Source organism: Suncus etruscus, chromosome 11 (assembly GCF_024139225.1).
Source record: "Suncus etruscus isolate mSunEtr1 chromosome 11, mSunEtr1.pri.cur, whole genome shotgun sequence".
Classification (NCBI taxonomy): Eukaryota; Metazoa; Chordata; class Mammalia; order Eulipotyphla; family Soricidae; genus Suncus; species Suncus etruscus.
In genome coordinates, this window is record NC_064858.1 from 79,052,306 (window position 1) to 79,339,606 (window position 287,301).

The following is a 287,301-nucleotide window of genomic DNA, read 5'->3' on the forward strand; positions in this document are numbered from 1 at the left end:
TTGCTGACTCTCATAACTTTTAGCTGTCACTCTTCTACTTTCCAACTTTGAGGTCATAAACTCACCTCCAGCTTCTGCCACCCCAGCATCCCAGCCCAGATACATGGCTCGTTCCCTTTCTATGCTCACTGTGCCTGCATTTGGGAAGGAGAACCGCCTTCCTCTGTTCAGAACAGGGGTCCTAGGAGCAGTGAAAGTGGAACAAGGAAGGGGCATCTTCTTGGCTTTCTCCAAAAAGTCCCACCTTGTCGATGAAAGAGGCAAATTTGTTGTTCAGAGCCTTGATCTGCTCCCGCTCCTGGGCGCGCACTTTCTGGATCTCAGGGTCCAGCTCCACATTGAGGGGGGCCAGGAGGCTCTTGTTGATGGTGACCTGGTGAATGCCCCCTGGAGGGCACACAGTGGGGCAGGTGGGCCCCAGGGTCACGCTGCCGAACATGCTGCCTGCAAAGCCACTGGCCCGGCTCCGGCCAAATCCAAATCCTGCCCTTCCATTGCTGCTGGCCACATTGAAGGAGATGCCCCTGGTGGCACCCATGCTGTAGAGGCTCCGGCTGCTGAAGCCAGCACTGAGCCCTTTGGCTCCTGCACGGTAGGATGCAGAGCTGCCCCCCGAAATCACAGCCGAACAACCACTAAAGCCCCCTTTCGCAGTAGCTCCTGACTTGTAGGTGAACTGGCGGTTCATGTTGTAGAAGCCGGGAGAGCTGGAGTAAGACGCCAAGCCAAGCCCTGATGCAATTCATCCTCGGAGATCTTGGCTCGCTCTTTATAGAGCTCTGAAGGAAACCTTTCTCTAATTGGTGGGTTTAATTTGCCTGAGAGCAAGAAATTATTTTCTCCCAGCAAAATCAGAGACATCAGGTAAATAGCTTGAAAAAACCTAAGTGTTGGGCTTGCAAACCTCTTTCATGTAATTTGAGTCTTAGCTAATTAACACAAGATAATTAGTCTGGCCAAATGATCCCTGGAGAGATCTTGGCTCTGGTTTGTCACTGCCTCAATTGCCCTTCCCCAGGGCCTAGGGAAAGGGGACTACGTTGCTGAGGTGCTGAGGGAAGATTTATAATTGACTGCCAATGTCATCTGTGAGAGATCTCTGAGCCCCAGCATCAGATGAGCTATCAGGAACCCTGCTGAGCTTTTATGTGGTTTGGAAGAGACTCCTGGAAAGCCTCCAGGGCTCCTGGAGATAATTCTCAAGAAGGCACGGTCCTAGGGGACCAGGATCAACCCCTGCTCTGTCCTATCAGCATTTGCCACCAACCCTGCTAGGTTACCCATACACACAGACCCCTTTGTTCCAGTTCTTCCCACCCCTAATCCCATCACTTCTCTCACAAGGAAAAGGATTAGGGTAATACCTTCCCTGATAGCTGCCCTGGGGACCCCCTGGCCCACAGTGGTTCATCCCATTCTGTCAATGGGCCCAGAGAAAAGCTGTGATCCCTGACATTTCACAAATGTGAGAACCAGACAGAGAGCTGAGGACAATAAATGTATCATGAGCCCTTTCTATATGTGAATCCAGATATGAACACAGGCCTAGCCTTGAGGACCTGCTGGGCTGGTTTTCTGACCTACTATCAGCTATCCAGGCCTGTGTCTATCTAGCCAGACAACCATTGCCTTTCTATTTCATGCATTCCTCCATTCACAAAACAAACTCAGAGGCTTAACTCTGTTCCAGGGCATAATTAAACAAAAAAACAAGCAAGCAAACAAACCAGAAGCCTCACTCACAATTCCACAAGAAGAGAAACTCTTGTATTTCATTAGACCCTTGAAAACATTTCTCAAGTATGTGACTCAAGAGTTCACTCTTCTCGAATATCTATTAACTTCACAACAGATTATTTTCTTTGAAAAACATACTTCATTTTGCTACATGTAGTGCTTGAATGAACAATTTGCCAATCTCTTTCTGTTTCTATATAGAAATTACAGCCCTGTCGTGTATTACCTGTTACCTTCAATTACCTATGGAACCAAGCAATGACAAGTTTAACCTCCTCTTTTTTTCTTTTTTAGTCAAAACAGTTTTTTGGAATTAGAAACAGTTATTTAGAATTAGATATTCTATTTTTCTTAGACAGTCTCAGTTTCACTACCAGCCACTGCATTTGGTAAGCTCTTTCATCTCTTTTTCACCAAGCTCTGAGTTTCCTTGGATATGAAATGAGCAGGCCACAGCCAGAGTACCTCTTCCTGGAGGCCTTTCAACACAACAGAGGCTATCCAGAATCTCAATCAAATTGCAAACATAGAGGAAATCTCTGGGATCTGAAACCAAGAACACATAAGTAAAACACTCCATAACATTGTGACTAAAGGCATTTTCAAGGAAGAAGCATCACTATCCAAACAAGTGAAAGCAGAGATAAACAAATGGACTATATTAAGCTGAGAAGCTTCTGCATCTCAAAGGAAATAGTGACTAGGATACAAAGACCACCCACAGAATGGGAAAAACTAATCACCATATACCCATCAGATAAGGGACTAATAGCTAAGATCTGCAAGGTACTGACAGAACTTAACAAGAAAAAAACATCTAATCTCATCAAAAAGTGGGGAGAAGAAATGAAAAGACACTTCCTCAAAGAAGAATTACAAATAGCCAAAAGGCACATGAAAAAATGTTCCACATCACTAATCATCAGGGAGATGCAAATCACAACAGTGAGGTATCATCTCATACCACAGAGACTGGCATACATCAGAAGAAGAAGAATGGGAAAAAATATGGAGATTCTTCAAAAAACTGGAAATTGTGTTCCCCTGTGATCTAGCTATACCACTCCTGGGGATATACCCTAGGAACACAAAAACCCAATACGAAAATGCCTTCTGCATACCTGTATTTATTGCAGCACTATTCACAATAGCCAGAATCTGGAAACAACCCAGATGCCCAATAACAGATGAGTAGCTAAAGAAATTGTGGTACATATACACAAAGGGAATACTATGCTGGAAAAATGCATAGTATTCCATTTTTCTGTCAGGAAAAATGAAGCCATGAAATGTTTCTATACATGATGGACATAGAAACTATTATGCTGAGTGAAGTAAATCAGAGGGAGAGAGATAGACACAGAACAGTTTCACTCATCTATGGAATTTAAGAAAAATAAAACATAGTATTATAATAATACACAGAGACAATAGAGATGATGGCTGAAAGGACGGGCCACAATATGAAGCTTACACAAAGAGTGGTGAGTGCAGTTAGAGAAATAACTACACTAACAACTATCATGACAGTGGTAGTGATTGAGAGAAATAGAATGTCTGTCTTGAATACAGACAGACAGGGGTGGGGAAGGAGGGAGATAGGGGGCATTGGTGGTGGAAAGGTTGCACTGGTGAAGGAGGGTGTTCTTTTTTTATACTTGAAACCCAACAACAAATATGTTTGTAATCATGATGCTTAAAGATATTATAAAAATTGATTAACTAAAATACTTTACTCTGCAGAAGATCCTTTTTTTAATTACTTTATTTAAACACTGGTTACAAGGTTGTTTATTATACAGTTGGGAATTTTTCTTTCACAGATACAAAGTTCTTCATGATTGAGTTTCAGTCATACAATGTATAACACCCTTCATAGGTACACATTTCCCTCCATCAATGTTCCCAGTTGTCCTACTGTCTTTCCCGTCCCGCCTGTCTCTGAAACAGACATTGTTCTTCTTTTCTCTCTCTCCTTCTTTTTCTCCCTCTTGCTCCCTTTCACTTTTCCTCTATCTTCTCTCTCCCATTTTCTTTTATTCCCTTTTAGCCATTGTGGTTTACAATACTAAGAGGTATCTTCTTTCAGCACCTACTGCCCAAAGTGATCATTTCCAACTATTATTGTCATAATGGTCCCCTCTCTGCCTTAACTGCACTCCCCCACTATGTATGGCAAATTTCCTACCATGGACTAGCTCTCCTGACCCTCCTTGAGTCCAAAACCACAGTGCAGAAAAGCTCTCAGCATTCTTATGTTCATTGCAACAATATTTGCAATAGCCAAAACCTGGAAACAACCCAAGTGCCTGAGAACAAATGAGTGGCTAACGAAGCTGTGGCACATTTACACTATGGAATACTATGCAGCTATTAGGGAAAAATTAAGTCATGAAATTCACATATACATAGATGAATATGGAGAAAATTATGTTGAGCAAAATGAGTCAGAAGGAGAATAGACATAGAATGATCATACATTTATGGGATATGAAAGATTGTATGGTAATAATATCCAGAGACAAAAGATCCTTTTTAAAGAAGAAGACAAACCAAAATCTGGAAGAAATTACTGGAAGAAATGCAAACTATTTATTCCAACAAAGGACTAGAAATTAGAATGTCTAAACTCTCCAAATTCAACATTAAAAGAATAAGATATCTCACTGAAAAATGTCAAAATACAAGAAGAGGCATTTTCTGTGAGAAGATACAGATTAGAACTAAGCCTGTGAAGTTATATTCAGCATTATTAAAGACTGTAAAGCACAATGTGGTATCACTATACATTCGTCTCAAAGGCTGTAATAGAAACTAGTGACAATGTCAAGTGCTGGTAAAGATTGATAAAAATTGGATCACTCTTCATTGCTGAACATAAGAGGCTATGTAACTTTGTAACCCTGAAAAACAGGTTGTTATCATTTAAAAAAAAACTAAATAATGTAGCTTCTCTAAATCTAACAATCTTATACTTTGTTCCTATCCAAAAGAAATGGAATATTAAATTTACACCAAAATCCTGAGCCCAAAAGTTCATGGCTGTTTTATTTATAAAAGTCCCAGAACATACTTAACCTAGTAACCCTTTAGTGGCGGATAAACTGACACATCCTTGTTGTGGAGTAATCTCTCCTCAGCAGTGAAGACCAAAGTGGGGACACAGGCAACCACCTGGATGGCTGTCCAGGGAGTGATGCTCAGGGAAAAAAAAGTTAATCAGGGAGTATTCCTGCTGGATGATTCTGTTTAGAAAACATTTCCAAAATGCAGAAATGGAGAACAAGTCAGTGATGACCAGGAGAAGGGAGGCAAGTCACAGGAAGAGTAATACTAATACATGGGATCTTTATGGAAATGTTATAGCTTCACATATCCATGTTAGTGTCCTGGTGGTGACATTGAACTTGAGGTATATTCTCTTGCAATATTATAAAAGAGTTTCCAAGTGCCAGAGCACATTAATTCTCAAAGTAGTCCTATGTAGAGTCCATGATTAATATATACTGTTTTGCAGATACAGTGTCTGACACACAGAAGTTTACTGTAAGTTATTTGTACAAGATCACACCACTAGGAGTCAGAATGAGAGTCAGGCAGTCCACTACAGAGCCCAGGCTCTTGTCCTTTCCTTCCTGAGACAAAGCGGTAGAGTTGCTCTGTGGCCTAAACCTCCTGGCCCCTGTTTGTCACTCACACCTTCTGGCCATTTTCCTGACAGTTGACAGCTATAATGCTGAAAACACTGTTAGCACCTAATTAGGCTATAATAACATATTTGGCTGCAAGCAAGGCTTGAGAACCTAAAGCAAATCATTTCAAAAGTGGGGGCTAGAGTGGTGGCACAGCAGTAGGGCATTTGCCTTGCATGCAGCTGACCTAGGATGGAAAGAGATCTGATCCCCCAGAATCCCATATGGTCCCCGAGCAACGAGCAATTTCTGAGCACATAGCCAGGAGTAACCCCTGCCTGAGCATCACCGAGTGTGGACCAAAAACAAAAACAAATACAAAAACAAAAAAAAGTGGGAAGTAGGGTCATTTTTGCATACTTCCCAAAGATGAACAGAAAGAACTTGACCTTTTAACTGTAACTGAGTAGGAGGAGAATAGTGTCCATGTATATGGGTGAGTTTGTGTGAATGTGTGTATGAAGGTGTGAATATGTGAGCATGTATACAATACATGAGTGTCTGTGCATGTGTGCATTATCGAGTATTTGAATTTACAATAATATATGTGTATATATGTTCATGTTCTATGTTATTATGTATATAGAGTCTGAATGTATATAGAGTGTTATTAGTAAATGTCTAAGTGTGTGTGAGATTGTGTGTGGATGTGTATCTTTGTGAGCATGTGTGATGTGTGAGTACATATGAGCATATATGTATGTGTGAGCATGTTTGAGTGTGTTATGAAGTCTATTTGAGCATGTAAGAATGTGTGTGTTGTGTCTGTGTGAGCCCTGCTAGAGGTATGTGTGCGTGTATATGTGTGTGTGTGTGTGTGTGTGTGTGTGTGTGTGTGTGTGTGTGTTTGTTGCAGCTGGGAATGAACAATGTTCTGATCCTGTCTGATTAATATAGATTTTAAAAGTTCCCAAGCAGAGTCTATGTCCCCTGAAGTTTATGGGAAGGAAGGAGAGGACAAGCCCTGTCGAAAGGGGAGAAGCAGACTACTCTTTCTAAGGTATCACAAGAGAGAAATTGTCTTCATAGAAGGATGGTCCAGGATCTATTCTTACCTCTCTAATCTCATGGGCCATGCAGGATATTTATTTGAAACTGGCCACTGACTATGGTCCAATGTCCTAATGCTTCTCTGGCATTTTTATCCTCATACCTGGAGAAGAGGGGACACAAACTTAGCTCAACTCACCAGACTGATAGAGGACAAGCCTCACTTGCTTTCTCTAGGAGCAAGTGAGGCCCAGCTGGAAATTCTGCATTCTCCAGGTCTCTGTTGTTCTTCTTCTCTCTTCTTCCCTTGAAAAGCATCCAGGATCTGTAAATATGTGCAGCAAAATCCTAGTGTCCCAGAATGGCTCTATAAATTTAAATCAAACCAAAGTCTGATTAGCCATAGATGCAGACACCCCATAGGGATTACACAGATTGAATACAATAATAGTAAAGTGTCTTATTGCCATCAATGGGGTGAGTTTCTGAATTTCAATACTGAAGTAGAGGAGATTTTGTTTTGCACCATGAAGGGACAATGTGGACTAAGGGCACCAGGGCATCAGAGATAGGCTGGTAGCAAACAGACCCAATGACACTGCAGAGAATTTGTTAGACCCTGGAGCCTGTCTCCAAATGACTCAAGAAACTTAAAGGTAGGTGCAGATATGAACAGGGGAAGATTCTCAGGTGGTCAGATGCAGAAGCTTGGGGACCAGGCTTTTGGCTGGGCTGGGAGAGAGGTACCTCGGGCTGAAGCCTAGGGTTCTCATGGAAATAGACTCAGACCACTGCCTCTGGATTCCCAAAACCACTGCCTCTGGATTCCCAACTGCACTTCTAGATCTCAGGAATCTCTGTTTGCCTTTAGACACCCCTACACACCAAGGAAGGAAGGAAGGAAGGAAGGAAGGAAGGAAGGAAGGAAGGAAGGAAGGAAGGAAGGAAGGAAGGAAGGAAGGAAGGAAGGAAGGAAGGAAGGAAGGAAGGAAGGAAGGAAGGAAGGAAGGAAGGAAGGAAGGAAGGAAGGAAGGAAGGAAGGAAGGAAGGAAGGAAGGAAGGAAGGATAACTCAATGCCAAACCCCCACATATACCTGCCTGTTTCGTAACTATGAAGTTATAGAAATGTTTCAGAAAAATGGAAATGCAGGTTAGTTTTCATGTTGGGATATTACAAAGAACCACAATTATGTCTTTTTCCAGCAGCCTGTCGTAACATAGATTGCCTAATGATTTTGTTTCAGAGCTAAACTAAATTAAGTACTTTGCAAAGATAATCACAGTTAATCCATACAATAGTGCTATAAGGTAGGTATTATGGTCAAAACTAAGATGCAAAAGATAAAGAGCTTTGTGAAAGTGGTGCAACTAGTTAAATCATAGAAACAAGGTTTCAGCCAATGTCAACTGCCCTGTCCGTGAATCAGACAGAAGCACTGAAATTATAAAACAGAGAAAATGTGCCTAGGACCCTGCTAGGAGGGAGTGAACTCTAAGCAGATTTTAGAGGTGGGTAGCAGGAACAAAAAGCTATTTTTATAAAGACTGGGAGGTAAGGAGCCCCACTAGTGTAATTAAGCCCAACTAGATGGGAAGGTTGGGAAAGAGTACCTAAGGTGGGTCCCAGAAGACAATGTGGGTGAGAGGCAGGCAAGGATGGGCCAAGTCAAGGCTGAAGAGATTAAGTTGACAAGAGTGACAGGAAGACTAGGGGGTTCCCAGGTTGAGGCAGAACAAGATTGTGTAACCCTCTCATTTTAAACTCTTTCTTCTTAGGCAAGGCAGGGGTTCTAGTCAAAGTTATTATTATTTTTGAGCCCACTCAAAGAAATTAATTTAGAGCATCAATGTATACATTAAGCAAGGCCAAAGGACAACTGTTCTGTTTTACCCTCCCCCAAAGTCTAATGATAAATTTATTCTCCTCCTCCAAACTCTAACCCTTTATTTTCTTTAGACTTACAGATAAAACAGATTGTGCCTAGGAGGACCAGTCCACTAGAAAGCTTTACTGTTTCTTTTGAACTCCATTGTCTACAACCCATCCTTCCATGTTCTTATTCTCTGTACTTGTGATGGTCAGGCAATATGGTTGCTTTGAGAACTTGACTCCATCATTTCCCAATCCATGAGGAAGTTGTTTTTTTTTTTCAATCCATTACTCTATCTCTCCTTTGCCTGTCACCCAAGCAGCAGTAAAACCTAAGCTTTGTGTCTACATTTTCAAAATAACTTTCTTTTTTTAAATAATATCTTTAAGTACCATGATTACAAACATGTGTGTAGTTGGGTATCAGTTATATAAAAAGAATACCCCACTTCACCAGTGCAACCTTCTCACCATCAATGCCCCCATCTCCATCTTCCTCCTCCCCATCTGTCTTCGAGACAGGCAATTTATTTCTCTCACTCACTACTATTGCCATGATAGTTGTTAGTGTATTTATTTCTCTAACTGCACTCACCACTCTTTGTGGTAAGTTTCATATAGTGCCAGTCTTCAGCCCTCATCTCTATAGTTTCTGGGTGTTATTACAATAATATCTTTTTTTTCTTAAATCCCATAGATGAGTGAGACTGTGCTGTGTCTATCTCTCTCTCTCTGACTTATTTCACTCAGCATTATAGTTTCCATGTCTATCCATGTATAAGAAAATTTCATGACTTCATTTTTCCTGACAGCTGCAAAGTATTACATTGTGTATATGTAACACAGTTTCTTTAGCTAGCTATTGTAAATAGCGCTGCAATGAATATAGGTGTGAAGAAGGCATTTTTGTTTTAGATCAATGGAATAGATTTGACTTGAGTATTCAGAGAATAACCTCCAGGCATACAATCAATTAATCTTTGACAAAGGGGCAAGAAATGCACATTGGAGCAAGAAAAGCCTCTTCAACAAGTGGTGTTGGGACAACTGGTCAGCCACATGTAAAAAACCCAACTCAGACCTCCATTTAACACCATGCACAAAGGTCAAATCCAAATGGATTAAAGACTTGGATATAGAACCATAAGGAATATAGAAGAACATGTAGGTAAAACGCTTCATGACATTGAGACTAAAGGCATCATCAAGGAGGAAACATCACTGTCCAAACAAGTGGAAGCAGAGATAAACAAATGGTACTATATTAAGCTGAGAAGATTCTGTACCTCAAAAGGAAATAGTGACAAGTTATACAAAGGCCACGACAGAATGGGAGAAATTATTCACCCAATTCCCATCAGATAAGAGGCTATATCTAAGAAATACAAAGTACTGACTGAACTTAATAAGAAAAAAAAATCATCTAACCCCATCAAAAAATGAGGAGAAGAAATGAAGAGACATTTCCTCAAAGAAGAAATAAAAATGGCCAAAAGGCATATGAAAAAAAAAAAAGCGAGGGCGGGACTCCAGAACATAAAAATCAGCAGGCTTTTGCAGAAGCTGGGCCCCCTGTTTGGGACATCAGGCGGGGAAAATATACGAATCTACGCCTCCCCAGTGGGGCCCAACTGTGAAAAACTGTGAGTGCTACCTGCAAATGTCTGTATACTGTCCTCTTGCGTGAAACTCGTGGGAGTGGGGCAAAAATAGGCTCCAGCAGAGCACTTTGGCTTCGCTTTGCTATGCGGCCGTGCGCTCTTTCAAAGAAAAGAACACCATCGCAACAAGAAGAAAAAATCACACTAAGAACTGTGCTATATCACAGAAGCAAGCATTTCTCTCCGGACTGTCTTCTCTGTTGCATGCTCGGGCCTAAGATTTGATCCAGTGTGAGGCTTCATCCACAAAGGACTCCCCTCCCTTAGAGGCAAGTCAGCCCATCCAGAAAGGGAGGAGCCAGAGGAGTGTGCTCCTGCATCATATAGCCAATGAATATCACAACAACACATAGAAAAACCCACAATACAAGTGTGACAATGGGGAAACAACGCAAGCCAGCATCAGACATTGAGAATGAAGATGACAATTCTGAGGACCAGATAATGACCAACCAACTAATCAACCTCTCAGATAAGGACTTTAGACTAGCAATATGGAAGATGCTCAAAGAACTCAAAGAAACCATGGATAGAGTTGAACAGAACACTAATAAGAACCAAGAAAATATGAAGACAGAAATCACAAAACTCCAAACTGAAATAACATGTCAACTAACAGGCCTGCAAAACTCAGTAAATGAAGTGAATGACAAAATGGATAAGCTCTGCGACAGGGTATCAGAAGCTGAGAATAGACTTGGTGCTGTGGAAGATGAGATACATAACAATTCCATACAGCAGGAGAGATTGGGAAAAAAACTTAAAGCAAATGAGCAGACAATGGAAAAATTAGTCAAAGAATGGGAACAGATGAAAATAGAAGTCTATGATAAGATCAACAGAAACAACTTAAGAATCATTGGAGTCCCAGAGACCCAGGAAGAAAATTTCCAGGAAGAATCAATGGTCAAGAACATCATTAAAGAGAAACTTCCAGAGCTAAAGAATATATGTGATCAAATCCTGCATGCTCGAAGAGTACCAACCAAAAGAGCCCCCAGAAAAACCACCACAAGGCACATCCTAGTCACAATGACAAAACCCACAGATAGAGACAGAATTCTGAAAACAGCAAGATCAAAAGGGGAAATTACATTCAAGCAAGCATCCTTGAGATTTACAGCAGACGTGTCACCAGAAACACTCAATGCCAAAAAGCAGTGGTGGGATATTGTGACAAGACTGAATGAAATGAAAGCTTCACCCAGAATATTATACCCAGCAAAACTCACTTTTTGGTTTGACGGAAGAATACATGGTTTCACAGACAAAAAGTAGCTCAGAAACTTTACAGACACAAAACCAGTCTTAAGAGAAAAACTGAAAGACCTAATTTAAGACAAGACTAACCAAAAGACACACCAAATTTTGATATAAAGATGGCATTAAATCCCAGAACAATTCTTTCTCTCAACGTCAATGGACTAAATGCACCAGTCAAGAGACACAGAGTGGCTAAATGGATCAAAAAACTCAATCCAACCTTCTGCTGCCTACAAGAAACGCACCTGAATAGTCAGAACAAACATAGACTCAAAATAAAAGGCTGGAGGAAAATTATCCAAGCAAACAACACCCATAAAAAAAGCTGGAGTGACCATACTACTATCAGATAATGCAAATTATATATTCAGGAAGGTTGTAAGGGACAAAGATGGACATTTTATATTAATGGGGTATGTAGAGCAGGAAGAAATAACTCTCCTAAACATATATGCACCGAATGAGGGGCCAGCAAAATATTTAATACAACTGTTGACAAATCTGAAATATAATATCAATAACAACACAATAATTGTGGGGGACTTTAACACGGCTTTGTCAACACTGGATAGGTCAACCAGACTGAAACCCAACAAGAATATACTAGACCTGAGGAGAGAAATGGAAGAAAGAGGCCTAGTGGATATGTATAGGACACTCCATCCCCAGAAACCTGGATACACATTCTTCTCCAATGTACATGGGACATTCTCCAGGATAGACTACATGCTGGCACATAAAACATACCTCCATAATATCAAGAGGATAGAAATTTTGCAGACTACCTTCGCTGACCACAAGGCTCTGAAATTATTTGTGAATTCCAAAGGGACTCAGAAGAAAAACTTTAACACCTGGAAGTTAAACAGCCTCATACTCAATAACCAGTGGGTCCGAGATGAAATCAAGGAGGAAATCAAAAGGTTCCTGGAAACAAATGACAATAAAGACACAAACTATCAGAACTTATGGGACACAGCAAAAGCAGTACTGAGAGGAAAATTTATAGCTTTGCAAGCACACATCAGGAAGGAAGAAGGAGCTTACCTGAGTAGCTTAATGACACAGCTAATAGAACTAGAAAGTGCTCAACAAAAGGACCCAAAAATAGAAAGACAGAAGGAAATAACAAAGCTGAGAGCAGAAATCAATGAAGTGGAAACCCAAAAAACAATCCAAAAGATCAACGAAAGCAGAAGTTGGTTCTTTGAAAAAATAAACAAGATTGATAGACCACTGGCAAACCTAACAAAGAAAGAGAGAGAGAGAAACTTGATAACTCGTATTAGGAATGAAAAAGGGGATATCACTACTGATATGACAGAGATTCAAAGGATAATCAGAAACTACTTTGAGAAACACTACGCCACTGAAAATGAGAACCTGGAAGAAATGGATAAATTCTTGGACTCTTATCATTTTCCACGGTTGAAGGAAGAGGATGTAGCATATCTAAACACCCCCATCACCATTGATAAAATTAAAACGGTAATCAAATGTCTGCCGAAAAACAAAAGCCCAGGCCCAGATGGATTCACTAATGAATTCTTTCAAACTTTCCAAGAGGAACTACTACCAATCCTGGCAAGACTCTTTCATAAAATTGACCAAACGGAAACACTTCCAAATAGCTTTTATGAAGCCAACATCACCTTGATACCTAAACCAGACAGAGATGCTACAAAAAAAAGAAAATTACAGACCAATATCGCTGATGAATGCAGATGCAAAGATCCTCAACAAAATCCTGGTAAATAGGATTCAATGCCTCATTAAGAAGATCATCCACTACGATCAAGTAGGTTTCATCCCAGGAATGCAAGGATGATTTAACATCCATAAATCTATCAACATAATACACAACATCAATAACAAGAAAAATAAAGACCACATGATCATATCAATAGATGCAGAGAAAGCATTTGATAAGGTCCAACACCCATTCTTGATCAAAACTCTCAGCAAGATGGGAATGGAAGGAACCTTTCTCAATATAGTTAAGGCCATCTACCACAAGCCAGTGGCAAATATTATCCTCAATGGATAAAAACTAAAAGCCTTCCCTCTAAATTCTGGCACAAGACAAGGCTGTCCTCTCTCACCACTCCTATTCAACATAGCACTGGAAGTACTTGCTATAGCGATTAGGCAAGAAAAAGATATCAGGGGAATCCAGATAGGAAAGGAAGAAGTCAAGCTCTCACTGTTTGCAGATGACATGATACTCTACTTAGAAAACCCTAAAGACTCTATCAAAAAGCTTCTAGAAACAATAGACTCATATAGCAAGGTGGCAGGCTACAAAATTAACACAAAAATCAATGGCCTTTCTATACACCAATAGTAATAAGGAAGAAATGGACATTTAGAAAACAACCCCATTCACAATAGTGCCACACAAACTCAAATATCTTGGAATCAACTTGACTAAAAATGTGAAGGACCTATACAAAGAAAATTATAAAACTCTGCTCCAAGAAATAAGAGAGGACACGTGGAAATGGAAACGCATACCCTGCTCGTGGATTGGCAGGATTAACATCATCAAAATGGCAATACTCCCCAAGGCATTATACAGATTTAATGCTATCCCTCTAAAGATACCCATGACATTCTTCAAAGAAGTGGACCAGGCACTTTTGAAATTCATTTGAAACAATAAACACCCTAGAATAGCTAAAGCAATCATTGGGAAAAAAGAATATGGGAGGAATTACTTTCCCCAACTTTAAACTGTACTACAAAGCAATAGTTATCAAAACAGCATGGTATTGGAATAAGGACAGGCCCTCAGATCAGTGGAATAGGCTTGAATACTCAGAAAATGTTCCCCCGACATACAATCACCAAATTTTTGATAAAGGAGCAGGAAACCCTAAATGGAGCAGGGAAAGCCTCTTCAACAAGTGGTGTTGTCACAATTGGATAGCTGCTTGCAAAAAATTAAACTTAGACCCCCAGCTAACATCATGTATGAAGGTAAAATCCAAATGGATTAAAGACCTCGATATCAGCCCCAGAACCATAAGATATATAGAACAGCACATAGGCAAGACACTCCAGGACATTACAGGCATCTTCAAGGAGGAAACTGCACTCTCCAAGCAAGTGAAAGCAGAGATTAACAGATGGGAATATATTAAGCTGAGAAGCTTCTGCACCTCAAAGGAAATAGTGCCCAGGATACAAGAGCCACCCACTGAGTGGGAGAAACTATTCACCCAATACCCATCAGATAAGGGGCTAATCTCCAAAATATACAAGGCACTGACAGAACTTTACAAGAAAAAAACATCTAATCCCATCAAAAAATGGGGAGAAGAAATGAACAGACACTTTGACAAAGAAGAAATACACATGGCCAAAAGACACATGAAAAAGTGCTCCACATCACTAATCATCAGGGAGATGCAAATCAAAACAACGATGAGATACCACCTCACACCACAGAGAATGGCACACATCACAAAGAATGAGAATAAACAGTGTTGGTGGGGATGTGGAGAGAAAGGAACTCTTATCCACTGCTGGTGGGAATGCCGTCTAGTTCAACCTTTATGGAAAGCGATATGGAGATTCCTCCAAAAACTTGAAATCGAGCTCCCATATGATCCAGCTATACCACTCCTAGGAATATACCCTAGGAACACAAAAATACAATACAAAAACCCCTTCCTTACACCTATATTCATTGCAGCACTATTTACCATAGCAAGACTCTGGAAACAACCAAGATGCCCTTCAACAGACGAATGGCTAAAGAAACTGTGGTACATATACACAGTGGAATATTATGCAGCTGTCAGGAGAGATGAAGTCATGAAATTTTCCTATACATGGATGTACACGGAATCTATTATGCTGAGTGAAATAAGTCAGAGAGAGAGAGAAAAACGCAGAATGGTCTCACTCATCTATGGGTTTTAAGAAAAATGAAAGACATTCTTGCAATAATAATTTTCAGACACAAAAGAGAAAAGAGCTGGAAGTTCCAGCTCACCTCAGGAAGCTCACCACAAAGAGTGATGAGTTTAGTTAAAGAAATAACTACATTTTGAACTGTCCTAATAATGAGAATGTATGAGGGAAATGGAGAGCCTGTTTAGAGTACAGGCGGGGGTCGGGTGGGGAGGAGGGAGACTTGGGACATTGGTGATGGGAATGTTGCACTGGTGATGGGTGGTGTTCTTTACATGACTGAAACCCAAACACAATCACGTATGTAATCAAGGTGTTTAAATAAAAAAAATGAATAATAAAAAAAAAAGCTCCACATCACTAATCATTAGGGAGATGCAAATCAAAACAACTATGAGGTACCATCTCACCCCACACAGACTGACACACATCACAAAAAAGAACAACAATCAGTGCTGGCAGGGATATAGGGAGAAAGGAACCCTCATTCACTGCTGGTAGGAATGCTGTCTAGTCCAGTCTTTCTGGAAAACAATATGAAGAGTCCTCAAAAAACTGTAAATTGAGCTCCCATATGATACAGCTATACCACCCCTAGGGACATACCCTTGTTTTTTAACAATTCTAAATAACTTTCTTAAGATTTTTCTGAATACCCCATGCTGTATTGATCTTCTTGAAAAGTCATGAACTGAAAAAAGTATTCTAGTATTTGAGCCATCATTTTTTTTAGCATTTTAGAAAATTAGAATTTAGATTTTAGAATAGATTTTATAATTTTAGACTTTTAAAATTTAGAATTCAAAATTTTAGAATAGAATTTAGAATTCAGAATTTTAGAATAGAATTTAGAATTTTAGAATTTAGAACTTTAGAATAGAATTTGAAATTTTAGAAATTTAGAAATAGGAATTTTAGAATAGAATTTAGAATTTTAAAATTTAGAATTTAGAATTTTAATATTTTAAAATAGAATTCAGAATTTTAGAATAGAATTTAGAATTTTTAAAATTTAGAATTTTAATATTTTAAATTAGGATTCAGAATTTTAGAATAGAATTTAGAATATTAGAATTTAGAATTTTAGAATATAATTTGAAATTTTAGAAATTTAGAATTGAGAATTTTAAAATAGAATTTAGAATTTTAAAAATTCAGAATTTAGAATTTTAACATTTTAAAATATAATTTAGATTTTTAGAATAGAATAGGATAGAATAGAATTAGAATAGAATTTAGAATAAAAATTTAGAAATTAGGATTTAGTATTTAGAATTTTAGAATAAAGTTTAAAATTTTAGAATAGAATTTAGAATTTAAATTTTTGAATTTTAGAATATAATTTAGAAGTTAAGATTTTAGAATAGAATTTAAAATTTTAGAGATATAGAATTTAGAATTTTAGAATAGAATTTTAAACATTTAGAATTTAAAATTTTAGAATAGATTTTAGAATTTTAGAATAGAATTTAGAACTTTTAGAAATTTATAATTTTAGAATAGAATTTAGAATGCTAGAAATATAAATTTTAGAATTTTAGAAATTTCTAATTTTAGAATAGAATTTAAAATTTTAGAAATTTAAAATTAGGAATTTTAGAATTTAAAATTTTAGAAATTTGGAATTAGAAATTTTAGACATTTAGAATTAGAAATTTTAGAATTTTAGAATTTAGTATTTTTTGGGGGTTTTTTTTTGGGGGGGCCACACCCATTTGATGCTCAGGGGTTACTCCTGGCTATGCACTCAGAAGTCGCTCCTGGCTTGGGGGACCATATGGGACGCCGGGGATAGAACCGGGGTCTGTCCTAGGCTAGCACAGGCAAGGCAGGCACCTTACCTCCAGCGCCACCGCCTGGCCCCCAGAATTTAGTATTTAAAATTTTAGAATAGAGTTCAGAATTTTAGAGTAGAATTTAGAAGTTAGAATTTTGAAATAGAATTTAGAATTTTAGAAATATAAAACTTAGAATAGAATTTTAAAAATTTAGAATTTAGAATTTTAGAATAGGATTTAGAGATTTAGAAAGTTAAAATTTTAGAATAGAATTTAAAATTTTAGAAATTTAGAATTAGGAATTTTTTAATTTTAGAATTTAGAATTTTCGAATAGAGTTTAGAATTTTAGAATAAAATTTAGAATTTAAGAATTTTATAATAGAATTTAGAAGTTAGAATTTTAGAAATATAGAATTTAGAATTTTTGAAATTTAGAATTTAGAATTTTAGAATGAAATTTAGAATTTTAGAATAAAATTTAGAATTTTAGAATAAAATTTAAAATTTTAGAAATTTAGAATTTGGGGCCGGTGAGGTGGCGCTAGAGGTAAGGTGTCTGCCTTGCAAGCGCTAGCCATGGAAGAACTGCGGTTCGATCCCCCGGCGTCCCATATGGTCCCCCAAGCCAGGTGCGATTTCTGAGCTCTTAGCCAGGAGTAACCCCTGAGCATCAAACGGGTGTGGCCCGAAAAAAACAAAAAAAAAAATTTAGAATTTAAAATTTTAGAATAGAATTTTAAAATTTTAGAATTTAGTATTTTAGAATAGAATTTAGAATTTTAGAAATATAGAATTTAGAATTTTAGAATAAAATTTAGAATTTATAAATTTAGAATTTTAGAATAGAATTTAGAATTTTAGAATAGAATTTTTAAATTTAGAGTTTAGAATTTTAGAATAAAATTTAGAAATTTAGAAATTTAGAAGTTAGAATTTTAGAATAGAATTTAGAATTTTAGAATTTAAAATTTTAGAATATAATGTAAACTTTTAGAAATGTAGAATTAGGAATTTTAGAATAGAATTTAGAAGTTAGGATTTTAGAATAGAATTTACAATTTTAGAAATGTAGAATTTAGATTTTTTTTAGATTTCTTTTTTTTTATTTAAACACTTTGATTACAAAAATGATTGTGGTTGGGTTTCAGTCATGTAATGCTGAGTGAAATAAGTCAGAGGGAGAGAGATAGAAGCAGAATAGTCTCACTCACCTGTGCATTTTAAGAAAAATAAGACATTTTTGCAACAATCCTCAGAGACAAAGAGAGGAGGTCTGGAACTTCCAGCTCACTTCATGAAGCTCACCACAAAGAGTGGTGAGTGCAGTTATAGAAATAACTACACTGAGAACTATCATAACCATGTGAATGAATGAGGGAAATGGAAAGCCTGTCTAGAGTACCGGCGGGGGTGGGGTGGAGGGAAATTTGGGACATTGGTGGTGGGAATGTTGCACTGGTGAAGGGGGTGTTCTTTACATGAGACATCATTCTTAATGAAAAGGGGGAAAGAGGTAGCTGCAATGTGTCCCGAAGCCTAGTTCTCTCACCCAGCCCATCCCTAGGCCCCTTGGAGCACATTGTGCTGGAACTCCTAGAGTGAAATCCCTGTAATCCCACCTCAGGTGGCTTCAGGTTTCTTCAACTATGCACAGATACTTGTGATGTTCCTCATACACTGCAACAATAATATATTTAGAATATATTAAGGGGGCTCCTAGCCTGTGAGCTGGAAGGTAACTCTTCCTCATTGGTCTAAAGGTTAGGTGTAACCCATTAATAAGTATAGCCCTTAAACCAAGGTTTGACTCCTGGATTCACCATCGCCTCCAATTGTGTTTGTCCCCATAAATGCATCACAAATTGTCTTTGGGGCCTCAAGTCCTTTGGGATGCCATAAAGATACCCAACTCAGTCTCTTTGATGCTCATCTGTGTTTCGTGAAACTCCCTCACAGCAATATATCTCTACATGTGCACATATCTCTACATGTGTATGTATATATACATACATTAGTTTTGTATTATAAAAGAAACTCATGCTCCTTGCAAAAACCCAATTGGGCACAGAAGAGTCAAATTTGTTTTTATTCATAGAAAACACAATTAAGTTCAAATAAAATCCCTAGGAATCTGGAAAATAGCTATGATAACTAATAAATTTAGCAAGTTCACAAATAAATTCATTTTATTTTAATTTCTATTTGGTAGAAACAAATGGCAAGTTGAACATCTAGAATAACATAAAAATAAAAATATTTAGAGGTGAATTAATATATATAATATTTAGACACTGAAACTATGGGAAGGAAGGAAAGAAGGAAGGAAGGAAGGAAGGAAGGAAGGAAGGAAGGAAGGAAGGAAGGAAGGAAGGAAGGAAGGAAGGAAGGAAGGAAGGAAGGAAGGAAGGGAGGAAGGAAGGGAAGAAGGGAGGAAGGGAGGGAGGGAGGGAGGGAGGGAGGGAAGGAAGGAGGGAGGGAGGGAGGGAAAGAGGGAGGGAGGGAAGGAGGGAGGGAGGGAAGGAGGGAGGGAGGGAAGGAGGGAGGGTGGGAGGGAGGGAGGGAGGGAGGGAGGGAGGGAGGGAGGGAGGGAGGGAGGGAGGGAGGGAGGGAGGGAGGAAAGACAGAAGGGAATTCTTCAAGGATAGAAGAGGGGATCACAGAACAGAAAATGTAGGTGCCCATGGAAACTGGCATGGGAGGATGATAAATTCTTCCCTAGAATCTTCAGGGGAATCAGTCCTACTGACACCTTGAGTCAGCCCTGGTATCGCTTGGCTGTTTGTTTTAGACACTTGAATAGGCTATAGTTATATCTCTCTAGCTTTAATTCACATTTTCCTAGTGACTAATGATGTTGATCATCTTTTTAATGTTATTATTTACTAGCTCATCTCTGATGAGGTGTCTCTTCAAATCTTATGTCTGTTTTTATTGATTTGTTTTTTTCTTTTAATGAGTTTTGATAATTCTAGCCATAAATTCTTTATCAAATAGGTTTATTGAGCTATGTCCTCACAGGCTATGATGTATTATTCCCTTTATAGTGTCCTTCACAGAGGAGTTTTTTTATTGAATTTTATTTGAAGCATTGTGATTTAAAATAGCATTAATGACAGGATTTTATGTAAACAATAGTGCTCCAAACCCACATCCTCCACCACACTCTTTACCTGAATGTCTGCTTCCCTCCACTATTGTCTCAGTGTGTCCTCCTAAGTCCATACACCCAACCACACAGCTTGATAAAGCTCAATTTTGTAGGGAGGTTTTAATTTTGAATGAGGTTTAATATTTTCTATAGCTTTGGGGCCATACTCAGTTGCGGTAAGGACTTAGTCCAGACTCTACTCAGTTATCATTCCCAGCCATGCTTGGGAGAACCAAATGTGGTGCCAAGCTTTAAACCAGGGTCAGTTACATGGTGCCAGGGATTGAACCAGGGCCAGTTCTGTACTATTTTTCCACCCCTATGAAATTTAATTTTTCGTTCCTTTTTCTAATTATTTCAGTGTTATATCTAAGAAATCTTTAATTAACCCAAACTCAGAATGACTTTCTCTATTAGTTTTTCATATGCCCAAGGAAAAATTAAATTACATTATATGGAAATAGGGTCATTTTTATTAATTAATTCAAATATGTACTTTTTAATAGTGTATTTATTACTCTCTATTTTGGTACTTTGGTCTATACTCTGTAATAAGCTCCAAGTTGTCTTAATTACTTGATCATTATAATAAATCATAAAATCAGATAGTCGTCAATTTCCTTTTTTAAGATTTTTTTTTTAGCCATATACTTTGTATGTTAGTAAAATTGTGAATATTATTCTCAATGTTACAGAAAACCTTGATGCTATTTTTGAGAAGGATTTCATCAAGCATGTACATTAATTTGGGAAGAATAGACATCTTAACAATTTGAGTCTTTCAATCTATGAATGTGATCTGTTTCTACATCTACTTAGCTCTTCTCTAATCCATTTCATCAACTCTTTTTTATATTTGAGCTACAAATATGTATAAATTTGTTTGCATTATGTCTATTCTAAGTATATTATGTTTTGGGGGGTGCTATTTTAAATGATACAATTTTCTTAATTTCAACCTAATTGTTTTCTGCTGATTTGTATAAATAACCATAACCTAATTAAACTTAGGTATTAGTTCTAGAAGCTAATATATTTGAGGGGGGTTTCTATTAAAAATCACCTTACATCTGAATAAAGTCAGTTTTATTTCTTCTACTCTCTATATTTTTATTTATTTTTTTCACATTTTGTACTGTTTATGAATTGCATTATGAGGTTGAAAGTAATGACAGCAGGTATTCTTACCTCTCCACTACCTTAACAGAAAGAAGTTGAGGCTCTCACTGTTAAGTTTGCTTGATATAGGTCATTGTAGATGAAATTTTCAGGTCAAGAAAGGTCCTTCAGTACTAATTTGTTGAGTATTTTCTAATTATAAATTGATGTTGAATTTTTCCCCAATGTGATATTTATCTATTGAGATGATATCTTTTACTTCCACTTCGATATGAAGACTGCATAGATTTTATAAAATGTTAAGAAATTACTAGTTATGTTTCCTTTCTTCTTTACCCATTGTCTCTAGCTTTGGAGCTTTTAAAATACCACTCAAGATATTAGAAGCAGTGGTCAGAGAGATAGCATGGAGGCAAGGCATTTGCCTTGCATGCAGAAGAATGATGGTTCGAATCCCAGCATCCAATATAGTTCCCCGAGCCTGACAGGAGCGATTTCTGAGTGTAGAGCCAGGACTAAGCCCTGAGCAGTGTCAGGTGTGACCCCAAAATTAAAAACAAACAATAAACGGTATTAGAAGTAGAAATGCAGCTGACAACTACTCTGGTTAGAAGATTTGCAGAAGACTATCACCTGACTGAACTCCATAGACACCTGGGATAATTATCCAGATATATGAACAACATGGAGGATAACTTTCCAGATTGGATTTACCTGAACAATATTTATTATATGATATATTTATTATTGTTTTTTAAAAAACATAAAAAAGAAAATGTTGATATGTTTAATGTATCTTTGGGGGGTTATAGTGAGCTCTTGTAACAGTAATTGGACTGGGACACACCCCCTGGACATGCCCCTTAGACACACAGCCCCTGTAACTGACATCTGTTCAGGTATTTAAGGAAAAAACTGTCATTTGGCTTGGGTTTGGGGATAGCAGGGGGAACAGAAGGGGCAAGGTAGAGCATCTGCAAGATGCTGCTTGCTCTGCCTTTACCTCCCCCCACTTCCTGCTCGGGTTGCAGTTGAGAGTCACTATATTTGGTCCCTGGGTGGGCCCTGGCATTTAATCTTTTGCTTTTCTTATAATGTTTTGTTTTGGTATAAAAGTAGTGCTGCCTCTCTTAAAACAAGATCAAAAGATTTTTTTCTTATAGAATCATAATTATTTCTATGGAGGAGGCACACTTGGATCATGAATTACTCCTACCTCTGAACTCAGGAATCATTCCTGTAAGCTTAGAAGATCATATAGGACACCAGGAATGAATCCAGGTTGGCTGCATTCAAGGCATGCACCATATGCATTGTACTAGCACTCCAACCCTAAATCATAATCATTTCTGAGTTAATCTTGCACATTTTTCAGAACCTGGAAAATGCTCGCCCTGTCTACTCCCTACTGATTGAGGTATGGGCTGCTCTGAGAATGGTTAGCCTCATGGATTGACATTCTGACACCTGCATTGTCTGGCTCATGAAATTTTCTCCTTTCCATGAAGACCTTCCCCTGCTTTTCTCAATGCAATTTCTGCAACCTCTAGCAATGAAAAAAGGCTCACAAACTCTTAGAATTTAAAGACTTCACAGGACTCATGAAGAATTTGAAGTGAGTGTTAGAATGAGTTAGAAAGGAACATTTTCTGAGGTATTTGAAGCCATCTCTTCTGTGTCTAAATATCACCCACATGAACTGACCCAACTGAAACTACTAAATCTCTTTGGCCAATTTTGGTCCATTAAATAGCCTAATGCTAGCCTTAAGGGCCCAACCATTCTAGTGCTCCCAGATATCCAGTGACAGGTACAGACTTTTGTATGGAAGGGGCTGAAATCATTTTTATTTGACTAAAAAAGTCTTCCCTAAGGCAGGCTCCTAAAGGTGTTGCAGGGCAGAGAAGAGACGGGGGCCTTTAGTCATGTTGGGGGACTTCTCTGGAGGGAAGGTGCTGGAAAATTTCTCTGGAAAACAGTTGGCACTTACTTGGGAGACTATGTTGTAGTCCTCTGAGGACTTTCTGAGACCCACTCCTTCAACTTGGAGAATGTCTCCCAATGAGCCAAGGAAAACAATTTCTGGGCCCGGCTAGGGAAAGTCTGCCTTGGAAGTTCAGGTGCCAGTATACAGCCTGGATGTGGCTTGGGAACTCTATCAATTTACTCAGAGAAAATCCATTCTCTGGCTAGAGACTTCTTATAAAGGTTGGAGCTGGGGAGTCATCAGTTTGTGGGGAAATGTTTCTTCAAAAGAGTTTTCAAACATCTTTTCCTTTACCCCTGGGCTTGTACAGTCCCAGGATCTGGCAAATACCTTCTGCCAACTTCACATCCATCCCCTGACTATTGGCCTCTCAACCATCTAAGACCTGTGCTTAAAGATCTCCAGAAGGAAACAACTTTAACCTTGATTTCTTCAAGCTGCTTTGCTTCAGGGAAGCATGCAGTTCCTATTGAGAGCCTCTCTTTAATCATTTCCAAATCTCCCCATTTTCTGGTACTCTTAAGTTAGACCATAATGAATAAAAGTTCCCAGTTACCCACTTCTGCCAAAACGTATGATTAAACACATATCACATGTTATAGGTTGCAAATGAAGTTTATTGTACAGATACCAAGACCACAACACTCAAGATAGAGAGCCAGCAAGGTAGGATATGTACAAAGAAAACACATTCCCTGGGAAAGACATAAACTTTGAGATGAGATCCTCGACAGAGCTCCCATTGGGGAAAAGACCACCAAAGGAACAATTTGAGGAGGGGCTGGCAGTGTGGGGGTGTGTGGTCAAAAGTAGACCCAGGGAGCATACAGGGGTTGTAACTGGCTCTAACTAAATGGTTTGGAGCAAAACCATCTGTAGGCATCCCTTTCCCCAAAATGTCAACAGAGGTGGGTGACAGGGTTTGAAGTATAGAGATAGGTCTCTCCATGCCAGAAAGGGAGAGTTAAGGGGGTATTCCATCTTTATCTGAAGGAGAAGGTCACGCTAGAGCTATAGGCTTCAGAGCCAGATTTTACTGAGCTAGAACCTCCCTTTCCAGAGCCTCCTCTAGAACTTCCTCCTGAGCCATAGCCCCCTCCAGAACCTCCTCTAGAGCCACCTCCAGAGCCTCCAGAGTATCCTCCTCCAGAGCCAGAGCCTCCCCTGGAGCCACCGCCAGAGCCAGAGCCGCCTCTAGAGCCACTGCCTGAGCCATAGCCTCCTCCAGAGCTGGAGCCATAGCTTCCTCCACCACCACCTCTGGAGCCGGACCCTCTGCTGCTGCCAGAGCTGAAACCTCCGCCACCGCCTCCAGAACCGCCTCTACCTCCGGAACCATGGCTGCCAAAGCCGGACTGGGACGCCACGCTTGAAGACACAGTGCTGCTTGTCACAGCTGGGGAGAGAGATGGTGTTGTAGTCAAGTGTTCACAGCCTTAACAGCCCTCCAGCAGGGACAGGACACACCCCACAACTTACATATGCTCACGTTGTTGCCTAGATCTCCAGACATCCTGCAGGGGGAGAGAGAGAGAGATCCTTGAATGCCAAAGGAACCACACTCAACCCCCCTCCAGCCTTCCCAGCACCCTCTTAACTTTGCCTCACTGCTTCAGTTCCACTCTTTCCTGATTTCTTTTGCAAGCTGAGGGTGAGAGCCAGGACAGCATAGACCTTTGCGCTACTACTTACTGTTGCCCTTCAGCCAGACAAGATCACCCCAGATAACACCTCACACTAACCAAGATCTCAGACCCCAGGAGATGCGTTTTCCATAAAGAAGATGAGTAAATGGTTCTGTTTGTAGCTCCAGAAACCTGCAAAGGCTTGGCCTGGCATCTGTCCTCTGTAAGCTTGTCTCTACCGGGCAGCACGTTCCACACCACAGTTCCCTATTCTGGAGCATCAGCCCACAGACCTGTGTCTCAGGCCATCTAGGACTGACCTATTTTTCACAGCATTTGTAATTTCAGTCCAAGGTAATGGAATACAATTTGTCATGATAGCCACTATGTTAGTTACTTCAATAAGATCCATGAGAGCACCATAAGCTCTCCTGCACCCCATAAGCTCTCCTGCATCTCTTCCTAGGCAGTATCAAGCATCAACCTCAGCTCTCAACCACTGGGCTCTGCCTAGCCCTCCTTGCCATGCCTCCTCCTTTTACTCTGGTTCTAGGATTGTGGACAAGTAGTCAGTTGCCTTTTGCCCACCACACCCCCTCACCTGCACTCCTCGCCCTCCAGCAGTTTGCGATAGGTGGCAATCTCCATGTCCAGGCACAACTTGGTGCTCATGAGCTCCTGGTAGTCACGTAGCAGCCGGGCCAGATTCTCTCTGGCTTGCTGCATGGCACCCTCCAGATCTGTGAGCTTGTTCTTGGCATCTTTGATGGCGTGTTCTCCCTTCTGCTCAGCTTCAGCGATGGAGTCCTGCACACCCTTGCACTACAAGATAAAAGACTAGTTTTCTGCTTGAACGAAAAGAGTTCTGCCTGGCAGAGGAGCAGAAGGAGCAGGAAGCCAGAATCACTAGCCTTGGCAATGTGCCCCGACCATCCTCCAGAATTAATAAGTCACAAATAACTGGGCTAAGGCTTGCTGCTGCCCCTGAGGCATCCTCTTTCAAGTCATCTTTCACTGGATCTGTAAAGAATTGCCTGAGTGGCCTCTCATTCTCTTACTGAAGGCTCAGAGTCACAATCCCATCACTACTTCACTAACTGCTGCTGCTTGTCATCCTTTGTAGGGGAGTGTGTAACCGAAGTCCCGTTCCTGCCCCTCCATCATCTGCTGGCTGGTACTTAAAGCCAAATGAGGCACTAAAGCAGCAAATCTGTGGCAAGTCTAATGCCCTCTCGCTTTGATAACTGTTCTTTCCTTTTGCCCACGGAAACCAATAGAAAGTGAGACATTTTCAAAATCAGGGCAGAATTTACATTTTGTGAAGTGAAAGCAAGAATCTCAATTCAAATTTTTCTGTGTGACCACTCTCAGATCCACTCATGCACACACATCCCTGCATACTTTCCCATGACAAACATATCCTACCAGCCAGGGGCTTGCACCAGTTTTTAGAGCCACATCCTACCTGCTTCTTCACATGGGCAATTTCCCCTTGCAGTCTCTGGATCATGCGGTTCAGTTCACTGATTTCCATCTTGATCTCTTTCAGGCTGTCTCCGTGTTTCACCGCTGTCACCTGCAACTCTTCATACTATGTAGGTAGGAGGAGGACAATGACTGTTAAGGGGCAGCCCAGCAGCAGCCAAGGAGAGTCTCCTCCCAGAGGAGACTATATACCATATAGATGGTCTAAAAAGGTAGGAGAACCATCTAACAACCCAAAAAAACATCGTGCATTTCTTGTTGAGCACATGTGAGATCCCATGAGCATTCCTCCTTGGGAATGATATCCAAATTCTGCTACACAAAAGCATGAATCATCTCACTCTGTGACTAGAGATCCACCCAGCATGTTGTTGGAAGGAGATGGACCTCCTACTCTCCTGCAACACTAGTACTTGCCTTGCTGTGGTACAGTTCTTCAGTCTCCGTCTTGCTCCTCTGTGCAATCTCCTCATATTGGGCCTGAACCTCAGCGATGATGCTGTCCAGGTCCAGGTTGCGGTTGTTGTCCATGGACAGGATGACATTGGTATCCGTGACACACTGTTGCATCTGGGACAACTCCTGCAACACACAGGCTTGCTGTGGCTTCTCTACACACGATCCAAGATCGTGGGACCATATTTGGCCTCATGCCAGAGAAAACTGACTCCTAGATCAAGCCTGCCCTAGGAGAGACTAGAAGCCATTTAGCCACCATTCCTCATCCTCTGCTAAGATTTTCCTGAGAACCATTTGACAGGAGTCTGCCTAGTTTGAGAAGTGTCCCTGGAAAGAAGCCAATAGATGGCAAAGGCCTCACATTTGCTGTCTGTTTTAAAAGGTATGTATGTATAGGAATATGTCACTGGTCTCATAAATATATAGGACTCAGAGGTAGGGGCAGGGTGCTTCTCTTTGGAGAAGAGCCAGACCTTTGGGAATGGATTGAGGGGAAATTTTCCTGACATTTTCTGACCTAGAGTCTCAGAAATTGGAGTAATGGGAAGTTGAAGTGTCAAATCCATAAGGCTCACTCCCACCAGCTGGGATGACTGTCCTTGAAGGAATGGTGAGAAGCAAAGGTCCCTTCTGAAGCCCACTCCTTACCGTATCATAAAGAACCTTCAGGAACTCAAGCTCCTGGCGCAGCAGATCTACCCTGGACTGAAGTTCCACTTTATTCATGTAGGCATTGTCCACATCCTACAGGAAAGAGTAGGTGAAATTTCAATTCCCTGGACCCATCTTGTACAGTTCCATGGCTGGGTCACACCTTCTCTCTATGATCCCCCTCTACTCTGTCCCTATCACATGCTCTCCTAGATCCCAGGCATTTTATGTGTGCCATGTTTCCTGAAGAGCCTCCTTTAGTTTGGAGTTTCTTTGGTATCTCTGATGGGAGTTCTGTGCCCATGGTCACCAAAGTCACACACACTCCCCCACACCATCATAACTGTGGGTATGATAGCACCAAGCCTTATCTATGTGTCTCTGCCTGCTTGAGAAGCATCACGAGTATTATAAATCTCATTCTCCCAACTTACTGGCCATACCAGCTTTACTGAACCTGTCTGAATTTTATACCAAAGTGTCTGAAGGTATCAGGCTGAATGCCTGCTGCCTTGAACCTTTGTCAGTCAACTACTTCAAGCCAGCATCCAAAGGGAAGTTCTGATCTTTGCTCAGCTCTTGAAAGAATTAAGTATTTTCTGTGCTTGCACCTTTTATGCCTAATAAGTCTTTAGGAGGTTTCTTTTTTTTTTCCCCTCTCCCACTGCCCCCTGCTCACTTTAGGAGATTTCTGATAGGAAATGCTCTAGCAAATTTGGACATCATCTCTGGAAGCTTAAACTAGAGCAAGTGAGTCTCCTGAGAGAATTGCCATGGACCTAGCCTGTCTCTGGCAACTGCTGTTTTCACTCAGAATTGTCTCCCAGTCTGTCCTTTTGGGAAACATGAGCCTGAGCAAATCCCTATTCATAGTCCATTCATGACATTCTATTGCTCACCTTTTTGAGAGTCACAAAGTCATTCTCAGAGCATGTGCGCTTATTGATTTCATCCTCATACCTGTTGAAATCCAAACATACAACTGTCAAATCATTCTCGGAGTGAACTTTCTTCTTGTCCTCTTCTTTCCAGATTCACCTAAAAGATTCTATTATCTGGGAATATTAAATGCTCTGTAAATGTAGAAAATCTATAATATTGAATCTATAATCTCCCAAGTATGCATGCCTTTCATTAAGTAAATTCTCAAACAGGTAGAAAACATGTTATCAAAAGCCCTAAACATCTCCACCAGAAACAATAAGAGGCAAACATTCCTCCCCTTCATAACCCTGAATGCAAATGAAAGACAAGTGAAGAATGGAAGATTATTCTCTGGGGGATGGTCAGAGGGGTCAAATGAGTATCATCACTTTATGTCTACTGTCACCTACTTTTTCTTAAACTCTTCCACAAGATCCTGCATGTTGCTCAACTCTGAATCTTGTGATGTTCTCTCTGCATTGAGCGAATCGAAATGTTTCTTCAGTTGGGCAATGTAGGCCTGGAAGACGGGGCTCAAGTCGGTGGTGCGGGTGCTGACATTCAGCTGCTGCAGCAGCTCCCATTTGGTCTGCAGCACTTGGTTCTGCTGTTCCAGGAAGCGTACCTGCCATGGCCAGGGAGAGAACCATGAGCTCTGGGTTGCCTCCCTCCTCGACACCCCTCACTCATAGAGACAGTTCAGCTTGGCTTTCTGGTTGCCTTTTTTTTTTTTTTTGTGGTTTTTGGGTCACACCCGGCAGTGCTCAGGGGTTATTCCTGGCTCCAGGCTCAGAAATTGCTCCTGGCAGGCACGGGGGACCATATGGGACGCCGGGATTCGAACCGATGACCTCCTGCATGAAAGGCAAACGCTTTACCCCCATGCTATCTCTCCGGCCCCTCTGGTTGCCTTTTTTATTTTCGCTAAAGACTAGACATGCGGAGCTGCTCAGCTCTCTGCTTCCTCTCCCGAGAAGCTCTCTAGCCTCCAATATCTCTGCTGGCACTTCCACACACAACCTCCTTCCTATGTCACCACCCACTGTTTCATTTGCAGCTGCTTCCAAGACTCCAGGCCATTTCTCTACCCCTCCTAGTTGAATTCCAAGAAAAGGATTGATAAATCCTGGGGAAACCAAAAGTAGGCTCCATAGCTGGGCTTGTAAAAACACTGAGTGTGAGCGCCCTAAAGGGCAGGGCTACTCCACCTGGGTTTTAAGAGCCTTGTAAATTCCTTAACTGAGCTCTTCAGCCTTGAAGAAGAGAAAACTGGATAACCCTCTAAAATAATCCCAATAAAGATTTTATGGGTCACAAAATTGAGATTGCTGATCTCGCAGGCAGAGGTTCCATCCAGCTACTATCCCTGAGCACACATTACAGGTTCTGCCTCCTGGAATTTAAAAGAGGAGCAGCTTCCAGGAAAGTAGCGATGCTCAAAATGAAGGTATCTTTGCAAAGCCTTCTATTGCCTATAGTCATATAGCCCATCACCTTTCCTTCTCTTTGGGCTAAAATAATAAAGCCAAAGGTATCTACATCCTCGCTTAGGGCAGACTGTTCTGAAAGAGGTAATCCACAAAGATAGCATCCTTTCGACTTCAAGATTGCCAGTTTCCTTGGCTTGTGTGACTACACAAAAACCTCCTGAAAGAAACACCTTTCTCTTTCTCTCTTTCTCTCTCTCCCCCTCTCTCTTTCCCCCCTCTCTCTCTCTTTCTCTCTCCCTCTCCTCAACTGCTTTTCAGCTAGCTCTGAGGCAGGACATCCCAAGAAGCCAATTTCTCGGGACTCACTTTGTCGATGAAGCAGGCAAATTTGTTGTTGAGAGCTTTGATCTGCTCCCGCTCCTGAGACTTCACATTCTGAATCTCTGGGTCAACTTTCACATCAAGTGGTTGCAGGAGGCTCTGGTTGACAGACACTTCATGGATACCTCCACCAGGGAATCCTCCAGGGCCAGCACCACCAGGACCTCCAAAGCCTCCAAAGCCACCGCCGCCTCCAAAGCGGCTTCCACCAAAGCCTCCTCCACCGAAACCTCCACCTCCGAAGCCGCTGCCACCGCCGAAGCTGCTGCCACCTCCGAAGCCACCTCCGAAGCCACCTCCTCTGCCACCAAATCCACCACAGGAGCTCATGCCACCTCCTCCAGCTACACTCATGGAGATGCTCTTGGAGCCTCCCAGGCCAACGACACTCCGACTGCCAAAGCCACCGCCACAGCCACCGCCACCACCGCCACCTCCATGGCGGCTCAAGCAGGAGAAGCTAGAGCCAGATCGCCGGCTTCCACCACCGATCACGGCAGAGCTGCTGCTGAAGCTCCGAGATCCACTTCCACCTCTACAACCACCGCTTCCTCTCGATTTATACGAGATTTGACAACTCATGATGCCTCTGCCTGGTTGAGGAAGGAGCACTGAAGTGAAGGTTCCTAAGAAGAGTTAAAGCTGGAGAGTCAACTCTGCTGCTGTTGGAGACTGTCAGGGTCCCTTTTTATATCCAGAGACTAGGTGTTGGTGTGTATGGGTGTGGGCCCACTTATACATGGGTTTGGTCTGCCTGGAAGCTACTCCTGCTGAGTGATTATCAAGCTAATAGCCATTAAAAATTTACTAATCAGCTCCATCCCAGAACTTGCTTCGATTGCAAACTTCTCCTGTTTATCTGGGCATCTGTCACACAACTTGATTTTTGTAAAATCATCAGAAGAGAATTTCAGGATGCAGGTTTCTCAATCTGAAAAAGGACCTTCTGCAGAATGCTGTTCCCTGCTCTAGATCAACCCAAGGGACGCCAGTGATCACTGAGCCTGTACAGGCTCGTCAGGTTAGCTGATGAAAGATCTGACAGTTTAGAGACTTGGGGAGCCCCTCAGTACCACTCTCAGAGTCTGCTTTACTTTTCCCTCCCTGCCAGGAAACATTTGCTGTGCATTCTGTGGCACAAATTGAAGTGGGGAAATGGGCATTCTCCTACAGAAAGAAGTTAGCCTGGAATACTCAAAAGAATTGTCATTCTTCAAAGTATCTTGGCTCTTCCTTCACACTCCAACCAGAAATACCCCAGGTATTCTTTCTTGTATCCAAAATTTCTCATAACCATCACTTATTCTATTATTTACTACATGAAAACACAGAAGGTGCAAAATTTAAGGCAAGTTTCTGAGTCTGTCTCACTCTGAACACACAACAAAGATTTGACATAGCTCCAAGCTCCAGGTTTATATAGATTTAATCTGCAGAAATCATGCATTACTGGTCTTTTGGCTGAACGATGCAAAAGTGGAAACTCAATGAATGTTACCAGAAATGGGTGAATATCAAAAGGTTCATTGACTCATCCACATTTGAGCTCAGTCAAGGCCTTTACTTTGCCAATGGGGCCAACAACCATGAAGGCACTATGGAACTCTGGAGTCACTGTTGGACCACCTACTAAATCTGTCTTATACAGTTGTTGTTCAGAGCTCTCTTCTTCCTCAAATCCCCTCCCTCTCCATAACAGCATTGAATTGATCATCAGAAGCTCATGTGTGAGTCCCACTGTAGCCAATAACTGGTTCTGTGATTCTAAGCTCCTTATTCTTAAGTATCCTAGGAAATCAACAGCAAAAGCATTACAGAATCCCTAGTAAAAATATTGAGTGTCAACCACTGTTTGAAGGGAAGCCAAATTTCTTCCTTTCTTTCTCATGTACTGTAACCATGTATTTCTCATAAGTTCCAGTATTACAGAACCAGAATTTCTCAGATTCAAGGAAAGGTGAAACATAAAATAAGGTGATAGGCATTTATTTTGATTTCTAGCCCCAATTTCATTACATTGGCTTCATTGACCTTGGATCGATCATAATTCTCTCTGAGCCACAGTTTTCTTCATCTATAAAAAGATGAACATATATATTACAAAAATTGAACAACATTCAAAAAAGACACATCTTTACTGACAGCATAAATATATTACACAGCCTTATTGACCTTCCTTTACACCATCTCCAAGTCTCCAATCCTGTATCTCAACTATGGAGCTGGATGCAAGTAAAGAAGAAGAACAGGGAGTTTAGCTGTGCAAAATGTCTGATTTTCAATGAAAGCATGCTGAAAGAAGCAAACTGCTGAAAAGAATGCTGAAAGAAGCATGTGTCGCCTTGGTTTTTCCCCAAACCTGGGTTATATAATCCTAATGCCAATAAATCAAAGCTAGAAACTTTGGAGAGAGCCTCAATACAAAGTCAAATATGTCATTATCTAAGGATATCTGAACAACGCCCTAATTGTCCATTACTGCACTGTGACTATGATGAGGTGAGGCCATGCCAGCCTGGGGAAAGGGGTAAGGAGAATCTAGGTCCCTCAAAGAAGTATAGGCAAGACATTTGGCATTTACAGAGTCCTGGTGAGTGCCCAAAGACTATCTGCATGCTTCTTCCTAGATGATACTAGATGATACTATGTTCACAATGACTCTATGCCTAGTTCCCCGCTAGGAACCTTCTCCTCTTTTCAGATCCATTGTCCTGTGTTTTGAAAGTCAAGTTATATAGTGGAGTCCTCCTCTTCTTCAGGAGGATATAGTCAATGCCACTCAGCTCTTAGATCAGATGTTTTATTCAAACATTTTCAGGTTATCCTTTCATAAAATCTCAATGTACTGTCTAAGACAACAAGTTTTGTGTTCTTGACAGAAATGAAATAGCTGTTAAGATTCAGTCAAACTTCTGCTTTAGTCCTCAGTTTCATCTGTAAATTGGGAACATAGCCCATTGTCCCATAGATTATTGACCTATCAGTGAGATGGGTATTAATCTTTGCAGTACAAAAAGTGATGAGAGGAAATCCTTTCAACAAGCCCAGTCTCCCAAATACTTATTTTCAAAAGCACATCCTTGGCCAGTATAGCAGAAAAGCCTGCACTTGTGGAAAGCTGTTGCACCAGTGGGGAGTAAATGTGGGTACAAACACCAGCTTCTCCATGCAGGAATAAATCACCCAGGGAACCCTTCCTCTCCCACAGTCCCCTCGGTGTTTCAGTGACCCTCTCTCAATATGTGCATGTTAGAACCATCACCATGGTTATCTTCTCCCTAATCCTTCATGCCGTCCATGCTGCATGAAACTATCATTCAGGGAATGAGCCAGAACTGAGATCAGAACTGTTGATTTTCCTGATGAAGGTAGGAAATGGTTACAATGCAGGTACCTTCCTAGCCTTTCACCTTACTGTTTCCTAAATCTCCCACCTACATGGGTTCTCTCTCTCTCCCACTCTCTCTCTTTCTCTCTCTCTCACCTACATGGACTCTCTCACCTACATGGACACTCTCTCTTTCTCTCTCCCTCTCCCTCTCTCTCTCTCTCTCTCTCTCTCTCTCACACACACACACACACACACACACACACACACACACATACACACACACACAGATGCTAAAGAGTTATTTCTGGGTTTGTACTCAGGAATTACTCCTGGAACACTCTGGGGAAATATATAAGATGCTAAAGATCAAAACCAGCTCAACAGCATGCAAGGCAAATGCCTACTCACTGTATTATCATTCTGGCCTCCTACACAGTTTTTCTGCCCCTATCCTGCCTCCTACTCCCGTGGCTCTCTTTTACAAGCCAAAAAGGTTACTCTCCTTCAAAAAAAAAAAAGCTGCAAGCCTGAACGGGAAACAGAGATCCTGAGCCTTCTCAAAGATCTCTCGTTCTCACTGCTCCAATAAAAGCCTACTGTACCGATTACAACAACAAATATTCTCACTTCTAGCCACTGAGGCTCAATTCAGGATGCTCCAGAGGCCAATACCCATATAATGAGGTCCAGAAAAAAGCTGTAACAGAGAGTCTGTCTGAACCTCAGCCTGCTCAGACCCTGTTCAGCAATGATGTTCAGAGCCTGCTCAGTCAGGGCCCTGCATGCCTCATTTGCAAAGACAGACACAGTGGCAGCAACAAGGCGGCTCCTGCAGTCTGAAGGAAGGTGAGACAGGAGTCTGACTGACTCCTAGAAGCCACTTGCTCAATATCTCCTCAGGGCATTTCTTTATAAGTCATTATTTTAAAACTGCTCACATCCCCTGATCCAATTCTTTCACCCAGTCCCTGGACTTCATCTAGTTGCCTTTTTAGAATCGTTTTTTTAGTAGGCCCTATTCTTTCTTCTCATTTGTTTGTTTATTTGTTTCGGGACCATAGCTATCTATGTTCAGATCTTACTTCTGAATCTGTGCTTAGGTATCACTCCTGGAGAGGCTCAGGGAATCAAATGTCATGCCAGGGATTGAACCCAGATTAGCCAAATGCAAGGCAAGTGCCCAACTCTCTGTGCTATATCTCTCCTGGCCCACCACCCTTTTTCTTACCACATACTCCACAACTGTTAATTTTAAGGTGCCCTGGGCCAAGTGGCATTGACTGCCAACTAGGTTGGCTAAAAGCCAGGCCCTCAGGCCACAGGTCAGTCCCACCCCATAGCTATATGCACAGAGCTCACACCCTGCTTTACCCAAAACAGAGAATTTGCCCTAGTTTTCTTTTTCCTTCACCCACCCCCCCTTTTTTAAATAATTAAATAATTTTTATTTTGACCAAAATAAGTTACAAATCTTTCATAGTAATATTTTAGGTACATAGTGACATTGAATCACGGGCATTCCCACCACCAGTGTTGTCCTCATCTCCACTCCTGTTCCCAGCATGCATCCCATATCCCCCTCCTTTGACCCCCGGGGCTGCTAGTGTAAGTGGTCTCCTTTGCTTGTTGTAGATTGGGTTTCGATTATGTTGTCATTGGCTTTGGATTTGGTGTTTAACTATGATCATTTTTTATTTCTACTCAAAATTCATATACCTGTTTGGTTTTGGTATCCTCCATTATTTCCCCCTCAATTTGTGAGGCAGAACAAGATGGCTCAAGTTATGTGGTTCTTTTTGGAGGGAAGAAAAAAGAAAGAGAAAAAAAGGGGGGGTAAAAATCAAATAAGAAAACAGGAGGAGTCCTTCTAGAGGCTATAAATATCAATTTAAGAATAAAGGGGAAAAGGAAGAACATAAAAGCTATACAAAAAAAATTAAGCAAAAGAACCAAAAAAGAACCCACCCCTTATAAGATGTAAAAGACTCACCTAGGCTTGATTAGCATTTCGTAGGTACTTTTGTCCCCATGTGGTTTGAGACTATACAATAAAGTTTCCATAAAGAGGATGGTTGGCACTCAGTCCATGAGTGAAGCTTGAAGCTCCAGGACCCCTAAGATTGCTTTTATATCTTTTTTTCTTTTTTTAAGTTTATTTCATTGAAATCATTGTGATTTACAAAGTACTTCATAGTTGAATTTCAGGCATACAATGAATCAGATCCAATTCTACCACCAGTGTCAACTGTCAACTTCCTTCCATCATGTTCCCAGAGTGTATCCCAACAACCTACCAGTATAACTGGCCCATTTAAAGTTTAGATTGTTAGAGTTTGGGTCTCTTAATTTCATTGTTGTTGACTTTGGCTTGGATATTTCTTTCTGTCCTTTTTTTTTTTTTTTTTCCTGCCACCAATGTACCTGACACAGATCTGCATGGCATCCCTGCTTCAGACCCATTTACCCTGGGTTGAATTATGGCAAGTGGGGCCTTTACACCACCCACCATCTTCCATTCATCTTCCATCATCGAGCACAGGGATGTTGAACACACAAGCCAGTATGCCAGGGAAGCAAGTTGTTCCCACTGCTCAAATTTAAGGAGCCACCTCTCCTCCAAAACCACGGAAAGGAAGGAACAGGGTCTCACTACACAGCCTCCCACATGTGCCCCATAGGTGTCGCTTTCCTTTCTGAGCTGTGGCCTGAATGTCATGTGGATTCTAATGTCCTCAACCCTAGAGACCCCATCCAGAGAGCCAAAGCTCACACCTAGCTTTTCCTCCCTCCTCAGAGGGGGTTAATCCACAAGCACAATAACTCAGTTCTGAATGGTTCTATAGGGTCCTACATGTATTGGCTTGAGTCCTAAAATGATATTGTTTCTTTGTCTAACCACAAAACTTTTGGAGTATTTTCAGACCAAGGGGCCCAGAAGGCTTCTATTTTTAGTGCCAAGGATTGAATGCACAAAAAACTTTTTATTTAAATTTGCTTTTGGAGCCACACCTGGCTGGGTTATATGCTCAGAGCTTGCTCATGGCTCCATGATCCTGGATCACTCTTGGGATTGTTCAGGGGACCAGGAGTTAAAATAGCTTGCCCACTTGCAAGGCGAGTACTCTATCCACTGTACTATTTCTCTGATCCAACTTCAAGAACTTTTATATAAAAGAATTAAAAAGCTTGTTCAAAATCCTGGGGTTTTTTTGAATGGGTCTTTTTTGTGTGACCCACAAATGCCATGGATCATCTACGCTCTTCTTAAAACACCTTTTAAATAAAAAAATAAATAACTCAATAAAATCAAATAAACAGTGGAACCTTTTAAATTGGGCAGTGAAGGTTTATTAGAGTTAGTGTTGTCATTTATTGGGGATGTGTTCAAATTATGATACAAATTATATTTTTATGAGCCAGTGGCACACTTCATTGGTATACATTCATTCAGGTATTCAAAGAAGGATTTTCATCTTTATTTGCAGGACGTTTATAAGGCTAGTGTAGCCACAAACTAGGAAGAGCCTGTTTAGCTATAAGGCTCATGTCATTTTGCCAGTTCCCTGTGCAACCTTGGCAAGTCTCTCTGGCAGATCTGTGAATGGAAGTGTCACCAGAACACATTGGAGAAGGGTTCACAGAGCAGGCACCCCACTTGTGGCCTTGGGCCCACAGGCACAGCCCTTCTGCTTGTGATTGAGTTCTCCTCTGTCAGGTGTGGCTGGACTGCAGTTGCACATGATCCCACTCAAGGAACAGTTTATCATTCAATTGGGCACATGAAGGGACAGTCCTGGAAACAGTAAGACTAAGGTAGAATTCCTAAAACAAAACATGCAACATAGAGCCAATTATAGTATCCCAGAAAGAGGAAGCAGGAAGGGATTCAGCTAAAAGTCTAAGAGCTTCTGCAGGCTGGGAAGTTACTGGTTTTTGGTTTTTGGTTTTTGGATCATACCTGTGTAGTCCTCAGAGGTTACTCTGGCTCTGTGATCATGTACGGTTCCTGGTAGGACTGGTGGACCCTATATGATACTAGGCCAGGTTGGCATAGGCAGTTAGAATCTGAGAGACTGGACTTTTCTGAGCCTCATTCCCTTTACAGTAAAATTGTTTTTCTGAGTGTATCAGAGTGATATTATAGTAGGTAGGGTACATGTCTTGCACCTGGTCAACTGGGAGGTTGGCCAACTGGGGGATTCAATGTCTGGTACCACCTATGGTCCCTTGAGCACAGAGTCAGGAGTAGCCCCTAAACACCTCCAGATGTGTCCTAAAAATCCTCCCAGAAGATAGGGAATTCCCTTAGCTGTCCCAGACATATGTTCCAATGAATTGCTTTAGGTCTGTGTGCTTCAGAGCTGCAACTCTTATATACAGAGCAAGATCCACAGAGGAAAATGGTAAGGAGTGTCTCAAAGATTTTTGGGTTATAGGATGAGGGGTAGAGTCTTCTCCTTTAAAGACAGGGGCCCCTGACTTCCCATATCCTTCCACACCAAACTCTTAGCTAGCTCCTAAATTAGAACATTATATGAAATATAATATTCCCCAGACCCCTGATTTTAGTGAGATCCCACATAGCCATTTCCTCAGGTGAGTCCTGTTCTCTAAGGACTCCTCCTACACCCAGGGAGTTATCCATATGTTGGGGTCCCTGAAGGAGAGATGGCTCCTGTGCTTCTTTCTATGGGTTTCACTCCATGATATCCACCAATGCAGAAATAACTCCTCTGGATGGAGGGGGACAGTTAGATAGAATTTGGAGTTAGAGTTGCTAAGATAGGGCCATGCAAATGTATTGCTGCCACATTCCATTTTCTGTGGAGGCACTAACCTAGCACAGTCTTCTCACCCCCAAGCAGCAGAAAGGAAGGTTGGGTTTGGCCACAGGAATCACACCCCCACCCTCCATCTTGGGAAAAGGAGACAGTATTGGTTCATGACCCTCAAGAGACTAAAGTGATTTGTCCCATTGTTGGGCTTTTATGGCAAACATTTCCTACATGTGATCCCTCTGTCCCACCCGCTGTCTGTGCTGTCTGTCTTGGTAGTGTGTTTGCTGACAATGCCATAGGGTGGGTAACAGCCCTGGAGACAGAGGCAGGACAGACTTGTTACAAAGCTGTAGGCTTGTGCCCTACACATGCTGACTGCTTGTAATGAGGTATCCTGCAGTGTGCCAGAGCCCCCTCGAGGTTTTTTTTCCTGGTATACCCTACACTTTTCTCCTGCTATGCCTCTACTGCTCAGAATTTCCTTCTGTTAGAAAGCTTGGGCTAATGGAGACCATGAGTACCTGCCTTGTCCTCCCCTATGCTCCTTCCCATGCCTGTACTTTTGTTTCTCCTCTCTTGTCTTACACATTACTCTACGGTCTCCAATAATAAGGGCCTGTTTTTGGGTCTCAGTTTCCAAACTGGAACTTTTGAGAAGAGCCTCCGAGCTGTGGGAAAGCCCCATGGCAGGCCCTGAGCTGCTCTTGCAACAGTCAGTGGCTTTGCAAAGCTGTGAGTTTCGCTGCGGGGAGGGAGAAAAGTGCTTACAGATGTCTCTAGGGCCCATGACCTAAACCTGTTTCCACACCATTATGCTGACCTGCTTTCCCTTCCCCACACTACCTGCCACCTACCTAGGCCCTAGCTCCCAGAATCAGCTCACAATATGGCCACAGACATGCTAGCTCACTCCAGCCTTGGGCTACTCCTCCCAACCATGCTGTGGCACCTGAGGAAGAAGTTAGGTCAGGTTAGGAAGAGGGGAGTTTCTATTTATGCTCAAGAGGGTGGATGGGGGCCTGGGGAGCACAGAGAAGGAAGCACTGTCATGGAGTCTGGGAAGAGGGAGTATGAAAGATAATGAGATTGAGAAGCAGGGGTGCTCTTCACCCACCTTTGTGTCCTAGGATGTCTGTGGGGCACAAACTGGAAGGTTCAGTCTGAGCTTTCTTCCCTTCACACCAAGCACCTGGCCAGCTAGCAGCCCCTTTAGTGTGTCATCTCCTGTGCAGTGCGACTCACACACAATACGTCCTCAATGGAGCCCTCAGCATGGACTTCATTTCATTACAGGCTCCCTATGAGGATACTTTCTTATTACAACTTTTCTCACCTTTGGTGTGCAGGAAACAGTAGGGAAGGACAGAGAGACTTGGAAAGAGTGCTTTTGGGGTTCTATTCCACTTTCTTTGAGCCCTGGGACTGGAATTGAGCCCTGGTGAACCTTAATAGTGCAGGAGTAAAGATAGCAGCTCATATCCGGAGAAAAGAGGAAATTGTGGACCTGCCATCAAACTCAGTCTGCTTGCTTAGCATTTTAGCAGCTCCAACCCCTAGAACTGGATTTCTTACTCACCAGCCACTCTCCACCTATATTTCCACCTCCACTTCCCTCCTTTCCAGCTCAGCAGCCAAAAGATTGAGCTGTGAAGTCTATAGATTGCCTCCAGATTTTCTAACCCTTTTGCTCCTGTGGATCCTCCTAATGTTCCAGCCCTCCCCTGCTAAGAGGCTCCCAGAGCTACCACTTTCCCAGGCAACAAATTGAACAACATAGTACCCCAGCTGCTAGCAGCCTAGATGATCCTGGAAAAGTAGACCTTGCCCTTCCCCTAAAACTCAAACCACCCTTGGCCCAGGGATAACCAGTCTCCACTTGTTTCCCAGGGAGCTGTGAGGAGGACAATGCTAAGTAATAGAGGGTAAGCAAGGAAGAAGGAGCAGGAGAGGAGATGACAGAGAGAAGTTGAGATGCAGGACAAGTTGAAGAGAGCACAATTAAATATGGTAGAAACCACACCTGTTGGCTAGGTCCTGAATAAAGTTGATGTCTCCTGAAACCTGATGTGAGTCTTCCTCGCTGCCACCCTGAACCCTCAGACCCGCCAGCTGGAGGGAGTTGCAGATGCATGGCTTGGGCCGGCAGAGAAAGGCCCTTCATCCATCACCATCCAGGGCTGTTATTCTACAAAGGGAGGTTGGGACTCTTGGTTCTCTTCATGATGATACAAGGAAATGCAGGGAGGTTTCCTCGCTGGCTTGGAGCTGCCACGCTCAACTCTGGCTGGTATTGTGGGGAGTGGTATCCTAAACTCTGGAAACCGGGGGCCCTCCAGCAGAATAAAAGATTCCTCTTTGGGGCCGGAGAGATAGCATGGAGGTAGAGCGTTTGCCTTGCATGCAGAAGGACGGTGATTAGAATCCCAACATCCCACATGGTCCCCTGAGCCTGCCAGGGGCGATTTCTGAGCATAGAGTCAGGCGTAACTCCTGAGCGCTGCCGGATGTGACCCAAAAACCAAAATCCTAAAAACAAAATAAAACAAACAACAAAAAAAAAGATTCCTCTTCATCCAGAGTAAGGATCTGAGCTTAAGCTGCCCTCTCTGTGTTGGTGTTGGTAACTGCAGGTTTCTAAATGTGTGTGTGTGTGTGTGTGTGTGTGTGTGTGTGTGTGTGTGTGTGTGTGTGTGTGTGTACTTCCTGTTCCCCAGGTCTTCTCCTGGTCCTCTGATCTAACATGGAATGATTCTAAGGGATTCTCCATTTAAGTGAGAAAAGTTGTAACAAGAAATTATTCTCATAGGGTAATTATAATGAAGTCAGGTCCATCCTGAGATCTAATTGAGGATATATTGTGTGTATGAGTCGCAATGCACATGGCCCCCACCCTAAAGCTTGTTGTTTTCCTAGTCTTTTGTGATCTCCATTTTCTCATTTATTAGTTTAGCATAACCATATTAGAGAACTAATAGAAAAATTTGTGAAATCATGAGGCTAGAAACCCATGTGCAACACCAACACTACTCCCAGCAGAAGACAGGTATGCTGCTTTCCCAGGGCTTGTAGAAGAGGCAGAAAATATCTAGAAGTTCTAATGCAGTGGTAATAAAACTAAGCTTTACCTTCTCTGAGGCTGTGTCTTGCAGCCCAACCAGGCGCACAAGATGACCAAAGTCCCCCTATTGCCTCAGGAACAATTTACTCTACAAAATACTCAAGTGTAATAACTCCCCATAGAGCTGCTATTCTTGATCCTACCAGAGGTGCCATTCCCTTCCCTTTACCTCCTTCCCTACACACACACACACACACACACACACACACACACACACACACACACACACACACACACACTTCTCTAAGGAGGACTCCTGATGCAGCCAGAGGGAACTCATTTCCTCTAACCCATTCAGGGGTTAGAGCTTCCTGAACCTCCATAGGAAGCCTCAGGGAGCCCACTGTGACATCTCCTCATTGGCACAAACTCTATTTAAGTCCCTTCCCCAAGGGAATGGCCACCACAGCTCCCTTAATGTCACCCAGACACCACCTTCCCCATTTCATTTCACTCTCCTATGTCCCCCTGGAAATAAAGGCTGACCAAGGGTCATTGTTTTATGAGCATAAGAAGTCTCCTGGTTGGGGACAGGATCTTCTTGAAAGCACATACAGAGGACCCAGAACTAGCCCCAATATCTTTTGCCTCTATATCCTCCAGGAACCCCACTTCAGTGTCCTTTTCCCCACACCAAGTCAAGGAGAGATCTGAACTCTCTCAACAGCACCTCACCAAGACCCACTACATGCAATAGTTGTAGTACAGTGCTGGGTGGAAGAATTCCTAATGCTTCTTGGTTTTAAAATAAAGGAATTGACTTTGGAAACTGATAAAAATTGAATGTGTGACAGAGCAGGAACTCTACCTTACAATTTAGGTCACTGAGTCCAACCACACCTGACAACAGAAAAACTGAGTTTATAAAGGCCTCCATAGGCCAACATATGTTGTTCCAGCAACATAGACATTTAGTTACCAACCAACATGGACAATAGGATGTCAAGACAATCTTCATCCTTTGCAGGATTCTAGATCTTTCATTACAATGTTCACCCCCAATCCTCACCCCACCCCTCTAGGTGGTTAAGATGTCAGACTGATTGTGCCTTCCTACTCAGGTCCATGAGTAGCCAATGAAGGCCACTTTCCTGGCAATTGGTCAGGATCAAGAACAAGATAATCCAAGTTGCTCTCTCAGACTTCTCAATAGGGCAGGTGGGTTATGTCCTACCATGAGTTATTGCTGCTACAGCCCCCTGGTTCTGCTAGGGCAAACCTCCACACAGTGACATGTGGCAAGCCAAAAGTGCCAATGAGGTTATATGAAGCTCAAGCAACATAACTGGCCTTAAAGCACAATGGTCTCACCATTTGTTTTGGATTATCAAGCTATGAGAGGGTTACTGAGAAGGAAAACAAAACAGGACCCTCTCTTGGAGCCCAGAGGGCTTTCACTGAATCCAAATACATCCTCATGACTAGCAATTAAGCAAAGACAGCAAGTGTCCAGCAAATGCCAAAAGAGATGGTTTCCATTGCAAGGCCAGTTCATGCTGCCTTTGACACAGAATGTTCCTCCAGTCCAAAATGTTCTTCCAGCTCCACCAAGTGTAGGACAAAAGGAAATCAACTGTATTAGTGAGTCTTAAGCCCAAAGAAACCTCTTAACTCCACCCTTACATACAAAAGAGGAATGTGGAAAATAAGGATGCATAGTTTATAGGATCAGACGAGCTAAGTCAGGGACCTGCCCTTCCACTCCCCTTCTCGTCTTCCAAATAATTAAGGTTCATTAAGGACCTGAGTTACAGGAGAGACAAGATAGCTGGCCACACCTCAGCCTCTGGCTCATTAATGAACAACCCAGCTCAATAACTGAGTTCCAACACCTTCTGGAACTGAACGTACAGAAAAATTCTCCTAATCACTTCTCCTATCCTCTCAAGCCAAAACCAAACATTTTTAAATAACCGGTCAGAATATCAATATAGAGAGTGTGGTTTTAGTGGTAGAGCACAGACCCTACACAACGTGGGGCCATCGGTTCCAGCCAAGCACCACCACCATCACCAACAACAACAGCAACAAATAATCCTGAAACTTGAGTCTGAGAAAAATAAAGGAAGAAAAGTAGGTCATTTGGGGAATATTAAGAGAATAGAAGGAGCCTCAGAAGCTCAGGATTGAAAGTGAATAGATCATTCAGGGGTTGACTCAAGTGTCCCTGGCTTCAGTCTCCAATGTTGTCAATAAGGATCAATTCCTTGTCACACAGATAGGCCTCTGCACTATAACATCTGGACTGGGTGACATTTCCTTACTGATCAAATCACTTCCAGTAAAACCAGCAACTCTATTTCCAAAGCAATTATGTGGTCTCTATTCCGTGAAAGGGCTTCTCCCTTGTCATACTCCTCTGCTCAGTTTTTGATCATGATTTCCCCACACGCTTTTAACTTTAACTTTTTACACCTCCAGGATTGCCTCAGTTCAACACCCACAGTTAAGAACTTTTTCCATCTCTGACACTCTATGCCAGGCAGGATCCTCTGCTTCTGTGTATATGTGACCTTCCTTCCTTCCTTCCTTCCTTCCTTCCTTCCTTCCTTCCTTCCTTCCTTCCTTCCTTCCTTCCATTCTTCCTTTCAATTCTTCCTTTCAGTTCTTCCTTCCTTTCTTCCTTTCAATTCTTTCTTTTTTTCTTTTCTTTCTTCTTTATTTCTCTCTTTTTTCCCCCTTTTTTTCTTCTCTTTCCTTTTTTGTGATTTCCAAAAAAGTTTCTAAAATATCCCATGACTTTCTCTTGGCTCTCTTGCTCCTTCCTATGAGCGATCAATACAAGTCCTCTGCTATGTGTAACGAAGCCTTCATGCCAGTAGAGGACACTCCACACTGTACAAAAACCAGGTCTATTGACAAATTGGAAAGTGGGTGTGGACATGAGGGAGGTGTGGGAATAACCAGAGTGATCCTGGGGAGGTCACAAGTTGACTAAGACTGCGCCATTTTTCTGATAATGGATTGGCAGGGAGTGCCACATTCCCTTCAGTGGAGATGGGAGGGACAACTAGAGTGACGCAGATCTTCCCAGAGCATCTTGGATATCCTCCTCCTTCCAACAAACAACTGAGAAGTGCTGGTGCCACCCAAATGTCCTGTGGGCATCTTTATCCTCCCTTTCATCTGGCACACTCTCTAGTCAACTGCTGCTGGGAAGCAACTTAATAGACCGCATCTCTGGCCTCCATCTACACTCAGTCTGCTATCCATGCCCTTGGCCCAGGCAATTTGTTCCTTCAATCTGCCCAAATTCTGACCTCTAAGTCAGAAATTCAAGGCTCTTCTCAACTTAACTCATCAAGGAACTCTTGCTTTTACATTTGATTTTTCATACTGTTGCTTCTTGAAACATACTACCTTTTGATTTCTATGACCCACACTGTCACACCCCACCTGGCCCCACACCTCCCTTATATATACTCTTTTTTAATAGTTTCTCTGCTTAGTCTGGTCCTCACTTGGGGTGGTCTTGGGATTACTTTCTTAAAAGTAATTTATGAAAATAAATGTCTTTGAATTTAAAACAGAAACTAATGAAAACATTTACACAATTTGCAATATGATGGCAACGTAAGTTTTCTACAGCCCTTGCACATGCACACACACACACACACAGCAAATATATGCCTCATATTCTTTCTAGTATGCCCCCAAAAAGTTTTTCAAAATAAAAAATGTCCTCAAGTGGTAGGACTTTCCTGGGATCACTGGGAAACCTCTAGTGACTGCTTGCACATGTCTGTGCAGCAGGGCTGTTATGACCATTCATGTACGCCCAAACTTCTACAGAAATCCTACTGCTTCTGATGATGAGCCCAGAGCCCAGCATGTCACGTTCATTGCTGAAGCATGGTTTTTGCTAGGGTTTCAGAGTGTTGAGCAGTTGAGAAAAGCCTTTCTCAACTAGGAAAATCCAAAGGGCACTGTTTTCTTTTCATTAGAAAATTCACCATGAAGGTGGGCCAAGTCCCTGATCTGCTGAAGCCATATTTGCTGCATCCATCACCCAGAATTACTGTTTTGCCTATGGCCCTACCTCACTGCCCTTCTGCGATTTTCTTCAGAGACACCAATCTAACTAAACTTTAGATTCATTGGTATTTGAGCTGATATCACCAGGAATTTCTGGAGCAAGTATTGATACCTTCCCCCAACATCTTCCTTTTTCAGGGAAGGCTGGCGGCTATAACCATTCCCACAAACACAATTGTCATGTTCACACTGGGAAAGCTCCATGAACTTATTCTTCTTGGAAGATATATAAACCAAGCAGTGAAAAACCACAGGTACACTGGCCACAGAGCAGAGATTGGCAATCACAGGAGGAGAGGGCAGACCAAGCCACTGCCCTGCCAAAGCTACATTTGCTGCATACTCAAAATCACCATTTTGACTATGGTCCTGCTTTTGCACCCGTGTACAGTTATCTTTAGAGACACCAATCTGATCAAAATTCAGATACACTAGTTTTGGGGATAATATAATCAGCAATCACCAACCCCCCTCATATTTTTCTTTTTCCAGGAGGTCTGGCAGCTTAGTACATGCCCCTAAAAGTCACAATATCAGTAATAGTGCTTTGAATTTCTGGACAACTTTATTTATTTAATGCTGTCTTCCCTATTGTCCAATTTAATGTAATGGACAGCTAACAACAAGAGCTTATTAAACCTTCTGCAATTGCATTAATGACTTCATTGGAGATATAATAATTTTCACAAATGAGCTTGCTACTTCTTTTTCCTTTCTTATTTTAAATGTTCTTTCTCCTCTTCCTCTATATTTTTTATTTTTCCTTTCTATTCCTCTATTTAATTTTTAAAAAAATTTTCTTTCTGTTATTTTTTTTTTTTTGGTTTTTTGGGTCACACCCGGCAGTGCTCAGGGGTTACTCCTGGCTGTCTGCTCAGAAATAGCTCCTGGCAGGCATGGAGGACCATATGGGACACTGGGATTCGAACCAACCACCTATGGTCCTGGATCAGCTGCTTGCAAGGCAAACACCGCTGTGCTATCTCTCCGGGCCCTCTGTTATTTTTTAAAATAACTTTGCCCTACTTATCTGGAAACAAATGTATTATTTTCAACTATGTCAATTATATGATGCATTTTCTTTACATAGAATAAAAATAAATTTTTGAAAGTTTACAGGACATTTTATCTCTGAAAAAACTATATGATGGATGGCAAAGTTGTCTGTTATATTCAGGTTGCCAAGGCAGTGTTCTGGCATCAGCCTATTTCTGCAGCTGGAACAGGTGGGGGTTCTTTATATTGAAATCACTTTGGGCATTTACAATTCAATTTACAATTTAGAACTGCAAATGTGGGCTTCCTGATCCCTGTAGGAAACTGTTGAGGAAGACCCCAGCGAACTTAATCCCATCAAGGTTCCCAGGCCAGGTAGGCAGTCCTAGCCAACAAGGCAGTATCATCTCCTGCCTGGTGCATTTAAAAGCCTCTGCATCCCTCCATTTTTGGCTTCTTGATCCCTGCAGTAGACTGCTGAGGAAGACCCCAGAGAACTTAAAGGTTCACGAACCAGGAAGCAGAAAAGCAGAGAGGGCCGAGCATATCTCCTAGCCCATGAATCCCACCACAACACACAGTAAAAGCCACGCTACAAGCTTGTCAATGGGGAAACAATGCAGGACAACAGCATGCATAGTGAATGAAGATGGCAGCTCTGATGTCCCAGAAATTACCAACCACATAGTTAACCTCTCAGACAAGGAGTTTAGAGTAGTAATATGTAGAATGCTCATAGAACTCAAAGAAAGAATAGTTCAAACTGAAGAGAACACAAAAATAGAAATCAGAAAACTCCAAACTGAAATGACAGGACTGAAAAACTCAATAGATGAAATTAAAAACTCAGTGGAAAGCCTCTCCAACAGCAGCCGAGGAGAATCAGTGAGCTGGAAGATGAGATACAGAACAACTCCATACAACACAAGAAACTGGAAAAGAACCTTAAAGCAAACGACCAGACAATGGAAAAAATACTCAAAGAATGTGAACAGATGAGAATAGAAGTCCTTGACAAATTCAACAGAAAAAAACATAAGAATCATTGGAGTCCCAGAGAACCAGAAAGAAAATCCCCAGGAAGAATCAATAGTCAAGGACTTCATTACAGAGAAACTCCCAGAGCTAAAGATGGCATGCAACTAAATCCTTCGTGCCCAAAAAGTACCAGCTAAAAGAGACATGAAGGAAAGTGTTCCAAGACACATGCTAGTCACAATGACAAATTCCACATATAGGGAAAGAATACTAAAAGCAGCAAGATAAAAAAGGGAAATTGCATTCAAAGGAGCATCCTTAAGATTTACAGCAGACCTGTCACAAGAATCCCTCAAGGTTAGAAGGCAGTGGTGGGATATAATGACAAAACTCAACTAAATGAATGCTTCACCTAGAAAACTGCACCCAGTTAGACTCACTTTCAGGTTTAAAGGAAGTATACATAGCTTCACAGATAAACAGCAGCTTAGAAACTTTACAGACTCAAAACCAGCCTTAAAAGAAAAACTGAAAGGTCTACTTTAAGACAAGACAGACCAACAGACACAACAAACTTTTACACAAAGATGACAATAAAACTCATGACAATTATTTCTCTCAATATTAATGGACTAAATGCATCAGTTAAGAGGCACAGAGTGGCAAAATGGATCAAAAAGCTGAATTTAACATTCTGTTGCCTACAAGAAACACATCTAAATAGAACAAACATAGACTCAAAATAAAAGGCTGGAGGAAAATCATCCAAGCAAACAACTAACTTAAAAAAGCTGGAGTGACCATATTAATATCAGATGACACAAACTTTAGACTCAGAAAAGTTATGAGACAAAGATGGTCATTTCATACTCATCAAAGGATATTTACAACAGGAAGAAAAATCTCCTAAACATATATACTCCCAATGAGGGACCAGCAAAATATTTAATACAATTGTTGACAAACTTGAAAAAAGACATCAATAGCAACACAATAATAGGGGGAGATCTCAAAACTGCCCTGTCACCCCTTGATAGGTTAACCAGGCCGAAACCCAACAAGAATATACTAGCTTTTAAAAGAAAAATGGAAGAAAGTGGACTAGCAGATATATATAGGGCAATCCATCTCCAGAAAACTAGATACACATTCTTCTCCAATGCACATGGGTCATTTTCCAGGATAGAACTCATGCTGGCCCGTAAAACTTATCTCCATAAAATTAAGAGGATAGAAACTGTAAAAAACTACCTTCTCAGCTCACAAGGCATAGAATAAAAACTTTAACAGCTGGAAATTAAACAGCACACTGCTGAACAATAAGTGGATCAGAGATGAAATCAAAGAGGAAATCAAAACATTTCTGAAAATAAATAACAATAAAGACACAAACTATCAAAATTTATGGGACACAGCAAAAGCGGTACTAAGAGGAAAATTTATATAGCTTTGCAAGGACACATTAGAAAGGAAGAAGGAACCTACATAAATAGTTTAATGACACAGCTTTTAAAATTAGAAAATGGGGGCCAGAGAGATAGCATAGAGGTAAGGCATTTGCCTTTCATGCAGAAGATTGGTGGTTCAAATCCTGGCATCTCATATGGTCCCTTGAGTCTGCCAGGAGCAATTTTTGTTTTTGTTTTTGTTTTTGTTTTTCAGTCACACCCAGCGGTGCTCAGGGGTTACTCCTGGCTGTCTGCTTAGAAATAGCTCCTGGCAGGCACGGGGGACCATATGGGACACCGGGATTCGAACCAACCACCTTTGGTCCTGGATCGGCTGCTTGCAAGGCAAACACCACTGTGCTATCTCTCCGGGCCCTGCCAGGAGCAATTTTTGAGTGTAGAGCCAGGAGTAGCCCCTGAATGCTGCTAAGTGTGACCCAAAAAATAAAAAAAATAGAAAAGAATCAACTAAAGGAGCCAAAATTAGGTAGGCAGGAAGAAATAATAAGGCTAAGAGCAGAAATCAATAAAATGAAAATAAAAAAATTCAAAAGATCGACAAAAGCAAAAGTTGGTTCTTTGAAAAAATAAGCTCTCACTGTTTGCAGATGACATGATAATAGATTTAGAAAACCTTAAAGACTCTACCAAAAAAGCTTCTAGAAACAATAGATTCATATAGCAAAGTGGCAAGCTACAAAATTAACACTCAAAATCAATGGCCTTCTTATGTGCCAATAATGATAGAGAAGAAATAGACATTAAAAAAAAACCCATTATATACTGATTGATTGATTGATTTTTTGACTTCTTTATTTTGGTGTAGATATTGAAGTTGATGTCTTCAATTTTATTTTATTTTATTTTATCTTTATCTTTCTTTCACTTCTGCATGGCTTGATTTCAGGACTGAGACTATTGTGTGGTGCTTGTCGTTATTGCTGTAGTGCTCACTGGATATTTTATTTGATATTTCTTTCTGTATTGTTGTGGTGTTTCAATTACCTTTTTCCTGTCCTCTCTCAAACTGAGGTTGAAAGCCTCTAAAAGGACTCTGCCCATTTTCAGCTTATTTGATTTTTTACCCCATTCTATTGCTTTTCTTTCCTTCAAACAAAACCACATAGCTCAAACTATCTAGCTCTGCCTCTCAAAGAGAGGGGAAAACAAGGGAGGGTACCAGGACCAAACAGATATATAATCACTAGTAGTAAGCTAGATACAGAGGGGACCACTTACTCTAGCAGCCCAGGGGGTGATGGGGAATATGGATTGCAGGAAGGGAACGGGGGTGGAGGGACGACAAATTTGGTGATGGGTATTCCCTTGATTCAATGTTAATATGTACCTAAAATACTATTGTGAAATATATGTAAGCCAATATGGTCAAAATAAAAATTAAAAAAATAAACATTCACATTAGTGTCACACAAACTCAAATACCTTGAAGTCAACTTAACTAAAGAGGTGAAGGATCTATACAAAGAAAACTACAAAACCTTGCTTCAAGAAACAAAAAAGGACACAAAGAAATGGAGACACATACCCTGCTCATGGATTGGCAGGATTAATATCATTAAAATGGCAATAATCCTCAAAGCATTATACAGATTTAATGCAATCCTTCTAAGGATACCCATGACATTCTTCAAAGAGTTAATCAAACACTCCTGAAATTCATTTGAAACAATAGACACTCACAAATAGCTAGAGCAACCCTTGGGAAAAGGAATATGGGAGACATCACTTTCCCAAACCTTAAATTGTATTATTAAGCTATAGTCATTAAAACAGCATTCTACTGAAATAAAGATAGACCCTCAGATCAGTGGAATATTCAGAGAATGTGCCCCATATATACAATCAATTAATCTTCGATAAAGGGGCAAGAAATGCAAAATGGAGCAAGAAAAAACCTTTTCAACAGGTGGTGTTGAAGCAACTAGTTAGCTGCTTACAAAACAACGAACTCAGAACTCCATCTAATACCATACACAAAGGTCAAATCCAAATAGATTAAAGACCTGGATATCAGACCCAAAACCATAAGGTATATTGAACAACACATAGGTAAAACACTCCATGACATTGAGACTAAAGGTATCTTTAAAGAGGAAACAGTACTCTCCAAACAAGTGAAAGCAGAAATAAATAGATGGGACTATATTAAGCTGAAAAGCTTCTGCACCTCAAAAGAAATAATGCCTAAGATGCAAAAGCCAGCCACAGAATGGGAGAAACTATTTACCCAATACATATCAGACAAGGGGCTATATCTAAGATATACAAGGTACTGATAGAACTTAACAAGAAAAAAATCTAACCTCATCAAAAAATAGGGAGAAGAAATGAACAGATACTTCCCCAAAAAAGAAATACAAATGGCCAAAAGACACAGGAAAAAATGTTCCACACCACTAATTATCAGGGAGATGCAAATCAAAACAACAATGAGTTACCATCTCACGCCACAGAGACTGGCACACATCACAAAGAACAAGAACAATAAGTGCTGATGGGGATGTGGTGAGAAAGGAACTCTGATTCACTGTTGGTGGGAATGCCATCTAGTCCAGCCTTTATGGAAAACAATATGGAGATTTCTCAAAAAACTGGACATTGTGCTTCCATATAATCCAGCTATACCACTCCTAGGAATTACCCTAGGAACACAAAAACGCAGTGCAAAAATGCCTTCTGCACACCTATATTTATTGCAACGCAATTTACAAAAGCCAGAATCTGGAAACAACCCAGATGCCCAACACAGATGAGTGGCTAAAGAAACTGTGGTACATATACACAATGGAATATTATGCAGCTATCAAAAGAGATGAAGTCATGAAATTTTCCTATACATGAATGGACATGGAAATTATTATGCTGAGTGAAATAAGTCAGAGGGAGAGAGAGAGATACATAAAATAGTCTCGGTTATCTATCAGTTTTAAGAAAAATAGAAGACATTATTGTAATAATGAGATGAGGGAAGGGGTGAGTGCAATTAGAACACTAACAACTACCATGATAATATTAATAAGTGAGAGAAGTAGAATGCCTGTCTTGAATACAGGCAGGGTTGTGGGTGGAGGGAGATGGAATGCATTGGTGGTGGGAATGTTGCACTGGTGAAAGGGGGTGGTGTTCTTTCTGTGACTGAAACCAATTACAGTCATATTTGTAATCACATTAATGTAAAGACATTAAAAGAATTGTAAATGTACTGCTTCACTACAGTTTCTTTTCAGGGCCCACACCTGGTGATGCTCAGGGGTTACTCCTGGTATGCATTCAAAAATCGCTCCTGGCTTGTGGGACCATATGGGATGCTAGGGATTGAACCACGATCCATCCTGGCTCAGGCAAATGCCCTATCACTACTCTATTGCTCTGGCCCTACAGCTTCTTTTATTTTTTCAAACTTGATTGATTGATTGGTTTTGGGGCCACACCCAGCAGCTAGGGATCACTCCTAGCTCTATCCTGGCACATGGGGGACAATATGAGATGCTGGATATTGAACCAGAGACCATCCCAGTCGTCCTCATGCAAGGCAAAAGCCCTACCACTGTGCTATCTCTCTAGCCCCTCACTACAGCTTCTAATCTAGTCCTCCCCAAGGACTCCCATCTTGGAGTTTATACAATACTACTACCAGGTACCTCCCCTCATGGCAATTTTATATTGTAATTAAGGTGCCATGTTGACTTATTATAATTGTCTGATCATAACTTCTACCATCTATGTTTTTTCTCTGCCACACATTAAAAGAGCATAACTTTAATTTTTGTTACATTACAGAGGACAGCAAGACTGTTACCTTTAGAATGATCTAAAAAGAGGGCAAAAAAAAAATAGTACAGCAGGTCAGAAGCTTGATTGCCTTCACAGAATGTGAACAAGCCTGGTTCAATCTCCTGAGCACTGCCAGGAGTAATTCCTGACACAGAAACAGCAGTAAATCCTGACCATCACCAGGTGTGGCCCCTTCCACAAAAAAAAATTGAGTGACCTATAAAAAGACTTCCTTTCCAAAAGAAATTTTTATCAGTGTCCATAAAGTTCTTGTTAAAAATGTTCATTCACGGGCCCGGAGAGATAGCACAGCGGCGTTTGCCTTGCAAGCAGCCGATCAGGACCAAAGGTGGTTGGTTCGAATCCCGGTGTCCCATATGATCCCCCGTGCCTGCCAGGAGGTACTTCTGAGCAGACAGCCAGGAGTAATCCCTGAGCGCCGCCGGGTGTGACCCAAAAACAAAAACAAAAATGTTCATTCACATTTTTGATAACACAAAGAAGCTATGAATATTTCTTAAAGCCTTTCAGGACCAATATGATTTTTGCATTCCAGTGATATCTGGGAGTTTTTGGTTTCTAAAATCTGATGCAAATTTTAGACCTCAGGGCCCCGAGAGATAGCACAGCGGCGTTTGCCTTGCAAGCAGCCAATCCAGGACCAAAGGTGGTTGGTTCGAATCCTGGTGTTCCATATGGTCCATATGCCAGGAGCTATTTCTGAGCAGACAGCCAGGAGTAATCCCTGAGCAAAGCCGGGTGTGGCCCAAAAAACAAAAAACAAAAAACAAAAAAAAAAATTTAGACCTCAGTGTAACATCATCTTCTGAAATTCTCTCTTTCAAGGGCTTTGAAGAGACCCTGAGGATAGTGAAGACCTTCTCATCACTGGGAGGAGGGATGATCTTAGTGGCACTGGAGTTTGAGATGTGGGATGGACTGAGGAAAGTTTTCTCATCTTCCAACTAAAAAACTAGGAGGGAACTTGACCCCAGCAGAATCGATATTTTAAGACAAAGACAAAATGATTTGGGGTCATAGTCCTATGTACAGAAACCATGGCCGGTTTAATGTCCTTCCTGCTGAAAAATGTGCAATTCCAATCCCAATCATATAGACACTCTCACTTGGTGGATGGATTTAAAAATATCTGAAAAGGGAGCAGAGAGGTGGCATGGAGGTAAGGTGTTTGCCTTGCATGCAGAAGAACGGTGGTTCATTGAATCCCGGCATCCCATATGGTTCCCCGAGCCTGCCAGGAGTGATTTCTGAGTGTAGAGCCAGGAGTAACCCCTGAGCACTGCTGGGTGTGACCCAAAAACCAAAAAAATCTGAGGAGAAATCTATGTGCCCACTTGTGTATAAATACTTTATGAAGGAATTAAAAACAAAATCTGGTTGTCCCAGAGAAAGATAACTTAGTAGCAAAGGTTAAAGTTTTTTTCACCTAGATGTATTGGGTTATTCCTTCCTTCTGAACATCATTATTTGGATAAATACTTTATATAAAATCCACTAGACTCAACCAAGAATGAAGTATTAGAGTCAAATATTTTGAGAAAACTTTACTATATTGGGGGAACTCAATATCTTGATTGTTTAACCTTTGAAGAATTATAATTGGATATCAAGTTTTCTGCATCTAAGTTACCTTTGCCTGCAGATCTCTAGCTTTCCTAATGAGGCTTCTCTGAATCCTTCATCTACCCCTGAGTTATTTGTGGGCTGCCTTAACTTTCAGTTAAGTAAACCTTCAGTTTACACATCTAGAAGTCCCTTCAAAGACTCAGTGCTAGCCTGACATAACCTACTTGCAAATTTTTATTACATAAGCCAGAAATATAAAGCTACTTTTCATGTCTCCTGTTGCTTCACCCTCTTTCTTATCACCCACCAGCACATCCCCAATATTTTTCTCATCCCTAATACATAATATATATGCAAAAACTGTTGAGCTGAATGGAATCCATATTATTCCTTTGCTGCTTTTCAAACATTAATGCATTGAGTTCTTGATCTTACTTATCATAACATGTTAAGGTAATTTGCTCTATCCCATCTCTAATCTTACAAAAAAAACCAGAAGCCAAACCAGATGAACAAGGACATTCCCATTTTTAACAGTGTTTAAAGGAAGTTATAACCTAAGAAATAAATAGGAGGGCCAAAATGACAAAAAAGCATATGACAAAAGCATAGCTAGTAAGGCACTTGCTTTGCATGAAACTGATCCCAATTTATTCCCAGCACTGCACATGGTTCCTGATCACTGACAGGATGATCCCTGAGCACAGAGATAGGTGTTGAAAAACACATTAATTATAAATGTTAAAAAACGTATTAACTATGGAGTTCTGGATGGAGGTAGATGATGGTGAGATGGGTGGAGAGGCCTTTCTCTGCCGGCCTGGGCCACATGTCTACAATCCCTACCAGTAAGAGGGTCTCAGGGTGGCTGCAAGGAAATGATTCACAGGCAGTCAGATTTCAGGAGACATCAACCTTATTAAGGCCATAGTTACCAGGTATGGCTCTAAGATTTTAACCTTTTAAGCAGGCTCTTTTCAGCTGCCCTGACATCTCAACTTGTTTCTGCCATGTCGTCTCCTGCTTCTCCCTCCATCTCTCTTGCAGAATTCTCTCTCAATTAATCCCCTTTACACCCCTCAGGCAATCCTTTTGTTACCTCCCAAAGACCCCTCCCAGAAATGGGCTGGTCTTACCATCAAGTAAAATTAGCATTTAGCTTTGGGAGGGGTAACAATAGGAGTAAATGTAAGCACAGTTGGTGTGTGGTCCTAAAACAAAAAAAGAAAAGAAAAGAAAAACAGAAATTTTGTGGCCCACATAGTAGCGCTCAGGATCTTCCTGGCTCAGGAGTCACTCCTGGCAGTGCTCAGGGGGCCACATACAGTGCCAGGGATCAAACCTGTGACAAATGCATGAAAGCAAGGACATTAACTCTGTACTATTTCTTCAGCCTATAATTTTTTTATATCTTATTTTACAGGCTTGTGACATAGCTAGAGAAACAACTCAATTGTGTGAGCATGTGCTACCTTTATAGGAGGCCCAGGTTTGCTCCTTGGCACTACATGATCTTCTGAGCACTTCTGGAGGCTACTCTTGAATACAGAACTGGAAGTAGCCCCTGAGCACCACTAGGTGTGTCCCAAAACCCAAAATAAAAAGTCTCACGGTGACTAACTGTATTCCACTAGTGAATGAAAATGGTGATTTGGAATTGAGTATCTTGTTGGTCTTGAGAAGAATCTCACAGAGCTATCTTACCTGCGTTACTGTATTACCCTTGTAGCACTCCAGCAACAGCCATAAAAGCAACTTGCCCTTTTAAGAAGGACCTTATTTACAACATACTAGACACAGAGAGGACCACCTATACAAGGAGCCTTCGGGGTAAAAGAGGGGGATATGGGATGCATGCTGGGAACAGGGATAGAGGGAGGACAACATTGGTGGTGGGAACGCCCCTGATTCAATCACTAAAATATTACTGTGAAAGATTTGTAATCCATTTTGATTAAAATAAAAAATAAAAATAAGATAGTAAATATATATTTCAAATGATAAAATAAGAAATAAAAAGAAGGACCTTAACCAATTGTCATTGGTTGGCAGTTTGGCTGGTGATATAAAACCCACCTAGGTGGGAGTTCTGAGGTGACAATCTGTGGAGCAGCTTTTTGACAAACAGTTTCTACTCCTGGCTTGCTCTCTGACTTCTAGACTTTGGCTGTATTTTCCTGGCTGGTTTGTCTTTTGCCTTGTTTACCTGGCCCTGGCCCTCAAGCTGACTTTACCCTAGTCCCAAAACCAGCTTTCACCCTATCTCTCTCCCTCTACTCACTTAGGGCTTTGTCATAAAGCCCCTAGCCTCTCTACTCTTCCAGTTTATTAAACTAGGCTTAAAGAAACATCTTGCCATAATCTTGCCATTTCAGCCTCTGATAGGTCAAGGGCCCTCTGGACATACATATTTACTATACCTACATTTTAATGAGATAATAAGTTGATTTCTCAAATTTTGGAATTTGTTCAAGTTTTTCTATATCTGTGTTATTTGTGTGCTAAGTATAAGAGGAATGTCATCCCTGATGAACACAGATGCAAAGATCTTCAACAAAATTCTGGCAAATAGGATCCAATGCCTCATCAAGAAGGTCATTTACTATGACCAAGTAAGTTTTATCCCAGAAATGCAAGGATGGTTTAACATCCATAAATCAATCAACATACTACACCATATCTACAAAAAGAAAAAGAAAAATCATATGATCATATTAATAGATGCAGAGAAAGCATTGGATAAGGTCCAACACCCATTCTTGATAATAAAAAAAAAAACCTTCATCAAGATGGGAATAAAAGGAACTTTTCTCAATATAGTCAAGGCCATCTACCACAAGCCAATGGCAAATATTCTGAATGGAGATAAACTAAAAGCCTTTCCTCTAAAATCTGGTACAAGACACGCCTGGCCTCTCTCACCACTCCTATTCAACATAGTACTGGAAGTACTTGCCCTAGTGATTAGGCAAGAAAAAGATATTACGGGCATTCAGATAGAAAAGGAAGAAGTCAAGCTCTCATTCTTTGCAGATGACATGATAATAGATTTAAAAAACCCTAAAGACTCTGCCAAAAAGCTTCTAGAAACAATAGATTTATATAGCAAAGTGGCAGGCTACAAAATTAACACACAAAAAACAATGGTCTTCTTATACACTAATAATGAAGAGAAGAAATGGACATTAAAAAAAAAATCCCAGGCCCAGAGAGATAGCACAGCGGCATTTGCCTTGCAAGCAGCTGATCCAGGACCATAGGTGGTTGGTTCGAATCCCGGTGTCCCATATGGTCCCCCGTGCCTGTCAGGAGCTATTTCTGAGCAGACAGCCAGGAGTAACTCCTGAGCACCACTGGGTGTGGCCCAAAAATAAAAACAAAAAAAAAATCCCATTCACATTAGTGCCACACAAACTCAAATATCTTGGAGTCAACTTAACAAGGGACCTATACAAAGAAAACTACAAAAGCCTGCTTCAAGCAATAAGAGAGAACACAAGAAAATGGAGACACAAACCGTACTCATGAATTGGCAGGATTAACATCATTAAAATGGCAATACTCCCCAAAGCATTGTACAGATTTAATGTGATTCTTCTAAAGATACCCATGACATTCTTCAAAGAAGTGGATCAAACACTCCTGAAATTCATTTGGAACATAAACACCCAAGAATAGCTAAAGCTATTCCCTGGGAATATTATTTTCCCTGGGAAAAGGAATATGGAAGACATTACTTTCCCCAATTTTAAATTGTATTACAAAGCAATAGTTATTAAAACAGCATGGTATTGGAATAAAGACAGATTCTCAGATCAGTGGAATAGACTTGAGTATTTAGAGCATGTTCCCAGGCATACAATCAACTTATCTTTGATAAAGGGGCAAGAAATCCAAATTGGAGCAAAAAAAACCTCTTCAACAAGTGGTGTTGGCACAACTGGTTAGCCACTTGCAAAAAAGCAAATTCAGCCCTCCATCTAACAACATGCACAAAGACCAAATCCAATTGGATTAAAGACCTGGATATCAGGCCTCAAACCTAATAAGGTATAAGAAGAACATGTAGGTATAACAGTCCATGACATTGAGACTAAAGGCATTTTCAAGGAGGAAACAGCACTCAATAAACAAGTGGAAGCAGAGATAAACAGATGGGATCATATTAAGCTGAGAAGCCTCTGTATCTCAAAGGAAATAGTGCCTAGGATACAAAAGCCACCTACAGAATGGGAGAAAATATTCACCCAATACCATCAGACAAGGGGCTAATATCGAAATTATACAAGGTACTGACAGAACTTAACAAGAAAAAAACATCCAATCCTGTCAAAAAATGGGAAGAAGAAATGAACAGATATTTCCTCAAAGAAGAAATACAAATGGCTAAAAGACACATGAGAAAATGCCCCACATCACTAATCATCAAGGAAATGCAAATAAAAACAATAAGGTACCATCTCACACCACAGAGACTGGCACAAATCACAAAGAACAAGAACAATCTTGGTGGGGCTATGGAGAGAAAGGAACTCTGATTCACTGCTGGTGGGAATGTCATCTAGTCCAGCCTTTATGGAAAACAATATGGTGATTCTCAAAAAACTGAAAATTGAGCTCCCATATGATCCAGCTATACCACTCCTAGAGATATACTCTAGGAACACAAAAATACAATTCAAAAATCCCTTCCTCACACCTATATTCATTGTAGCACTATTTACAATAGCCAGACACTGGAAACAACCAAGATACTCTTCAACAGATGAATGGCTAAAGAAACTGTGGTACATATACACAATAGAATATTGTGTATTTCTCCATCAGGAGAAATGAAGTCATGAAATTTTCCTATATGGTGCTTAGATAAAGATTTTATTTAAAAAAAAGAGGAATGTCATACAAAATGCAGTCTCAGCTTATTTGTAAGTACATATTGTAACAATAATAATAAACAATTTAGCTTCTCAAAAAAAAAAAAGAAATGTTGGGCCCGGAGAGATAGCAAAGCGGCGTTTGCCTTGCAAGCAGCCAATCCAGGACCTAAGGTGGTTGGTTCGAATCCTGGTGTCCCATATGGTCCCCCCGTGCCTGCCAGGAGCTATTTCTGAGCAGACAGCCAGGAGTAACTCCTGAGCACCGCCGGTGTGACCCAAAGAAAAACAAAAAAAAAAAAAAGAAAGAAAAAAATGTTGTTGCAAGTACTATAATATTCTCATTGATTCACTTATGTAATCCCAAGTGATACAGTAGGCAGCCACCTCCTCCACATTTTTCTCTCCCATCTTAAAGTCCCATTAACTTCTGTTTAATAAATCCACAGTTCAAAAATCATTTTTATATTTTATATTACATCTTCTTTTTGTCTTCGGGCAAATTTCCTCATCTCCATTTTCCTTCAAGATAGCTCAAACTCAGAGTGATCAAGTGTCTGGTTCAAGGACTCACATATCCATTAAATGGTAGAAAACTTTCCCTTGTCTGATCCTTGAAAAAAAACTAGACCACCATCATCACCATGATCATTAACATGCTTAGCACTGAGGGCAAGCATTCACCAGGTGTCTACTAGTTGCTAAGCCTTGATCTTTCGTCATCTGGTCAAACCTCACAACAATTCCTAGAGGGAATTACTCCCATTTTACAGATAAAACTGTAAAATTTTATTTGCAAATAAAACTGGGCTGCAGTGAAGTCCATAGCACATTATCCCAGAGCAAGTAAATATTGGTGGTAAAGTCCAATCTAGCATCTCTGCGTTCTTATGTCTAGATATACAACTCCTATGCTGCTCTTTGCATTTCTTCCCAAGAACTAAAGCCAGTTCAAGTGCAAAGTTCTTAGATGAAGCAGTTTGAGTGTGGCCTGACAAACAGTGGAATAGACTACTCACATTTCTGCTGCTCTCTGGGTTATGGAATAGTAACTTTACTTTTTGTTTGTTTTTTTGTTTTTTAGCCACACGGTTATGCTCAGGGGTTACTCCTGGCTGTGCGCTCAGAAATTGCTCCTGGTTCAGGAGACCATATCGGACACTGGGGATTGAACCCAGAGTCACATACAAAGCAAATGCCCTACCACTGTGCTATTGCTTCAGCACCTGGAATAGTAACTTTGGACCTTACTTGACCCATACCTCTTTCATCTCCAGCTGCTCCACATAAACAATTCTTCCATGCAGTACTTCCCATTTGTCTCCATGCCAAGCTCCTTTCCAACCTGCCAGCCCACTGTCCTTTCCTGAAAGCCATCTCTGATGAAAACACCTATTATCCCCTTCTCTCCATTTCTGCCTGCCATCTCCCACCCCTATGTGATCCCCAAAAAGTCTGTTTTAACTAAATGTTAAGTGTTTCCTAAAATTGTGATGGGGTAGTGGACAAGCTGGCAAAGAATGTAGTGTTGGAACACTGTATGCATAAAAACCTGACCTATTATGAACAATATTGTAAATCACAATGCCTAAAATAAATAAAAATTAAAAAGGATGAGTGTAAAGTGTTCAATGCTGCCTCCCCAATTTTCCACCATTTTCATATGCCCCAAGACACACACACACTCCCATCATTCAAGTATGGAGCATTACCCCTTCCTCTTGCCAACCACCCTTCCAGGGTATAAAAGGCCATGAAAGAAGATCAGAGGAGACTCAAAGAATTTCAAATGCAGTTTATTGCAGCAACAAAAGGAAATAAAGAGCTTAAGATGTCTCCACAAAAGACAATTTGCTTACACCTTATGTACAAAAACCCAAGCAGCACAGAGCTGCCTGCAAGAAAAGTGAAGCGCAAGGAGCTGTCCTGTGGGCTTCTGTGGCAAAGCAACCTCTGGTCCCCACAGCCCTCCTCCAACTGAGTGGAGAAGGGGCGGTGGAATGTGGTTTGGGGGGTCCTGAGATTGCTCCTCTATGTCTTGGGCAAAGCATAGAGTAGGATCATGGCCAGACTGCCTTCGCCACTGATGGGAAAGCTTCTTTGGAAAACGGGGACAGAAAGGAAAGAGCTGGGGAGGTGGGAAGGACCTAACTACACATAGCTTTTTTTATTCTCCACTTGGGCTGAAGCAGGTGGTCTTAGCCAGCATGACTGGGTTGGGTGATGGAGTGGGAGAACCAATAGGCTGAAAGCTATTATAGGCCTCGGGAATAACTAGTGGACACAAATTTCACGCTGGAACTGCCACTGGTGGTCTTGCTGCCCCCGGAGCTGGATCCCCGGCCCCCAGAGGAGCCAAAGCTGCCTCCAGAGCTCCCGCCTCCAGAGCCACCACGGCCACCACCGCTGGAGCTGCCGCCGCCTCCTCCGGAGCCGCCTCTCTGGCCTCCACTGCCGCCTCCGGAGCCGTAGCTGCCGCCGCCGCCGCCGCCGCCGCGACTGCTGCCACCGCTGCCGCCACCGCCGCCTCCGGAGCGGTAGCCACCGCCGCCGCCGCCGCCTCCAGATCCATAGCTGCCGCCTCCTCGGCTGCTACCTCCGCTATAGCTGCTGTGGCTGGTGCTCACGGCTGCAAGGGAACACCCGGTTCACCTTCTATCCTGTTCTGTCCCCTCCCTGCCAGACCATCCCTGCCCCTGAGACCCGGCCCCGTGCTTACACACGCTCACGTTGGGGGTACACTCTCCGGACATCCTGGAGGAGAGAGAAGAGTGAATGAATGCCTCTGTCTCTCCAATCCCCAAACCTCCCAGCACTCTGGGCAATCTCCCAAAAGCTGCACCTGCGAGTCTCTGCCCAGGCCTGCTTGTCCCCTGTGACTCCCCTCTATTCCCTGGAAGACTTTCTACTGGTTTTTTTTTTTTTCTTAACCTGAGAAGTTTCCATATAACTCACGCAGATGCTTGCTGCAAAGCCTTATGAAGGCACTTTTGGACCAGATCGCATCTGAGCTAGTCCCAAGAGTAGGAGCCATTTAAAGCTTTAGAGAGATGTTCCAGCCATTGCTCTATCATCCTACCTTGGCAGGACAAGCTGTAGGGTCTGGACAGTTCACAGAGAAGGAAGCAACCACCTTGGCACCCATCCCATCCACCTAGGGCTCTTCCTCACCTGATTTCCTCTCCTTCCAAGAGGTGCCTGTAGGTGGCAATTTCTACGTCCAGGGACAGTTTGGTGCTCATCAACTCTTGGTAGTCACGCAGCAGTCTGGCCAGGTCCTCCTTGGCCTGGTTCAGGGCATCCTCCAGTTCATTCATTTTGCCCTGGGCATCTTTCAGAGCTTTCTCGCCTTTCTCCTCAGCATCACTGATAGACTGTTGCAGCGCAGAGCACTGAGAAAGAAGAATCCAGCTCATTACGTTCTCCTATTGTCTAACCCAGCTTGATCTTCTCATCTGAAAACACCCCAGAAGCCAATGAGCCAGGAGTCTCTGAAGTGAGCCAGAGAACCTGGGATCTTACTTCGTCTTACGCAATCTCCTGTTTCAAGAGAGCACCGCATTGTGTCCTCTTTTTCTTTAAAGTCAAGGTGATTCTTGTCTCTGAGTCAAGAGGCCCCTCTCCCCCAGACTCAATCTTCTTTTAACTGCCTAGCCCCAAACTTCCAGGCTGTCTATATGTCACTCCTAAATCTCACTTGGGTCCTGATTTGGCCATTCATGATCACCTCACCTATTTCTCTACTGAGCCACTAATTTCTTTTGCATTACAAGGAAGTTGAATTCTGGAAACCTGTAGAGCCATCAAGGAAATTGGAAGGACAACAGATTCTTGATGTAGATGGTAAGAGTTGAAACAGAGAATGCTTTCCAGTTAGTAAGGCTTGCTCCCTGGACCTCAAATAAGTGGGTAGCAGAAGGAAAAAAATATATACCTGCTTCTTGACAGCCTCAATTTCAGCTCTGAGTCTCTGGATCATTCTATTCAGCTCAGAAATCTCCATCTTTGTGGTTTTCAAACTGTCCCCATGTTTGTCAGCAGTACTCTGGAGCTCTTCATACTAAAGAAGATGGAATAAGTCAAGATGTGGCACAAAGCACCATGCCTCATGCATCCAAACATAAGGGATAACACAAAGTAGTACAATGAGGCATTTCTAAAAATACTGGTAAAGCATCCATCCCATTCACCTTGGTCTGGTACAGGGCCTCAGCCTCTGTTTTGCTCCTTTGAGCAATCTCTTCATACTGGGACTTGACCTCGGCAATGATGCTGTCCAGGTCCAGGCTCCGGTTGTTGTCCATGGACAGAATAACATTAGTTTGGCTAATATGAGTCTGCATCTGGGATAGCTCCTGTGAAACATAATAGTTCTTTTTAGTGTCCAAACAAAATAATACAACTACTATTTAGACAAAGAAAAGGGCCATAAGATGGAAGATGCAACAATTCTTCTGGACAATAGGGAATTTGGGCTTAAAAAGTTCTCCATTTAGGAAAATTTGGCAGAAACTGGAGGACTTACCATTTGATAGAGTGTTGTGAAGAACTCAATGTCTTGCTGCAAGCTGTCAACTTTGCCCTGGAGGTCCACCTTTGACATATAAGCAGAATCCACGTCCTAGAGGAAGATGGGTGTCATGAAGTCCTAGTTGCCCCAGAGAAGGCACCCTTTACCATTATGAGGGAATTACTTGTACAGAGAGAAAAGGTTGGATGCATCAACTCCAAATTTTTTGTACCCCTGATGTGCCACCGTGTCTTCCTGGCCACCTGCTGCTAGATATCCACAGGCACAACTTATATTTCCTAACTTTAGACCCTCTTTCATATATTTCTTAAGTAAAATATAATCTGCAAAATTGATTTACCTTCTTGATAGTCACGAACTCATTCTCTGCATTTGTCCGCTTGTTGATCTCTTCCTCATACCTGCAAAGAAATCAGAGGTGATTAGGAGAATCAGAAGGAAAGGCCTTTCTTTGTAAGACTAAATACAATAGTATATTCTGCCACTGCTTTCCTCTTTCTAGCCAGAAACACCATGATTGCCCCTGTCTTCTAAGCAATAAGACTACCAAATGATTTCAAGAGTCTGAGAAAATGAAGGAACAAATTGATTTGTCTCTGACAAAGAAGGAGGAGAAGGAGGAAGAAGAGGAGAAACACTGCTGTTCAAAGTTTTAGCCTACCCATCTCTTAGTAGATTTTCAAGCAAAACTTAAGATTTGTCTAGACATATTCCCTTACTTGTTTCTATAATCTTCCACCAAATCTTGCATGTTTTTCAGTTCAGAATCCATTCGAGACTGGTCACTCTTCAGTTGGTCTAACTGCTTTCTTAGCGTGCTGATATATGCCTCAAATATGGGTTCCAGGCTTTGGGTTCGAGTAGAAGTATCAACCTGCTGCAGCAATTCCCATTTTGTCTGCAGCACCTGGTTCTGCTGTTCCAGGAAACGCACCTGAGAATACAAGACATGGTTACCCACTAGCAAAAAAAACAGAATCTATGGTCTTTGAGTATTTATGGCTCCTATACTTTGAAGTCAGGCCTTGTTAGAGAAATAATTTCAATTCTGGTTTTCCAGACCATGACAAACAGAAAAATAGGAAGATGGTCAAGCTAGTATTATTTTCATAACAAAGCTCAATTCACTGTTATTTCAGAGAAGATTGTTTTTCCCTGAGAATAATTATAATCCAATGTCAGCTGTAATCTGAGAAAGGAGTAGTACAGAAAAATAAATACAAAGATAAATAGCACAAGAAAACTACTTCAATTACATTGTGAGAGACATGTGATACTTAAGCTATTTGTCTTCCAATATTATTTTAGGTAGATGACCATAAAACCTGATTGAATTTTCTGAACACACCTCAATTCAAAGTCATATTGGGAAAATACAAAATTGAACTGTAATTTTATTTAGATAAATACTGCATTGACAGTATTGATGATTGAGCAAAAGCAAGAAATGAACCCAAAAGCTTACATATTTTTAGAGTAGAAATGTCTAAACATAAGTACATAAAGTTAATCTCACCCTGATCCAACATTGTTATAAAGTTCCCAGAAACAAAATTGCAACCCATGATGGAGATGACTTGCTAGAAACTTTCTGTGCCATGCTCCATTGTACTCAATTCCCACTAGCTTCCTCTTTATGTTTAGGAAGACCTTCCCAGAGTTCTCATTAGAGCTCTAGAAAGTTTATTTAGAACTGCTTCTAGTATTTTCATTTAACAGTTGTGAGTCCCTTTTCAGTTCAAGAGCTAAACTTAAAGACAAAACCCCTTAAAGATGATATTATAGGGACCCACATTTGCATATGCTTCAGGCTCCTTTGTCCAAGAGTTTGGCCATTATTATCATCATTCATAAGCATAGTTTTATCACACATCTCTAGAAAACACCACTTCCACCAAACTTCTTTTCAGCCCAAGACCTGGAGGTTCTAACCCAAACATGTCTTGGCTGCGCCCATCTCAAACAGAACAGGAAAAACCCTCCCTAGACACTAGACAGATAACTCACCTTATCAATGAAGGAGGCAAACTGATTGTTGAGTGTTTTGATTTGCTCCCTTTCTTGAGACTTGACTTTTTGGATCTCTGGGTCAATCTCCACATTGAGGGGTTGCAGAAGACTCTGGTTGATGGTGACTTCCTGGATGCCACCAGGAGGGCACACAGGGCCAAAGCCACCTCCAAAACCACCACCTCCAAAACCACCACCTCCAAAACCACCACCTCCAAAGCCACCTCCACCAAAGCCACCTCCACTGCCAAAACCACCACCACCAAAACCTCCTCCACTGCCAAAACCACCTCCCATGCCACTACCACCAAAGCAACCTCCCCCACGGCCACCTCCTCTGGCCACACTCATGGAGATGCTTTTGCTGCCTCCAAGACTAACAAGACTGCGGCTTCCAAAACCACCACCACCACCACCACCACCACATCCTCCACCAAACATCCTACCACCACCACCACCACCTCCACTACGGCGCATAGAGCAGCTGCTGGTAGTCCTTCGTTGGTGACTGACCGCCCCAGCAGACCCAGAGCTGAAGCCCCCTCCACATCGGTACCCAGATCTCGAGCTAAATTGTCGACTCATGTTGAGTTGAAGAGAGTGAGAGCAAAATAAAGACAGAAAAAGAAAGGAGCTAAACACTCCTCTGTTCCCAGCTCAGAGACTTGCCCTTATATACTAAAAGCATCACTGGGCTTGGTCCTCGAGTCAGCGGGATGTGGTGCCTCTCAAGGGTTTGGCTTGCCTGCAGCCATACAAGATTTTTACGAGCCTCAACAATATGGATAAACACTACACACCTAGCTCCCAGGATGGCTTTCAAAAATGCAGCGCATGCAAGATCACTGGTGTGGTAATCATTTTATCAGTCAAGATCTCTCTGAAGTACTTGCAACTTTGGGAAAATAAGACCCCACATCTGCCACCTAGTGCTTCTTGGTAAGATTTCATCACCTTCTTTCACAAAGCTCAGTATGTTCCCTCTGGTTTGCCCTTTCAGCACTGAGGTGCACTCTCCCCTCAGATTTGGCTAGGGCAGCTGCCCACTCTCTAATCTCAGAAGGAACTCTTTACCTCACTTCTGAGATCTCACTTCAATACCCACAGAACACTAGAGTGTGACCCCCGCCACAGATCAGGGCTTTAAGAAGTAGATATTTATTATGAAATGCAAACTTTATCAATACATAGATATTAAAAGAGAAGCTATCATCAAGCTGGATGAACAGATATGTACTCTGGAAGGACCTGAAGAGAAGTTTTCACTCATTCACTTTTGCTCAAAAAAAGGCCAGGGCGGGAGACAGAAACAGTAGCCCCAGCAGACAGGTGCAAACAGGAGGAGCAGGGAGATGAGCAGATAGAACCGAGTTCACAAATTTAGTCCAACAAAGGGAGGAGAGAGGCTTGACAGGTTAGTTCAAGCCTCATACTAGATAGACTTCATGGAGAGAAATGTGTAGATTTATTTAGAAGGTATTTAAAATGGTGGTGGGGTCTGGAAGCCTGATCAGACATATGACCATTGATTTTGGTCAATAGTAGTAATATCAACTCCAACTAATACATATCAAAAGCTAACCATATGCCAGGCACTTGTTTTCTATGTATTCATCTCTTAATGTTTGCTATTTTGAGAGTCGGGCTATTATTCTGCCTGTTTGTAAAATGAGGAAGCAGAGGCACAGAGATTAAATAGTCTGTGCATATTTACACAGCGGGGAATTTGGGATCTGAATCAAGGATGCTGAGATAGTGTGTCCCAGATTTCATGTATGAAGGGCCCTACCAGTTCAGCAGCTAAATTTGGAATGTGCCACCCATTACATGCAAGCCAAAGCACAAGAAGCTGTTTGAGCAGGAGGAATCTGATCATCCCTTTGGGTCTTTGGCCCTACATACACTCAAATGCTGAGGAAAGGTTTGTTCTGTTTCCACTGAGAAGGGGTGACTGAAAGCTCAGAGCACAGGGTAAGGGAACCCAGAATATTGAAGTGAACCAAGAAACCCAGGGGACTTTCTGGAGAGCTGCTCTTGATCAATCTTAATAAAAAGCAGTGAAACTGAGGTCAAGAAACTGAGCAGATTTCCAGTCTGAGCCTTTTCAAAGCATGGCAGACTGTGTCACATCTCATGGGACTACAGGCCTGAAGATTCAGTAAGGGGAGAGCATTCTCAAACCATTGGTTCTGGGCAACTTCAAATGGTCACCCATACTCCCATTAGGAAGTCTTTGCCATGGAAGACAAGATTTTTGGTTGAAGGGAAGGTTGGGAAGACCATCGGCCAACCTCCCTGGAATTCTGACAAAGGTAATTGTGGGCCAACTTCTCCTCACCACCCCCTCCTCACTTTCTCATCCTCTAGTTTCTTGCCTATACCCTCCTCCAGAAAGGAGGTCCCTCACCTCTCTACTACTCCCCTCACCCTCACCCCACTTCCATGCACTCTCATGAGGACTTTGTCCCCAGACTCACATCCTTGGGCTGTCATACCAGCTATCTCTTGGAATGACTAATCTAGATATTATTCTTGACTAGGAACAATGGGATCTGGGATGGTCTGAGTGCTAATGATGGTTGCCTAATCATCTCTGACAGGCAATCAAAATGACATTAGTTCAGCATACTCCCTCATGAAATCTATCACTCTGTGCAATTGATTCCTTCTAGCATTTTGGAGGGTGCGTATGTGTGCATGCGTGCACCATTCTCTCACCCCACCAGTCCACACCAAATTTTTGCAATGATTTCTGCCTCCATCTCCCAATAAAGAAGCTGACACAGAGAAATTGAGCCAGGTCTGATTGAACAATCAATGGGAAGTTTACAGAGCTTCTCCCCATGAGGAGAGAAAGATGCCAGAAGTAGAAGAAGCAGGAAAATTCAAGTTTCTCGGGCCATCTCACCTAGAATACCCACAACTCTAACCATGAAACAGGGCTGTATAATTGGCTTCAATTTATTTTATGGAACAGAAAACAGAGGTTTGGTCTCTAGAGACTGAGTGACTTATTTAGAAACTCCATTCAGGAAGGATCTTGAGTTTCAGTGTGTGTTCTTCCTTCTAAATTGAAGAAGGTTGATGAGTTGGAAGAGAATTACAGATTATTCCCAGTTGCTGGTCTCTCAACTGAAAACACCACACGATTTTCAGCAGGCCTACAAAGAAGTCAGAAATGCAGGCCCTGAGTAGTCAAAACTATTGAAGTAATAATATAGTCAATTTCTTAAAGCATGATTCAGGCTCCCATCTTGTTCTGGGGTGACCTAATGAGACTGGGAAGCACCAGGCAGCCATCTAACCCTAGGACAGGGTAAAGGTGGTATGGGGCATGCGGTGAGAAAATAAGTGAGTGCAATAATAATAAGGGTGCAAGTTGCACCCTGGTCCTAGATCATTAGTGTGCTCTGCAGTTCTAAAATAATGACTCCATTGAATAGAAAAGAAGCATTAAATTCTAGGGCACTGACTTGTACATCTCATTTAAGCATGAAAAAAAAAACCCGCATAATAGAAATTTTGGTTTGTTACCAATTAAAAAGGCAACTTGGAAAAAAAAATAACTAAAATAAAATAAAATAAAATAAAATTTTAAAAAAAGGCAACTTGGGTTAAATATTCATCAAGGTTAAATATGTGCCCAGATCTCCCAACTGGTGCCTGACAAGCCCAGTTTGTCAAAATCCAAGAACAAGCCACCTTCAGCTTTGGTCTCCCTGCTCCACCATCCACCACTTTCCTGCTCAACCTCAGCAACCTGGAAGATCTGGCTTCGACATCTGTCACCTCTTTGATCACCAGTGTTGTTCCACTGATCTGGCTGGCTAAGCAGGTGTCCCCTTCCTCCCTCACTGCTCCATGTGCATCCCTCCCAAGGTATCCCTCCCGAAGTTGTTCGCTCGGTCGAAGAGGACGGCCTTCCCAGAATAGAAATGGACGCTCTTCTGTAGAGGGTATACGAGTAGCCGCGCTCCCCTGCTAGAACCTCCAAACAAGCTCTCAAACTCAGCAACCTGTAACACTGGTCACTTCCACCCACATGTTTTGTCCTGACTCTCCTTTTCTCTTCACCTGCTTTCTCCCCAGCTTCCCAGACCCTTCTACTCCTCTCCTTTGTAAGACTTTCTGGTTGTCTCAGAAATTAAATAAAACTTCTTCTATAGTCCTGCTCTTAATTCTTGGGCTTGGGTCCATGATGCCTTAAGCAAATGCCTCTATCACTTCTGCTCTGCCAGGTAAGGAATACTCCTCCATGGAGTGTTTCTTGTTTAGCATTACTCAGCTGCTCCATTGGTTTCTTTTACTTAGCCCAGCAACTAACAGATTTGATTGCATATGATCGATTGACTCATTTTTATGGAGTGGTTTGTGGGGAAAGAATATATTTTCTGGCCCTTCAATTACACCATAAGCCTTTTGAAAGCAAGACTAAATCTTCCTTGTCTTTGAGTGCCTTCCCACCACCCCATTTCCCCTAGCCTCCCCCACAGTTCAGTTCCTGGGGGGTATTCCCATGGAAGTTGAATAACAAAAGTTCAGGATACCCCATTCCTGAGAATCCCCCAATCTAATCTTGAGAGATGAGTGCTGCAGGGAGGGCAGGGACAGGTGTGGTGATGTTTTGAGAGTTTTTCAGGGATGGGACTGAAAAAAAAAAAACGTGGAGAAAGACATGCAATGACAAGCCACCAAGCCCTGAGGGAAGTGGGAGAAGAAACTTCAGGGGAGTGGGGGAAGCTAAAGCCTGGGAGGGGTGAAAGGGAAGCCAGACAATGGGGAGGCGGGGTGAGATGTCGTAAACTGGCCCCCAGCAGAGGAGGGGCCAAGGTTTCTTATGCAGGAGGTTGTGGGGCGTTAAGGGGCTTCCTGTTCAGGACACAACAAGGAAGAGAGCTCAGAGCTGCTCTGAGTGGTTTTGGGAACAGAGAGAGCCACAGAAGAGTGTGAGAGTGGAGTCGCAGGTCAACTTCCTTAGAGGCAGGGAGGCAGCCAGACTGGATTATGAGGGCACATGTTAGGCTGTGTGATTCTAACTAAGTTATTATCCTCTCTGAGCCTAAATGTTCTCATCTGTAAATTAAAAAATAGATCTACCTCACTGGACAATAGAAGTGTAGATGATACATAGGAAATAGGAGGGATTCTCTCAACCAGACCTTTGGAAGAATCTGGCGTTTATTTGGTGGTTTTTCTTTCCTTTTTTAAATTTTTTTTTTAACTGTTTGGTGGAGCCAAGGATAGACTACTCTGGAGGCTCATGCATCCAAGGAAAATACTCTACCACTGAGCTATATATATCCAGCCCTCAGGAAGAAATTTAGAAATAATTTAAAAAAGCTCCAGAAGGGGCAGTTTATATTCTAAAATGTTGTCACCTCCTTGGAAAAAACTTTAGAGGGGCCTTATATCTGTAAGATTAGGGGAGCTCCTGAATCAGAGGGAATGAAGCCAGATTTTGGATTACTCTCATTGCTAAATATAGGTTCTCAGAGAGGAAAAGAGTTCCAGAGCTAAGCACCCCAGGTAAGACCTGGAAGCGGCACAGAAAAATGGGCATGAACAGAAATGCATAAAGCCCAGAACTGGGATGTTCAGAAACAATCGCCCTGCTCCAATCCCAAATCCTCAGCTCAGTTCTCAAGAGAGCACTGGTGTCAGTGTCTGAAGGATATTGCGTCTGGGACTGATCCGAAATAGCATCAGGGCTGCCTTTATCATCTGACAAAATAATGGAGGTTCCACTGAGTTGGAGGAGGGGCATGGCTCATCATTTGAAGAAACAACCTGGCTCACTGGGCTGGCAATTGAAGGTGACTCCTGAAAGGAACTTCCCTGCATGGAGAACTTTCCCAGACCAGGAGCGAACCCCAAGTCCAAGGTCAGATGGATTGGGAACTGTAGTAAGCCAATGATGGCTCATTTAATTCACTCGTCCAAAGATTAAAATCTATGTAAATGAGGCACTAGTGGAATTAAATTTAGATTCCCAGAGCCCGCCCTACCAGTGCCTCTCAGAGGGAGGAGCAGCTGGCACATTCCCTGGGAGATGCAGCCCTGAGTGTCCTCTCCCTGCTACCGCCCCTTGCTGATTAGTGAACTGGCCTGCTTGCTTTTCCTCTGAGGATTTGCCTTGTGAGAATAGACTACTTGTCAGCAGGGGGTGTCATCCCTGCTGCAAGCAAGGACCATGGAGACCCACATGTGGTCTTCCAGCATCTACAGGGTCCAACGTGAGATCATGTATGTGGGAGTATCTTATTGCACAGCCTCCTCCTGACTTGTTCTGTCAAGACAAATAAAAAACAGGGACTTGGTCAGCGCTATGGAATTGCTTTGTATTTTTTTCAGGGATAAGCTTTAGTTCTTGGAGGGATGGTGCCACTGTCTAACAGAAGGGCTGTTTGCCTCAAGAAGCCTTCCCATCCTTCTCTAATCTCCATTGCACAGACCAGAGTATGGCAGAGAGTTTTCTCCTTGTACGCTAACCTCCTCCTGGACTAACTCGTTCCTCTTTGACCTTCATTTTCTCATGTACCTCTTTTGCAGAATTCCTATTCCAGTATTCCTTAGATGCAGACCTTCCCTTTCCTTCATCTGTCCCCCAGTCTGAGATAATCAAGGCTGCTGAACAGAAATTGCAATTCACATTCCTGATGTGAATGCAATTCTGATTCCTGCCAAGGAACAGGTGACCAGAAACCTTGGATGTTTCCAGAAACCTTGGGTGTCTGGCCTGAGATTTTCCCCAGAGTTAGCTTAGATTCTCCACAAGCACCAGACATCTATGCAAGTTCTCAGGGACAATCATGCCCTGTCTGCAGTCTGCTGTTGTCAGAAAACTTGCATTTATTTTACAGCCCTGGCTGGGACCCATGGCCTCTCCCTGACTGGATCCTAGCCTGGCACCCAGCCTGAAAGTTCCCAAACAGGAAACAGTGACTTGGATTCCTCTTTTCTCAGGTGCCATCACATGAACTCTTGGGGCAGCTGCCATAGGCATATCTCTTGACCTTAATCTCTCCCATCTCAGACTCCTGCCAAGTGTTTAGCCAGCCTTAGTGTGAGATTTGTTAGTGTCCTGAGTGGCTTCTCTGTATCGGAAGCCATCAAAAGATTTTGCTTCTTTTGAGACCAATGAGCTGAGTCTACACCTACTCTTCTGGGTCATCTGCTGGGAACCTCTTTCCAGTCTCTGTAGCTACATTATACTTCCCCCAAAGAAAGGTCTCCTATAGCCTTCTAGCATCCTTTTTCCCCCACCCCTGGGGGACACTGACCCCAAATATGTTCCTGCTGGTAGGATCCTCAGAGCCATCCAAACACTCAAGTGTCAGAATAGACCTGTTCACGCTCTCTTCCTGGTTCCCAGGCCTGAGCTTGGCAAAAATGCAATTGCTCAGGTGTGTCTGTCGGCTGAACAATCGAGATCATATCTAACTCTTCTGCCCTCTGTCCCTGTCTCCCAGGCCTCAGCCTCATGCGTTGGGGCTTGAGTTTCAAAGAGAGATCCTAGATTCTGTCTGTGTCCCCTCTCCACGCCTTCAGGGATCCACTCTGCCCCTCTTTCCCTTGCCCAGTCCCCTGCCCTACCCCTTCCACAAATACATAGACTAGCTGCCAGGACAGGTGAAGAGACACTCAGAGAGTACAGGGTGTGCCTGGGAACACAGTGTTTTATCAGCCCCAGATGCCATCAGGTTTGAATGAATCCCATATCCAAATTCCATCTGGATTCCTTCACAGGGTAAGAAAGTAGGTCATGCCTTTCGCTGACTCCCTTCCACGGTTAAGAACTTTCACAGAAGCTGGCTTTACTTGCTCTGTTCTTCGCTTTCTGCATCTGTTCCTTCCAGGGACCTGTCCCGCCCCTGCCCACCTCACACACACTCAACCCTCTCCAGAGACTTGGTCAGACCAACTCCAGGTCATGCCAGCCCCACTGTTCCCCAGCCCTGTTACATGCTCCAGATCTCCTCTTTGGAACTAACTCCCCTTCCCCATAGTGGCACCAGCTGCAAACCCCTTTACCCCACTTTTTTCCAGTGGATGGCCTGTGTACCCCACCTAAGCCTCAAGTTTAGTCTGCTGCACAAGCATGCTCAGATTCTCCCCTCTCTAAAATGTACCCATCCCCATAACCTGTTGCAGGGGTGAGGGAGGAGGAATGCATGAACATTGAGAAACATAATTGCTCCACATTGCATTCTTTCACCCCTGTGCCCAGGTTGTGGCCAGTCACATAGCCGAGCTGGACAATGCTTGTCCAATGGGTATAGCTACATCGGAGAAGTCAACCTCTGTGAGGATTAGTAAGATTGTGCCTATAAGGTGTTCTTGTTGTTTTGTTTTGTTTGTTTTTTTTATTTTGGGTCACACCCGGCAGTGCTCAGGGGTTACTCCTGGCTCTACACTCAGAAATCGCTCCTGGCAGGCTCGGGGGACCATATGGGGATGCCGTGATTAGAACCAACGATGTTCTGCATGCAAGGCAAATGTCTTACCTGCATGCTATCTCTCCGGCCCCCTATAAGGTGTTCTAAGATCATTATTACTCATGCAAAAAAAATAAAAAGGTACTAAAAATAAGAAACCAGACTTCCTACACATGAATAATTTCAGAGGCCTGAAGAAATAATTCACCACCTGACAAACAACAATTTGAGATCAGAAAACATTTATTGGAAGAACACCAGAAAAGTCAAGCCCTTCAAGGTACAACCTTCAACCAGGAAATGATGAGGTCACAGCACTTCTCAGGGGACAGCACCTGAGCCCACCTGATGTCCCCCCCCCCCAGAGGGAGAACATAGAGCTTGGCTAGAATTCAGCTGGTGCAAGCAAGAAGCTTCAGGCTGAGAAATCATGATGCTTTCCCTCTCCCCCACCTGTTGATAGCTCAGAGCTCCTGCCTGAAGTTAGATCTAGCAGGAAAAGTCCAGTTCTCAGGAGGTTCTTGGTCACAGAGAACAATAAGCAGGGGGACTCTGGGGTCTGGAAGAGCCTGAGAACTATGTTGCCAGATGGGGCAGCTTCCTAGCATGTTCAGGAGGGAAGACTCTTGAGCCCCAAGTTGGTGCCTTGGTCTCCTCCAGGCTCCTAGGCATAGAAGAACTAGAAGGAATGTGTCCATCCCTTGAAGGCCCCCGAGAGAGCAGAATTGGGGGTGGGGAGCAGGAAGAACAGCTTGAGGGCAGCAGGCAAGGCCACATGTCCTACTTTGAGGAGGACATACACCTCCTCTGAAAACCCACCTGGGTCAGGTAGCCCCAGACGAAGGGACTCAAGAACAAGGACCAAAGTATAGGTGTGTGACACAGTTGGCACTGTCACAGCCCTACTTCATTCTGTCCCCATGAGGCTGATAGGCCAACACGACAGAAATGGTCCTTGAGAGATCCACTGGATGGCCTGAGACAGCATCTGCCTCACCCCAAGAGCTGAACAAAATGACCAAGATGCCCCTCTTTAACTGCACACCAGGCTCCAAAGATGGAGCAGCTATTTGGGGGTATCCACCTGCACCCTCACCTCCAGGAGAATATACTGCAAAACTGCTGAGACCCATCAGGAAAAGGTCAGTGGGGACGGGTGGGAGAGAGGTCTGGAGGGTTACAGGAGGCCGGGGCGGCGGACTTGGGGTATAAGACGCCTCTACTCCAGAATGTGCTTGTGCGAGGTGTTGGTGGAAGTTTGGATGATCTGCACGCGAGAGGAGCTGCCCCTGTTCCCGCTCCCGTACTTGCCGCTGCTCTTGCTGCTGGACCCATAGCTGCTGCTCCCATAACCACCTGCACCGCTCCCCCGGGATCCACCTCCATAACCGCCCCCGCTGCTGCCCCTGTTTCCACGGGAGCCACCGCCACCTCCACTGTATCCACCGCCGCTGCTGTACCCGCCGCCACTGTATCCGCCGGAGCCTCGGCCGCCACCTCCTGAGCCAGAGCCACTGACTGTCATCTGACTGCTCTGCACAGCTGGAGGAGAGAAGGGTCCCCATGAGGTCTGGACAGGAAGGCCTGCCCACACCCACCTCCTCCTATACATCAGAAAACACCACACCAGCTGCTTCTCACTTGCAGAAATTGGTGATGGGAATGTTTCACTGGTGAAGGGGGGTTATTCTGTTTATGACTGAAACCCAACTACAAGCATGCTTGTAATCAATGGTGCTTAAACAAAGATAGGAAGATATAGATAGATAGATAGATAGATAGATAGATAGATAGATAGATAGATGATAGATAGATAGATAGATAGATAGATAGATAGATAGATGATAGATGGATGGATGGATAGGTAGATAGATAGATAGATAGATAGATAGATAGATAGATAGATAGATAGATAGATAGATAGATGATAGATGGATGGATAGAAAGATGATTGATAGATAGATAGATAGAGATAGATAGATAGATAGATAGATAGATAGATAGATAGATAGATAGATAGATAGATAGATAGATAGATAGATAGATAGATAGATAGATAGATAGATAGATAGATAGATAGATAGATATTATAAAGAAAAAAGAAAAAAGATGCACTGATTGGAAGTATTGCAGTTCCGAAGCAATCATGCTGAAAAGGGGGGGTACCTTTTTCTTATTTGTCATTCCCAGAGTTCTGAGCCACTGCTGATTATTAAATATCATAAAAATTTACAATGAAAGGATCATTTAAACCACCTAAACTTGTTTCAGCAGACTACCTCAGGCTTGGTAGCAGTGTTTGCTTATGTTATTATTGTTATTGTTATCAGTTGTTATTGCTGGGGCTGGAAGTTAAACTACCAAACTGCCATCCCTCCTGCCCAGCACCACCAGTCCCCAGCAGGCTATGGGCACTTTTACTTACAGATGCTGACTTGGTTCTGCAGCTCTCCCGACATCCTGCAGAACAAGTAGACACATCAGTCAAACCCCAAAGCAGCAAGCAACGAACATAAGAACTATCCCCAGGGGCCCGGAGAGATAGCACAGCGGCGTTTGCCTTGCAAGCAGCCGATCCAGGACCAAAGGTGGTTGGTTCGAATCCCAGTGTCCCATATGGTCCCCGTGCCTGCCAGGAGCTATTTCTGAGCAGACAGCCAGGAGTAACCCCTGAGCACCGCCGGGTGTGGCCCAAAAACAAAAACAAAACAAAACAAGAACTATCCCCAACCTTGGAAAAATATGTACCTAGGCAGGGAAACTGGGTAGGGTGAGAGGGAACTTGAGGCATTTCTGGAAGCTCTTTGTCATTGGGAGATCACCCTCTGGTGCATGACTGCTAGGGTTGAGGTGTCAGAATATTGAGTTTGCAGGCAGAGGAGTCAAGCTAACAGCCAACCCATAGCCTTTACTCCTAACTTCAATATTTCTACTTATCCTGAGTTACTAATCTCCCCAAAATAAGTGCTACAGCACACTGGCCTTGGGTTATGACCCACCTGCTCTCCTCTCCTTCTAGCAGCTTTCGATAGGTTGCAATCTCCACATCTAGGGAAAGCTTGGCTCCCAGTAGTGCCTGGTAGTCACGCAGCAGCCGAGCCAGCTCCTCCTTGGCCTGCTGCAATGCTTCCTCCAATTCCTGCAGCTTCCCTTTGGCATCCTGGAGGGCCCGCTCTCCTCTCTCCTCTGCATCCGAGATGTTAGCATGCATCTGTTCGATCTGCTTGCAGGACCCAATGAGGAGAAGAATTGCCATGAAGGTGAGTGGCAAGAGGTGGCCATTGTGGGAGTGGTGAGTGTGGGCAACCCACCCTGAGCTCCCATCCCACCTGTTTCTTGATATTGCCGATCTCTGCCTGCAACCTCTGGATGGTGCGGTTAAGCTCTGAGATCTCCATCTTGCTGTTCTTCAGTTCATCTCCATGTCTCCCTGCTGTGATCTGGAGTTCCTGGTACTGAGGGTCAAAGATGGCACCACAGTTAGCCAATGGTCACCAGACATCCCTCCAGAACAGGGGCCTGCCTAAAGATGCTCTGCCTAGGAAATTTCACAGAATCCCCTTAGTTTTACACACACACACACAAGCGTGCGCACACACACGCACGCACGCACACATACACACACACACACACACCACCATCACCACCACCACCACCACCACCACCACCACCACCATCACCACTACCACTCCCTGATCCATACCCACATTGCAGACAAACCTAATTCCTGGCTCCCTTTTCCCACAAATACACCCCCACATTAGCCCTTATTAAACCTCACTAGGTTAATAAGTGATGAACTCTCACTTTTTCTACCCTTTTTCAGTATGTTTGCAAAGCTTTTTCAGACCCCATTTTCCCAGAGGCCTTTAGCTTGCCTCAAATTTATTATCATTTCCCCTAGCCCTGGAATGAGTCCACATGGCCCCATAATTTGGAACTCAAAGGTTATGACCCTGCAAGGAGGGTCATGGGAATCTTGCTTTCTAAGCTCTCTGTTTTATGACCTCTTGGGTCTGCTGCTGAGATCTATGCCACTCAGAACACTGGTGTGCAGGCAGGGACACAGAGACCAGGGAAAGAAGTTAGCTGGAAATAACCAGAAATGCAAGTACCAGAGATGCAGATTTAGTGACTGGCCTTTGCCCCTTCAACTGCAGTCTTCACCCTCTGAAAAGATTCTGGTCAACTTAGGTTAGAGTAACCAAAAATATGATTAACTGCTTAACTTCAGGAATGTTTGTCTGATGAGTATTCTTATGAGTATTTTTACTCATAAATATGTGCTACTGTGCAAAATGGTATAGAATATTTACTGTCATAAAAGGCATTCATGAGTGATATGCAAGAGACAACAACACAAAACTATTTTTTAAATATTTAAGGAACAAAAGCATTATCATGGTTGAAAGAATGTCTATAAATAGCACCCCTGGGCTTAAGTTCTGCCTTCAAAACTTACCAGCCACAAAATCATAGGAAAGGCTGCAACTGACATTCTGTTTTTCTGGGACTACTAGTTAGTCCTGCCTCATTGTGCTGTTGTCCTGGGGCAAAGGAACTAATATATGCAAACTAAATATTATACAAATACTATTCCAAATATAATGTATTATATAAATGTATTATATAAATAATATCAAATAAATGGAACAAAATAGTTTATTTATAAGCATGGTATGAAGCATAGACATTTCAATAAATGTTCACTACCAAGAATTTATAAATCTCTGACCTGTTAATAGAGATAGTGGGACCTAAGAGATCTTCATCAAAATCTTTCTATAATAAACATGTTTTACTTCAGAATAAGTAAGGTAAATTTGCCTGTGAGGTAAATTTGGTTTGGGGAGCACTGATTGGGAGGGGTGGAGGTGCTCACCTTGGTCTGATATAAGGCCTCAGCTTCATCCTTGCTCTTCTGTGCAATTATATCATACTGGGTCCTCACAGCCTCAATGATGCTGTCCAGGTCCAGGAAGCGGTTATTGTCCATGGATAGGATGACGTTGGTGTCACTGATGTGAGTCTGCATCTGAGACAACTCCTGTAGGCAAGAAAACTGGCTGCTTTTTTCCAGTCCCCTCCAGAAGCTTCTGATTCCTTTACCACTTCCCCAAGTACCTTGGGGATCCAGAGTCTGGACCAGATGAAAATGTTGAGGGGCAGTTTTTGGAATTGTGAGGGACACCCCACCCTCGCCTCTAGGGAGAGGAAAGGGCTAAACTTAGCCCTGGAGACACTGCCCGCCCTTCCTGCTGCCCCTGTTTCTTTGTCCCTGTCTTTCTCTAGCTTCACCAGGATCTTGAACTGTGTCCTCTGATAGGACAATGAAACCTCTTCAGATCTCAGGAGCACTTGGGAGAAACCTACTGGACAGTCACCCACACTAGAGCATGAGCCCAGCCTCTACTGCTGTCTAGCTAGGAATCCTCCCAGTGCCCCCACTCTCTTGTCTTTAGAAATAAGATACAGGAAAGCTTCTGCTGTACAGCATCTGGCCTAGAGCAGGTGGCCCATGTGAGGCAGGAGCAGATTTTCCCACCCTACTGCAGTCCATCTGTCTTCATTTTCTTTAAGAGCATACTTCCCTCTCTTAGAAGGTGCCCCAGAAGCCCCTCTGACTTTCTAGCTCTGATAAAGCTTTCTAGTTGCTTGGTCCCTGTATGCCCCAGATGTTAATTTCATTTCCCAGAAAGCAGTGGGGCTGCTTCACCTTCTCCTGCCCTAGGACTTTCCCTGCTTCCCTTCTCCAAGGCCCATCCAAGAATTCTGTACAAGCAGATGAGGTCATCAAGAGGAGAAGAGTGGGGATAGGAGTAAAAAGTGAGGGAAGCTGGTTTCAGGCTTCTCCTCCCCCAACCCTGACCCTTTGGGAGAAAGGGTGAGAAAAGAGAAAGAGTTTCCATGAGGACTGCACTCACCGTATCAAATAAATATTTTAGGAAGTTGACCTCGCCAAACAGTGTGTCCACTTTGGATTGCAAGTCCACCTTGTTCATATATGCAGCATCCACATCCTGCACAAGTATAAACCATTGCTCTAAAGTGCTGCTGCCAATCCCTCAGCAGCAACTTATCAACCTCTCTCAACCCATTTCCTCACCCACAGATTTCTTCACCTCAAGTCCAGAACATTAACCCACCCTGACTTTCCAGGCAGAAGTGTTACCCCCAGTGGCCAGAGTGATAGCACAACAGATAGGGCATTTGCCTTGTGGTCAGGTTCGATCCTCAGTATCCCATAATGGTCCCCCTGAGCCTGTCAGGAGTGATTTCTGAGGACAGAGCCAGGAGTAACCCAAGCTCCTACACTGCTGATTGTGGCCCAAAAACAAAAACAAAAACAAAAAAAAAAAGTGTGACTCCAGTTACTTTTCTCTGTCCTTCACATACAGCACCTGACACCATCTTCAGATTCCAAGGTTAACACTAAAAGCTACCAACTAACTTCTGGGGAAAGAGGGACTCTAAGGTTTCCCAAGATTCCATTCAGTGCAGCTGTTTAGCCTTTCTCTCCCCTTCTCCATGTGAGGAGTTTTACATTGGGATACAAACTTAAGAAGCTAGTGCCAGAGGCTAGAGGGCATCTCTTCTTCCCCCATTACACCATCTCAAAGGCAGTTCCCTGACACCCACCCCCACAGGACAGCCCTGCACCTACCTTCTTCAGGATGACAAAGTCATTCTCGGTGTTGGTCCTCCGGTTGATTTCATCCTCATACCTGTGGGAGGCAAGAAAGTCAGAGCTGCCTTTGACCCCTCCACACTTCTCCCAGCTGAAGGCATAGAGTTCCAAAGCTTCTGCTACTCTGTCCCCTGCAGGTCCTGCCAATCACACTGGCAGCAACTAGTAACAGCTTCGGCTCCCCAGAGCAACAGAGGGGACAGAGAACTACGGTGGGAACCCCACAGTACACAAAACAACTCTCCCCAAAACGTAACTATCACCTCTGCAAAATGATCTCACACAATCTTTTGTGTGTCTGTCATTAAAGGCATAAAGGAAAAGATCTCTGGCTAAAGTTTTTAAATTTTAAAACCAAATATGCCCTTGATTCTGTTCCCCAACAGCTTCACTGTGAATTTCAATTTGTGGCCTTGACCCTCACCCCCAGCTTCAAGAGTAGTCGGCTCCTCTGCTTCTTCCTGGACAGGTAGAAGCAACTGGTCTAGAACCAAATCAGCCCCATCACCCCTCTTTAATTTGTGAGTAGTAATAGCTAGTGCTAGTTGGTGCTTAGTATGTCAGTATCTTAGTCTAAGAACTGATTCTACTTCCTTTCATTTAGAACAGGCTCTCTCTCCACATGTGGTGCCTGGTCCACCAGTCTCATCAACCCTTGGAAGTATGTTAGAAAGACAGACATTCTGGCCCCATCCCGTCCTGCTGCCTCAATTTGACTTTAACATGCTGATAACACAATGAAGTCTGAGTCCAAATATCTATCTCCCACTACAATTCAACATGGAGGACACGTCTCACCAGGACCCCCATTTTAGTATCAAACCAAGAGGCTTAGAAAGATGAACTTGCAGGCAGCTATAGTATGGAAAAAAGTTTACATCAGACTTGGTATTATCTGAGTCGAATATTCATAAACCTGCTCTGCCCCTCCCCGCGACACTCAGAGTTGACTGCAGTGCCATCCTCCCAGGCATAGTGGATGCAAAATGGGAACCTGCAATAGTGATGCAGAGATTGCCTGGCTGCACCCTTTACAAATTATTAGGATGCAAGCAGTGTCTTGCACTGTGTGTCGGTTCTTGCCACAACCCGTTTGCCTTGCCCAGAGCCTCACTTGCTCTTGTAGTCCTCCACAACATCTTGCATGTTCTTTATCTCTGACTTCTGGCGCATCTGCTCTGCATTTAAATAGTCCACCTGCTTCCGCAGCTCACTGATGTAGTTCTCCAGGATGGGCTCCAGGTTGTTGGTCCTAGTGGAGGTATTCACCTGCTGCAGCAGCTCCCATTTGGTTTCTAGCACCTGGTTCTGCTGCTCTAGAAAGCGCACCTGAAAGCAAAAGACCTCCAAGTTTACTCCAGGCCATGTGTCTGAGAAGCTCCCTCCTGAAGAGAGGGACCCACATACCCAGAACATCTCCAACACTTGGAGAATCAGCAAGAACTTGTCAGAGTCTGAGAACTCTGCCTTGCCAGGGACCAATATGAATTCTCATAGTGAACCATGGACGATGCCTGTAATGACAGTAAGCTCACCCTGCTTTGAGGGTGCATCACCCCTATTAAGTGCCTTGTTTTCTTGAGTTACAAGTATCTCCATCACAGATCTCACGCTGTCCCCAATGGTACCCATGTTCACACGAGCAAGAGGTGATCCAGAGCATCTAAAACACTGACATGTTCATGGCATCTTGACTAATATACTTTGATGGAGGAGAGGAAGAAAGATGAGAATGGATGAAATGATTTGACTTTGAATATTAAACTAATTCCTGAACACACTTGCTTGAGAGTCCCCACCTTCCACCTTGTCTCTTCCTCCACTGTCCATACTTTTTTCCCCTGGAAGTTGCCTCATTTAAATGTTCCTGTCACCATTTTAAAAGTAATTATGATCTGATTTCAGAGTGTTGTATAATGTACTCAGTTTCTCTAATGTAGAGACTTTGGGGATTGTCTGGGTTTAGGAAATGTTCACAGAGACTAAAGAATAGACATTACTCAGCATGCATACCACCTCCTACCCCAAAGCCATGAACACAAAAGTACAGACTCCCCTCTCCATCCCCAGTAAACATAATGGGTGCCTTTGCCCTGGCTCCAGTCATGCACATATATGCACACACATACACATGTGTACACAATTATACATGGTGTCACATGATGTCAGCCACATGTGCACACATATCCTCTCTAGAATCCTTCTGGGAGCTGCATATAGGGGCAAGTACTCTGCTTTATGTGGCCCAAACAGAACCCTGAAGATGCTCCCCTAAAAGTTGCCCTAATCCTGGCAACTTAACACTCTTTGAATTCTGACTCTGCAGAGAATATTGCTTCCCTTGGCTCCCTTTGTTCCCTTGAGTCATGCTGGTGATTAGGCAACCAGTTCTCACAGGTGTGTTGACAACATTTACAGCCCTGAGAAATCCCTGCTCCTGCCTACTTTTACTCTGACACACTCCCAGGGAGCAGGGAAAATAATGGAGAACCCAGTGCCCCCCTGTTATTAGCAATCAATAGAAACATAGGATATGCACTAGACCCTCATTTAATCCCTGAAATTGTTTGTCTTCCCTAGTAGGAATAGCTGGAGTGACCTCCCCCCACAAAAAAAAAAAAAAACTGTCGTTTCATGGGGAAATCATGTCAATTGAATACTCTGGGGTTAAACAGAGAATCCCTCCAACCCTTTGTCAGGGGCTCAGTGTACATGTCACGGTTCTCCCAGACAAATTACAAAGGTGGAAGCTGGCTTCAGGCAGCATCAGACCACCTTAATTGGACTTAGGCATTAGAAAAATCACTAAAAGCCATTGTGACTTTTCCTAGTTCCCTTCCCTATCCCACCTCCCTACAAAATCCCTATTCCAAGTTGTATATCATTAGCTATATTCAGGAAGAACTCAGAGAACAGATACAATTGAGCGTTGTGCTGAGCTAGATTTCCTACTGGTAAAAGCCCTCCACTTAGCCCCCCACTTCAGGTCCCCCACTTCTGCTCATAACATTCCAGCCATAGCTTCTAATTGGTGCTCCAAGTACCATCTGCTCCTCCCACCTAACAGTTCTCTGCCTGGCTGACTCCTGATAAATCTCTCTAAAGCAGTGCCCCTAATGTCTCCCTTTCCTTATTAATTACTTAAGTTAATTAATTTAAAAGATTAATTCTTAATCTTTTCCTCCAGAGCATCTATCAGCATGTGCAGTGATTTGGGTTGAAGCAGACTCCTCTCTTGATGGGATGGGAAATTCATGAAAATGGCACTAAGTCTTTTCTCCAATGGACATGGCTGCTGAGATCCATAGATGCTAGTAAATGTCTGGGCTAGTGGTGTGCAAAGGGATTTGGAACTGCCTGTTAAATAGTGGACACTTAGTACTCGCATTACCCTGGGCCTAAATAGGAGATTTTAACGCAGTTGAGCCAAGCCAAGTCAGATCTCCATGAAAGAGATGGACCCCTTTTTGTCTGAGGACTGTTTTCTCAGTCAGTGATTCTAAACTCCTTCATCTTCATTCCCTGCACTCTGAGGATGCAAGTATGACCCCTGGAAGACTGACTCAGTTTTCACTTAACATCTAATTATTGAGCAATTATTATTAATGTTATAATAATATAACATATATATAACTGTTATGGGGGATGAAGACAGAATTATAAATCCCACATATAAATCCTTGCTTTGGGGGAGTTTACCTGATGTTCCAGAGATACAACTTCAAAAAAAAATGAACATGTAAAATAAACCATGTCAGATGAATATAGAGCTAGAGAGGGTGGGGGTTGGATAGAAATACTGGTGCTTCTTTTCTCAGGGAGATGAGGGAAGGCCCTTCTATCTATAAAGACATGATAGAGGTGAGTGAGAAACCTGACCATTTTTGGAGGAAGAAGTGGCAAGTGTAAAGGCCCTGGGGCAGGTCTGGTATGAGACAGGGTGGTGCAAGAAAGCAATGATTGCTGGGAAGTCAGAAGTTAGACAAGGAGGCCAAAGGCAAATACAGATGGTGAGTTTGAGCCTTAGCAGTAAGAAGTCAATTTGTAAGCCCTATTTTTTTCCTCTCTGAGCCTATGGAACCTTGATGTTTGAGAGCCATTTCATATGGTGGTAACTGCAACTTGGCCTAATTCTCAGAAATGTGATCCAGGGGTCAGCAGCAGCTGTGAGTTAAGGGAGCCTGACCACAGGTCCTTTTAGGATATTGGATTTTATTCTGAGAGAGAAAGACACCTATATAAAATTCTAACAGGTGTGATATATTTTTAAGGTGATGTGATATAGCTATTTAGAAGATGCTTTATAGTTTAAGGATAAAAGCAGAAGTACCAGATGAAAACGTAGATCAGAAGTCACTACCATAGATACCTGTTCCTTTCCTGCCTAGCCACAGCCCTCCAGAAGAACTCATTGCTGCTCATCTCAGAATGTGTCCTTAGGAAAGAACAGGAAGTCGCTTGCCCAGGTCTTCTGCCTACTGCCCTATCCTTGCCATAGAATTGAAGATGTTCATTAACAACATGAGACACATTCATATGAAAGTCTCTGGAAGTCAGTTGCTCACCTCCTTGAGTCAACTACACTGTTCCTTCCTACACCTGACCTTGACCTCCCAGCGAGATGGAGTAAAGGAGATCCTTTACTATCCCCTCCTTATTCCAGTCACTTTTTCCTGCCCCTGTAGAGAGGAGAGAATCAGCCAAGTTCTCATTCTAGGTGATCAAAAAGCATCTAGAAGTGCTGTGCTCTGTTGGCTTCTGTATTCTTAGCCAGGCACGCTGGCTTGTCCTCAACACCTGTCCCGAATCTCGACAGGCTGGAGCTGAAGCTATTTTGAAGCAGAACACAGGTCAAGCTCTGCACTCGACTGAACCTCTGTGGAGACTGAGAAAATGTCACTGATTATACAAAAGTTCATCACTGAATTCCCACCACATTCCTGAAGACAACTTAAGGACTTTCTGGGGAGTTTTCAATGGCTGCCATACTTCCATGCTTCATCTGCCAACTCTACTTTGTTTCTCTAGCTTCCTCTCTACTCTCTCCTCTTTCTTCTCTCATACCATTTTTTCCAGAAATTTTAAATAATTTTAGATTTTAGGATAACACCAAATATTTTTATGTCTTGGTTTTTCTGCCTAGAAGTCTCTGCGCTGAGAATTTGTTGGATTCTTTGACTACCTTCAAAATACAGTCTTTTTATGTAAGACATAAACCCCCTGAACCTGGCACACTGAGTTCATCAGACTAACCTTTAAGCCACCAATGTGCTAAGATTACTATCACTATTAACATACTCCCACGACCTATTGAAATTTTCTCCCCTTTACAGTTGGGTTTTCTGAGGACCTATGGCCTACTCGCTCTGTAGAATTTGGCACAGTTCCTGACATGCAATAGATATTTAGTGAATGTCTGTGAGATGGATGGCTGTATAATTGTGATTGTGTAATTGTGATTTTGGGTGGGTAGTTGTGAATTGCTAGGTAAGTGGATGGATAGATGGATGGATGATGGATGGATGAATGGATGGATGGATGGCTGTGTGAGTGGGTCAGTGGGTAGATAGGTAGCTCAGTGAATGGGTAGATGTATGAATGTATGTATGATTGCATGGACGGACATATGGATAAACAGATGGCTATGTAGGTGGATGAATAGCTCAGTGTACAGATTTAATTGAATTAACTGGATAACTCAGTGAATGGTTGGGTGAGTAGTTGGATAGATGGATGAATTGATGGATAGATAGATAGATGAATGGGTGAATGAAAAGCAAATTAAGATAAACTAAGATTAATTTGTTAACTATACACTTTTTTCTGTTGGTTTTTGTATCTCTTATCTACTTTTCTGCCAAAGGAAAAGAAATAACTTTTCCCCCCTCTCAGTAGTCAAAAGGAGATCTAATTGAGGCAAATGCTTCCAAGATACACATATCTGGAAACCACTGTCAGGACCAAACGGAGACAGCGAGTGTGCTGAGAGGTAACAGGTTCAGAACAGTTTGGTCATATGCCAAAGATTAGAGAGACTCCCCTGAGGTACTCACCTTGTCAATGAAGGAGGCAAATTTGTTGTTGAGAACCATGATCTGTTCCCGCTCCTGGTTCTTGACCTTCTGAATTTCAGGGTCCACCTCCAGGTGGAGTGGTTGCAAGAGGCTCTGGTTAATAGTCACCTCTTGGATACCCCCAGGAGGACAAGAAGGACCAAAGCCCCCAAACCCAAAACTACTTCCAAACCCACCACTTCGAAAACTACTTCCTCCATAGCCACCACCCCCAAAGCCACCACTGCCAAAGCCTCTGCCTCCTCCAAATACCCCTCCTTGTTGGAAACCACTAGCACTTCTCCCCACTAAGCTAATAGAGATGCTCTTGCTGCCACCCAGGTTGTAGAGGCTCTGAGAGCCAAAACTCCTAGCAGAGCTTCCATACCCACCACCGCCACACCTCCCCCGGGCCACACACACAGACCCTGCGGCCCGATTCCCACCACCAGAGCCTGCAGAAAAGCCAGAACGGTAGCCCTGCCTGCTCCTTGAACTAAATGCAGATTGAGAACTGAACTGGCGGATCATGGTTGCTGTAGCATCCAGAGACGCCAAGAGGAGAAACTGAAAGGAGGCAGAGAGCCGGGAGTGAAGGAGTACTACACCCTTTGGTTGGAGATCTGGCGCAGTCCCTATATTTATACATCCCCGCTGGGCTGGGCATTCCAGATCCTGGGAGGGGAGTGTCTATGTTTAGCTTGCCTGCCAGTAGCATCTGTTTAAGATCTCACATCTAGGAGTTGCAAAAATCGTATGATAGACAAACTCCCCCAGCTTGATCATTTATCATTCATCTCTGACCATTTAGAGATCAGTGCACATTAATCATTGAGGATCGAGTTACTGAATACTCCTCTACATTTTTCCCCAGCATTCATTGAGATCTTCCTAAGAAATACCACCATTGAATGCTTGTTTTAGGGTGTGCCTGGGAGATACAGCGCAATCTAGGTGCCTTGGAACCACAGCATGGAAGAGGGTGGTGTCATAGCACTGGCCTGGTGGGGCAAAGATTTTGCTCTGACTTCATCACACCCAACTTCTTTCTGCTCCCACTCTTATCACCAGTATGCATACTCTAAGTTTTAATCATACAAAACCATAGCATCATGGTCATTAAGTACAATAGAAGGCTAGGAGAAATAGTTTGCAGATGCATTATCTGCTGCTCTGTAAGTGTCAAGCTCTTCAAAATTAAGACAGATGAGGTCCTGGAGCACTGCAGGGCTCTATACAAATCACAGACTAGCTCCACACTGTCTTCAAGACCCACAGACTGACAGATCCTGAACTAACTCTCTCTCTCTCTCACTCACTCACTCTCGCTCTCGCTCTCTCTTTTTCTAAAATCCATTCTGCTATAGGTCAAAATTTTCTAGAAATTGGAATGGAATGAAATACTCTAAAAGGATACTCTTGTTTTGTTTTGTTTTGTTTTGTTTTGTGGCCACATCCAGATGTGCTCAAGGTTTCCTAGCTTTCTATTCAGGGATCATTTCTGGTGGGGGCCTGAGGAAACTATATTGGATGCCAGGCATCAAATTCAGGTAAACTTTATGTAAGGCACCTGCCCTCCCCAATGTACTATCTTTCCATCCTTTAAAAGGGAATTTGGATTTTATACTCTCTCTCTCTCTCTCTCTCTCTCTCTCTCTCTCTCACACACACACACACACACACACACACACACACACACACACACGCATTAATTATTTTAGGCTCAACAGTCATAAAACTCATCTTTTCCTGTTCACTTGTAGAGCAGTGCTGTGCTGGTCAGGGGACCCATCCAGAGAAACTGTCTCAGACACTATTTCTGGGCCAGAGCTTAATCAATGAGCAGTAGTGATGGCCAACAACAAGGTACATTTGCTCACCAGACGCAAATAGTTGATAGTTTTCATCTATAATTTTTTATTTTTGGTTTTGGGGCCACACATTGTGACACTCATGGGTTACTCCTGGCTATGAGCTCAGAAATTGCTCCTGGCTTGGGGACCTTATGGAATGCCAGAGGATCAAACCACGATCTGTCCCAGGTCAGCCGTGTGCAAGGCAAATGCCCTACCACTGTGCCACGGCTCCAGTCCCAGTTTTCATCTATAATTTAATAATCATCATTTTAAACTTGGGAGGCAACTTCATGACCACCTAAAAGGATGATGTTCTCAGTTGGGCATCTTTTTAATTTATTAATGTGGAGACCATGAAGTGACAACATTAGAAAATGTTCTAACGTTAACTGCTTCAGATATGATGTGAAATGAAGGAAATGAAATTCATAGTGGTAGCTCTGAGGCATCTTTATGGTTTCTATGAACTCATAAAAATCAAGAAAAGAGAGCAGTCATATAGAAAATCAATTGGTGGGGCCAGAGAGATAGCATAGAGGTAAGGCATTTGCCTTGCATGCAGAAGGACGGTGGTTCGAATTCCGGCATCCCATATGGTCCCCCGAGCCTACCAGGAGCAATTTCTGAGCATAGAGCCAGGAGTAACCCCTGAGCGCTGCCGGGTGTGACCCAAAAATTTTTTTTAAAAATCAATTGGTTTAGTAAGGGCTGAAGAAAGTTTTTTTTTTCCTAACATCTTCAAAGTCCTTTTCCTTTGCATGTGTGCAACAAGTAAATGTTTTGCCTCTATTAAAGTTAAAACCACAGATGCCACAGCTAGAGGGGTGGGAAAGGGTGTGTGGTGGAAAAAAATGAGAGCGGTATGGGGAGCAGCATCAAGAAGAAGGGCATCCTGGGAGGGAGGGGCTCTGTGGGCAGACTACAGCCTCCACACTTTCTTATCACCACCACCTCTGCTTTCTCTGCTTAGTGGCCTGTTTCCAGGAGACACCAAGACACAGAAGAGAGTGGAGCCTGAAATGTGACACCCTGGTTTTAATTCCCAGCCCTGCATCTGTAGTCTTAGACAGGCTTGCCTGCCTACTCAGAAGCCTCTGAGACTGAAAGGAATTAGAATGGGGTCATAGAGCCCAAGGGACATGGAAAAACACAAAGCATTTAAGGGCCTAACATAGGACATAAGTCAGTACACTGTTAGTGTAGTCAGTAGCTGTTAGTGTGATTGACATTATTTATGGCCAGAGCAGGGGGATGGAGCAATATTCATAAAGAAAAGCAACTAGAGGAGGACCAGAGTTATAGCACAGTATGTAGGGCACTTGCCTGGCATATGGCCAATTTGGGTTCAATCCCCAGCATCCCATATGGTCCCCAAGATGGCCAAGAGTAATTCCTAAGCATAAAGCCAGGAGTAATGCCCAAGCACTGCTGAATGTGGTCCCTTCAGCCCGCAAAAAAAGAAAAAATAGAGAAGACTTCAGCATAGCAGGGACCAGTTTCAAACTCACCTCTGGAAATAAATGAAATAAGATAAGACCATGTTGGAAACCAGATTTAGGGAGAGGTCCTGGAAGCTATTGGCACCAAAGCCTAGTGGGACACAGAATGAGGAGCCAGAAGGGGGTGTCTGTGTGGCCATGAAGGATACTGCCTGGAGGAAGAGTGAGAAAGAGTAGGTGGAAACTCAGGGATCTGAGGGAACAGAGAAATTGGACCAGCACCCACCCATAAATTTACTCACCCTTTTACTAAACAGGGGGACTTTAGACATTTAATCAAATATAAGTGGACACTCTAGCAGACTTTACAATCTATCTTTACACTCTCTGACCCACTGTCAGCATCAGTTCCAACACTTCACTTTTTCTCTATCTGCCTCATGTCACTGGCTGGCACACAGTGGTCATTCTAGGAAGGACTGAGGGAAGATATGCCAGCAAATGATAGTAAACAGCTCCTGCAAAAGAAAATAATAATAACTTTGACTTAATGTGAAGCAAGAGTGGTGTTATAAATCTCAAGTGGGATATTTATTCTCAGATCAACAGTAAAAGGTGGGCAAGGTTCCTAGACAAATTGCTGTTCCCAAAGGGAAGCCTCTCCATTGGTTGAATGGCAAAGAGATGCGCTTTCTAAGCTTGATACTTGTTGGCATCACCTGGAAAGTTTCAAAAGCCAACTCTACCTATTTCACTGATCCAGACTGCACTTAGTAATTTTTCAAAAATCCCTTTGGGCCCGGAGAGATAGCACAGTGGCGTTTGCCTTGCAAGCAGCCGATCCAGGACCAAAGGTGGTTGGTTCGAATCCCGGTATCCCATATGGTGCCCCGTGCCAGCCAGGAACTATTTCTGAGCAGACAGCCAGGAATGACCCCTGAGCACTGCCAGGTGTGGCCCAAAAACAAAAAAAGAAAAAAAAGAAAAAGAAAGAAAATAAAAAAATCCCAAGTGTTCTTTATAATCAAAAAGGTATGGGAAAACAGATGAATGAAATGACCTCTTGAGATTCTGGTCAGATGATGATGAGATTCCATCACCATCGCTGCCAACACTATCATCTTCATCAACACCATAGCATTCCACCATCATCAGCTCCACCATCACAATCACCATCACTATCTTAGCAATAATGGTAACTTCTTACCAAGTGGTTTTAGTGAACCACTAGTCAATGCAGATAGCTTTATTTACTCAGAAAACCAACATAATGAAGAACTTTTTGTTATCCTCATTTTCTGAATGAGAAAATATTATGAGAGATAAAGTGGCTTGTCCCAGAACACACAGATCAAGATGGCTGGACAGAATATTTATTGAGCCCAGGCACTGCCGCTCCAGGATCAATACATACTGAAGAGTGAGGTCTTTAGAGAAAGATGTGTGCTTCTTCTCACATCTCTCATCTTGTGCTCTAGTGCTGTCCTTCAAAAGGAAAGTGGGAAGTCAGTTGTGGTCTGAAGCTTGTCTGTCCTGTCTCCTAGTTCCTGAAACCCAGGCCTGCCAACGGGGTGAGGCCTGAGCAACTATCAGCTACCAGAACAGGCTAGGTCAGTGACAAGGTTTGAGAGAGATTGGCAGGGGCAACCCCCATAAGTCTACTCCCCATCTCACCCTATGTCTCCCAGGGCTGGTGATAGATATCACAGAGCAAAGTGTTGCAGGGGTGGGGAGATAGGCAGGGCCCTTGGGCAGGGAAAGGAGGGAAGGGAAGATTTCACTAGGTAGCCCCACCTGGAAAGAGGAGATCTTTATAGACCATAGGGTAAGGCTTCCTTCTATGCCCCTGTAATGGGGGTCCCAGAGCTGCAAAGATGTTATGTCCTAGATATGGAGAACAACTTCTGCATCAAGTTAAGTCCTTACCTTGACTCTCCCACACTCTTGAATCTCTTTCTCCCTGCTTAAGAGGAGCCGTTTTATGGGGCAGAAGAAAAACTGGGGACATTGGTGAAGGGAAGTGGACACTGATGAAGGGATGTGTATCGTAACACTATATTCCTGAAACTCCATTATAAATAATTTTGTAACTCTGTAATTTATAATAATTTAATTAAACAATGTTAAGGGTTTTCAGCCCTTGACATCTCAGAGATATCAGCCTGGCACCTTAACTTTCCAAGAAAGAAGCAGAAACAAAGGGAGGAAGAAATCAAGGTGAGGTAATATGAAAGTTGAAACTGCAGCAAGAACTAGAGCTGAAATCTTCCTTCTGAATCCAAAACCGTGAGAGATCTATCAGCAGTTTCCGGCAGTGTCTGTGATCCAGCAGCTAGAACAGAATACTAAGGAGCCCTCTGAGTAGATCCTGTCTGCAGGTGGGACAGGGGTGCAGGGTATGAAATAGCACCCTGATGATCCATCCCCTAGGGTTCTGGCATGAAGTAGGTATTTGGAGCAGCAACTAAGGTTTCAAGCTCCTCTTTATGCCCCAGTCAGTCAAGATATTCTCTGATAACCTTTTAACTAAAATCTTTCTTTCTCTCTATGTCTCATTGTGTCCATGTCTCTGTGTCTATCTATCTAGATGTCTGTCTGTTTCTCCTCTCTCTCCCTCTCTCCTCCTCTCTATATCTTTCATAGATACTATCAGATGGGAGGTCCTTAAAAGGTCTAGCACAGTGCTGAGCATTCTCATGGCTGAGGTCCAGAGATAATATTTTCCATGCATATTAAACTATCCCATCCAACAATCATGATTATTTCTACACCCATTTGGCACTCATTTGCCATCAATTCCTGGCTCTGGGGCAAAGCCACACAGGTTTAAACCAAAGGAAAAAAAAAGGTTGCAGGTTAAACTTAGATTGAATTGCAAGAGAATGTTTGAGGCAAGCAAGAACTAGACTTGCCTGAGTAGAAGGTATTTTTATGTGTTGAGCTAAAGAAAAAGTAAGAACAAATATGCAAGAGGTCTATAGTTAATACCATGAAAATATACTTCAAGGTGGAGAACCCCTGTATCTCTTAGGCCAAGGGAATTCCGTCTCTAATGTCCCCATTATTTACTGTGCCTATGCAGGGAAAAAAAGGGGGGGGCACAAAATAATCTTTTTTATTCATTTATCTATTTATTTATTTACTTTTTTTTACTTCTTTGTCTTGATGTGGATATTGAAGTTGGTGAGTTGGTGTCTCCATTTTTTTTCTTTTTTCTTTTTGTGCTCTGCCATGTTTATATTTCAGGACCGTGGCTGCTATGCGGCACTTGTCTTTATTGCTGTAGTGCTCACTGGATATCTTATTCTTTTTGTACTGTTGTAGTGTTTCAATTCCTTGTTTCATTTTCTCTCTCAAACTGAGGTTGAGAGCCTCTAGAAGGACTCTGCCCATTTTTGGCTTTTTTGATTTTTACCCCATTTTATTGCTCTTATTATCTTCAAACAAAACCACATAACTTGAACTATCTAGTTCCGCCTCTCAAATAGAGGTGGAAGTAAGGGAAAGTACCAGGACCAAACAGATGTAGGCTCGCTAAGTAGTAAGCTAGACACAGAGGGGACCACTTATTCTAGCAGCCCAGGGGGTGAGAGTGGGGGATATGGGATGCAGGGTGGGAACGGGGGTGGAGGGAGGGCAAATTTGGTGATGGGAATTCCCCTGATTCTATGTTAATATGTACCTAAAATATTACTGTGAAAGATATGTAAGTCAGTATGGTCAAAATAAAAATTTATAATTAAAAAAAAAGAAAGTTACACATCTGAGGAGTGGGGTATAAACCAGAGTTCAGGGTCCACTGGAAATATATAACCCCTGATAAATTCCAGTTTATGATTCTTCTTTCTTCTAATGAGAGACTTGTGTATCATGTGAGCATAAGGAATTAACAATTCATTATTATCCTGACCATAGATGAATAGGTGGATTCTTGAAATGTGGACTGTAAACAGTAACCATCCCTTATTAACCTCTCATGATGTCAGGAATTAAATAGAGAGTCACACAATCTTGTTTATCTGAGGACGTTTGGCAGAGAGTAGGAAGGTGCCAGGTGATCACAACAGACCCCCACATACAAAACATGTGAGTGTATAGACAATTCAAATCAGCAGCCTGCTCCAAAGCTGAGCACTTTTCCCTGAATGGCCCATTATCTGCTTGACGGGGCTGTGTAGGAAGCCTTTGGAATTAGAGAATTTGGATCCTGGATCCACCTCTTAATTGCATGACCCTAGATCAGCTCAACCATCTCATCTCTCCTTTCTTTCATTCGTAAAGGTATATAAAACCTAGCCTCCCCATATAAAGATGACTGGGCTCATTCATAAAAAGCTGACAGTAGGACCCAGAGCAGTGGCAGGAGCTGTAGGGCCAGGACGGACCATGGTTCCATCCCCCGGCATTCCATATGGTCCCCCAAGCCAGGAGCAATTTCTGAGCGCATAGCCAGGAGTAACCCCTGAGTGTCACCGAGTGTGGCCCAAAAAAAAGCAGTCAGTAGCTTGCTAAGCAAGTAATAAAACAAAAAAAAAAAAACATGTTTTAGTGATTGTTTTATTGTTGCCAGATGTGTTCCTATTTCTGTTTCCAAAGCTCCCTCCAGCTTCCTTTAATCAACTAAAAATTCATTGGAAAAGGAAAGCAGGACTCTGATATATTATAAACCATTCAAAAGAGACAGAAAAGGTTTTCTTTAACCCTCTACCTCAAGGACTGTTGTAATTTCTTGATAAATTAGAAACAAGTTGAAAGTACTTCTATCCCAAGGCACACCTGCCCATGCTGCCTTGTCCACCTGTCCACATTACACTGAGAAACGTGGCCAGTCTTGGGTTTTCCTTTGAGAGGCGAGGCCACACCTGTTCTAAGTGCAGGCTGCTCTTCCTCCTTCTGGATAAGACAGTTCCAAGTGAGACTTCCACTCTAGAAGATTCTTCATGAAAGTTATGGTTACCAGTTGTGTTTTTCTAGACTAATATACTAATATACATACTGGAGTTCCACAAATCACTGAGTTTCTGTGATGTATTTACGTTTCTCCTCCTTTTTATCTGAAAACCTTGCTGGTCCTTTATGCTAATGAGGGCCACATTTTATAAAGAGATTTTCACTTAGATAGCATATCTATTCTTTAAAAGAGCAACCTAGCTTTTACACTTTGCTTTTTTTAAGAACAGGAAATGCGAACACAAACTTGTGTCCAGCATGTCTGTGGGTATTGTTTTCCAACAGCAAACTCTCACTTTGATATCATTTTCAGCAATAAAGTTTTGTTTTTGTAACTATAAATTGAGCTTTGAATAGGGTTCAGCAATACCATGCCTAAGAATATACTTTAAGAACCCAAACCACCATGAAGAAAAGCCCTCTGCATTTGTATGTTTATAGCAGCACTATTTACAATAGTCAGAATCTAGAAAAAAACATGTGCCCAAGAACAGACGAGTGGCTAAAGAAACTGTGTATATCTACACAATGGAATATTATGCAACTGTTTGAAAAAAATGAAGTCACGAAACTTACTTATACATGGATGAATGTAGAGTACTGTGGTCAGTAAGATGTTAGAGGGAATAGAAATATGAAAAATAATCTCATTCATTTGTGGAATATAATAAAAATGAAAGACAATATGGTAATAATTTCCAGAGACAATAGAGATGAGGGCCAGGCAGATTAGTCCATAGTAGGAAGATTGCTGCAAAGAGCAGTAAAGACAGTTAGGGTAAAGAAGGGTCAACTATGACAATAAGAGTTGGAAGATTACTCTGGACAAGAACTGGGTACTGAAAGGGGATAAAGTGATATGTATGGTATGGTACCTTTTCATTAACAATAGTGCAAAACTGGGCCCGGAGAGATAGCACAGCGGCATTTGCCTTGCAAGCAGCCGATTTAGGACCAAAGGTGGTTGGTTCGAATCCCGGTGTCCCATATGGTCCCCCGTGCCTGCCAGGAGCTGTTTCTGAGCAGACAGCCAAGAGTAACCCCTGAGCACCGCCGGTGTGGCCCAAAAAAAAAAAAAAAACAATAGTGCAAAACACAGTGTCAAAAAGGAAAAGACAGAAAGAGGAGAAAGAGGGGGGACATGGAGAATGGAGGGAGGGATAGAAAGAAAAAAAGTAAAATGCTTGCCCCAGAGGATAGGCAGTAGGGGTGGGGGTTGGAGGAAACTGGGGACACTGATGGCAGGAAACGTGCACTGGTGATGGGTAATGTACATTCTATGACTGAGACTCAATCATGAATAATTTTGTATCCACAGTGCTTAAATAAAGTAATTATAATAAAACACATGTTGTTTTTGTTTTGCTTTGATCGTTGTGGACCACATCCAGCAAGGCTGAAGGCTTACTTCTAAAGGGCTTATGGAACCATAAGGGGGAAAGAGGTGCCAGAGATCGAATTACACACATGACAAGCAACTTACCTCCTATACTCTCACCCCTATTTTCAATTAATTATGAACATTATTTTTGACATAATACTACTGCATGCTTCATAATGCCACTGAATATAAACATAATTTTCATAGGCATGGAAAACCACACATTCATGTGGCTTACTTGATTACAATAGCCATCAGAGTGCTCTACCACCAATCTCCATAATATATCTGGATTTTGATTTGGCTTCTCTCCCTTGTGTGCATGTTCCAGGTTTAAGAAGAGACCTCTGCATTGCACTGAGTTCTGTGTTCTGACTAAAAACTACTGGGGCCAGAGGGACAGAACAACAAGCAAACAGCTTGCCTTGTAAGTGGCTCTTGGGGTTGAATCCTCAGTACATCTTCTAGTTCCTGGGCCTCACTGTAAGTGACTCCTGAGCATAGAATCGGAAATTGTTCTCTATAGCTGTCGAATTGTGCTTTTTAGCCCCTGCCAAAGTAAGCATTCTTAAAATGTGCTCTGAGGTTCTCTCCAGCCTCAAGCCAGGACTATGTTCCAGGAAGAGGCTGAGTCTCACAGTGGGTTGTGGAACTAGGCCTAAGGGCCTGGGAATTCAGAACGAAAACTCCACCACTATTTCAGAAACATATGCATTTTATTGAAGGTACAGAACAGATTTCTTTTTCTGGAGACAAGGAAAATCAAAGCAACAGCAAAAGGGCGGAGACCAGGGTGAGACTCTGGCTACTGGGATGGGGAACTCCATGTCCTCAGGGTAGCAGGCAATGGGACATGTGGCTGGGTGATGACACTGGCTGGGCAATCCTAGTGGGAGGAAGCGATTTTGAGGGCAACAGTACCCATCCTGGATGGTTTGGCCCCAGATAGCAAGTCTGAGCTTCTGGAGAAGAGTCCCACTGTTTCAGGGTGTGGAAGAGCTAACGTGCAGAGCTGGGGTGCAAGGTAGGGTGCAAAAGAGACTGGAGGCTCAGACCACTCTGGGAGCACCCTGTTCAAAATTTATGGTGGGATCGCTGGCTCTGGGAAGAGCTTTGAGAGACACGAGAAGAACGGCTGCCACCGCCGCTGACAGCGCAGGAGCCCCCTGAACTGGATGAGCCCCCATGTGTCATGGAGCTGCCACCGCCGCGCACCACCGAAGTGCCACCGCCTGAGCCCCCGCGGCCCCGGCCACAGCTGCCCAAACCACCACGACCCCCGGTTCCTCCACCCAAGGAACCGCTACCGCCCCTGCTGCCGCTGCCACTGCCACCGCCGCTGCCGCTGCTGGAGTTGTGAACCATCTCTGCAAAAGAGAATAGAGGATCAGGGAAGTGCTGGAGGGTCCTGCTCCCACGCCCACCCAACTCACAGTGACTGCACCTGACTGAACCACTAGGTACCCCTGAGGAGATTAAATGGGGTGAGGGAAGGCCAGAAGAGCTTCTTTCCCCAGTTCCTGCCCAAGTGCAGAGGGGCTGCAGAGCCCTCAGATCCCCATGGGTGAAGAAACTAATATTCCAGGACACCCCTCCCTTTCCCAGGTCCAGAAGCAGTATTCAGAATCACCACTCACCGATGCTCACGGAGCTCTGACACTCCCCAGACATCCTGAGAAAAGACCAATCTTCTGTTAACAACGCCCCCCAACCCCAAATGCACACCAACGTGGGTCAGCAGAAGCGAGAGCCTGCCCAACTCCCAGCTCCTACTTGTTTGGCCCGTGCTGACAATAAGAAATAGGCTGCACAAGAAGTCACAAATAAACCCTCTGCAGCTCTTTCTCTGGGGTGAGATCAGACAGAGGTTACCACCCTTTCCACCAACATTCTGCCTAAGGGATGGACAGAGAAGGATGGTCCTGGGTTCACACATCCTCCCCCAGTCCATTAAATCAATAAATATCTGAATCTGCACAGGTCAGAGTCCTGAGTTGAAACAGGAACTACAGAAATCCACTCGTCCAAAGCCTACCATGAAAGCAATAATAAAAAAATGCCCTAGTAAAGAATGAGTTTGCATGCCTCTGATCTGGATAAGACTGCAGGGGTAAGGGCTGGGCTTGTGCAGAAAACAAAGCACTTTTGGAGATCTGGCTGCATCTCAGAGACCATAAAGGAATCTGGGCTTAGACCATGTGCTTGTATCTACAAGGTCTCAGCAGCAGGTCCAGGCAGGAAAGCCTCAGGAACCAGAGAGGGCCCCACTCACCTGCACTCTTCGCCCTCCAGCAGCTTCCTGTAGGTAGCAATCTCAATGTCCAGTGCCAGCTTGACGGTCATCAGCTCCTGGTACTCACGAAGCAGCCGGGCTAGCTCTTCCTTAGCCTGTTGCAGGGCAACTTTGAGCTCCTGAAGCTTGGCATTGGCATCCTTGAGTGCCAGCTCCCCACGCTGCTCTGCGTCAGCAATGGCGGTCTGCAGGTTGGCGTTCTGGGGAAGGTAAGCGATGCGATTTAGAGACAAGAGACATTCATTCAGGCCTTATGTGAATGGCATCTGCATTTCTTTGGGGTAAATGAGGAAACTGTAGCCCCAGAGCTTCAAGCCAGGCCTGGATCTATGACCTAACACAATAAGGAGCGGATTTGGCAGCACTTGGCCACCAGGAGCTAGGACAGCTCAGAAACCAGATTCTTCCTTGATCTCTCTCCTCTCCTGTGGTTAAAAAAAAATAAGTATTTACAGAAAACCTCCCTCTTCCAGAAGGCCTTCTTGCATCATCAGAAAACTCTTCTGCCCTAGCTTCTGATGTGGTAGATGGTACCTTAGCTGCTCTCGCAGTTTGGCCTCAGTTAATTGGCTTCTTTCCCTGCCTCCCATCAGTCTCCTTGCATTCTCCAGTGAGGTAGGCCCCAGGTCCACAAACTATCCATAGGTCAACACCTTGCTGGAGCTGTACCAAATGGATCTTGGCAAGCCCGGGCTAGGGCAGGGTTCCCTATAATAAATGCTACACCCTGAGTTTCATGCAAGCCAGAGCCCTTTGTCTTCAGCCTCAAGCTTTCCCCTCTTCTTCTCACCTGCTTCTTGACACTCTCGATTTCAGCACGCAGCCTCTGGATCAGCCTGTTGAGCTCGGAGATCTCATTTTTGGTGCTTTTCAGGTCATCTCCATGTCTGCCTGCTGTGTTCTCCAGCTCACCCAACTAGACAGGAAAGAGCCATGCTTTCAGAAAGTCAACAAAGTCTGCAAGTTCCCAGGTCCAGTCTCTCCAAGCTCTGGGCAGGAAAGCTGAAACACAGCTGCTTCACTAGAACCAGGTTGGAGGAACCAAATGCTCTGTCTCTGGTGCAGCAGCTGTTATTTATGGAGAGGATCTGGCACCAGGCCCTACACCCTGTCACCTTGATCCTGACAACTGTATGATAAGAAAGATGCTCTCTTCTCCATTTTATAAATGAGGAAAGTGAGTCGCAACCACTTGTTTTCATGACCATACCAACTATCAGATAACAGTACTAGGCCTTGATTTGGTGCCAGAATCATCTCCATAATTTCCAAATGCTGTGGGGCAGAAAAACCAGAGCATCTCAAGTGTCACTGGACAGCTATGATCTGTCAGCATCAGAGGTGGGAAAAGGAGCACAGACTTTCTTGTGTCTGGAAACTAACTGTTTCCAGTATCCCCCAATTCCTTCTGCTCACTCTTCTGAACATTAACTTCAACCTTCAGGGTCTTCAAACACATGGACCAGCACCAGGAGAAAAATGAAAATGTTTCAGTCTGAATTCAAGATCCAGATGTCTCAGTCTTGACATTCTGGGCAGGGAAACCTTTTGTGGGGATGCGGCTGCTCATTCAGCAATATCCCTGGCATCTTACTTACTAAATGTCAATAGTACCCCTGTTACACACCCTCAATATGAATACCACCACCATGTTTCCTGGGGCAAAGTCATAGGTGACTAGGTGACGGTTGAGTCAGTCTCCCTGGGAAAAAGGGGGATTCATGGAAGTAAGCTCAGACCAGTGGTGGGGTAATAGTGGTAGAGAGAAGCTGCCTTGGGTAGCAGAAGAAAAGATGGCTGGGGCAGGCTTCGCTCATCTGAAAATGAGAGAGAAGACTGCACAACTGCTCGCAGCTCACCCACCTTGCTCTGGTACAGGGCCTCAGCTTCAGCCTTGCTTCTCTGGGCGATGGCCTCATACTGGGCGCGCACCTCAGCAATGATGCTGTCCAGATCCAGGCACCGGTTGTTGTCCATGGACAGGACCACAGATGTGTCACTGGTATCTGACTGCATTTGGGACATCTCCTGTAGAGCCAAGCAGACATGTCCTCTCTGAGGAGACCCACCCCGAGAGCCACTGGTGGGAGAAAGTGGGCTGGGACATAATGGGAGTAAAGGGTGATGCTTCTGTCAGAAGAAAGCCTGCTGGGATGCCTTGAGGAAGGCATAAGGCTTGGGGGTCTTGAGACTTACGGCATCATATAGGGCCTTCAGGAAGTTGATCTCATCCGTCAAACTCTCCATCTTGGCATCCAGCTCCACTTTGGTCATGTAGGCAGCATCCACATCCTGGGAGAGAGTTCAGTCACTATCCCATATCTTTCATGAATTCACCCAGCCCTAGGCTCTGCCTGGAGCTCCCCCAGAAACTCTTCTCAGTAACATTCATGCAGGTTTGGGTGTTTTCACATTGCCCACTGGCCATTGTGCCACCACTGTAGAGAGCTTTCTATTAGGGAGAACAGTGGTAGCTCTGGGGAAGAGAGGGAACTTTGACAGCTAGTGTCATATCACAGAGAATGGGGAAAGAGAAGTGAGAGACTCTTATCTCTCCTTAACCTACCCTCTGAGAAGAAAATAATACACTCTGTTTCTTCCTGCTGTCTCAAGCCTAATTGTATTTATATACCTCATGCATACCCATCAGAAATGAGGGCCAAAAATGGAGTGGTCCTTAGATCCTGCTCCGGGGAGGCAACTCACTGGGCCCTGAGGCACTAGATTCTACCTCTTACACAACCTTGTCAGAGGGGTTCCCTCGTTGGACCTGGTCCTTACTCACACATTCTAATAGAGACTTCAAGTCATCTACTGAGTGAGGCTTTAAGGTAGAGAGTTGGGGGGTAAAAGAGCTTCCTTACCTTCTTCATGACTACGAAGTCATTCTCTGCAGCTGTGCGTTTGTTGATCTCATCTTCATACCTAGGAGAAAAGAGGCTCTTTCTGATCCCTGAATCCCTAAGGCCTCAAAGTTTATCCAAGATCACAGAGCTGAATAGTGGCAGAGCAACATTTGACCAAGATATGGGTGCTTGTGTTCTAACTCTAAAGCAAGCTGCTTCATAGTTAGAAGCCAAATGACAAAAGAGTAAAATTCCTATTTGGAAAATACCTCAGAAACTTTCACATCATATGGATGTATGACATCATCAAATGCCCAAAAGGGTTTCTGGCCCAGACAGGCCAGACAGAAGTCACTGATTTCAAGGCCAGGATATTGAGGTCAAAACAAGTAGGAGAAATGTTTACAAGCTTGCAATGATTTCCACCTATCACAGAACTCAGGTTACATCTGCCCCTCCACCCTCCAGGCTCTTTTGGTCCCTGCACCCCCATCTCTCGGGCCTGTCCCCAGACCCCAGAAGCACGCACCTCTTCTTGAAGTCCTCCACCAGCTCCTCCATGCCCCTCAACTCATCCTGAAGCTTGCCCCTCTCATTTTGCAGCCCACTCAAGAAGTCCTTGAGACTGCTGATGTAGTTCTCAAAAAATGGCTCCAGATTGTTGCTGCCACTGTTGGAATTGGAGCTCTGCTCCTGCAGGAGGCTCCACTTAGTCTCCAGGACTTTGTTCTGCTGCTCCAGGAAGCGCACCTGCCAGCCAAGAAGAAAGAGGCATCAAGGAGCCGTCAAGGGCCAACTCAGGTTTCCTCCAGAATCTATACACTTCTCTCTGGCAGAGTTGCCCCTTGCTACTATACTACTTCAGTACTAAAGCTGGGGTTAATGGAGGGTACAGTGCCAATGTGATGCAGAGGAAGTCAGTAACCTCTGCACAAACAAGGAAATGGAAGCCCAGATAACAATACACAAGACAGAAACCAAATAGCTAAGGTGCCTACCTGCTACTTCAGTTCAATGATCTTTTTATGCATATTTTCATTCATTCTTTATCATTTAGTCCCTGTCCTATAGAAGGAAGATCTTACAGCTCTAGGCCTCCCAAGGAGGAGGTTTGTGATACATTCAGGTATTCTGCAGTCAGGTAGAAGAAAGAAAAAAAATCACAGAATTGTGGTTCTCAGGCATATCCTGACCCAAGAAAGGGATCCTGGCAGCCAGGTTGATTTAAATGCAGGGCTTTGCTACATTCTGAACCTCTAGTTCAAGAATTTAAGCTTCCCTTTGCTACAAAACTTTGAAGGCTAATTGCATGCAATGGTGGAGTAAACTGCAATTAACTGACTCTTCAGTAAATGTTTGGAGAGCACGAATCACATGCCATACTTCATGTTGGGCATTCAGGACTCCAGGGCCTAGGATGGTTTTTGAAACTGATGAGAAGGCCTGGGGCAGCAAATTTGCATTCCTGTCATCCTTTCTGTGAGTCATTTATGTTGCCATCTAGGTGCTTGCTGGGAGCTAACAGTTCTTTCAAAAGCTTCTCTTCCAAAAACATCTTTAAGAGATACCCAACTTGAAGTCTAACTTCTCTCTATCTTCTGCCCAGGGTAAATGTTTGGTGTGGGACCATTCCCTCACCCAAGAGTCTCACAAACCTTTTCAAATATAGTCCCAGGCCACAAAGATATGTCCATACATCATACTCAAAAATAGTATGAATGCCTTCAGCAACTGGACAAGACCAACTCCCTGCTAGTTATACAGCAGTTGTCAACTGGGATACCTGAGGACAAGAGTCTCAGCATAACTTCTCTATAGCTCAGCCCATACACACAGCTTTAAGTACTCCTAGCACTTGTAGCTCCTCACACTGAAGTCTCCAGTGAGAGCCATGTCGGAGGAGGTACCTTCACCATACTCTAAGATACACCTTCAGCCCCAAGCCCTCTGCCTCCCCTTGCTCTCCTGAGGTGGATGGAGGAGAAACTCATCTCTCTAGCATCAGCAAAGTCAGCCTTTTTCAACAAGGAGCAGTTTGGTTCCTCTCAAGGAGAAAGTCTATGTTTGATTTTCAGAGGCCTACAGGGGCATCCAAGATGGCAGTGCTCTACTTGGAGCTATTGATGAACCTCAGGCTGGGACCTGCACAAAGCCAGGTAGCCCTCCCCGAATCGCTGAGATAGAGTCAACATCAGCTGCAACCCTGGATAGGGCTATGCACTGAGGGAATGAGCTAATGTGAGACCCTGAAGTCCTCCCTCTGATTCATGAGGAGATGGGGAAAGAGACCAAAGTGATTAGGCCATATTTTACTGTCCTGTTGTCCTGTGACAGGCTCACCTTATCAATAAAGGAGGCAAACTTGTTGTTGAGGGTCTTGATCTGCTCACGTTCTTGCGTCTTGACTTGTCCAAACTGGGGGTCAATCTCCACATTAAGGGGCTGCAGGAGGCTCTGGTTGACAGTTACTTCCTGGATTCCCCCAGGAAATCCACCAGGGCCAAAGCCTGGTCCTCCAAAGCTACCAGGGCCACTAAAGCCACCAGGGCCACCAAAGCCACCAGCTCCACCGCCAAAACCACCAGCTCCTCCACCATAACCTCCAGCTCCTCCACCGAAACCTCCAGTTCCTCCACCAAAACCACCAGCTCTTCCACCAAAGCCCCCACTCATTCCTCTGCTACCACCTCCAAAACCACAACCACCTGAGGCTCCACCAAAGCCACCACCCCGCATGCTGCCTCCAGCCACGCTGATGGAGATCTTCTTATTCCCTCCTAGGTTGTAGAGGCTTCTGCTGCCTTGAGTTCCTCCCATCAGCGCACAAGCTGCAGAGCCACTGCCGCCGCCACCTCCACCTGAGCGGGAGCCTGAGGTCCTGGTGCAGCTGCTCCGACTTTGACCGGAAACCACGGCCGAGCTGCCACTAAAGCCCTGACGGCGACTTCCACTGGAGGACCTGCAGGACTGTTGACTGTAGTTAGCCTGACGACTCATGATGAACAGCGAATATTCCAAAAGGCAGGAGGACTCAAAAGACAGGAGTAGATTCAGAGGCCGTCTGCGGTTCTGGGCTGGGGATGGCCCTTATATAGGGCCATGGAGCCAGACTGGATAATGGTGCCAGCCAACTAATTGGGATATTATCAGCTTTGGTTTGCCTGGCAGCAAAAGTTCGAGTCCAAAATGCGAAACACACCTAGGTAATCACCCCAAAGTTCTAAATTGGCTTTGTCTTCTCAGAGTTACTCACCTAAAAGTAGCTGAAATTGGGAGAGGGGGGCCCTCCTGCAGGACTGGACACAGCCCATAATCCTGGGGACTCACAGCATCAGCCTGAGAGTGACAGATCAGCATTTCTTAGCCTTTTCTGTCTTCCAGTGGCCACTCTACTAGAGTGATAGGGTTAGGACTGAGTTCCAGTGAAGAACTTGGGGATAAAGGAGAAGTGGGGCTGGAAGGATAAAGTGAAGAGAAGGTATTGTAGTCGACTCTGGGACATTTTCCACAAGAAGGAGGACACAGTCCCTGTCACTGGGGCAGGGGTTTTGGGGCAAACTGTGGTGATCAAAATGTCAATCTCAGAGGATAAGGATGTGCTAAAGACTGAGAAGAGGGAAAGGAAGAGGGAAAGGAAGAGCTAGGAGAGCAGAAGGAATCACTGGAAGAGGTGTGAGTGGAAGGAAGGGAAACTGAAGAAGGTACTACAGGAAGTGAGTTTATACCCCTGGTCCAGGCTGGAAACATCACAGCCTTACCCAGCCAAAGTTCAATCAAGAAATGGAGCCTATATTCTCATGCCCCTATAAGTCAGTTTACTGAAAACAACACCTATACCTTCTGAGAATCTCAGGTTTCTCCCCAGGAAAATTCTAGAACAACGACCAAATCAAACCTGCCTGATGTCCCTGGATGGGGCAATCTCTCTACTCAAAGCCACTCAGTGAGGTCTTCTCCACCCTGACATTCTGAAGTTGTTAATGATACTACACAACTTTCCAAGTACATCAGGAACTAGGAGGAGAGTGTTCCAAAAAATTTTTACATTGCTCATTTTCCACATGAGAATTCAAAAAGTTCCTGATTTTTTTTCAATGGATCTTCCAAGCTCTTTGAACAGTGACCTCAACAGTTCCCTCTATCCTGCTGCAGGCTCTTTTTAGAACCTACTCTTGACTAAAATCCACCAATTCCACAGCAGTCCAATTTAGTCTCCTAATATACCTTTTCTTAAAACTATGTTGGGTGTGAGGGGGAGCAGCAGAAGCTACCAGAGATGGCCTCTCATCTACCTATGTGGTTGTGTGAGCTTCTTGTCATCTCTGGTCTCATCTCTCAGCAGCTAAGACTAGTCTATACTCTGCCACTTTGCTCCTGATGGCAAAATCCAAGATGCCTTCTGGAAAACACATCCCTATCCTCACACCTTGAAACAAACCTCCTCTTTTATTTATTTTTGGTTTGTTTGTGGTTTGTTTGTTTGTTTTTGTTTTGTTTTGGCCCACACTCAGTGACATTAGGGGTTACTCCTGGCTATGCACTCAAAAATTGCTCCTGGCTTGGGGGACCATATGGGATGCCAGGGATCGAACCAAGGTCCATCCTGGGTCAGCCACTTGCAAGGCAAACGCCCTACCACTACACTATGCTCCGGTCCCCAAACCTCCTCTTTTTTCTTCAAGTCTGATGGTCTATTCCTTGGAACTGCTTGTAATCTCTCTTTATTTCTTTTCTACTCCAGCATCCCCCTTAGTGCAGATCTTGCCTCCAAGCTAGCTGGAGTGGAGTGGAATTCAAGGAGTGACCTGGCCAGCCTTGGAGACATTTTCCCTATCTGCACTATTATCCCATTCAACAAGCAAATTAATCACAAAAGCACTCAGGGAAAAGGAACAGGAAGGGAAGTTCCACCTGACCTGGGCCTCTCCACATCTAAGATTCAGCATCCCCAAGCTAAGGAATCTCTCTCTTTCTCTCTCTCTCTCTCTCTCTTTCTCTCTCTTCCTCCATCCTTCCTTACTCCAAGACTTTACAGTACAGACAGATATATAAACCTAGTCACCACCATGTTCCCTGTGGTCAAGTCTTTTCAAAGCATCTTGTTGCCTTGAGAATGGAAGACACAATAACTGGGTTCAAGTAGGAGCCCAAACTGGGAGAGACAAAGTCATTCAATTCAACTCCAACAAGTCTCTCCATACAAGGCCTCAGTCTCTACCAGACCATGATGAGGACTGAGGGCTCCAGCAGGGGCTCCATGCTGGACCTGCTGAAGTCCAAGGATCAGGACTGAAAGAGGAAGAGGGGCCTTGGATCTTATCCTAATATCACGGCACCACCATCTCAGCCCACCAGCATCCCTGACTCTGAGAACATTAGTCTGGCAAGAATGATTGTAGACTTCTGGTTGAGGGAGAGCCTTTAGCAATGCCATTAACAAAGTAATTTTCTTCACTATTAAGAGAGCTGATCTGGACCCCAAAATTAGTGCTTTAGGTTCCAAGTATGTCCCGTGTCTTCATCTAAAAAGACCTAGAAAATGTGAAAATCTCATGTTCTCCCAGCCCACTTACCCTATTTTAGATCCTGGACATTAAAGAGAAGCCCTCAAAAACAATTAGTAATAAGCTTCCACCCGCTGACATTGCCAATGGCCTGACCCAGAAGAAATATGCTGAGAAATCACTTTATGTTCTACACATCAAGGACAAATTCCAAAGAAAGTGGGGTGGAAGTTTGAGACTCTAATGAGGGCCCATCCCAAATCCCTTCTTTATGGCAAATTCCACCACTAATCCCTCCACCTGCAGCCTATAAAAGGCCAGTTCTGATCCTCTGAAGAGAACAAGAGTGTGTTTCAAGCAACAGCCACCCTCAGACTGCTGTGTGCAGAATTGGGGTGGGGGGCGCAGAAGAATATAATCCCTGCACTCTCCACTCTCTGACACCAAGGCCATGCCTCCCAGACTGACCCTGGGAAACTGGGCCCCCTTTGCCAGGAACAGAGGCAGAAGGAGCCTCTCAGGTGCAGGCACTGAGCAAAGAACAGGCTTAGCAATGCCCCACACAGCAGCTGGGTGGTGCTAATTCAGGCACAGCTGGTGAGTGAGAATGTTCAGAGACAGCAGAAGGAGGGACAGACATGGGCAGGAGTGGGGGGCCCTGAGCCAAGCTTCCCTAGCAGGACCTGCATGGGAAAAGAAAGGTCTCAGCTCAAGGGTTCCGAACTGACCTGTACTGAGGCTGGGATAGAACTAAACTGTGCCCCATATCAACTGATCTTCAATACTCCGGGTACTCTGAGCCAGAGCTAGGAGGGTTGTAAAATCTGAAACTTGGAGAAGAAAGTCTTCAGCCTGGCAGCTGGAGCCCTGAGCGTTGTTCAGCCCTGGTGAGCCTCATTCGGGCTATTCCATACAAAACAGCTAACAGCAGAAGGTTCTGATCCCTCTGGCTTTCAGTGTAGCCAGTAGATTTATGGAGTGGTTGAAATAAGTTTGGGTAAGCAAGTCTAGCAAAGAATGTTGGAAATAGGAGCAGAAGTGCCATCTTGCTAAGAGAGTCACAAAGAAGAAAGGCAAGTTGCAGGGTGTAGTCCAGGGAGAGGCTGAGCCATGAAGACTTTTCAGATCATTTCCTATCAGAGCCTTCTCCCTGCCTACATCCTACATGACAGTGATCATTATTAGAAGAAAACAACTAGAGAGCTCAGAAGTCACATAACTTGTGCATTACATGTGTGAGGTCCTAGGTGAGAACCAGGTTCTCCCATTCATGTCTGTCACATCTGGACATGTAAATGAAACAAATGTGCAAAACTCAGTGCCAAAAACTCAATGGGATCCTGTGCCCACTGCTGCCTAGAGCCCAGTTTAGGGAACAAACCTTAACTTGGATCTACTTGTGTCTTGGGTACAGCATGTAAATCATGTGTGGAATAGGAAAGAAAGCATTGAAGGGGACATACACATACACAAACATACACACACATGTCCAAGTATATTTTCCAGCAGGGAACTTTACAAGATTTCCACAGTGTAAAGCAGCAGCATTTCGCCTACCATCTCAGTCCTTTCTGGTCTGGATCAGGGACCTGACTTTGTAAATCAATAAATTTGTCCAGCCATTCTGACTCAAAGCAATCATGGCTCATACACTGTCTTCACTAGATTCAGCCCTGAGGGGGAAAAAAAACTCCTTTTCTTGGTCCCCACAGAGTCAGGCATTGCCCTCATTCATACTGACTTGTTCCATCTTTCAGGTCATGAACAGTCTGATGTATAGTCTCCATTCCCTCTTTTTCCATTCTACCCCAAACCAACCCCCAATCTTGGAATCAGCCTCATCCCATGATGAACATTTGAAGCCTTATTCCATCATGAGTCTGGCCCTTTTGGGCTCCCTTACCCTACAGTTCTCAGGAAGCCTATTGCCCTTACCATGGGGCCATAAGTCAAATAATTCAGCCAGTCTTTTACAACTCAGGGCATCTGAGTTCCCCCACAAAACCCAGATCACAGTACCAATACTAAGACTGAATCCTATCTAACATTTGTGGAGATTCCTTAAATCTTTTCCTGGTAAAGACCTGACAGAGAGGTGAAAGAACACACTATCAGAGACACACATGCCTTGAAACTCACAAATCAAATATTTTCATACAAGTGTGACCCCAAAGAAAAAAACAAACATTCAGTATGCACTAGATTTGACAGCAGATGTGGTCAGGAATGGACTGGCCCCTGCTGGCCCTGCTGAAGAGGGAAGAGGAAGAGGAAGAGGGAAGAGGCCCTGAGGAAGAGGGACAGGCAACACTAATCAGAGAAGCGAAGCAGAGGAACTTTTCCAGGACAGTATCCCTGAGGATACCATGACTCCAGAGACCAAATACAAATCACTGTCCATTCAGTCTTTCCCAGCTGTCAGCATAGAGCATCAGTTACTGTCAGACACTGAGAAAGTACAGGACAGGAGCCACCATATGAATGAGCTCAGTTCATGCTCAGAAATGTCAATCATGTCAATGTCTCTATAGCACATGGGGGCCAGTGTCCTCGTATGGGCCTATCAGAAAGAAAAACCAGGAGAGTCTTCACAGAGATCAGAGAGTCAGGAGCTGTGGAGTATCAATGAGCCTTGTATCAAACTGCAGAAATACCCTCCCTGGGTAGCAAGGAAGAACATCTTATAAATAAGAAATGAAGAGTCAGTGATGTGCATATATGGTCACAAGTGAGGAACACAGAGAAGAAGGGTAGGTGAAGGGAAGGAGTCAAGGTACAGATTAAAACTCCTACAATGGTCTGCCTATGTGCTTTGCTGGGATGCTGGGGTTTTCTCACTCTGAGGGAGGTAGCCCACAGGGCGGACATTCCAGGGCTTCTTGGCAGCGTTAGCACATCCAGACCTCACCAGTGAAGGAGGTCTCCCACATTCCACACTTCCTGATTCTGAGGGCATGTGATACAAGGCATTCATTCATAGGCTTTAGTTCAACTTTGCTTTTATCCTGACAGACTGATTCTTATCATATAGAAGAAAAAACTTTCTAAAGGAGGAAAATTCCATGTTCACGGAAGGCTGAAAAACAGTAGCTGTGAGTGATCTGTCCTCTTTCAAATCATAGAGTTTATCTAGTCCAAGAAACTAGGCATAGATATCAGCCTTTAGATGCAGGGACAAATGTGGATGATAGCAAAGCACTGCCCAAGAGACTGAAAGAGAGGAGCAAACCACAGCCTGGGGTAAAATAGTCCTGGCCCACAATTATTTGTAGGATCTCAAACCCACTGTAATGAGCAATAGAAGCCTACCACATTCAGTACCATTTTATTTCTAGGGAATTCTAGAAAAAAATATATACTAATTGCAGGAGACAAAGCAAGGCCTGGCCTGAGCCAAAACATTTCTGAAGCTGTCATTTACTTGATTGTGGTAACAATGACATGAATATACATGTAAATTGTACTTCAGGGAGTGGATTTTTAGAGAGGATTTGAAAGAGAGCCACACATGTGTAAATCCCATAGATGAGTGAGACTATTCTGTATCTATCTCTTCCCCTCTGACTTAGTTCACTCAGCATAATAGTTTCCATGTCCATCCATGTGTAGGAAAATTTTATTATTTTATTTTATTTTATTTTATTCTTGGCATTTGGGTCACACCCAGCACTCAGGGATTACTCCTGGCTCTACACTCAGAAATCATTCCTGGCAGGCTCGGGGGACCATATGGGATGCTGTAATTCGAACCACTGTCCTTCAGCATGCAAGGCAAAAACCTACCTCCATGCTATCTCTCCGGCCCCTCATGATTTTATTTTTCCTGACAGTTACATAGTATCCATTGTGTATATGTACCACAGTTTCTTAGCCACTCATCTGTTGTTGGGCATCTGAGTTGTTTCCAGATTCTGGTTATTATAAATAACACTGCAATGAATATAGGCATGCAGAAGGTATTTTTATTTTGTGTTTTTTGTGTTCCTAGGGTATATAAGATCAATGGAATAGACTTGAGTATTCAGAGAATGTTTCCCAAACATACATTCAATTAATCTTTCATAAAGGGGCAAGAAACTCAAAATGCAGAAAGGAAATCCTCTTCAACAAGTGGTGTTGAGACAACTGGTCAGCCACAAACAAAAAAAGTAAACTTGGATCTCCATCTAACACCATGCACAAAGGTCAAATTCAAATGGATTAAAGACCTTGATATCAGACCCAGAACCATAAGGTATATAGAAGAACACATAGGTAAAACACTCCATGACATTAAGACTAAAGGCTTCTTCAAGGAAAAAAATTACTGTCCAAACAAATGGAAGCAGAGATAAACAAATGGGACTATATCAAGCTGAGTAGCTTCTGCACCTCAAAGGAAATAGTGACTAGGATACAAAGGCCACTTAGAATAGAAGAAACTATTCACCCAATACCCATCAGTTATGGGATTAATATCTAAGATATACAAGGTACTGACAGAACCTGGCAAGAAAGAACATCTAACCCCATTAAAAAAATGGGGAGAAGGGACAGGAGAGATAGCACAGCTGTAGAAATAGACACTTCCTCAAAGAAGAAATATAGATAAACAAAAGGCACATGAAAAATGTTCCACATCACTAATCATTTGGGAGATGCAAATCAAAACAATAAGGTACCATCTCACACCACAGAGACTGGCACACATCACAAAGAACAAGAACAATCAGTGTTGGTGGGGATGTGGGAAAAAAAAGAACTCTCATTCACTGCTGGTGGGAATGTTGTGTAGTTCAGCCTTTCTGGAAACAATATTAAGATTCCTCAAAAAACTGGAAATTGAGCTCCCATATGATCCAGAATAGAACTTCTAATAACCAATATCAGCTGCTTAGAAGTTTTATTTAGGGTGGCCATAAGACAGGTGCATTTTCTGCACTCGACCCCCAAGTCTTTTTTGTGTGTGTGAGGAGGGCCATACCAAGCAGAGCTCAGGGTTTATTCCTGGCTCTGTGCTCAGAAATTGCTCCTGGCAGGCTCAGGGAACCATATGAGATGCCAGGAATCGAACCTAGGTTTGTCCCAGATTGGCCAAGTTCAAGGCAAATGCCTTACTGTTTACTGCTGTGCTATTGCTCCAACCCCCCCCCAGCCCAAGTCTTTTTTTTAATGTAGACATTATGAATTACAGAGTTTTTGTGATTGAGTTTCAGGCATATAATGTTCTGACATCAATCTCTTTTACCAGTGTCTAATTTCCTCGAGTTTCACTCCCACCCACCAGTCTGCCTCTATGACAGGCACCTTTTATTTTAATTTTAGGCATTTTGACGTACAGTACTATTACTGATTGAACTTCATACAGAACAGTTAACCACCTTTCAACATCCCCTCCTCCTCATGAGTGACCGCTTCTCTCTGCTAAGTTCATATAGAGATCTTAGTTGAGTTTAATCCTTTGCACCATTCAGATGACCTGAGGAATTCATTTTCTCTCAGGAATATGCCCTTAAGTATCTTTGGGGAACAGAAAAAGCAGCAAAACATATTTTCAGGTTGGGGTGATTATGAGGAACTTATAATTGTTCCTAGATCAATAGGAATTCATGTTTCCTTGAATGTCTTCCTTAATACTCAAAAATCAATTATCAGTAGTACCCATAGAAGTAATTATGGCAGTAGCTCTCATTTAGTGAGTACTTAGCTAGTTCTAGGAGCTGTGCCAATTTCTCACATGCTTTTTGAGATTGAATCTGCTCATCAGTCATCAAGTGCTTTAGAATGCACATTTTCTGAACAGTATTATGTAACATACAATCAGTGTGCGACAAACTCCTGCTATTTAAAGACTATAATCTGTTAATCAGACTTTACTTGAGGGACAATATCTATATGAATATCATTAGTTTTTATAAAGCACTATCACAGTTATTATTTTGAGTATTCCTTAAAAGAGGCTGATATTATTTTAATTATCCATTAGTGAATAATAATAGCTAATATTTTAATTATTCTCTTCCTCTCTGAGTGCCCAGTTTCAGTGCTATTTAACATGCTTCTCTTAATCAAATGAACACAAGCTATTAAATTTTTTCTTAAATATTCCTTGTATCCCAGGGGTCGAAGCAATAGCACCATGGCAGGGCATTTGCCTTGCATGTGGCTGACCGAGAATGAACCTGGGTTCATCCTCGGCTTCTGATATGGTCCACTGAGCCAGGAACGATTTCTGAGCACATAGCCAGGAGTAACTCCTGAGCATCACTGGGTGTGGCCCAAAAACTAACAAAAGCAACAACAACAACAAATATATATATATATATATATATATATATATATATATCTTATTCCAGCAATACAGGAGTTAAATTAAAACAATTCATAGTTAAAAATTAAACAAATACTGACAGCTTGATGAAAACACAGAGTCTTTGTAAAAGGAAAAATATGCTAAATTTTGTTATCCATAAATGCTTCATATTTTTGACTGTTTCGTTGCTTTGGTTTAAAAAGAACACAGCAAAATTATTTCATTTTTCCCCTCTGTTTAACTGAGCTATAATTGATACATAATATTATATTAGTTTCAGGTGTACAGCACCATGATCTTATTTTAGTTTTGCTTTTTCTTTTAGTTTTTGGGCCACAGCCAGCTCTGCTCAGAACTTGCTCCTGGCTCTGCACTCAGGGATCACTTTTGACAGAGCTTGAAGAACTATATGAGGTGACAGAGATTGAATCTGGTTCTGTCACATGCAAACAAGCACCTTGTTTGCTGTATTATCTCACTAACCCTGAATTATTTTTGTAAACATTGCAAAATGGACATCATAATAAATCTAACCAAAGCCCATCATCTTACAGATATATAAATAATTTTTGTATGATACATTTTAAATTTTACTCTTGAAATTTTTAAATACACAATAAGATATTAGTTATAGCCACCATGCTACACTTATTTTCAAAAAGTATCTTTATTTTTATGGGGGCCATACTCAGTGATGCTGTGAGTTGGTGATAGACATATATTGTTTCAGTGATAGTCAGAACTTCACACATGCAAGTTTATGTTCTCTACCTCTTGAGCTATCTCCTTGACTCCTAGATGTATTTTGTAACTAAAATATTTGGGGGTCACATTTGTTTGTATTTGAGGACTATTCCCAGTTCAGTGCTTGAATAGTGGTCTTACTGGGGATTAAACCCAGGATTTTATCATTGAAGTAATGCACTCCAACCCTTCATGCTATCTCCTTAGTCCTATAACTGGAATTTTTTTTTATTAAATTTTTAATTTTTTTATTTTAATTATGACAACAAAGATGCAAAGAAAGAGGACAGGGTAAAGTTACAGTGGAAGCCCAATCACCCATAAGCAGAATTCTCGGTAGTCCCATCGATGATATCCCAGCCTTGATCTTTCAACCAAAGAAAATTAAGAAAAACAAAACTGAACCCATGTACAATACAATTAATTTGTCCCTCAAATCCCCAGTTGTATTACATACTATTTCTTAGCAGCACACAATATAATCCAAAGAGATTAGACTTATGTAACTCCTTAAACATTGAGGGCAAAGTACATTTATCTAGTTCCATGCACATGCTTACTAGTTTAAGTTAACCTCAAAAGTTTTAGTGGGTTGTTTTTCTTAAGGATTGGAGTCAAGGGAAAATAGTAAAAAATGGTGTTAGAGTGGCATTTGTTTGCATAGGCCCACCAAAATATAAGGGACATGGAAAGAAAGATTATGGTCTAAATACAAGGAGACCCTACCCTGAAGTTTCCTGGCACAGGACTGACTCTAGGCTCCAGGCAAACTAGTTTGTCCAATTCAAGTCATCGTCTGTAGTGGCAATACACCTTCATTCCTCACATAGTCTCTGTTGTTGGTATCATGCTTCTGTATTAAAGGTCCTGGAATCTGCATATCCCATATTGGATGGTGCAGAGCATCCTCTCATTTCACCTCACACTTAAGGGGCACTAGAGAGAACCATGTCCTGTAGAGCAGGTCATTGTTGTTGTCAAGTCTTCTCAGTGTAAACGGAAGTCTCTTTTTAGGAGGTCGATGTCAGACCCTTGGTAGTGTCTTTCCTGGTAGAGGACTGCTTCCAGCTGTTGCTATAAAAGACCTTGGATGTTTCGTAGATAGCTTGCCTGGTTCTGGCATGAATGGAGGATGCCCATTCTTCTGAGCCCTGTGCCAGGTCATTATATCAATGTTCAGGGTGTAAGGTACATTGTACTGAGATTTATTAGATAAGAACTTATCTGTAGGTATAGTGTTTTCCTATTTTAATGTGTCTATGCAAAGAAGGATCAATGCCATGAAGCGTATAACCGGAATTTTTAACTTTTTAAAGCACGCCCACTTCACTTATGTATCCCTATCATTAAGTTTAAATCTTTGGGTGGAATAGTTCTTCTATTGCAGGCATAAAATATGTGATAAAATGCAAAAAAAATAGAGCTAACGTAGGGATTGAGAGAAATTGAGTTTACAAGGAGCAATAGTGAGTATCAGAATTTTGAGTTGATGGGGTTCTACAGTATCTGCACTGGGTTTCAGCACCACGGACAGAGCAGAATCCTGCTTGTGGTGCACTTCAGTTATCAAAGACCAGATATCCTACCCAGTCCCCAAATTTATCATAAAGAAACTATGTGCTATGAGCACAATATGGATGGTAACAAGAACTAGAGTCTAATTTCCCATGTTCAAATCATGGTTCTGCCTATTTTTAACTACAACCTTTGACTCTTCACATCTAGAAAAGGGGAGAACCAATCCTACCTCACTAGATGAAATGATCTCTGCATGAATTTTTTAGCACTATTTCTTGGCAATTACTAAATAACACTCTGCTTTATACATTACTTTTCCAGAACCTTGAGATCCAAGGATGTGGATGGGGGAAGCAGAGGAAGAGTGTGCAGATAAGATCTTGCTGGGGAAAGAAGTGGTTGCTATGGACTCATAAAGAATGAGAATATAGGCACATTTTGACCATGTTTCCTCAAACCCTAGCCCAAAGCCCTCGTGTATATAAGACTTTTCAAAAAATGGTTCCCTTAAGTCCATAGCAGTCAGTCACTAAGCAATTTAGCTCTTGTGGCACAAACCTCAGTAGTCAATGAAAAATACATGCTGGCACCAGGGAATAACCCAAGATTGATTTATGTGAGCAAGACACAGAAGTTGGGCAGATTGTACTTTCGATCTGCTTGTTTAATATCAGTGACTCCCTTCACAACCCAATTTTCTCCTGTCTCCCAATCTCTCCACACATAGCTGCTAGTATAACTTCCTGAAAGTCACATTGCACCTGTGTAATTCTACAATCCATAAATTATTCCTCCAGTCAAATTTATCATAATGTTTTTAAGTGAATGAAGAAAATACAGAAATATGATGGAAGAAGAACTGAAAAACAAGGGAATAAAAGGCAAGCATGGGATAGTTAATGGGCTCAGGGGCAAAATCCTAACATAAGAGTGTCTAGCTGGTCTCCTTGGCTCTGAGTATCCCAGATAATGGATGATATGAAGTTTAAGTCATCCAGAAAGAGAAGATATTACAGCGAAGTGTGTTTTCTGGCAGTAGAGTTTCTGGCATTAGGTTGCAGGTCTCAGTTTCAGCATGACACAAGTACTAATTACTACTGCTGGGGATCTGCACTAGCCTGGCTGATGAAGAAGGGAGGGTGAATTTCTGTGTCTGAACCCTGACTGAGGAGATGCTTGTGCCTCTAGACTGGATGCCTTCCCCAATCATTGCTTCTTTCGATGCCCTGGCCATCACTGCTGTGTCACTGACATTGCTACTGCCACCCCCTCACTAACACTCTTGTGCAGAATATGATTGGGCATGTCTGCAAAGAGAATAAGCTGCTCACACCTGTCTCAGCAATGCCCAGTACAGGCCAATTCCTGGATAATGAGGTCAAGTTGTTCAAGTGCTGCTGTAAGAGCACAGCAACTGCACCCAGAGACAGACCAAAGACTGGGCTAGGTTCACTGGGGCTGACTGCTGGGAGACTCATACCAGGAAGTAGAGTGTTACAAGGATCTAAATCTCTACAGGGAATGGCATGAGCAACAGGTCACCTGGAAAGAAGAAGAACAAGATAGAGATTGAGAACCTGGTTTATAAAGGGTGGTTATTTTGTCACCTTGAACCCCCTCTTCCTAACATTAACACACCACAAACAACAAGATAAGGCTCTATCCAGGACATCTTTCCCAGTTATTCCTAGTTTTTCTTTGTCTTTTTAGGGTAATCTAGTTTCAGAGACCATCCTTCAGCACATTATAGCTTAGGAAGTACATGTATATTGAGGTTTTCTGGATAACTTTACTGTGTTAATCAGTTTGTTAGGTTTTTGTGGGGTAATAAGTTTGGTAACAGGATGACTCTTCAAACTCTTCCCTTCAATCTTATTCCTTTTCCTATAAAATGGTGTTCCACTGGACTAACTCAATCTGGGTAAGAAAAGATAGCAACAAGTTTTAATAGTCCTCTCTCAAACTTTGACAAATATTTGACAGAACATTACTTTGATAGAAGGCGTGTATATGCCTTTTTCTTTATTCTCAAAGAAAGAAAATTTATTTCATTCAAAAGCATATATTTAATCTTTTGTACTTAGAAATCTACACTGAAGAGGAGAATCCTGTCTGATATCCTCTCTTTCACCTTTCAGTTATATCCTGCCTGAGTGAGACTGACCTCATCTTCCTTTGGGTTGAAGTGAGAAATTATCTTTATTTATATTACTTTTCCCTACCAAACTTACACTGAGATCTTGATACCCTAAAAAAGACCCTGTAACAACACTTAGGGCTCAACTCTCCACACTTGAACAAAGGATAAAGAGACTAGAGCCGACAATCTTTCTGGTCTAACAGGAAGCTGAGTTAATTCAGGTCTCTGCCCAGGAAGCTGGGTGGCATGTGATTAGGAGACTTTGGTATAATGTTTAGTGACACCTGACATTGCACATGTTTACATGTCAAATATTAACCATGTATAGTTTTTAACTTCTCTAAAAGGCTGGCGACAACAGAAATCCAGAAGATCCTATCATCTCTCAGAGTTGATGAGCTGTGCCTAATTCAGCAAGAAGGTAGAAGGGAAAAGGGAAAAAGGTCCCCCCTTAAATATGGGCAAAAACTTATTGAAATTTCAAGAGTGGGAACTTTCAGATACCTTGTTCTTCAGAACTATCATCTAAATACAAGTAAAGGTATTAAGAAAAAAAGATTCTTGGTGGAGACGTAAATTGATACAATATATAGAAAAATGGAAGGGGATATTAAAAATTAAAAGTAAGTAACAATATGACCATCTATTCCTATGTTTAAAGAACTTAGAAGCATTGATTAGAAGGAGAATATGTAGTAAAATGTTCCTCACAGCACCATTAATCAATAATAGGAAATTACCTATGTATTTACTACCAGATGTGGCATAGTAAATATGGTCAATCAAATATTAAATAGGTATAGTTTTTAAATCTGCCTTCACAATACAGTAGATAGACCTAGGTAGTATTATTATGTAATGTATTATGTAATGTGTTATTCATAACTGGTACTACAGAACCACAAGACCCCCTGATTTCAGAGAAACAACCTTTTCCAACTTCCCTTAAATCAACCCCAATAATCATTTCTTACTTGAGTATATTGTATGTCTTGTACTTGATAAGAAGTCACATTTCAGTGATGTTCTGTATAATTTCTCATACCCCTGTTCCCTGGGCTGGTAATTTCAGGTAATTTGCCTCTCTATGCTCCCTGGTCTGGCCAACTGGTATAAATAAATACTTCCTTATTTTCCTACCACGTTTCATTTTCTATGTGCTTAATTAAGTGATCTTTGATGTTAACAATGCTAAATGAAATAGTTGGATAAAAAAGTTTCATGACATCACTCATATGTGAACAAACAAAAAAACTCATAGACTACAAGAACTAGTGGTTCACAGGAGGCAAGAGGATTGGGAGGGGATGTCAGATAACAGAAATCAATTGTTTTCTGGAGTATGAAAATGTTAATTTTGGTGACAAGCACAATGTAGCAAGCATGTAGGTTTATATCTGTGCATCCAAAACATGTATATTGTTATGAACAAATGTGACTTATATTATTACAAATGTTTGCTTCTGGATGTAAAACCAGAGTGACTGCTCTCTAAAGAGCAGATGATGTATGCTGAGGCCTATCTCAGGCCTAGTGCTGGTGTTCCTTTGGGTCCATTAAATAAATTCATCAATGCCTTCTCGACAGTCAAGTTTTGATCTAGCTTCTGGAAGGAATGTATCATCTACAGAATGTTACTAGCATTTTACCATATTCAAAGGCAAACAGGAAGGTTTGGTTGGTTTGGAATGGGGAGACAAGAATAGGAATCTAAATCTCATCTCCACATTGCTTAAAATTTCCCTGGTCTCTCTTGAGACAATCTTCTTCTATGTCCACCTTGGGGTGGGATCCAGCTTTCTGAGAACAGTGAAGAAAGACTGTGAAAGGTCAAGGGCAAGTGTACACTCTCTGTAATTTAAAATCTTCTGGAGTGAACCTTGCTGTGTAACACCACTACTCCCTCTCTCTCTTATTTGAATGGGGATTTTGGAAGGAAGAACTGAATTTACATAACTCCAACCCAACACACCTGTTCCGCTCCACCATGAGACGTTTGAGCTCATATGAAAGGCCTTGGTGGGAAGTCTTACCTAACCCTGAGAGCCTACCATAGGTCTACTAGATAGACCAGTGGCCTAGTCACATTCTCAAAATTCACTTTCTTGTTAATATGGGCAATATTGGTGTTCAGCAGGTGCATTCTGTTATTTTTATTTAGCTTAGAATTTGAGCAGAAAGGAGGATGAGGGGGAGTATATATTAACCCTTCAGGCCCTAGATGCTGTGTTGGCAAAAGGAAAGCTTGCTCTGTACTTTGAATGGTAAAGAGTAACCATCATAAAGAGTAGAGGAAGGGCCAGGACTAATCCAGGTCCTTTAGTTACACCGCTGAACTTCTGGAAGATGCCTTTTCCCCATGTGCTTCCCATCCTTCCCAAGATATTTGTTTATTCTGTGATTCCTTAAATGACAGCTGGACTCCAGAATGTGAAATATAGTGCTATTTATTGAGTACAGAAAAGTACAACATAATCATTACCCAAGGAGTATATTTTAGAAACCAGAGGGATATGAGTAAGACAGGATCTGATACTTGGAGGGCACACTTGGAGGCAGCTTTCCTGAGAGCTTTACGATTATGCCTATAGCTCCTGGCCTTGTGTGCCAGTCTTAGTGGCACTGCCAGCAAGAAGGGATGGAGGTCATGCTAGGAAGGTCTATGTTGGTGTGAGATCAGGTGGTGCTGTATTTCAAAGACTTGTGGAGAGGTCTCATCTTCCCAGACTTGCAATCTGGGTCTTGGCAAGGAAAGAGCTCCTGGGCACTTGAGGGAGAACAAGGCTGAGGTTGGAGTTTGTGATCACCAAGCAGAGAGAGGGAAACACAGTTCAGCAGGCTGAGAGGGGAGCCAGAAGGCAAGGTTTACTTGGAGCTGTGCTGGCTGGAGCTGGGGGTCTGGGAGAAGTAGACACCGCTGCTGCCACCACTGCCAGATTTGTAGCCACTGCTTCCTGAGGTCTGGATGCCCCCAGAGGCAGAGCCCTTGCTGCTCTGGTTGGTAGAGCTACTGCCTCCGCTTCCCAGCCTGCTCCCGCTGCTGCTGTTCTGGAAGCCTCCGCTGCCACCCCGGCCTCCACTGCTACTGCTGCTCACACCTCCATAGCCACCGCCGCTGCTGCCTCTGCCGCCACTGCTGCTGCTGCTGCTACCGCTGACGCCACTGCCATAGCTGCCACCGCTGCTGCTACCGCTGGTACCGCCATAGCCACCGCTGTTGCCTCTACCACCACTGCTGCCACTGCCTCTGTAGCTGCCGCTGCTACCTCCACTGACCCCTCCAAAGCCTCCTCGACTTCCACCTGCACTGCCACTGGTGCTGGAGACGTTGCTGACCACAGCTGTAAGAGAACAGGCACTCAGAACCCATCATGCAGATTTGGGTCTATAGCCCAGCACTGTCTAACTTGGTTGTGTGACTTAGAGAAAGATATTCAACTTCCCTGAAGTCTCAGGGGATGGACAGTGAAAGAGAACTTGGCCAACTAATTCTGAATTCACTGCTGAATTCTCCAGTTTTTTGTTTTGTTTTTTTTGCTTTTGTTTCTCTAGCAGATATTTCCCCAAAACCTGAGGTTTGCACTTGGAGCTAGTAATTTGCCAGTTAACTCTAGGGAGATGTATATAGTCATGACCCAAGTCCTTCAATACTGTTTGGGGTTAAAGTATTGACCTGGCATGGTCAGTCCATGAGGATGTCCTATCTTTGGTGTCCCACTGCCTTTTCTACACCCCAGCCTTTGAAGAGCTACTTACAAATGCACACCGCACTCTGACACTCTCCAGACATCCTAGAGAAAGAGAGAGAGAGAGAGAGAGAGAGAGAGATGAGTGTTAATTCTTCAGTGAGATATTAGAGTTGATGTTTCATAACCTGAGGAACCTCATTCATCCACTTGCTCTACAAGGGGTCAAACTCCATGGGAAGAAAAGCAAACTACTTCTAGTCTATGGGTCCCTTGAAGTAAATTAAAACTAAATGTCAAATTTAGTTCCTCAGTTTAAATTGCTATCTGTTACTGAATTGGCTAACACAGATACCAAACATGGCATCAGAAAGTTCCAGAGGAAAGCACTAATACTTGTACTTAGATGGTACACACAAAGGTATACATTACAAGGTTGATGTCCATAATCAATTGGAATTGGATTGTATTGATCAAAAAAGTAAGGTTTGATGGCCAGGAATGAACTCAGTGGTAGAGCTCATTCCTGGCACATGGGAGGCCCTGGGTTCAATTTCCAGCCACCCCTACAATCAGCCACACACACACACACACAGGAAATCTGTATCCTTCCAATATTCTGTCACCCAGGAGGCTCCTATTCCTTTAAGATATCCTCTCTCTGTCATTTTTCCCATTTTCTTCACCATCAAAGACCACTATAAACCCATATTAGGATTATGCCAGCACCATTACCACTCACCTGCACTCCTCTCCCTCCAGCAGCTTCCTGTAGGTGGCAATCTCAACGTCCAGGGCCAGCTTCACGTTCATCAGCTCCTGGTAGTCACGCAGCAGCCTAGCCAGATCATCCTTGGCTTTCTGCAGGGCAGCCTGCAAACCTTGGAGCTTGGCATCGGCATCCTTGAGGGCCAGCTCCCCACGTTGTTCTGCTTCTGCGATGGCGGCCTGCAAAGTGGTATTCTGGGGCAGGGAGCAATCAGAGACCAGTTAGCACAGTGACCAGAAAATAATAGAAAGAAAGAAGCCCAGCCTCAAGGGGAACATCTGAAAAAGTAGTGTTTTCCATAGCCTGAGCTATCCCACATGTGACATCACTAAAGGGTAGAGAGCCTGAGACCAAGGTTCAATTTTTGCTTCTCCTTGTCTCCAGGACCCAGAATATCTCAAGGATTCTCCAGAGGGCTCAGACCAACCTGCTTCTTGATATTCTCAATCTCAGCTCGCAGCCTCTGGATCATTCTGTTTAGCTCCATGATCTCACTCTTGGTATTTTTCAGATCGTCCCCATGTTTACCTGCCATGGACTGCAGCTCCCCAAGCTGACAGAAGAGGAAGCAATTGACATGATTTTTCAAAGTACTGGAACATTCTGGATAAAGTGTAGAGACAAAAAGAGAGCTCCTACCTTGGTTTGGTACAGGGCCTCAGCCTCAGCTTTGCTCCTCTGGGCAATCTCCTCATATTGGGCCTTGACCTCAGCAATGATGCTGTCTAGGTCGAGGAAGCGGTTGTTGTCCATGGACAGGACCACAGATGTGTCACTAACATGGCGCTGCATCTGGGCCAATTCCTGGGGGAACATGACAGTCACTTTAGCAATGGGGAATGGAAAAGTTCATGAATCTTTTACCAGCAGAGGTACCCCCAATGACCAAATGTAGAACAGTTAGGAAAATGATTTCTCACTTGAGGTCTAGTGAGCCTGAAGGGTTGTCAGATAGAAAGATTCAAGAAAAAGAAAGGAAATATACCATTATAATAAGAGATAGTATGGAGTTGTCCAATGATGGCACTAATTGGTGAGTTCCTATGGGACTGAAGTAGAGAGGAAGAGGATAACAGAAATGTCTGAGGTCCTGTCAAAAAAAAAAAAAGCCATAGGGAGAGAGGAAAGCAAAACAGGTTCAGGACAAAGAGGAAATCAACAGAGAAGAGAGAGATCTTTATGGGTTGGAGGAATTAAGTTTGCATTTCCTGGGAAGGCAAGAGCTTAATACCATTTCCTAGGGTTGTTTGTCTATCTTTCCATTGGACAGTCCTCCATAGTTATATATGAGAAGAGGCAAATACCAAAATTTTGCGCTTGACAAACTGAATACTCACCATTTCATAGAGGGTCCTCAGGAAGTTGAGCTCATCTGTTAGGTTGTCCACCCTGGCCTGCAGCTCTACCTTATTCATGTAAGTTGAATCCACATCCTGGGGTGGATGATATTGGTCAGAAATCTAAATAATGGTCTTTAGCTCACCTGCTGGGCAGTGGCGCTAGAGGTAAGGTGCCTGCCTTGCCTGTGCTAGCCTTGGACGGTCTCGGTTTGATCCCCTGGTGTCCCATATGGTCCCCCAAGCCAGGAGCGACTTCTGAGCGCATAGCCAGGAGTAACCCCTGAGTGTCACTGGGTGTGGCCCAAAAACCAAAAAAAAATAAATAAATAAAAACCACCCATAATTCTTAACTCCTCACGCCTCCTCATGTCTTTCTCAGGTTTATGACTTCTTAAAAGAGAGATGGTCTTTTTTCAAAGATAACTGAGACCAGAATGATAGTGAGGCTGATAGGGTATTTGTTTTGCACATTGCCAAACCGAGTTCAATTCTGGTATCCCATAAGATCCCTGGAGTCCTCAAAGACTCTTCTGTCCGTGATATAGAGAAGAAGTAACCCCTGAACACATGAGGTGTAGCCAAAAAAAAAAAAATACCAAAGAGAAAATTGAAGTGGTTTTCCTCCTTTTAATTGCGTTGGTTCACTGCTTTAACAAAATATATACCATTAGTAGACAAATACAAAAATAATCACATTTATATGTGACCTGGGTAACAAGGCATCAAAACTCCTATTTAGAGAGAATGGAACTCTCACCACTTCAGCTTTTTGATGACTGTTTTAAACAAACCAGTAGAATTTGATGATTATTAATAACATCTGGAATACATGGGTAAGCTGAGAGCCTAGATTAGTGCTACACATAAGGCATTATTACTAGTCAGCTCATTACTCATCACTTCCTTTGTCAAATACCTTCAATTGCTAAACTGTCATAAAAATGGAAACTGAAGTTACAGGGCCCACTGCTGGCTCCATGCATTCTCCTTACCTTTTTAAGTGCCACAAACTCATTCTCTGCAGCAGTACGTTTGTTGATCTCATCTTCATACCTGGGGAAGAAGAAGGCTCATTTGCATGGTGACATTTCAGAAGTGGGGAGAAAATTACTGAGTTTCCAAATTATTCCTGCACCAGCAGGAGGCAGGCCCAGCTTTGGACACTGTGCCCAAATACAGTGGGTATGTGAGATCCAGAGAGGGGATTGCTCTCCCAAACTCTGCCCATTTCCTCTGCTCTCTTTGCACTCAAGTTGCTTCTTAGCAGAATTTGGGGAAAAAGAATAAACCCATTATCTTAATTTTGTTTAGCGCTGGTTTAGGGCTACACCCAGTGACACTCAAGACTTATTCCTAACTCAGGTGCTGGGAATCAAATGCAGGTTAATCGAGTACAAGGCAAGCACCTTACCCACTCTACTCTTTCTCCAACCCACTATTATTTTCTGAATGCACCAAACTGATGGGATTTTAGCCTCCGCCTGACAAATCATTCATCAAGAGATTAAGTTTCAGAATACTGAGAAATGGAAGTTTTAAGACAGGAGCTTTGTGCTATTGAAACTCTGACCTTCTCCATACACTCTGGGACCTTGGCCTAGAGCCCATTATAGAATGAGCCAACACCCCTACAGTACCTAGCAGGCTTGCACCCCTGAGTTAGAATAGTGCGTCCCAAGAGCAAGGATTCTACCCTTGGGGATCCTGATGTGGGAAACCCTTTCTCTCCCTAAGAACTCAGAGGGTTCTGAGTACTACTTGAACATGCCGAAAGAGACAGATTTGGAAGAAAGCCACAAAACGGCCTTGTGCTGACGTGTTGAAAATAGTTTACAGTGTGGCCTGAACATCTGCCTGGGATCCTTCACAGCAGCAGAACACATACCTGCTGATTCAGATTACCTGAAACTGCAGCACAAGAATGTAAACTTTTTTTTTTTTTTTTTTTTTTTTGGATTTTGGGCCATACCCGGTGGCACTCAGGGGTTACTCCTGGCTGTCTGCTCAGAAATCACTCCTGGCAGGTACGGGGGACCATGTGGGATGCCAGGATTCAAACCACAATAGGTCCTGGGTTGGCTCCTTGCAAGGCAAATACTCTACATTATGCTATCTCTCTGGCCCCAAGGATGTGCATTCTTAACATGACACACTTCCAGAATGAAAGCATGGAGGACTTGTAAACCTTTAAACTCCAGAAGGACTCTCCTATCTGTTCTGCTAAAGTGGTATCTAGGGGCCAACCTAGCACTTCACAACTACATACTCATAAACTCCCAGCAGTTGCAGAGCTCACCCTCTCACCCCCTCTCCACTGGGCCCTACTTGGCTCTGCCAGGCCCCTGAGGAGTGCTGACCCAAGGTGCAGTGGGGAAATAGTTGCAAACCCAAATAGGAACCATGCCTCCCTGCTAAACCTCCAGAAAGAGAACCTCCCCAGCTAGGCCCTCACTTCTTTTTGAAATCTTCCACCAGGTCCTGCATATTCTTCAGCTCGGACTCCAGGTTACTCCTCTCCCCTACAGCCTGGTCAAGCTGCCTTCGTAGGAAGCTGATGTAGGATTCAAAGAACGGCTCCAGATTGTTGGTTCCAGTAGTAGAGCCAGTGCCCTGCTGCTGCAGCAGCTCCCACTTGGTCTCCAGGACCTTATTCTGCTGCTCCAGGAAGCGAACCTGCATCAGAAGAAAGAGGGGGGGTCAAACTGCTGAACTCTCCCAAAAGACAACAATGTGGAGAGAAATCCACATCCCACTTCTTCAATTTGCAATGGCCAATACCCTGTTTGAGAGTGTTGGGGAGTGAGAGCTATAGAGTGTGTGTAGTTTCTCTCTATGCACTACTTTCCCATATTCTATTTTACTTCATCCTCACAACCATCTTCTTTAAAAAAGAAAAAAAGTGTTTTTTCTCCTTTGATCAGTCAGAAAATCCAGGGTCATAGAGCTTGACTAGTTTGCCCAAAGTGAGGTGATTTCAATAAAGCTATGTAAAGCCCCACATTATCCTCAGGATACCGCAAAGGAATTCTGCTTAAGACAATTATTTATCACTGCCTCAAAGTGAGATCTTATTGGGCCCTGAAAGCCAGTGAAAACAATCAATAAGGTCTCATTTTTCATGAGCTGCTCCCCCACAATGCCCCACCACCACCACCACCAGAACTCAGTTTACAGGATTCCAAGTGTAACTTTGAATCCTAGACTTACCCTTAACACAGCACAACACCCCTCTCCCCAATCCTGGATAGCTCCTGTTTCACACCAGCCCAGCCAACGATGGTAGCTGCCACATGAGCCAGCTCCAGTACCCTTCATTGAAAGGCAGGCCCAGCACAAGCCTTCTGAGGAGCCCAACACTCCTGCTATTGAAGGTGCTTGGTAGCTGGTTGAGAAGAGCAAGCAGTTGCTTTTCAAGAGTACTTGAAAGTGAACTGCACAGTATCACAGTTAATGCATCTTTCTTAAAAGGACTCAGGGTATATGGAGGCCCTCTACTCATGTCCTATGCCTCTTCCCTGAAAGAGAAGGAAGAACTGGAATCCTTTATCCTATTGTACAGCTGGAATATCAGAACCCAAAGACAAGAGTTCCTTCTATCTAGGGGCCTAGGAAGAATGATGAGAGAACAGCACCCCTCTCTTGAAGCTTAGCATAGCCACTGGCACCCAACTATTCCTTGAAAAGCCCACATGCTACCACACAGATGAGCTTGGCCCTCACCTTGTCTATGAAGGAGGCAAACTTGTTGTTGAGGGTCTTGATTTGTTCACGCTCCTGGGTCTTCACTTGCCCAATCTGAGGGTCAATCTCCACATTCAGAGGCTGCAGCAGGCTCTGGTTGACAGTCACTTCCTGGATCCCCCCAGGGAAGCCACCAGGACCTCCAAAGCCACCAGGACCGCCAAAGCCACCAGGACCACCAAAGCCACCAGAACCACCAAAGCCCCCTCCCATTCCTCTGCCACCACCAAAGCCCCCTCCAAAGCCCCCTCCATAACCTCCTCCATAGCCCCCACCAAAACCACTGACACAGCTGCTCCGGCCTCCCCCAAAGCCACCAGTCCGAGAGCCGCCAGCCACACTGATGGAGATGCTCTTAGTGCCACCCAGGTTGTAGAGGCTTTGACTGCCAAAGCCACCTGCACCACCGCGGGCCCCACAGGCCCCTCCACCAGCTGCCCTGGAGCGGGCCACGCAGCTCATCCTGCTGCTGCCTCCAGAGACCACAGCCGAGTGGCCAGAGAAGCCCTTGCTGCCACCACCAAAGGATTTCTTGCAGACTTGTCTGTTCATGGTGAGAGGCTTGGAAGTGAGCTAACAGTCACTTAGCAAGAGTTGCGAGGGATAGGGACACTGAGGAGAATGGTCTTTATATACCATGGACCTTAGCTTGGCAGAAAGAGGCAGGCAATTAATTGAGAGTCATCTTGGGTTTGGTTTGCCTCCCAGGCAATAAGTTGCTTCTAGGTTTCCAACACACCTCAGAAATAATCCTCTAGACCAAAATGACTTTGCTTTCTTAGCTTAATCATCCAAACTTGCCTCAGTTGACAAAAGAGTGGCACTCTCCTCCCTCCAAGTAACTTCCTCAAACAAGGGTCTTAGGAATTCAAACACCACCCAATCCTGAAGGCTGAATTATTTTTTGAAGCCAGGGAATTAGGAGCCACTGAGCAACAACAGAGGTGAGGATCCAAAAACCTCTTCCAGCTAAATTAGAACTTTTCTGAAAGGCCAGCATACCACAGATCTGCAACATGAACCCCTCACCCACTTCTTCAGAGACCCATTTATTTTAGAGTAGAGAGCAAGCAGGAAAAAGGGAAGCCCACAGGGTCCCTCTGGCATGATCTCAGATCTTAACCTTTTCAAGGGTAGGGTCCTGCAATAGAGAGGAACTAGGGAAGAAGGTGAGGGGGAGGAAGACGATGTGAGGTGTAAGAAGAGAAAGGAAATGTGCAGGGAAGGAGATTCAGATCAAGGTTGTTCAATGATTTCTGAGAATAGACAGGACCCTTCATTTTCCCTTGAATTCAGTTCCAAGGTCTCCTTCATCTAGAGCACAGTGTTTTTTGTCATAGCTGTTGGCCTTTGTACCACAACCTGTAGCACCTGGTCTGGGTTCCATTGCCCTCCCTATCTTCTTATTGGTGGTCCTGAGCTCCCCCAGGAAACAACTGTCTTCACCTTAAAGAGCCAGCTACTCAGGTGGGGAGAGTGCACAGAACTTAGGTTCCATGTTTCAAAAAAAAAATATCTATTCCCAAATCCAACTCCAGTCTTATGAAATAAATCTCTTCAAGGAAAAGACTTGGGTTTCTATTTATAGTACTCACAGGCCCTTTAGGGGATTTTATGACTATGGAAGCTTGAGAATCCTTGATCTGAACCAGTGTTTCTCAGTCATTTTACCCTGTAGTCCCCTCCCAACTTTGTTCTTTCCTCTTCTTCCCCACCTTGTCCTACTGGTTGGCTTTCTGTGATGTGTCCTCCCATTTATGTGATTTTTACCTGTGGCCTTTGTAGTATCTCAGGGATCCACAGAAGGCCCTACAGGCCATGGCTGAGAAACATTGGCCTAGACTAGTCTATTCCCTTAGGCCCAGGATTGGAGGCTAGCTAGAAGAGCCTGGATAGTGGAGTAGACATACACATCATTTCCACAACCTCTGAGAGCTCAACTGTGCTGCATCCTGTGCCAAGCCACCTCCACACCTCCCCCCACCCCGAACCTCCTTCATAAGGGAAGAACAAGTTCTCTGTTTCTTATCTCCCTCAGAAACCTCACAAGGCATAGCAGTAACAAGACAGGGTGAATAAAAACAGGTGGTGATATAACCCTTCAATGTCAGCAACTTATTAGTGAAAGGCTCGTCACTGGTGTCACTTTAAAAACTCCTTAAGAACTTCCAATGGGGCAAATCTTAGGATTCTGATTTTCCCAGAGCTACTGTGTCTGCTCAGCTTCCCCATTCACTTTGAGTTTAGACACGTTCCTGGACATGGGGATGGTAAGAACAGGTATTCTGCATGTATTGAATCTGTTAAGCATGGAACAGACTCAATAAACAGAGAGATGTAGTCAAAGTCTAATAAACCCTACACTGCCACTATATATAGGAAGCTACTGCAAGTGCTCTGCTGAGCTTTCCATAAGGCATGGAGGAAGGGCATCTCTTATGCCTGATCTTAGCTAATCTTAAGACTATTTTGCATCCCTGAGGAACTCACTACAAGATGCAGGGAAAAGAAGCTAGTGTGAATGAGAGCAAGAGAACCAAGCCTTGGTGATGAAGAGAGACCTCTGCCTGGAGGGATTTTACTGAGTGAATTTCAGTTCAGTGTAATAAATTGACATTCTGGTCTGTCCAATCTCTTTCTACCTCAGTGGTTTGTTATGAACCGCCTGAAACACAAAGAGAGACCTTGGTAAATCATCAAATACTACATGGTAATATGATAACTATGGCCTCACAGAAAACCTTTTCAGCTTGGATCTAAGAATGCCTGTTCATCCCCCTTCCCTAGTGCTTCTGTAGTCATCTTGGACAAGGAAGTTGACTTCTCTGCAGCTCTTATCATATTTGGAAAATGACACTTCTACCTTACTTGCAAGATGATTATACATTTTAAATAGATAGTGTCTATTTTTCAATAAGCATGATCCCTCCACAGACAAGTCACACAGGACTATTTGCATTGGGTTCTTCCTAGAGATATTTACTCCACCTTTTAATTGGATGCCAGTTCCTGTTGGTGAGGTCTTATTCACACATTCTTTGCAATTTCATCAAAAGCCAGAGATCAAATGTTTTTTCTCAGGGAGAAAGCTGAACTGAGCCCCAGGTGAGAACCCAAAGCAAACAAGGACAGCCTCGTGTCTCATTCCCAAAATCCAATGTGAGTGATAGCCTACTGTCAGTGTCACCCCTGACACTGAAGAATAATGGCAGTAGGAAATGGGCAGATCACCAAGCATGGGCTGGGTTGGATTCCCCTAATCCACATCTCCCAAGCCTGCCAAAGTATCACCTGATTTAGCAGGTTGGGATTGTTTACTCAACAGTTAGTGGAAGTTGCTGACAATATCCAGAGTTAGCATCCTAGGCAATAGTTCCCTTATTTATTGCAGAATCTTTCAAAATAAAGGCATCTGAAAGGGCTTACTACTGTCAGCAGTCTGAGATCTAATCCCTCGTCTGCCAGAACTTTCTGTGGAAAGGTTGCCATGTGATTGAGAACTCTGGCTTCTGTGTCTGTCTAGAGTATATGGGGAATTGTTACCAAGTAGAATATTCCCTCAAACCAAATTGTTCTGTGGTGTTCAGTTGCAATGAGAATGATAAAGCTTGGCCTATACAATAAATGGGAGCAGAAGGATGACATGTTGTCATTGCCTGTTAAAATCTTGTTGTCAATACTTAGATGTTGCAATCACCATTTAATTTAGTTCTTCTCTCCAGACTTCCCTCTTCAACTCACCCCTAAATTCTTTTCTATCCTAGATACCTAGATACTCTCTTATTATTTGTCTTGGGCAGAATTCTTTTACCTAAGAAATCTAGGATAAAAAATATTCTATGGTCAAATAAATTGGGAAAATGAAAATTCAATGAATTTCGCTTGGGTTTTAATAAAGCTTATTTATGTGTTAAAATCCCTTACAAATCCTGTAAAAAAAATTTTTCTTTTCTTAGTCAAAACTTCCCAATGTTAACAATAAAATCCTTTTCTCATAACATGCCACTAAAATGCTTGGAGAAACATTAATCTACTACTGAAATGGACAAGAATATCCATATGGAGTAGTCAGCCAAGGCAAACATGTGAGGTCAATTTGCCTCATGCCTGGAAAGAAAACAACTGTTTCAAGTGAGATGATGGAACTGGAAAAAAAACCTGGGTGTGATTGTGAGTGAAGAAGTCTGTGGAAACCACTGCATCTGTCTCCTGTGTACCTGGTAGTCGATCTTTCATGGCCAACCAAGTCAGTTCCCCATGGCTAGGGCTTATCTATCATGATCAACTCAAGAGTTATCAAACTCTTTCACCTTCCCAAAATTTTAGGGACCAAGATTTAGCCCAAAAAACTCTTTCAAATTTTTATGTATTTCATTTGACTGTGAAAATACATTTGAAAACATAAATTGAGCCAGGTACTGAACTAGGCTGTATTATAGCCAGCCTCTTTCTTATAGTCATAGAAACTTTGTGTGCTTGGAATGTTCAGTCATATCACTGATGAAGGGTATGAGCTTAGGGAGGTTAATTTATCTGATCAAAGTCCATTAGCTGACCAAGATGGGACTTAATCCAACTGTCCATCTCCAAAGCCAGACATAAGCACATGAGTCGTGGATCTTTCAACAAGTCAGATGACACAACGCCTGAATAATGTCTCCTTCAACATAGCATGCTATGGGCAGATGTGCCTTGAAATATTGTCACCTTGTGGTAATGAAAATACTTTTAAACCTCATAAATTCCTCTGTGAATCAAGGAGGAATTTTCCCTCTGTATTATCTTTAGACATCGGAACTCTCCAGAGGGACAGAGGAACTTGTCTCCCCACCACTCCACACATCCCCACCCCAGCAACCTCTTCTGCTCCCAGAGGAACTTTGGATTTGTTCCTGGTTCCTTGGAGCTCTAGAGAGTGGCTGGTGCCATGTGCCAGAGTCAGAAAACAGAAGACTAGAAATTGGCAGACCCATCGGGCAGTACAGCATAGTAGTTATAAAGGAAACCTTTTTCTGTAGCTCCAATCTGCCTCTTCCTCTACTGAGGTCAAGTAGACATCTTCCTCTCCAAGTCCCATTTTCTCCTCTGAAAAAATGAAGATAATTTTTACCTTCCTTCCCTGGTATTCATGACAATTAAATGAGATGACATGTGCAAAATATCCCTGAGTATGACTTGCAGCATTAAGTGCCACAACAAACAGGATCTTCAAAGAAAGATCATGACAGTTTAGTCAATCAGTAGTCAAAAATAGGAGCATCCTGGGCAGGGTACAGACCTTCAGAGATACAAAATAGCCACATTGAATTAGCACTACAGGCTCCTTACTGCCCATTGGCATAAGGCTTAATTTTGTTTTAGTTTTGGTTTTGCATCTGATTTTGTTTTAGTTTTGTTTGTCACACCCAGTGATGCTCAGGGACTATGCCGAACTATGTACTCAGGAGTGAATACTGGCAGTGATCCAGTTAGATATAGATATAGATGGTATTGGGGATATAACTAGGGTTATCTGCAGACAAGGCAAGCACCTTTACCCCTTTATCCTTTACTGGTTCTCTGTCCCCAAAAGCTCACATTAAGCCACATTACTTGCCTAACACCTTGTTTCACATATCTGCCAGGAGATATTTCCAAGGAGTCATTCCCATGTTCAAATACACAGACTTCTGAAGACGCATAGCCTCATTTCAGAAGGGGCTCCACTCATCTGCATCACCAATGATCCATTAGCCAGGGCCTGCTTTTTCTGGGCCTTCTCAGCAGCAGCCACATGGATGTTTTAGGTTGGTGAATTCTTTGCTCTGGCCATGTCCACTGCACAGTAGGGTGCTCAGAGCAACCAATCATTGTCCTTCAGTAGTAACAGACTTTTAAAAAAAAAAGCCTCTAGACATTCCCTGGAAGAAAACTACTGCTTTATTGCCATCAAGAGCCTTTTTTTCTGCCTGTCTTCTCCAGGAGTTGATGACACCCTCCCCATGGGGGTCATGTCATCATGGATTCACTTGCTGGGATATTACATTGTTCCCACCATCCCTACCAGCCCTAAGACCACCAATGATCTATCAGCATTCAACCCTCATTCTGGACTAGGCTGGAAGTGATGAGAAGTTTTATCTTAAGAACATCAAGCTTGCATTTCAGAGGGCTCATGAGGGATCTAGCTAAACTACAGCTAACATGTGAAAGTGCTTCCTGAAACTATGTTAATTTTTATCTGACATACCACTGCTGCCAAGTGTGTGTTCCTGGTCCCAAGGGATTCTCCCTGGATTGGCCTGCTGAGAAAGCAGACAAGAGGGATAGGCGAAATCCCCGAGCATGAGAGTGCTGCTGCTGGCTGGCAAAAACCCCACCCAGTTCCGGCACACAGAGCCAAGTCCTACAGAGCAAAATCTATGGACACCTGAGCAAACCTCCAACCTCAGCATCTGTCTTCTCCACAAGCAGTCTTGTGGGAATCCATCCCTGGGTTTCCTTCACTCAGCCTTCAGTAGCTATGTCAACATCACTGAATTTCTTTGCTCTGACCTACCTATATTCTTCATCCCAGAGAGAACTAGAAGGAAATAATTTTGGTCTTATGAACATCAAGAGATGCTAATCCATCAAGTAAACAAGCTCCTGGAGCCAGGCTATAGTGGCTCTAAAGGTTCTCTCTAGACTGGGGTATATAGGTGCCAGAGGGGAGTAAGCTGAGAGAACTGGATTGGAGTGGAAGAAGGAAGTGGGCCATCATTGGAGGATGTGCCACTGGGCCCTCAAGAAGATATAGAACAAAGCTGAGAGGCCATGATAAACACCTGATTATTAATCACATCCCATAGTTGAGTTCAAGCACCAGGCTAGCAAGGCATCATTATTTAACAGTCTCTCAGTTCCCTCTGTAGGCAAACAAAAGCTAAATGTAGCGGATGAGGTAGGAACAGACAACAGAGCACCACCAACTGGCTCCCCGCTCCCGCAATGAAAAGTTTGGTCAGTGGATAAAGGAATGGTGGAGCTCCCACTCTGCCACTAAAAATATGAAACTGTGCTATTTATGACAAAAATGGATAGAGCATGAAGTGTTTGGGACAAGGAATGAAGTAAAAGATCAGGAGGGGCTTCACTCAGATGTGAAGCTGAATCCTTATAAGTAACTAAATATCACCAATACAAACAGACTAATAATAATAATTAAGTCCCTGACTTGGTAAAAAAAAAAAAACAGTGGTTTCTAGAGGAAAAGGGAAGAACTGCAGGAGGTATGGAAAGGGATGGGGGCCTTTTAGGTGGTACTGGAATGGGGTGTGGATGAAGTGAGTCCATACACACAATGTGAAACTCTGGCCTTGAAATCTGGTAGTGTTGTCAACCAATGATCAATCAATAAAAAGGGAACTAGTAAAGTACAAGGGAACCAACTGTAATCAATGTCTGCATAGCACTAGGCAGATCTGCATGTTTCATAGAGAGAAAGCATGTGATTTCTGAAGTCCAAATCGTCTTCAGAATTTGGCTAAGTTCCCCAGAAGATTTTTTTCAGCTTGAATTAGAAAGGGCTGGGCTGAGAATATTTATCCAAGTAGAATGAAGCCTTTAGTCCCAGGTTCTGACATCAAGATCACCTACCCAGTCATCCTCTGGGACAATGACACATGCAAGATATTGTCTCTGCTAAGGATCTTCCTTCTGTGCCACCCATCAACTGCATGAGCACTGTCACAACTGTTCTGTGACAGCACTGTTCCCTCATCCCTCCACTGCAGGGCTCGGGTAATGGGGTTCTACTGTAGACTCCCATGGAATGGTCATGGGCCAGTGAACAAAGGTTAGTCTAGGGAGGAGCGTCAAAGGTGAGAGCTATCTGAATGTGAATATAGGGGCCTTAGGACAGTGTCCCAGGAAGGCTGGCTCTGTTCTGGAATGTCCTGGGGGTAGGGTCATGGACACCTCTGGACTTATCAGTGGAAATGTCTGGAATGTGTGGATGAGGCTCTTCTGCATAGATGACAGCCCTCCTCTTCCTGACTCCAGATGCTGGGCTTCCCTGAGGCTTGATCTTGGCCTTCTCCATGCCATCTCTCATCAGTCCCCACAGCTTCCAGAACTAACCCCAACCTTAGGCCAGTTGTAGGACTCCAAACTACCTTCTGAACTCACTCTCACAATTCCCAGTGCAATATCCTAGGATCACCACTTGCTTTCCCAGTGAACTGCTCCAACCCATCCATAAAATCTCCTGGACCAGGAAAGAATTAAGGCACTTGCCTTGTAATACAGCCAACCCTAGTTCCATCCACAGCACTACTAGGAGTGACACCCCCCCCAGCAAAGAGCTTCAGAACACTACTAGGTGTGACCCAAATCCTCACTCCCCAAAAAATGAATCATAGATCCCCAAATTTCTCCTCACCCTTCTCTTCTTTAGGAAAATAGTGCCACCATTTACCCAATCTCTCACAGTCAGGAATGGGCATCTCAATCAATAGCTCAACTAACCTTTTTTCCTAGTCCCACACCCAGTGTCTGTCCTGTCACTTCTTAAGCACAATCCCCCTTTTCAACACACTTTCCTGAAGCTTTCTTCTCTATTTATATTTACACTGTGGTTGGACTCCCTTACTAAAAACAAGAGTGGGGCACAGCTAATCTTTTCTTATTTAAAACATGACTGACATTTAGACAGGTGTCAGTGAGTAAACCAATGATACTGGCTGTGGGAAGGAAGGAAGGAAGGAAGGAAGGAAGGAAGGAAGGAAGGAAGGAAGGAAGGAAGGAAGGAAGGAAGGAAGGAAGGAAGGAAGGAAGGAAGGAAGGAAGGAAGGAAGGAAGGAAGGAAGGAAGGAAGGAAGGAAGGAAGGAAGGAAGGAAGGAAGGAAGGAAGGAAGGAAGGAAGGAAGGAAGGAAGGAAGGAAGGAAGGAAGGAAGGAAGGAAGGAAGGAAGGAAGGAAGGAAGGAAGGAAGGAAGGAAGGAAGGAGTCCAGTAATGCCTTCTGTAGGGGGAAGCTCCTGTCCCATCCTGCCTGGTTTATCTCCACAGAGCCAACTTTGATGAGAAGCAGACATGGAGTTTCCCTGCTGTGTCCCCCTGAGGGTACCAATTAGGAAAGACACCTTTCTGCCCCTAGTTGAGGCAACCACTACTAAATCCTGCTCCTCCAAAGAACCTTGCTGGGAAATGTGAGGGTAACTTATACTACAATTACACAAAGTGTGAATGTGGGCTTTCCATAGGAATCTCTGCAGTCCCGGTGCTAGTTTTTCTTGCAAAATTTCCTGCATCCTCCTCTCTGAAATCAGCTCCTTCAGTTTATTCCTTCGGATACTGTTCCCTGAGCTTGGAGTGGTTAACCATTTTGATTTTGTTACTTAACATAGTTTCTGGGTATCAAGGCAGTCAGCCATGCCTGCAAACAGCAAGCACAGCCTGAGGGCAGAAATGAAAGATGCTCTGGACTCGGCACTTGACTTTACAACCCACACAGCCTCTTAGATGCTGTGTGGCCCTGGGCAGGCCTCTCGAGAACTGAGCCCCACCTTCATATCTTCACTGGGAGCTCTTGGTCTCTTGCAACTGGGAGCAGTGGACAGAGTTCCCAGGGCCAGCTCACACTTACCCAGAAGGGGCTTGCTTCCTGTCCAGGGCAGGAGCCACAGCTCACATGGCCCACAACACTCTGGCAATTTGCTAGTGGATGGGAAGAGTTATTCGTGAAAGAGCTAGCAATAAACTTTGTTACCTCCTCAGACCTCTGATTCATGTTTCAATGAGAGAAGCTTGTACACTCTTTTTTTCCTTTTTAAGTCAATTCCCAATGTAGTGGGGTTCCCTACAGTCTTGGAATCAACTTTGAGATAGAGACTCTGGGAAATTTCAGCAGCCCCATTCCAGCAGCTTCCACTCCCTCCAGGGTACCTTGATGAGGAAAACTTTGAAGTGTCAGCTGGACTAGAGACCAGTGCTAGGAGAAGTCCTACCCTAAGCTCCTCAACATAATACAAGGTCCTTAAAGGTCCCCACAGATGAGAAAGCACAAAAGATTTAGGTGTCTGATGGCCCGGCCTTCTCCCTAAGAACTGTGAGGCCGGGCCGGAGAGATAGCATGGAGGTAAGGCATTTGCCTTGCATGTAGAAGGATGATGGTTTGAATCCCGGCATCTATATGGTCCCCTGAGGCTGCCAGGAGCTATTTCTGAGTGGAGAGCCAAGAGTAACCCCTGAGTACTGCCGGATGTGACCCAACCCCCCCCCCCCAAAAAAAAAAAAAGAACTGTGAGGCCACATGCTCAGAGCAGATCCAACAACATGAAGCTGTCCACTTGGGCCTCTCACACTGGCCCAGGCACCAGGAGAGGTGACTGCCCCCGGAGAGAAACAGTAGAGAGAAGGGGGGCGAGTAGAGAGAGCCAGAGGCTGATTGAAAGACAATGCACTTTATTGAGGGGCAACAGAAGAATAAATGGAAACTCAAAATATACACAACCCATCTAGGAATCTGGAGGGAGGAAATGGCCGAAGCCTCTCCTGCGCCAGTCCTCAGAGCAGGCTGAAGGGGGCCAGATGTGAGTGGAGCCTGCACATGCCCGGGCCAGGCATTAGGGAGCAGAAGGAGGAGGAGGACACAGGTGAGGGTTCTGGGGTGTGACTGGTGTTTCAGGGGCAATTATCTGCCACCTCGCTTAGAGGATTGGGAGAACTTAATGCTGCTGCCCCTGTGACTGCCAGAGCTGAAGCCTCCTCCAGTGACTGCAGAGCGCCCTCCAGACCGCTGCTGAAGCCACCGCCGCAGCTGCCACCTCCGAAGCCGCTGCCACCTCCGAAGCCACTGCCTCCCCCCAATCCGAAGCCGCCTCCTATCCCGCCTCCGACGCCGAAGCCACCGCCGTAACCACCGGAGGTGGTGCTGCCGCTGCTGACCACTGCTGCAGGGGAAAAGACCAGACAGCCATCAGCGCTCTGCTACCTTCTGGCTGTCAATTGGTGACAGTGACAGGTGACCGGCAGCCACCTTCCTGCCCAGCACAATCTAAGCATTCCAGAGTGGATCTTCTCTGGATCATCATTCCAGAGTGAAGAGTAAAGCCAGGGTTTCCTATATACATGATCAGCCCCTGGGACATTAGGTAGCCCGAATTTCTCCTTCCACTCGCAAACTCCCTCTAGGGTCATTCCCATCGGCCTAATAATAGTGCCTTGAACCAGGAATGATTCCAGCTGCCAATGTACAGTCCGTGCTCCCTAGATCACCCCAACTCTGGTAAAAGTTACATTTTTTTTAAAGATCTCTCCTGGATTTTTATAGAGATCCTTCCACACCTGGGAGTCTTCTGGGCCACATCACTCAGTGATGTGGTATATTTTTTGATTATTTGCTACAGTAGTTTAAGATCTTTGAGGGCCCAGTTGGCTTGGCTACTTACAGATGCTGACGGAGCTCTGGCACTCTCCAGACATCCTGTGTGAGAAAGGGAAAGCAATCCATCACAAAACTGATTTGCAACAAGTGCCCCAGATAAAGGTGATGAGCAACCAGATGTGGACTCAGTCCCCCTCACTTTCTCTGGCCTACCCTGGTGCCTAGGGTGCTGGTGGTGATTATGCACCTAAGGGAAGGAGGGAGTCTATTGCACAGGGGACTTCACAAAGCCCTGTACAAAAGGAGTCCTCTTTGGACATCAGGCCTCAGTCCCCACCGAAGTTCCTGCTTCTGCAGCCCTGGGAAAGCCGAGGTATGCATGAGAGATCTGAAGGCGCACCTGCACTCTTCGCCTTCCAGCAACTTCCTGTAGGTGGCGATTTCCACATCCAGGGCCAGCTTCACATTCATCAGTTCCTGGTAATCACGCAGCAGCCGGGCCAAGTCATCTTTGGCCTGCTGTAGTGCTGCTTGCAGTTCCTGAAGTTTCGCATTGGCATCCTTGAGGGCCAGCTCCCCACGCTGCTCTGCTTCTGAGATGGCAGCCTGCAGGTTGGTGTTCTGGGGGAATGAGGTGGAGGAGAAGGAATGAGTAACAGGCTCTCTAGACTAAGAACAGATTATCCTAAAGTTGGACAGCATGCCTCCTTATAGCAGCTCTACTCTTCATCCACATAAGTGATGGATTTCCATTGTTTAGACTGGTTGAGCCCTCGAGCTTCCTGTAGGCCAATGCTGCCTGCAATAACCCCGTGAAGCCCAGGCCAGATGGTAGCCCTGAGCCCCCAGGTCATGAGGCCTCGGTCCAGCATCTTCCCCCTGCTCACCTGCTTCTTGACGTTCTCGATCTCAGCCCGCAGCCTCTGGATCATCCTGTTGAGTTCCATGATCTCACTCTTGGTGCTCTTCAAGTCATCCCCATGTCTGCCCGCAGTAGACTGCAGCTCTCCTAGCTGGGGGACAGATGGGATAGTGAGGTATTGGACAGCTTGGCCTGATTCGCTTCTCTGTCCCTAACATTACCCACCCAGTCTAAAGGAGCATAGTAAGTTGAATTTTAGCTACATTTGCTTGAGATGGCAGAGAAGGGAACACAAGTCTATTGTGGTATGAGATTTTCCCACCTACTTGCCCTGAACAAGTCAATCCTGCATGGCCTAAAAGTGTCTCCACTAGGACTTGGGAGTTGGGATGCAGCACAACTAGACAACTGTTAAAGCAGTGGCTGCAAAGAGTATAGCTAGCAGGACCCCCTGGAACTGCCACCACCACCTCAAAACCCTGCATGGATCAGTAAGAAATCCCTAACACCCACCTTGGTTTGATACAGGGCCTCAGCCTCAGCCTTGCTCCTCTGGGCGATCTCTTCATACTGGGCTCGCACCTCAGCGATGATGCTGTCCAGGTCCAGGCAGCGGTTGTTATCCATGGACAGGACCACAGATGTGTCACTGACATGGCTCTGCATCTGAGACAGCTCCTGCAAACCCCAAGGGGCCTATTCACTCTTGGGGCCTCTGTACCAGGCATGCAGGGTCCCAGGGACACTGAGGAGCTACATTCTCACTGAACCACGTTCTTCTAAAGACACATCCACCATACCTTGTCCCCAGCCTGCCATGAAACCCATTAATGGGTCTAGGTTCAGCCTTGTTGGCCCTCAATTACATACAGATCTAGAAACACATCTCCTCTCTCTCTCTCCCTGCAGGGGCACATCCTCACCAAGTCATAGAGTGTCCTCAGAAAGTTGATTTCGTCTGTGAGTGCATCCACCCTACCCTGCAACTCCACTTTGTTCATATAGGCAGCATCAACATCCTGAAAGAGACAAGCATGAAGGTCTCATTCATCAAGTTCATACAGCAAAGCACAACTGTGGCAACTGTGGCAAAAGCAAAAAGGGCAGGAGCAGAGCTGGGAGTGGATCACCTTGTGCCGGCAAGGCCACCCTGCCCAGGGAGCAGGGTTCTCATTCAGTTCTCCTCAGGACTGAAAACAGACAACTGACTGACTCCTGGAGGGATTGTGCCAGACTCTGATGCACCTGGCTTCAATTTTCTATCCACCTGCCTCAAGGTGGCAGATCTAGGAACTGAACCAAGAGATCCCTCAATACAGCCAGAGACTATGCCTACAAGCCCTGGTACACTCAGCCACACCTCTTACCTTCTTTAAGGTCACAAATTCATTCTCAGCAGTGGTGCGTCTATTGATTTCATCCTCATATCTACAAGAGTGAGCATCAATAGCAGAGTTAGGGTTTTCAGGTAGTCCTCAATGCCACTGTTCCCCAGATCTCCAACCACTCCTGTCCCCCACAGTGTTACAGCTTGGTTAGGAGGAACCAGCACCCCAACTGGACCGAGGAGCCTATCCTTATACCAGTACTGAAAGTGCCTAATCCCAGGCTTCCCTTAAGCCTGTGGGGACAATTAGTCACTGCATAAACTGTGGTTTCCCCCAGTCTGAGAAAGTAAGCATTCATGTCAAAGGTTCTTTAAGAGACCATGCTGGGAGTCCTGAAAGTGGGCAGGGGGGCAGTGGTGAAACCTCAGACCAAGCTGTTCTGCATAAAATGGGGAGGAGTAGGACTACAGAGTTGATGCCTCTCTACAGGCAGGAAAGTTCATGAAGATTGGCACTCAGAAACAGCTTGGCCCTGACATTTCCCCACCTGCCTACCACTCACTTCTTTTTGAAGTCCTCCACCAGGTCCTGCATGTTCCTCAGCTCAGATTCCAAGCGGCCTCTTTCATTCAGAATGCTGTCCAGATAGCTCCTTTGGGAGTTGATGTACTGCTCGAAGAGGGGTTCCAGGTTGTTTGTGCCAGTGATGGAGCCAGAGCCCTGCTGCTGCAGCAGCTCCCATTTGGTCTCCAGGACCTTGTTCTGCTGCTCCAGGAAGCGCACCTGGACATTGCAGGAAGCCACATCAGTCAGTGCTGCTGATGACAATGAGGGACTGGGTTTGGCAGCACTGACTGCCACAGAGGCCAGAAAGCCATATTCCCAGAAACTTCCCAACTCTACCTCCAATTCCAGAACTACTGCTCACTTTGCAAAAGATATTTAAACTACCATGGCCAGTTTCTCTCTAAGTCTTCTCCCTGACTCTTCAGGACTTCACAGGATAGGAATCACTGGAATCAGTCCTCATTGAAGTGGCATCATTGCTATGCCAGGAGAGAGTGCCATACCAGCCATTCTGGGCTGAGGGCACCAAACATGCCCTCCCCGTCTAGTTTGTTCTAGGGTACAGACTAAGTTGCCAGCTTCTCTGCAGTCCTTGGGATAACTAAGGAACCATGCAGACCTCTCAGATACTTTTCCCAAGACATCCACTCCTTTGATTCGTGACATGAAGAAAAAAGGGCCTCCTAGAAAGGCTCTGAGGGTAGCTTATGGTTGACAAACCCCTCTCTCTGGGTCAGACACTTCCCATCACAGCAGCTGTTCTAGGTTGCTGGCTCTGCTAGCCTACTCAAGGCAGCAAGCAGGAGAGTGGAGCAGTCAGACCAGCAGGACTATTTTTGTGTCTCAGGCCATAGAAGGCCATTGTCTGTCCACTCAGTAGAAAATGTATCATCCCAGAAGACCTACCCAGATCTTAGAGTCCCACCTAGACATTCATCTCCAGCTTGTTTGGCTTGGATTTCTCCTAAGTCTGTTAAACACTGAACACCAACCCTCATCTCAGGAATGGGGACCCTTAAGAGTATTATACCACCTTGTCTATGAAGGAGGCAAACTTGTTGTTGAGGGTCTTGATTTGTTCACGCTCCTGGGTCTTCACTTGCCCAATCTGTGGGTCAATCTCCACATTCAGAGGCTGCAGCAGGCTCTGGTTGACAGTCACTTCCTGGATCCCCCCAGGGAAGCCACCAGGACCAAAGCCACCGGGACCACCAAAGCCACCGGGACCGCCAAAGCCACCAGGACCACCAAAGCCACCAGAACCACCAAAGCCACCATATCCTCCAAAGCCCCCTCCCATTCCTCTGCCACCACCAAAGCCCCCTCCAAAGCCCCCTCCATAGCCCCCACCAAAACCACTGACACAGCTGCTCCGGCCTCCCCCAAAGCCACCAGTCCGAGAGCCACCAGCCACACTGATGGAGATGCTCTTAGTGCCACCCAGGTTGTAGAGGCTTTGACTGCCAAAGCCACCTGCACCACCACGGGCCCCACAGGCCCCTCCACCAGCTGCCCTGGAGCGGGCCACGCAGCTCATCCTGCTGCTGCCCCCAGAGACCACAGCCGAATGGCCGGAGAAGCCCTTGCTGCCACCACTGAAGGATTTCTTGTAGGATTGTCTGTTCATGATGAGAGGCTTGGAGAAGAAGAGCAGTCGTCAAGCAGGTACAGAGTCAAAAGAAGAAGGAAGAGCACTAAAGGCCTTTGTCAAATAAATCCTTTTATATACATCTGAGGTTGTTGGGCTCAAAGAAAGAAGAGATAATCCCAAAGAGTTATGGGCTGGGTTTGCCTCCAAGGCAATAAGTTTGTTCCAGGCTCCTAAACACACCTTGAAAATAATCTGAAATGGTAAAAATGCTAAGGTTGCAGGTTTACCTGGCACGGGTGATGCCTGGCGTGGCCCCATGCTAGGGCTACCTCCTAGCTTAGTATGATAGGACTCAAGCGTCAGCTTCTCTACATTGGATGCTCTGTCACCATTTGTCTATTCATCCAGTATTCTGGCACTGCCAGGCCTGGGCCTGACTTTACAGAGGACATTGGAAAGGGAATTAGAAGCTTCTGGTTTTCTGGTGCTGGTAACAGTGAAGTCACTGAAGACTTAAGGTATGTCTCCCCAAAGAGATGTCAATTCATCCCACAGTCAGTGCATAGTCTTTAGGCGCAATTATGCTCTGGTGGGCTGAATTTGGGGGACCCAAGGATAACTTCTCTTCTTCATTTCCTGGAAACTAAGGCCAGAATTATCACAATTCTGCCCTATAAGACTCCTGCCTATTCCATGCAGCAGTAGTGTGGGGTTCATGACTTTCTCCTTTTTAGTGGAGAGCTAACACCGACTGATCCAGTTGAGACAGCAATTCAGGGGAAAATTCTGTGCTTGCTCATTGGTTTGTCTGGAAAATACCCAGAGAAGCCACTTTGTTTATATCTGGGGTCATTTTTCTTCCTCCCTCTTTTGGGTGATTTGTGTTTCAGCTCAAGGCTTAGAGATCTGGAGATTCAAACAACAATTTGACAAGCAGCTAGACAAATATTTACTGGCTGCATAACTTGTGCCAGACACTGAGCAAGGCCCTGGAAATCTCATCACAAAGAAGGCACAAGCCTCTGTGACACCTGACTTTATGAGGAGGTGCCCTAGGAGGACCTAGGTCTTGGTATCCAGACACATGCACACTGTTTTGTCCTTTTCTCATCCATAAATACCCACAGGCTAAGCAACATCCTGGCCTCCCTGTCAGAGTAAAGCTATGGCTTTCATGCTGATAATTTTATTAGTCTCCCAGATGCTTTGGCTCTTAGTAAGTACTTATCAATAATTGAGTCATATAAATAAAAGTCTATTGATTTGTGAATTCATGAGTGGGTGAAGGTTTTATTACTAGATTACAACCAATAAAACTAGCCAAAAATTACTTCAAGTGCTGAGGATGTGGTTCAAATGATAGAGCACCTGCCTTGTTCTATCAATCATGAGTTTATTCCACCATACCACATGGTCCCCAGAGCACCACTAGATGAGATCCTCTGACACCACCACCCTATTTAATAAACAAAATACTTGTTCAAATTCATTACATAAGGTAACTCAACTAAAACTAAGCTCATCCTGAGGAAGTCAGACTTCTCAAATTTGATATTCAGATTTAGGAAAACAGGCATGTGAAATGAGGGTCAACTCCTCCAGAGAAAAATAATTCTACCATAGAAATGGTAAGATCAATTTCAAGAATAAGTTTTTAAATAAAATAAATGTTATTTATTTTATAATTAAGGAAATGCCAATAATAGAACTAAGCACTGAACTAAAATTTAGATAGGATACTAACCCCTCAAAAATAAACTCATATTGGGGTTGGAGAGATAGGGTGGAGGTAAGGCATTTGCCTTGCATGCAGAAGGTTGGTGGTTCGAATCCCAGCATTCCATATGGTCCCCTGAGCCTGCCAGGAGCAATTTTTGAGCGTAGAGCCAAGAGTAACCCCTGAGCACTGCTGGGTGTGACCCTCCCCCCAAAAAAAAACTTAATATTTTTTTATAATTGAAATGTTAAAATTAAAAATCTACATAAAGAAAAAATAATTGAGCAGAGTCAGCTTGAAGCTGATTGGGCACTTGAGGCCACTAATATGATTGGGATTCCCTTCCTAATGTGTATAACTTAGAAACCTGATCTCTCAGAACTGCTCCCCAAAGTTTCATGAAATGTAAATGAGCCCAGACCTAGTGAGGAGGGACCACAGAGACCACAGGTCACACCTCCTTTTCAACACTGGACTAAACCCAGAGCTAGGCAGCCCCTCCCCATGACTAATCATGACCAACACTGTCGTGTTTCTCTTCGTGCTTCAGCATCTTTAACCATTACAAATGTCCATCATCGCTGGCCCCTGAATCACACTAACACCTGCCTAGATGAATAGAATCTACCTAGGGAAGCTTTGACTGCTTAAGACTTCATCCTTTTAAACCAAACAGTCCCGCTCTCCTCTGCACTCTAGTGCCCTTCTCTATAAAAATAAGTTACTAATTGTTCTTCTTCCATAGATACAGTGATAGGCCCAGAAAGCCTAAATAATTTTTAAACTATTATTGTTGCAAGTCACAAAGATAATTTCAACTTTTATATATGTTCGATAAAATCACTATTCCATTTGCAAATTATCCATGGAAGACTTGGAAGGAACATAGGCTCAGCTCAGGGTTCTCTTAGAAAGTAATAATGTCAATTCTTGACTTGGGATGAGAGAAAGCAGACCTTAGCCCCAAATCCCACAGAAAGAATTTAGGGAACATGGGAAAGAGCCCAAAGGACTGAGTATATGATTTGCATGCAGGAGGCCTAGGATTTATTACTGGTACTAAATGGTCCCCTGACCACCACTGGGAGCATTTCCCAACCACAGAGCTATGATTGGTCTCTAAGTACTGCCAGGTATGGTCTGAAATCAAACAAAAAAATGTAAGCCAGGTAACAATTAATAGTGTTTATTAAACTCTGACTCTTAGTCACTCGTGGTCAGAGAATAGATTTCCAAAATCTTTCAGACACAAAGGAAGAGTTTATAAAATCAAATGGCTGGGGCCGGAGAGATAGCATGGAGGTAAGGCATTTGCCTTTCATGCAGGAGGTCATCAGTTCGAATCCCGGCGTCCCATATGGTCCCCTGTGCCTGCCAGGAGCAATTTCTGAGCCTGGAGCCAGGAATAACCCCTGAGCACTGCCGGGTGTGACCCAAAAACCACCAAAAAAAAAATAATAACAAAATAAAATAAAATAAAATAAAATGGCCCATGAAAGGTTCTGTGAGAATGTAAGGAATCAAGAAAGCAATTGGGGGGGGGGGGGAAGATAGCATGGAGGTAAAGCGTTTGCCTTGCATGCAGAAGGTCGGTGGTTTGAATCCTGGCATCCCATATGGTCCCCTGAGCCTGCCAGGAGCGACTTCTGAGCATAGAGCCAGGAGTAAGCCCTGAGTGCAGCCAGGTGTGACCCAAAAACCAAAAGAAAAAAGAAAAAAAAGAAAGAAAGAAAGCTACGGAAATGTGGAGCCATGAAGATAGGCTTCATGCAGAGATATGAGTCAAAGCCTGGAAAGATAGGGGACCTGAGTTATAATGCAGTAGGTAGAGTGCTAGCTGTGTACTATGGCTGACCAGGATTTCATTCCCAGCACCGTATATGGTCTCCTGAGCTTCACCAAAAGTGCTGAGCACAGAGCAAGGAGTAAGCCCTGAGCACTGCCAAAAATTGCCAAAAAGCAAAGCAAAATTAATTAATTAATAAGGAGAGCAAGAGTTGGTGAGTAAGACAGTAGGGAAGGTGAGTAGGCCAGGTGTGAGCACCTCAGAAGACCAGTGCTGAAGGATAGTTCTGCTTATGAAGCCAAAGCCATGTAATTTTGTCATTTGGGACTACCGAATAACACTGAATACCTTGCCTACTTATTTGTCACTTTTCACATTATGACTCTGAGGAAAAATCCAAAAAACAGGGTATAATAGCAATTAGGCAAGAAAAAGTTATCAAGAGCATCCAGATAGGAAAGGAAAAAATCAAGTTCTCACTAGAAACAATAGATTCATATAGCAACATGGCAGGCTACAAAATTAACACGCAAAAATCAATGGCCTTCTTAAACACAAATAATGATAGAGAATAAATGGACCTTAAAAAACAATCCCATTCACATTAGTGCCACACAAAATCAAATACCTTGGAGTCAACTTAACTAAAGAGGTAAAGGGTCTATACAAAGAAAACTACAAAACACTGCTTCAAGAAATAAAAGAGGACCGGAGCCATAGCTCAGCAGTATAGCATTTGTCTTGCACGTGGCTGATCCAGGATGGACCTCAGTTCGATCCCCAGTGTCCCATATTAAATAAATAAATAAATAAATAAATAAATAAATAAATAAATAAATAAGGACACAAGGAAATGGAGACACATACCCTGTTCATGGACTGGGAGGATTAACATCATTAAAATGGCAATTGTACAGATTTAATGCAATTTTTCTAAGGATACCCATGGCATTCTTCAAAGAAGTGGATCAAACACTCCTGAAATTCACTTGGAACAATAAACACCCACAAATAGCTAAAGTAACCCTTAGGAAAAAGAATTTGGGAGGGGAGGCATCACTTTTCTCAACTTTAAATTGTACTACAAAGCAATAGTCATAAAAACATCATGGTATTGGAATATCTCAGATCAATGGACTTGAATATTATACTTGAATTATACTTAATACTCACAATAGACTTGAGTAATTAGAGAATGTGCCCTAGACATACAATCAAGTAATCTTTGATAAAGGGGCAAAAAATGCAAAATGGAACAAGGAAAGCCTCTTCAACAAGTGGTGTTGGGACAAATGGTCAACCACATGCAAAAAAGCAAACTCAGACCTCCATCTAACACCATGCACAAAGGTAAAATTCAAATGAATTAAAGACCCTGATATCAGACCCGGAACCATAAAGTATATAAAAGAACACATAGGTAAAACATTCTATGACATTGAGACTAAATGCATCTTTTTTTTTTTTTTTGGTTTTGGGGCCACACCCCGCAGTGCTCAGGGGTTACTCCTGGCTATCTGCTCAGAAATAGCTCCTGGCAGGCACGGGGGACCATATGGGACACCGGGATTCGAACCAACCACCTTTGGTCCTGGATCGGCTGCTTGCAAGGCAAACGCCGCTGTGCTATCTCTCCGGGCCCGACTAAATGCATCTTTAAGGAAAAAAACATCACTGTCTAAACAAGAGGAAGCAGAGATAAATAAATGGGACTATATTAAGCTGAGAAGCTTCTGCACCTCAAAGGAAATAGTGACTAGGATACAAAGGTCACCCACAGAATGGGAGAAACTATTCACCCAATACTCATCAAATAAGGGGTTAATATCTAAGATATACAAGATACTGACAGAACTTAACAAGAAAAAACATCTAACCCCATCAAAAAATAAGAAGAAATGAACAAACATTTCCTCAAAGAAGAACTACAAATGGCCAAAAGGCACATAAAAAATGCTCCACATCACTAATCATCAGGGAGATGCAAATCAAAGCAACAATGAGGTACCATCTCACACTACAGAGACTGGCACACATCACAAAGAACAAGAACAATCAGTGCTGGCAGGAATGTGGGGAGAAAGGAACTCTCATTCACTGTTGGTGGGAATGTCATCTAGTCCAGTCTTTATTGAAAACAATTATGGAGATTTCTCAAAAAACATGGAAATTGAGCTTTCGTCTGATCCAGCTATACCACTCCTAGGGATATATCTAGAACACAAAACACAATACAAAAATGCCTTCCTCACACCTATATTCATTGCAGTGCTATTCACCATAGCCAGAATCTAGAAACAACCCAGATGCCCAACAACAGATGATTGGCTAAAGAAACTGTGGTACATATACACAATAGAATACTATGCAATCATCAGGAAAAATGAAGTCATAAAAATTTCCTATACATGGTTGAACATGGAAACTATTATGCTGAGTGAAATAAGTCAGAGGGTGAGAGATAGATACAGAGTAGTCGCACTCATCTATGGGATTTAAAAAAACAGAAGACATTATTGTAATAATACACAGAGACAATAGAGATGAGGACTAGAAGGACCATCCCATGATATGAAGCTTAGGACAGTCAACTATCATGACAATGGTAGTGAGTGAGAAAAGTAGATTGCCTGTCTCGAATACAGGCAGGGGATGGGGGAGGACTGCCAGATAGATCCCAAAAAAAATAATTTTCAGAAAATTATCCCAGGCCCTTCTAATAGAGGCCAGCCTAGAGAGATGAAATTGACTCTCCTGGGATCTGATGTAGGCATGTAAGGACATAGCTGCAGAGAGAACAGTTTTTCTTTCTTGAGAGCATGATAGTGGAGACATTGGATGTCTGTGGCCATGATGGCCATTAATCCTTTACTCAAAGTCACAGGTGCCACAGAGGCATCGGTGATAGTGTTTTCACTCAAAGAACCACAGGCTTTCCCCAGGCTACAAATCTTGCAGAGATGCTATGAACAATATCAGTCAGTATTCTCCATTTTCACAGGACAGAAGAATTCTGTTCCTTGAGATTATGAACCTCACTCAGTATTGTGAAGAATCATGGAAGCCTGGCTGGAGCAGAAAAGGATTATAACAGGATATCAGGCAAGCCTGTGAGATGAGAGTGTCAGACAGAAATGAGCCTGTTGTGGAATGTTGCACTGATGAAGGGGAGGGGTGTTCTGTTCATGACTGAAACCCAACTACAATCATGCTTGTAATCATGGTGCTTAAATAAAGATTTTATTAAAAATAAAATAAAATTGCAGGCAGTGATGGGTATCTAGAAATTGTAAACCCACTATGAGCAAAGGTCCTTGGTATACCCTGCTGGTATAAAGCATTGAAAGTAATCTCTGATTCTGAACCATCCTGTCCTTCCTTTAGAGGAAATTAAATTAGAGGAAAGCCACAGCCATCAGCTAGTCAGAGCATCAGTCATAGTAGATGGTGAGAGGAGCAGTTGAGAAGTGTAAGTAATTTTTATTTTGTAGTCAACATTGTGGAAAAGTGGGGCTAGAGATACCCTGGGTACCACCTGGATGATTCTTGAGCTCAGAGCCAGGAGGAACCCCTGAGCATTGCTAGGTGTAAGATTAAAAAAAATGACAGATATACTGTCCACTGTGGGAAAGAGGTAAGACTAGGAGTTAGGACTGGGTGCATATTGGCACACCTGGAGCTTTAGCTCTGATTGGGAAGTGCGGTGTAGTGACGCAGAGAACACAACAGTCTGTTGATGTTCCTCATAGCTAGGCCCAACCCCAGCCCTCTGGACTTGGGAGACCCAATACATGTTATGAAAAAACAGAGTTGGCTTGCCCTCAGTTCCAACACCCATATTATTTAAAGCTTAACTAAGTATCCTAAGTACTTTATCCTCAGAAAAAAGCATGAGTCACTAGGTTGAAATGTATGAAATCAGAGCCTCACAGGTTGCTGCACTGGCAGGCTCTCTTCATTCACTCTTCTAGCTTGGGGCACTCCCCGAAGCCCCTGCCTCTCTTGCTCTTCAGGGCCATAGAAAGCAACTCATCACATCTGCTAGCTTGCCCAGGCCAGCCAGGAACCACCCTAGCAGAGGAAGGCATCTTGGATCCTACATTCATGCTTCTGTTCCATGGGAGACTGGGCCCTCTCCTTGGCATCAATGCAGTTGGGAATGGCAGGAACCTCATTAACCACAGTCCCAGGGTGCCCACTCCCTCTCAATCTCAAGACCTCTTCATCACTAAAAATCATATTGATAGGGCCCAGCTTTGATTCTCAGCACCCTATGTGGTCCCCAACCAGAGAAAGAAGTGTGACCTGAGCACTTCCAGCTGTTGGACATATTGTATTGACACCCACATATGTGCTAATTTAAGTGTTCAGTGCTCATTGAGAACATATTTTTACTATGAGTCTGCAATATTTTCAAATAATTGGCTCTTGCAAACACATACTTTAGGAATAAATCATATATGTGGAAACCATGTTTATTCAACCCCCCAAATTGAGGCCTTTTAGGGTCGTCTCAAACTCTCACCAGTCAGCATCTTCCACTGGTTAAAGCTCTGTCCTTTGCACAGGGCTGGATGTCCACAGCTAAGACCTCACTCCATGAGTGCTTCCTGAGGTCAGTCACCCCCAGTCTTCCTGCCCTTGTGTGCACTGCTTCAGGTCCTACAAGAGTTCCATGGAGATGAACTGAGCTGAAACGATATACAGTCAGCTAAGCTTTCTGAGCTTCCCTGGAGTTTGGATCACAACTCTTCCAATATGCAAAACTACAGTTTCCCAAAATTCCCCTCTCATTTGAATATAGTTTATTTGATCTCCCAGTCTTCATGCACGTGGTTTCCAGGACTTTTCACTGAATTCAGTCCCTTTTTGCTAATGCAATTCCTAAAATCACCATGCCTCAGTAAACTACAAGAATCAGAGGTAGTGAATTTATGTGCTGAAGTTGCTGTCTGTTGTATAAACACCAGGCTTCTTTCAATGCAAGTTATGGCTCTACATTTGCCACCATCAGTACCTCCAGTGATGATAGCTCAGGACTCAGAGGTGCATGTTTTGCATGTGTAAAGACCAAAGCTTGAAACCTAACCACACATAGGGCCTCTGATCACTGCTAGCGAGATCCCCCTAAAAGGTACTGAATGTCACCTTCTTTACTTGTTAGTTAATAATCAGGCCTGCTGAGAAGAGGAAGATTGAAGAGATATGGGTGTTGGAGTCAGGCAGTCACAGGTTTGAATACTGGCTCTGACTCTTCCCTTACAATTTGGCCAAGTAACTAAAGTTCATAAAGCTTAAGTTTTCTCCTGTACAAAATGTAAATAATTTCAGATCAGTCTTCCACTGTGGTTGTGAGAATTGAATTAACTCTTGGACAGCCAACTTCTGGTGCTCAGGCATAGTTAATGCTAGGGGTCATGAGCTGCAATATTGGGTTTTTCACTTGGGGAATAGAGCCTCTTCTGTTGTTCAAAAAAATAGTTTGGTTTATTGAATAAATTGCTCTTGTGACAATGCAAGTACCTCATTTCCTTCCTCATACCTTTGATTCCAGGCTCTTCTTTTCCTATCAAAGAGAACTGTCAACCTTGATTAGCCTCACTCCATTAGATCAATGGATGTTTGTTGAATAATGAAAACTGTTTACCACATTAGTTGTAGGTGCCAGGCTAGATGTAAAATACATGAATTACCTGCTCTTCTAAAGTTCCTGGGCCAGCATAATGCAGTCAATAAGAAATAAAATGTCCCTCCCCATGTGACTCAGTGGTAAAGTATACACCTTCATTCATAAGGCCTGGCTTTAATCCCTAACACTGCAAAAATAAAAACTAAATGTGTTACAGTTCAAGCAGGTATTGAGAGGGGGACATGAAAAATGCATAAGGAATAAGGATGATGGACATGGCAAGAAGTGCTGTTTCAAAGATGGGGTCCTGTGGACCTAAGCAGAAATCTTAATACAGTGAAGGAGCTGAGCATACAGATATCTGAGCAAAGGAACCCCAAATGTCAGGCCCTGTGGCAAGTGAATGAGGAGTGTTTAGAGACAACATGGGGTCTGCAAAGCCACAGCAGAGGGAAGGAGGAAAAAACAACTGGGAGACAGACACAGGGTCTATGGCTGCAGAGAATCTATAGATGTTAACTCCCTCTCACCACCAACTCAAAATGAACTGAAGTAGCAGCCATCATTAAACATGGAAGGCATCAACAGAATCATGACACCAGAAGGACGGTTCACCTGAGTCAGCATTTTCACCCCTTTCTCCCCATAACAGACACCCTCCCTCTGTGCTAAATTACATGCATCTGGCTGCCTCCTTCAATGGGAAGTTGTAAATAGTAGGCATCACCACTTGCCCTCACTGGGAAATTTCCCCAAAACTTACCAAGTTAATAGAGAAGTTGCTTAACTTAGTAAAGGGATGTAGAAAAGACTTATGAAGAGACTTAACCCAGGAAGAGAAAGCATAGAAGAGATGGAAATGTCTTCTTTGCACAAATGTGAAACACACAATTCTAATTCTCTTCCCTAAAGAATTGGAGCAAATCCAGTTGAACAGAGGGTGTGATTCTAGTAGGAAAATGAGTCTCATGAATCCCTTATAATGGGAGAGATTTAGAAATAGCCATTCACAGCCACAAGAGTATAGAAGGCATGTAACAGATACCATGAACACATACCATCTGGGGGGAGATGATAATACCAGAAGACAAAGGAAAGGCAACAAACCTTAGTTCCTATCCCTAGAAACACCTTCTTAGATCAAATAGGAGTGGATAAGGAAGTAGGGGTGTTGCCAGGCTCAGCATTTCAGCCACCTGGAAGGGTATGCAGTGCAGATGTGGTGGTTTCTAGACATGAATCTAAAGCATGTCATGGGCCCAGCTGCCACACCCTGCCAGAAGGTGCCCAGAGTTCCCTTCTCACCTGTTTCAGAGCTTATTCTCACAGACACACCTTGTTCTGAGCTTGTCTAGCCTTGGACATAAAGACCAAGCCCCAGACACATTGGACAAAGGGCCAAGCCATTGTCCTCCCTAGCCTGGGCTCAACTCTCCAGCCTCTCTCCCACACTCCCTCACATCACCTTAAGGTATATGGAGCTCTTGAGACCCACACACATGCAGAACTGAACCTAACATCTCTGCCTCTAGTGTTCTTGCTCCTAGGCCATCCTTCTCCATTGCGCTTTTCACCCTCATCCTAAAGTCATATTTTTTCTCAGGGTCACCATCTCCATGGAGCCATCCTGGACTCCATAGGCAAAGGTAAATGAGCTGTCACAGTCTTGATACTGACTCTTTTCTGGAATTGGAAGCTCTGTATGTAATGTGTGCCCCTCAACCCCATGTACCTGTATCCACTTTGAACTGTGTGCCCTCCTCAGCTGAAGACCTTGCATCATGCTTATCAAGCTGAAATGACAGTGGAACTGCAGCAGCTCCCAGTATGATGAGGCCCTACTGCAGACAGGGAACAGAGTGTAGTCAGGTTGAGGCCTGATGAGTCTCAAGGAAGCCAGAGCAACAAGGTGAAGCAGTAATGAGAGTCACTCTTGGGACACTTGTTGGGACAAAGGAATCTGTTAGAGTATGGTTCTGCTCTCTGCCAGAACAATCTGGCCTTCCAGAATTCATCTAAATGGCATCTCCTATGTGATGCCCCCTACAATTGTCAACCCCCCCATCCCAAAACCAGAAATAACTTGCTCTTCTCTGGATCCCCCTAACTTTAGCTTATTCTCACAGAGTGTTGGATTTGTCTTTGGTTACCATGTTATTTGTGTGCATGTTTTATCTAAATAAACTTTACCTCAATTAAAAACTTGAATGCAGAGTCTAATTCTTAATAAAGTATTAGAACACACTAATCACTCAATTAATATTTTATCACTTATTAAATCAACTCTGTGTCAAGCTCTGGAACATCAGAATGACTCAGCTACAGTCCCTGCAGATAAATGACTGGCAGGGCCTAGGCACAGGAGGGGCTAAATAAGCCATAAATGCCTCAAAGCCTCTTCTCCATAATCAAACCTCTTCCTGGTCACTCTCTCCTTTGAATTTTTGTGGATTAGACCCTAACATTTTAAGTGATAAAGAAACATGATTTCAGGTATGGTGGTTCTGCCTTGCTTTCAGGTCAAGGAAAACACTGGAAAAGTTGTGTGCCTCAGTGCTGAGGCTCCCACAGGGATCTTCCCTGCACTTGATCCTCATCAGCACAGCAAAGCAGTGGGTTCTACTTAGGTGACTCCTTCCGCAGCCTACCTGTTCCATGGAACCCAGCACATTAGGACTGGGCACAAAACCAGTTTCCCTGGGGAAACACAGACTCATTATGATGTCCCTTTACAGTTATCTCACTGAATAAACTACTCATTCACCAGCCTAGTAGTGGAGAGAAGATGCCTTATTCTGAGTTCCTAAATTCTTAAAACCCAAAGATTGAGTCTGAACAGCAAGTGAAACCCAAATCCTAGAGCAACAAATAATCCCTCTGCTCTATCCTTCCAGCTTGAGGATGCCCCAGGAAGGGATGCTTCAGAAGTGATGGCAAGAATTTCTGGAACACAGGAAACTGGATCTTAAGCAGAGTCTGAGGTCCATGTGGTGGATGCAGAAAGCTGAGCAAACCCATGAGACTACAGCTGAGGGCAGAAGACAATGCGAGGGTCAGGGCAGATGACCCCCAGTGACTGGAGTTTAACCTTTACCAGGGGTCTGATAGTTCACCTTCGAGCAAGGACCTTGCAGGATGAGACCAGAGATTCTCTTACTGGCTCTCCACATGCCATCTTGTATCAAGGCAATGTGTGAACCCTGAGGACCCAAATATGGGAGATGTCCAGAACACTGCAACTGATTGTGTGTGCACTCCACAATGAAGCCTGCACCATGATCAAATGTTTGAACAGGTACCCTTGTGCAATAGTAAGAGCACGGTGACACATATTTCCTAAAACTCCACATGGATCTTATAGCATGGGTTCCTCAAAATAAAATTGAGGGGCAGGCTGGAGAGAAGTGAAGAGTAGGGCCTAGTTAGGGGCTGACAAAGCCACCTCTCTCCATTGTTCCCCAGAACCTGAAGAGCAAGTCAGAATCTGGGGCTGATGATCTGAGAGAAGGTGGGGCCTACTATTTCTGAGGTGGATTTTCCCCTAAATCATCTCCTTTGATCTAGTCATCATCCAGCTACAGACCAGGGAACAGAGCCAATAGCTACTCCCCTGAAATGTTCTGGAAAGGCATCAGAATGAGTGTTTATCTTCCTGGGGTTTTTCCCCTTTTGTTTATGGCCATATCTGGGGTCACACACTGGTTGTGGTATTGGGAATCCCAACAACAGTGAATGCGACTGACCCCGTTGCATGGGGCAGTGCTGGGGCTCAGTGTCTTGGTCTCACACCTGCAAGGCAAGAGTCTACCCCCAAGCCCCATGCTCCTTGTCTCTGCTGTGTAAATTAGGTCTCCTGCTCTATCAGTGGAAACTGCACTCACATCTGCTTGCTCAAGACACAGTTCTTTCAGGACACTGGTGCACAGAATCTGTGTCCAGAACCAAGGTTGCATCTCAGGATTCAGGCCCCCTGCAGAGAGGCCCTTGCATGGACAGCACTACCCAAGCTGGTGACTCCCACCTTCCCTTGGTCTGAGGGTAAGAGAAGTGTGTTAACCTGCCCCTCCCCACTTGTGCACTTCCTCATCTCAGTCAACAACATCCTAGGAGGTGAATTTGAGAAGTTCCTTCACCCCTTGACTCCAGAAACTTAGAAAACAGCCACTTGAATGTTTTTCCCCAGATGGGTGCAATCGTAGGAATATGGAAAAGCTGCCTAACAGCAAAGACTTCATGCCCGAGACAAAGGGGAGATTAGGCTGATGAAGCACCAGCCCTGAGAGCAACAAAGCTCCTCCTTTCAAGGAAGCACAAGCCCTGCTTAAAGCTTCCAGGCTTGGCTGCCTCTCTAGGTACGTGCAGGAGGCTTAGGAACTGGGAGAGGGCTGGGGCCAGAACAGCACACAGCTTTTCTCTCAACAGAGAGCTGGGCATCTGGGCAAACTGACTGACTTCCTATCAGGGGGCAGGAGAGCCCCAGTTGTGGGGCCTAGGAAAGGGGCTTGTCTTTAGCCTGAGGGTTGGTGTCTAAGGACAGGGCAGAGGGAAACCATGCAAGCTCCTCTAGGGAGTGGCCCAGGACAGAAATAGTGTGCCCTTAAACAGCAAATGTTGCCCTCAGACTCCCCATTCTATTGTCAGTATCCCCAGAGGTGACCCAATTGGGCATTTCCCCTTAAGTATTCCAGTGGACTCACCTACCACCCCCTAAGTGCAGGACCTTTCCCCTGACAGAGTTATTCTAGCAGGTAGACCATTATCAAGGATTTATCTCACTTCACTGCTCCAGCCAAGAGCAGGGACTCCACTGGTTCCTTGGAACACCAGAGAGCCTGTTGGGATCAAGTCCCACACGTGGGGTGAAAATGGGGTGTTCCAGGCAAGCTTACTCTCTCCATAATGTCCATATTTTCCTGTTGTTTTATCTATGGAGACCCCTGGGCTGCCTCTATATGCCTATCCTGCCACCCCACCCCCAGGTCCTTTCCCTCCAGTCCTGCCCATTCAAGAGGCAGCTCTCAGGTTCACACACTGAGTTTGCCCTTATCCCACTCCCAACCCCCCACTCACACTCTCCCCACTGAATCTAAACCTAGACTGATGAGAAATAGCAAGCTATGGAGGCTTCAGTTGATGGGCTTGCTTTGTATAGACCAGCCCTTGGGCCTCAAGGCCTACTTCCCTTGCACCCAAACTCTGAAGCTGCTCCCCCAGGAACAAAGACCTTACTCAAATTGAATGATAAAAGCAATTTATTGAAGTCAAGGGAAGAAGGAGAACAAAAAAGGAGAGCAATGGTTGAAGGCACAGTAAGCTGTTTCTGGCCTGGCCTTGCAGGGTCCGTTGCTAGTGAGTGATGGAGGATGAGTTTGGTCCTGGTGGAGAGAGGTGTCCAAAGGAGTGGGAGGAGACATACGCAAGCCGACAATTCAGGAAATGAAGCTCCTGTTATCGACTCAGTCTGGGGGTGGTGCCATATCCACTGACACCCACTCCTATTCCAGGTTGGTCTCTAAATCAAGAAGCAACTACCAAATTTTGAGAAAACAGAGTCCAATCCTAGGTAGAGAAGAGGATCCTGGGAGCAGAATAGCTCCAAGGAGCACAGAGGTGATACTGGGGAGGGATGACCCCCAGACAGGGAGGGCAGAGATGAGGGTGAAAGAAACAGGACTGGGCCAGTGGGGCCCAGTGTGCAGCAAGAACCTAGTAACTTTTATCGGTGGGACCTCTTGGACAGGCTGGTGGTAGAGATGATCTTGCTGCCAGAACTGACTCCGCCTCCAAATCCAAAACCGCTTCCAGAGCCAGAGCCAAAGCCACCGCCCATTCCAAATCCAGAGCAGCTGCCTAATCCTCCGCCAATGCCTCCAGCGCTGGCACTGCCGCCGACCACAGCTGCAGAAGAGAAGTAAAGAATATGATCATTCCAAGGACACTGGCAATAGGGTGTCTCAGCCCAAATACAGGGCAAGAAGGACCTGGGCAAGGGCAGGAGATACTTACAGATGCTCACTGCACTCTGGCACTCTCCAGACATTCTGGGGTGGGGGAAAGAAAGGGGGGAAAGAGCAGTGAGTTGTGCTACCTTCAATGAGCAGATGTCAAACCTCTATGCTATCTCTAGGCAGCTAAGCATAAGACCTGACATGCTGTGACCATTTATCTGTCTTTGGCTGTAGCTGTCAGCACTGCACAGAAGCAAAGGTGCAGATTCCTGGCACTGGCCCTGTCCCCTCCTTATGTCCCACCATGCCTGCCTCACCTGCACTCCTCGCCCTCCAGCAGTTTGCGGTAGGTGGCAATCTCAATGTCCAGGGCCAGCTTCACACTCATCAGCTCCTGGTACTCGCGCAGCATCCGGGCCAGCTCCTCCTTGGCCTTCTGCAGGGCAGCCTCCAGCTCTGTGCGCTTGCTGTAGGCGTCTTTGAGAGCCAGCTCCCCGCGCTGCTCAGCGTCAGCCACAGATGCCTGTAGAGTCTGGCACTGTGGACAGGGGACAGGAAGGACAGCCAATCATCAGTGTCTTGTTTTTGCAGCCTCTGCCCTGTCCCCTCTCTTGTGAGCTTCTTGAGTTAAGATGTTGAGATTCTGTCTATCTTCCCCATCTACTCTGACTCATACATTTCATTCACTCCAGTCAGGTCTTCCCCCAATTCCCCCACCAGGCTATTTGATAAAGATAAGTGAAGCCCAGCACAGAAACCTCATTAACTGGGGTTTCTCATGTCCACTATGATACTGCACAAAAACCTAGATATGACTTTGGTAAAAGGCTACAGATCCCTGAAGACCTGAGGGCTCTCTGGCCTGATACCTTGTCTTCTTGCCCAAATGGAGGTGTCTGCATTTAGCCCTGAACCTGCTCTTGAACTATGAGAAGCTGATAGTCACCTGCTTCTTAACATTCTCAATCTCAGCCCGCAGCCTCTGGATCATTCTGTTGAGCTCTGCAATCTCACTTTTGGTATTCTTCAGGCTGTCACCATGTTGGTCAACTGAAGTCTGAAGCTGCTGAACCTAATGATGTCCAGAGATACAGAAAGAAGGGGTCAAGGGTCATATTTGGGTAAGGTCAGGTCACAAGAGAATGCAACAAGAAGAGTCCCCATGTGTCAGGATAAATTTGTCATGAACTCTTCAATCAGATCAGCACCAGCAATGCCTGGAAGGCCAGTGGATGTCTGACTTCCCCTGGCAGAACTGATCTGCTCACAGATACCAGTAGCCATTCCCATCCTCTGAGACATCCCCAAAACTAACCTTGGTCTGGTACAGGGCCTCAGCCTCTGCCTTGCTCCTCTGGGCAATCTCCTCATACTGCGCGCGCACCTCGGCGATGATGCTGTCCAGGTCCAGGCAGCGGTTGTTGTCCATGGACAGGACCACAGATGTGTCACTGACATGAGTCTGCATCTGGGCCAGTTCCTGTAGGGAGTACAGCTCGCATTAAGCCTCCCATAGCCTTCTCCAATGCCCAACATTTCCAATATCTGACACTTAAAATCTACTGTTGTCATGGGAATAGCCCCTCACAGACCCAGAGGGATCTCCATGGGGAGTGGGTTACATGTCTATGAAGAAATCACAAAACAAGAAGTACAACAGTCACAGTGAAGATAGCTAAAACAGAGCTAGGAGCCAGACCACATCAGTCAGTAAGTTGTGTGGAAGGCAAAGGAATGGTTTCAATTCTCCAAAGAAACACCAGACACCCAGAAGTCAACCCCAGGTGATCTTGAAATCTGAATACCTCCTTCTAAGACGGCAACTAATTCTAAGAACTTCTCTGTTGAATCTCTCATCACAACTCTTTCTACTCAAGACTGACATGGGGTTTCCCTCTCCCAAGTCCTCACCGCAGCATAAAGGGCCCTCAGGAAGTTGATCTCATCTGTGAGTGCATCCACTTTAGCCTGAAGCTCCACCTTGGTCATGTAGGCAGCATCCACATCCTGCAAAGAGGCAGGTAAGGAGAAGATGAATTGCAATGCTAAAGGAAAGGACCTATTTACAGTGAGGTGCTTTCCATAACAACCTTGAAGGCTTCACAGCACCAGAGAAGAGAATTATTCAAATGACTTCCTTTCCACCCTTTAATTCCTTGGGCCAGTTCTGTTAGAACTGGATAGCACTGAACAGGGGTACACTCACTCATTTCCCTTCCTTTCCCCCCTCCTCTCTCACCTTCTTGAGGACCACAAAGTCATTCTCAGCAGCTGTGCGCTTATTGATCTCTTCTTCATACCTGAGTGGGGTGGGAAGATAAAGCCCAAGATGAGTGGAGCTTCTCAGAGTTTCCTATTTGCTATGTGAACACCATAGCAGTTCTGGCCCAATTTAGTGAGAGACATGAAAATTAAACTTTTCAAAGACTATCTTCCAAAGGTAAATGCGACAAGAACCAGAGATGATCTGGTAAGTTTCATTTCCACAGGATTATCCTTCGGGTCATTTGATGAATCATATTTTCCAACACCTTGCCAGCACTCTGGCTCTCTGCTTGACCTGAGAGTGAACTGTGAGGGTGAGGATGTCCTCAACCCCAGCCCATCATGAACAGAAAAGAACATTCACTCTAGGTCCTACACTGTACAGCATGCTCTTTCTTGTTTGCTTTCCTGTAATTCTCACAAGCCGTATTAAATATGGACTATTAATCCTACGTTTGAAAGACGCAGAAAACTGAGATTTAGAGAGGCTAAATAACTCACCCAAGGTAGCAGAGCTAGAAAGTGGAGAGAGATCAGTTTTCAGACCAAGTCTATCGGTTTCTACAACCTGTGTTCTGATCTCACTATCCTCCTCTTCATCTATTTCATTTCTGATCTTAGTAATCATGGGCAACCTAGCTCCCTGAATCAATCACTCACTGTCTCTTTAAGACAACTGAGGGGTAAAAGGCACATCATTAAATGTGGCCAAAAGGATTTAGGGCAACAGGCTAGAGAACCTTCCTGAACTCTTTGGGGCTTTTTTTAGATTACTTTCAAGGAGCCATGCTATTGGAACATGAATTTTTTTTTCCTCGTACTTAGTCTTGAAGTCCTCCACACTGTCCTGCATGGTCTTCAGCTCAGATTGCAGGCGACCTTTGTCATTGAGCAAGGAATCCAGCTGCTTCCTCAGACCACTGATGTAAGCCTCAAAGAAGGGATCCAGGTTTTTGCTGGATGTGGTGGTTGTCTGCTGCTGCAGAAGGTTCCACTTTGTTTCCAGGACCTTATTCTGTTGCTCTAAGAACCGCACCTATGTTTAGAAAAAAATTAATTTAGCAACTAAGTGAGGAGCTTCAAATGTTGGTGGAAAGATCTGCAATGCCAATCCAATCAGTCCAGACACCCCAATAGGACCTTCATATTGCAACCCTAGGCACCAGTCATGGGGGTTAACAAAATGGTACAATCTGAATGCAGAGCAGCCAAAGGGCCACATAGTTGTGAAAAACAGAGCACAAATAGAGCCATTGGGCCTGAATAAGCAGCAAGAACAATTTTCTGACCAGAGGACCCTGGGAGGGGTTTCTGAGAACATTGAATTTCTACAGTTATGATCATAACAGAATATCTGGGATGTTCAAGTTGATCCAGGGCCAAGGCACAAGCATGGTTACATTCACTAGAGATTTTTTAAATAAATTCACATGCAAAGGGAACTTGGGTATCCCTGTAAGCCCATCCACACCTGAACATTCTATTAAACATGAAGGCCTGGACTATATAATGAGTATCAGCTAGACTCATTCCCACAAGGGTCCCTGAACATTCCCTGTATGCAAAGATATAGCCAGATAAATCCTGTAGCAACTTTCATTTTATCCTTTTTTTTTATTTTATTTATTTATTTTTCAGTTCATTTTACTCTGTGTGCTTCATAATAAAAAATAATATATAGGTAGGGTAATTTGGTCACAGTGTGTGAAACTGAAGTGACATGAGACAAGGGATTCCAGATTTTTGATCCGGCTCTCCACACACATGTCCTCAAGCCACAGTGACTTTACACCACTCTAGGTTACTCAGGCTAACTGGAGAGCAAATACTCCACTCTCAACCCTGGGTCTGCCCCCATCCACCACCCAGGGCTGGTGAGCTAGGGCAGCATTCACATGGGACATACACATTGCTTTCACCGTTAACCTTCAGGTGACTCAGCTCTCTGTGGCTTATGTGCTTACTATCATCATCCATCATATCTGACTCTGGCTGAACTTCTAGACCTCGCTGAAACAGGAAGTGAGATGACAAAAAGGAAAAGAGAGGCTTTCTCCACCTTCTTCAAACAGATCCAAAACTAAGAGGTTTTCCCCAGAGCCCAAGCCAGAGTCAGGAGGTCAAAGAGGTAACCTTAGAGCCATCTGAGAAAACAGCCTGGATTTCTCTTGCTCCCAGAAGTGCCAATAGTTAAATTATTGTTTTAGTTGCCAAAATTCTTCAATTATTACATTATTTACCATGCTGTTTCCCAAACATAACCTAAAGGAAATAAAAGTAGTCATTTTGCAGCATGATTTGCCCAGTAGCACATGGTACACCCAGAATTCCAGACACTGAACTACTTTGAGCAGTCTCTGTTCCTGCCCGTCATCGAACGAACATACACAGAGTCTGGTTCCCCTTTAACAGCTGGGAAACAGAGTCCCAGACAATTCTTAGCTTTGCCAATGGCTCCTACAAGCTGAAATCTGAGATCCTGCTACTCAGGGGCCCTAGTTTCCATCACCTGCTGTGGCCAGAACTCTGCTCACCTTGTCGATGAAGGAGGCGAACTTGTTATTGAGGGTCTTGATCTGTTCCCGCTCTTCTGTGCGAACCTTCTGGATCTCGGGGTCAATCTCCACATGGAGGGGGGTCAGCAGGCTCTGGTTGATGGTGACTTCCTGAATGCCCCCAGCAGGGCAGACAGGGTAGCCAGGACCACCCCGTCCATTGAAACCACCTCCAAATCCACCGCCAAAGCTGCCAGCACCGAAGCCCCCAAACCTCCAGCAGCTCCAAAGCCAGCACCTGGCCTGCACCCGGACATGCTCATGGAGATGCTCCTGTTGCCACCAAGGTTGTAGAGGCTCCGGCTGCCAAAGCCTCCAGAGGAGCACCGGCCTGCACCCCCAGACATGGAGACAGAGCTGAAAGCAGACTTTCTGCCCCCTCCTACGATGGCTGAGCCACAGCTGAAGCCCCTAGAGGAGTTTCGGACACCCTGCTGTCTGGAGATCATGGCTGGAGAGGAGAGCAGAGCTCAGAGCTGTCAGAGAGCAGGAGACAGGCTAGGCTGGTGAATGCCAAAGCCCTTGTCCTGGTCGCTTTTATGTGCTGGAGCAGTAGGGCTTGGTTGCAGGGGCATAAAGGGAAAAAATCTGAAACATCTCTGGGCTTGGCCTTTGGCACCAACCCATCCTTCTCGCACCTGCTGAGCATGTCACTAACACACCTAGAGAAGTCACTGGGAGGGCAAGGTTGCTGGATCAACACACCCCCCTCTAGAGAACTAGCACCAGTGCCTCAGGGCTCCAGACCTGCAGCCCCTGCCTGAGCTCAGCCCTTCAGTACCCCGCATTGCTACTTCCATCTTGCCAGTCTGTGGGCAGCCTTTCTGTTGCAAAAGCCACCCTCTCCCCTTTCACATCTCAGAATTTAGAACCTGACTACCAGCCTGCCTTGACCAGGATGCAAACCTTAAACAGTGACTCTGGAGACTGTGGCTTCCTGCAGACACTAGTGACAGTGAAGTTATTTGTCTTCCCAGATGACTTGGTGAGTTTACAACTAACCACATGCTTGGTGAATTGACAGAAATTGTGTATATGTTGCTGATCATGCTTATGTCTCCATGTGAACTTGACAACTATTCACAGAAAAAAAAGGGTCATGCACATGTCAATCTTTGAGCCTCCTGACCTGGCTCAAGTTTCCCCAAGAAAGGACACAGTTAACAAGAGCATACTGAGCTCTGAGATGGAAAGTGAGAGGATGAGGAAGAGTTGCTCTTAGAGACCCTGACCTGTGCCTCAGGTCTGAGCACTTGCACCTTCCAGGTGTCATCCAGGTCTTTTTGTCAGCCTGGGACCCACTGTTGCTCCATTCACAATCCTGCTGTTTCATCTGTTCTTGCAGAGCCAACTCTGTTTCCCAAATAGGCCCAAAATTCAGGACAAAAGTTCCAAAAATTTTGGTATTGAGAGGTCATTTTACAGAATGGTAACACCTGAGTCATGTTTTCCTAAGCAGAATCCTAGGGCCATGTGTAGTGCTGAATAAGCATTCTAGAATACCCCCCACCTTTGAAAAGTGTGGGGTTGTATATTAACACTCCACTTTCCTTCTTAGGATTATGTATTGGTTGCCAGCTTTGTGCCTAGTGCCATTCTGGTTGCCTTAGTGAGTGTTATCATTCAGTCTGCCCTACAGCTTTCTGCAGTACATCAGTGCCTGCTGGGACATGGTCAGGAAGCTCAAGTAGTCACCAGCATCTCACTGTGGCTTGTAGTGAAGTTGGGTCTTGAACCCACATCTACTAATTGAGTCCCAGACTCTAGCCCTCTCCTGCTCTTCCCTGAGCCCATGTAACTCGGGTACTGATTTGTGTTCAGAGGCTGGTGTTAAAGTGTCACCTCCATGTTGAATTGACTGCTGCTTTCCCTACCCCATAACACCTGTTCCCAATCTCAGAGAGAGTCACTTGGGAAGCCCAGGTATGACTTCTGGCTTCCTGTCCCAAACAGACATGGGCAGGCGTCAGGACACAAAGTGAGTCCTGTCTACTTCACCTGGGTGCCGCATCTCCCATACATGGCTCAAGTCTCCCCAAGGCCTCCAGGATTCAAAGAGAACTTGTCAGGGCTTAGGGTTGGCAAGAAAGAGAAAAGCCCTGAGATGATGTATGTTTTGTGGTCTGTGACTATGAGACTTCAACACTAACCTACAATGGAGTGCATTGTACCAACTACAGTGTCTACTAATGTCTGGCGTCTACAATAGCAAGCAGGATTGGAAGAGATTTGGGAGAAAGAGCACCCAGCGGGCTATTTAATAACCTGTATGGTAAAAGCACTGATACCCAACTCTATGGGGTCAAAAATGCGCATATAACTTGACTCCCCCCAAAATCTTGGCTCCTAAAAGCCTCCCATTGATGGGGAGCCATACCCAGTCAGTTGGTACATGTGTTCAATGGGCTATAGACCATATTTTAGCATAAACATACTAGAAGACAATATTATTGAGAAAATCATGAGGAAAAGAAAATACATTTTTCACATGAAACTGGATTTGTATGTATAAGATGCATCACCTGTCAGAACCTACATCAACATTGTCATGTAAGATGAAAAACACTGTAGATGATTAATATATATGTTACAACTTTCACCATATTTATTCCTCAAAAATTGTAGAGAGAGAGAATCAGAGAAATAGAATGGGGTAGTGCATGTATCTTACACACAGCCAACCTGCGTTCGATCCTGGTACCCTGAGCCCACCAGTGATCACTGGGCACAGAGTCAGAAGTAAAACCTGAGCACTGCCAAATGTGCTCAAACATCCCACAGCAATAAAAAAAAATTGCTCTTCAGGGGACTGGCATATTTCAAACTGTTGGAGGTCTTGTAGAAAATACTGGATCAGTCATATTTTGTCCCTGTACGGAACCCAACCGCCCAATGCTGAGAGGCTCTCAGAGTGGAGGCCTATCTCATCTCTGAGACAGAGAAGTTAGGAGAGCAGTAGTTTGAGGGAGTAGGGGATGATTTTGATGTGTTTTTAACACACACTTTCCCAGACACTGCGACTGAGGCTGTAGAAGAGACCTTCCCACCTCAACCTGGAGGCCACAGAGCTGGGACCAATTGTATCCATGTGGCACCAGTACATGTGGCCTGAACTTCAACCCATGTTTGACACCATTGACTCTGTCACCACCCGGGAACTGCAGGAAAATCAGCCTTGCAGCTCATTCAGATAGAGGCCCCCTGCACTGCTCTTCTTCAGAGGGTCTCAACCCAGGCCTGGTACCATCCTGTGATTGTCAGTGCCATGCATGTGGCTCCATCCTTATGACCTCCTGCTAAGAACTGACACTGTCTAGATGGGTTAATTCTGTATCTTCCAATTAAGTTTAAATTAAACTAATTACAAATCCTATAATCCTGAACTAAAGAGGAAGAAAACTATAGACCGAACTCCTTTCCCGTGGCCTGATTTGAACCAGAATTGCCAGAAGTTCACAAAATGCTAGCATGGTAGCCTGAGAAATGGAAGGGAGACCTAAGGAATAATTTCCTGTGTGAAAGAGTATTTTCTGGAGCCAGAGAAATAGTACAATGGCAGGACATTAGTCTTGCATATGACTGGACTGAATTTAATCCCCAATAGATCATATCATTCTCCAATCCCTCTTGGGAGTGACTGCAGAGCCAGAAGTAAGCCCTGAGCACTGCCAGGTGTGTCCCAAAAGAACATACAAACAAAAAATAAAAAGTATTCCCTTAGAGAGTAAAAGGCACAAATGATCCCCTGCCTGGACCCTCATCACTCCCTGGCCACCACTGGGCACTGGCCTTCCCTCCGTCTATACTCCTGATCCTTCTTCCTGGGTCTGGCCATGCTTCCTGCCCTCGTCAAGGCTGGATGAGTCTCTGACAGGGGTGTGGTGAGGGACAGGCGGGTGTGGGTTCTCAGGGCTTTCAGGATGCAGGAGGCAATCCTTTGCATTCAGTGCAGGGATTACTGGGATCCCCAGGTCTTATTCGCTCTGGGCCCCAAACCTGATGTGCCATATGAGAAAGCACCACGCCCACCGTGGCTGGGTCACTTGGTCTCGGTCACCCTACTGGACCTGAGTCACACTTTTGGGAGTCAGAGCCAATTTGGGGATCAAAAGAACTGGTCAGCATTTGGGGAAGGGCAAGGAAAGGGTGTAGACAGACACTAATGCAGGGCAAGGGGGTCTAAGCCAGTTTAGTTCCATGAAGATGAAATGGTCTGCTCAGCAGTTTAGCCCCAAGTGTGACTTTTATAAGTTTGTTCCTTGGGTTCACTCTGACCTCAGAAATTCTGCCTCAGATCAGCCTCATTTTCTCTCCCCAAAACCGTAGCATTTGGACTAGAAAGTTTCCAACCTCCCTTCTAGCTTGTTTCCTTTCCCATGGGATCAACAAGACCCATCGGCATTCAGGAAGCAGATTGTTTGGCTTCTGTACCCAGTTCTGCTGCTCATTCACTGGCCACCTGGACGTCCTCAGATGCTTCTGCAAGGACAGAGCTTTGCAGAGCATTCCTGTCCTAGCTAGGTGGATAGTGCCTGGGTGAGATCACAGCAAGTTTTGGGGGACCCACAGCCCTTCCCACATAGTATGAAAGAAAAGTGGGGTCCCAGTTTGCTGCCACAAAAAGAGAAACTCCACTCTGGAAGTGACCTGGGATCATCAGTTCAACCAGGAGGTAAGGCTAATTCTGCTAGGTGCTGGGCCTTTGTGCTCCCTAAGCTGTGGCTTAATGACTGGCTCGAAATCCCTCCCATGCCTTTCCCATGAGCTCTTGGGGAGTTCTCCTGACTTCTTAAAGTTGAGGACTAGCCCAGGTTCCTAGACTAAGAGCTCCAGATGGGTTCATTCCAAATGGAGCCCCAAGTTTCCTGGGAGGGAAAGGGAGGACTTCACCAGAACAGACCAATCCAGGAACTTGATTTTGGTAGCAGAATGGAGATGGGGCCAGGGAACAGTGTGTGTTGACTGAGAGTGGGGAAGCTGTTCAAGAAGAAAATGAGATGCCTCTCTGACCCAACAGAAGGATCGATTTAACCAGGTGTACGAGGAAGCTGGGGCAGAAGCAGGGGGAACACCTACAGGAAAGGACCATCAGCTAGGTGGATACTCTGAACCCACACACACTGAGGGTTAAATTTCAGGAACATTTCATGCCTCACCTGTCAAAGGGGACCATGTGCACCCCTGCCCCTGAACAGGATACTAGGGTTGCTGTGCAGGTTACAGGGAAAGTAGTTCATTTCTGAACAGCAAAGTCTGAATTGAGTGTAAATTTTGACTGATGTCTGGGCATAACGGCTCAGAGGGAAATGATCAGGATTGAGAAACACGAGAGAAGCAGGAGCTAGGAGAGGAGGTGCTGAGGGACTCTGTTCTGTTAAGGGCCCTCCTGTACCATCTTTCCTCACTTCCTGCTTCCACCAAGGGGAAATAGGCTCCAATAAGATGTCCAAGGCCACACAGCTAATAAAACGCAGAACTAGGAAATAAATCCTAATGTACCCAGCTCTGAGCCCAAGATCTCTCAGCTGCTGTTGCCCTCTTTCCCACAGGGGAGGGCTTGGGGCATACACGGAGGAGCTGAGTAACAGGCAGTGTCCAGGAGTTGGGCTGGCCCGAGAAACTGCAAGAAGCCCTGGATCCTGAGAAAAAAGAATTGGTGTGTGGGGCAAGTCCCCATCCCACATGTGCCTCGGAACCCTGAGCTGAGGGTTCAGGATACCAGGTACACAGATCAGACAGACAGACAGACAGACAGACACACACACACACACACACACACACACACTATTAGCTGCAACTGCCATTTATTGAGACACTCTCAGGCACAGTCAGGGAGGAGATGCAAGTAGGTACAGGGATGGGGTGGGTCTGGGCTCAGCTCAGGAACCAATGAGGTGAGGGAAGTTGAGAGAGCCTGAGAGATTCAGCCTTCCTTTAGTTGCCTAAAAGTCACCCCCAATCACCAAACATGTTCAGGCTGGTGCCTTAGCCTCTCTTCCCGTTCCTCTGAGAACCAAGGGGATCCTGGGTAAGCAAGAGCCTTCTGGAGCTACACACCAGTAAGGGTCTGGAGCAAACACTGACCATTGCTCTCTGGGCTATGGTTTGGGGTAAGACATAGGGAACACAGGAGGGGTCTGCAGAGGCCATGGCTTGCAGCTAATATCTCCGGCTGGATGTCTGAAGAGTGGTGGTCTTCCTCAGGATGGACGTGCCTCCAGACATGGACCCTCCTTTGGTTGTACCGTAGCCCATGCTGGCCCCACCACCACCACCCAGGGAGATGCCACCTCTGAAGCTTCCTGCACTGCCTCCGCACACTGTGGTGGAGTTGCCAGTCACCGCTGCAAGGCAAGAGTTTGGATAAAGGTCAGAGCCATAGTAAATAGGACAGTGGCCTTGCAAGAGGCCAACCCTGGTTCAATCCCCAGCACCATATATGGTTCCCCAAGCCCCACCAGTAATAATTCCTGAATACCACATGGTGTAGCCCCAAAACAAAACAAAATGAAAAGAAAAAAAAAGGAGCTGGGCAGGATTCCTGCTGAGAAAGGGCTGAGGAACATCCAGAAATCAGAAGGGAGAGGAGTACTGCCAATTTGGCAGCAGTGCCATGGGGTAAAGAATCTGGGTCAGGAGCTTGGGAGATGACTCTAAAGGTTAGTGTGCCGGCTGTGCATGAGGAAGCCCAGGCATCAATCTCAGCACCTCATGTTCCCTGAGCATTGCCAGGAGTAGTCCCAAAATAAATAAGTGAAGCTAAGCAAGGAAGCTCATTCCCTAAGCTGCCCTGCCTTGTCAAGCAGACAAGGGTTATGACATGGTGCACAGACTGGGTAGGGATTGGACTGAGGACTGGGACTGTCAGGGGCAGGGCAGTGAATACTCACAGATGCTGACAGCACTAGGACACTCTCCAGACATCCTGGGAAAACAAACAGACCAGGAGAGGTAAGAGGCAGGTGACCCTGAGCCCCAGCAGTGCCCTGTCCTCTTCCCCCACCCAGGCTTTATAAAGGTTCCAGGCCCACAAACAAGAAGGGGGTATAAGGGGTGCTGCGGGTTCTCATGACCCTTCCTGGTGGGCAGCAGAAAATTTTCTCATAGCTTCCCTGTGCAGGGACCTGAAGGAAGAAACCAAGTGCCCACTGGACCACTAGTTACTGAAAGGGGCAGAGACAGTTGAGAAAAGGAATGACCCTAAGTAGAAGTGTCCTTGGGGATGATTTAGGGGCCCAACCCTGATTCACCCCTCTGCCCTGTCCCAACACCAAATGCACCTGCCATAAAGGGGTGGAGAAGAGGGTGCAGGGCAAGGGGGAAAGCCCACTCTTCAGGGCTAAAGGTGCTCACCGGCTCTCCTCACTCTCCAGCAACTTGCGGTAGGTGGCAATCTCCATGTCCAGGGCCAGCTTCACGTTCACAAGATCCTGGTAGTCACGCAGCAGCCGGGCCAGCTCCTCCTTGGCCTTCTGCAGGGCAGTCTCCAGGTCACCAAGCTTCTTCTGTGCGTCCTTCAAAGCCAGGTTCCCTCGCTGCTCTGCCTCTGCGATGGCAGTCTGCAGCTGCTGGCACTGTCAGGGAGGAAGCTGGGTTAGAAACATCCTCTATCAGGGCCACCACATTCATCTCTCTGCCCTCATCCAAGCCTCAATATCCCCCCAAGTACACACACATACATGAAGGCATGCACATGTGTACACACACTGTACATACATACATGCCCATGTTGCATACATAGACTGCTTCAAATGAATGGGATGAAGAGAAGCGGAAGGAAAGTATCTGAGACACTAATGCACAAGCAACTCATATAGCACCCAGGACTGGTCCTTACTGAGTCTAACATTAATGTTGTCATCTGTAGCTTAGCCAAGTGTCTCAGAGGAGACAAATAGAAAGGAGAAGCCTCACTATTAAGCATAGTCTTCATTAAAGTTTTAAGGAACCCACACTTGTTAGTCAACCCTTGATTCAGTTAACAGTGGTGCCAAAACCCTTGAACTCTGAGACTAGGACTTGACCTCCTGGAGAGGAGAAATCATTGATTTAGTTGTAACTGAGTCCTATAAGAACAAGACACCCAAGCCTAGGGGATTCAAGAACAACCCATTTATTAAATGTTACCAGTCCTGTCCCACCTTTTGGTGACATTATGATTCAAGTTCCCTATTGAAAATAAGCCAAGAAACATTCAAACTGGTTGTGTAAATATTGCTATTCTTTCCTTGATAGCCAACTGAATGTCGCTGTTTGAATAAAAAAATAAAATAGAAAGGAAAGTGTCTCTCCTGCTCTACCACTAATCTACTGTGTGGTCTTTGACAAGTCTCTGTCCCTCTCTAAACCTCAATTTCTTCTTCTGTGAAAGACACATGACCACCCAAGAGTATCTGTTTGGAGGCTTCTGCCTCCCCCAGACTCCCACCCAGAGGCTTACCTGCTTCTTGGCAGCATCCACCTCCCCTTGCAGCCTCTGCACTGTGCGGGTGAGCTCAGCAATCTCATTCTTGGTGTCCCGAAGGTTATCACCATGCTTCCCAGCCGTCACCTGCAACTCCTCATACTGGAAGTCAAAGAGAAGGGGAGTGAGCATTATTGGTTTCAGACCTATGTCAGGAATGTTTGGCCCCAGGACCCTCATAGCTAGAGACCGGGTGTGTCATGTGTCTGAACCTATGGAGCCTCCAGGGGATCCCATGGCATAACCCTTTTCAGGGCAGGGCCATTCCATGTCCATTCATACCAGTGTTTGGTCCTGAGCCAGCCCCTCCCCTCACCTTGGAATGGTACCAGGCCTCAGCCTCAGCCCGGCTCTTCTGAGCAATGAGCTCGTATTGGGCCTTGACCTCTGCGATGATGCTGTCCAGGTCCAGGGAGCGGTTGTTGTCCATAGACAGGATAACATTGGTGTCAGACACGTGGGTCTGCACTTGGCTCATTTCCTGAAAAAGCAGAGAGAGCTGCCACCTGCACTCCCAGATAGGTGGCAGCAGGGGTGCAGGAGGGGAATACGGCTTCTCAGGGATCCCCAACATCTGTGCTTCCTCTACTCAACATCCTGGAGGGGAGCTGCCACTTCACAGGAAGGCCTCAGTACCTCTCACTGTTTAAAGGGTTCTATTTTGTGTGTGTTTATGGGCTGCCCAGAGATCAGGGAAGCGGTGAAGGAAAGGACTTAGGATTTTTATGCTCCTGAATCATAGGACAAACTAAAGTCAGGCCCAGCCACAGCAGGTGACAAGTGTTCTATTAGATTGAGGAAAGGCTCCTGTACAGGGCTACTGATAGCCAAGAAATGAACTGCTGCCCACTTGTTACAGTCCTGATGTTAGGGAGACGAGGGAAGATGTTGGAGAAGAGCCATGGCACATGCAAGGCCACCCAGTCTGAGACCATCCAGTCTCAGTTCAGGCTGGCACCAGCTGCTGAGAAACAAAGCCCAATGGGCTTCTAGAATGTGCAGCAGATGAGAGTGCCAGATGTTCTCAGGCTTCTCTGTGTTCCCAGCCCTGGAATAAAGGCAGCTCTACCAGCTGCTCCTGTATTCTAGCTTTGAAGTCAGCTAGAGGCTAGGCCATTACTGTTGTGGCTCCCAGAAGAGACTGCCTCTATCTTTCTTAAAGGGCTTCCAGTCCATAAAGTTCCCAAAACCAGTTCATTCATCCAGGGCCAGAGAGATTGTTCAGGGGTTAAAGTACATGCCTCACATTTACCAATCTCCTTTCTAATTGCCAGCACTATACATGATCCCCTGAGTGTCACCAGGACTACTGAACACAGAGCAGAATCAGGAATAAGCCCAAGTATCAAAGGATGTGATCCTCCACCCAAAAAAATAAAACCATAAAAAGTATGAGTTGGGTGGATGCAAAAAAATTTTCAGCGCGTCTGCTGTTTGAACAGAGTCAAAACCTGTCACTGATTTTCTTATAGTATAATCAAGACTTTCTTTATCTTTGCTCTAAATAAAACTGATCTGTATTTTCTCTATAAAAAGTGGCATGAAGAGTAGCTTTCCCTCTTTTTTAAAGCCTAATTTATTGCCCAGTTAACTTCATTTTTTGCCTAATAAATTAACTTAATTTCTGCCTATCTTGTTGCCTCATTAACTTTGGTGACTTATTGAAAGTTAGCATTGTAAGTGAAAGCAACTAACAGAAAGTTTTCTGAAAATAAAAATCACTCATCTGCTGAATGTTCTATGACTCCAGGGGGGAGGAGAATACACCCCCTTTGTATTCTGCCCTCCCACACTGGCCCACCAGGGCAGCCAGCTGTGTGATAAGAATTCAAACAGCTGTTGGCTATTGTGAGAAGTGGTAAGCTGCTCTTCTATTTCCCAGTAGTCAAAGTTTAACTCACCCAGAATCACAAAAAAAACTATTTTTTTGGTTTGTTTTTTGTTTTTGGGGGGTCTCACCCAGCAGCACTCAGGGGTAACTCCTGGCTCTATGCTCAAAAATCTCCCCTGGCAGGCTCGGGGGGGGGGGGGGGGAAGGCCATATGGGATGCCGGGATTCGAATCACCATCCTTCTGCATGCAAGGCAAACACCCTACCTCCATGCTATCTCTTCGGCTCCACAAAAACTCTTAACTAGGGAGCCCAGGCTTAAATCTAGGGAGTCTGATCACAGAACTTGACAAAAGAGCCAAAAATGATAGCCATGCTGACTGAGTCAGTTAGTCTTATAAGTAAGACTTGTAAGGAGGGGAGGGCTGAAACCCCATTTTTGAAACTTTCACAGTTGAGTTAAAGACTAGAGCTCTGGAGGTGGGAGCAATAGCACAGCGCAAGGTGTTTGCCTTGCAGGCTGACCTGGGACAGACCAGGGTTTGATTCCCAGCATCCCATATGGTCTCCCAAGCCTATCAGGAGTGATTTCTGAGCAAAGAACAAGAAATAACCCCTGTGTGCCACAGGGTGTGGTCCAAAACAACACTGAGAACTATCATAGCAATGTCATTGAGTGAGGTATGTAGAAAGCCTGTCCCAAAAATAAACAAGAAAAGACTAGAACTCCAGAAACAGCCAAAACTGTACCAGGTAGTTGAAACCCCACAATTTCTCTATTTTATCTTCTGTACAATAGCTGAATACCTTCCAGACCTCTTTGAAAAGTCTTATCTAACACTCATGAGGCATATTGACAATGAAGAACACCATTTGTGTCACAGCCAAAATTTTGTTGCTCTCCTCCCACTCTCCCTCTGCAGTTCAGGGTCCTTCCATGGTCCCATCCTAGAGTGGTGTGGGGTAAATGAACTCTGGATTTTGAAGGCCAATAGGAGGCAAAACTTTTCACCTACCCATGTGTAACAGGGTGAACATGAAAAAAACAGGCTTCATGATAAACAGAGATGAGGAGGAAGGTCTCCGAAATAATGGGGTCTCCTACATAACAGGGCATCCATTATTTAGGGATACCAGTTATTTAGGTAGAGAGCATGGAGAACATTAGTCATGGCAAGGACCCAAAGAGAAAGGCCATTTAATCAGGAGATGAAGTCCACAGGGACCACACCCATTCTGGCTTGTGGGAGGCCAAGATGTAGCTTTCCTGCCTCCAAGAACCAGGGTCTATGGTGGGTCTTCTGGGTTTTCATGACATGTTGCCTGACCTAAAGCAGACCTGACATCACTAGTTGCTCCTGAAGACTGGTATGAATGAGGCAGCTGGAGAACATGGTCTGTCAAGAAATGTGACAGGAAGGGATCCTGGCTTGTCCTGAAGCTCACTATCCATGATTCCTCTTCACACAACCTCCCTACACATGATCCCCAGCCTACCTGCTGCTCCCAAATACTGTGCTAAAGCGGAAGGATAAAGGATGCCTCCCCCACTCCAGTACAGGCACCTTCTTTCCTTCCACTTGGGTGCTCTCTCTCATGAACTCCACCAGCTCTAACAGGAAGGCTCAACCACAGCCTGCATGTACCTCAGCAACAACCCCATCCCATCTGCTGTCACCCAAAACCAGACTGCAGATCCCTATCCAACCACCCAAAGAGAGGGACTCTATCTTCTATTGCCCTATGAAGGTTCTTGGTACAATCTCTATTGAGAAGAGATAGTGAATGGAGGTGTTGGAACCCCAGGCACTGCAGGTGGGTGGGGCCTAGGTGGGAAGTAGAGAGACTGGAAGGCCAACAACTCATCTATGTCTACCTTTGCTTTTCCATCAAGGCAGTCATCAAACTGGAAAGGGCAGGATGCTTGGGAGAAAATGGAAACCCAAAACAAACACAGTGTAGGAGAGATCTTGCCCAAGACAGATAAGCAGTTTCTCCTGAAAGAACAGTCATTTCTAAGGATCCTCAGATGCCAGAGGAGCTCTATGAGAAGAGAAGGAAGATTCCAAAATCCCAGACAGCCAATGTCCTGATTTCTCAAAGGGAAAAAGTGAAGGAATGTCCAAATTAAACTTAATGCTGATCTAGAAACCTCTAGAAGGAATTATAGAAAGTGTACATAAGACAGAGCCAGAGTTCCCTGATGAAGAGGCAAGACAAGGGGATTTTATTTTCTTCCAGTCTTTCCCCAACTGCTAAAGGACTGCCATGAGTTAGCCGACAGCCTTTCACAGCTTTTTTGAAAACAAAACAGAAATGTGTGGCCCTATGATGTGTGGTTAGGGGGCAATGTGAGGAGCAGGAGCCCCAGAACAGCTCTGATTATTGAGAAGGATGAGGTCAGCCTGGTGCTGTGTCCACTGAAGATATGGATATTGGACTTGGCCTGTCTGTCTGGACATGTGTGTCACTGATAAACTGAAATGATCACAAATAACCATGCTTAGATTTTCTAAGCCCTGTGGGTCACCCAGAGCTGAGGCCCCACTGATATACCCAGTTATCCACTGGGCAGATCCCATATGTGAAATAAAGAATCCAGTTTCAAGGTGCCCACATCTCCCTAAAACCAATAATGAAGTCACTATTAATATGTCAAAGATAAAAAAGAGAGTCCTTAAGCCTTGCCTCAACTTCCCAAAATCAGGAATTTGAAGGGAGTGGATGGATGCCTGACTGACTGGTGTAAAAAACTGAGGAGTTATGGGCACTGGAAATCCCCAGAGCCACTGTGCTATGCTGTGGGGAAATCTGTACCACAGATTGAACTCAGTACTTTGCACCTGCCAAGGACAGGAAGGCATTAAAGAGCAAGTGTTGTGAAAAAGCTTCTAAAGAGAACACAAAGGCAGAGCAGTGTTGGGCCACATGAAGAGCACTCAGAACCCTGAACTTCTTTATAGGCCACAGGGTCAGTCCTGAAATTATGCTGACCTCTAAAGAATTGGTCTTGAGGCTGGTGAGATAGCACATCAGTAGGGCATTTGTCTTGTATGTGGCCAACTGAGACAGACCTGTGTTTGATTCCTGGCATCCCATATGGTCCCCTGAGCCTATCAGGAGCGATTTCTGAGCACAGAACCAGGAGTAACCCCTGAGCACCGCCAGGTGTGGCCCAAAATAAATAAATAAATAAATAAATAAATAAATAAATAAATAAATAAATAAATAAAAGAGTTGATCTTTAGGGAACTGTGTCACATTCAAAACATAGACAAGTGTAGCCCAGGTAAGAAACAGCCAGGCAGAAGCAGACCCAAATCCACTCTCTAATTGCACTGTCCAAGGAAGGAAATGTCTGCTCTAGAAAGAACAAGTTCCCTGCCTCCAGAGGTATTCAAATAGTGCTTGGGCAGCTGCTGGCAGGGGGGTTTATAAAAAGACTCACAGCAAGTAAAAAGCTAACTGAAGCTTCAAACCATTCCTTCTCAGTCTCAGATTCTGTGGCCAATTTGCATTTGACTTCACGCTCTCACTCACATCCTAAAAAAAATAAAACTTATTTCTTGAGATCCCACCTGAATTCTATGATTGACAAACCCCTCCTCACCTCGCCTGAAATCTGAAATCTCAGTTGTCCATCTCTGCCTGTCTCTGCTCCCCGATCCCTGTGGTATTACAGAGTGCACAGAGGAGCAGAGGAACCCAGCTGTCTGTCTGTCTCTCTCTCTTTCTCTCTCTCTGTATGTGTGTGTGTGTGTGTGTGTGTCTTCCTTTCTTTTTCTTCTCCAGGTTGTACCCTCAGGGATCGCTCCTAGCCAAACTCAGGGAACCAGTTAGGGTGTCAAGGAATGAACCTTGGTAGGCCCTATGCATAAGTTCCTTCCATACTATGCTAATTCTTCAGTTCTCCCCACAAGGCATCTCACTAGCAGTGAACATGTTTCTTGGAATCTGACTCAGTGCCCCTTGACTATCAGAATACACATATTATAAATTTTTCTGAGAATTATATATAAAGCTTAGCCCAGGGCCTGACTCATCCAAAGAACTTAATCTAAGCCATTAATTCAAGGTCATTGAATACTGAAGTTCTACCTTCTGTCAGTCACATTGCACTGGACCAGGCCTTAAGGACAATCCCCAATCCCAGGGTCACTATCCCTTGGTTCCTTGGCCAACTCACCATCTCATACAGATGATTCAGGAACTCGATCTCCTGGGTCAAACTGCCCACTTGACCCTGCAGGTCTGTTCGGCCCATGTAGGCAGTATCCACATCCTGGGGGTAGGAGAGTGAGTAGACATCTCAGTCCTGGACTCTGGCTCATCTCTAAATCACTGGGCACCTGTCCCCCACATAACCCTCTCACCTTCTTGAGCATCACAAAATCGTTTTCTGCAGCAGTGCGCTTATTAATTTCATCCTCGTACCTGGTTCACAGAGATATATATAAGTCACTCTCTACCCAATTCTGCCTTCAAAGAACCTCAGATCCAACTGGCTGAAGGAAGCCATAAGACCTTCTCTCACCAAGCATATCAATTTTAACTGCATTGGGCCAGAAGAGTAACTTGGAATGTCTTTTTTTTTTTAGTATGTATTTCTCTCTCTCCCTTTAGAAACCTGAATATCAAATCTTTGCAATAATATGGCAATCAAAAGTAGTCAACTCCCTGGACTTGAGCCCTAAGGAGGAGGTATAGGAGCAGGTGAAGCTATGTCAACAGCAGCTCACCTTTGCACTGACTTTCAACAGCAGGATGGCACTTAAGACAATAAGCTTCTCCCCCAAGTGCTTTTGTTGACACACTAAGTTAGAAGTTGTCATTATGAAGTTAACAGAAAAGTTAGGAAAGATCAGACTTTACAGTATCCACCATACAATGGACTCCTTGTGTGACTCTTTTTTTTTTTTTTTTTTTTTTTTTTTTTTTTTTTTTGGGTCACACCCGGCGGTGCTCAGGGGTTATTCCTGGCTCCATGCTCAGAAATTGCTCCTGGCAGGCACGGGGGACCATATGGGACGCCGGGATTTGAACTGATGACTTTCTGCATGAAAGGCAAACGCCTTACCTCCATGCTATCTCTCCGGCCCCGTTTGTGTGACTCTTAATTGAAACAAACTATATTTATGATTTATACTTTGAAAATCAAAACTGATTGGATAGTTAGTAGATATTGAGAAATTGCTGTCTAAAAAATTTTAGGTGTAGTGGTAGCATTGTCACTACAATTTATAAAGTTGTTAGGCAAATGAACTACAATGAATATTCACAATTAAAATGACATTATTGCTGCAAGACAATAGGGAAGAAACAAAATGAGAGTAGGGGACAGATGAGTCAAGATTGGCAATGAGTCTATGAATATTCAAGCTGGAGGGATAGAATATAAAAGTTCGTTTTCTTATTCTTCCTTTCTCATACTAGTTTGTTTTTTAGTGACAAACAAAAATAAGTGTGACAGTTCTTCAGGAGGCAGCAAGTAAAGGTCTAAGCATGGAGGGGAAGTGACTCTTTCTGTGCTCTTCCCGGAGCAGGTCCTGAGACTCTGAGCCTAGGCTGACCCTCCAATGAAGAGCTCCCCGAAGTGCCTTCTCCCCAGCCCCATGACTGAAGCCTGCCCAGCCCGCCTTACTTGCTCTTAAAGTCCTCCACAAGATCCTGTACATTCTTCAGCTCCGAGTCCAGCCTGCCCCGCTCATTTTGAAGGTTGTCCAGAGTCCTTCGCAAGGTGCTTATGTAGGCCTCAAAAAGGGGTTCCACATTATTCCTGGTGACACCCGAGTTCTGGCCCTGCTCCTGTAGCAGTGCCCACTTGGTCTCCAGCACCTTATTCTGCTGCTCCAGAAAGCGCACCTGGGTGAAAGCAAGAAGAGTGGGCTGGTCACACAACCTACTACAGAGGAGGGGTAAAGAAAGAGAGACCATCCTCACAACCAGGCAGGGCCATAATCTTGCTTGGGGAAGAAGTTCCTCAACAGACTTTCTTGGCTGGACAAGACAATTCACTGATGAAAAGGAACTAATGAGTTCCCAACATAATTGCCCTAATTCCATCCCTTGCTAGTTGGCAACCTTAATCAAGTCCTAACTTAATCAAGTCTTAATCACTCACCTTGGGTAAAGTGGACTAGATCAATGTCTCTGAGCTCTAATTCTGCCCCAGATTTCACCACTAAAAAATACAGACACATACATAAAATGTATTACACATGTATGCGTATGTACAGATGTATATGCATATGTGTGTATATAGGGAATATAACAAAATATAACTAAGTGCTAAAATTTAATGAACCTGGATGAAAGTTTATTCAGTAGTAGAACAAGCTATTCTGGCAAATATTATGTAAGTTTGACATGTTTGAAAATTGGGTTCTTTTTGGTTGTTTTTTTGTTTGTTTGTTTGTTTGGGATCCATATCTGTCATTATTCAGGGGTTAATTCTGGCTCTGTATTGAGGAATTAATCCTTGTGGGCTTGGGAGACCATATGGGATGCTGAAATCAACCTCAGGTCAGCTGTGTGCAAGTCAAGTGTTCTACCTGCTGTTTATTGCTCCAATCTCAGTTGGGTTCTTTAATAAATACCAAGGCTCACACCTATGTCTATAGACTCCAAAAGGTTTCCTTGCCCTATCAGGGCTCCAAGATCCCAGACCCCCAGCCTCCTCTCAAGACCCAGATCCAGGTTGATCCTGAGAGCCATGTGAAAGGTTTTTACACCTTTGGCCACAGAGGCTGTCCCACAAGAGGAGCAAAAGTCACTGGAAGGAAGGTGAGGCAGGTGGGCGGACTTGTCCTGCTCCCACAGCTAGTCCCTTCAGGTCCCACCTCCTTAGCCCTGCTGTGTAATGTGGCCCAGACACCGCACTGCAAGTGCATCTGTCCTGAACACCAGTGACACCTCCTAGGGCCAAGCACTGTGGAGCCCAAAAGCAAGCACCTGCATGAACCTGGACAAGTCTTTCAAGTCAGTAAGTCCACAGTGTAGCTTTCTCTTCTAAAATGTGTACAATAATACTTCCTCTGACTCCTCATGGCATACTGGAACCCCCAAAGAGAAAGGGGGTAAGAATATTCCCAGGGATCCTGTAAACTAAAGCAGTTTTCCACCAGATGTTTCCTATTACCTGTGCACTCTGGACAGAGGTAGACAATTCCCTGTCAGCCTGGAGGCTGTAGCTGTTCCCAGCCAGGCTCATCCCTGGGCACTGTGACCAGAGACCACCCTCCTTGTGATCCACCTCAAACTGTGCTTCTGCGCTGGGACAGCAAGAAATAAAAGCCAACAGCGGGCTTCGCCTAAGGCCACCTCCAGTTGGGTCCCTATTATGTCTGTCCTGAGGCCTCCTCTGAGGACACTTGAATACCTTGATGCTAGAAGCAGGTTCCCCACTAAAAGGAACAGAGAAGAACCCCACCATTTAAATGAGCAATGTGACTATTCTGTGATGGTTGGAAGGGAAGCCCTGGGAAGCCCAGTGATGACGTGTAGGGGGTCCTGGTCAATGGCCTCACAGGAAAGCGCCAATAACTTGAGCAGTTTCTATAGAGGCCCTGGAGAATGTCTCTGCCATCTCTGCCATCCAGGCATCCCCTGTTCTTGTGCGAAGCCGCTAGAAAGTCATTCCCTGACTCCACCTGCACTGGCACCAACTCAGCATCCATGGTACCGACTGCTACATTCCAAGGAGCCCCTCCCCTCCAGCCTCACTCACCTTGTCGATGAAGGAGGCAAACTTGTTGTTCAGAGTCTTGATCTGCTCCCGTTCATGGGTGCGCACCCTCTGGATCTCGGGGTCAATCTCCACATGGAGGGGGGTCAGCAGGCTTTGGTTGACTGTGACCTCTTGAATGCCCCCAGGGGGACACACTGGACCCATCGTCTGCCTACCAGCGCCCAAACCCATGTAGGCCCCACCGCCCAGGCTGAAGCCGCCCAGGCCACGAGCCGAGGATGCTCCTCCGGCCACACTGACCGAGATGCTCTTGTTGCCCCCCAAGTTGTAGAGACTGCGGCTGCCAAAGCCGCCCATGCTGGGGCCACAACGGGTGCCTCCACCGCTGCCCCCACTCCGGGACACAGTCACGGAGCTAAAGCTGGTGCGGGCCCTGGAGCCACCACCACCACCACAGGCAGAGTTGGAGCTGAAGCCCCCCTTGGTGGAGAAGGTCTGCCGAGACATGGAGGAGCGCATGACTGCAGAGGAGTCTCTGAGAGCTGGGAGGAAGAGCTGGGAGAAGCGGGGAGCTGTGGCCTACCTTGGCCTTTTATCTTTTCCCAACTGGGTTGGTTCTGGGCAACACACACACTCCTGCCCCATCGCCCCAGGATGGAGGGAGGGGTTCTGTGGGCTGTGTGGGGAGTCCCTGTCCCCTAGCAGGAGGGAGGGGTTGGTTCTGTTATCACCCCTGAGACTGTCTGGGGTAAGATGCCACCTCCCCCAGGGTTCTCCTCACCTGGAACAGGATGATAGGGCTCCCCCGCCATCCCCACCAGCAGGGGCTCCTCCCACCCAGCCCCATGGCCACACTCAATGGGGCTCTGTTCTGTGGGCTTTGTCCCAGGCCCCTGTCGCAAGCCAAAGCCCTGGGGCCCAGGGCTGTGCAGGTGGTGAGGGAGGGATTGTTAGGCAACGGGCCTTGAAGAGGATGCCCAGGCCTGCCCAGTCCCACCCGCCCAGCCAGCCCACAACCTCTCTCCTGCAAGTCCAGGGGTAGGTACAGGTGAAGTGTGGGGACCCAGGCCGTACCCAGAAAGATTGTCTGCTAGTAAGGCACAAGCTTGTATGGGGTCCCAATCCATGCCGGTGTGGAGGAACTGATGGGGGACACTTGGGTTCCTCAGGCCTGGACTCCCAGGAGCTGGGGGTGAGGGAAGCACACCCAGTGATAAGAAGCTTCCAACTGGCCTGAACCCCAAATCCCTGCCTCTTTCTGGAGGCTGACAGAAGATGGACAGGAAAGAAATGCACATGGCCTGAGTCCCAGGAGCCTATGGAGCACCCCGACATTCCTGTCTTCCTGGCCCATGTTTTAAGGACTCAGGAGGAGTTGAGAGGCCAATGAGTACCTCTGATAGTCCCCTCCATAAACCCTACCTTGGGCTGCTGAGAACAAACAACCCCTGTTGGAGACCTGGAGAAGTACAACCTTCAGAGCAGGTGGAGCAGAAGTTGTCCCTCCTTACTCACTATAGTCCCTTCCAGGAAGGACACAGCAAGAAATACACAGTGCAGGGACACCAGGGAAAAGGAGAAGCAAAGGAGCAAAGCCACAGGTGAGCCCACGAGACAGAAGCCCCCCTTGGCCATTACTATACCCCATGAAAGTAGGAGAACGAGCCCAACCCCAAGCTCAGAGGAGTAGGAAGTGACTTCATGTATCTCCTATGGACAGAGATGAGGGCACTCACAGGACCATTCCTAATACACAATATTTTTTGTCTCCCCTGTGTAGTGTGAGAATAGCAGGTGTGTGGTAAGAAGGAATCCCTGAGCCTCAGGCACCTCACAGTCCCTGGAGGCCTTTCTGGGTCTCTGGTCCACCAGCCATGCCACAACACCTGCCCTTCCCAAAGTACCAGCTGCCACCCTGGCCTGCATTCCTGGCTGAGCTGTCACCTCCCACTGACCTTTGTCTGTCATCCCTGGGGCTGTGATCACTTTCTCAGCCTTCCTTATCTCTCCCCATCCTGAGTGGGCTCTCTCCCCCGGGACTGGAGTGATGTCAGCTGGTGAGTCAGTCAGGTAGACAGGGGTGGTAGGAGTGTTTGGGAGCACCTTCTACCCCTCCCTGGACCGATATTTACGCTCGGTTACTCAGTGCCCTATGCCAGGCTGTGACAGACACATCCCAGACCCATTCTCTGGAGCTAGCTGAGTATAGCAGAAGCCAGACTCCCTCCTCCCTGCAGCAGCAGGCAGCCTGTCCTCCTGATGCAAAGATCCCCATCAAAAGCCAGGGAAAAACCAAGCAGCATGCTTTGAAAAGTGGGAGAACACTATCTTAACTAAGTCAGCAGACCCAGCAGAGCTCCTGCTCAAAACACTGAGCCCAGAACAAAGGCAAGAGCTTCCTTTTATAAAATATTTGTTGAGGTAGGGGTGGAGCATATGTAAGTAGCTAGCAGAAGAACCCAAGTATGTTATTTTGCAAAGCAGGGTCTGGGCCACCTCAAAGACGTGAGCACAATTGGAATATATTCCCAGGTTACCAAGGCTATAGAGCAAGACTAGGATCTTCTCAATTGTCCTAGAATACACTCTATGGTTATACCTTGTCACCCATACTCAGATGCTTCTTAACAGTTCCTGCTATCTGGTGTGAGCCAGTTTTAAAAATAAATGGGGTATATCTTCCTCAACACTTGTTCCCAGGCCCTGGTGCTCCTCTACTTTCTGATTCACCCACCCGGCCCCAGGTCACATTCTCTCTGACCACCACACAGCTCCAGATCCAGGAGGACCTGTAGAGGGTCCCTTGGAGATTCCAGATGCAGAGTAGAAGGAGCAAGAAGCTGTGGGACAGATAGTGAGGACCTCACAAGAAACCCCAACAAAGAACAGACTGGGTGCTGGGCAATAGGAAAGAGACCCATTTAACATGGCCTTAGGGACCATGGATCCATAGAAAACTTTCTGATCAATACCATCATCAGCACTCAATACATGTGAATATGAATGTTTTAATCTTCATGCATGGCTATTTCAACCTCAAGCTTGTTAGGTTGCATTTGTCTCCTTCCAGCCCCAAAGCCCTGTAGGATGGTCCCTTGCTCTCTGGCTCAGCAGAGATCTCAGCAGATGGGGCCATCCCGGGGTGAAGAGAAAGAGGACCACAGCATTTGAGTCCTAACCTCCCTGCTTCAGCCCCATCTCCAGGGTAACAAATCCCCAACTCTTTCGAGGCTACCCCCTCACAGTGTTTTAGTCCTATGTTCAAGTCTCCTTTTCTCTAATCTCAGCATTACACTGTCCCACATTCTAGAAAACATCTCAGTCCAGGAGATCCCTGGATTCTGGCCTGTTCCTGGGCACCAGATTTCCCACTGTCCATTCCCGCCTTGAGAAGTCCTTTCATTGAAGTTCATTAAATCAACCTTTTTGTTGTTGTTGTTGTTGTTGTTGTTGTGTTGTTGTTATTTGTTTGTTTGGGGGATACACCCAGTAGTACTCACAGGCTACTCTGGCTCAGTGCTCAGAGAACTCTTAGCAGGAATCAGGGGACCATATGGGACGTTGGGGATTAAACCTAGGTAAACCTAGTACCTGCTATACTATCTCTGCAGTGTGTATTAACCTGTCTTGGGTGAACTGGGAATCCTCACACAGTTCCAAAAACTCAGAATTATTCTTACTGTCTTCATAGATGAGGAAACTGGTCACAGAGTGATTATTAGGTCACCTGGTCACCATCTTGCCAGCAATAGACTGCAGGGCTGGGACTCAAGCCCAAAGCTCCGCCAAGCCACCGACTTACTCACCCACACATCGTGCTCACTCACAGACGCTTCTTTCTTTGGCATTGCAGATGGAAACTTGGATCTGAGGACAGGACTTGAACTCCCCTAAGTTCAGGCCCTCCTCCAGCACAGGAAATGGCATGTGGGTGTGAGCAGGCAAAAGGGAGAAGGCCTGATCAGCTGCTAGTGACTGAGAAAGGGCCACTCTCCTGCACCGGAGTTCAAGACCTATACCCCAGCTTCCTACAGAGGAGATAGGAGCAAGGAATTTCCAGCTTTAGGTTCAGATGGGCCCAGGGATGAGATGAGAACCAGGAAAAATGAAGATCAGGGAGAAGTCCCCGAGAGCCCCTGTTCCCCATATATCTCCTACCCAGCTACCCCAGCTAATTAGAGAGACTGGGTCCCAGACCAAAACTCAGCAGAATGACTGCAGGTATGACCAGGATGAGCCAGGGTCAGGGAGATCTTGTTTCTAAGTTAGAGGATTCTGGAAGGACACCTGTGAAGGCTTGAAAAGGAGGAGGAGCAGGAATGAGGGTTCCTACCTGGGTCAGAAATGGAAACTTTGGGGGCTATCAAACTAATGATGAAAATAGACCAAATCCATATTGTTGTATTAATTAAATGAATAAGAATCCTTGATGGTGGTGGATGAATGGTGAGGCCTTTCTCAGCTCTGCACTGCGCCTACAGCCCCTACAACCGGTCTGTAGGTATCTAGATGATGGCGAGGAAATGACCCACAGCCAGTCAGTAGAAGTCAGGAGACATGAAGCTCTAAGGTCCTAACCTCCATGTGCATATCTTACATGGCTTCTAAGCCTGCTCCGGCATCTATCCTGTCTCTCATCTCTCCATGCTGCTTTCTTCCTTGCTGAGCCTCTGTTGCTGAATCTCTCCCTCTCTCTTTCTACCCTTCCCCCCAACTTCCTGGCTCTCTCACCTGGAGAGGGAGACCCTCTCATAGCTGGGAGGGGTCTGGTTGGTAATTTAAGGGTTTGCCTGGGGGAGGATGAGAGAGAGGCTCAGCAAGAGGAGAAGAAGCAGGAGGAAGACACAGGATGGGGAAATGAGACAGGTTGGGTGCAGAGAGGCTGGCTTAGTTTAGAAGCCACACATGGTGGTTAGGGCCTTATAATAAAGTTTCATGTTTCCTGACTTCTATTGACTGGCTGTGAGTCATTGCCTCACCGTTATCCTGAATTCTCAGACCCACTTGCCTAAAGAGACATCAGGTGCCAGGCCAACTCCATGAACTACCAAGGACTTTATATTTAATTTTTTTAACCACATTTCAAACTGTTTCACACCAGAGAGCAGGATATGCCTAGGGTCATTTGAGTTTGGGTAACAGGATATAGCCATGGAGGTCATTTAGGATGCCCTTGAGATGGTCTTAGTCTCCTCTGTAACCTTGGTAACCTGGAAACATATTCCAAATGTGTCCATGTCATTCGAGTGGTTTTGGGAATTTCTACTTCTGTACTCTTCTGCCAGCTTCCTGTAAATGCCTCATCCTCTACCAAATCTTCTATAAAACATAGATCTTGCCTTTGATTTGGGCCTATAATCTGGCTCAAGAGATCTACTTGGTTCATTGGCATAATCAATAGTGTTTTTCCACTTCTCAATGTGTGCTACTTGATTTCTCCCTGGCTTTTGATTGGAATTTTCTCGAGTCTCCGAATTTTCTCAAATTCAGAGGTTCTAGAGGTCTTTGGTGATGCAGGGAGATGAGGAGATGGGAGATGGAGAAGCAGATGGGGAAGGAGTAGAGAAAATATAGATGAATACATTAGAAGTGCAGGGGGTAGGGAGATGGAGAAGATGGAGAAGAGGAATGTGGAGGATGGAGGGACCCATGGAGTCCCTTACTGAACAGGATGACATGAGGAATGAGCTTCCCAGCAGAAGTTAGAAAAACAAACAGAAATCAAACTCAAGAAGAGAGAGGGCTGGGCAGTTTCAGTTTCTGTGTTTTGGAGCTGTGTGTGAGCTAGGCTGGAAGAAGCAGAACTGAGTGGAAGAAGCAACAAGGCTAAGAACCCGTGGTCTCAGTCCTTCAGCCTCTCCAGAGGCTGGCACCAATCAGGGAAGACAAATTCCTTGCACAGTTTCTGGCTCCAAGGAAGGTCAGCCTAGGCTCAAATGTAAGAGGTCATTTCAAGCTGATAAGATTTAGGTTTGTCATCCACAATAGAACAATGTATCTGGGATAGAGAACCAGAAATGGGGGCAGAATTCTAATGAATCCCCACAAGCTCATACCCCATTCCCAGTGCCTGTTCAGTGGTTCTGTTCAGTGGACCCCAGGCCTGACCCCTTGTTCCAAGGACAGTACTTGAGTTTCTATTTGTTTGGAAGATCACACTCATCAGTGTTCATGATTTACTCCCAACTTCATAAGATCATGTGGTGCCAGGAATGGAGCCTGGGGCCTCCTATATGCAAAGCCATGCCCAGCCAGTTGAGTTCTTTCACCACAAGATGACACTTGGGAATGCAAACTGAGGCCAGGTACCACCACCACCACCCCCCAGGAACCTTCTCAATTCCATCTACAGGAGGAATAAACTCCCTGGCTGGAGCAGGACTTCTTAAAAGGGAATAGAGGTAGGCTTCCAAGTGGTATTCAGGAAGTTTGGGGCCCCCTTCTAGCAATTCATGGCCAACCTGGCCTGTGGTTCAGTGCAAGGACCTAGATTACAGGCTTCTCTGATCATGTCTCGAGAGGCCTCTACATCTGTACCTAGAAATGCTCTGGGGACCAGGTAGTACCAGGAATCAAACCAGGATGGAAGGGGTGCAAGGTAGCAGCAACTTAACCCTGTCTCAAACATTTCCACTCATGGTTCGTTTTTGCCTGAGAAATGCAACATGGATAAACACTGCCGATAATACTGCAGATTCCTCATCTGCTTGCTGTGGGGTTTATTTTAATCTCAGTGCCCATGAACATTGCTGGGTGTGACTCCCCAAAACAAACAGAAGCCCAAGCTTTGTCTTTGGAACAAGAACTCAGACTGAGGTCTACTGAGCAGAGCCAGAAGGCTGACAGCCAGGAGTTCAGCCCTTGGTCTGCCCTCCCATATCTGGGCCTCCATTAACTCCTGAGAATGAGGTGATGCCCTGTTCAGAAACCTTTCACACTTACATATTTAGAAACCAAACTGTTTATGCTCCCCCACATTCAGTTACACATTATGGGATTGTGACCCCAAGCTTAAGAAACTGGGGCTAGAGGATGATACACCTTAGAGGGAATTTGGGTGGGGCAAAGATTCTAGTAACACAAAGCAAAACCATAGGGGGTGGTAGACAAGCAGTTGGAACTTTATTGAGTGGTGCAGAGTTCCCTGGGGCTGACTCCGGCTGTGGGAATGGGAACAGAGTGGGTGGTACAAGGATGGGTGAGGAGTGGGAGCAAAATCAATGAGGTCCAGGAAGCCTGTGGGAGCAGAGAACTGGTGGGTTACTCAGTAGGTAATCGATGTCTTCAGACTTGTCTCCACGGTCTTTTTCACGATAGTATGACAGCCAGAGCCAGAGCCGGAACCTGACACAGAGCAAGAGCCCAGAACAGGGTTCCATCCTGATCCCAGTGGGGCCTTGGAACCTCCCGTCACAATGCTGGTACAGCTGGAGCCGAAGTTGTTTTTCCTGCCGCCGAGGTCACATGTGCCCACCAGGCCACCACTGGATCCACAAGGCACAGAAGCACTGCCTCCTCCAATAGCTGCCAAGAGACACAGGGTTCGGGGCAGGGTCTTCACTTCCCTATGGGAACACCTCTCCCAAAGCCCCCTCGATACTCACTGATAGTAACCTGGTTGCTGCATTCACCAGACATCCTGAGGAGACACAATAGGAGAAAATGCTCAGAAAAAGTGCAGAGAGTGGATTTTCTGGGGTGGAGAGGGTTTGTTCACTTAGGGGCACCCCCAAACAGTGTTTAGGGAACCTGGAAAAGAATAGACTGGGTATTCCAGCCCAGAGTTAAATGCTGCTTATATCCAGCAGTGTCAGGACTTTGGAGTGTCAACCCTGCAAACTTGGGGCCTTGCACACATGAGGTTGCAAACCCTGTCTCCAAAGCCTTCACTCCAGCCCCATGCTCAGGGCTTTCAAGTCTCTGGGAATAGCTTACCTATCATCTCAACCAATGGATCCCTCTCAGTAAAAAGGGCGGCCTGGAAATCTCTCAGAATCCCCACCTCAGGCACTTCCCCCCAACAGCTGCACCGGTCCTTACCGGCTCTCCTCGCCCTCCAGCAGCCTGCGGTAGGTGACAATCTCCACGTCCAGTGCCAGCTTGGTGCTCATCAGTTCCTGGTACTCCCGCAGCATCCGGGCCAGCTCCTGCTTGGTGCCTTTCAGGGCAGCCTCCAACTCAGCCAACTTAGCCTGAGCATCAGTTATGGCCATCTCCCCACGCTGCTCAGCATCCGAGATAGCAGCCTGCAGGTTGGTATTCTAGATGGTGTGAGTGAGGGAAGAAAAGCAGTGAGTCCAACACCATCTCCTGATGTCCTTTCTGGGTGGACAATATGAAAGGTTGGGGAGGGTCTCTGCCACGTCTCCCACATTTTTAGATTACACCTTGTTTCTTTTTTTTTTTTTTTTTTTTTTTTTTTTTTTTTTTTTTTTTTTAATTTAATTTAATTTTTATTTTGATCATAGTGGCTTACATATTGTTGACAATAATATTTTAGGTACATATTTACATAAAATCAGGGGGGGTTTCCCTCACCAATTTGTCCTCCCTACAACTCCATTTTTTTTTTTTTTTTTTTTTTAAGATTATTTTTTTTTCTCTTTATTTGGATATTTTGATTACATAAATGATTGTGATAAGGTTTCAGTCCTATAAAGATCACCCCTCTTCACCAGTGCAACATTCCCGCCACCAAAGTCCCAAATCTCCCTCCATCCCACCCCACCCCCACCTGTACTCCAGACAGGCTTTCCAGTTCCCTCATTCATTCACTTGATTATGGTAGTTCTCAGTGTAGTTATTTCTATAACTGTGCTCATCACTCTTGTGGTGAGCTTCATGGAGTGAGCTGGTGTTCCAGCTCTCCTCTAATTGTCTCTGAGGATTGTTACAAAAATGACTTTTATTTTTCTTAAGACCCATAGATGAGTGAGACTATTCTGCGTCTCTCTCTCTCCCTCTGACTTATTTCACTGAGCATGATAGATTCCATGTACATCCATGTATAGGAAAATTTCATGACTTCATCTCTCCTGACGGCTGCATAATATTCCATTGTGTATATGTACCACAATTTCTTTAGCCATTCGTCTGTTGAAGGGCATCTTGGTTGTTTCCAGAGCCTGGCTATTGTGAATAGTGCTGCAATAAATATAGGTGTGAGGAAGGGGTTTTTGTATTGTATTCTTGTGCTCCTAGGGTATATCCCTAGGAGTGGAATAGCTGGGTCGAATGGGAGCTCAATTTCCAGTTTTTGAAGAAACCTCCATATCGCTTTCCATAGAGGCTGTACTAGACGGCATTCCCACCAGCAGTGGATAAGAGTTCCTTTCTCTCCACATCCCCGCCAGCACTGATTGTTCTCATTCTTTGTGATGTGCGCCAATCTCTGTGGTGTGAGGTGGTATCTCATCGTTGTTTTGATTTGCATCTCTCTGATGATTAGTGAGCTATCTGTCCTTACTCCCCCACATGAAGGTGGTCTCTGTATTCAATAAAAATGACAGTCTGGCAGACAGTTGGCTCTTGATATATGAGGTAGAAGATTATCAGACTACCTGTTTGTATTATTTCATGCGTTGACCCTACTTCAGACCCATTTGCCCAGGGTTGGAAATACGGCATGTGAGGTGGTCATAGTCTCCTACTGCTGCCCTGCTAAAGAAAATCACTACTGCTGCTTTCGTCACTTCCTGAGGGAGCCCAATAGGGTCCTCCATGGCCCTACCACCTGGAACAGTGAGATGGTGACCTCAGAAAGAAGGGCTTTGCATGTGTGATTAGTTAGGGATCAGGAAGTCGAATCCCATTATCATTCATCTAAACCCTAAACTCAGCACTGGCATCCCCAGAGGAAGATGAAAGACAGAATTATGAAGAGAAGATGAGTTGTAAGGGCAGAAACATTGAATGATGTAGGAACACCTGGAAACTGGGGCCACCCAGCTTTCCCATCCCCAGTCCTTGGGAGGGAGGCCCCCACAGATGATCTCACTTCTGTTAGCTGGACATCTAGAATAGACCTTGGGATCTACATGTGCAAGCAGGGTCCCAGTGATACAGTAGGTGTGTGATCCCAGCAAGCCACATATGAGCACCATAGCCAGTCCCATGAGCATGCCTCTTTGTTCCTCCTGTGCCTCCTCCTCATACAATTCCTATTCCTTCTCTTCTGCTCCTTCTCCTTCTCCTCCTCCTCCTTCTTGTCCTTCTCATCTTCCCTTCTAGCATAATCAGAATGTGCTCCACCACCTGGGTTCAGTGAGTGTGACCACTGTAAGCAGGTGTAGAAGTCCCCATACCTCCACAGTCAAGTGTGTTAGAAACAGTCATCAGACAACAAAGGGAAGGGGAAGGTGGAGAAAAGGAAAAAAAGCAGGTTTTTATGCTACAGCCTTAAAGATTCCAGTTCCACAGATCTGGACAGAAGCCCAAGAATCTGCCTCTTAGCAGACATCCCAGAAAATCCCAAAGTATGGAGGTGAACGATGCACAGCTAGGCCCTATGCAGCTAAGGGAGTAACAGACATGTCACTTTCCGTTGGGCCTGCACCGTCCATTAGTGAAAAAAAGTCTGACTCTGAGTGCTGATTTCCTATATCCCCAGAACTCTCAGGAGAGGCCCCACAGTGGGCCAGTATGGCCACAGCGTGACAGTGGGCAGGTCACAGATGCCTTGAATCAAACTAAAGTGCAGGAAGCTGCCTGACTCTGACAAACTGTCCCCTAACTAGACCCAAATCCAGCCTTTCTCTAGCAGTTGGAGAAATTGCAGATGGTTGAAAGATCAATCATCCTTCCTATAATGAGGAGGGCTCCAAGGACCTGGAAGCCTCTTCTTCATTCCAACTCATGCTTCCTCTCATGCCATGCCACCCATCCTGCACATAAGGTTACCCCATCTTGTACACAGCATCGCTGCATCCTGCACATAGCATCATCCCATGCAGGACAGCGTCACCTCATATTGCATACAATGTCACCCAGAATGCAGAATGCAATGTCAATGTCAATGCAATGTCACCCAGAATGCAGAATGCAGAATGCAATAGTGTCACCCCATCCTGCACACAGCGTCACCCCAACCTGCACACAGTATCAACTCATCCTACACATAGCATCCCTGCATCCTGCACACAGCATCAACTCATGCTGGACAATATTACCCCCATCCTGTATTCAATGTCACCCCACCCTGCCCATAGAATCAACCCAAACTCGTCTACCAAAGAGGGCTCAGCACCACTTGACTACCTTTGTCACCTACTCTCAGGAACTGGGAAATTTAGTGCATAGGCTCAAAGTGTCTGCTGTGTTTGAGCAAGATTGTCAAAGGAAGAAATCAAAGAGAACAGAGTATGGTTGAAGAGATCATTCAACAGATCAGTCAATCCCCAGAACTGCGCCATCCCATGAGCACCACAGGGAATGATCCCCAATCACTGAGACAAGAATAACCCTTGAGCAGCACTAGATGTAGCCCCCCCAAAATTGGAAATTGCAGAATGCCCCTCTCTCTAAGGACCAGAAACAAGCTGTAGTTGGGACATGGAATGCAATGTAGGCAGCATGCCTAGGTTTGTATAGAGCCCACCCAGTGAGGATACACAGGATAAATAAGGAAGATTTGAGGTTCCCTCCATCCCAAATTCCCAATGTTCTAGGTGGTGATCAAGATTTCACACAAGGAACCAGAGAATTAGTACATCAGGTAGGGTACTTCCTGTGCACACAGCTGACCCAGGTTCACTCACCAATAACACATAGGGTCCGAGATTCCTGCCAAGAGTGATCCCCAAGTGTACAGCTAGGAGTGAGCCCTGCGAGCTAGCAGGTGAAGCCCCAGAATCAAAAATAAAAAGATTTCACACAAACCCAGGGTGGACCCTAGTGCAAAGACAGTGAGAGACAGAATATTCCAGGGGCTCCAGAACCCTTACCTGCATCTTGAGATTCTCAATCTGACTCTGCAACTTCTTAATCGCCTGCTGCAGCTGGGAGATCTGGATTTTGGTCTCCTGCATGCTGTCCCCATGAAGTCGGGCAGACGTCTGGAGCTCTTGGTACTGAGGGACAGAGGTGACCTCATGAGTGCAGCAGACTTCACCATGTCCCTGCCCAATGGCCTCCTCATGTCCTTTGCAACGTAGGCTAAATGAAAGACCCTCAGACTTCTCCCCAGAATCCCTGGCATCATCTCCTTCCTGGACGGGGAACAATGGTATCCCCAAAGCTTCAGAAAGGGTAGCAGATCATCCCAGAGAAACCCACTGTTCATAGCCTCTCATAGGGCCCATGCTCAGCACCTTGCTCTGGTACAAGGCCTCAACTTCGGCTTTGCTGCTCCGTGCGATCTCTTCATAGCGGGCGCGCACCTCGGCAATGATATCCTTGAAGTCCAAGCATCGGTTGTTGTCCATAGATAGGACCACAGACAAGTCGTTGGCTTGAGTCTGGAGCTGACCCAACTCCTGCAGGAAGACAGATTCAGTGCTGCACTAGGCAGGTGGGAGGAAGTGTGACTTCTGTCTGCACTCAGTGGCAAGGAGCACCCCTTGATGGGGCTGTCCCCTCCATAGACGCAAAACTTGTAGGACTCTCTGGTGACTTGCTCCCTGAAGCACTAGAAAAAAATGTTACCAAGACCACCCCCTTCTCCTCTGCCCTGCCCCTGCTGCCCACCTGCATGGTCTCTTCCTTTCCACCTTCAAACCATTGCTTCATCTGTGTCCTCCAAAGATGAGCTACTCTGAGCAGCTAATTGAAAGCACCTTCTGCCCTCCCACACTGATACCCTTTTCTTGAAGTCCTTCACCTTCCAATAGACCAGCTCACTGAGACTCATTAAGTCTTGTAGTTTGCCAGTCTCCAACAAGAAATCAGGGTCTTGGTTCTCTGGCTAGTTACTTGCCAGATCCTAGCAATGACACTCTAAAATCCTCAGTGGCTGCAGGTGAGATGAATGAAGGGCCCAAATTACCTTCTTCCAGCTTTGCTTCCTGGTCACTCCCACTAAAATCCCAGAGCACAGGACCACCTGCCCCTTGCCCTAATTCCAGCTGCCCCTGATCAAGCCTCACTTCTTCATAGAGATGCTTCAGGAAGTTGATGTACACTCTGAGAGACTCATGCCTGTCTTCCAGCTCCATCTTGCTCAGGAACACGCCATCCACATCCTGCAGACAGGGAGACAGAAACCATGCATCTCAACTACCTTTCTGTAATATAACTCTCTCAGGCCCCTCTGCTCACCTGCTGCCCAACACAAACCCTCACCAATCTCCAAAAACCCTCCTCCCTGAAGCCATTTCTTGCTGCACTCTCATTCACCTGACTGACCTACACCACCTTTAGGAAGCCCTCCCTGTTTAATCCCAGTCAGTTCTGCTTCTTCCACTTCCTTCCCATTCTCTCCAGCACAGTGACTCCCAAAGCTCATCATGTGGCTCCTCGGCAGTTCTTGTCCTAGGGTGTCAGTGGCAGTTGTCCTACTCCTTTGAGACCTACAGGTAGCATGATAGCAGGGTCTAAAGTTGAATTCCTGCCCCCTGCCTTTCTAACAGAGTTGGGCTCTGTGCATGGGGGTACCCAGAAGAGCAGCTGGCCCCTGCCCTCACCTTTTTGAGGACCACGAAGTCATTCTCCACCATGGTTCGCCTGTGGACCTCCTCCTCATACCTGCCAGAAAAGTAAAGAATTCAGCCAAGAGACAAGGTCAGAATGCCAGCCACCCTGGAACCAGATATCCCTGAAGACCCTTGTTGTGCTTAGGGAGTTCAAAAGTAGGGCACACACTCTCTACTGTTCCTGCTTCATCTTTGCTTTGTCCTCTCACATGAAAAGCACCTTCCAATACCTACTTCTGCCCACCACTCACTCCCTATCTCAGGTAGCTTTTCTGGCTTCCAGAGCTTTCCAACTCTCCCTGTCCTAGGATAAGACCTGATAGCCTAAAACCCAGGTGCTCTTTCTTCCCCACCTGAGCTCCTTCCAGGGCCCCCTAGTCCCCTTTCATCCCATCTTCCTAAGGTGTCCTAAGGAGACATTTGTAGTTTGTCCGGGTCCTAAGGTGACATTTTTCACTTTACAGATAAGGAAACTGAGACTGGGTCTGGTGAAATGGCACCGCTTGCAGAGCTCTTGTCCACACCCTGTGACACGGGTGAGGAACCCGGAGCTGCCTCTGATATGAATCATGCCACTGTCCTGGGGAGGGTCCCGCTAAGTAGATTCTATGGCACCCAGAGACCAGAAAAGCTCTGACTCACTAGAGCCCACAGCCTGCTCAACAAGAATTTCTGGAAAAAAGCCCAAGCAAGGTAGAAATATGCCCCTCCCGGCCCTAACTGCCACAGGCCCCCCTGGCCTGGGCTGAGCCCTCCCGACAATCCACCCCATGGCGACTCTCAGTTCTGCATACTTGTCTTTGTACTCTGCCTCCTGATCCTGGCAGGACTTCAACTCAGCATCCAGTGCCCCTCGGTCTCTCTGTAGCTGCTCCAGCCACTGCCGGAGGTGGGCTAGGTAGTCCTCAAAGAAAGATTCCAGGCCCTGGGGGCTTCTGTGATCCCCCTGCTCCTGGAGCAGGGTCCATTTGGTGTCCAGGACCTTGTTTTGCTGCTCCAGGAAGCGCACCTGTAGTAAAGCAGAGGCAGCCTGAGCTGGGGGCAACAAGGGCACACAGCCTCTGGGGGTGAAGACATTAGCACCCCACCCAGCCTGTCCAGGGCAGCTTTGGGCTTTTCTGAAACATAGAAGCACAAGCAAAACCATGGAAAGTCAGGAGGTAGAGTCTCTGCTCTGACAGGCCTTCACTCCCCTGAACATTCAGGGGTCTGAGCAGGGTTGATAAGGTTAAGAGAAAAAAACTCCCGCAGACCTCAGGTCACAGAACCTTCTGTGGGAGGCTGGGGGGCCAGGCTTGTCCCCAGGGAACCTCACCTTGTCAATGAAAGAAGCAAACTGATTGTTGAGTTTTCTGATCTCTTGGGTCTCTTGAGTCCGCACAGTTTGGAACTGGGGGTCAATCTCAATCTTCAGTGGGGTCAGCAGATTCTGATTGAGCTTCACTTCCTGGATGCCCCCCAGAGGGCACAAGGAAGTCCTAGGGCCCCCACGGCCTTGCCCAAACTGTACCCCCAGGCTTCCCCCGGACCCCCATGCCCTTCCACGAGATGCTCCTCGGCCACCTCCAAAAGAAGAGAGACTCCTGCTGCTGAAGGTGCGAGCAGAACTGCGTTGGCTGCTGGCCCCCGAGCGCCAAGAGCAGGCCGAGCGGGTGCTAAAACCCCTGTGGGACTGACCCGGAGAGAGAGACATGGTGGAGAGCCTGGCACTTGCTGAGACAGAAGAGCATCAAGGTGTGTGAGTTCCTGCCCCGAGGCCCTGGGCAAGAGACTTTTATCCCTCCCTTGCCTGGGTTGGGCCTTGGAGAGTGAGATGCTCTGGGCCTGACTGTGTCTGGTTCTGACTCCGGCTGACCTATCCTGACACTGTGACCTGTGCAGCAGGCACGTGCCAGGCCCCAGAGGGAAGGAAGTCCAAGCCTGGCCTTCCTGCTGCCCAACCAGAGAAGGAATGGTGGGTCTCAGAAACAGGAAGCAGCCAAACACAAAGACTTGGGTGCTGGGGAAAGGGGAGGGTTGGCCCAGAGCAGTCTCTGAAGGTATGATCAAATCATGCTTCTTAAAGGAGGTGTTGAGGAAGGGTTGAGGGGAGGAGAGAGGTGGGCGGGGAGAAGAGGAATGGGAGAAGATGGAGCAGCTAAGCACTCTGGAGTCCTGGACAGAAGCAAATGGACTTCTCAAGGGTGAAGCTACCTACAAGAGGTGGAGAGGGAAGATGCACAGCAGACCTGAAGCAGCAAGAGGTTAATAGAGGTGTTATTAGTGTGGTTGGCTAAAAGGAACTCCAGGATTTGGAAATGAAACAGAAAAACAGGGTGTCCAAGTCCCTCCTCTTGCCCAACCCAGCAATCAGAAGAAGGCACCACCCGAAGAGCAAGCATCTATATGCTGCCTGTACCACACAAACCAGGCCTCTGGAGGATGGGACAAACATGGTATTCCCCCACCCCCTACCCTGGACAGCTCCAGACAGAACATCAGGTCTAGCATGGAACATGCACTTGAGAACATATTCCCTTGGAGGGTAAAGGCAAGGAACAGAAGTCAGAATTTAAAGAGGGTAGCTCAGGGCAGATTCCATTTCTCCCCCTGAAAGTCTACCAAATTGGAGGGACCCAAGGGTTCCTGTTGAATCCCCACCTCCATCCTGGAGGAAGAACCTTATGACCTTGACAGAAGCCCCTCCACATAGGCAGGCAGTTTGGGGTGTTAAAATGTCTAGAATTAAATAAAGATAATTATAAAAAAAAAAAAAAGAGCAAGCCCTAATGTGGTATTTTCTTCTTTTTATTTGGTTTTTGGGTCACACCTGGAGGCGCTCAGGAGTCGTTCCTGGCAGGCTAGGGGGACCACATGGGATGCTGGGATTCGAACCGGGAGTCCATCCTGTGTTGGTCACATGCAAGACAAATGCCTTACCTCTGTGTTATTGCTCTAGCCCCCATCCTGCTGTGGTATTTTTTTTTTTTTTGGTTTTTTGGGCCACACCCATTTGATGCTCAGGGATTACTCCTGGCTAAGCGCTCAGAAATCGCCCCCTGGCTTGGGGGGACCATATGGGACGCCGGGGGATCGAACCGTGGTCCTTCCTTGGCTAGCGCTTGCAAGGCAGACACCTTACCTCTAGTGCCACCTCTCGGGCCCCCCTAGAAAAAAAAATGTCTAGAATTTCTTCTGAACATGGTGGAGAGATATTCTTCCCTGTCCCTGCTACACAACACACACACACACACACACCCTTCTTAAAGCCTCTTGTAACCTGAAGCTAGGGTACTGAGGCCTTTGATCATATAGTTCAAATCAAGAACAGGAACTCCACATAATAAACACTCTAGCAAACATGCTATGAGGAAGCTGGGGCTGACAATCCGCCTCTCTTGAGGGGCCCCACCCTGGCCAGACAGACTCCCCACCCACCCTCAGGAGAATTAGAAGCCCCTTCCTCCTTCCTCTACCCCAGGGGGCATCACCCCTGAATGAAAATGAGCCGCAAGAGACATTACAGGGGGAAAAAGGTGGTCTGCAGCCAATTGTTGATGAGAACAGAACTCAAGGGACTGAGGGGCCAGGTGAGAAAAAGGAAGAGAAGTCCCGCCCAGGAAATTGAGGGGCACTCAGAATGAGGTAGCCCCAGATCCTAAAGAATCCAAGAAGCTGGACCCCACCGGGGTGCCATCTCCAAATGCTACCCCCAGGGTGGAACTTAGTGCAAGCCTGGGTCCTGGCACCCACCAGCCCGAGAACTGCCAGGACTAAGCCCCTGAGCACCATCAGCTGTAGCCCCAAATCAAACAACAAAAGGAGAGGTCTGCTGGCCCTTTCCCCAGTACTAAGGGTGGAGCACTAAGGGCATCTGAGGATGTGGCTGAATTTCCCTCCCTGGGACTTCCCCATATTTGTGATACTAGAGAACTTCAGAGCCTGGTGCTGTCCTCAATGACCATTCAGGATTCTGAGATTACCTGGGTGTGTGGTTGAGACTGTAGCCCTGGGTAACTAAGGGATTGTACCAGATTGCTGCGGACCCTTTATCCTGATGAGATAAAAAGTTCCTAAGCATAACCTTAGTGAGTTCATTTTCCCACTGAGAGTCAAGCAGGAGCACGAAGAGACGAATATGGAATAATGAATCATGAAATATGAAATGAATGAGACCACACACAATGCATGGGGACTTGCGCCTAGAAAGACGAAGACCAATTTATTTTTTGAGCTGGGTAACTTTTAAGGGGTAGCTCTGAAATGCAGGGTGTAATTTTGGAGATCAAAGAAAGTGGGAGATGGTTAGGGAAACAGAATGAAAGCCATGGCTAAAATTTGCATATTAAAGAACCGATACTGAAGGTGAAAGGCAGTTTTGTTGTGGGTTTGCTTTGTTTTGGGTAAGCAGGAGAAAACAGGTAATTTTCAGGGAAGTGGGAAGAGAGAGAAATGTTTTAGAGTTTTGGGGAAAACTGAAAATTGCTTTACTATGAGCTAAGTTTTGGGGAAAAACATGATCTTGGTGCCAAGGTAGCAGAGATCACAGAGAGCTGGTCAGTGGGAGACTTTTGGCGGGATTTGTACTGTGCTTCTTTGTTAAAAAGAAATATTGAGGCCTGATTTCCAATAATGGTCAAAAATAAAGAGAGAGATAGTTACAGTCACATTTGGAATTATAGTCAAACAATCCACGCGAAGGGTCAAGTGATTTTGACTGCTCTAAGTGGGCCTTTTTGGCAAATAATTCCTTTTCAGGAGAGCACTACACCTAAGAAGGCTGAAAAAGCGCTTCTGATGTGTGCCCCTCCTGAGTGGGGTGTAACACCAGATAATAGCTCTTAGTGTTTGGTCCATCACTCTAGGGTTGGAGGAATTTATTAAAGTGACCCATAACTGACTATCAGGTGAAGGGCAGAAATACACCTCAAAAGACAACCCTGCCCCCAAGGTAGTTCACCAGCCCTGTGGTCACCCACAGTGTTTGTCACATCTTCCTCTGTCCAGCTCAGGCCCTGACCACACTAGGCCTTGGTGATGTTTGCTTTAGGAGAGGATTCTTGGCCTAGGGATATGGATCACTAGTAGTGCACAAGCCTAATATCCAAGAGACTTTGAGTTTGATCTCCAAGACTGACCACATCTCAAGAGAGATGTCTCAACAAGTATGTGACATTTCAGCAAGGGCAACTTCCCACCCCCAACAAAGCAACAGCAAAAAATTCACTCTTGGGCCCGGAGAGATAGCACAGCGGCGTTTGCCTTGCAAGCAGCTGATCCAGGACCAAAGGTGGTTGGTTCGAATCCCGGTGTCCCATATGGTCCCCCGTGCCTGCCAGGAGCTATTTCTGAGCAGACAGCCAGGAGTAACCCCTGAGCATCGCCAAATGTGGCCCAAAAACCAAAAAAAAAAAAAAAAATTCACTCTTTGTTTTGTTTGGGGGAACCAACCCAGCTATGCTGAGGGCTTACTCCTGGCTCTGTGCTCAGGGATGGAGCTTGGGGACCATATGGAGTACCTGGAATTGAACTTGTGTTGGCCATGTGTAAGGTGCCCAACCCACTATACTATTGCTCTTGCCCTCAACCCTAAGTTCTTCAATGCTCCTATAAAAGGTATTGCCCTTTTTGGAAAATACAGAAGTCAGAGAGATGTCTTGAAGGCCTGTGCATGCTGTGCATGCAGGAGGCAGCCCTGGCTTTCATTCCTGAAACTACATATGATCCCCCAAAGCACTGCCAGGCATGACCAATGAGTGCCTCCCACCTCAGAAAAATAAAGAGCATCATGGGGAAAGTGCTTAAATGATTTGAGACTTGGAGCCTTTGCCATTGGAGTGATTTGTTCCTGTGCAAAACGATTCACAAACGGACCCTCCTCACAGTAAAAGCATACTAACTCCATTTACTCCTGGGGCCAGAAAAACCCTGAGAGATTAGGGCTTTCTTCAGTCCCCTCACCATAGATTCTTTTGTTCTCTCTCTCTGTTTGTCTGTCTTTCTCCCTGAGGGAGAAGTGAGTCTTTCTTCCTCTCTCTCTCTCTCTCACACACACTTTCTCTCAAAAGTCTTCTTTTTTTTTTTTTTTTTTTTTAATCTTTTATTATTGGTTTTTTTTTTTTTTTTTTTTAATTTTTTTTTTATTTAAACACCTTGATTACATACATGATTGTGTTTGGGTTTCAGTCATAAAAGGAACACCACCCATCACCAGTGCAACATTCCCATCACCCAAGTCCCAAATCACCCTCCTCCCCACCCAACCCCCGCCTGTACCCTAAACAGGCTCTACATTTCCCTCATACATTCTCAATATTAGGACAGTTCAAAATGTAGTTATTTCTCTAACTAAACTCATCACTCTTTGTGGTGAGCTTCCTGAGGTGAGCTGGAACTTCCAGCTCTTTTCTCTTTTGTGTCTGAAAATTATTATTACAAGGGTGTCTTTCATTTTTCTTAAAACCCATAGATGAGTGAGACCATTCTGCGTTTTTCTCTCTCTCTCTGACTTATTTCACTCAGCATAATAGATTCCATGTACATCCATGTATAGGAAAATTTCATGACTTCATCTCTCCTGACAGCTGCATAATATTCCATTGTGTATATGTACCACAGTTTCTTTAGCCATTCATCTGTTGAAGGGCATCTTGGTTGTTTCCAGAGTCTTGCTATGGTAAATAGAGCTGCAATGAATATAGGTGTAAGGAAGGGGTTTTTGTATTGTATTTTTGTGTTCCTAGGGTATATTCCTAGGAGTGGTATAGCTGGATCGTATGGGAGCTCGATTTCCAGTTTTTGGAGGAATCTCCATATCGCTTTCCATAAAGGTTGAACTAGACAGCATTCCCACCAGCAGTGGATAAGAGTTCCTTTCTCTCCACATCCCCGCCAACACTGTTTATTCTCATTCTTTGTGATGTGTGCCATTCTCTGGGGTGTGAGGTGGTATCTCATCGTTGTTTTGATTTGCATCTCCCTGATGATTAGTGATGTGGAACATTTTTTCATGTGTCTTTTGGCCATGCGTATTTCTTCTTTGTCAAAGTGTCTGTTCATTTCTTCTCCCCATTTTTTGATAAAGGAGCAGGAAATCCTAAATGGAGCAGGGAAAGCCTCTTCAACAAGTGGTGTTGGCACAATTGGATAGCCACTTGCAAAAAATTAAACTTAGACCCCCAGCTAACATCATGTACAAAGGTAAAATCCAAATGGATTAAAGACCTCGATATCAGCCCCAAAACCATAAGATATATAGAACAGCACATAGGCAAAACACTACAGGACATTACAGGCATCTTCAAGGAGGAAACTGCACTCTCCAAGCAAGTGAAAGCAGAGATTAACAGATGGGAATATATTAAGCTGAGAAGCTTCTGCACCTCAAAGGAAATAGTGCCCAGGATACAAGAGCCACCCACTGAGTGGGAGAAACTATTCACCCAATACCCATCAGATAAGGGGCTAATCTCCAAAATATACAAGGCACTGACAGAACTTTACAAGAAAAAAACATCTAACCCCATCAAAAGTCTTCTTTTTAGCTTAGGCAAATGATGTTTTTGAAGCAAATGCCATTTATTCACATGTATTTATTCACTGGTAAAAATATAATTCAGTACCTATTCTGTCCTAGACTTAGGGACTTTACAAAGATCAAAACCCTAAGCCTACATCCAGAAAGCTTAATAGAGTTTGGTGAAGAAACAGACATTGAAATGCAATTAGACAAGTATGTGATTGTAATTATGATAAGCAGAGTAAAATATAGGGTGCAAGAGGCTTAACCTAGTTACCCCCTCATATATTCTTCATATGTCAAACATTTCTGCCACAGGGCCTTTATACTTACCTTTCTCTCTTCCTGGCATGTGCCTCCCAGATAAATGGCAGGGCAGGGATAGGGGTATTCTAGGAGATCAGAATTGGTAAAAAGAAGTCAGTCTCAATCTCTACCAATGTTCAGATTCTTGTCTTTATGTCACAAAAAATAAATTTTGGAGAAAGCTAAGTAAAGTGAAATTGTTTTATTGAGGAAATATACAGAGACAGTGAAAAGGCAACCATGGTTGTATATAACATCACCTGGTGGCATTCCTGTACCAGGGAAGACCCTACAGCTGCTCTGACATCTATCTACTCAAAAGAAACACCCCTTAACACTGAGAAGACAACAAGAACAATGACCTGCTTACTGGACAGGGCTTGCTGTATTGCCCCTTAATTGTGAAGTTTGTCTATAACATCACCTGGAAGCAATCCTCTACCATGGAAGACCCCACCACTGCTCAGACATCGTCCTGCTCAAAAGAGACTTCCCTTAACACTGAGAAGACTTAACAACAACCTGCTTACAGGAAAGGGCTTCCTGCATTGCCCTTTCATGATGAGGTGAAATGAGAAGACACTCCACATCATGACTTCAATGTAGGACATGCAGATTCCAGAATCTTTAATACAGAAACATGATACCAACAACAGAGACTGTGTGAAAAGTGTGTTGGCACTACGGACAATGTCTTTGATGGGACGATAACTTGCCTGAAGCCTAGAGCTGGTCTTATGCCAGGAAACTTCAGGGGTAGGATCTCTTTATATTTAGGCAAAGGTTATTCCTTTCCATGCCTCTCATATTTTGGTGGGCCTATGCAAACAACAATTGCCACTCTAACAACGTTTTTACTGTGCTCCTTTGACTCTAATCCTTAAAACGCACCCACTTAAAAGTTGAGGTTAACTTAAGCTAATATTCATGTACATGGAAATGTAAAAAATACTATGCCTCTAATGTTAAAGGAGTTACGTAAGTTTGATGGCTTTAGATTGCCTTGTGTGCTGTTAAGAAATATTATAATGTGCTACAATCTGGGGGCTTGAGGGACAAAATAATCGCACATGGATTCTGTTTTATTTTATCTTAACATTCTTTGGCTGAAAGTTCAAAGTTAAGATATCAGCAAGGGGACTTCTGAGAATTATGTTATGGGTGATTGTCCTTCCACTGTAACTTTACCTTGTCCTCTTTCTTTGCATCTTTTGTTCTCATAATTCAAAATAAAAAAATTAAAAAAAAAAAGAAAAGAAAAGGCAACCATGGAGTAGAAATGCTAGCACTGCCAAAGAGGAATGTTTGAGTGCTCACTGCCTGCTTTTGCAATTTATTTCATGGGGTTTGTTTTGTTGGGGTTTTTTTTTTTAAGCTTTTAGGACTTGGGCTTCCTAGGAAGATAAATTTCCCTTATAGGTGAACGTGATCTTGTACTTTGGATGGTCTTCCAGCTGGTGCTGAGATCATTCACTCTCTTAGCTGACCTCAGCTCCTGCATCTCCAAAGATTCCCCTCTTGCTTTGCAACTAGCAAAAGGACTGGAGAAAGAGTCCTTTTTATTCCCTTTTGGTGTCTTGGCTTTATTACTTCCTGCAAATCTTTGCCAAGGGTCCCCTACCTGACTATCTATCCCTGACCATACCATAGAGCTCAAAACCACCTTCCCCACTGTTCCAAACCAAAATTGCTACACTGAGTTCACCCCACTAACACCCCCCTAAAATCCCTCCCTGCCTACTTTCCACCAGATCATGCATTTCACTTACTCTTGTTTTGTTAGTCTCCTGATAGGGAATCTGATTCATGAGGACAGATATTTCATCTCTTAGCTCACTTCTGAATCCTTGGCTTTCGAATGGTGTCAGCAAACAGTAGCTGCTCAAAATTATGACTAAATCCACTCATTTTTGTGTTGTTCATTTCCTTCTGTCTTTCAACATTTTCAGGTCCACAACTCTCACTTACGTTCTCCAAGACATTCATCACTCACCACCGACAACTTTATCTCAGTATCTACTTTTGATGACCTCTGAAATGCATAACTGCTCTTTATTTAGGGTCCTGCACTGCTTTCAATAGTGATTAAAATGTCTTCTCTGCGGGGCCACAGTAACAACACAGTGGGTAGAGTATTTTCTTGCATGTGGCAGACCTGGGTTCCCCCAAGCCTTCCAGGAGTGATTCCTGAGTGCAGAGTCAGAAGTAACCTCTAAGAGATTCCAGGTGTGACCCAAAAAGCAAAAAAAAAATAATTTTTTTCTTCTCTGTACATTTTGGACTATTTTTAACTATTAGATATCCTTTCCTTTCTTGCAGCATGAGCATGTAAAGCATATTTTCCATCAATATCTACATTTACTCTAAATCCTTCTGCCAATTGACAAACTTGGATAAGAAAAGCTAATTCTACTTTTTGGCTAAAGTTCCCCCAGCAAAGCTTTCTTTAGCTCTCCTATGCTAGTCAAAGTTACAGCAGCATATGCAGCTTTTCAGGTCCCTTCATGAACTAGGATACTGCCATCTATGTAGTAGAGAAAAACTTCCTTTCTGGATTCATACAAACTAACATTATCAACATGTAGATTTTTTTAAACCATACTAAAGGTGTCCAGAAGAGAAAAAAGCAAATGTTTCACTTTACTCACAGTAAGATGCCATCTACTCCTTTTCTGAGGGTCACAGGTTAGAAAATGCATTGTTAAAATATACAAAGTAAGCATAGCTTAAAGAATAAAACTTTCTTGGGTCAGAGTGGTGGCGCAAGTGGTAGGGCATTTGCCTTGCAAGCGCTAACCTAAGACAAACTATGGTTTGATCCCCCAGCATCCCATATGGTCCCCCAAGCCAGGAGCGATTTCTGAGGGCATAGGCAGGAGTAACCCCTAAGCGTCACTGGGTGTGGACCAAAAACAAAACAAAAAATAAAACTTCCTTTCTGCTATTGTATTGCTACAGAGATCTTAGATGGCCAAGGATGTTGGCTTTTCAATACTCCCTGGTAGATTCCCAATAAAATGTTTGATCCCTCTCAGAGTAATAATAATTTTATTTAAAAATTTTATTTGTTGGGGCCGGAGAGATATCATGGAGGTAAAGTGTTTGCCTTGCATGCATAAGGTTGATGGTTTGAATCCCAGCATCCCATATGGTCCCCCGAGCCTGCCAGGAGCAATTTCTGAGCCTGGAGTCAGAAGTGACCCCTGAGTGCTGCCGGGTGTGACCCAAAAACAAAAAAAAATTTTTTTATTTGTTTAGTCAACTTGGTCACAACTGAAAACCTTAATCTTGTAACGTTTTCCATAGACTACAAAAACTGTGTACTCCACAGTACTTGTTAAAGACTTTTTCCTGCAGACCTCTCTGAACACAAGACATTAGAACACTTAATAAACTAAAATTGAACAGAAGCATCACAGTAACTGAGGCATTTGAGAATGCCATTTTACTCCCAGATCTGGAGACCTGAGAAGCATCAGGACAAAGGGGAGGCCTGTAGCCACCCCAGCTAGTCTCTGCAGAGACCAATCCCCAAACACCTGTGACATCTTGGAAACTGAGGCACTCAGAAGTGCCATTGTGAGGCCGGGCGGTGGCGCTGGAGGTAAGGTGCCTGCCTTGCCTGCGCTAGCCTAGGACGGACCGCGGTTCGGTCCCCCAGCACCCCATATGGTCCCCCAAGAAGCCAGGAGCAACTTCTGAGCGCATAGCCAGGAGTAACCCCTGAGCGTCACAGGGTGTGGCCCAAAAACCAAAAAAAAAAAAAAAGAAGTGCCATTGTGCCCCCAGGTCAGGAGGCCCAAGAAGAACAGGCCTATACATTTTTCTGCATGGCCACATATTTCTTCATTTCTTCATACCTCACAGTAAGCATACAAAGACATACTAACTCTAGTCATTCAGCCATACAACAACAGACAAGAACTATTTCGGATGGCAAATATAACAATGGGAAACAATGCAGAACCCCACCACACTTAGTGAGTGAAATGGTAGCTCTGAAGTCACAACCAGTATCAGTCAGTTATAAGCCTCTCAAATAAAGACTTTAGAGAGGATGTTAAGGATGTTCAAGGAACTTAAAGAAACAATGGAACAGACAGCCAATAAAACACTAGAGAATATGAAAGCAGGAGTGAGAAAACACAAATAAAAATGACAGAACTGAGAAACTTGGTAGGCGAAACTGGAAGGCCTCATTAGCAGAGTAACAACTGCTGAGGACAGAATCAGTGAGCTTGTAATGAGTTGCAGAACACCCACAGACAAGAGAAGGAGATGGAAAAATTAAACCTCAAAATAAACAAACAGTTGACAAGAGAACTTTGGCATGTATAAGGAATAACATAAGAATAACATAAGAGGGCCCGGAGAGATAGCACAGCAGTGTTTGCCTTGCAAGCAGCCAATCCAGGACCAAAGGTGGTTGGTTCAAATCCCGGTGTCCCATATGGTCCCCCGTGCCTGCCAGGAGCTATTTGTGAGCAGACAGCCAGGAGTAACCCCTGAGCAATGCCGGGTGTGACCCAAAAACCAAAAAAAGAAAAAAAAGAAAAAGAAAAAAAAGAAAAACATAAGAGGGGGCCAGAGCGATAGCACAGCTATAGAGCATTTGCCTTTCACGAGGCCAACCCAGGACGGACCTGGGTTTTATTCCCAGCACCCCTATGGTCCCCCGAGTCTGCCAGGTGCTATTTCTAAGGGCAAAGCCAGGAATAACCCCTCAGCGCTGCTGGGTGTGGCCAAACAAACAAACAAACAGTAACATAAGAATCATCAGGCCTACACTAACAACTAACAAGCCAATGTTAAAGAATGAGAGAAGTAGAATGCCTGTCGTGAATACAGGCAGGGGTGGCGGAGGGGGCATTGGTGGTAGGAATGTTGGACTGCTGAAGGGGGATGTTCTGTTTATGACTGAAACCCAGCTATAAACATGCTTGTAATCATGGTGCTTAAATAAATATTTAAAAAAGAAAAAAAGAATCATCAGAGCCCCAGAAGGCCATAAAGACAAGACAACCCCTATGAAGAAGAAACAAACACATAATTGCTGAGAATTTCCCAGAACCTAGAGAGCTCATGAAGCTCAATCCTGGAGGCTAAAGGGTACTAACTAAAAGAGATTCAAATAAAAATACTCCAAGACACAGTCGCCATGCCTGCAGTTAGCCACCTAGCTCCATAGACCCAGCTTGTTCTCAAAAGATATAAACCAAGCTGTGAAAAATAATGGGTAAATTATGCAGCTGAAGGCTGGCAATTTCTGGAGGAGAGAAAAAGCCAAGTCCCCATCCTGCTGAAGTCACACCTGTTGCACCCATCACCCAGGAATGCTATTTCACCAATGGTTCTCCTTCACTACTCCTCCATGGCTCTCTGCAGAGACAGCAATCTGGCCAAAACTCCAGGGATGCCACTATTTGGGCTGATATCACCAGAACTTTTGAGGGAACTTGTTGGGGTCTTGTTGAGGGAGACTTCTGGAAGACCTGGTAGCCAAAAAACACAAATCCCCCAATTTAGCAATAGTATTTGGAATTCCTGGACCCTATTATTGTTTAATACTGTCATCCCTGTAGGAACACACCAATTTAAACGCCAATGTGTATCTGAAGCCACCTATGTTCAGAAATAAATGAGTACAGAATGGTCAACTAGCAATAAGAATTTACTAAACCTTCTGACAATGACTTAATAACATTATTAAAGATATAATAATTTTTATGAATTTGCTTGTTGCTATACTATTTTTCATCTCTTCCTTCTTTTTCCCTTCTTTTTTTAATTATTTCACTTCCATTTATCTAGAAACAAATGTATTATGATCAAGTCTGTCAACTATGTGATACGTGCTCTTGCCGTATTTTCCGGCATATAAGAGGACTTTTGAAACAAAAAAAAAGTCAACCAAAAATCGGGGGTCATCCTATACGCCGAGTATATCCCGAAAAATGTTTCAATATGCCGCTAAACGAAAATTGTCTGAATATTGCCACAAAACGAATTTTTCCAACTCGATCCTGCAATGACTGCAAGGCTGCTTGGACTGCCTCTCTAACTCAGCCAATCCAAGCAGGCTTTTTATGCATGCAAATTAGACAATGTTCTGTATCGAATCTACACTGTAAAAAGCCAGCTCAGATTGGCCAGAGTCAGAGAGGAAGTCTATTACAGTATAACCTTTGAACCTTTGCTTGCTGTGATTGGTTCACTGTGGTACATACAGTTGCAGCACAGGAATGTTCTGTCTGATACAGCAAATATAGGCCTAAACCTATGTTTTAACTGTAAAATTAGGGAGTCATCTTATACGCTGGCAAATACGGTCAATAACGTAATTTTTAAAACAATACTGTAAGACACATCCTAATCAGAATGATAAAAGCCATAAAGATAGAATACTGAAATCTGCAAAATAAAAGAAGAAACTCAAATACAAAGAAGCACCCCTTAGAGTTACAGTGTATCTACCTACAGGCCTAAAGACAGTAGTTGAATATCGTGAAAAAACAATAAAATGAACACTTTACCAAGAGTACTTTACCCAGATTTGAAGGAACAATACACAACTTTACATATAAACAACAGCTTGGAAACCTTATAGACTCAAAACCAACTTTAAAAGAACTGAATGAAGGAGGGGCCAGAGTGATAGCACAGACACAGGGTTTTTGCCTTGCAAGCAGCCAACCCAAGACAGACTTGGGTTCATTTCTCAGCATCCCATATGGTCCCCCAAGCCTGCCAGTTTTGATTTCTGAGTGCAGAACCAGGAGTAACCCCTGAACTCAGCCAGGTGTGGCTCAAAAACCAAAAAAGAAGGCTGGAGAGATAGCATGGAGGTAAGGCATTTGCTTTGCATACAGAAGGACGGTGGTTCGAATCCCCGGCATCCCATTTGGTTCCCCAAGCCTGCCAGGAGCAATTTCTGAGCGTAGAGCCAGGAGTAACCTCTGAGCACTACCGGTGTGACCCCAAAAAAAAAAAACAAAAACCTGAAAAAAAAATTAAAGGAGTTGCTTTAAGACAAGACAAGTTCTACAAAGATAACAAACTTATACTAAAGATGGCACAAAACTCCATGACAATAATCTCTCTCATTGTCAATGGACTAAATGCACCAATTAAGAGAGACAGAGTGGACACACTAGTCATCTTCCCAGCAGGAAAATGACTAAGCTCCTTTACTAAAAAAAAAAAAATTATGACTTCAGGCTCTTCCCAGGTAGTCTGGGCCTGGTTGATAGCATGTGGTATTCTCAGAATAGGTGGGGGCAGATTTCCCTTTCTTCATGCACCACAGCATCCTAGAGCCACACCTGACACCCTATATAAACAGCCCAGATCAGCCACTAAATTCAAATAATATGAGCATCTGAGTCTTCTCAGGTGGGACCAAACTACAAGCTTAAAACTCTAGGATATTTTTGTAATGGGGATGCACTGCACTACACACACACACACACACACACACACACACACACACACACACACACACAACCCATCACCAGAAAACCTACCAGCCTCCATTCACACCCACCATCTTCCAGGCAGCTCAACTCCTTCACCAAGCTCAAAAGAATATATTGGCTTCAAGGTATTTCCCAGGTCAGGACTGATCCCTCTGTTTCATTCTCAGAAAGGGTGAGAAAAGATTCCCTTTTCTTCATGAACCACAGCAGCCCAGTGCCACACCCTACACCCTCAAATAGAAATAGCCTAGCTCTACAACTTAACCTTATCAAACTGACAAGTCACCAAATTTGTTTCAGATCTATAGATCCTGGACTGATCTACCACAAGTGGCTATGAGACACCTCAAAATTTCATCATAGTGTCCACTAGTATCACAAGAAATTTGATGTGAAACTTACATAGTAATCTATCAAGCTCATTGCACATAAACAATAACACAGAAGGTTCAGCTAGCCCCAGCCATAGCCCAGTAAATCCTTGGACATTAATTTTAGTAGGACCATGGTCAATTCTTTCAAATTGACCCTTGTTTATCTAAGTTTTGATCATTTCATTTCCTTTGTGTCATAACAAACAGTATGAAGTAATCTGTACCTGCAAGGCAGCAGGCTAGGGTAATGAGTGGGAAATTGAGGTCACTGATGAAGAGAAGATCACACTGGTAAGAGATTGGTGTTTGAACAAATAATGCCTGAAAAGACTATATTATGAAGAACTTGGTAAATCACAGTGTTGTGATTTAAAAAATTAAGAGACACAGAGTGGTAAATGAATTAAATAATTGAATTCAAAATTCTGCTACCTACAAGAAACACGTTTGAATATTCAGAACAAAACAGACTCAAAGCCAAAGGTTGGAATACAATTTTTCAAGTGAACAACTCACTCAAAAAGGATAGAGTAGCCATACTAATATCACATAATATAGACTTCAGGTTCTAAATTATTATAGGCTGAAACCATGCTCCTCAAATACAGTCACCAGGTCTACATTCAGCTCCACAGACTCACTCTATTTCTAAAGAGATCTATACCGAGCCTTAAAAAATCATGATACACCAGCTGTCCAGCTAAAAATGGGAATTTTAGGAGAGAGGGTGAGCTGGGTCCCCACTCTACTGAAGCCATGTCAGCTGCAATGACCACTCACAACTGCCACTTAGCCAAAACCAAAATGACAATGAGATATCATCTCCCACTACAGAGACTGGAAAACATTGAAACAACTTGTGCTGGTTCTGATGCAGGGAGAAAGAGACTCTCATTCACTGCTTGTGGGAATGTAGACTGGACCAGCCTTTTTTTTTAAATAATATGTACATTCCTCAAAACACTAGAAATTGAGCTTCCATGTGACCCATCAATAGCACTCTTGGGAATATATCCTACTGACCCAAAACCACAATGCAGAAAAGGCATCTGCACTCCTATGTTTATTCCACCACTATTCACAATAAATAGAATCTAGTAACAATCTGGGGCCGGAGAGATAGCCAGAGAGATAGTGGTAAGGCATTTGCCTTAGATGCAGAAGGACAGTGGTTCAAATCCCGGCATCTTATATGGTTCCCTGAGCCGGCCAGGAGCAATTTCTGAGTGTAGAGCCAGGAGTAACCCCTGAGCGCTGCCAGGTGTGACCCAAAAACTAAAAAAAAAAAACAATCTAGTAACAATCCAAGTACCAGAATAGATGAGTAGATAAAGAAACTATATTATATCCACATAACAGAATATTATGTAGCTATTAGGAAAAATAATGACCTTAAATGTGTTTATATATGAATAGACATGGAGAGTATCATGCTGAGTGAAATGCATCAGAGGAAGAGGGTCAGACATAGAATATTATACTCATTTGTAGGTTATAAAAAAATGAATATGGCAATAATACACAAAGACAATAAAAACAAGGGCAAGGAGGACAGGTTCGTAGAAAACTTGCCACAAAGGGGAAGAAGAGTGCAAGTAGGACAGAAAAGGGACACAGAGTGGCAAAATGGATCAAAAAGATGAATCCAATATTCTGCTGCCTACAAGAAACATGTCTGAATAGTCAGAGCAAACACATACTCAAAAAAATCAAAGACTGGAAGAAAATCATCCAAAGACAGAAAAGGGACAACTTGGGGCTGGAGAGATAGCATGGAGGTAAGGCATTTGCCTTTCATGCAGGAGGTCATCGGTTCGAATCCCGGTGCCCCATATGATCCCTCGTGCCTGCCAGGAGCAATTTCTGAGCCTGGAGCCAGGAGTAACCCCTGAGCACTGCCGGGTGTGACCCAAAAACCACAAAAAAAAAAAAAAAAAGGGGGACAACTTTGAAAATAATAATTGGAAATGATTACTCTAGACAAAAACTAGGGGCTGAATGGGGCCGGGCGGTGGCGCTAAAGGTAAGGTGCCTGCCTTGCCTGCGCTAGCCTTGGATGGACCGCGGTTCGATCCCCCGGTGTCCAATATGGTCCCCCAAGCCAGGAGCAACTTCTGAGCACATAGCCAGGAGTAACCCCTGAACGTTACTGGGTGTGGCCCAAAAACAAAAAAAAAACTAGGGGCTGAAAGGAGGTAAAGTGATATTTATAATACCATTTAGTAGCATTATTTCTTGGAAACTACAATGCCTAAAAAGGAAAAATAAAGACAAGAAAGAATACGCAGAAAAATGTCATAGAGGAAGGCTTGGGAATGGATGTGTGTAGTGAAACTAAGGACATTAGTGAAACTGAGGCAGGAAATGTGCTCTGATGAAGAAATGGGTGTTGTAACATTATATGACTTAAACTCAACCATACAACTTTTTAAATGTGTACCTCATGGTTATTCAATTTTTAAAACATTTTAAAAAATAAATTACAGGGCCCGGAGAGATAGCACAGCGGCGTTTGCCTTGCAAGCAGCCGATCCAGGACCAAAGGTGGTTGGTTCGAATCCCGGTGTCCCATATGGTCCCCCTTGCCTGCCAGGAGCTATTTCTGAGCAGACAGCCAGGAGTAACCCCTGAGCACTGCCGGGTGTGACCCAAAAACTAAAAAATAAATAAATAAATAAATAAATAAATAAATAAATAAATAAATAAATTACAAATAGTTTTAAAACATTCACAACTAAGGAAAGATCTTATAATACATATTATATGTGGCAAGAAAATTTTCTCTAAGAGCTAAGTTAACCAGAGCACACTTGTTTTAAGAGATTTATTCATAGAATTTTGATTTCTGAGAAAGCACATATGTTAAAAACTCATAAACTGGGAGTTGGAGTTATAGTACAGAGGGTAGGCCTTGCACATGAATGACTCAGTTTTGATCCTTAACAACCCCAATAGTATAAAAACCACAAAAGAGGGCCCGGAGAGATAGCACAGCGGCGTTTGCCTTGCAAGCAGCTGATCCAGGACCAAAGGTGGTTGGTTCAAATCCCGGTGTCCCATATAGTCCCCCGTGCCTGCCAGGAGCTATTTCTGAGCAGACAGCCAGGAGTAACCCCTGAGCAACGCCGGGTGTGGCCCAAAAACCAAAAAAAAAAAAAAAACACACAAAAGAAATGATAAACAGAATAAAGAAACAAACCCACAGACTAGGAGAAAATACTTATCCATCATTCATATGAGAAAGGATTAATATACAAGATATATAAAGCAGTGATAGAACTTACCAGAAAAATAATAACCGACCCCATCAAAAAAAATGGCAAGAGGAGATGAATAGGAACTTTCTCAAGAAGACATATAGATAACCAAAAGAATAACTTGAAAAAATGCTCTGATCACTTATTATCAGGAAAATTCAAATCAAAACAACAATGAAGTATCATCTTATAGCATCTTATACTGGAACATACCACAAAGACAAAAACAACCAGTGTTGGCATTAATGTGGGGGAATGTCAATTGTCCAGCTTTGAGCTCTTAAATAATCCAGAATTTGCACTTCTTGGCATCTAGCTCAAGTGCCCAAAAACTCTATTTAGAAAAGACATAATAAAACCTTCTAGGTTTATTGTAATACTAATCGTAATAGCCAACATCTGGAAACAATCCAAGTGCCCAAGAACAAATGGCTTAGTAAAGACTAGTTTTTTTATATACACAACGGAATATGATTGGGCTGTAAAAAAACATTCCTGAGTTCTTCTAGAAGCTTTTGTCCAAACATTCCTGACACCCTTGGCCTTGAATTCTGCAACTCAATGAATTTCTAGGCTGAGGTGCTGAGATGGATCCTGTGCCTCATCCTGTGTCTTAAAGGGCCTCCATGCCTTTGTGTTGAAATAAGTTCCAGACAATATTTTTCAGCCCATATGCATGGCCCTTATCTCTGCCTGCAACAGGAGCATGCATACACTCAAGAATCACAGTCTCCTTAGCAAGTGTATATACTTGGGGGTTGTGCACACCTGGGAGTTACTAAATTGTACTGTGGGACTGAGTACTGAGCTAATTCACTCAGGAAATACAATTTAGATAAGATATCTTCCCTCCGGGGGCCAGAGAGATAGCTTGGAGGTAAGGCATTTGCCTTGCGTACAGAAGGTCGGTGGTTCGAATCCCAGCATCCCATATGGTCCCCGAGCCTGCCAGGAGCCATTTCTGAGCATAGAGCCAGGAGTAACCCCTGAGCGCTGCCAGGTGTGGTCCAAAAGCCAAAAAAAAATTAAAATTAAAAAAATATATACCCTCCCTCCTGGAAAGACTGGAGAATCTCACTGAGTGCATGCATGAATATAGCAGTTGAGGTGAGAGCCATTGACTCAGGTTGTAAGCAAGTATGTTGGAGCTTCTCTTTCATCTTGACCCAGGGGTTTTGTCTTGGAGTAAAGCCAGGACAGAGTCCTATGCCCTATACATTCGTTAGAATCTCTTCCTTTGAAGTTCTTACTTTCTCAGAAAGACCCCTTTACACCAGGCTCAGCTTTCTGACACTCTGGATATTTTTGTCCAGGCCCCATTTTTCCCATCATCTGTGAAGACGTCAGATGTGTATCAAGTTGTTGGAGAATACATCCTCCCTATCTTCTCTCCCCTTCCTGTTGCTATCCCACTGGCTCTCCTAATCATCCTTTATTATTTTGCCAGAAAGTCCTGGTTGGCTGGAGGATAACACATAGACTGGAAGAAACGGGAAGCTGATTAGGGAGGTAGGTGTGTGTGTGTGTGTCACGCAGCTCCCTCTACATTCTAAACCCAGAATCTCAGAAATTTTTAACAAACGACACAAATAATCCAAGCATGGAGTTAGCATTTAATGTGTTGCCTAGAGAGATCTGAAATGCTGGTTAGCTGATTGGACCTTAATCAAATTGTAAGGTCTACCAGTACCTCCTTTCATACCCAGCAGCCAATAAGTGTGATGGGGCTTCTTTCTGGATTCGTTCACTCTCTGCCCCATTAATAACTGTCCCTTCACAACTAAGCCTTTAGAGTTTCAGCACATATCTTTTTATTTATTTATTTATTTGATTGATTGGTTCTTTGGGCCACACCCAGGAGTGCTCAGGGTCACTCCTGGCTCTGCACTCAGAAATAGCCCCTGGCAGGCTGGGGACAATATGGATTGCCTGCAATCAAACCGGGTCTCTCCCGGGCTGGCCACATGCAAAGCAAATACCCCACTGCTGTCTATCTCTCCAGTCCTCAGCACATAAGTTGCCTCAAGTCCTTTATTATTTTTCCAGCATTGAATAAAGAACTGATCTTTGTATTCTCGAACGAATTTCTCTCCCATGAGTCCCATCCTTTCCCTGATCTACAAAACTATCTAGATAATATTGTCAGGTAGCTCCTTAATTCAATAGTAAAGCAGTAAGTTGTTTTATTTTCCAAATACAAGCACTAAGCATTTATTCCTAGTAACCCTCTGAAATAGGTACTATTATTATCACCAACTTGAGAAAACAAAGACTTTGTCCACCGACCTACAGAGCAGCAGGGGTGGAGTCCATGCTTTGCCTGTGCAAGGACCAGTCTTTGCACCCCATCAATACCCTCCTCTCAAAGTTCCAGAATGCTTGTGTGAAGTAGATTTTTAACCAACAGAAGCCCAGAGAAGCCAAATAGTTTGCCCAAGGTCATACAGCAGATGCAAAATTCCAACTCCTCCCTCAACAACCTTGCTTACTAACATTAATTAAGTGTTCCCATGTGACAAGCACCAACCTAGACCACATTAAGTGTCTTCCTTAGAGGAGTTGATGGGCAGAGAAGGTGGGTCAGAAGCACATGAACTCGACAGTTGCCCACAAGTAGGCATGTCATTAGACATCCCTGTAGAGTATGAAAGGGGGAACCTTCTAGAAGCATATTTAGGAAAGATTAAAAGGCTTGCCTTTAAGATCACCACAGGCAAAGAATGTTAACTCTGTGGGGGGAGAGTGGGAGTGCTTTCTGGGACGCCTCCTTGGTCCCCCAAGTTGCACAGAACAATAAAAGGTGCAGTTACTATTCTTTGTGTGTGTGTGTGTGTGTGTGTGTGTGTGTGTGTGGTTTTTGGGTCACACCTGGCAGTGCTCAGGGGTTATTCCTGGCTCCAGGCTCAGAAACTGCTCCTGGCAGGCACGGGGGACCATATGGGGCGCCGGGATTCGAACCGATGACCTCCTGCATGAAAGGCAAATGCCTTACCTCCATGCTATCTCTCTGGCCCCTCAGTTACTATTCTGATGCTTGAGAAGAACTAGACAGAAGAGGGTCCCAAAGTCACTCACTGAACTCAGCCCTCCTGTCCCTCATACAGCCTGATGACAACCCTGGCCTACACACTTGCCTTCTCAAGTTGAATTCAGACTTTCAAAATTGGGATCCAGAACAGTATAGTGGGGCGACCATGTTTTGAATGTGAAAGAACCTGAATTCTACACTCATCCCCAAGGAAGTGATGCCCCAAGTTGAGCCAATTATCTGCCTTCTCTGCCCTTCTCTGTCCAAGTCAGTAGGCACAGCCCACAGGGAGGGGATTCCCAAAAAAATGAGACTGAAACTCCCAGGGAAGCCCTTGCAAAGTGCAGCCAAGGCAAGCAGAAATACAATTTCAGTCTCCACATTCCAGGCAGAGGGTGGAGTGAGGGGCAGGGACAAACTCACACATCAAAAATCAACTTGCCCTGTAACTTGATCTTTCTACAAAGCACCCACTAAAATTCCAACTATCAGAGAGATAGTAGAGTGGATAAGATATTCTCCTCGCATGCAACCAACCTGGGTTTGATCCCCACCATCATTCCTTGAGCCTTACCAGGAATGATCCCTGAGTACAGAACCAAGAGTAAGCCCTCAGCACCACCAAATGTCGCCCAAAAGCAAAAAGTAAAAAATCTTTTTTGTTATTGCAGTGTTGGGGGAGATGCCCTCGCTACAACACCAAAAATCCTAGTGACATATGTTAGTGACTCCCCCAACACTAATTACTGAGCCCAACCTTAGCACATAGGTCCTTGTCTTGAACCCATGACTTAGTCTGGGTGGGAGTAGGGTAGAGTGACTCCATAGTTCACTTGAAGACACAGAGACAAAAGCAATCGAATAAAACCCTAGCTTCTCTTACCTCACCACATGCTATATGATACTCTATATGTACAAAGAAAACCTCTGCACTGCCTGTATACTTCAGTGAACTCAAGCAAGAGACATGTAGTGGGGAGAACAGAATAGAAGGATGGTGGGGAGGGACCTGATTCTGGGATGAGCATGGGGTGCTGTTGTCTATCAGCTTACTATTGGATGGAGGGTGCAGGAACAAAATCCACTTTATAAAATAGAAGAGAAAACTTGACAAATTAAAGGATATGCTTTGCCCGCAGGAGGGCTGGGTCCATCCTCTATAGTGCAGGGTCTCCTAAGCATGTCTGGGAGCAACCCTCAAAGCACAGAGCAAGAGTTGCCCCAAAACACTGCTGAGTGTGTTACAAATGCAACCCCCCAAAAAATTGCTTTATAACATTTGCCATTTCCCAAGATCTAAATTCTTCCACCATGACTGGTTTCCAGTTCCCAATATGGCCCACTGTGGACAAAGTTAGAATATGCACACAACAGTGGCGCCAAGCTCACAGGCAAGCCACTGTCAGGGAGTGAAGGAAGCAGAGGGATGGGTACCTGATTGCAGCAGGAGTTGAAAGCAAGACCCTCAGGAAGAAGGAAGCCAACACAAACAACAACTTGCTAGGAGAGGGAGGAGGGCAGGGCAGAAGGCGGAAAGGGAAATGTTCAGCCCCGAAATCCTGAGCTCAGCATCAGGGCTCAACACGAAGTCACTGCCTCTCTGGTCAAGTCAGGTTGAGCCAGTTGGGTTCCCTGTTGCTAGCAACTGCTCTCCAGCTGACAAATATTTATGAGATATGTTACTAAGGACAACTGCCCAACACCCCAAAGGCTGAAAGGCCCATGGGGCAATTTCTAGGGCAAAGTTACCTGGATTCCTCAAAGCCTGGGAAAGGTAGGTCAAAGTCCCACTAGAAATTTGTGGACTGGAAGAGGAGGTGGGGGGAGGGGTGTGAGCCCCACAGACACCCAAGGAGCTGAGCTGTGAGTATGGAGCATGAGTCGAGACTGAATTTTCAGCCTTATCCCCAAGGACATTACATCTAAGAGAAGAATCTTTTTAAAACTCCAAGTTACAACCAGTCATGGGTTGTGAAATCAATTTCTTGGATCTCATCCAGTTTATCATAGAGCAACCCTAGTCAGGACAACATTGCCCCATAAGAGGAGGGGCCACCCGTGTGCATGTGTGAATGTGTGCATATGTGGAGGGTGTCTGACAGTGGGGTAGTTTCACACTGTAACATACACAAACCCAAGAAATAAAAACAAAATTAGCTGTGGTATTTGAAGTCTGTATTGAAGATGTACAGAAACTGTTCCAGAAGAGGGTGGTCCTGAAATCAGGCAGGAAAGAGGATGCAGACTGGTGCTTCACAAGACCTCATCTGAGAGCCTGAACTCTCCTCACTGTAACTAATGCCTGAACCCACTCATGCCCACACCCCACAGCCAAGTCATGACCTCTGAGTGCTGAGAGAGAACCAGAAAGGTGCCCCTAAGGGGTCTGGAGAATGAAGTAGGCTGTAGGGAATGGCAGCCAGTGGCATGCAGGGAGCTGTCAGGCAGGTAGTCCTTCCTTTGGCCTCAGTGTGCCCCAGTGAAACAGTCCCATCAGGCATGGTGCATCCCATCAGCAAATGTGAAGTGTTAGCTAAGATCACAGTGAAGTATAATCAATGGGAAGCACATCAACACAAAGACCCAAGAGAGCAGCATGGCCAACACCCTTGTCTCATCACCCTGAAAACTGAAGCCCAGAGTGGGAAAGTCACTGTCCAGCGTGCACAGAGAGAAGGGGACTAGAACCCACAATGCCAGGTGCATTACAAGCCATGCGATCAGAAGAGAGATTCATGGGTGAGACCTTCAAAGTGACTGCTTCATTCCCACAAAGTTCAATAATGCTACCAACCAGTCACAATATTTACCAGTAAGCGGAGTGCTGGGCACCTTGCCACTACCCTCCAGGAAAGAAAACAGGCCCTATGACCCCTTTGACCTGCTTTGGCCACGTACTACTCCCAGGAAGTCCCCAGGCGGGACCTTCCTGCCTTTTCACAGGCCCTTCCTCCCAGCCCCAGAGCTCTGGCCTACTGACCAGGACACTCGGATACTCTCCCGACTCCATTGTCTCCAGGATGCTGCCTGGAAGTCCAGGGGGGCTTGTTGAATGGGGAGAGGACCAATTGGAGGAAGAGGTTTGGGGAAGGGAGAAAGCCAGGCAGAACTCACTCCCAGCCCAGCTTCTTCTTGTTGTTTGTTAGTTAGTTGGTTTTTGTTATTTCAGCCACACCTAAATGGGCGGGTCTCAAGGCTTACTTACTCCAGTTTCTGTGCTCAGGGATCACTCCTGGCAGGGCTGGGGGAACCTTATGAGATACCAAGGATCAAGCCCATTTCTGGTTGTGCAAGGTAAGCACCCTACATGCTTGCCTTTCTTGGGGGTCTATCTCTCTAACAACACCCCAGATATACACACACAGGCTGTTATTCTTAGAAAGCCTGGAGAAGCATCTCAGCCTGATTGCCCTTCTCTACAAAAATAGCACAAACATCATTGAACATTTTAAAACACCAGATAATAAGACAAAATGAGAAAAAGAAAAAAATCCTTCCAAATACTTCTCCCTAAAAGTAGCTCACTATCAAGCCCAGGTGCCTAGTTTTCCAGACCTTCCCATAGGTAACTCTCTTTTTGTGGTCAGTGTTTATTGGATACTTTCTCTGTTCCGGCATGGGGCAGAGATGGGGGAGCAGTACACAGACCGAACTCTGTACCCTCCTGGAACTAGACATGTATGATCATAGGATTAGCAGAAAACTAAGTTCCACTGGGATAAAATTCACATTTCTATCATTTATTCACATCAAAGTGCTTGTTCTCCAGAAGAGGAACTCCAGGATATGCCCTTTGAGATACACATTGAAAACACTGGAGTGCAGTGATCCATGAGCACTGCGCTAGGCAGCGTGGTCTAGGGCTAAGCCAGCCTGGGCCCACACAGGACAGGGCAAGGCGGGCAGGGACAAATGCCTATGTCCTGGCTGCAAGCCTGAGCCAAACTCCTCCTGCTCTTGACTCCCTCTGCAGGCAGCCAGCGCTCTTGCATCTGGAACTGGGTCAGAGTAGAATCTCCCTGACAACTCTGCCCATCAACCTCAGGTGTACAAAGGATCTATAAGGTTGACAACCCCAAGGGGGACTAAAAGCGCCATTGATTCCTTAGAACTCTTCCGGACTTTGAGAAGTGAAATTTGGCTCTGGGTCTGATTGGAAAAATCCACAGGACTTGGACTCTCGTGGAGCTGGTCCCTGTGGTCTTGGAAGAGCAGAGTGAAGCTGAGGATCAGGAGAAAAGCTCTACAGGTGATGAGCAAGGGTCAGATTCCCCAAGTTCAGATGCTGGGAGGACTCTGAAGAGACTTCCCTTCTCTTTGCCTCTGCATTCCTAACTGTTAGCAAATACAAGTTTCTAATCTATCAGGTAGATGTGTGTGTGTGTGTGTGTGTCGAACAAAATGATCCCAGTTCAGGACAGGGTTCACCCAGGGTGGTGTCCACCAAATATCATTATTTTTTTATAATTATAATTATCCTCTTTTAAGTCTCCACACATCAGAAAGGCCCAGTATATTATGGGAGCTCTCCTATAACCCTGCCTATGTTGTCCCTGAGGGCCTAAGGACCAGGGAGCATGGCAGTGCTATGGGTGGCTGTGGGGGAAGCTGTGTAAATTCAGAGTCAAGAGGATCATCAGACTGAGCCCACTGAATTCAGGCAAACAGGAGCTATGAACACGTCTGTGTGCAAATGTCAGCCATTTGAAGTGGATTCTTGGCTACTAAGCCTGCAGAGAGGTACATCGGAAAAGCCACTTGGCCCCACTGTTGTGCAAGGATGTGTGTGCAAATGTCCTCATCCCCCAGCTTCCTCAGAAATAAGCTCTGAGTTGATTTTGTTGGCACTGACTTCAGGTTTGGCTCCCTTCAATGACTCCTGGAGAAAGCTGTCCATTCCACAGAACACAATCTTCACCCTGCCCCACTGATGCAAAGTCCTGGAAGAAAATTTCTGAGGCCCTGCTAGGGAAGGAAGGTCCTATCTTCCTCTCTACCTCCCCTAGGACCCTCATGGCAGCCAATCCAGGTTCAATCCCCAGCATCCTAGATGGTCCTGTGAGCACTGCCAGGTGTAAACTCTGAGCCTAGAGCCCAGAAATAAGCCTTGGCACAGGTGTAATATTAATACTACTATGAATATTACAAGCCACAGTACCTAAAAGGAAAGAGGCAGAGAGAGAGAGAGAGAGAGAGAGAGAGAGAGAGAGAGAGAGAGAGAGAAATGTCTACCATAGGGATAGGCTGGGTGTGGGAGTGGGGGTGAGGCAATGAGAGAGTAACTGTGGAAATTAATGGTGGAGAATGAACAGTAGTGAAGGGACACATGTTGAAACATTGCGAGACCATCAACAACTTTTTTGGGTTTTTGTTCATTTTGGTTTATTTTTTGGTTTATGGGACATACCCAGTGATGCTCAGGGGTTTCTTCTGAGCTATGTGCTCAGAAATTTCTCCTGGCTTGGGAAACCTTATGGGACGCCGGGTGATGGAACTGTGGTCCACCATATGCTAGCTCGGGCAAGGCAGATGCCTTACTGCTTGTGCCACCGCTCCATCCCCATTATCAACAACTTTTTGACTGTGTCTCATAGGAATTTAACAACAAAAAGCTGTAGGACTTAAAATGCCATACATATTATCAATATGTATATTGATATGATAAAATGACTGTGTTGACATGTGTAATATCAATTAATTATATGATTGTGTTATATGTGTTGCTAATATTATACATGTTGATTTGCATAGCATTTAATAAGCAAAGCCAGGTACCTTAACAGTTTTCCTCTAATTAAACCCATGTTTAGATGGGAAAACTGAGACTCGGTCAGTTGAATAACTTTGATCATTCAGTCAGGAAGGACTCTGCCAGGATTTGGGTTTCACTCTGTCTATAAAGTCTGAACTTTCTCTGCTTGTTCTCCCAGGATCCATGACTCTGTTCTTCCCCCCACTCCACTGGGGTGGGGGTAGGGGAGCCAAGAAAAACATAGCTCATACAAGAAGGACATCAAGGAGTGAGGTGAGTTGGGGCAGTTGGCAAAGTCTTCCAAAGAAAGAAACATCAAAAGGCCTTGGGAAGAAGGGGAAAGACTGAGGAGCAAAGATAAGTAGCAGGCAGGGACAGGGAGAGCAACAGGGGGAAGGGACAGGCCTCTTCCCTGACTGCTCACTGGGAGGAAACAGCACAGTCACAAGCAAGTTGGCTGAGATGGCAGAAAATGAGGCCTAGCACTGGACCCAGCCACCTGCCCTTCAACCCTGCGCTATCACTGCACAAGAAGTGAGAGCACCTCACCCAGGGCCAGAGTATTGGCCCCTGAGAGACTTTCTAGGGATCTGAGCAGCTCTGAATCCTAAAATGTGCCAAGGCTTCAACCCCTACTCCCTCAAGTCTCTGGTCTGTAGAAAAAGAGACTCAGAGGAACCCTAAGGAACCAGGCAAGCTATCCAGGGAATGGGGGGCAGAAGGGGCATCAGCTGAGAGGGAAGATGGCAAGGGGCAGGGCTGAAGTCACGGAGGTAGGCCCATAGGGTAGGGTGGGTGAAGGAGAACCTGGGTAGAGGGATTAATGGTGTCCTAGGAAGGAATAGTCCAGGGTCCTTGGTGAAACCCACTTAGCAGAGACCATGGAGGAGAGAGAAAGCAGAGCTACACCCCATCCACACCACCTAACTCCACTTTAGTCCCCTCATCTCCCTCAGGCCCAACCATGTGCCAGGGAGAATGAGGCCAAACTCCCAAGGCACGGAGAGGTGGCACAGTGGTTAAAGCACTGGCTTTACCCATATCAGTCTCTGCCATGTTCAATCCTTGGCACCACATATGGTTCCCCCCACACTGCCAGGGGTAACTCCTGAGCACAGAACCAGGAACAGCCCTCCTATGGTATAGCACCACCTGGTGAAGCTCTTGAGAAGCCCCAGGCACCACAAGAGTGGCCCCAAGACAACTTCCTCAAAAGAAGGGGAATGGAGAGAGCCTTCTCCCCAGAAACTGCTCCTGGAAAGACCCAGTGACCCCACACTTGCCCCAGGTCTCTCACAGGCCTTTAGCAAGAGGGGCCCAGAAACTACATCAACTTCTCCTGAACATGCTCCTCAGAGAGCAAAGCTGCACAGAGCAGGGGAAGCGGGATGAGGATAGAGGTGATGAGGAGAGGGGCCAATCTGACTGCCCGAACCCCACTCCTGGCACCAAGACTGGCACCCTTCTATGTCATCTGCCCGTGCCTGTCACTTATCACTCCTGTCTCTTCAGAGCCTCTACCCTGTATTCTCTCTAGCCCTTCTTGGTGATCCCCCATCACCATCACCACTCCCCAGGAATTGATCTGGGATCCCAGAAGAACCTCCTTGGCGGAGGGTGGGAGGTGGGGGTCTGATAGGACTTGGGGCTGTGGCTGCTGGCAATAAACCTAGCTTCGGGTGCCCCCTGCAGGGCATTCCCAGAATGGAAGGGAGGAATCAGTGCCGCCTCCTTTGGCACCTGGCCCTCGGCCTTCACCCAGTGCTAACTACTGCTCTGGCCCCAGAGTGTGCGGGAGTCTCCTCTCCATCCTGACACAATCCAGAGAAACTTCCAGTCCCCATAGTTAGCCAATACCAAGAGGGTCAATATGTGTATAGCAAGCACTGACACAAGGATATTTGGATCTGGACTGTCCACAAAGCATTGAATCTATTGAATCTGTCCCCCCCCCCAAGCCGGTCCAGAGCTCTACACACACACACACACACACACACACACACACACACACACACACACACACACACACACACAACTGAGTCCCCAGAAAGAAGAGTGATCATTTTACTTTGGAAAAAATTTAGTGAAGGAAAAGAGAATTTAAATTTAAATTTAAAAAAGAATTTAAGGAAGGAAAAGAAGTGGGAGACCCTCAGCCAGTCTGTGCTGAGGTTGAATACACCTGTCTGCTGGATCTCAACCCCTTGCTGAATTAAGGTCAGGTCAGAGGAGGATTTCTCACAGAAGTGGGGTTTCTGGAGGGGGGGTATGGGTGCGTGGGAAACACCCAGCTCCCTTCCCACCCAGATCATTCTACCCATCCGTCTAGCTGGGAGGAACCCAACCAGGAAAATGCAACGCAGGCAACATTGGGACAAATATGCCCCACTCAAAGCCTGCAGTTTGCATGTTGACATCTATCTCCCTCTGCTCCCAGCCCAGGCTTTCCCCGGGGCACCCTCCACCCGCACCCCTGCCTTGGCTGGGCGTGTGAATGGGGGCAGAGGAGAGGGCAGGGCAGTGGGTGTGTGTGTGAATAAGTGAAGTCATTCTCTCTGGGTGGCTCCTTTTAATTAGCACCCTGAAAAACTCCCAGCCAGCAAAACTGGGTCTTGCCAACTGGGAACCCCACCCTTCTGACTCATCCAGGGCCCAGGGCAGAGGGGGGCAGGAAGGCTGAAGGCAGGAAAGAAAGGGTCAGTGTGAGAAGACTTCCACTCAGGACCCCTGGCCGGACACGGCACATGGGAGCCTGCAGGCCTCTGGAGCTGGACTGACCCCACTCTGGGAGCGGCAAGAGGAAGCTACAAGGACCCAACATAATCAGGCCCTAGTTCCCTTCACCAGAGACCCACAGTCAGGTGAGGGAGGGTGCCCCAGCCCTGGTGGTCATGCTCCAGGACATGACACCAGGCCCAGGCCCTCTGGACACTTTGGTTGTTCCAACATAAGCAGCCACCAGGCCTCTTCTACCCAAGCCCCAAAAGCCAGTCTCCAGGGCCAGAAGCAGCAAGTGCATTTTGTGAAGGAATAGAGCCAACCTCAATACCCTCCTTCAAGACCCCATATCCAAAGAGGTGTCCTCTGGATATGGGGACACTGTCTGTGTCCTCTTCTCCCTTCAACCTCCTTTTCTTTTTTTTTTTTTTTTTTTTGATTTTTGGGCCACACCTGGTGACGCTCAGGGGTTACTCCTGGCTTGCGCTCAGAAGTCGCTCCTGGCTTGGGGGACCATATGGGACACCGGGGGATCGAACCGCGGTCCGTCCTAGGCTAGCGCTGGCAAGGCAGACACCTTACCTCTAGCGCCACTGCCCGGCCCCTCAAACCTCCTTTTCACTGCCTAGCTGACATCAGACTTCATGAGCTTCATTTAGTTGAAGTCTCCAGTGCCCAGCATGGGCACGTGCACTCTGCCCAGCTCTGATGTTTCCTCCCTATGAGGCTGGAGGAGTTCTGAGATAGCACAGCAGCTATGGCACTTATCTTGCACACAGCCAACCCAGATTCAATCCCTGTCACCCCAAATGGTTCCCCAAGCCCACCAGGAGTGGTCCCTGAGCACAGAGCCAGGAGTAAACCCTAAACACCCCTGGTTATAGCCCCCCAAACAAACGAAAACACAAGAAGCAAAAACAAAATGGAGTTCCAGCCCCAGCTGTTAGGACCACATAGTGCTATTGAGGGTGTAGACCAGCCTGTGTAAGGGAGAAATGAGGATTCAACCTGCCCTGGTGAGGACATAGGAACCCCAGACTATCTTCACAGATTGGGGGGCTGCTGCTGAGGCCCCCATAGGGAACTTCCTGCTCTAGGAGCCTGATGTGAGGAGCAGTGCCTGAAAGCCCAGGTTGGGTTTTAGGAAAGGGCTGGGTGCCCAGAAAGAGGTGCAGGTCTCCTCCTAGCTTTCCCTGTTCTGGGTGCCATTGCTATGTTCCCAGCTCTGGGAACATGGGCTGGGATTGAGAGCACTGGACCTGACAGAAAGGGTGTTGGGTTGGGAATTCTAGGACTCTGGACAACATCGTGCTGGTTTGCATGGAGGATGCATGGTCAGTCTGTGTTCTTAGTACCATAAAATAAAACAGATCACTTAGGACAGGAACCAGAGAGAACACTTGGATTAGGGGCCAGAGGCAGGGAAGGCATTTGCACAGAGCTAACCCTGTTCAACCTGTAACACTGCAAAGGGTCTCCTAGACCCCACCAGGAGCAATCCCTGATCACAGAGCCAGGAATAAGCTCAAGCAGTTCTGGGTGTGACCCAAAAACCTAAAGAGAAAATTTTCAAAATAAAATTTATAAAACATGGGGCCAGCATCCCATATGGTCCCCTGAACCTGCCAGGAGCAATTTCTGAGCGTAGAGCCAGGAATAACCCCTGAATGCTTCTGGGTGTGACCCAAAAAAAAAATTTATAAAACAACTTCATAACCAAAAATGAGAGTAAAAATAGCCTGAAACTTGTCCAGTGCCCAAGGGTGGCCCCAGCTGCCCATCATCCTCCTCTGAATACTTCCCGAGTTAAGCAGCCAAATCCTCAACACCTCCAGAACCTGTCACCCCTTAGCAAAGAAAGCAGTGCCACGCCTGCGCCCCCCAAATGCTCACTAGGACACAAGTCCATCATGACCCCCATGCCCAACACAGCTCCTGGGAGACCCACCCTGGGGCCCAGACTGTGGGGAGAGGGTGAGTCTGGTTGCAGGTGACAGTGAAGAAAGGTTGGGGTGACTACCCTTGGGGGCCAGGACGCGTCCTCTGCCTGGGGCTGAGAGCAAGCTGAACTGAGAGCCGGCACCGCCCGACGCAGAGGCCTCCACCCCACGCCCAGTTGTGCTGTGGTTCCCATCACACCCTGGGCAGTAAAACTTGCTTTTATGGTCATTGCGGGGGTTGCTGTTTTCGTTGGGGGTGCTGTTTGTGTCTGTGCAGCTATGTACAAACACCTATAGTCTGGTGTGTGTCTATGTATGTGTGTGACTGGTGTGTGTGAGTTTACGAATCTGTATTGTGTGAGCGTATGTATAAATGTGTATTCTGTGAATGTGATGTGTGTGATTATATATGTGTGTTGTGTGAATATGTATGTGAGAATGTATGTATAAGTGTGTGTCTATATGAGTGCATTGTGTGTGACTGTCTGAGTGTTAATGTGTATTGTGCATGCGAAAGTGAGTGGTTGTGAATTGTCTATATGTGTGTGTATATACTAAGTGAATGAATGTGCTCATATGAGTACATGTGTATTGTGAGTGCATGTATATAAGTAACTGTGTGCTCGTGTGAGTGCATGTATGTGTTGTGTATAAATGTGTGTCTGTGAGACTCCATCCATGCAGTCCAGCAACTCAGCAGTCTTCCTGGAGTTGTACCCTGCACTCCCTTGTGCCCCGCACCTTCCAGGTGTCCTTCCAGCCTTCTGTCCTTCCAACCACCCTGTCTGGAAGGTGCTGATTAGCTCTCAACTAACCAGAGAGGGAAGAGGAGGGGAGATGGGGAGAAGCTCCAGGGGAGGGGACCTGGTCCGAAGCTTCATTGTGTCTCTTCCCCCGGGTCTGAGTGACTGACCTGCTCATGGAATCTGTAGGCTGTGGCTCTGGGTCAAGGCCTAGGCTTGGCCAGGCCAGGCCATCTGTAGCTGCTCTGGTCACCAAGACCCCTCCAGAATAAAGAAACTAATATTTTTGGAGGCAGAAAACAGTGGGTTCTATGGCTGATTCTTGACTGAGAACTTTGTCCCCTTTGTCCTGGGACTGTGGCAGGAAATGTGGGAAAGAGGCCAGCGTCCCTCAGCTTAGGGAACACGCTGTCCCTCTGAGCAAGGGGGCCATTCACCCTATTCACCCCAGTTCCTCACCCCAGGCCCTCTCCTGCCAGCATGGGACCACCCCAGCACCAAGCAGAGCTGGGCAAAGCAATGAAGGACGGCCCGGAGAGGAGCTGACTGCTTGAAGGGTCTCTCTCTCTCTCTCTCTCTCTTCGTGAGGGAACGAACCCTCAGCACCCCCACTATCTCCCTCTGAGGGGCAGTGACCAAGGTTTGGGGGAGTCCCTCCGGACTACCGGGAGGGGGCTGGGAACCAGGAACCCAGGGGGTGTGGCCTTGCTTGGGCCGGGTGGCGGCTGCTGATTGGCTGCACCCCGCGCTCCCACGGGTGGGGGGGGCCAGGGCGGCTCCTGCAGGCTCCAGCGGTGACTCAGCCGCCGCCCCACCTTTGGAGCCCTTGGAGCTGGCCCCGGCCCAGCCACTTCCCACCCAAGGCCCGCCCTCTAAGCCGGGGCCTCCTGACTCAGCGGGTGGCTGGCCCGCCCTGGCCCTTGGGCAGAAGGACCCTCCTTGGGGTCTGAGCCCCTGCAGGGGAGAGTGTTTCCAGGGGGGTTTGTTCTCTGAGTGTCCCTCCCAGATCCTTCTGGATCCCCCTGTGGGCCTTGGCCCTGCGGAGCCCATCCGCTAGTCCCTTTGGACTGTCCCTGCCACCCCCATTTCTAGATGACCCCTCATCTGCCCTTCCCTCCACATACACCCAGGGAGCCCCCTCTGTCTCTCAGAGGCAAGGCCCCCAAACCTGTGAGGGTCCACTCTCAGGACCCTTGAAGGTCAGAAACAGACTGCCCTGTAGATTAGGTTACCCCCCACCCCACGCCATGGCCCTCGGGTGCAAGTTCTCAGCCACCCCATTCAGAAGGACAAAGCCATCCGTGTTTGCCAGGTGACCGCTGCACATTGCCTGCACTAGAAGCTCACAAAACAGGGAGACACTGAAGCACTCCAGTCACCCCCAGGCAGTGTGAGCGGCTAGGGACTGGGCCTAGCTAACTCGAAAATGTTCTTTTTCCTGAGCTGGAGCCATAGACAGTCCGTAAAGCACTTGCCATACACGAGGTCAACCTAAATTAGACCCCTGACACCATGTATGCTCCTCTACCCTCAGCCTAAGGAGGATGATCCCTGAGTGTTGAGCTAGGAGTTAGGCCCTGGGTGTGGCCCAGAAACCAAAAAACTTAAAAATAAAATAGAATATTCTCTTTCTGCTGTTCCCCAAAACCCCCAGTTAGTGGTGACCTCCACCCAACCCCTATATCAATGTAAACTTGAAACCAACTGCCCAGTCCACGGGGCAACACGCACCCCACCAAGTCTCAACTTCCCCCAGTTTCCTGTCTCAAAAGTGACATCTTTTTGGTTCAAAAAGGGAGCAGAACAAGAAGGACAGCAGGAAAATAGCGAAGCGAAGCATATGCAGGCTTAAGAGGAGGTCACAGGGTGTTAGTGTCAGGACACTGAGGAACAGTCCCCTGGGGACCCCCACAAACATACACCCTGGTGGAAAAAGAGTTGGGCACAGGCACACACAGGTATGTGTCATTGTTGTACATGGGTGTTTCACATGTCACGCACATAGTTTTCGGGATTGTTGCAGGCACAGCCACATACTAAGCAACCGATGAAACTGTAACACAAACTCACAAAGGCTGTCGGTCATTACAACATTGTCAGATCCGGGGCAGGAGAGATAGCATGGAGGTAAGGCATTTGCCTTTCATGCAGAAGGTCATTGGTTTGAATCCCGGCATCCCATATGGTCCCCTGAGCCTGCCAGGAGCGATTTCTGAACACAGAGCCAGGAGTAACCCCTGAGCGCTGCCGGGTGTGACCCAAAAACCAAAAAAAAAAAAAAAAAATTCAGATCTACCACAAAAGGAGAAGGGGAATAAGAAGATTGTGAATTCATTTCAGGAGTAAATTATTTGTCTCAGGGCTCAACCCCTCCCCATACCCACCTACCGTGGACATGGTTCTGCTCTCTGGGACAGCAGTCTACAACACACTTACACTCACTAACACACAAAATACATGCTAACACGCTGACACATTCACACAATTATATACTAGCATACGTGTTCAAAGTGACAAGTTCACATATTCTAATATACATGTTTACTAACACAAAGAATACATGCTCCCGCACTGGCACATATACTCACTAACCCACATGTTTACATACTGACACAATCATTTAGTCACACACATTCACGCTAATGCACACATAAACACATGTTCATTCACACTGGCCCATTCAGACAAACACACCATGGAGAAGGCAAGCTCTATGTGATACACCAAAGTTTTCCACAGGTACCACACATGTCTTTTTACAACCCAGGATGACATGCAACAATCATGCTCACAAGCATGCCTGGGTACCATGACATGTATCACTGCAAAAAAGCACAGAACTGTGCGCTCATCAAAGGCACATACAGAGCAAGACTGTGACCCACTCCCCTAGCACCGGAGTCCCCAACACCACGGCCCCTCCATCTTCCATTTGGCAAAACCAGGCCTAGGCTTGCCCCGTCAGCTCCTGCCCTTCCCTGGCCCGAGACAGACCCTGCCCTGCCTGCCCCAGCCTGTTTGGGTGGGGCCCACCTGCTCCCCACTCCAGCTGCCAGCTCAGCACAGAGCAGGGTGCCGCTCCAGCATGTCTCTAGCCCCACCCCCTCCTCCCAGGCCTGCCATCTCAGCATTTGGGACCGGGCCTGGGCTCCACCTAGCCCATTTCTGCAGGCAGGTGCTATACCCAGATCTGGGTGCCAGGTAGGGCCCCACCAACAAGAATCTCAAGAAAAGGGGCCACTGCCTCAGAGGTCCCCTGCACTGGCCTGCTCCCTTTTCTTTCTTCAGGTTCACCCCCTCACCAATATTGGGTTCCCACAGAAAGAAACACTCAGAGCCCCATGTACAAGTCAATTTATCCACACTGTTCCCAAACCAGACATCTGCGCGCGCACATACACACACACACACACACACACACACACACACACACACACCATCCCATACATCTGCACCTCCTCAGCACGCAGCCCTGCACACAACTGCTTGGCCATCCGCTCCCAGTATGTCGTACCCAAAGCCCAAAGTCACGCCAATAACGCAAACCCATCACACTCTCTGGAGTCCAGGCAGTCCCCATAAAAGACACCCATAGCTCAAGACCCATGTCCCCATCTGCATGTTAGGTATTTGGAGCTCAAAATCATCCCAACACAGTCCTGCCAGCCTTGTTACACCCTTGTTTTTTATTATTTTGGTTTGGTTTTGGTTTGGTTTGGTTTGGTTTTGGGGTCACGCCCGGCAGTGCTCAGGGGTTACTCCTGGCTCTATGCTCAGAAATCGCCCCTGGCAGGCACGGGGGACCATATGGGATGCCAGGATTCGAACCACCGTCCTTCTGGATGTAAGGCAAATGCCCTACCTCATGGCTATCTCTCTGGCCCCATTTTTTCTCTCTTTTCTAAAACAATGGTGTGCAGACATGCCTCTCACTGCCCACTCCTGGTGCTGGAAAGACAAGCGAGAACTGGACTGAACAGAACACAGGGCCTGGGCATTCTGGGAAAGAGGAGGTCTGGGCCTGCTGTCTAATGAGGGGCCCAGGCAAAGGGCAATGGAAAATGGCAGCAAAGAGATGGATTGGGCACCGATAGCAGAAAAATTCCTGAAGCTACAATGTGGAGGCTCAGGCCCCAGAGGCTAGTGAATAAAAAGTTTGGAGTCCCCCAAACTGTTTATCCTGCCCCTCCTGCTCTTTGCCTGAGAGCCATTTAAAAACACCTGTTGTGGGCTGAGAATAACATAAAAATAAAAATAAATTTTAAAAATGCCTGAATGGAAGGAGGGTGAAGGGTAGGAATATCTAGAGGCTAGTCCTGCTCAGTAACTGGATTCGGGTGCTGCTAGCAATATAGGAATTGTTTTTGACAAGGTAATAGGAGTACTTCTGGGGGCTGGAGAGATAGCACAGTGGTAGAGCTTTTGCATTGCATGCGGCCAACCAGGGAGGGGCCCGGTTCGATTCCCAGCGTCCCATATGTCCCCCAGCCTGCCAGGGGTGATTTCTGAGTGCAGAGCTAGGAGTGACCCCTGAGCACCACTGGGTGTGGACCAACAACCAATCAATCAATAAAGTTTTTTTAAAAAAAAAAGTCTCTGCTAGACTTTCAGGAAAAAAATTTTAAGCAAGTAGACTTGTGTGAGCATATACACACAGAGAGACACACAGACACAGACAAACACATATACACTTACAGAGACACAGATGTTCATACACACACAGATGCAGAAACACACATATACCGATAGGAATATACACACATACACAGAGACACAGACATACAGACACATACAGACACAGAGACACATACAAAAACACAAACACTCACACATGCCTTTCCAAAGGGCGTAAATAGCCTTTCCATGCCTGTCCAGGCCTGTAAGCACACTCTGGGTTCCTTGGGAACTTGTCCTCTTGCGCCCTCTGTTGGGGAGTTAGTGTTTCACATGCATACATTCTGCAGTCACAGGAACACACACACAACACATTCACACACATATATACATGGATCCCTGTCTTCTTTTTGTGCTGAACACTGCCACTATTAGCAAGAGGATGTGGAAGGCTGAGGCTGTGGTGGAGGTCAGCCCGTCCTTTCACTCATCCGGGATATTTCTGGCTCCAGCATCACAGTGCAGATACTTTCCGGACAGACCTTGCCTTCGCCGGCTCACATTTCTGCAATGCATGAAGGGAGGTGGGGGAGTGTGAAAGGGAGTGGGGAGCCTGGCCTCAGAAGGAAGTAACATCCACATAAGTTAGGAAAAATAATTCATTGATCAGTTGGGTTACACAGGGGCCTGCACTGCAAGCTAGACAGCACCCACAAAAACTGACAGGTGTGCAGATCTTTGGTTCCCCAAAGAACCACAAGGTGCTCAGTGGCTGGGGTTGAGCAAGCTTGTGGGCCATGGCTGCAAAGAACACCCTGTACCCTGCAACAGGGCTCTGCCTGACTTCTCATCCAGCTCCGCCATATGCTCAGCTTCCCCCATGGAGCCCAACATGGCAGGGGCCAGGCCTCAGTGCCAGGGATTCAGATAACACCTGATTCTGATCAGCCTCAGTGCGTGCTGTGCATGTCCTTTGGGGCGTCATCCACCTCCACTGTCCACAGCTTCACCTGCCAACACCCTGACTCTGGCCTGGCACCTGCTGCCTGCCTGGCACCTAGGAGTGTGGCGCCCTCTAGTGGCAGTCTGCTGCCTTTCACCTGGTATGTCAACAACCCACACCTCCACCCCTAAAGCTAATGGACAAGTACTGCCAGAGCATGGTGCCTCTTAGATCCTCAGTGCCTTGGCTCCTAGTATCTGTTATCTGTATGCACACACAAATACATGTGTACACACATACACACGGGCAAATGTGCATCACACACACACACACACACACACACACACACACACACACACACACACATTGTCCTCTGGGTTTCCAGGGCTGAAATGAATGGGAACTAAAATCCAACTTAAGCTCCACTCACAAGATATGCCTTAGAACATGGCTTCATTCTCCAGGAACATGGGAGCTGCCTATGATTGACACAAAGTCACCCTGTGCTCTGATGACAGCTGCCCAGGGCTGGCTCTGGGAAGCAGAGTGCTGAGAGCCGCTGGCTCTGAGGCTTTCCCGCTCCTCTGCTGCCTTCTAGTGGATACCTAGAGAACCTCCTGTATGCTCTGGTATGACCTCTTCCCTCCTTTCACCACTTGGTGCCCGTTCTGCAGGTCCAGACAGGCAGAGCAGCAGACTGCAGGGGAAATGAGGGCTCTCTCTGACTCCTGCGTCCCTGCCACTGTGCCCTGTACCCCACAATGATGATACTGATTCTTAGAGTTTGACAGATGGAGGAGGACCAAGTGTGGGACATCTGCAGGCCTTTCATCTGTAGCCCTTCTCCTTTCTCTGCTGACATCAGTGCCTGTCTGTGGGAATTTGACCCTCTGCCCCGTCTCAGACTCTACTTCTAACAAGCTCCAAAGAGAAGTGTTCAGATCCCAACCAAGAAACCCAGGCTCACAGGTTCTCTCTCTCTCTTTCTCTCTCTCTATCTCCTTTCCTCTCTTCTTTCCTCTCTCTCTCTCTCTCACCTTCTCTTGCTTTTGCTCTTGCTCACTCTCTCCTTTCCCCCCTCCCTCCTTTTCCCCTCATATCTATAAATTTCTTTCAATAAAAACTCTTTTTGCTTCACTTTTTTTAAAGGGGAGATATACAATGGTGCTTGTGGCCTGGACCAGGAAAGTGTATCTCTACATTTTTAGTAGCAGATTTTTTTTGTTTGTTTGTTTTTGGCCACACCCATTTGATGCTCAGGGGTTACTCCTGGCTAAGCACTCAGAAATTGCCCCTCGCTTGGGGGAACCATATGGAACATCGGGGGATCGAACTGCAATCCTTCCTTGGCTAGCACTTGCAAGGCATCTGCCTTACCTTACCTCTAGCACCACCTCACCAAATATGTATCTCTACATATTTAAATTAAATATCAACATTTCAAAATCAAGATATATGCCAATATCTGCTGTAAAAGATATTAAAGTACTAGATACTTTAATACTTCTGTATTAAGGTACTAGATACTCTGTGGCTATATCATTGTGGGTTCACAGTAAAAAGAGGCTGAATAAAGGGCTTCCCAAGATTTGGGGATACAGGAAAGGCACAGGAACTCCATATTATATCCTCTTTAGCACCCAACTTTATCCCAAATCCACCACACACACTTCCAAGGATCCCTCCAAGCCCATGGGTGCCCTAGTAACTTTCCCAACACTCCCCAGACTGGCCAACTGGAAGCATAATATGGGCCTCAAAATGTAGGTTTAAGTTTAAATTCTTCTAGTAGTCATCCTCACAAAGTAAAAAGACAAAGCATTGGGGCCAGAGGGATAGCAAAGTGGTAGGGTGTTTGCCTTGCACACTGCTGACCCAGGACGAGCCCGGGTTAATCATCGGCATCCCATATGTTCCCAAAGTCTTCCAGGAGCAACTTCTAAATTTAGAGCTAGGAGTAACCCGAGTGCCTTCAGTTGTCGCCCCAACACAAAATAATATATATAAAAACAAACAAACACAACAAAAAAAAGCATTCTTTTTTCATATAAATCTTTATTTAAGCACCATTATTACAAGCATGTTTGCAGTTGGGTTTCAGTTATAAACAGAATACCCTTCACCAGTGCAACATTCCCACCACCAATGCCCCCTCCATCCTCACCCCTTCCTGTATTCGAGACAGGCATTCTACTTCTCTCATTCTTTAACATTGGCATGCTAGTTGTTAGTGTAGTTATTTCCCTTTGTGGTGAACTTAAAATTGTGATATTATTCTTTCAGCCCTTCCAGCCCTTAACTCTATTGACCCTGGGCCTTATTACAGTAACATCTTTAATTTTTCTTAAAACCCATAGATGAGTGAGACTATTCTGTGTCTATCTCTCTCCCTCTGACTTATTTCACTTAACATAATGCTCTTTTCTTATTGCTTAGTTGTTCTTTTTATAATTATATAAAAAATTACTTACTTCTGTATACTATTATTGTTTCTTTTTTTTTTTTTTTTTTTTTTTTTTTGGTTTTTGGGCCACACCCGGTGACACTCAGGGGTTACTCCTGGCTATGCACTCAGAAGTCGCTCCTGGCTTGGGGGACCATATGGGACACCGGGGAATCGAACCGTGGTCCGTCCTAGGCTAGCGCAGGCAAGGCAGGCACCTTACCTCTAGCGCCACCGCCCGGCCCTATTATTATTTCTTTACTAAAAAGGGAGAATTGTTGTATATGAAAATATTTTCATAAGATTATTCTTTGCCTGTTGTCCTACCTTGACCTTCCAGGTGGGGGCGCTGTTGAGAGCTAAATAAATAGTTTGGGAGCTAAGTATTAGGGGTTTTTTGCCAGAGGTGGCTGGCTGGCTTTAAGTGTGTTTTGGAGCTAGCAGCAGGCTGACAAAGGACTCTCTTCACCCAGCCTTTTACCCCTTATCCCTCCTGTCTGTGTGGATTATTTGCTGCGGAATAATATTACCAAGATCTCCCCCCCGAAAGGGGACAAGAGGATGGGAATCAATTTCTCATTCTGGGAGTTCTTTGCAGATACACAATCAACAAAGGAGTAAACGGGACCCAACAAATGGAGCAACAACATGTACATCCACATATAAGAAAATTTCATGACTTCATCTTTCCTGATAGCTGCATAATATTTCATTGTGTATATGTATCACAGTTTCTTTAGCCATTCATCTGTTGAAGGGCATCTTGATTGTTTCCAGAGTATGGCTAATGTAAATAGCGCTGCGATGAGTATAGGTGTGAGGAAGGAATTTTTGAATTGTAGTTTTGTGTTCCTAGGGTATATCCCTAGGAGTGGAATAGCTCGATCATATGCGAGTTCAATTTCCAGTTTTTTGAGAAATCTCCATATTGTTTTCCATAAAGGCTGGACTAGACGGCATTCCCACCAGCAGTGAATAAGAGTTCCTTTCTCTCCACATCCCCGCCAGCACTGATAGTTCTTGTTCTTTGTGATGTGTGCCAGTCTCTGTGGTGTGAGATGGTACCTCATTGTAATTTTGATTTGCATCTCCCTGATGATTAGTGATGTGGAGCATTTTGTTTTGTTTTGTTTTTGTTTTTTGGGCTACACCTGTTTGATGCTCATTGGTTACTCCTGGATAAGCGCTCAGAAATTGCCCCTGGCTTGGGGGAACAATATGGGACGCCAGGGGATCAAACCAAGGTCCTTCCTTGGTTAGCGCTTGCAAGGCAGGCACCTTACCTCTAGTGCCACCTCACCGGCCCAGATGTGGAGCATTTTTTCATTCAAAGATGCCCATGACATTTTTCAAAGAAGTGGATCAAACACTTCTGAAATCCATTTGGAACAATAAACACCCACGAAAAGCATTCATTTTTAAAGAATATGTGTTTAACCCAAAACAACTGACTCTTGGACACCACAGTTTGGAGGAAGATTCCCTGGATGCACAGGTTCCACATTCATCACACCAACAGCTGTGAGCATCAGTAGGTTGAATCCGGGGTATAGACAACTGTAGACAACAACGGGATAGTCAACTGTAGGTCATGCACAGATTTGTCTGACCCTGAGGAATTTGCACCCCTTAGTTGGAGTCCTTTGTTCAAAGATCAACTGTATCTAGAATGTTGTTTCAATCAACAGTAAAAGCTATTAGCATTTTATATCACCTTTTGCTCATAGCTAACTTTAAGAAATGGTGTGTGTAACTGCCAGGAATAGTACAAAGGAGAGTCACTTGCCTTGCATGTGACTGACCCAGCAAGTTCAATCCCAGCACTGCATATGGTTCCCTGAGCCCTTCTGGGAGTGATAAAGAGAAGAAAGAAAAGAAAAGGAGAAAGAGAAAGAAAGAAAGAAAGAAAGAAAGAAAGAAAGAAAGAAAGAAAGGAGGAAGGAAGGAAGGAAGGAAGGAAGGAAGGAAGGAAGGAAGGAAGGAAGGAGGAAGGAAGGAAGGAAGGAAGGAAGGAAGGGAAGGAAGGAAGGAAGGAAGGAAGGAAGAAAGAAGAAAGAAAGAAAGAAAGAAAGAAGAAGAAAAAAAGAAAGAAAGAAGAAAGAAGAAAGAAGAAAGAAAGAAAGAAAGAAAGAAAGAAAGAAAAGAGAGAAAGAAAGAAAGAAAGAAAGAAAGAAAGAAAGAAAGAAAGAAAGAAAGAAAGAAAGAAAGAAAGAAAGAAAGAAAGCATGCAAGTGGCTCAGGCAGAGCTTGAGGGTAGCAGAACAGAGCTACTAAACCAGAGCCTCACGCCAGGGGGGCGCTCTGGCACAGGTCGTATATTGGCTCAAACCCACTCCACTCCCTTTTACTATCCCCACTGTGAAGCCTGCAAGGTGCCATTTCCACTTTCGATAAGAAGAAAAGTAAATAATCCTGTGTTAATATTTCCATTACAGTGAGGAAGCTGGATGTCCTGTTGCAGGAGGCACCGTGGAAAGAATTATGCTTTGTCAACAGGAATATTCAAGCATTTTTTTCAAGTGTAAGCAGCAAGTCTATCCACATTTTCTTACCCAAGATCCGGGCATTTGAATTTTAACTTTCACACGTTTCTAAGATACCTCCATTGACTCAATAGACCCCACTGGAAGACCAGAGCTGGATTGAAAAAAAAAAAAAAGTGTTTGCAATGGAATATTATGCAGCTGTCAGGAGAGATGAAGTCATGAAATTCTCCTATACATGGATGTACATGGAATCTATTATGCTGAGTGAAATAAGTCAGAGAGAGAGAAAAACGCAGAATGGTCTCACTCATCTATGGGTTTTAAGAAAAGTGAAAGACATTTTTACAATAATAATTTTCAGGCACAAAAGAGAAAAAAGCTGGAAGTTACAGCTCACCTCATGAAGCTCACCGCAAACACGGATGAGTTTAGAGAAATAACTGGGCCCGGAGAGATAGCACAGCGGCATTTGCCTTGCAAGCAGCCGATCCAGGACCAAAGGTGGTTGGTTCGAATCCCGGTGTCCCATATGGTCCCCCGTGCCTGCCAGGAGCTATTTCTGAGCAGACAGCCAGGAGTAACCCCTGAGCACCGCCGGGTGTGACCCAAAAACCAAAAAAAAAAAAAAGAGAGAGAGAAATAACTACGTTTTGAACTATCCTAATAATGAGAATGTATGAGGGAAATAGAAAGCCTGTCTAGAGTACAGGCAGGGGTTGGGTGGGGAGGAGGGATATTTTGGACATTGGTGATGGGAATGTTACACTAGTGATGGGTGGTGTTCTTTACATGAATGAAACCCAAATACAATCATGTATGTAATAAAGTGGGTTAAATTAAAAAAAAGTATTAAAAGTACTAGAGAGTAGGTAAAAATAAACCCTGTCTTTTAATTCCTCATGCTAGTTTTATGACACCATTGAAAAACCTTAGTACGGGGCCGGGCGGTGGCGCTCGAGGTAAGGTGCCTGCCTTACCTGTGCTAGCCTAGGAGACGGACGGCGGTTCGATCCCCCGGCGTCCCATATGGTCCCCCAAGCCAGGAGCGACTTCTGAGCGCATAGCCAGGAGTAACCCCTGAGCGTCACCGGGTGTGGCCCAAAAACAAAAAAAAAAAAAAAAAAAAAAAAGAAAAACCTTAGTACAAAAAAAGAAAGAAAAGAAAGAAAGAAAAAAAAAGTGTTTGGAGAAACATCCCAGATGTCGTCTCCAATGCGGCAATACTCATAATGGCCTTCAGGGGGCAACTGAAGCCTGTAAGAGTGTCCTCTGGCCCCAAGATGAGAAAGTGGGAGCCCTCTTTCTCCCACCTCGCTGTTCATGGGGAGGGGGTCCTCTCCCTTTATTACACAAGTTTCCTCCTTCCTTTAAAGGGCTCAAAATCTTCCCCAATCTACCCCAATCTGCAGATTTAGAACCCTTTGTTCTGAGCCCAGCAACCGAGTTGGTGACTTCCCTTCTTTGGCACTGAGCCTGGTCACTCACCCCTTAAAAAGAACTGAGCTTCCTCACAGAGGACAGGTGAGAATCAAACCAAGCGACGCTTCGGTGAACACTTTGAAGACTGTAAGGCTGAGACAGAAGTGAGGAAGACAAAGTGAACGATAGAGGGAACAGGCAGGTGCTCAGGGTCCCATGCAGATTCCCAGCTCACTGCTTCTGGATGTCCCCAGAATGGCTGGGGAGTGGGTGTGGTGCCAGAGACGGTAAGGGTCACAGATTCCAGAAGGCTCTCCTGGGGGAAAGGGCAAATGTCTCTGGTCTTCACAGAGCATCTTCCCTACATTGCATTGCACTGTGTCCGTTGCACACCCCTGTGAAGTGGGGACGTGCCCAATGAGGGTGGCAAAGCCAGTACCCACTTAGCACTGCCCTACATCACTGGCACTGAGAAAATGACCCTCTTAGAAGAGGCTAGATTCCTCTTCCTAAAACACCATCAAGTCTCTTCTAAAATACAACCCCGAAAATCTCTAGCAACACTCACTACAAATTTCTTGGCTTGGTATTCTAACCTTGGAAACTCACCAACATGCCCAAGAGATAAAATGGCAGAACTGAAAGACCTATTGAGTCATAGGGTTCGGGCCCAGAGAAAGTAGACAGAGGGCAGGGTGTGGACAGGGTTGGAAGCCAGTTGACTTGGTCCAGTCAGCACCCTTCTGCTCAGTGTCCTGGGTCCCTCCTGTCACCAGCTGAAATGATGCTGGAGCAAGATCAGTATCAACTGGGAGTGTCAGAATGAGATAATGATGGCTCAGTCCAGACAGTGTATTGATCTCTCGGTTTCCAGACATGTAGGAATAATCTGCCCAAGACTAGTGGCAGCAACCCCGGTGCCATCTCTGCCTTGCTCTCCCACTAATGGCATCTATTGTTAAGTCACCTCATATCCCAAGAGAGCTGCTGAACCATAGACTGTATGTGTGTGTTCCTTTCCTCACACTTCCCAGAACTTGCCTCCTCCCCCAGACACTTCTATCCTTTGTTCATGTGAGCACAGCTAACTGCAAAGAAGGTAGAAAGAATGCAATGTCTGTAGATCTACAGATGGAGCTCAGCAGTAGAGAATTGGTCTTGTATGTGTGAAGTACTGGGTTCAATATTGTCACTGGGGCACAGCAAGAATGTGGATCTATTATTTTTAAGTGAGAACAGAATGAGAAGAAAGGGAGGCCAGCAGCTTCATGCCTTGCTCACCTAAACCCATCAAGCAGGGTAACCCTTCCCCCTGCTGTATACCAAACACCCACTCCTTTCTCCACAGGGCGGCTGACTCAGCCCAGATGACCAATGAATGTTTGCTGAGAGTCAGAACAAACTAAGTTGACTTTTCTGGAATGTGGATTGATATCTAGGTAAGCTGGAAGTAGTCCGAGGTCAAGGTCCCTGTTGTAACCGTCTTTGCATTCACCTCCGCCATCTTGCTCCTCCGCTCTCTCCCTCCCCAGCTCCAGTAATGTGGCATGACAGGTACAGCTCTTGCTCTGCTCTTTCCCTACGCACTTACAGAGCTGTTGCCCATTGTGACCATGAAGCCAAGGTCACATTCTAGAGATATGCTTTAAAAGCCAAACACATTGGGGCCGGAGAGATAGCACAGCGGTACGCATTTGCCTTAGACGCAGAAGGACAGTGGTTCGAATCCTGGCATCCCATATGGTCCCCGAGCCCGCCAAGAGCGATTTCTGAGTGTAGAGCCAGGAGTAACCCCTGAGCGCTGCCGAGTGTGACCCAAAAACCAAAAACAAACAAACAAAAAAAGCCAAACACATGTACCGAGCAATATGAAATAAATATGGTTTTGCCTTCAAGGGGGCAGGCTGGGGTAGTGGGCAGGAAACTGGGGGCATTGGTGGAGAGAAGGTCACTCTGCTAGTGGGATTAATGTTGGAACTTTTAATGCCTAAATCAATTGCATCATGAACAACTTGGAAATTCATGTTATAATAAAAAATTAATAAATAGATAAAAAGCCAACACAGGAGTAAGCTAAAGTAATAGTACAATGGGTAGGGCACTTGCCTTACATGCAACTGACTGATCCCTGGCACCCCATATGGTCCCCCCAGCTCTACCAGTAGTAACCCCTGAGCAGAGCCAGGAGTAAACACTGAGCATCTGGGCTGTTTCAAAAACCAAAAACTAAACAGACCAAAAAAAAAAAAAAATCCCAAATCAGGGACCGGAGCAATAGAGCAGCAGTAGGGCATTTGCCTTGCATGGGCTGACCCAGGACGAACCTTGGTTCAATCCCCAACATTCCATATGGTTCCCCAAGCCAGGAGTGATTTCTGAGCACAGAACCAGGAATAGCCCCTGAGCATCACTGGGTGTGGCCCAAACCACCCCCCCCCCAAATATCCCAAATCATCATCTGTGCAGTTGGATCAGTCTTCCTTTAAACCAGTGGTGGGGCACCTTTGTTCTGCTATGGACCACTTGTCTATTTAAAACATCATTCACAGCCCTACAAACTAGACAGCTGATGAGAAGCAGATACATCCATCCAGTCATACGCCAGTGACAACACACATTGGAATGTCAGAAACAGATTGCAATCTGGACAATCCCCATTATTATGCCTTAAATTAGAAATTTTAAAGGGATTAAAGTGGCAGAAGCTAAATGAAAAAGAAACAGATGACCATCACATGAAAATATTTCTCTCACTTTTTCCTGAATAATTTTTTTTTTACTGACCACCTACCATGTGCCCACAATGTGCTAGGCATTGGGAATCGGTAGATAATCAGGCAGATGAGATGAAGTCATGCCCACATGGAGCTTACAGTCTACTCTGTATGGTTGGCCTTTAGAAAACACTGCTGCATGGGGCCGGGTAGGTGGCGCTGGAAGTAAGGTGTCTGCCTTGCAAACGCTAGCCAAGGATCAGGACCGCGGTTCGATCCCCCGGCGTCCCATATGGTCCGCCCAAGCCAGGGGCGATTTCTGAGCACATAGCCAGGAGTAACCCCTGAGCGTCAAACGGGTGTGGCCCAAAAACCAAAAACAAAAACAAAAAAAAAAAAAGAAAACACTGCTGCAGGGGCCAGAGCAGTGGCACAAGCAATAGGGTGTTTGCCTTCTTGCATGTGCGAACCTAGGACGGACCATGGTTTGATTCCCTGGAGTCCCATGTGGTCCCCCAAGCCAGGAGCGATTTCTGAGGGCAGAGCCAGCAGTAACCCCTGAGCATCACTGGATGTGGCCAAAAGAAAAAAAAAAAGAAAAAGAAAACATTACTACAGAAGGAGTAATGCCCCCCTCTCCAGGGAAAAACTATAGCAGGCAGTGAGGTTTATTACAGAAATGCTGCCAGCTTTCGACCTGCAGAGGACCTCCTGGGCAGCTGCCTAGGCCAAAGGGATCATCAAGCAGGAACTGTCAGAGACACAGGAGGCAGAATGTTCAGGCCCAGAGCAACATGGCAGAGGGAGCCCAGTGAAGAGCTTAAGAGGTAGCTGAGGCTGAGTAGGACAGCTTCAGGATATAGGGCTTCATCCTGGTAGTGTACATAAGGAGACTGTTTAAGAGTAGTTTAGCCTGGATTGTTTTTAAAAAGTACTTTCTGGCAGGGGCCAGAAGGACTGTCCAGGGATGAAGAAAATAGTCTGCTGCAAGGAGAGTCCAGTGGAAACCCCCAGGTCACCTTCTGTATTTTGGTATGTTTATATATTGCTCAAAAAGAGAGTGTTCTGTTACCAGGAAGGGGAAAAGGAATGCTGAAACCAGTAACTAAGATCCACCCACAGAGATCTACCAGGCTCTCTCCTTCCTCCAGGCCCTGCCACCAGCCAGAGGACTGTTCTCCTCCCTCCCTACATGTCCTATCCCCTGGAATGGCCCAGACTCACCATTTGATTCCTGGAAGGGAGGGGGGCAAGGAGTAATGTCTGGTTCATCTAGACCAGTGGTCCTCAAACTTGTTGTTTGTTTGTTTGTTTTTTCAGGGGGGGTCACACCTGGTGGTGCTCAGGAGTTACTCCTGGCTCTACACTCAGAAGTCGCTCTTGCAGGCTCAGGGGACCTTTTGGGATGCTAGTATTTGAACCAGGGTCAGTCCTGTGTTGGCCGCATGCAAGGCAAACTCCTTACCACTGTGCTATCGCTCCGGCCCTGGTCCTCAAACTTTTTAAACAGGGGGACAGTTCACTGTCCCTCAGACCGTTGGAGGGCCGGATTATAGTAAAAACAAAAACTATTAACAAATTCCAATGCACACTGCATATATCTTATTTTGAAGTGAAGAAACAAAACAGGAACACATACAATATGTGGCCCATGAGCCGTAGTTTGAGGACCACTGACTAGACCAATCAAGCCTGGGACTTCTTCACATTTGGCTTTTCTAGAAAATGAAGTCAGTCCAATAAGAATGCAGCTTTTTTTTTTTAAAGTCTCTAAGCTGGTCCTTAGTAGGAAGCTTGCCACTTGGGGATGGGGCAGATCTGAGCAGTAAGTCTGGGAGGGGACCATTATGACAATGATAAAGGAAAGTAGTCACTCAAGACTGGGATTAGATGCTGAAAGAAGGTAAAATGACATGCATGATATCCTATGAATAACAATAAGGTAAACCACAGTGCCTAAAAGGGGTTAGAGGAAAGAAGAAAAAAATTGTGCCTGCCATAGAGGCAGGAGGAAAACTGGGGACATTGGTAGAGGGAAGTGGACACTGCTGAAGGGGACGGGTGTTGGAACACTTTACACCTGAAACTCAATCATGAATAGCTTTATATCTCTGTAATTCTACAGCAATCCAATGAAAAGTTTTTTTGGTTTGGGGTTGTTTTTTGGTTCTGTTTTATGTTTGTTTGTTTGTTTGTTTGGTTGGTTGGTTGGTTGGTTGGTTGGTTGGTTGGTTGGGTTTTGGGCCACACCTGCTGATACTCAGTGGTAACTCCTGGCTCTGAGCTCAGAGATCACTCCTAGCAGGCTTGAGGCCATATGGGATGCCAGGGATTGAACTCAGATTGGCCATGTTTAAGGCAAATGCTATTACTCCAGCCCAGTTTTTTAATTTAAAAATTCTCTCTTTGGAGTCGGAGCAATAGCACAGCGGGTAGGGCATTTACTTTGGACATGGCCAATCTGGGTTCAATCCCTGAATATCCCATATGGTCCTCCAAGCCTGCCAGGAATGATTTCTGAGTGCAGAGCCAGGAGTAACCCCTGAATGCCACCAGGTGTGGCCCCAAAACACAAAATAATAATAACAATAATAATAACTCTCTCTATAATATTGTACTTGAATTCAGCCATCCCAGGACTGATTCTGTTACCCTCACAAGTGCCACCTCACACGTGTCCTACCACGTTAACCATGTCTCTGTGATTGGGTAAAAGAGGTAAAGGACCTGACAATAGGAGCTGCTTCCAGAATCAGTGCCCACAGATGGATGCAGTGAGCAATGAACAGTGAGGCAGTGACCTACTGATCCAGAAGGAGCAGTGTTTAATGACTGTTACCGCAGGACACAATATACAGAGAGCACAGCATTCCTTCTACAGATAAAGAAAGAGAATGCATGTCTCTTAGGAATTGTCCTTAGTCATGCAGCAGTTAGCAACAGAGGCAGGTCCTGAGAAATGGGGTGGAAGTTCATCCTCACCCAAATATCACAGTGTGGTTATACAAAACAAAAAAGGTAAAACCTGGAGCCGAAGCAGTGGTGCTAGAGGTAAGGCATCTGCCTCGCAAGTGCTAGCCTAGGACAGACTGCAGTTTGATCTCCCTGGTATCCCATAAGGTCCCCCCAAGCCAGGAGCGATTTCTGGGCACATAGCCAGGAGTAATCCCTGAGCGTCAACGAGTGTGCCCCCACCAAAAAGAGATAAAACCTACGCCACAGTAGGCTGCATGGCAGAGCCTAGATCCCCTTATAGAATTTGTCATTGGAATGTTTTTGGTTTTATTTAGTATAGTTGCAGATAGGGGCGTGGTACTGAGGCTCAAACCCAGTGCTGAAGAGGGTTGGAGAAACAGCAAGTTGGGCACTTACCTTGCCTGTAGCCAACCCTGATTCTATCCGTGGCATCCTATATGGTTCCACGAGCACCACCTAGAATGAGTGGATGCATGTTTGGCATGCAGGAGGCCTGGATTCAAACCCCAGCACACATGATTCCCCAAGTACTGCCTGGAGTGACCCCCAAGCTCAGAGCCAGAGGAGTCACTAAGCACTGACAAGTGGCACAAATGATGGGAGGGAGGAAAGAAGTGAGGGAGGGAAGGAAAGAAAGGAAGGAAGGAAGGAAGGAAGGAAGGAAGGAAGGAAGGAAGGAAGGAAGGAAGGAAGGAAGGAAGGAAGGAAGGAAGGAAGGAAGGAAGGAAGGAAGGAAGGAAGGAAGGGAAGGAAGGAGGGAGGGAAGAAAGGAAGGGAGGGAGGGAGGGAGGGAGGGAAGAAAGGAGGGAGGAAGGAAGGAAGGAAGGAAGGAAGGAAGGAAGGAGGAAGGAAGGAAGGAAGGAAGGAAGGAAGGAAGGAAGGAAGGAAGGAAGGAAGGAAGGAAGGAAGGAAGGGAGGAAGGGAGGGAGGGGGGAGGGAGGGAGGGAGGAGGAAGGAAGGAAGGAAGGAAGGAAGGAAGGAAGGAAGGAAGGAAGGAAGGAAGGAAGGAAGGAAGGAAGGAAGGAAGGAAGGAAGGAAGGAAGGAAGGGAGGGAGGGAGGGAGGGAGGAAATTTGGGAGGGAGGGAGAGAGGGAGGAGGGAGAGCCTCATGCTTTCAAAGCATTTCCTGCATCACTGAGCTACCTCCACAGCCCCCCACAGCATTAAGTGAAACATAGCTGTCCATCAATTTGACTTGTGATGAATTACAAGAAATAAGTAACAGAATCCTCCTGGAGAGAAAGCTAGTGACTGGCCAGGAGGGAGGTTCTTTGGCTCTTTACAGCTGTAAACAAAGGGCATTAATTGCCTAGTCAAAAACAAATCAAGGCTTAAGAGTTTGAGCTGTCAATTATGTACAAAGGATATAACCTGGTGCTGTCAAAAGCACTCAGACACTATCTATGCTGTGTTCCCTCTGTGCATGATCCAGGCTGTGACGTGTGCTTCTCAAGCATGCAGAGAGGGAAAATAAGGTACAAGAAGTGCCTGGAGCAGGGCTCAGAAACATCCATATTCATCTTTCCGTGTGTGTGTGTGTGTGTGTGTGTGTGTGTGTGTGTGTGTGTGTGTGTGTGTGTGTGTGTGTGTGTGTGTGTGTGTGTGTGTGTGTGTGTGTGTGTGTGTGTGTGTGAGAGAGAGGGGGGGGGTGAGGGACGGAGGGAGGGAGGCAGGAAGGGAGAGAGAGGGAGAGGGAGAGCAAGAAAACTGGCAGCTCTGAACCCTATCCTTGTCCCAGAGGACCACCTTCAAGGGGATGTGGGAGGGGCACAGTCTTCCCTGGAGCTCCCCTGCCTTTCCCTGAGCAAATACTTGGGGTGTGGAAACTGGACTATTGGTGGGGCCTTGGGCCGCAACCCATCCCCATGAACACCCACAATCTGGGGTAGGGCCTGATAAGGCAGGTGTTGGTTTTGGGGAGCAACTAGTGGGGCACAATGGAAAATGTTGACTCAAAGTCTCAGTAAACAAAAAAGATGCCCCTTCCTGGGGTCCCAGTGCCTGCCCTGGGCTCCAACCCTCCCCTCCTCCACTCCTGGGAACCGGCACATGTGGAGCAGAGGGCTGTTAGTTGATAATCGTTTTATGAAATGTTTGATGATTCAGTTAAATATAAATGTTTACAATTTGTCATAAAATGGTTTTATTGGCGCCTGGGAGATAATGAAAGAACTGGGGGAGTACATGCCTGGTATATGTGAGACCCCCAAGTTCAGTCTCTGCCACTTTACGTTTCCCTAAGCCCCAGATGGTAACCCAAAGCCAAAATTATCAGTGGTTAAGGCGCTCACTTTACATGAGGTTGACTAGAGTTCAATGCCCCACACCACATAAAATCCCCTAAGCACTGCGAGAGTGATTACCACTCATAGAGACAGGAGCAAGCCCAGTGCAACACCAGATATGGCTCAAACTGCCACCATCCCACCCTCCCGAACACACACACCCTCAACACATATACACACAAATTTAATTTCTTCCTAGGAGCTGTTGCCCAAATAGAGTCACAGCCTGGATAAAAGCTCTAACCTATTTCCACCAAGAATGAAATTTGTGATTGTGTCAAAGCCCATAACATGGGAACTGGATAGGAGGAGGTGGGAGGTGCCGTGGGAGGACTGGACAGCAGGAAACAGCACCTTTGAGGGGGGTTGTTGGGATTGGAGACAGGCCTTCAGTGTTCCCTGCACACTCTGATGCCCCTGTGTTCTGAGCTCTCAACCTCTCAGCTCAGCACACCAAGGAAGGGCTGCTCACTGTGCCAGCTGCTAGTGGCAATGGTGGCCTGGACTGGAACCAGGTCTACACCACTCCCTGCAGCTGTACCCTCAACCCCTGCCCTCAACTTTGGAGTCTGTTTCAACAAAAACAGGTACAGCTCACTTACAGACTTGGTGGAGCCTGGACACACCCACAGCTCCCCCACCTGGGCAAATACACACGCCCTGTCCACATAGATTAGTGCTGTGCAGCCCAGTAGCTAGGAGCAGTGTGGATGTGGCTGGGAGGGGAGCAGAGGGGCCCATTTGCCATTGCCAAGTTCTATTCTGTCTGGACTTCTAGAAATTGAGATGTGGCAGCCCTGATCACAGAGAATGGACTCAGATCTCTAAAGGAATGGGAAACCAGGGCTTGTTGGCAACCTACAGGAAGGGAAGGAATGAGGATTGAGACATCTTCAAGCTCCCAGAATGTTCCACATGCCAGATGGAGGACAGGCCTGGGACCAGGTTCAAAGCCTAGATCTACACCCTTGTCCAGGAAGTCTCATCACTGTCTCCTAACCTTGCCCACAGCCATCCCCATGCCAAACTTCTGGAAGGTACATGGGGAAGGAACTAATACCAGTCCTAGCCCCATATGTCCCCACCCCCCACCTTCCACCCACCTACCCACTCCCAGCCTACTCTTTTGCCTCTGCTCAATGGAGGCAGTCAAAGAAAGATGTGTAAATGAACACAACCCCTGGCAGAGGGTCTAAGAGATAGCACATCATCAGGTAGGGCCTTGCACAGTGGCAGACCCAGGTTTGATCTCCAGCATCCCATATGGTTCCCTGAGCCCATCAGGAGCGATTCCTAAGTGCAGAGCCAGGAGTAACTCCTGAGCATCACTGGTGTGACCCAAAAATCAAAAGAAATAAATTATTGAACACAGCAGCAACCAACCTCTGGAACAACCAGAGACTCCACACACACACACCCAGAGTCCCCTTCTTTTTTTTTTTTTTTTTTTTTTTTTTTTGGTTTTTGAGCCACACCCGGCGGTGCTCAGGGGTAAGTTACTCCTGGCAATCTGCTCAGAAATAGCTCCTGGCAGGTACAGGGGACCATATGGGACGCCAGGGTTTGAACCTACAACTTTAGGTCCTGGATCGGCTGCTTGCAAGGCAAATGCCACTGTGCTATCTCTCCAGCCCCAGAACCCCCTTCTGACCTCCAAAGAAACCTCCTGACCATCCCCTTCCACCAAGGAAAGCACACAGCCAGGTGGGGTAACAGAACCAGCTGAGACTTTATTTTGGAAAAGACACGTCAATTAGCATTTACTTAGGGGGCATATAGAAAAAGGAAAATCTTCCATGAAGTGGCTGAATCTCGGATGGATCCCTATTTCCAGTAGCTCCTGCATAATGTGAATGCTCAAAGACTCTGGGGTAGGCAGGGTGCAGTGGCTGTTCACTTGGACAGGACATCAGATGACTCGGACACCAGCTTTCCATCCCGTGTCTCGATCTTCTTCACTACCACAGCTTTGGTGGAGGTGACACGGGTGAGGGTGCTGGAGCCCCCCATGGAGCCAAAGCTGGAGTTCAGGCTATTGAGTCCGGGACTCGGGAGGCCACCATAGTTCATAGACAACCCACCTGGTCGGGAACAGAGATAGTTCAAGTGCAGAAATCCATCCGCCCATATTAGATTCCTGATCCTGATTCCCCCCGATTCTAGGGCAGTGGGAACAAAACTTTACTATTATCTATGGGGCTTGGGTTGAGACATTTCACTGTCCCCAATGTGCTCAGCTGCAGAGGCAGGAAAGGGAGGAGGGAAAGACATTCAGCCAAGACAAGACACTCACCTGAGTAGCCACTGGTGGTCTTGGTGTGGATACTCATGTTCTGCATACCGGACTCCAGCCTGGACCAGAGGACAGACAGGACATCAGGACCAACCCCATCCCAGAACAACAGGGCTCAGAAGAACAGAGAACCAGGGCCATTCAGGAAAAAAAGCGCAGTCCCCCACATACGCACCGGCTCTCCTCGCCCTCCAGCAGCTTGCGGTAGGTGGCGATCTCGATGTCCAGGGCCAGCTTCACATTCATCAGCTCCTGGTACTCACGAAGCTGCCGCGCCATGTCCTGCTTGGCCCGTTGCAGGGCGGCCTCCAGCTCGGCCTGCTTGTCCCTGGCATCCTTAAGGGCAGCTTCCCCACGCTGTTCCGCATCAGTGATGGCAGCCTCCAGCGACGCTCTCTGGATGACCAAGGCACAGGTAAGCAGAGAGAGCAAAGCCAACAGTCTCCTCCCCTGCACCCTCCTTCCCTGCCCTGAAGATGCCATGCAGTTCTGAGGAAAAGCTCTGCTTGTGATGGGCTCTGGAGGAAGCCAGGGAAGCCAGTAGCTTCCAGTGCCCAAACCTGTGACTCTCACCACCTCCACTCACGGGACCAGATCTCTTTATACTTCCTGAAAGCAACAAGGCCCAAATGAACCCTGAGGTGAACACCCCCCCAAAAAAAAACCCCTAGTGGGGAGAATGGCATCCAATCATACTGCCCTTTCACCCTGCCATGGTCACAGGAATGCCCTCTGTACCCTATAGTCTGAGAAACTAGACTATAGGGTATAGATTATACTCCCCCACCTCTAGTTTCCTGCCTTCCCAGACTCCTGGGCTCATGCCTTCCTGCATTATCTCCTCTCCCCCACACCCCTGAGTCTCTCCTGCCCTCCCCCATGCAACCCCTACTTGGCCTTTGAGTCTATCGATCTCCGCCTGGACTCCATTGATGTTCCGACTCATCTCGGTAATCTCCGTCTTTGTGCGGCGGAGGTCTCCCTCATGCTTTCCAGCCAACTTTTGCAGCTCTGTGTACTGTGGCAGGAATAGAGAAGCAAAGTGGAGGAATGAGGGGTGCCCCCCATCCCAGAGAGAGCACCCGCTCAGTTTGGTCACCAGAATCCAGCCCAGACACACTGACTTCCAAGACAGCCCCTTCTCCCAACACCCCCTCAGCAGAACCAGCTCACAGAAGGCTTTGAAATCCTGCTTTCCTCCCTCCCCTGGCTAGGGCAGAGGAGAGCCAGCCAGCAGGCATGGCTCCTCACCTTGGTCTGATACATGCTCTCAGCTTCAGCCCGGCTATGGTTGGCGATGGCCTCGTACTGGGCCTTGACATCAGCAATGATGCCATCCAAGTCCAGGGTGCGGCTGTTGTCCATAGACAGGACCACAGCTGTGTCCGAGATCTGGGACTGCAGCTCACGGATCTCCTACACAGGGAGAAAAGGGGGTGAGTCCTGTCCCTCCACACAGAGCGTCCCCTTTTTGTTGTTGTTGTTGTTGTTGTTGTTTTTGGGCCACACCCTGTCACGCTCAGGGGTTACTCCTGGCTATGCGCTCAGAAGTCGCTCCTGGCTTGGGGGACCATATGGGACGCCGGGGGATCGAACCGTGGTCCGTCCTAGGCTAGCGCAGGCAAGGCAGGCACCTTACCTCCAGCGCCACCGCCCGGCCCAAGCGTCCCCTTTTATAGAAGGACCTTCCTGAGGGTCCAGAGGTGGGGAGGGGGGCAAAAAGAGGAGAGGAAGAGGTAGCAATTAGGGCTGGGGAGGGGGCAACATTCTCATAAAAGGAAAGGAGCAGTTCTCTCAGAGCTGTCATGAAGAAGTAAGTTGCTAGAAGGAGCCAGAATAAAGGGGAACCTGCTGTTGGGAGGGGACCCCAGGGGAATGAGCGCTCCCAAGCTCTCAGCTACCAGTCCTGAGCGAATGGAGCCAGCAGGCCCCAAAGATTCCAGCAAGGGCTTTAGGGACAGAGTGTGCCTGGGATATGGTCTGTGATAACACCCTGTGGGCTACTTAAGTTCTCTGAGCCTGTGCGCTCATCTATATAATAAGAGGCACAGTATATTCAGGACATCACCACCACACAGGGTTTGCAAGGAATCTATGCTTGACCTCATCTGTGGGAGCCCAGAGTTGGGAGAAGCCTCTGATGGTACCCGTGGATCAATGCTCCCCAAACCCCCAGGACGCACCTCTTCATACAGTTGTCTATAGAAATTGATTTCATCAGTCAACCCTTCCAGGCGGGACTCCAGCTCCACCTTGTTCAAATAAGCTTCATCCACATCCTAGGAATACAAGAGGAGAGCTAAAGCTGAGTTGTACACCCAATCCCAACCATCCAAAGGCTTAGACTAAGAACCTTCTCCCTGTCTGCCTTCCCAATTTGAGACCATCCCCTCCAGTTCCACCTTGGACTAATGCATCTGTACTGCCAAACCAGACACTGCAGCCTGCAGTGCTTCTCCTTCTTTTCCTTGTTCCACTCCTCCCCACCCCACCCCAAGTCTCCTACAACCAGATCTCCAACTCTGCTACTCTACTTCTGAACTATATCTCAACATCAAGCTCCAGAGTTGTGCAAAAGTGCATCTCTACCTCTGTTCTTGTCTGCCTCTCAGGAGGCAACCAATTGCTCTCCCAGAAGCATGTAGGGACATAAACCAGAAAGCCCCTCATTAAGTCTCTAAGCCCAAACCTCCACTATTGATTGGGGGTAAGGGGCCAAGAGCATCCTCCCTTACCTTCTTGATGAGAACAAATTCATTCTCCATCTCTGTGCGCTTATTGATCTCATCCTCATACCTAAAAAAGACTCAGAGTCAGAGAATGCAGGCAAAGGTGAAGCTTCTCTAGGTCTCAAAAGTAGCAAGAAACTTTGGTTCATGAAGAGGCAGGGTATGAGAAGACTGGGCTAGTACTTATGCTTCATTAAATTGCCCTCCATGCATCCACCACTTCCAAGGGAGAAGGTGTAGAGCAGATATACAAGAACATACATTAGGCTAGGCATATGTGAGGATGAGCAACAGGAATGACATGAAACCTGGACAGAATTTGGGGGGGGGGGAAGGGTGCTGTATATAGAAGGAAAGAACAAACTGGTCAGCGCCAAAATTATACACCAAAAGCCACTGGCTATATATCCCATCTTAGGTTTATTGCATTGGCATTAGTATATAATGTGCTGTCCAGGTCAGGGCAGTTTTAAAATTGAAAATGAGTAGATGTAGGATTGGAGTGACAGTACAGCAGAACAGGCGTTTCCCTTGCATGAGGTCCCTCATGTACAGCCAGGAGTGATCCCTGAGCAGAGTCAGGAGTAACCTGTGAACACTGCTGGGTGTGCCCCACCTCCCCAAAACAAAATTAAATGAAAATGGGTAGATGCTGTTAACAGATATACCAGGACACTGGGCATAAAATCTCTACTCTCTTGAGAAACATCAGTCATGTAATCTCCCTATTTCTACAGGGCTTCATTGTCCATCAAGTAGAAGAATGGACATGGGGTGGCCTTGGCCACAGGTCCCATGGAGTGGATCAATGGTGGCAGTATAGGACAACCTCAGTTAGGAAGGCAAAAGGGAGGCTCACTTATTCTTGAAGTCCTCTACCAGGCCCTGCATGTTGCCTAGCTCCACCTCCAGCTTCATCTTTTCCTGGGCCAGGCCCTCCAGCTGCCGACGGAGGTTGTTGATGTAGCTCTCGAACATGTTGTCTATGTTGCTCCGAGCTGTCTTCTGCTGCTGCAGGAGGCTCCATTTGGTCTCCAGAATCTTGTTCTGCTGCTCTAGAGTCCTAACCTACAAGTGGAGGGAAGAAGCAAAAGGATCCATATCGTGGGTGGGAGAAAAAATCAATGGCTGAGCACATACTTTGCTTGAGTTCTATACTGGCACCTCATGATCACCATCATAACCAGGAGTAACCCCAAGCTCCACAGGATGTGGTCCAAACACCAAAACAAAAATATAAACAAATAAAAATGCACATCACAATTAAGTCTCAGAGGGTCCCAGAGAGATAGCACAGCGGTGTTTGCCTTGCAAGCAGCCAATCCAGGACTAAAGGTGGTTGGTTCGAATCCCGGTGTCCCATATGGTCCCCCGTGCCTGCCAGGAGCTATTTCTTTTTTTTTGTTTTGTTTTTGTTTTTGTTTTTGGGTCACACCCGGCAGTGCTCTGGGGTTACTCCTGGCTGTCTGCTCAGAAATTGCTCCTGGCAGGCACGGGGGACCATATGGGACACCAGGATTCAAACCAACCACCTTTGGTCCTGGATCGGCTGCTTGCAAGGCAAACGCCGCTGTGCTATCTCTCTGGGCCCTCCAGGAGCTATTTCTGAGCAGACAGCCAGGAGTAACCCCTGAGCAATGCCGGGTGTGGCCCAAAAACCAAAAACCAAAAAAAAAAAAAAAAAAGTCTCAGAGTCTGGGGCCTGGACTACTCCACATGCTGGGGGCTTCTAGAACCCAGACACCTGGTGTGCTCTCTGAAAAGCCTATGGCCTGAGAGAGACACAGTGATGAGAGAGACACAATGATGAGTAGGATAAGCAGCTCAGATCTGGGGGCAGTGGGGAGCCACTCAGGATGATGTTTGGATGGAAATATAGAGGAATGTGATGAAAAAGCCATGTTTGCGGATCAAATATGTTTCATTTATATTGCATATCACAGAGCATCAAAAATGGCCAATTTGGGGATGAAGAAGATAATTCAGAGGACTAATATTTCATATATGCATACTGGAAGCCCCAGGTACAATTCATAAACCTGATTCCAATTAGATACCTGACACTGCATGTTCCACCCAGCTCTGACCCCAGGTCCCATGGATATAGCACCGAAAGCTCCCAGCACTGCCAGAATGGCTTTAAAACCCTCAAGGTCACTGGCCCCAGCAGGGCCACATACTCCAGCCCTCATATTAATCATCCATCCCAGTATCTCTAGGAGAGGCTCTCAGGACCCCTGAGCATTGCTTGGGAGGACCCCAAGCTCCAACATCCCCATCCAAAAAACAACAAGGATGTCTTTATTTCTTTTTGGATTTGATTTTTAGGCTACAATGGCCAGTACTCAGGGCTTACTCCTGAGTTCAGTTCCATTCCATACAGGGCTTGAGGGGCCATATGGGATGCTGGGGGGATGGTTTAAACCTGCCTCTTAGGGGCTCAAGCACCCTACCTGCTTCAGCCTCCCCCCACAAAAAAGAAAGATTTTGATTAAGACTTCATATGAGGTCAGAAAGACCTCTTAGTTTGAGAACACTCTTTGCATGCAGGAGACCTCGATTCTATCCCCAGTACAACGTAGTCCCCAGGTACTGCTAGGAGTAACCACCAAGCATAGAGGCACAACCAGGTATAGCCCCAAACCAAAAGACTTCATCTAAGATGGGGGGAGGAAGAGATGTCAATATAATAATTTTATCAACATTGTTATTGAGTGATTCTGAGGAACTCAGAAGTTTCTGGGAAACTTTAGATTTCCCAGCACTGGCAGAGGAGGAACGTTTGAACTCTGGACAGTTACTAATCAGAGCTGTGTCAATAATCTGGAGTGGCTTCTCTCCTTGAGCCTAGGACTCCACCCCAAAGCCAGAGGAACTGAGTCTGCACATACAAGGCAATTTGGGTCCAGAAGATGAAAGGGTGCTGATAGATTCGTCTGCAAAAGAAAGATCCCTTCTGCCCACAGGAGCCCACAACAGATTCCACAACTTAAAATTCGGCTTCCTAGGGCTCCTGGAATCCAGATTTTAATTACGGCATGTTAGAAAGGAATTTTTTTTAAGGATGTTGCAAGAAGAATAATATTCACTTTTTTTTTTTTCTTCATCCTTCATGGGCCCAAAGTTGTAACTATTTTAATAGGGGTGCCCCTTTGGAGAGTCCTTCTCAAAGGGACTCTTTCTTCCCAAAGTTTTCCTACCCCGAATTATTTTAAATGAAGTAATGATCAGACAGAGCCTTCCTGGACAGCTTTCCTCACCCACCCACCCACCCACCCCCCAGCATGAGAACGCTGCACTAGCACCTTGGGAAGCAATACTATGAGGCCCCCGAGCTAGCAAAGCCCCTTCTAGACATCAAGTCGGAGGGTGTATGGATGGAATCTCGGTCCCGGGGTGCGACACCCTCCTCCAAGAACCAGGCAGGTTGACTTCCTCGGGGATTCCAATTCCCGAGGGAGCACCTCTGGTCCGGGATTTCCCTCCCTCCCTTCTCACAAGGCCTCCCTGGGGCCACTCAGCTGGGAAGGACCAAGCCCTAAACCAAGTCCCCAAAGCCCTAAACCCCAGGGCTGCGACACCAGAAGTTTCCCTGGCAAGTGGGACCAAGTTGCGGGGTGGAACAGGAGAAAGAATAGGGGAAATCAGGGCAGGGGCGAGTGGGGAGTGGGGAGGACATGGGCGGCCACTCGCCTTATCTAGAGCTGTAATAAAGTCTGGGGTGTGAGAGGACAAGCACCCCGGGCGGGGCGACCAACGCCCCGCAGACTTTGAAACCTGGGGTGGGTGGGTGGGGGCCTTCTTCGCGCCCGTGGCGTCCATCCCACTGTACCCCACACACCGGAGCCCCAAAACTCCCAAGAAAGCGGGTCTCGAGGCCCTCTCACCCCTTGCGCCCTACAGGCCTCTGTCATGCCAAGTCTGACTCATTGCGGTGCCCACGCTCCCTGCGGTGCCAGCAGCGCCCTAGGCCACGATCAATATTGTTTGACGCTGGACACCCATTTCCTTCTCGGAACCTCAGTAAAGCCCCATTAGGGGGTTGGGAAGAGAGTGGGGAGAGGGAGACAGAGACACAGAGACAGACTGAAGAGAGGGGAGACCCAGAGAAACCCTCTAATAGTGCTTGAGGACAAATGATGGCTTGGGGACTAGAGTGAGTCCCTGTGACTCTAGCAGGCTGAACCTGGACAGTATAAAGGGGAGTTGGGGTTGGGGGAGAGTAGAGGGGTCAAGCCCCGGGGCAGAGTGGGCCGTGCCCAGCCCCGATCCCCAGCAGAAGCGGTGCCCCAGTGGACTGGATGGGGCGCGCCGTCGGGGATGGGCCTGCGCTCACCTTGTCGATGAAGGAGGCGAACTTGTCGTTGAGAGTCTTGATCTGCTCTTTCTCCTGAATGCGCACAGCCTGGATGTTGGGGTCCATCTCCAGCTTCGGGAGGTTCAGCAGGCTCTGGTTCACTGTGACAGCTGTGATGCCCCCGGCGCTGCCCACGCCCCCGTAGCCCCCCATAACACTCATGCTGCTGTTGAAGCCGGCTCGGCCGCTGCCCACTCGGGTCAAGGTGGAGCTGCTGACGCGGGAAGCCGGACCACTCGAGTAGGAGTGGCTGCTGAAGTTCCGGGGACCAGACGATGAGGACATCGTGTAGGACTTCTGAGTCACCCTGATGGACATAGTGGAGGCTGGAATGGGAGCAGGTAGATGCAGGTGAGGCCAAAACTCTAGAAGGGACAGGCAGCTTCCAGATGGGGAAAGTGCCTCTCGGCTGGCCCTTTATAAAAAGAAGAAAATCAAGTCCAGCCCCCCGGAGGGGTTTGGCCTGATACCTGAGTGGCTGGGCCTGAGGGGGCTGGGCCTAACCCCACACCTGCCACCGGGCCGCCAACTCAGGTGGGGGCAGCAGAGAGCTGCTCCGACAGACACCCACTCCAGCAATTCCGGCTACCCTGGGCCTAGCTTGGAGGACTCCACCCAGCCCTGCCAAGGGCCCCTTTGCCCCAGAGAATTCCCCCTCTGACCCTGCAAGGCAGGCCTGACTCTTGGGATTCTTTCCTTCCACTCCTTCTGCTCAAACTCTATTGCAAACCTGGCAAGCCAAACAGACAGGTTCCCAGGGCCATGGACATACATATCCACACACCACCCTGTATTCACAGCTCCACTTGTGCCAATGGAAGGCCTGCCCAGGTAGGAGCAGGACTGGGAGTCCTCCAGCATGGAAATCATCCATTGGCCTCAGCCTCATATCCCCCTAGGTTTCTTTGGGGAGGGGGTCACACCTGTCAGCGCTCAGGGGTTACTTCTGGCTCTACACTCAGAAATCGTTCCTAGCAGGCTCAGAGGACCACTTGGGATGCCGGGATTCAAACCACCCTTCTTCTGCATGCAAGGCAAACGCCCTATCTCCATTCCCCTTAGGTTTCTGCTGTACCTTCCGCACTAATGTAGGGCTGAGAAGGCAGGCAAATATTTATAGACCGGGTAAGATACACCAGTTTACTCGTGCACTCACGCAGGCATTCAGTGGACCTCTTTCTTCCCTGGACTCCTGAGGCCTGCACCAACTCTCACCCCTCTGACACTGTGGGTTTTGTGGGGTGCCCGCCTACACCTTCTGTGAGTGAAGAGCCCAGAATGAAAGGCAAGAGGACACGTGGAGCTGGAGGGGTTCGTTTAGGGTGTCTTCATCCATCTCACACACCATGGGGGAATTCCCAGGGGCCCTTGTCAGCAAGGTAATCAGGGCTGTGTGGGATGCAGGGGAGACAGGGCCACCTAGACCTTCCATCCCTCCCAGGGAGATGGCTGCACCTGTCTTTCTGAACCCGTTACTGGGTGAGTCAGGAAAGCAGGTGCCCTGCAGGCACCTGTAGAGGGTGGAGAATGAATGGGGAGCTGAGCAGGCAGCCCAGGCCTGGGTGGGGCCAGGCAGGGCAACTGTGGGCAGAGGCAGGAGGTTTGGGTCCTGAAGGCAAAGATTCCAGGTGCAATTAAGGGTTCTCTGTGGGATCCTGGGATTCTCTGTGGGGTGATCCAGATCCCCTGGGGATAGGGGAAGAGGCAGCACAAAGCCCATTAACCCAGGGAAGGTGCTGATTCAGAAACTTAAGTCCCCACCGCACACCACACACACACACACACACACACACACACACACACACACACACACACACACACATTCCCCATGGCTGGCACAGTCTTCTGTCCCATGCTTCTTTAGTAGAGGTGGGCAAACAGACCCAATCTAGAGAGATACCCCAGAAGCCCCTTTCTGGGGGACAGACATGAATGCAAAAAGACAGACTCTCAGGCAAGTTTCAGTCACAGGTTCACACACACAGATTCCCATGTCCACAGACACACAGACACATATTCATGCTCAAAGACACACATATAGGACAGGCTTTAAGTCTCTTCCAGAGAGACCAGAGAGAACACAGAAACTACATCCCTTTTTCCCCTGCCCTCTTTTTCACCACCCTCCCAACTCCAGCCAGTCCAGGGAAATCCAGTTAGTACCTGTTTGCACTGGGCTCCCCCTCCCTGCATCTTTAAACAATGTTCAATTTTCCTGAGTGGTTTGAATACATGCCACCACCCCCAACAGATATCACGCCCAGCTTCTCTTTCCAAAAACTAAAGGGAGGGGGGCTGGGCCTGTGCCAAAAAAGGGCAGGAAGGCGGAAGAAGGGGACGAGGCTGGTCAGACAGGTAAGGCAGCCCTGGGGGAGGACACCAGCTCCCCACTTCTCTCTCTCTAGACTGTACTATTTGCACCTGGGCAGAGTAGAACCAGAGAAACCCAACTGGAAATTCTGGGCATAAAACAGCCCTCCCCCCCCCCCATTCCTTCCTGCAATCTGAGCCTATTCTCACCCCTACATCATCTTCCTTCCCTGATTCTAAACCTTTTGTTTCAGAGAAGGACAAATCAAGCTGCAAAGGACACCTCACCTTTGTTTATAGGGCTGGCCCAGATCTTATATAGAGGAGAGCCATTCTTTGCTGGGGCAGCCCAGAACAATCCTGGGGGTGGGGTCCATTGAGTCACCCTTCTGTTAAAGCCCAGCACCTCCAGCCAACCGTTCCCCATTGTCCCCAGCGCAGCCACTGTCAAGAAGAGAGGTCTAGCTCTAGAGCCCCTATCTGTGATTTCAGGGTGGAGAGAAGGGGGAATGCCCCCCAATATTTGAACCAAGTGTTGAGGACTGACCTGGGAAGCTGTAATGTCCGACTCCTTTACAGGCAGCACATGTACAGGCCTGGTACAGGGGAGATGCGAGCAGTGACTGCAGAAGAGTTCTGCCCACAAACCCGGCTCCTAGACAGTGGAAGAAGGACAAGAGATACCCCCAAACATATATATGATCAGAATGATCAGGTATCCCTAAACCCTGTGGAAGCAGCTGAGTCCAGCTGGACAGAGGTGGATATATAGGAGAGCTGTATGACCCCTCCATGTTGTCCTGGCAGCAAATCTCAGGAATCAGACCTGTGGCTCAAAGAACTCACCTTCCCAGCAGCGATATACAGTGGACCCAAAATGGAAGTACTGTATTTTCCGGCGTATAAGACGACTTTTGAAACAAAAAAAAAAAGTCAACCAAAAATCGGGGGCATCTTATACACCGAGTATATCCCAAAAAATGTTTTAATATGCCGCTAAACGAAAATTGTCTGAATATTGCCACAAAACGAAATTTCCAACTCGATCCTGCACCAATCACTGCAAGGCTGCTTGGACCGCCTCTCTAACTCAGCCAATCCAAGCAGGCTTTTAATGCATGCAAATTAGACAATGTTCTGGACCCGAATCTACACTGTCAAAAGCCTGCTCAGATTGGCCAGAGTCAGAGAGGAAGTCTATTACAGTAGAACCTTTGAACCTTTGCTTGTTGTGATTGGCTCACTGTGGTACATGAGCACAGGAACACATGCAGCACTTGCAGCACAGGAACGTTATGTCTGATACAGCGAATATAGGCCTAAACCTATGTTTTAACTGCAAAATTAGGGGGTCGTCTTAAATGCCCGGTCGTCTTATACGCCGGCAAATATAGTACTTCAAAGGTGACGAAGAGATGAACAAACTGTGACTTTGCATCTCTCATCTGATTCCTACCAGGAAAGAACAAAGCATGGATAAAAGCCACAGCACAGAGAAGGACCTTGGCAACACTTACCTCAAGGCCCCCCCACAGGCAGACCAAACCCAGAAATCAGATTCCTTATCACCAGGCCAAAGGAAAAGGCGGTGATGACCGAAGAATCCGGCCTTATCCAGGAGTGGAAGAGAACGTCCTACATTCTGTTGGGGATGGTTGGACCATCTGTGAAAACACTAAACACCATTTTACTGAACATTTAGATAGTCCAATTGTACAGTATGTGAATTATAGTTCAATAAAGCCATTACCATATACACAAATGCCATAAAAGCATAAATTAACCCATCCAGTGGGAACCTTCAGGACTGACTCCCAGATCAGGAGATAGAGGAGAAGATTTGGTTCAGATACTGCAGGTGCAGAGGCCCCTAGGTTAATCACTGGGACGCTGCCTCTAAAGGACGTGTAAGTCTTTTGAAAAGTAGGGTGACTTGGGGCCGGGCGGTGGCGCTAAAGGTAAGGTGCCTGCCTTGCCTGCGCTAACCTTGGACGGACCGCGGTTCGATCCCCCGGTGTCCCATATGGTCCCCCAAGCCAGGAGCAACTTCTGAGCACATAGCCAGGAGTAACCCCTGAGCGTTACTGGGTGTGGCCCAAAAACCAAAAAAAAAAAAAAAAAAAAAAAAAAAAAAAAAAAAAAAAAAAAAAGAAAAGTAGGGTGACTTAAAATCTTCTTGTTGGCCTAGAAAGAACTGAGGTGAGCATCAAAGCAGCAAGAACAGTAAAAGTAGAAAGTCACAGATGGTGTGACAATGGGGAGGAAGTCACACCATAAATAATAGAGCCGATTTTATGGGGCTTTTGTGCTGTGCACCTCAGGTCATTTTCAGTCAAAGCTCAGTAAACAGTTGACTGTGCCTCACCCAATACCCAGGGATGACTAATGAATGGCTACAGTGCACAGCAATTGTTAGAAGGCTCTGGCCCTCAATGCACTGAAAGGGAGGAGGTTGGTCTACCAGCTGTCAGAAGGTTTGGTAGGATTTTCAGGTTAGCTCAGGCTGTAGTTGGCATTTTTCTTTTTTGTTTGAATGTTTGTATTTGGCCCAGTACCACCATCCAACCATTCCTCAAAGTTCGTAGCCCACCCTTGATCCAAAAGAGAGGTTAGGGCCAGAGTGATAGCATAATGAATATAGTGTTTGCCTTGCATAAGGCCAACCTAGGACCAACCCAGGTTCAATCCCCAGCATCCCATATAGTCCCCCAAGTCTACCAGGAGCTATTTCTGAGCACAGAGCCAGGAGTAGCCCCTGAGTGTCACCAGGTGTGGCCAAAAATAATGAAAGGAGGTCAAAGCCAGTGGCTCTAGAGCCCCTGTCTGAGAATCGATTCCCGTCTCTGAGAATGTCTGAGGATTTAATTCAGAGCCTTATCCATAGAAACATATTCTATACATCCTCTGTTCCTACGTATGGGTTTAGATTAGAATGTGCAATTCCTCCCCACTCCGTGATCCCTGGTCCATGTCTCACCACCACCTTTATCCACAGAAGAATAGACACATACAAACAAATTGTCCCGAGATTAAAATTTTTATTTTTGTAGGGGAGGGAGGGCACATCCAGCCAGTGTCTAGAACTTACTTCAACTCTGCACTCAGAATCATGTTTGAAGGGACTCAGGGACCATATGGAGTGCTGTGATAGAACCCACGTTTGGCCACATGCAAGGCAAGCACCCTACTACCTGCTGTACTCTCTCTTTGGTTCCTGAAATTTTGATTTTTTTGTCAAAGATGTGATCAAAAGTGATTAGAACTTGGACAGGAAAATGGCTGTAAGCTGCAGCATGGAGGAAAAAAATGGAAGTCCTTCCTGCTCATCCTCAGACCCCAAACTAGGAAAGGGTCCCCCAGCTGGCAATTGAAAGGGCTCAACTTCAGCTCAGTGTTTGGCATGCTTCTTCCTAACACACCATCCGGAGCATGTACATCTAACAGAGCTGAGTTTCCCAGCCCCCAAATAGGTCTCTCTGATATTAGAGTTTCTTGAATATCACAAGTGTTGTCCCCTGAACACTCCAGGGGCTGTTGAGTGGATAGGGCATTTGCCTTGCAAGTAGCTGACTTGGGATCAACTCTAGTTGATATGGTCCCATATGGTCCCCCCAGCCTGCCAGGAGTAATATCTCAGTGCAGAGCCAGGAATAACCCCTGAGGACTGCTTTGTGTGGCCCAAGAACCAAAAGGAAAAAAAAAGGTATAGCAGACAAGGGAAAGCTCTGAAAACTGAGAAGATACTCTTTGGTGAGAAACATTTACATTATATGCACTTGAGGAACTCTACCTAGAAATAGGGCTCCCTACTTCACAGGAAGAGAGATGCTTGCGGTACCTGTGCAGAACAAGACCTGTATGTGGTACATACAGGTGAGTCCAGGCACCCCATAGTCTGATCTTTCTTGTTTGTTTTGGGACCACACCTAGTTGTGTTCAGGGTTATTTCTGTCTCTGCACTCAGAAACATATTACTGGCAGTACTTGGGGGTACCATATGTGATATTGGGGATCAAGCACTGGTTGACCATGTGCAAGACAAGAGCCCTACCCACTGTACTATGGCTTCAGCCCCCAGAGTCTTTGCTTATAATCATCTGTTTCCTATTGTTTCTGTGTAGCTCAACAAACACATGTTCCCTGAACATCTGCTCTTTCCATCTTTCTGCAAATTGTCTTTCTCCCTTCTCATATCCCAGGCCCCCAGGCTCAGCATTCTCCTTTTGAACTAACTGAATAGCCTATATTTAAGGTAATCACTATTGGGGGAGCATTTCTGGCATATACTAGAAGTATACATGTTATTAAACATATTTTATTCTTCTCCTGCTATTCTATCTTTTAGTATGAATATATCTCAACCAAGAACTTAGAAGGACAGAAGGGGTGATGTTTCCTTTCTACATCACACCACTTGTTCTGCAGCTTTGAAGGTTTCCTCTGGGCCTCCAAGGTGGAGCCCCTAATGTTTGCTTGGGTCCCTCCATGAAAAACCTCCAGACACATGTCCTTCTCTCCTTGGAGGAAAGTGAATGGAGCCCAAGTGCAGGCTTGTAGGGTAGCTGCTAAAAGAACCCCATGGCTGCTCACAGTTGGAACAGAGAGCAGCCAATCTCAGGACCTGGGGTCAGACTGAGAGAGATGAGAGCACCAGATTAGGTCACACTAACAGAGCTGACCCCTCGATGGGATCCAAGTAAAAGATGAAGAGTCACTAGAGAAGACTTCAGTGAGGTGACAGGGGACAAACTTCAGTGCAGCAAATGAAAACTTCTCAGAGGGGTGTTCAGGTAACCAGACTCAGTAAGCAAGAAAGAGGAAGAACTAAAAGAACCTGGGGCCCAGTGCTGACACCCCTTGACCCCACCCTTAAGACTCAGTAAATGTCTAAAGTCAGCTCTGCTACATTTCCAGAGGATATAAAGTAGAGACCAGGGTCAAGACTCTGGTCTTGTTCCCTCTTGCTTTGTTTATCCCTTTATTCAGTGCTGCCCCCATTGGCCTCTCTAGCCCTAGCTTAGCACATTCAAGAAGATGGCTCTGTGGTTCCTTTCATGCTATGGAAGTGAAGGCAGAGGTCTCCTTCAGCCAAGGCAAGTGCATGCCTGTCAAAAAGTGATCATTAGCATCTTCAGCCACAGATGCAACTCTGGGATACTCCTTGCCACATGGGTTAGCCTACCCAGGAGACCTTTCCTATAATGTCAACCTGGGAGAGCATGGAGGTCTCAGGAGAAATTGTTCCCATTACCTAGAGAATACAAATTACCTAGATCTAAGGATTTTTTTTTTTCAGAGAAACCCACTTTACAGCAAGTAAAGACAGAGTCAGAAACAGAAACTGTCCTGGTATGTCATTCATTCCCCATTGTGTGAAACCCCTTCTCTCTCCTGGGTATCCCAGGTTTCCTGAGGACAGACTCACCAGTATTCCTTCTGTTTGTTTATTTTTGTTTGTTTGTTTTGGGGGTCACACCCAGCAGTGCTCAGGGGTTACTCCTGGCTCTATGCTCAGAAATCGCTCTTGGCAGGCTTGGAGGGACCATATGAGACACCAGGATTCAAACCACTGTCCTGCATGCAAGGCAAATGCCCTACCTCCATGCTATCTCACCAGCCTCACCACTATTCCATTTTAAAGCATACAGTTAGGGTCCAGAGTGATAGTACAATGGGGTAAGGCGGGGCCGGAGAGATAGCATGGAGGTAAGGCATTTGCCTTTCATGCAGAAGGTCATCGGTTCGAATCCGGGCGTCCCATATGGTCCCCTGTGCCTGCCAGGAGCAATTTCTGAGCATGGAGCCAGGAATAACCCCTGAGCACTGCCGGGTGGATCCAAAAACCACAAAAAAAAAAAAAAAAAAAAAACAATGGGGTAAGGCATTTGCCTTGCAAGTGGCTGACCTGAGATGGACCTGGGTTCAATCACTGGCATCCCTTATGGTCGCCCAAGCCTGCCAGGAGCGACTTCTGAGTGCAGAGCCAGGAGTAAGCACAGAGTGCTGCTGGGTGTGGCCAAAAACAAAAACAAACAAAAAAGCATACAGTTATATAAATTCTCCATCATTTTTGTTTGTTTGTTTGGTTGGTTGATTTGAGGGTCACACCTGGTGGTGCTCACAGCTTACCATTTTTTCTGCACTCAGGAATCACTCCTGGTGTGCTCACAGGACCATATAGGACACTAGGGGTTGAATCCCAATCAGTTACGTGCAAGTCAAGTGCCTTCACCACTGTACTCTCTCTCCAGCCTCTACTTATTGTTTTATCAGATTTGGTTTGATTACTTGTCTAACCCATGAAAAATGGGGGAGGGGTTACTTCCCCCAGGTTCTCACAATAGTGTGGAAGCAAGACAGTCACATCAGACTACATAATCCTAAATATACACCGAAGGAGACTGGAGCACATGTCTGACACACAGGACCTAGCTTTGAACCCCAGTGTCATGTGGTCTCTCTGATACTACCAGGTATGGTCCTGATGGCACTCACCATTGCTGGGGAAGCCCTCCAAAATATTTTTATTTGGGGGGCCAGAGTGATAGCACAGTGGTTGGGGGTTTGCCTTCCATGCAGCTGATTCAGGACGGACGGTGATTCTAATCCTAGGATCCCATATGGTCCCCTGAGCCTGCCAGGAGCAATTTCTGAGTACAGAGACAGGAGTAACCCCTGAGTGCCACCAGGTGTGACTCCCCAAAAATATATATATACACTTATATTTTTATTTTTTTAACTTTATTGATTGATTGGTTGTTTCTTTAGTCACGCCCAGTGGAACTCAGGGGATACTCCTGGCTCTGCACTCAGAAATAGCCCCTGACATGCTGGGGCACCATATGGTATGCCGGGAATCGACCTGGGTCCCTCCCAGGTCAGCCACATGCAAAGTTAACACCCTACCGCTGTGCTATATCTCTGCCCCCCAAAAAAATTTTTTTGTTTTTTTGGTTTTTTTTTTTGGTTTGGTTTTTTTTTTTTTTTTTTGGTTTTTGGTTTTTGGGCCACACCCGGCGGTGCTCAGGGGTTACTCCTGGCTGTCTGCTCAGAAATAGCTCCTGGCAGGCACGGGGGACCATATGGGACACCGGGATTCGAACCAACCACCTTTGGTCCTGGATTGGCTGCTTGCAAGGCAAACGCCGCTGTGCTATCTCTCCGGACCCGTTTTTTTGTTTTTGGGCTGCACTTGGTGATGCTTAGGGGTTACTCCTGGCTATGCACTCAGAAATCACACCTGGCTTTGGGGACCATATGGGACACCTGGGGATTGAACCTCGGTCTGTCCTAGGCTAGCTCGGGCAAAAACGTCTTATTGCTTGCACCACGGCTATGGCCCAAAATATTTTTAAATGAAAGTGAAAAGACAAAACTACTTATTCTAATACTGCAACAATAACACTTCTAGAACAGAAAGTACAGCAGGTAAGGTACTTTCTTCATCCATGACCAACCCAGGTTTGAATACCCAGCACTCCATATAGTCCCCTGAGCACTGGGATCAAAAACAGAACAAAATAGTAACACTTATATAATACCAAAAATGTCTTACAAGTAGTAATTTATCTCCCCTATGTGAGAATCCTGTGACAAAGTGCCCAGTGTCCATTTTTGCTTGACAAGGTTAAAGAACATGGCCACGGGGCAGCTTGTCATTGTTATTCTTTTGGGGCGGCACACCTGGTGATGCTCAGGGGTTACTCATGCTCTACACTCAGGAATTACTCCTGGAGGTGCTCAAGAGACCACATGGGATGCAGGGGATTGAACCCTGATCAACAAATGTGCTATTCTACTGTTGATCTGACTCCAGGCATGTGGTTCTTCTCTGTACTCCTTGCCCACATCAAAATGAGGTGAGAAGCAGAAGAGGCCATTCAGGGGCCGGAATGGTGGCACAAATGGTAGGGCATTTGCCTTGCATGTGCTAACCTAGGACAGACTGCAGTTTGATCACCAGCATCCCATATGGTCCCCCAAGCCAGGAGTGATTTCTGATTGCATAGCCAGGAGTAACCCCTGAATATCATCAGGTGTGGCCCAAAAAAAAAAGGAAAAAAGAAGAGGCAGTTCCATGGCTAAGAGATGCTCATTGGATCCAGTTGACTATCCCAGGGTAGGAGGTCTCTGAGGACATAGAGAAGTGGAACCGTGTCAGTACTGAGTTCAATAGTCCCCTTAGGAGGCAAGAGGGCGGGTGGAACAGGAAAGTGCTCAGCTGTTGCCTGACCCACATTGCCAGAATCAGGGCCTCACTCAGAGACCAGGGCCACAATATCTCAAAGCAATCTGGGTTCTGCTGATAAAGAGGAATTGTGGAAATCTCATAAACACCCCCAAGTACTTATTTATTTTGTGGAATTGATACCCTCTAAACTCACCAGAGTTCCAGGTTATCCCCCACACTATCACCCATGCCAGCTCAAAACAAGGTGCCTATAGCTGATACCCATTGAGTGTACCCCTTCATGCCTGAAGGAGAGCTCCAAGCACCCTGGCATCGTGAATGGGATAAGGGTGTCTTCCTGGTCTCTATATTTGAGCACACCTCTGCCAGGCACAGAGCTAGACTTGAGGCCATTCTCAGTCTTTTCTTTGTCCCTATGTACCTCAGCTTATGTGGAATGGCCACTTGTGTAGGGGCAGGCTGGGGTACATGACAGGGCCAGGTAGAAATTATGTCAAGACCCACAAGAAAGCTCAGAGGGTGGTGGGGTCAATACCTACCCAGGTCCTAGCCCACAGGTCCTAGCCCACACTTAGGAGATCAGTTTGTTCTTGTGAAGAAAGGAGTTGAAGGGAAGCAATAGGCAGGGGGTACAAACAATGAAAGTCCAGGGGAGAAGGACCAAGGGCACCAGAAGCCATAAACACCCGGATGTGGGCCCAGCCTGAGGTGAATCACTCATCATAAAAGCAACCCCAGCCCATAGAAAGGCAGGATGAAAAGTAAGGAGCTCCTCAAAAGCCCAATGCTCAAGGCCGGCCCTGCCCACCTGTGTCCCCACCCTCCCTCCAAAGACCCTATGAAATCTGAATGCAGCACATCTGTCACTTGCATGATCTCTGCTTCCTCCTCCGACATGGGTCTAAACACCGTCTGATTCTTCTGATTCCACCAGCAATATTTTTCCTTTCTGGGACACACCTAGTGGTGCTCAGGGGCAACTCAAGACAGTGTTCAGCAGTTATTCTGGGTGGTTGGGAAAGGGATTGAAGGGACCATGACTGCTGAAAATAAACCTGGTCTCCTGGATGCAAAGCATGTGCTCAGTAGGCTGAACCTTCCCTCCGGCCCCCTCTGCCAGTGATACTAACAAAAGTCTAAGGATTCTATACATTCACTTGAAATGTCTGAGAATTTGGCTTCAATCTAGCAAAAATATAAAAGGGGCTTTCCTCAAAGGCCAAAGGTTCATGGTGATGGGCAGGTGTTTTCTGAGTACATGCTGGGTTCTCCCTGGGTATACTGTACGGAAACAGGTGCCCAGCCAGAACAAACAATGCTCCCATGCCCAGCCCTATCCTGTTCTATGACCTCCCTCCCTTTTTCTCCTTCCTCACTCCCTTGTTCTCTCTCTTCTCACCTGTCTCCCCTCCCTCGCTCTCTCCCTCTTTCTGGGGGGGGGTTGGATTTTGGGCCACACCTGGTGATGCTCAGGGATTACTCCTGGCTACATGCTCAGAAATCACTCCTGGCTTGGTGGACCATATGGGATGCTGGGGAATCAAACCAAGGTCCATCCTAGGTTAGTGAGTACAAGGCAAACACCCTACCACTTGCACCACCACTCTGGCCCCACTCTACTTTTTTTGGAGGGAGGGTACATCTAGTGGTGCTCAAGACCTACCTGACTCTGTGCTCAAGGAGCACTCCTAACTTGCCTGAGGGATCATATGGGGTGCTGAGGATCAAACCCAGATTAGCCCATGCAAGGCAAATATCTTAACTTCTGTACTATTTTTTTTTTTTTTTTGGTTTTTGGGTCACACCCGGCAGTGCTCAGGGGTTACTCCTGGCTGTCTGCTCAGAAATAGCTCCTGGCAGGCACAGGGGACCATATGGGACACCGGGATTCGAACCAACCACCTTTGGTCCTGGATTGGCTGCTTGCAAGGCAAACACCGCTGTGCTATCTCTCCGGGCCCAACTTCTGTACTATTGCCAACCCTTTCTCCCTCTTGTCTTCCTCCCTCCCTTTCCCCATTCAGTCTACCTTCTCATTCACTTCAGCTTTTTCCTCCCTCTCTTCTTCTACTTCACTCCCTTTCTTTCTTTCTCACTTTCCCTCCCTCTCTCTCCTAACCTTCCTCTCTTCCATCCCTTCCCCCCTTCTTCTCTTATATACCACCCTCATCAGCCCCACCCCTCAATCCCCTTCTCACACACACAGCTGCACCCTGTCGCCAGGTACTCTAGATTGAAAGTTATTGTGACTGTACTCTAGATCGAAAGCCAACTCAAATAGGCTTCAGCATGACACCATTTATTTGCTCACACAACCACAACTGATATGTTCAAGGTGTGAGAGGCTTTTGGAAAAGCTGATGATATGGTATGGTGATGATACCAGAACCATCTTTTTCCGCACATCTCCTTTTCCTTCATTGCCAATTTTCTCGGAGCTCTGGCTTCCAGCTAAGCTGGGCTGTTACCCAATTCTTGCAGCTAAAGTCCCAAGGCTGAATCTCACTGGATTGACCTAGATCACATGCTTATCCCAGAACCCAGCAACCACTGTTGACAAGTGACTGGAAATTAGTCATTTTACTAAATTAGTTCCTGTCCCTGGCCTCTGGATAGGAGGGATTAGTTTCTACCAGATTAGTGAGAAGCAAAAAAAAGGAAATTCTATTTTGTTTTGTTCTGGGGTCACACCTAGTGACCCTCAGGAGTTAACTTCTGGCTCTGTGCTCAGGCTGAGGGGCCATATGGGATGCTAGAGATCCAACTCAGGTTGGCCTCATGCAGGGCAAAAGACCTACCAATTGTGCTATTGCTCTAGCCCCAGAAAGGGGATTCTTTTATTTACTCAAAGAGCAAGAGAAGATGAACAAGTGAAAACGACAGCTGTGCATTACCTAGAGTAATCCAAATATACACGAGAAAGATCTGGAAATGAAAACTAGGGAGTATAAAGATAGTGTGATATACATGAAGTTCTTAGTATAAATGTAAACCATAACCAAAGGCTTATCTTCTGTACTCTGTCATGGAGATGTTTATTTCACACAAATGAATGACTCAGACATATATTACAGGACTTGAAAGAAAAGAACTCTATTTAAAATGGAATTAAAGTTCATTCGAATTAGATTAAACCCTCTGATGTCAGAAGTACATAAACTGGAGCCGAAGTGATAGCACAGCAGTAGGGTGTTTGCCTTACACTCGGCTCACCCAAGGTCAGACCTCAATTCAATCCCTGGTGTCCCATATGTTCCCTTAAGCCGGGAGCAATTTTTGAGCGCATAGCCAGGAGTAACCCCTGAGGATCACTGAGTGTGACCCAAAAACAGAATTAAAAAATACATAAACTACATCAAGGAAAACATAGGCAAAACTCTCATTGATAATGATTTCAGAGATGTTTCAATGATTTGATTCCAGTGGCAAAAATAAAGAAGAAAAAAATAAACAAATCGCACTTCATGAAACTAAATATTTCTGCTCTGCAAAAGAAATGACAGTTAAATGATGGTTACTGAACACTAGGACAATGGTGGAGGGGAAAATATCTGCCATAGTGGCAGGCTCAGGGGTGAAAGGAAAAAAGGGACATTGATGGAAGGAAGTTAACATTAGTGAAAGGATTGGTGCTGGAACACTGTACACCTGAAAGTCTATCATGAACATCTTTGTAACTCTGTAATTCACAGTGATCCAATAATTAAATAAATAAAAGATTGTAAAAGTGGAAAAAACAAGAGTCATGAAGGACAGAAATCTATCTAGGTTTTTTGTTGTTTTGTTTTTTTTTTTTTTTTGCTATAGAGCAGTGGTGGGGTGGTGACCAGGAAATTATGGGCTGTGACCCTCGTGCATAGCAGGACAGACTCTAGTGCTTCTCTTTGGCTGCCTAAGGTCTACTGCTATTGTTTTGATAGAAGGATAGTGCAAGTACCCAAGAAAAAAAGGTTCCCTAGGCCTGCTGAAGAGATGATACAGGAATCTACACACACATAAAAAGACACCCTGTTGAATAGAAGGGAATATTTGCATTCTAATACTTGCAGCTAATCAAGGATTAATATATAAGATACACAAAACTTAACACAAAACTCAACAGCCATAAAGCTAACAATCCCTTCAAAAAAATGGGGGAAAGGGCCGGAGCAATAATAGGGTAGGATGCTTGCCTTGCACATGGCTGATCCAGGTTCCATCCCCTATAAACCTCTGAGCCTTCCAGGAGTGATTCCTGAGTGCAGAGCTAGGAGTAGCTCCTAAGAACTGCTGGAAGCAGCCCAGAGAACAAAAAAAAAAAAAAAAATAATAATAATAATAATAATAATAATAATAATAAATAAATAAAACAACAAAATGGGGAGAAGTACAAATAATGCCATCAAAAAGTGGGGAGAGTGGGGCCCGGAGAGATAGCACAGTGGCATTTGCCTTGCAAGCAGCCAATCCAGGACCTAAGGTGGTTGGTTCGAATCCTGGCATCCCATATGGTCCCCCGTGCCTGCCAGGAGCTATTTCTGAGCAGACAGCCAGGTGTAATCCCTGAGCACCGACAGGTGTGGCCCAAAAACAAAAAAAAAAAAAAAAGTGGAGAGAAAACAAACCAATGGTTCGTTTGCATATAAAATATGCAAATATGAGGGAAATGCAAGTCAAAACAACAATGAGATATTAACCCTAAAGAGCAGTGAGACTATCTCATTGGTAAGACTGGGAACAACCAGAGCTGGTTGGGGATGCGATGAGAAAGGAATTCACTCTCTGTTGGCAGGATTTGTTTCACCTCTAGGGAAAACGGTAAGGAGATTTTTTTTTTTCAAAACTTAACAGTGAAACTACCTTGTGAGGCAACAATTCTACCTCTGGGCACCCCAAGAACACAAAAGCACACTTTTGCTCATTGCAGCACTATTTACAATAACCAGGATCTGCAAACTACCCATGTGCCCAATAACAAATGAATGTACAGAGAGAGAATGTACACAGAGGAATACTACTCAGCTAAAATTAAATATATAAATTAAATATATATATATATATATATATTTCTAGCTTGCTCAAGATAGGATAGAACCAGAGGGTGTCATGCTAAGCAAAATAAATCCTAAGGAGAAAGACAAATATCAAATGATCTCACTCAGATGTAGTCTATAAAGAAACAAAACAAAGGCCAATGAAAACAAAGCCTTAGAATTGACCTCACCAGGCCTGAGACCAATAGGGTAAGGAAGGAAGGAGCAGATGAGAAGAGAACCAAAGAGGGATATTGGCACTTTTATGTGTATAGTATGTCATCGTGGTATTTTTTTTTTTTTTTTTTGGTTTTTGGGCCACACCCGTTTGACACTCAGGGGTTACTCCTGGCTATGTGCTCAGAAATCGCCCCTGGCTTGGGGGGACTATATGGGACGCCGGGGGATCGAACCGCGGTCCTTCCTTGGCTAGCGCTTGCAAGGCAGACACCTTACCTCCAGCGCCACCTACCCGGCCCCCATCGTGGTATATTTAAAGCATAAATATTAGCACTATTGTAAACTATGTTGCTACTTTAACAATAAAAAAATAAATAAATTATAATATATAATGGAGTTGGCTTGATCTTATTGAACTTAAAAAAGTACGTATATGAGGCCTGAGAGATAGTCAGGCACTTGCCTAGCATTTGATCCCTGTCACCACATATAATTCATGGAGTACCACTGGGAGCGAATTCTTGAACACAAAGCCAAGAGTAAGTCCTGAGCACAGCCAAGTGTGGCCCAAAAGAAACAAACAAAAAAGTAAGACATAGAGATGAGTAGATGACCCAAAGGCTGTGTACATGCTGTACATGTGGAAATCCCCTGGTTTGATTCCCAACACCACCAGGAGTGATTTCCCTCACAAAAAAGAAAATAAATAAATAAAAGTAAGTGTTTTTGGTTTGGTTTGGTTTTGTAAATTTTGTGTCACACCTGGCAGTACTTAGGAATCACTCCTGGCTGGGTATCATATGGAATGTTGGGGATCAAACCCAGGTTAGCCACATATAGGGTAGACCCCTACCTATCATACTATTTATCTTTATCTGGCCTCAAGAAAAGTAAGATGAATAGAAAAATCTAGAACTGCAATGTATGATAGAAAAGGAACAGAATTCCTGTGGAACAGAACAGAAAAGCTAAGAGGTCAGAGAAGTGGAATTGAAGGTTCCAAAGGACACACAACATTTTTTTCTGTAGATCACAGGGACCAGTGAAGGAGTGAGGGCAGGCACCAGGGTAGTTAAAGCTTCATGCAAAACAACAACTAAAAGAGCCAACAGCATGTTGCCAGTTGGTGACATGTGAAGTCCAAGGTTAAGAAATGATTCAGATTGATTCAGATGAGTTTCCACCCTCACACCTTCTGTTCCACTCAACTTATATATGCGTTTTCTCTGAGCTGTCTGTGCTACTGGCTTCTGACCACAGGGCAAGGTCCTTGAATGTCTGGTCAGCTTCCTCTCTCTGAGTCAACCTTCATCGAGCACTGTACCCCAGGAAATAAGGGGCTGTAGACTGAATGAATATGGAACCAACCCTCCCTGGATATACATTTCTCTCTCCCTCTCTCTCTCCTGGATATACATTTCTCCCTCTCCTCTCCCTCTCTCTCCTCTCCTTCTCTTTCCTCTCCCCTCTCTCTCCTCTCTCCCTCTCTCCCTTCTTCCCTCCCTCCCTCTCTCTCTCCCCCCCCCCTCTCCTCACTCCCCCCCACCCTGCTTATGGCTAGTAATGTCCCAGCATTTGGAGAAAAGCTTTTGGTTCTTATCTAACTCCTTTTTTTTTTTTTTTTTTTTTTTTTGGTTTTTGGGCCACACCCGGTGGTGCTCAGGGGTTACTCCTGGCTGTCTGCTCAGAAATAGCTCCTGGCAGGCACGGGGGACCATATGGGATGCCAGGATTCGAACCAACCACCTTAGGTCCTGGATCGGCAGCTTGCAAGGCAAACACTGCTGTGCTATCTCTCCCGGCCCCTTATCTAACTCTTAGGAGGAAGCCAAACAAATGGAAATGGGTGGGCAAGAGATGCCTGAAAAAGAAAGGAGAATGAGAAACTCACTGTTTTTATTTTCTTTTTGGTTTTTGGGTCAATCCCCGGCATCCCATATAGTCCCCAAGCCTTCCAGGAGCAATTTCTAAGCACAGAGCCAGGAGTAACCCCTGAGCACCAAAGGGTGTGGTCCAAAAACAAACAAACAACAACAACAAAAGAAATTCTCTTGACAGGAGAGATGAAGTCATGAAATTTTCTTATACATGGATATATATGGAAACTATTATGTTGAGTGAAATAAGTCAGAGGGAGAGAGATAGATACAGAATATATTGTCTTACTCATCTATAGGTTTTTAAGAACAATTAAAAACATTAGTGTAATAATGCTCAGAGACGATAGAGATGAGGGCTGGAAGGACCGGCTCATGCTATGAAGCTCACCACAAAGAGTGGTGAGTGCATTTAGAGAAATAACTTCACTGACAACTATCATGACAATATTAATGAGAGAGGTAGAATGCCTGACTCAAATATAGCAGGATGTAGGGGAGGAAGAAGGGCATTAGTGGTATGAATATTGCACTGGTGAAGGGGGATGTTCTTTTTATGACTGAAACCCAACTACAATCATGTTTGTGATCATGGTGCTTAAATAAAGTTATTATTTTGCAAAAAGAAAAAAGAAAGAAAGAAGTTACTCCTGACAGGGATCAAACTCAGGTAAGCAACGTGCAAGGAGAACTCCCTACCCTTTATGCTGTCACATGGCCCCATGCTAGGAGTAATTTCTAAGTACAGAAACAGGAGTAATCCCTGAAATCGCAGGAAGCAATCCCCTATGTGTGCTCCTGACTAGGGCTTCCCAAAGCTTGAGTTTGTGCAAGCGAAGGGGACTGTCATCTGGGAGGCTGAAGCTTATGACTCAAGCGGTGTGACTCAAGCTGATGGCCAAGGGAAGACCCACCTCAGATGGGAAGTCTGAGCCTCAGAAATACTTCTGTTCATGGAAACACATAGAGACTAACTGGGACAGGAAAATGCACAAATTCACACAGCAGGGAAAGGAAGAAGCCTAGTTCAGGCATATTCCAGGGCCCCACAGCCAGGCATGACCATAATCAAAAGCTGAGCCACTTCCTCAGCATGTGAAGATGGGCAAGTCTCTTCATCTCTCTGAAGCTTGTTTTTCCACATCCAGTCAGAGAGACCAGTGAGGAGGGCCTGGCAGTAACTGATGACCTCTGGGTCATTTTGTTTCTCTCCACCTTCCCTATTTGCCCTTTCACACAGGTGCTTGTGAGACTCAGAGGCCTGCCCTTCATGGACCACATCTCCCTCTTTGTGTCTCCCACCCAACACGCTAGTCCACGGAGGGCTCAGGAGAGAATGTGTTGGCTTAGCCAGGTTGAGGGTCACTAGAGGATGGTAGTAGGGAATAGTCTACATGACACTCAAAAAGGGAAAGCATGCAAAAATGACCACCATGCAAAAGAGAGGCTTGCAAATCTGCCTGAATGCAAACCCTCTGTGCAAAGCCAGACCTCCAGCTCCACACTTGCCTGTCCCCAACAACAGAGGCTGGTGGCAGCTCTCCTTCACTGGGTCTGACTAGTGTCAGATCCCATCTATATATGTTCTGCAATCCTAAAACAATCTAGAGGCAAAATAACTTTATGCCTATTTTACAAAAATAAATAAATAAATAAAAGCATTAACTCAAATCTGGGATCTTTCAGCAGCTGAGTAAGCTCTTTCTGAACAGGTTATGAAGCAGTAGATATTCCATCTTCACCAAGGGATATGATGGGAACATCCCAAAAAAAATTATCCTGAGGAGCTGGAGTGATAGTATTGCAGGTAGGATGCTTGCATTGCACAAGGTTAACCTGGGTTCAATCTGTGGCATTCCATATGGTCCCTCAAGCACCTCCAAGAGTAATCCCTGAGCACAGAGCCAGGAGTAACCCCTGAGCACCACCAGATGTGACCCCACCAAATAGCCCTGAAACATTTTTTTCTAATTTTATTTAGCAAGCAAAAATAATCTTTATTGCACTCATTCAATTAGCATTTGTGAAGTATTAAATTATGTCCCCTGCCTATTGGAGACTGATACAATTGGGAGAAAATCTCCCTACCTGAACAGAGCTCTCACTGAGAAATGGGACTCGGCTATCTCATGAACAAAGTTGTCGTCTACAGCATCCAAGAGTGTCTGGGATGGGAGAGAGCAGTCATCAGGCATGCATGCACAGGCTAGAGTTCAATCTCTAGCCCTGGCAAGACCCCCAAGCACAGCAGGGTGGCCTTAGTGGTCCCCAGCACCCCAGAGCCCGAGCGCTGAACTGTACAGTCCAAAATTATGAATACTCCCAGAAGTGACTGGGATACCAGGAACAGTTATTGGGGACCCAAAAGGGGAAAAAGAACCACACCTAGAAGGCATTAACATTCCTCCCAGATACACTGGACACCTTACCAGTGAGTGGCCATGGCAGCCTTCTCCTGGGTGTCGGTAGAACAGCTCAGGCAAAAGGGAACTCATCACCAAGAATCTATTACCTTCCATACACCAGGCCTAAGGAAGCAAAGTGGTATACAGTGACCCACTCCCAGATCTCATGAAAATCCTCTGGTCCCTGAAAGGAGAGGCTGACCTGGGCCATGTCACCTGGAGCCAGTTTTTTCCTCCTTGGCAACACAAATCAGTGTGTGTTTCAATATTCTCAACAGAAATCCAGGAGAAATCCAGGGGGCAAAATTGGTAAGACATTTGTCTTGCCTTGCATGCACCAAGCCAGCTTTGATCGCTTGAGTAACATCAGGAATAATTCCTCAGTGTAAAGCCGAGAGTAAGCCCTAAGAACTTCTGGTTGTGACCCCAAAACAAAACAACAACAACAAAAGAAATCTAGAAGGCTAGCCATTCCTGAAGGCTGTGCCCTCCTCCCTCACTTCTTCTCCAGGGGATCAGCTCAGCAGTTAAGAGAAACCAAAGCAACAGAAGCAGCTTCCACAACATACTGCAGAAAAGAAAGCTCCATCCAGCACATCGAGGTCTGGTGGCCAGCTCCAGCACTTCTCCTAGATCCATGGACTCATGGCTACTTTACCTTCACATTCAGCCACACAGGTCCTCCACACCAAGCTCCCATACCCTCTCATCATGATCTGCCCACTTGACAACTTACTCCTATACAAATTCTCCCTCCCTATGAAAAACTCTGCTCCTCTCTGTCCCTCCAACCCAGGTCTGCCCTAAATGCCTCCTTCAAGAAATTCTCCCAGACTTTCTCTCTTAGGGTACTTCTCTCAGTTCTCCAGTTTTAAGCTTGGGATGGGATACCCTCAGCTCTAATTTGGTCTTTCATAGGTGGCTGTGGAGTCAGGCAATCCCAAGTGGCTAAGGGGTTCACTTAAGACAACAACAACAGGTGCTGGAGAGAGCATGAACTGGTAAGGTGCTTGCTTTGCATGCAGCTACTCTGGATTCAATATCTTTTTTTTTTTTTTTTTTTTTTTGGTTTTGTGGGCCACACCCGGTAACGCTCAGGGGTTACTCCTGGCTATGTGCTCAGAAGTTGCTCCTGGCTTGGGGGACCATATGGGACACCAGGGGATTGAACCGCGGTCCGTCCAAGGCCAGCGCAGGCAAGGCAGGCACTTTACCTTTAGCGCCACCGCCCGGCCCCTGGATTCAATATCTTGAAGAGTATAATGTCCCTGAGTCCCAACACAAATGATCCCTGAATGAACTTTGAGCATCCTTTGGTGTGTTCCCCACCAAAAAGAAGACAGTGATGATCACTCTTTTAATCCTTGTTCAAAAAAATATGAAGAAGTTAGTACTCCTTCATTTTAGAGGAAATTGAGCCCAAAGTTAAGAATAGCTGGCTATAGATGGCTGGACTAGAGACTGTCTATACTGTGTCCACCTCCTCCCCTCCCTGCCTTACACCTCCCTCTCCTTATCCCTCCCAGATAGTACTAGACGTCAGGCACTCCCTGCACCATAGACTTTTTATACTCCCATTTATTCCTCATAATTAAACCCATGGGGGAAGTACAAATGGCTCATTTATGTGCTGTGGAAGCTTAGAAACCTTCCTCATATTCTTCAAGGTTACTTTATAGAGAAGTGCTAAGGTCAACAACTCTTCTAACCCCAAACCCCAAAGTTAGGTTTCCCAAGTTCTTCCCCCAGATCCACTCAGAAGCCCAGAGATTGCCAGACTGATGTTACTGAAGGCTGGAATGTAGATTCTTCAAGTGGCAAGAAAGCTTTACATCAGCCAGCACCTCTGATATAGGAACAAACCTTTATCCACCTACAGTAGCTTCCTGACAGCTACCTGACAGCAAGGTGCAATGCAGAGAGGCCATGACTCCCCCAAACCCTCACACCTGCCCACTTCTCTAGTAAGCAGACATACCTACAAGACCTTTCACTTCTACAAATCCCTACTACCACCTTCCAAAGACTCTAGGATTTATGATTACTGTGAAATGAGAAGTCAATTTTCAACTTAAGCATTGTTTTCAGGAATACTTGGCCTAATGTGGAAGAGGTGAGAAACATAGTTTAAGGAATCAAATAACTTGTTCTGTATTCCAAAGTTGGTCTCCAAATGACTATGCAATATCAAAAAGACTAGAAGCAGTGATGATGCAGGGATATGATGGAAAAGGAACCTCACTGTTGATGAGAATATTGACTAATACAGCCTCTATGGAGAACAATTTGAAAATTTCTCAAAAATAAAAGTAAATGCAATACAAAATCTCTTCCTACACCTGTATTTGTTGCAGCACTATTTACAATAGCCAGACTCTGGAAACAACCAACATGCCCTTCAAAATATGAATGACTAAAGAAACTGTGGTACATATACACAATGGAATATTATGCAGTCGTCAATAGAAATAAAATCATGAAATTTTCCTATACATGAATGTACATGAAAACTTTTATGGGGGCAGGTGGGGTGGCACTAGAGGTAAGGTGTCTGTCTTGCAAGCGCTAGCCAAGGAAGGACTGCAGTTCGATCCCCCGGCATCCCATATGCTCCTCCCAAGCCAGGGGCAAGTTCTGAGCACTTAGCCAGGAGTAACCCCTGAGCATCAAACGGGTGTGGCCTGAAAAACCAAAAAAAAAAACCTTTATGCTGAGTGAAATAAACCAGAGGAATAGAGAGACACAGAATAACCTCACTTATCTATGGGTTTTTAAAATATTGTTGTAATGCCCAGAGATGAGGGCCAGAAGGACTGGCTCCTGATATGAAGCTCACCTCAAAGAGGGGTGAGTGCAGTCAGAAAAATAACTTCACGGGGAGGGGGCCGGCTGGGAGTTAGAAAAAAAGAAAAAAGAAAAATAACTTCACTAACAACTACCACGACAATGTTAATGAGTGAGAGAAGTAAAATGCCTATTTCAAATACAGGCAGGGGGGCGGGGAGAAGAAAAATCAGGGGCACTGATGGTGGGAATGTTGCACTGGTGAAGGGGGGTGTTCTTTGTATGACTGAAACCTAACTACAATCATGTTTGTAATCATGGTGTTTAAATAAAAGCATTATTAAAATAAATAAATAAAATAAAAGTAAGGCTAAATCTTCTCAGGGACAGAGCAATAGTACAGTGGGTAGGATGTTTGAAATAAGAAATAAGAATAAATCTTTTTATATGATCTAGTGATATCACATGTTGGCATTTACATTCAAAACACTAGAACAGGAATCTGAAAAGTTATATGCTCATCTTTGGTCATTGCAGAACTTAATAGAATAGTCAGAACATAGAAACAACCTAAATGGCCTTCAGATGAATGAATAAAGAAATTGTGTGGGGGCCGGAGAGATAGCATGGAGGTAAGGAGTTTGCCTTTCATGCAGAAGGACGGTGGTTCAAATCCCGGCATCCCATAAGGTCCCCTGTGCCTGCCAGGAGCGATATCTGAGCATAGAGCCAGGAGTAACCCCTGAATGCTATCAGGTATGGCCCAAAAACCAAAATAAATAAATAAATAAATAAATTGTGGCATATATGTACAACGAAATACTATATAGCTATAAGAAAAAAATTAAGCATACTGGAGAAATAATACAGGAATAAGATGCTTGCCTTGCATACAGTTGACTCCAGTTTGAATCCAGGTACTATATATGGTCCCCAAAAAGCACCAGAAGTGATTTTTAAACAAAAAGTCAGAAGTAAGCACTAGGTATAGTTAGGTGTTGCCCAAAACAAACAACAGCAAAAAGCAACAACCATAAAAAGAGGAAAATGAAAAAGGAAAGATGAAATCTTGCAGTTCACTGCAACATAGATGGAACTAAAAGATATGTTGAGCGATATAAGTCAGAGAGAAAGACAAATACAGGATAATCTCACTCATCTGTGATTTATAATGAAACAAATCATGGAAACAGACCATATCAAACAAGGACAAACCCTTGGCCTTGGATTCCAAAACAATACCAAGAGTAGGGGAAGTGAAGTGGAGTAAGCGCTGAACTGGAAATAACGTAAGGACATTGGAGGGGGTGACGTGGGCACTTTAATAGGGATGAGGAGCAGAAACTCTAGATCAAAACCATCAATTCCGGGACCAGAGCAATGGCACAAGCAGTAGGGTGTATCGAACCTTGCATATGCTAACCTAGGACAGACTTCGGTTCAATCCCCCAGCATCCCATATGGTCCCCCAAGCCAGAAGCGATTTCTGGGAATATTGCCTAATCCAGCTCTATGGAAAACATAGTCAAGAGTAACCCCTGAGAGTCACCGGGTGTGCCCCCCCAAAAAAAAAACAAAAAACAAAACAAAAAAAACATTAATTACATAGGGTCAGTGGATATACACTTTCCTTGCACTCGGACAACCTATGTCTGATTCCTGGCATCCTATATGGTAACACTGATTACCACTAGAGAAATAGAGAAGTAATTCCTGAGCACTGTTGGTAGGGCCCAAAAAACAAACAAATTAAAAAAAAAAAAAACACCTCTGGGGCTGGAGACAGCATGGAGGTAAGGCATTTGCCTTGCATGCAGAAAGTCGGTGGTTTGAATCCCAGCATCCCATGTGGTCCCCTGAGCCTGCCAGGAGCGATTTCTGAGCATAGAGCCAGAAGTAACCTCTGAGTGCTGCCGGGTATGACCCAAAAACCAAAAAAAATAAATAAATAAAAACAAAAAAAACACCTCAATTTCAGCACCATTGTAAACATTACCTTAACATTAATACATTTAATGTAATGTATTTAATTAATTAATACAATTTAATGAATGTTTACACTGTTGTAAACTTGTGGCCTAAATCAATTAGTTTTATTACTAATGACTTTTATATTCATTGGCATCTTAAAACTCTGCATTTCCTAAAGTGATGACTACATAATGGCAGGAGCATTAAACATGGCATCACTAGCCATGGGTACTTAGCTTCGTTCTTTTCCTCTGCGATAAAGCAGGCAGTGAGAGAGGCTGAGAGGCCTCCTGTGTGGGTGTCTCTCTGAGGAGGGAGAAAACATGAAGTCTTCTGCACACCCTTGCCCTTCCTCTTGTCGTCTGTGGACTCTGGTATCTGCCTTGCTCCCTCCCAGCGTCCTCTCCTCCCCTAAGCACTGAAAGGGAGCAAGAGGGTTAGATGAGGAGCAGAGGCTGTGGCTGGAGGAGCGGCACTTACTTCTTACTCATACCCAGGTCTGCACAGAAGCCACAGGACAGGTGAGGTGGGTGGACAGGTGGGGGTGGTGAGGCGAGAGCCTGAGGGGAGTGGGGGACAAGCCTGACACCTCCAAAACTCGGAATCAGGCAGGTGAGGTCTCAGGCATGCAGGTGGCAGAGTATTGGCCCTCAGGTAGACTCTTACACATCTCCCCAGGAGAGCTAGAGGTTCCTGTGAGCTGGGCCTGAGTCAGAGCAGGGGGTGTGGACAGTGTGTGCCTCAATGCATACCTGAGTCATGACAAGATGTGTGATCCTTCCAGAACTGAGATAGGAGCAATGTGGGGGAAGAGACATATCTGCAAGACAGAGCCTAATAAAGGGTTTCAAATTCCTAACATCAGCCTGAGGCCAGAATCCTCCTAGCCTGGAAAGGAAGTGCTGAGGTGCTGCTGGCCAGTGCACAATCATCTTTACTGGCTTCCAGTCTAGTATGGGAGCCCAGAGCTTAAGAGACAACTTCCTGGGCTTAGCAGGGTCTTGGGATAGCTGTCCTCTTTCACTGCTTCTCTAGGCAGAAGATAGGAGCAGAATCCAGGAAACAAGGCTCTGAGTCCTAAGTCCTCATTGGGGGACTGTCTTCTCTCCCCACTACTCAAGCTGGACCCTGGATCCTTCCAGGGAGGAGGAGAAGGAGCAGGCAACAGTTCCTGGGCTGACATTCCCCACTCCCTGTTGAGAGGGGCCTAGGCTGAGGAGCTGAGGCCATGCTCAGCCAGGCCTGCCCCAGGCACCTAATGTTTTCCTCAGGCCCCTGTGCCCCTGTCCTTCCCATAGGTCCTGTCAGGGGTTCCCCCACCTCCATATTGCTCTTCTACAGTGATCCACTATGATCCACAGTGATCATGCACACCCCAGCTCAGAGCCTCCAGTTGTTCAGACTAAAGGTCAAATTTACCTGTTTCTTCCCTTCCTGGCACTGGTTGCCTCTGCCCAGCCCCAGGGCTGTGCCCGCCTCACCCTCTCGGGCTCCTCCCTGTCACTGGCACCAGGCGTAGCCCTCCCCTTCCTGTGGGCCCTGCTCCAGCTCTCCCTCATTCATTCTGCAAACATTGACTGAATGGAAATCGGGCCCAGCACCTCCCGGGCAGCTTACTTCAGTAGCCACTGCCGGAAATGGCCGATCCCCTAAAGGCCCCAATAATGGACCTTTGTTTCCCCACCAAGGGCTGGATTACTCTCCTCACAGAGCTACACTCCCTGCTTATAAAACTGATCCATGGATATCTAATATGTAGGGAGCAAGACAGGCTCCCCACCTTTCTCTGTGATCTTCATGGCCCTGGCAGTGCTCCACCATGATCCTTATTTACAGGTGAAGGAGCGAGTGACACAGAGAAGTAATTTATCCAGCCAGTTGAAGGCTGGGCTCAAATCAGGATCAGACCTCACCCAGTACTGACTCCCTGCATCCTCTCACCCACATCCTCTCTTCTCCCTTGTCCAGGTCCCAGGTCCAGAAGATGGAGGTTATTACTAGTGACTAAAGCTGAAGGTTCTGTAAGGTCTCCACAGACTGAAAACTTCACCCCGAAGAGGTGATTCCAGACCAAACGTGTCCTCTCTGCACCCCACCACTCAGTTTGAGAAACTAAAGGAACCCATCCCCCTTCTCTGCACCCCTACCCCCACTGCCTAATTCCAGGAAGACACCAGCAGGGGCTGGAAGGTACAGAAGCAGCTGGAGAACAGTGGGGTGGGCAAGGGCTGACATTCAGTGACTCATGGTCCTGTGACTACCAGGGGGGTGGGCACCTGAACTCAAATTCCAGCCAATCCCTGGGAGCCACTATGTGTCAGGAGCTGGAAAGCTGGAGGAGGAAGAGCCTGTTTACCCAAACTCAGAGTAGTCATGGCAACAGAGACCTGGGCCTGCTAGGTAGAGAGCAAAGGTCCCAGCCAGGGCCAAGGATCTGATGATCCGCCTGCCAGCTGGGCTAACGCCCATTTCGGATGGAGCACCCCCTTGTGGGCATAGCCAGCCCTGAGAGTTCAGGAGACCTCTTGAAGCCAGACCGCTCATTTTACAGATCCATGCAATAGTGCATGTGTGTGTGGTATTGCTGCTCTATCCTAACCCCCTTTCCATGCACTTTTTCTGCAGAAACCACAGACAGACTAAACTAGAGGAGGCTGTTGGCATCTATGCTGGAGCAGGAAGGGAACTGGAAGCTGGGTCTGTTGTTAAGATTAGGTAGATTGGGTTGACTGACAGTCAGGGAAGGCTTCCTGGAGAAGGAAAAAATAGAACATAGGAGAAGGGAGTCCAACACTAAGGAAAAGACAATGAAGCATCAAGGCCAAAGAAGAAGGCATGTCCTCAGCTGGTATGATAGTCATTTGAACATTTTTTTTGTTTTGTTTTGTTTTTGGGCCACACCCGACGTTGCTCAGGTATTACTCCTGGCTGTCTGCTCAGAAATAGCTCCTGGCAGGAACGGGGGACCATACGGGACACCGGGATTCGAACCAACCACCTTTGGTCCTGGATCGGCTGCTTGCAAGGCAAACACTGCTGTGCTATCTCTCCGGGCCCTTAACATTTTTTTTTTAATTTTAGGGGCTGGAGAGATAGCACAGTGGTAAGGTGTTTGCCTTGCATGCAGACGGACAGTGGTTCTAATCCCAGCATCCCATATGGTCCCCCAAACCTGCTGGGGGCGATTTCTGAGCATAGAGCCAGGAGTGACCCCTGAGGGCTGCCTGCCGGGTGTGACTCCAAAAAAACAAAAACAAAAAAAAATTTTAAATGGGCCACACCTCGCAATGCTCAGAGATTATTCCTCACTCTGTGTTCAGGACTTACTCCTGAAGGGCTCAGGGAACCAAATAGGATGCCAGGGATCAAATCCAGGTCTGCCACATTCAAAACAAGCACTCTATCCACTGTACAATCTCTTCAGACCCTCACCCAAATTTTAAACTTGGTGACAGAAAAATAGATCAATGGCTAAGTGTAGAATCAAATAATTAAGGATGGGTCTGGATGGAGGTGGATGGTGAAGGATTTCTCTCTGCCATCCCAGGCCACGTGGCTCCGCAACCCCATCCAGCCGGCGGGTCCCAGGCCCAGGTGATCGGCATAATCAAGACTCACTCACAGGCAGGCATTAGGAAGCATCATCTTTATTCATGCCCTAATCACCACAGGTGTGTGGCCTATCTCATAACCTTTCAAGCATTCGGCCATTCTTAGCCCCGCATCTTATAATTCAGCCATCTTCCTTTGGCCTCCATCAAAAGACCAAAAGAGGCAAAGAACCTAAAACCCAAGAGCGCAGCAGGGCAGAGCCCTTTAATTCCCTGGCTTCAGGGTTTATCTACCTATTCCAAGACCCCTCCCAGGAATGGGCGGGGTTTTGCAGGTAAGGATACACCTAATATCTGGTTCCCAAGACCCCTCCCAGAAATGGGTGGGTCTTAGGTAACTACACCTAAATCCAGGGTCTCAGATAGGTACACCAACAGCTGAGTATAAACCGGAGGTCTGGGTTCCATCTCCAGCATCACCAGGAATGATCCCTGAGCACCAAGCAAGGAGTTCTTGAGCAACATCAGGTGTGCCCCCCCCCATTGTTCATAACAAACCCTTCTCTGCCATTTACGTTAGCTTACATCCTCAACTCCTCCATGAGGAATTTTCTGTGTAACCCTGAACCCTACTTCATTTAGAGTCTTCTCTCTCATCCTGCACTTTTACCTCCCTCCTGGAAAGAATTGTATCCTCTCTACATGTATTCTTTCTTGTTTCTTCCTCCTCGGTGCTGGGGAGATGACTCAAAGGATTGAGCACATGCTTTGCATGCTAGAGCCCTGAATTCCATCCTCAGCACCACATGGTCCCTTAAGATTTGTAAAGACTTGACTTCCACCAGGGTTGGCCCTCTGCACCAAATCCAAAAATAACAGCAACCAAAGTTTCTTCTGCCTGAAAAAAAAAAAAAAAACAAGGGGTCAGAGAGATAGTACAGAGGTTAAGATGCTGGACTTGCACTGGGCCCAGAGTGGTGGCACAGCCGTAAGGTGCCTGCCTGCCTTGGCCATGCTAACCTAGGACCAAACGCGGTTCAATCCCCCGGTGTCCCTTATGGTCCCACAAGCCAGCAGCGATTTCTGAGTGCATAGCTAGGAGTAACCCTTGAACGTCATGACCAGGTGTGACCCAAAAAACAAACAAACAAAGAAAATGCTGGACTTGCATGCAGCTGTCTCCTGTATTGCATATAGTTTTTCCTAGCACTGCCAGGACTCAGTACAGAACCAAGAGTTAGCCCTGAGCACCACTGGTAGTGTGGAGGAGAAGAGAAAGAAGAAAAAAGAGGAAGGAGAGAAATAATCCTTAACCCATGACCCCTTTTTCTTGTCAGCTATCTTCTGGAAGAGACTATTTCATTCTTAATTATCATCTCATCTTACCTACTCTCAGCCATCACCCTTAAAATTGATTTAAAAAGGACCCGGAGGGGCCGGGCGGTGGCGCTGGAGGTAAGGTGCCTGCCTTTCCTGCGCTAGCCTAGGACGGACCGCGGTTCGATCCCCCGGTGTCCCATATGGTCCCCCAAGAAGCCAGGAGCAACTTCTGAGCGCATAGCCAGGAGTAACCCCTGAGCGTCACAGGGTGTGGCCCAAAAACCAAAAAAAAAAAAAAAAAAAAAAAAGAAAAAATTAAGGGGCCGGGCGGTGGCGCTGGAGGTAAGGTGCCTGCCTTGCCTGCGCTAGCCTAGGACGGACCACGGTTCGATCCCCCGGCGTCCCATATGGTCCCCCAAGAAGCCAGGAGCAACTTCTGAGCGCATAGCCAGGAGTAACCCCTGAGCGTCACAGGGTGTGGCCCAAAAACCAAAAAAAAAAAAAAAAAAAAAAAAAAAACAAAAAGGACCCGGAGAGATAGCACAACGGCGTTTGCCTTGCAAGCAGCCGATCCAGGACCAAAGGTGGTTGGTTCGAATCCCGGTGTCCCATATGGTTCCCCGTGCCTGCCAGGAGCTATTTCTGAGCAGACAGCCAGGAGTAACCCCTGAGCACCGCCGGGTGTGTGGCCCAAAAACCAAAAAAAAAAAAAAAAAAAATTGATTTAAAAATACCAGTGGTTGGGCTAGAGAGAACAGTGAGTTGAGTGCTTGCCTTGCATGCAGCCAATCCATGCATCCCTGTAGGATTCCCCATTTCACAATATCTCACAGCAACTCCAGGAATAATTGTTGAATGCAGAGACAGGAA

The 287,301-nt window shown here is 45.3% G+C and overlaps 11 protein-coding genes across 11 annotated transcripts in view; all 11 read right to left on the reverse strand.

Annotated features, from left to right (window-relative positions):
- Positions 1-688, reverse strand: part of LOC126022512 (keratin, type II cytoskeletal 73) — a 9,392-nt gene extending 8,704 nt beyond the window's left edge. The window contains exon 1 of the mRNA XM_049783436.1: positions 245-688. Within this exon, the coding sequence (XP_049639393.1) occupies positions 245-688 (444 nt within the window). The remainder of the gene's footprint in view (positions 1-244) is intronic.
- Positions 689-24,149: 23,461 nt separating this feature from the next.
- Positions 24,150-30,703, reverse strand: KRT2 (keratin 2). The gene is made up of 9 exons (XM_049783394.1): positions 30,107-30,703; positions 28,721-28,935; positions 28,286-28,346; positions 27,384-27,479; positions 26,694-26,858; positions 26,257-26,382; positions 25,393-25,613; positions 24,646-24,680; positions 24,150-24,562 (listed from the first exon to the last, which is right to left on the reverse strand). Exons 1-9 carry the CDS (start codon positions 30,701-30,703, stop codon positions 24,150-24,152), a joined length of 1,929 nt encoding a protein of 642 aa, XP_049639351.1.
- A 30,578-nt stretch (positions 30,704-61,281) lies between these two features.
- KRT1 (keratin 1) lies at positions 61,282-66,187 on the reverse strand. Its single transcript, XM_049783396.1, has 9 exons — positions 65,600-66,187; positions 64,312-64,526; positions 63,933-63,993; positions 63,587-63,682; positions 63,252-63,416; positions 62,996-63,121; positions 62,233-62,453; positions 61,781-61,815; positions 61,282-61,690 (listed from the first exon to the last, which is right to left on the reverse strand). The coding sequence occupies exons 1-9, from the start codon at positions 66,185-66,187 to the stop codon at positions 61,317-61,319; spliced, it is 1,881 nt and encodes a 626-aa protein (XP_049639353.1). The 3' UTR covers positions 61,282-61,316.
- A 9,069-nt stretch (positions 66,188-75,256) lies between these two features.
- KRT77 (keratin 77) lies at positions 75,257-87,309 on the reverse strand. The gene is made up of 9 exons (XM_049783407.1): positions 86,779-87,309; positions 81,840-82,054; positions 80,702-80,762; positions 79,962-80,057; positions 78,920-79,084; positions 77,367-77,492; positions 77,037-77,257; positions 76,463-76,497; positions 75,257-75,579 (listed from the first exon to the last, which is right to left on the reverse strand). The coding sequence occupies exons 1-9, from the start codon at positions 87,307-87,309 to the stop codon at positions 75,257-75,259; spliced, it is 1,773 nt and encodes a 590-aa protein (XP_049639364.1).
- Positions 87,310-98,672: 11,363 nt separating this feature from the next.
- LOC126022531 (keratin, type II cytoskeletal 3-like) lies at positions 98,673-104,540 on the reverse strand. The gene is made up of 8 exons (XM_049783481.1): positions 104,201-104,540; positions 103,884-104,164; positions 102,073-102,293; positions 101,562-101,622; positions 100,894-100,989; positions 100,561-100,725; positions 99,488-99,613; positions 98,673-98,897 (listed from the first exon to the last, which is right to left on the reverse strand). The coding sequence occupies exons 1-8, from the start codon at positions 104,538-104,540 to the stop codon at positions 98,673-98,675; spliced, it is 1,515 nt and encodes a 504-aa protein (XP_049639438.1).
- A 16,066-nt stretch (positions 104,541-120,606) lies between these two features.
- LOC126022482 (keratin, type II cytoskeletal 2 oral-like) lies at positions 120,607-127,829 on the reverse strand. Its single transcript, XM_049783397.1, has 10 exons — positions 127,257-127,829; positions 125,989-126,209; positions 124,529-124,589; positions 123,534-123,629; positions 122,836-123,000; positions 122,624-122,749; positions 122,170-122,390; positions 121,498-121,532; positions 120,906-121,082; positions 120,607-120,863 (listed from the first exon to the last, which is right to left on the reverse strand). The coding sequence occupies exons 1-10, from the start codon at positions 127,827-127,829 to the stop codon at positions 120,607-120,609; spliced, it is 1,932 nt and encodes a 643-aa protein (XP_049639354.1).
- Positions 127,830-137,929: 10,100 nt separating this feature from the next.
- KRT3 (keratin 3) lies at positions 137,930-143,006 on the reverse strand. The gene is given in 10 exon segments (XM_049783404.1): positions 137,930-138,030; positions 138,033-138,188; positions 138,687-138,721; positions 139,023-139,243; positions 139,510-139,635; positions 139,998-140,162; positions 140,408-140,503; positions 140,852-140,912; positions 141,375-141,595; positions 142,413-143,006. Coding segments are annotated over 10 exon segments (1,776 nt in total).
- A 14,812-nt stretch (positions 143,007-157,818) lies between these two features.
- Positions 157,819-163,319, reverse strand: KRT4 (keratin 4). The gene is given in 10 exon segments (XM_049783426.1): positions 157,819-158,000; positions 158,109-158,143; positions 158,368-158,588; positions 158,997-159,122; positions 159,366-159,530; positions 159,962-160,057; positions 160,290-160,350; positions 161,137-161,351; positions 162,850-163,079; positions 163,082-163,319. Coding segments are annotated over 10 exon segments (1,569 nt in total).
- Positions 163,320-169,029: 5,710 nt separating this feature from the next.
- Positions 169,030-181,371, reverse strand: KRT79 (keratin 79). The gene is made up of 9 exons (XM_049783447.1): positions 180,892-181,371; positions 178,807-179,027; positions 177,539-177,599; positions 177,352-177,447; positions 171,651-171,815; positions 171,311-171,436; positions 170,224-170,444; positions 169,761-169,795; positions 169,030-169,214 (listed from the first exon to the last, which is right to left on the reverse strand). Exons 1-9 carry the CDS (start codon positions 181,369-181,371, stop codon positions 169,030-169,032), a joined length of 1,590 nt encoding a protein of 529 aa, XP_049639404.1.
- A 6,745-nt stretch (positions 181,372-188,116) lies between these two features.
- On the reverse strand, positions 188,117-196,173 carry KRT78 (keratin 78). The gene is made up of 9 exons (XM_049783472.1): positions 195,796-196,173; positions 195,275-195,489; positions 194,472-194,532; positions 193,935-194,030; positions 193,161-193,325; positions 192,795-192,920; positions 188,893-189,113; positions 188,457-188,491; positions 188,117-188,376 (listed from the first exon to the last, which is right to left on the reverse strand). The coding sequence occupies exons 1-9, from the start codon at positions 196,171-196,173 to the stop codon at positions 188,117-188,119; spliced, it is 1,557 nt and encodes a 518-aa protein (XP_049639429.1).
- A 53,164-nt stretch (positions 196,174-249,337) lies between these two features.
- On the reverse strand, positions 249,338-257,195 carry KRT8 (keratin 8). The gene is made up of 9 exons (XM_049783572.1): positions 256,810-257,195; positions 253,333-253,541; positions 252,480-252,540; positions 251,928-252,023; positions 250,996-251,160; positions 250,637-250,762; positions 249,920-250,140; positions 249,745-249,803; positions 249,338-249,532 (listed from the first exon to the last, which is right to left on the reverse strand). Exons 1-9 carry the CDS (start codon positions 257,146-257,148, stop codon positions 249,345-249,347), a joined length of 1,464 nt encoding a protein of 487 aa, XP_049639529.1. The 5' UTR covers positions 257,149-257,195; the 3' UTR covers positions 249,338-249,344.
- Between the last annotated feature and the right edge of the window lie 30,106 nt (positions 257,196-287,301).

What these genes read in the sequence shown, in the direction of transcription:
- KRT2 (XM_049783394.1), bottom strand. Translation starts at nt 30,703, where the DNA reads ATGAGTTGTCAAATCTCGTATAAATCGAGAGGAAGCGGTGGTTGTAGA. An exon ending in GTGGAAGAGTTTAAGAAAAA is followed by an intron (nt 28,347 to 28,720) that starts GTAGGTGACAGT and finishes GGATTTCAACAG; the next exon opens with GTATGAGGATGAAATCAATA. An exon ending in TGAAGGTTCTTTATGATACG is followed by an intron (nt 26,859 to 27,383) that starts GTAAGGAGTGGG and finishes TGTGTGTTGCAG; the next exon opens with GAGTTGTCCCAGATGCAACA.
- KRT1 (XM_049783396.1), bottom strand. Translation starts at nt 66,187, where the DNA reads ATGAGTCGACAATTTAGCTCGAGATCTGGGTACCGATGTGGAGGGGGC. An exon ending in TTGCCTCCTTCATTGATAAG is followed by an intron (nt 64,527 to 65,599) that starts GTGAGTTATCTG and finishes TTGTATTCTCAG; the next exon opens with GTGCGTTTCCTGGAACAGCA. An exon ending in AGTTCGTGACTATCAAGAAG is followed by an intron (nt 63,683 to 63,932) that starts GTAAATCAATTT and finishes ATCTTCCTCTAG; the next exon opens with GACGTGGATTCTGCTTATAT.
- KRT77 (XM_049783407.1), bottom strand. Translation starts at nt 87,309, where the DNA reads ATGATCCGCCAGTTCAGTTCTCAATCTGCATTTAGTTCAAGGAGCAGG. An exon ending in TAAAATATTTATTTGATACG is followed by an intron (nt 79,085 to 79,961) that starts GTGAGTGCAGTC and finishes TCTTGCCTACAG; the next exon opens with GAGTTGTCTCAGATGCAGAC. An exon ending in CTAGAAGGAGAGGAGAGCAG is followed by an intron (nt 76,498 to 77,036) that starts GTGGGTCATAAC and finishes CTTGTTCTGCAG; the next exon opens with GATGTCGGGAGAGCTGCAGA.
- LOC126022531 (XM_049783481.1), bottom strand. Translation starts at nt 104,540, where the DNA reads ATGAGTCGTCAGGCTAACTACAGTCAACAGTCCTGCAGGTCCTCCAGT. An exon ending in TGAAGGCCCTATATGATGCC is followed by an intron (nt 100,726 to 100,893) that starts GTAAGTCTCAAG and finishes TTGGCTCTACAG; the next exon opens with GAGATGTCCCAAATGCAGTC. An exon ending in AGGCCCTGTACCAGAGCAAG is followed by an intron (nt 99,614 to 100,560) that starts GTGGGTGAGCTG and finishes TTTCCTGTCTAG; the next exon opens with TTGGGTGAGCTGGAGAACAC.
- LOC126022482 (XM_049783397.1), bottom strand. Translation starts at nt 127,829, where the DNA reads ATGAACAGACAAGTCTGCAAGAAATCCTTTGGTGGTGGCAGCAAGGGC. An exon ending in TGAGGACCCTCTATGAAATG is followed by an intron (nt 123,001 to 123,533) that starts GTGAGTATTCAG and finishes ATGTTCCCCCAG; the next exon opens with GAATTGGCCCAGATGCAGCG. An exon ending in TTGAGAATATCAAGAAGCAG is followed by an intron (nt 122,391 to 122,623) that starts GTTGGTCTGAGC and finishes TCCCTGCCCCAG; the next exon opens with AATACCACTTTGCAGGCCGC.
- KRT79 (XM_049783447.1), bottom strand. Translation starts at nt 181,371, where the DNA reads ATGCGCTCCTCCATGTCTCGGCAGACCTTCTCCACCAAGGGGGGCTTC. An exon ending in TTGCCTCCTTCATCGACAAG is followed by an intron (nt 179,028 to 180,891) that starts GTGAGTGAGGCT and finishes GCTTTCACCCAG; the next exon opens with GTGCGCTTTCTGGAGCAGCA. An exon ending in GTGGAGGACTTTAAGAGCAA is followed by an intron (nt 177,600 to 178,806) that starts GTAAGGCGGGCT and finishes TCTGTGAACCAG; the next exon opens with GTACGAGGATGAAATTAATA.
- KRT78 (XM_049783472.1), bottom strand. Translation starts at nt 196,173, where the DNA reads ATGTCTCTCTCTCCGGGTCAGTCCCACAGGGGTTTTAGCACCCGCTCG. An exon ending in ACTTCGTGGTCCTCAAAAAG is followed by an intron (nt 194,031 to 194,471) that starts GTGAGGGCAGGG and finishes CCCTGTCTGCAG; the next exon opens with GATGTGGATGGCGTGTTCCT. An exon ending in AGGCCTTGTACCAGAGCAAG is followed by an intron (nt 192,921 to 193,160) that starts GTGCTGAGCATG and finishes TCTGTCCCTCAG; the next exon opens with TACCAAGAGCTCCAGACGTC.
- KRT8 (XM_049783572.1), bottom strand. Translation starts at nt 257,148, where the DNA reads ATGTCCATCAGGGTGACTCAGAAGTCCTACACGATGTCCTCATCGTCT. An exon ending in TCGCCTCCTTCATCGACAAG is followed by an intron (nt 253,542 to 256,809) that starts GTGAGCGCAGGC and finishes CTCCACTTGTAG; the next exon opens with GTTAGGACTCTAGAGCAGCA. An exon ending in GTAGAGGACTTCAAGAATAA is followed by an intron (nt 252,541 to 253,332) that starts GTGAGCCTCCCT and finishes AGTCTTTTTTAG; the next exon opens with GTATGAGGATGAGATCAATA.